The following is a 231176-nucleotide window of genomic DNA, read 5'->3' as shown; positions in this document are numbered from 1 at the left end:
TTTCTGGACTCCTGACAGACCATTGCATCTTTCATCCAGTGCTGCACTGATGTTTCTGGATTCTGAGTCATGGGGAAAGAAAAAGAATTGTCAAAGAATCTGTGAGACCTCATATCATTGAGCCACTCTGGGGAGATCTCAAACATGCAGTTCATGCAAGACAGCCAAAGTATTTACAGGAACTGGAGGCTTTTTGCCAAGAAGAATGGGCAGCTTTACCATCTGAGAAGATAAAAAGCCTCATCCTTAACTACCACAAAAGACTTCAAGCTGTCATTGATGTTAAAGGGGGCAATACATGGTATTAAGAAATGGGGTATGTGAACTTTTGATCAGGGTCATTTGGGTAGTTTCTGTTGTCATTATGATTTAAAAAGAGTAAACACAGTTGACTGATAATAAATGTCTTTAGCCAAACACTAACCATGGGTGAAAGAAAAGGTTTTGTGTTATCATTTATATTCTCTGAAAAATGGCCAAGAAATCGTAAATTCTGCCAGAGTATGTAAACTTACGAGCACAACTGTAAATGTTAAACCGTCATGTGAGCCATTACTAGTGAAGAATATAGTGCTCAACTCTATTAAAGCAGCTGAGACTCAGTAGTGTGAAAACTCAGTCCTGTCACAGGTGAAATTATGTTTGACCATATATATTCAGCAGTAAGAGATTTTTTTATGAGATGATGTTGTGGACCATGCTGTGTGAAGTTGTCATCACTTGTAAAAATGTAAACCTAGCTTAATTAAGTTAACTGAGCTTGAGAACACAAGTTCAAACTTAAGACATGAAATGTAATCAACAAACTTTTACCAGTCTGTACAAAAACATCATGCTTCCAGTACTTTTGCCACATCATAAGTGTATTGCCAAGATGGTTTTCACTGCTTTTATTAAATTAAAACAATACAATAGAACTTGTATTTAAGACAAGCAGATCTCTGAGGATTTTTAACAAAGTATGCTATAAAATCTGCTTCAAATCAAAATAATAGAGTAAACAGTTTAGAATTGGTCTTAAAATGAAAAATAGACATTTTCAGTGTAATTAATTTGGAATCAATAAAACATAATATATTCGTCGTTCTTGAGCTAAGTAGACTCATATCTCTTCTTTGAGCTGAGCTAAACATTTCTCAACACGCTAGAAACAAGATTCTGCTGGTTGTCAGATTATATTTATTTTCTTTCACAATTTAAGACACTTGCTCTTGAGGTCATTCTGTTCATTTGTTAGACTATCAACAGTGACTCCAAAGCCAACTGATAGTCTGTCTAAATTATGGCTTGAAATTAACCAGCAAGTTAATGCCTGTATAAGGTAATTCTTGTTTCACCATGTTGTAATGGGGATGAAATTTATGGTGGAGCCTGAGGAAATGGAAGTGATAGTGGGCAAGTGCTCCTTTCATGAGGAACTTGAAATATAGATCATAAGGACCTCAGTAACTTACTTTGCAACATGCTCCCAAAATTTGTATTTGCTTATGTCACCTGCAGAAACAAACAGTGACAATTTGCTATGATATTTCATATGATATTTCACAGCCATCCAGCTAAGATGTTTTCGTTTCTATCAAATTATTAGATCAACTACTATTACCATGGCTAAAAATGTCTGTTTGTGGGCCTTAATTGACAGTTCATCTTAACCAACACATTGCTTTTTCCACACATGGTGTTATCACAGTTTCCACCAATGGGTCCAATTCAAATGTAAAAAAATCCTTAATTGCAATATCAGTAAATTTTATTCAAGCCATTCTTGTAGTAGACCATGTTTCAGTAGCTAGGGAAGTTTGTAGTACATTGTAATGTGCATGTTTGTCGGAAGAGAAGATCTCTAAGTTTATTATTTTAAAATTTTAAGGGCAGATACCACTCTGCTCTGGTGGAGCATTAGTTGGCCAAATGCCTTAGTTGAATGAACTGAGTGAACTAATGTGGGAAATGTACAGTTCCTGTGATAACAGTTGGTAGACCAGTCAGTGTGTTCAAACTCTCCTTGCATATAGAAGACACGATTTACAGATAGAGCATGTGAGGACGTAAACGCATTCAGAACTTACTTACTGTGGAAGTTGTGCTAGAGTGCTATCAGAATTTTATAGCTTTTTATCATTGTGGAAGTCCGGCTTGAAAAGATGGGGGTGTTTGAATTTGACAAATAATGTTCACAGAATGTGCTGTATCTCGAAATCTGTCTTCATGTCTGTCATCATCTCAGTCCCTCTACAGATAAAAACACTTTTCTCTTACACATAAACACCCATACAGTGTAATCAGGCTTTGAAGCAAAAATTAACACATGATTCTATTCTCTTCATGTCTATGTGATCATGGGGAAGGAGAGATTGTGGCCTAAGTGGGGATGGAGGTCAGATGGGGGAGGCTTTGGGCGCAGGGGTGATGTAGTGATCCTGGGAGGTGTGAATGACACCCTCACTTAGGCTCTCAAGGCCCAGCAGGATCAGTGCGTGTGGAGCTGGGCCAGCTCACCACACAATGAGGGGAAATGGGAATTTAATACAAACTTTCTCACAAAGTCTCCCATACCTCCTGCCTCTGTTGCCGCTCTCACTTCCACAAACCCACATCTTTGCCATCACCACCTCCCCTCTGCAACCACAACAACATGTCAGAAACCACTAAAACAGGCCCAAGAGTTTGTTGCTGTATATTTACCACTTGACACAATGTAGGTGGCATTTCACCGCAATCTTTCAGCTGACCACAGCTTTCACAGTTGAGTTTGTGACAGTCTTGGAGTGGTACTACAAGTAGTATTACTAGTAGTACAACAGATACAAAAACCATGCATTAGTGTGCGGTTGTCACATTTTGTCAATACTGTGCAAAAATCACTAAACATCAATTGCACTTATTTATTATGGGGCTTTAAAAAAATCCATCTTTTTCTTTTTTTTCTTTTTTTTTAATTCGTTGCTGCACATTGAGGTGCATAAAGACCTTTTATTGTTCATTGCGTTTTTATGCCTTGGGGAAGCAATACTGTGCTTTTTGAATTTGGCCAGGAGACACACTGAACTATATCTTTATCTGGCAGTGTCATAAAGCAAGCAGCTGCCACTTTAACAACAAACAGAGTTCACAGTAATTATTGTAGTACAACAAAGACTTTTGGATACAATAGCTAATGTCCGAGGAGTAGCCTACAGAGTCTTCAACCTTGTATGTCCACCCCACCAGGATAATGTCACACACAAATATGAACACATGGTATTCTATGTACTGTATGTGCATAGCCCATAGTAACACTAGCCTGTTCCATGTCACTCTTACGCACAATGACATATGCACACATGTTTATGTACATACAACTCACACTCACCCCTGGTCTCTGGCAGCCTTAAAGTAACTAGAAGCTGATTATTGTGGACCCAACTGTTGCTCTTTTCCCTTCTGGGTTCACGTACAGCAATTTATTGAGTTTGCATTTCTTCCCTTGCTCTGCTCTTCATTTGTTTCCCTAAACTGAAATCTACGCAGTGCTGCAAAACCTACAACAACTATCAGGAAAAATAGTACAGAAGAGTGTGCAAAGATTGTTTTTTTGCTTATTGTTATATTGTGCATCTCTAGATATTGTGCAGTAGCCCAAAATGTGTGTGACAACTCAGTATCATTGTTCTCACTGTCCCTTCGGTAAGTGTTTTTGAAGAGTGTGCAGCGGAAATAAGATGGTCTCTTAAAAGAAAATGTTCTGGCTTCTGAGCTACACAGGTCACATTAACAGGTCAAAGCCAACCATGTGTGCCAAAACCCTTTATTTGTAGGAGTTACAATGGAAACACTGTGCTTTGCAGCCACAATAGTCCCAACCTGGGTGTACCCATTTCAATTTTGGTTTGATTTCTTTTCTGAGTTTTTTTTTGTTTTTTTTTTACCCCAGCTAATTGAATGAGTAAGATATCTCCTTCCTCTGATTATGGTTTTCAATTGGTGATTCATTCACTGTTTTACCAGGGAGGATTTGACCATATTTACCTGTCAAGATTGGACTTCACTGTATCAACAGTTTGAAAATGCTTATAATATTTCATTCTTTGTTTTTTTTTTTTTTTTTTTTTTAGAATTCAACATACAATAGAATATTCCTTGTAGGCAAGAGACCCACATGAGCTCCTGAAATTGAAAACAGGAAATCTCAAACAATAAGAAGTTGAGTCAACTTCAAGTCGATTGTCTGAACAGCAAGGAAATGTAAAGAAAACATCAAATCAACCCAAAGGTTTTTTACAGAATAAATGAGAAAAGGCGTGTGCAGTTGTTCCAAAAAGATGTTTTAAAGAGGGATGGTGCAGCACTTTTAAAGCTTGGGACAGAAGTGACAGCATAGACACAACAACCATATTGTTCATCATTTCCTGAGGCTGACTGATTATGAAGGGAGGTTGAGCATAAAGGCTGCAGGGATTGTAACCAACTCATTGAAGTGAGAGAACAAAGCTGTTGCATTTGGCCAAACATAATACCAGCTGCTGCTGCTGCTGCTGCAGTGTCTGAATAAAACTGGTGTTATACTGCATCTCTATAAAGAAAATCAGGGGCAGTAATAAAATGCACGGTCAGCCTTGGACAGCAAATGGGGCATGGACAGTGAATGTCCTGGTCACACTATTGTGGCTCGGCACACTGTATATTTTCACATTTGTGCACATAAAGGTGTGCAATATGTTTCTTACAACAAAGAACGAAAGTGTTCAGTTTCAGGAGTAATAAATACTAGAACCAAACTATATAAAAATAGGTAATACCCTCTTTGGGTTAAAAAAAAAAGCAGTAATAGTGCCACGGAAGATTTTAAATAATAAGTACATTACGTGATGGAATCGGCTGTATCCAAGAAAAAAAAAAAAAAAAAAAAAAATCTGAGACATCGTACTGGAACAAAAAGTGACAAAGTTTAAACTCATAAATACATTAATTGGATTGGGAAGGTCTGGAGCGCCAGCCGTCCTCCTGTCTAGTGACTCTCTTCCTTCCTTTCCCACCCAGAGAAAGCTGAGTTTTACGGCAAGTCGGGTTAAGTGCTTTATGTAACGGATCGTGATACCTTAAAGCTTTACAGGACCGCTGAAGTCTGTACCGAACACACCTGAACTGGACTTTTGGATTATTCGTCAAATTATGCGTAAAAAAGCGCACCGCGACGCAACGTCACCGTTTTGGATGTAGACTTCTGTAAATCTAAACAGTTGATTTACTGACAACTTTTTACCCAATGAGGATCATATATATAATGCCAATTCTGTGGGTGTTTGTGTTGTGCTTTACTGATGTATCAGGTAAGACCGAACTGCGTTTGAATTCTGTTTGGGTCGAATTTAAACGGAGCAAACAGCATAATCGGCTTTTTTCCCTTTTTTTTTTTGTTTTTGAAGAAATGGAATCAGCATCAAGAAAGAATGGTTTCACACATAGTTTTGGTGATTTCATTATATTATTTTTAACAAGTAGTATTTAGGGCCCTATGTTTTTAGACCAGTCTCTGAATCCTTAAGGGGAAAAGGAGCTCATCCATGTTTCCTGCTATTGTTTTGAGGCTCTGGGTCTTAAATACCACGGTGAAGGAATGTTAGACATTGGGTTTGGCACTGTAGTAATCTAGTTATTGGAATAACTACATTGCGGAGGCTTCTTTGTTTTTGAGCCAACATTGACAATTTCTCAATCACCATCTCAGGTGTCAGTATATAACATGTTTGGAGTCAAAGTGTCACTCTTCCACCCTGTGGCAGAAAAATAGTTGTGGTCTATAAACCCTTTTTCTGCTCTTACATGTGTTGAAATGTCTGCTTGTGTGTTGAGTTTTCAGGTGTCTTGTATGGTTCCACTGAAGTCAAATTTTTGACATATTCGGACTGGAAGATTTGAGGTTAAACTATAGCTGTGCGTTGTGTGAGAGCAAAGTTAAATGTTGTTTTAATCAGATACCTCACAGTAGATTTTATCTTCATCTATTTAAGGAAATAGATCAACATCTCAAAATGTTAGACAGGGTTATACAGTTATGGTCTTCTCTTCACCTGACTGACTTCTCAATTTCTTGCCTGCATTAAATACATTTTTATTTTTATTAATCATTGGATCTTGTGTCAAGGTTTATGAAGCACCGTTGTAGTTTGGTGAACAAGTCAAATCTATAATGAGTCTAACATTTTTGCCTCATGTTAGAAAATAACGCACTAATGTTCTGTTCTACAGATGCTGTGATGGACTTAACCATGATGTCAACAGCAGACATCACCAATATCAGTCGCTTCACTATATCTTGCATCAATGGAGAGCGCACCCCTGCCCATGTTAAGCTGGACATCACGAAAGACAACAAAATCTTGATTTCCTCAAAGACACCAAATTTTAAAGTACATAAGATTAGGAACAAGGAGGTAAAAGCCAGAGGCTTCCGTGACCTGGAACATGTTGGGATCTTTTACTGTGAATCCTCTCAGGATTCACCACTTGAGAAAGTCACAATGATCAACAACTTTGGCAGAGGTATGTTCAGATTTTGTAAAACCTGTAAAAACATTTAAAAAAAAAAAAAAGAATAATTTGTGCTCTACAGTTTTCTTATGCATCCAGTTTATCTGAGTATTTCTTTTTTCCTTACAGCATATTTTATTCCAACACACCTCACAGTGACTGCTAACAAAGGAGAGACAGTTCACCTCAGTATGAAGCTACTCAGCTCCCAGAAGACTGATGTGACCTGGAAGTACAATGGTAAGCCTACACTGCTCAGTGCAGGAAAGAAATTTAAAATTCAACTGAGATTGTCTGCAAATAACAAACCTACACTAACAGGTATTTGATTGAGGATATTGAAAACTGCTGAATACTGACATATCAAAACTATGCCATTTATGTTTTTATGTATTTTGTGTAGGAAATTACTATTACATGACTCATTGGAACGATATAATCAACCACACTGCAGTGCTGACAGTGGAGAATGTAGGTTTTCCTAATCAAGGTATCTACAGTGCCAACTTCATGGGGGACATCCCCATCCAGGGTGCCTGGATGAGACTCATTGTCAGAGGTTTGTTGGAACTTAACAATCACAGACTCAGAATCAGAATCACGCACACACACACAAACTCAATTGAATCAAAGCTTACAAGTTCTCAGGTAGGTTCAAACTGTCACAGGTTCAAGGACGATATAACATTCGATGATTTTACAAACTGCAGTTTATGCATGTTGTGTCCTGCTCTAAAGAAAGAGAACTCTGTTTCTATGTAGACTGTCCCAGTATGAAGTGGGGTCCAAACTGTAATAAGGACTGTCCTGAGTGTCTCAATGGTGGAGTGTGTCATGACGTGGACGGAGACTGTATCTGCCCTCCAGGATTCATGGGGACACGCTGTGAGATAGGTTTGTACTATGCCAATGTATTATCCTCTCGGGTGAAATAATACAAGTTTATGTTTGTGAATAAAAGAGTGAGTGAAACAGGATTTGATTAAAACTCCGATTTTAGTCCTTCTTCTCATAAAACAGTGTGTGAATAAAATATTTTAAACAGAACTTCAGATATTAATTGCATGGATCAATTTCCATGAATATTTTTACACTGTAGAGTACATGCAGTAACAGATAACTTGAGCACTATTATGAGTGTGGCCATCTTGAGTCGGCGGGTCAGTAAAGCCAGTATGAATGACTTCTTGTGAACACAAATAACTACAAAAATTCCAAAATAATCCATGAGTACAAACTAAAATCACTAATGGACCCACTTTGGATTAATGCAGTACATATACAATACCTAGAAAACCATTGGGTCATCAAAATAAAGTAATTTAACACCAGATTTACATTAGAACTGTCATTTGTATAAAATTATGTGCAAATGGAAAAGGAATACACATATTATGAACAGTCACTAACAAATAGTGGCATGAGAAATGCAATCAAATATAACATTGGATTAAAAACTGACGCATTAGAACACTGGCTGACTAATGATACCATCCTTGTTGCTGTTTTGCAATTCAGGCTGAGGCATGATACAGCACAACTCAAGAAATTTAAATAAACACATTTGTAAATTTGTCTTTCTTTGATGGTTTGCAGCCTGCAGAGAAGGAATGTTTGGTCGAAACTGCCAGGAGTCATGTGACTCCAAACTGAACTGCATGGGGCTTCGCTTCTGTCTACCAGACCCTTATGGTTGCTCCTGTGCCAGCGGCTGGTTTGGGACCCGTTGTGAGAAGGGTAAATTCTACATCAACTAAATTTATCCTTGCTTTTTTTTTTTTTTTTTTTTTTTTAAATAAAGTAAAATTCATATGGGGTTAATATACTTTTGTGCATCACACAGTATACACATGTTTTTGATTTTCTGTTGTCAGCTTGCCATAATGACATGTATGGAGCAGACTGTCGGCTGAGCTGTAAATGCCAGAATGGAGGTGTTTGCAGTCGTTTCAGTGGATGTCAGTGCCCCACAGGGTGGAGAGGACAGAACTGTGAGAAGTCTGGTAAGTGTCGTCATAGTCATGGAAAACCTTCTTTTTCTCTATTTGTCTCCTGCCTGTCTCCATTCTGTGGAATGGAACTGATGGCAGTGATATATATTTATATAAACTTGTTTCAACAGGATATCTGATAAAACCCAGGATAGGTTCTGAGGCTTTAATGGTTATGTCCACACTAAAACAGTCATGAGTGTGCTTCATCTGTTTTTTAAATGTAAAACATAAGAAGACAGCATGGAGAAGTGGTTAGCACTGTTTCCTCACAGCAAGAAAGTTCCTGGTTCGAAACCTGACAGGGTCCTTTCTGTGTAGAGTTTGTATGTTCTCTCCCTGTGCAGGTACTCCGGTTTCCTCCCTCAGTCCAAAAACATGTATGTCAGGTTGATTGGTGACTCTAAATTGCCCATAGGAGTGAGTGTGAGTGTGTGAGGTTGTTTGTCTCTATGTGGCCCTGTGATGGACTGGTGACCTGTCCAGGGTGTACCCCTGCCTTTCACCCAAAGAGAGCTGGGATAGGCTCCAGCAGATCCCTGTGACCCTACATAGGAATAAGTGGGTATAGATAATAGATGGATGGATGTAAAACATAAATCATAATTAATGACGTGTGCTAAAATCTTGACTAATAGTTTAATTTTTAACTACCCATGTAGTAGCTGATCTTTTTTTCTATCCAAGGATCTCCTATACCATTATCTCTACTGCCACATCATTTTCTTCTGTCACTATCCACATTGTCTATTTCAATTCTGTGTTCCATCCTCTCAGACCAGGCTCCCCAGATCTTGGACTTGGATAGTAATGTGGAGTGTAATCTTAACTCCAACCCCAAGATCCTTTGTTCAGCCACAGGCAACCCCCCACCCAGCCACAACAGTATTGAGCTGCGAAAGTTGGACAGCACAGTGCTCAAGGTAGGAAGACCAGCAGCTGCTTGCAAAACCCATAGCCCACACAGTGAGAGTGCAAGTTAATAAATGCAGATGTCCTGAAGGAAAGCACAGTATTCTGAAACTTGTCAGTTACAGCAAGTACAAGTGGACATGATTTCGACTTTAGATAGTGGTAAGCTAGATGTGTCTCCAGTTTCCAGTCTTTATGCCAAGTTGATCACCTCCTGCAACATGACAAGAGAATGATGCTCTTCTCAACTCACTCTCAGTAAGGAATTATAATATTCATTACCAGACTGTTACAGAAATTAATGAAAGCAACCTGAAAACCTCTGCCAACTTTGTAATGCACTCAGACATTAGCTAATGAGTAGTAGTTAAGAAGCTCTGCAAATAGGTAAAAGTGCTATGCCTTAAACTCTGAGCCAATCATTACAAGGTTGAGTCAGGCTCTGAGGAAGTCAACAACACAATGGCATGACCAGATAAGGCTATATCACTCTACAGTCCAGCAGTTACCACGTGTTGCCTATAAGTGAAAGATTCAGTGGCTTTGTTATTTTTTTCTGTTCTGTTTCCTTGGTAATAAAAACAATCTGATAAAGAATTGTACCAGCCTTTCCCACAAGAATAAAGACATTTCTCAAAGGGAGGGCAATCTTAGCATAAATCCAAGCAGCAGGAAAAGTTTGCACAGGAAATGGAAATGTGTTTTTATCATTCACTGGATACGTTTTTTTACTCTCAGGCATCTCAGACTGTCATGGACTCAAATAAGAGTACAGCCCTGTTTGAGATCCCTCATTTGAGTGCTCAACAAGGGGGGCTGTGGGAGTGCAGGGTGTCCACTAATGGAGGCCAGGACTCCCGCAAGTTCAACCTCACCATTAAAGGTAAAAGAAGAGAGGAAAAAAAGAAAACATTAAGATAAGACTTATTTTATATCGGGTGTTGCACATTTTAGCACTAACAGTGAGTGCAATAATTTCCTGTGTCCACTTAGAGCCTCCTGTGCCCACTACTCCCCCCAAACTGCTGGAAAAGAGGAGTAAGCAGCTGTTGGTGATGCCAGGGGACTCCTACCGTGGAGATGGACCCATTGTGTCCACCAAGGTCCACTACCAACGCTTGGACAATGAAGACCATTGGTCCTCCATCATAGGTAAGTAGCCAGTGATTTAGTCCTTTACTCAGGTTATGTGAACATCATGTCCTACTGCCAGTTTATCTTTTTGTATATTTTGGTTTTTAGTCTACAGTGACAAGGACCCCATCACGCTGATGAACCTGAAGCCTTCAACACGATACCGTGTCCGTGTCCAGCTGAGTCGTCCTGGGGAAGGAGGAGAGGGTGCTCTCGGGCCAGAGGCCATCATGGAGACTGACTGTCCTGGTAAGACCCACAGATAAATGGGCAGTGTATTTATCTAGCATTTTGCCTGAGAACAAATGTAGTCTGGACTACATAACATAAGCAACCATCATTATTTTGTGTCTGGTTAGAGTAATAGTAAATTCTCATGGTTCTGCTGAGCAGTCCTTTTCCCACGTTGTTTTTTTTTCCCCCAGTAAGAAAATCTGGGGCAAATGTAGAAAGATATTAGTGGACTCAAATGTCTGTGGTCAATTCTTTGCTCAAACAAAATGAAGACTCTCATGTCTAAGAATCTCAAAGAATCTTTATTCAAACTAACATAGAGATTACTTTTATTCCTTAATGAATGTGGTGCAGAGGGAGAGAGGAAACCTAAATCCAGGAAGGATGATGCAAAACCTAAGAAAGGAAAGTATCTGTTTTGGAGTGTAACAGTGCATGGCTCCATTTCACTCTTTGGCAATATGTGGTCAGATCCATGTGTGAAATGCTGCAAATTTTATTTGTTACAAGGGAGCGTTGGCCTGTTGCACAAGCACAAACCTTGTGTAATAGTGTAAATGTGGGGAAAGAGGGGTAGCAGGACATGCAACAGAATTCCATGGCTGGATTGAAAAGAGGATGTTGCAGTCATTTAGTATCTACCTTGAGAAAGAATGCAGGACAGTTTAAAGACCATCCACATGAGACAAAAAGGTTGACAAAAGCGGTATGACCCAAGTATGACTCAACAATCCTGCACTCACATCAGCCATTTAGCTTTTTTATTTAATCATTTTATCAGGAGCCTACACATTTAGACAACACAGAAGTAAAAACACCCCGGATAGGTCATGGGCCAGTCAAATTAAAAAGCACCTTAAGGAAACCCAGATTACCCAGGGCTAAAATTTCAAACTGGTGCTATTTGGTTGTAAGCAAACAGTGCTAAATACTGCCATCTACTGATTCATGCTTCACAGTGGTGAAATGAGTAAAACCAATCAAAATGAAATTAAGGAAACCATCCAGGTCAATTCAGAATACTTTACCCATCGGTTTGAGGGAACTGACTTAATGAGGAGAAATAAAGAAGGAGCTGTTATTCCCTCAGCTCATCATGTGTTCTCTGTTGCTGCAGAGCCCACAGTTCAACCTGAGATTGACATCAGCTCAGTGGAAGGCCGCAATGCCACTATACGCTGGCGACTCCTCACCAATAATGGCATCAATGCCGGTACAGCCAGTGGCTTTTTAGTACAGCTCTTCGGGCCGCCACCATACAGTGAGAAACTACGGGAGGAGACCACCCTTCTCAATGTGCTTTCAACTAAGTTTCACAATCTGGAGTACCAGCAAGACTACACCGTGGTGGTGCGCCTCATCAACTGCGGCAGCCACGGGCCCCCCTCCAAACCCTACCACTTCCGCATCAACAGCCAGGGTAATGAACACCTCTGCTGTTGGCTGCAGCTAGGCAGGTCAAACTGCAAATGTGGATCTTTGAATCTTCAGTAATCACGTAAACTATTTAAAGCTAAAGTATTTTATCACTGCACTGCTATGTCACAAACATGCTGTCCCATATAAAAATACATGCGGATGCTTTCACTATGAAACACTTTTGTAATTGTACACTAATTGTAACTTTTGTAACGCTTTTACTAATTCCAACGCAGTGAATCATGAAACTAAGGGAATCATGAAGTTACGTGAAGAGACAGTCAAGGGCCTAAGTCCAGTTGGAGTGCATATCTAAATACTGTTGTGAGAATGTGTGTGTGCGCTCACAGGAAACTTAGTCAAGATCAATAAGAATGTTGAAGGTAATAAACAGTTAATAGGATGACAAGGCTATGAGAAGAGAGGAGAGATGAACGTAGGTAGGATACTTCTGTCTGCATCTGGTCCATCAAGTAAGTAATGAGTATAACAAGACTGCAAACACTTTAAAATGTTGCAGGGTTTTCAGTGCAATTTATAATGCTTTTACAGTAGCAAAACAGGTTTAATGCAGCTCTGTATATACAGTAGTACATTATAGCCTTGCATGATGCATTTATTTTTATTGTGTGTACAGTAGTTAAATTGATGGAATGATAATAGCTTAATAGATTCAGGAAAAGATTGACAGGTTCTTGCTTAGTAACTCTCTCTCTCTCTCTGCCCACAAACTTTGTGTGATTTGAGGAAGTTTAATAGCTGGTAGGGTAAAAGAGGTTTGCAATCAGTGGCAACCAACAAATTATTAAAACATCCATCAGATAGAATGATAATTTAGTGTTTTAAACCCAGAATTTTTTTTTACAGTGATAATTTCTCTCTGTCTTAGGCCCATCGTCTCCGCGCAACGTCCAGGCCCTGCCCATGTCTGTATCAGCCATCCAGGTAAGGTGGCAGCCCCCAGAGGATCCAAATGGAGGCATCATTAAATACATTATCGAGTACCAGCCAGTTGGCCAGGGGAGCCCTCACCCGTGGGTGGACACAGATGATGGGAACAAGACCACTAAAGATGTGACAGCACTCAACGGCAGCACACTCTACCAGTTCAGAGTGAGGGCTTTCTCCAAAGTGCCAGGAGAGTGGAGCAAATTTGTTCAGGCGATGACACAAGGGGATGGTGAGTTGGAATTGATTCTGTATGCACCCACCTGTTTCCAGTGATACTACAACAGGATCTGGAATGGTTCAGGCGTTATAGCAGATTTCTAAGAGTGACATGTTGATCTTGTCTAATTGATCTGAATGCAGTAAAACTATATACCAGATAAATTTGTGAGACCTGTTCTTTTTCCACAAAACAGTAGAGCAGCAGTATAGCAAATGAAACATCGCTGAACCTATTTCCAGATGGTGCTGAACTTGCTCACCCATTTGGGAAAAGAGATTTTCTCAGGATAAAAATATATCCACATCAGACAGCCTATTTATCAACACTGCTTGAAAGTCATCCCTATCACCCTGCTTTGTTTTTCTGTCCCTCCTGGCTCCTTTCCACCTCTCCACCTCTTCTCCTCTGCTAAAAAAAGGCCTTCAGAGTTTAATTCCGACCATCCAGGGTGTGGCTGGGAGGCCTACTGGGGACAATTACCAGCTGCTGGTGGCAGTCGTGGGCTCGGTGACTGTCACCTGTGTAACTATCATGCTGGCACTGCTGGCTCTTTTTTTCATCCGCAAATCACTGGTCAACCGTAGGCGCACATTCACCTTCCAGTCTGGATCGGTAAGAATATGCTACGTTTTCGGAGAAAGTTTAGAAAGCTGCAGTCTGTGACTGTGCTTGACAGTTTTGCTTTATTACATTTGTAATTATTGCACTGCTGTTTATAACTTTAGGGTGAAGAGACTATTCTGCAGTTTAACTCAGGGACTCTGACTCTCACACGGAGGCCCAAGCCCACCCCAGAGCCCCTTACCTATCCGATCTTGGACTGGGAGGACATAAAGTTTGAAGATGTCATCGGAGAAGGCAACTTTGGCCAGGTATTTAGACTCTTATTCTAATTTCAGCATATTTTTAAAAATTTCTTCTTTGGTGGCAGTTCTGTATTCACAAAGTTAAACATTTACACTAACAACTATTTCCAAACTAGGTCATCAAAGCCATGATCAAGAAGGATGGTAACAAAATGAGTGCAGCCATCAAGATGCTGAAAGGTAATTTTTGTAAACATTCACAGTCATTCATGGATGCATACTGTATGTCTCAGACAAATACACTGACACACAGACCCAGAAGAGATACAGTATAATCTGAGTGCAGTGCATTCTCTGACTGATGTGAACATTTCATTGCAAAGATGCCAGATAAACCAGACCTGCTTGCACTTTGTTTAAGTATGCTGTGTGTGCTGATCTTCCTGCAGAGTTTGCCTCAGAGAATGACCATCGAGACTTTGCAGGGGAGCTGGAGGTGCTGTGTAAACTAGGCCAGCATCCCAACATCATCAACCTGATTGGAGCATGTGAGAACCGAGGTGAGTGACTGACACCTGGTGGCTTTCATGGATATTGATGTGGTTTCAGTTTATGGGTTTACAGACATTGTGAAACTTTGAAATGTATGGTTTACACTGGCAGACTTTTAGATTAGTATGGCAAGTCAAAAAACGCTTCCATAGGATACTACTTATTCAACAAGATAATCTGTTTGGAGAAATGTGGAGATATACTTTACCTATTGATTGTAAGTAATGTAGAATGTACAGTATTGTATATCAGTAATGGCCTTATAAAGGACTGAATATAGGCTGATGTATTAGTTTTCTGCAGACAATATCCTGAGCAGATCCCACTGTATTAGTACAGTATCTATTCTCATTATGCACCTTACTGCATGTGAACAGGTTAAATTCTTGGCAAAGCTTCAGATCCAAACTTCCATCCCATTTGATCCTCTGTCAGCTGCACCTGGAAAGCACCAGAATGTGTCCAACCTAAATAATCCTTGTCTGTCAGAAACATTTTGTACTATCACATTTGTTTGATTTGTCTATGTGCCTCACAGCCAAGTTGCTGTGGCATGTATTTATGTGTTTGTATAAGGTTTCCTTGGCTCCACTTCTTACCATGAGGTCTTAGTCTCCCTGAGCTACATCCAAAAGTCTCTACACTGAATTATTGAGTTTCTTGTGGTTGATCAAAGGCTGATCTTATAAGAGAGGAAGTCCAATAATGAAAGCACATCAAACATTACAAAACCAAACCAGCCTTTAAATATAAACATCTAAAGCATTGTGTCTCTCCACCGATCTCATTTTCAAGTAGCACTTTAGTGACCTCTGTACTGTGTATACAGATGTTGTTTATTTCAGGCTCACTTCTTTTAATCTGTGACAAGAACTCAAAAACACAAATATACCACCTCGACCTCAGCTACAGCAGCAGAACCCAAAGGTCATGATTAATGGTTTGAATAATCATCAGTGGAGTAGATGTGCAAAAAAACTATATACAGATGATACATTCATACATACAATTAGGAAACTACACAATTTAGTGATTGGGATTCATGTAAAAAAATGTAAAAATGGCAAAACACAAAGAACAGAGTGAGCAATGGAAAAGGAAGAAAGGAGGAGAGAGAAAGAATATTGTGAGAAAACAGGGTGGAACCAAAGCAACAAGATGAAAAAATAAAAATAAACCTGGAGAGCAGTCAGGAACAAAGCAGCAAATGCTTCCAGGAAGTAGTATTTCTTTGAAATAAAATTTGCATGTGTTTCTCTTGAAGAGCCTCTACTTTTTAAAGGTAATTTCTATCGTAGAAGCTATTAAAATGTGTTTTATTGCAACATAGAAGGTTTCTGGCTTCCAGTGGTAATACAAGCTGTTGCTTAATTGCTGTTCTTGGCATTTCTCCTTCATTTTTTTCTAGTTTCAGGTTTTTACTGATTTGATCCAGAGTGCATGTCTGCAATTTCAAAAAAATGGAAGATATAAAATGTTTACCTCTTGAACTTTTTCTCATCTTAGTGAAACCTGGAGCAGATTTATTGTTGCTCTCATGTCAACATTGGGAAAGAATTAGGTGTGTCCAGGGGGACAGTTGGACCAGAGGAGGAAATGAACACAGCAGATATTTGATAGATACTCAAATGTTGGTGGGGTAGATACAGACTGAAAAACAAATTCATCAGTATCCTTTGGCTCAGCTATAAGAGCATGAAAACTTTTACTGGCTTCTAGACCTTGGTCTAATACATTTTCCTCACTGCAAAAAGAGTCATTGTCCTAGAGTTGAAATCATATTAATCCATATACAGTATTGCACTTCATATTAGTCAGTATTCCTGGAAAAATCTGATAGTGTTTCATTTTGGGCAAAGAAATCCTGTTCTTTAAAAGTTAACTGCAGGAAAAACAGCATGTCCTGATTAAAATAACCTTTCATAGCTCTCAAAGAACATTACTGTAGTAGGGTCCAGTTCTTTGACCAATCTGTCAATTCCCCATATTCTTTCATTCCAAACTAATTGTGTTGGCACTTTCCCTGGTTAAGGTGAAATCAACACAAAAACCATCCAATAAACACAAATTCCTCATGACCTGGGGGATCTCTGTCCTTGGCTGGAGGCTCATCTGTTACAGAGTCTTGGCCATCTGGTAGAGCTCTGTGAGTATTTCATTAAAAGCCCGGTGTACCTCTGTATTGTGACAAAAGTGTTTAAGGCCAAGCCCCTTACCAGCTGTACCTGGGTCTCTTCTGATGTTTATGCAGGCACTCCAGCCAAGAACACAGTCTCAGTTTTTAGGAAGAGGAAGAAGACAGTCTGGCTAAATTGCAAACAGCTTTTTCTAATAGAAAATAAGATGTTTATTAGCAGAAAGGGTAACATTTTTAATCCTTATTAAATTATGAAATATTGACAAATATTTGTAATATGACAAACACCAGATTAAAAAAAAGATTAAAGCTGTTAGGGATGGATCAGAAGGCCAGAGTGTCCATATAGAGGATGTGGTAAACTACAACCACTGTCCCTCTGTCTTCTCCAGGTTACCTATACATAGCAATTGAATATGCTCCCTATGGCAACCTTCTTGACTTCCTGAGGAAAAGTCGTGTGTTGGAGACAGACCCTGCCTTTGCTAAAGAGCATGGCACTGCCTCTACACTCACCTCTCAGCAGCTGCTGCAGTTTGCTGTGGACGTGGCAAATGGGATGCATTACCTAAGTGACAAACAGGTAGGAGGAGACAAAGTTTGTATGTGGGCAGCTGCTTGTGTATGTCTTTGTGTGTCCTTTGTGTGTATGTCTTTGTGTGGATGTGTGTGTTTTATCAAATTTTTTTTTATAGATGTCTTATATTTACAACATTTTCTTATTTTCTACAAAAAAGAATGTCTTTTCAAATATACACAATATAATTATTTAGGAACTATTCCTTCAATTGTCTCCCTTTGCTCTCTTGGCACTAGTTCATCCACAGAGATTTGGCAGCCAGAAATGTTCTTGTAGGGGACAACCTTGTGGCGAAGATAGCAGACTTTGGTCTGTCCCGTGGTGAGGAAGTTTATGTTAAGAAGACAATGGTGAGTATTAAGGTCATGCGCAGATGCACTGTGCTCAGAAAATTCATGTTGTTTTGTTTTCAGCCTGCATAAAAACACTTGGGAGATAAGTGGTTTTGTATTACATGTATTTCCACACTGATAAGAGTGGATGAAGCAGCTATTTTCAGATTGATTGTTATACCACACACATTTCTCACATGTTGAAGACAGTAACTCAAAGCTGTCTATGACCCAGCAGTATAATGTTTGTCTATTTTTTAAATAGTCTGTTCATTTGTAGTCTGTTACTCAGTAGCTTGTTTGAAATGGTTTTGCTGTGGAACATTACACAGACAGCAACTGATCTTGAGAAAAAGTCATCACCTGTAGGGGGCAATCATGTAACTCTTAAGTGCAGCATTATTACTCACAATGCTGCACTTAAGAGTTACATGAGTGCTGCATTTTTACTTTTATTAAAGTTTCTTTTATATTACATTTTTAAAAATATTTACAATCAGATTCCTCACATGTCTAAACAACTAGGTGGCATTAAATGTAGCACATTAATCTGTTGTTTGGCTTTCAGGGGAGGCTGCCTGTACGCTGGATGGCCATCGAGTCCTTGAACTACAGCGTGTATACTACCAAGAGTGACGTGTGAGTTATACTGTCGGCTCCTCTGTTTAACATTTAACTCTTGCACTCACTGCCACACGTGAAACTTTTCACTGCACGCCAAGCCAACAGTGTTGTCACATGGGAGCTACATAGCCTGAATATGAAACTGCTGTTCCAAAATGCAAAAGTACTTCTGAGAATTTAATCAGCATACTGAGAGAATGGCAAATTACTGACGTTAGACTTGAAAACACGCTAAATGGTTAATGAATATTTCCTGAAGCTGATGGGTACTGTCTACTAATCAGGTTTAAATATTCATGTTTCATGCTTCTCATTCCTTCTTTAGCTTTATAGAAACCTTACTGAAATGATTTCACCCTCTAGTGAAGTTTGGATTGTGTGCACCACAAAGTGCCTCGCTACAGTAAACAACAAATCATCCTTCTGTCACTGGTGGAGGGATAACAGTGTGCTGTGTAACTGATAAGCACAATCAGGAAGCCTTGGGTCCAACTGAGCCGACAGACTGAGACGTTGGTCTGTCAACTGGAGCCTATTTATACACAGTGGAGAGCAAGCTAGAAGAGTGTAGGACAGCTAACGGAAGAAGTGTGAAGGCTGTATGTAGGGCCAGAGAGAGTTGTAAACATTAGTGTGAGACTGAGAACAAGATGTGAGAAACACAGCACACGGAAGACGAGATAAGCAATGACAAAGGAACAGTCTGACTGTATAAACAACACTTGTCTGCTCATATGATCTACCACACAGCATTGTAACATGAGAAACAAGTGGTTTTTCTCTTGAACGGTGTCACTAATCAGACTGCAGGAAAGACGATTTCATGTGATTCAGATACTCAGTGGTTCCCCATTGGTTTCCGTGTTTCTGATGAGATATATCTAAATAAAAAAATAGATATTATACAACTATTCCTATGCATTTTGGATTGAGTTTTCAAATTGAGTCATGTATGTTCCCATTGTAGAAAATATGAAAAATTTAAAATGGAACAGTAATATTTTTAGCTCCATTAAGAATTTTTTAGGGTGACTAACTTCTGGATTTTCCATATTTAATCATTTACTGTGTATGTAGAGTAAGTTGAGAGTTTTAACTTTTAATATTGTCACATATGATCAATTATGAATGCAATTAAAAGAATAATAAGTAACTCCTTATGCCCCCACCCCCCAACCTTTTCTCTCTATGCCTTCACTAGTTTACTAATGCTTCTGTACCCTGTATGTGTGTTCTCTCTCAGGTGGTCTTTTGGTGTTCTCCTGTGGGAAATAGTAAGCTTAGGTAAGTAAGCATGCTGCCTGAAATGGATCCAGTCTTTCAGCACAAACGTTACAAGTACAGGTCTCCTAGCTTCAACTAACTACAACAATCAGTACTTGTTTTTGTGTGTGTCAGGTGGCACGCCTTATTGTGGGATGACCTGCGCTGAGCTTTACGAAAAACTGCCACAAGGATACAGGATGGAGAAACCCAAAAACTGTGATGATGAGGTGTACGTATCTAGCTGTTTTCCTGCTTGTCTTGCTTTGTCTGCTTTTTCTATTTTACCTTATTCTTCCATGTATCTATTTCTTCTTAACTAGCTATGAGCTAATGAGGCAGTGCTGGAGGGATCGGCCATACGAGAGACCCCCCTTCTCCCAAATCTCTGTCCAGCTCAACAGGATGCAGGAGGCCAGGAAGGTAAGGCTGCATGCCAGCAGAAAGTATGAAAATGTCTTTATCACACTATGAAAACGTCATTTTGTTAGCACTTGGGATAGAATTATTCCAAGATGGTTACCCCATTTTTACTAGAATCATATTCAGACCAGATACATGTAGCTGAAAGAGAAGACAAGCAGAAACAAACATACTATGGCAAACATACAAACATAGCTCCTTTTTTAGCCATGCTAGGTAGATAACTCTGTCTGTCACTCTGCCTAGCATTTTGGTTCAGAATGAAATATTTCACCAACTACAGAATTGATTGTCATTACATTTATTTGGCATTTACAGTGACCAGAGGAGGAATCCTCCTGACCTTTTCTGTTTTTCTTTAAAACCTTGTACCTGGATTTTTACCAGCTGTTGTAGTTTGTACACATTAAAGGTGATCTTAGTGTTATTTAGTTCAAAACACATCTGTGTTTAGTTCAGCCTCACAGTTACATTGCTAAATACAAGTCTTGTTTATTAGCTACATATTATATTATATTAGGGTTTGAATAATTTTACACTAAACCGTCAGCAATGCCAGGTGTTCAGCAATTCTGTACATCAATTTGATGTCACCCCTATGGTTCTTTGTACTAAGAGGCCCAGTTATCCCTGTCAGAAATGTCCTTGCCCTTCAGTAAACTACTCATACTTACAGCTGTGAGTATAATGTGAATTTATTTTTCCCACTCTAATGCTTTATTTTATATGATATGAACAAGGCACAAGGCTTCAGCATTAAAAAACAGATGGAGCTGTCATATTTCTGACATGCATCCAAAAGAGCCTGTAGTTCCAATTATTTTTAAAAATCCAACTCACAAGTTTCCATCCATCTTCTAGGCTTATGTGAACATGGCTCTCTTTGAGAACTTCAGCTATGCTGGGATAGATGCCACAGCTGAGGAGGCCTGACTACCAGCCCCCCCAGACCCTAGCTTACCACATAGCCCCAAAAGGAAGTCCAGAGGATGGTCTCCACGTTACTGCCACCTCCCTGCTGCTCAACGTGGAGATAGAAGGACCCGGCACTCTACCAAAACCACCCAGCTTTAGTCGGAGGACTGTGAAAGGACACTGTGTGGCGGCATCACAGCATTTGGAGATGAGGAGTATTGCTGGGTCTTGGAGGACAGATGTGATTGCTAATAGCCTTTGTGGAGATACTAACCACCTGTCAAAACAAAACAGTTCCAGAAAAAAGACACAAGATTGTACCTCTGGTTGTTACAAAAGTTACAGTGCTGGACCCTTTTCTCTAAGCATTGAGGGGAAGTGGCAAATAAGGAGCTATGTGACTTGCTGAAGCACCACAGGGTCTGTGGGGTGTCGTTGCTGGACATTATTTTCTCTCTGTCGCTCTAAATGGAGAAGGAAAGATGAAAATTAAAGGCACAGAGTGGATCATAAACTTTCAGGTTCTCAGAGAATTAGAAAAGGACAAATGACATCCAATGTAGCACTTAAAAGCAGCCTCATTCATGCCATCTGTTCTTATACTATTTACTTATCACTGCCATGTGAATGTAGCTACTACTGTATTATTTTGTCTAATTTTTTTAAGAACATATATATCTATCAGAGTCTCCTATTTGAATGTAGTCAAAGTTAAAGACTGATAGAAATGCAGACATGTTAGATAATCAGTGTGTTACGTGCAAATCTCCACTAAAGGAGGTGTTTGTAAAATGCAGCTAATACAGGGCGGATACACAATAGGTCAGCAATTACCATTACAGTTTACCTGTAATACTATGCAACGTAACACAATGTATGGTAATATATCCATCATATGAGAATGTACTTTATGTTGTAATTAACTTTTGTGAATAAAGGTTTTGTGTGATGACTGGACTCATCACCATAAATACTTTAGTTTTATTTGCATAAAACCAATGTCCAGTTTAAAACCACAGTTTGTTGTTGTTTATATTGATAATGCTGCCTTTAGTGAGAATTATTGTGCTGTGTTTTTGTTGATGTTTTTCCTGGCCTGCTTAAAATCAAGAATAGTGGGGAAACCACAGGTCAGGGGGAGCAAAGCCTCCGTGGAGACCTCAGGAACACGGATCTCCCCTGCTGCACTGAGCTGATCTGTCACTGGGTTTCCTCCACGAACTAACCACACGCTTAGGACTGTCTGTCAAACTCGGTCTCAGTGGGCCAGCTTCCTGAAGACTCCCACACAGACACCATGTGTTCAGCACACATTTGTAGTAAGATGAACACTATGAAATTTATTTTTATTCTCGGTTAAGATCTCCAGGTCACATATGGCCTTATGGTAAACGACTTTTTACTTATACAGCGCTTTTACACAGCCCAAGTACGGTTCCATGTGTGGGCCTATTGAAGCCTGGGAGCCTAAAACCGACCGCGCCTTCTGCGCCCTGAACTTGGGGCGGTCACTTAAGGTAGCTGCTACCTGTTAGCTGATGCTAACTAACGCTGGGTCGGCGGTCCGGGTTAAGCGGAGCAACGAAATCTGTGGAGCTGTTGGATTTCACTAGTTCGTTTTGATTTTTCTGTTTGCAAACGTATTATCACAATCCTCTTAATATGCAGACCACTGTCTGATAACAGGTAAAAATACATTTTGTCTCTAACTGAGGGTTGGGAACCTCGTGTTGTGGGGCAACGTTAGCTTGAAACCTAACGCTAACTGCTAAAAGTTTGTCGTTTGCTAACGCTAACGTTAACGTTTTCCTGTTAATCCCTTGATTACATATGGTCTTATGGTATAGAGAATAAATCCGAATCTTCTCCAACCAAAACAATATATTGTTCTACAAAAATATACGTCGAAGCATGTGTTCCTCACTCAGCTACCTCCAGCTAAGTTAGCTAGAATTAGCGACTTTCACGTTGCTTAGCCAGCGTTTAATTTGCTCCCAGCTAACCTAAGCCAGCGCTAGCTAGCTAACTCGTGTTTAACTGACACTTGTCTTGTTTTGTTAAAGTAATGACGAGCAACCTGGTCATTGGAATAGATATCTGAGAGCTATGTTCATGCTGTCGCCGTAATTTAAAAAAATATTTGGCTTCTTGTTTTTTTGGGACCTTAGTTAGCTAGCAAGTTAAAATAAACAGGCAACTTAATGGGAGAACCAAATGTTAAAGTTGTTTTTAGCGATTATTCAGCAGCTGCAAGTTGTAATGTTATCTTCAGACTGTTTTCTACTTGTAATGTGTGCTGTCTGCCCAGGATGATGACACGTCGTGAATGTTAAACCCAAGATGTTCATAACTTGTCGGTCATAATATTAAGACTGCCTCGCCCCTGTTAAATTTTCTGTGATAAGCCATGTGGTTTAACAATGCATCTGCATAAAAAAACTCCACATGTCTGCATTTTTCCCATGCAAGTTGGCTGAGTAACGCTACTCCTCAAGGTTACTTGACAGATTTGCCCCAAAGTACCGCAGTCAGCCCAGGCTCACGAAGCCCAGATATCATCAGTTCTCTGATGTCTGAAAGGATGGAACTGCCACTGCTACGTAGCTGTTTGGTTTCAGGGCGTTATGAAATGCATGAGTTCTCAAAGGCAGAAAACGTAAAAGGGTACTTTGTGTACAGCCTTCAGAGCAGCTTTGTCTGTATGAGGGTGCCCCACTAAGCCCCAGTGCGCCGGTAGAGATTATATCAGTCTGTGGTCAACGCTCAACTGCAGAAAAATGATTGTTTTCCTGGTACCGAAGTTTCATGCGCATAAGCTGCATGTGTAATCTGAGCATAAGAACATCTTCAGCTGTACAAAAAGTACTTTGATATATGTATCTTGAATTTGTATGGATGCTGAGTTGCTTCTAGGTACATTGTATGAGCTGATGTGTCCGAAAACAAGTGCTTCCAACCAAGAGTCCAAATCCTGAAGATACTCAAACTGCAGTCACTAAGAACAGTCAAACAGCAAACAGTTGTGCAAATATGTTTTACTTTTTCAAGAAAGTGTGAAGTGTTGAGGTGTTCTGTATAGAAGGCAGCGCTAGCCTGAGAGAATGATAGCTCTTTGGAAGAAGCTGTTTTTGTGGAAGTGGCTGAGTTGGGTTAGACCTTCAGTAACATGGAAGTTTGTCCAGAGAGAGTGACTTAAATTTCTAAACTATCTGTTGGTTAAAACCATGGTTTTGTAATTTCCTGAGTAAGAGATGCAGACATGGGCCTTGTTCTTCATTTCTAGATAGCCGAGTTAGCTTGATCTTGTTTAAAATGTCTGCATTTCAAATAAATAAATAAATGTTGCCACAGCCCTGCATTTGTATTGACAGTTAATTTGCAGTTTGACCAAGAATCAAGGTGAACCTGTGTTTTCACCATTTTTAGTACAAAGGCTTTCTTGCAATAGAGAAATGTTTATATATTCATGCTATAAATGTTGCAAACATCTTTTGGTGTGAATTTGGCTTAATTTAGTTTGAGATACTGCAAGCAAATTGATGAATTCAACAGTTTAAGATTTTTGTTAAATTACTGAGTTAAGAGAGATTAATTGAAGAACTCAGGAAACTGCTCATACAATTTAATATTTGGTTTTAGAGCCTTGAAAGCCTCCGAGCCTAGGAGATTTGTCAGGTTTTTATCACAGGTGTCTTAGGTGTAAATAAACTCCTGTGTTGTAACTCTAAATACATGTTGTCTGGAGTTGTGAGCCAACTAAGTCAGTGTGCTAATCATAGTCATTACTCATGTTGACTTAATTTAGAGAGCGGTACAAGGCATTAAAACCAAGTATAGTTGAGCTGTGTTTTCTAAAATAGTGTAGCATAAGCTGTTGTTGTGCAGAAGGTCAGGATGTGGTAAATCAGCAGTGGTAGTCAGTACAGACTGCTGGGCTGACTGGTGGAAGTGAAGTGTTTTCACTCTCCAGCTGGCATTAGAACACTGGTGTTTTCTTCAGGCTCAAATGTCTGTGGAAAAACAAGTTGCTTGAAATTTCTGAAGAACTCCACATCATTTGGATTGAGTTTGCATTTTCTAAATTTTTATTTCTAAAAGACCCCAATGAGCTCATTAAGTCTTTTTACTTAGTCTCTCTTCATAGCTTTTGATGAGGCACTTCTTTTAAATTGGGAATTTTTATTTAGTTTAAAGATGGGACCGCAAACTGCAGTCAGATGATGGACTAAAACGTGTTCAAGTATGACATTTTACCAGCAGGCACATGTCCAGTTCCTTATTGCCTCCATTTGTTAACTGAAAATATGGAAATGTATAATTTAGAGTCAGATTTTAGCCCTTAAATAATCCTCCCAAACTGCCTTTTTTCGTTCTGACTTCCACTCTACACAGAACACGCTTCCTGCACAACTCGTCACAGTGGGTTTACCCTTTAGTATTGCTCAGCCCTACCCACCTCTGCAAACTTAAAACCATGCATAACAGACAACACACAGATATGTGCTGCCAGTGTCATGGTAGTTTAGGATACATACACCTCAGTCTGCCATGAATTTGCCCTGCAAGTGGGAGGTACTTTTTATTAGCTTGTTGATCCAAGTGTGCTTTATGTCTGGCATACATTACAAGAATGGGACTGTCACTCTGTCAAGAGAAGGTAGGGCCCAAGGTTAGTTCATTTTGTGCAAATAAGGTGCAGTTTCTTAATGCAGTCCAATCAATAACTGCATCTTTCTAATTTACAGTTTCTTTATACTGGAAATACTGAATGTTTAAAATATATCCCAAAATCTGTGAAAAAAATATTTCTAAAAGTTTATGAGAAAAAGATATTACATTGTGGGAACAAGATAATATGGAGACAAGGTAGTATCTTGAAGTAACCACAAAATTTGGTTGTGACGATATCTTGAAAGAAGTGATATATTTTGTATAAAGTTACTCTTTTGAGGAAAAGATTTTTAAATTTTTGCAAAAAAGTTGACATATGAGTATTGTCTTTGCAAATGAGATATTTTGTGCCATTAGTTTCTCTGTAAAATTTTCTGTACTCTGTGTTGCACAACAGAAAGATCTTAACTCTTAATACACCAGCACAATATTAAAACACCATGCTTTGACAAGTTAAGCATTGTATTCCATTGGAAGTCATAGATTGTGTTTGTCATTTCTGGAGCAGATGTTTTACTCCTGAAGGATGAGCAGGATCCTAAATGTTTCACCCGGACAGGAGAGGATTTCACCTGCTTCTTTGAGACATCTGAGAACAGGACTTATGATTTGCTCTACAAGGTTGGCAGGTATGTTATACACAGTAAATCTGCTGGGTTTTGTTAATAGATCCCAAATAGTCTCTTTAATACTTTCCTTCATATTTTTTAGGAATTGGAACATTTCTTACCTGTATAAAAGATGCTATGCAATAGACACAAATGTTTATAGTTTATCCAGGCATATACAGTGGTGTGAAAAAGTGTTGGCCCCCTTCCTGATTTCTTTTTTTTTTTTGCATGTTTGTCACACTTTGTTTCAGTCCATTAAACAAATTTAAATATTAGTCAAAGATAACACAAGTAAACACATCATGCAGTTTGTAAATGAAGGTTTTTATTATTAAGGGAAAACGAAATCCCAAACTACGTGGGCCTGTGTGAAAAAGTGTTTGCCCCTTAAACCTAATAACTGCAATCAAGCGTTTGCGATAACTTGCAATGAATCTGTTGCAGTGCTGTGGAGGAATTTTTCACACTTTTTCACACAGGGCCATGTAGTTTTGGATTTAGTTTTTCCTTAATAATAAAAACTTTCATTTAAAAACTGCATGATGTGTTTATTTGTTATCTTTGACTAATATTTAAATTTGTTTGATGATCTGAAACAAAGTGTGACAAACATGCAAAAAAATAAGAAATCAGGAAGGGGGCCAACACTTTTTCACACCACTGTATATGTTTATATGAAAGTTTAATTTATTAATAAATATAATACACTGTCTGTTCTATTTCACTTCTGTTAATCAAGCCCATCCAAGGAGGGACGATGTCACATGTCTGTTGAGGGAACAGAAGAGGGAACTTTCCTCCATGTCTGCTCGTTTCCTTACACAGATGTTTACATTTTTGTGGAAACTCCACTAGTGGTGGTGGACAACACCAACACCAGCCTCTACAAACGGACTGTCTCTGTGGAGGACCACTGTAAGACATTTGTTTTTATAAAAAAGAAATTGAAAGAGATTGATTTTTTTTTTAATACATTGGTAAAAGGATGCTGAGGTTAGAGCTCCAAGGAAGGAGGCCTAGAGGAAGACCAAAGAGGAGGTTCTTGGATGTAGTGAAGGAGGACATGAGGATAGTTGGTGTGGGTGAGGAGGATACAGAGGATAGGGTTAAATGGAGGTAGATGATTCGCTGTGGCGACCCCTGAAGGGAGCAGCCGAAAGGAAAAGATGATGATGCAGGGCAAGAAGGAGTTGGAAAGAAAGGATGTGCTTTAATTAGATTGAAATGGTCAGCGCAACATGCAGGGTACAGTAGTTGATCCTAAATAGACCCACACAGATCCTCTCTGGGAGACTTAAGTCTCTACGGTCTGTACAGTAGGGATGTTTTCCAACTATACCTGCCCAATGTTGATTACCTGGATCAGGTGTTTGGCCAATCAGAAGGTGGAAGAAACAGATTGTTTGTCTCCCCCTACTCCACCTTCATCTGAGATGATATCTTCCCGGCTCTACCTATTATGTGCGTTGAAAAAAAGAGGAGATAGTTGAAAAAAGAGGATGGTGGTATCCCCCCCCCCCGCCCTGCTCTACAATGTGGTGATCACCTGTAGGTAAGGTCATGAACCAAAAAGAACCTTTAATTAAGAATTAATTATCACACTTGTTTGTCACTAGTTCTCTTGGACCCCCCATTCAATGTCTCTATACACCAAACTGGCCGAAGAGGGGAACTGCAGGTGTCATGGCACACAAAAGTCACTACAGACTGTGGAACTGCAATGCACAGAATTCGATATTCCTCCAAGGGACTTGGGGAGCGGACAGAAGAGGTACAAGCAACTCAATAAATGAATGAATGATCTTTTCATCCATCATCTGACCCTTTTAATGTAATAGACTCTGTGTTAATGAATTGTGGAAGGAGTTACAGGATCCCATTTTGTAAACACATTCAAAGTTTGACATTAACTATGTTCCGTGGCCACAAAAAGTTCCTTTATGGCCACCACATATCTCAAGTAGTTGCCCCCCCTGTGGCCACTAAGTTTTATCAGATCTTGATTGAAAATGAGACCTCATGTCAAAGTGAGAGCACCTGTTTAAATGTCAGTGTGTAATATTTAGAGGGATCTATTAGCAGAAATGTAATTGGTACTCATAAATATGTTATTAGTGTGTAATCAGTGGAAAATACAGGCTGTTTGTGTATTTTCTTAATCCTAGAATGAGCCTTTTAAATCTACATAGGAAGGTGGTCTTCTTTCACTGAGGCAGCCATGTTGTGCCTCCAGGTTTTTACAGTAGTCCAGAATGTGACAAACCAGACACTAGCCCTAGACAGGGAATTGAGTTTTGTTTTAAAGGTGACAACCACTGTACCACCCCACACACACTAAAATTTGCCCAGATCAAATAAGAAACAAGTAAAACTATTTAATTTAAAATGATTTCAGTGTCTATTTTATCAGAGATCAAAATAATAGTATAAAGCTTTATATCTGTGTTTATTGAATGGGTGTGTTTGTGGGCTCATCTGATAATGTTTTAATGCCTTTTGTCTTTGTTGCAGTACTCAGGGTTAGTGTGCCAGTCGGTAAATTGAGACAGATTTATAAAATGGTTAAGGACATCACTGAATTGTTAATGCACTACACTTAGTATAGTTTGTATGTGTTTGTTCATTAGTACTAGACTTAGTACTAATTATTAGACTAATAAATGTTTGATATTTGTGTTTTTATACAGGTAAAGGAGAGCGGCCTGTTAGACACTCTGGCCCCAGGGGAGGAGGTCAAGGTCCAGGTTGCTGTCAAATGCGCCTTCAACTCAGATACAGGACACTGGAGCAGCTGGTCTCGCCCTGTGCAAGCGAGGGCTCCCCAGAGTGCAGGTGCGTCTAATTAAAAAACACTATGAATAAAAGCGAGTGGATGAATAGTTCATATCTGTTTATATCTTTACATATCTTCTCTTTCCAGATGATGTTTCACTAATCTGCTACACCATGGACTTGCAGAATATCACCTGTCAGTGGAATGGGAGCAGATATGCTGTGGAGAATGAGTACAAACTTTTCTACAAGATGATGGGTTTCAGGTAGCACAATATGCACACAAGTGGAAAACCAAGTAGTTTATAACAATGTCAACAATAAACACATAGCACTACTTTCAGCAACAAAGTAACTATAATGTTTCCCATTATTGGAACCATAACCACTTTTTCCTCCCATAATACCTTTCTTTTTACATCGTGTGCTTACCAAAACATTAGAAAATGTGTTTTCAGTTGTGTTGTACCCCCAAAAATATTGTATGACTTATTTTATTCACTTTGTAATACAATGACTTTATGACCCTTGCAGTAACTCTTCACATTGGACTGAATGGACCGAATGTCTGACTAATGGGAGCTCCATGAACCTGTGCCGTTTCCATGGCAAGGAGTCCAAAACACTCAAGGTCAAGCTCAGCAGCATTCCAGCTCCACTCAGCAGAACTTTTTTTTCTCAAGAGTTCACCCTCCAAAATAGCAGTGAGTGATTTTTGTTCCCCGTTTCTTCTATCCTTCTGAGACTCAGCCTATTAATTTATGTCTAGTGGACATTTGTTTTTGGTCTATATGTTTTGACTCATTTGAGCTACACTACTAAGTCCTGATGTGCTCAATAGAGGACATCCTTGTCTTTCCAATATCTTGTGTGTTTGGGTGGGGAAGTTTGTTTTCATGCTGAGACAAAATGGAGACTGCAGAGGACATAGTAGGCTGGGTCTCAGGAGGCTATGTGAGGATATCTGACTAGGACACTAGATATTGTTCCCCAAATCTGTCCTTTAGTGGCAGTGACGCTGGCAGACACAGATTTAGTCAAATATTCCTCAGAGTAAAAGGTATTTCTGAGGCTTATGTTCAGAGAGCTCTGGTTTATTTATGATGCTGTTTAGTAATAGAAATTAAATACTGAACAATATTTTAGTGTTCTAATAGCTTATATCTCCTTTTCCTAAAATATTTGGGACATTTAAACTAATATGTCACATTTACCAGACTTTTTCAGGGACTCATGAGACATTAGCATGACATGCTCCAAAGAGTATTAGCTTAGTAGCTTTCTTGTGCAACTATAGGCTAGTTAGGCTGAAAAATCTGTGCAGTAAACTCTAGTCCCAACACATGACTTGCAGTGGCCTAAACTCTTCTTTATTTCTTTTTTCTATCAAGCCTCAGAGAAAGTGTGATAACCTGACTCAGCTTGTTGTGTTTGCAGTCAAAACATCCCCACCGGGCCGTCTGAGAGGAGCCGTGGAGAATAGCAAGTTGTGCCTGAAATGGGATGCTCCTCTTCAGCCTCTGTCACAGGACCTGCTGTATGAAATCAGCTACCAGAGCAGCCGAGGCAAAGCATGGATGGTAAGATGTATTGGTTGTACTATTTCATGTTTTTTTTTTTTTTTTTTTTTTTTTTAATGGTTAAGATATCCATGGGCCATGTTATGCTCTTGTTTTTGAAGTACCTTTTCCCTGTGTTGCATTTACAAAAAATGCATACCCCAGATTCTTCTGTTTTCTGTGTACGTTTTAGATTTCCTTGTAACATTTTTTGTCTTAGTATTCTTGAACGTACCGTGGAAATATAGCATTTTTAGCATTATTCTGGTGGAGTTTGTAGGAAAATGACATGATCTGTCATTTTTTTATGTTACCACTAGATGGTGCCAAAGGACAGAATTTTTAATTCTACATGCAAGGAAAAGTGAAATAATCAGCATGATGATAATGATCTAGTATATTGACATAATTTGTTGCAAGAGTATTTAATATAAAAAAAACGTGTACAAATATTTCTTGCAAATGCAGTAATATTCAGAGAATGTTAATGTCATTAAGACAGTTTTGAGAGGAAACAATACTGTATATACTTTAAGGGGAATGAAAAAGCTTTTGTGAGAGAATGTAGTACATCAAAATACATTCAAATTATGTTAAAATTGGTTTAAACCAATGTTTATGTCCCCAGACATCATCCGTAACGGGTCCAGAGACAGAAGCATGTCTAGACATTTCAACAGGTACACAGTACAGGGTAAAGATCAGAGCTAAACCTCATGGGCACAGTTATTCAGGCTACTGGAGTGACTGGTCAGATGTGCTCGCTGCTAACACCCCAGCCGACATTGGTAAGTAACTTCCTACTGAGAGTGACAAATTGTTGCCTTTTCTAATAATCGCCACTAACTTTGGTTGGGTAGTAATGCAAAGCGTACATAAAAACTTGATCTATCTAATTTTAATTGTTTAGTAAAATGAAAACCATATGCTATTCAAACTTTAATGCAGCCTAAATAACATTTTTAGGCTTGTTGCTCATGCTGTGCGTCCCTGTCTTGATGCTGACAACTGTGATTATCTTCATGTGCTTGTTTTACAAGTACCTCAGGTAGGATCTTTTTCCAGCTCATCCAGATTGTAGTCTAACACTTGTATTAGGATAACACATGATAAAAATTTAAAAAAATTCCAAACTAAAATATTCATCATGGAAAAAGAAAATGACTCCCCCCTGCTTTTCCAGTGATGTACCAGTAAATTTGTAGTCATTGCAACACTTTTGTCATTTGACTCTCTATAGCCCAAAAATAATTTGAAATCACCAAAAAATAGTTTTACCTAAAGTTTTAACTACATTAATTGGTGTTTTTATGTTTGTAATTTTGTGTATTTTTATAGTAAGCTCAAGCAATACTTTTGGCCACCGGTGCCCAACCTTGACAAAGTCCTACAAGGCTTTCTTACAGAGATCAACAGACCAAGTTGGGTAAGAGCCATAACTAATTAAGACATTTGGAAACATAATACATATGAAAAAGAATATAGATAAAACACAACTAACAAAAAATATTGAATGAGTGAAACAGCCAAGTTACTAGATTCTCACTTGGATTCAATTCCAGAACTTCTAAATATAAATCAGTTCCCCTAAATATTGACCGTGAACTTCTGTGTTTACTACAGGATCCCCCACTCGCAGCGAAGCAATGCTCTGAGGAAACCATTTCATCTCTGGTGGAAATAATGTCTGAAAACAAGGTTTCAGAGTTGCGGGAATCCATCCTCCTCCTGTCAACAGAAGGAAGCTTCTCCAGCAGAGAACTAGCAGATCAGACTGAGACCTTCCCAGACTATGTGACTCTGAACAAAGACAGTGTCTTCATTTACCCAAAAGGAAACAAATACGTGTATGAGCAGGTCGAAAAGAAAGGAGAGCAGGAGGTCAAGGGTGAGAGTCCCCAAACACGTCACTGTTGTTGCACTGATGGTTTAGTTTGTGTTCCACCCTGTTTAGGCACTGACTTTCTTAACCATTCCTACTTACCTCTGGCTGAGTGTGCGGACACATTAGAGTGTCAGGTCACTGGTGTAAGGGGACCAGGCAACCTCTATACAAATTTCCTTCATAGCTAAATGTACAGTATAGCAAAGTGCACTGCTTTCACTGGTCCATACTTTGCATCTGTAGCACTGTCTGTGGAAAGGCTTTGATAGGAATAACATGTGCTCATGATTTGAGGATAGATGCACTCTACAGCTTAGGCAAAGCAGTGTTACCATGTCTTCACTTGTCACTGCTGACACAGTCTTAAGGAGCCCAAATGCCATGATTGCACTATAGATTTAAAGATGGAGACAAACAGGTGAACAAATCAACATTTGAAAACAAGAAAAACAGTTTGTCAGATTAAGTTTTTGGTTCAGATATTTAGTATGTTTATGCATTGCTGCATATTGTATGTTATTTTTGTAATTATATGTAGGATTTCCTCTACATGAGGAGTGTTCTTCATGCACTGTTGCACTGCAACAGATCCAAGATCAAATCAGTACTGCTGGATTGTAGTAATGTGTATTACAGTTGTCTGGACTTCCCTTTCTTTACTCTTAATCTTTGAATAGGCTGTATATATATTGCCTGTCAAAAAACCATGTGTAGCTGCTTTCTCATTGGCTACATGCAAATGTCCAAAGACTTCAAGCTTCTGCTGGAAAACAGCAAAAAAGTTTTCATTTGTACAAAAACGTGGCTGACAAATGCAGTATCCCATTTAAATTCGTAGGGTTGCCATGACCTCATGTCCACTGCCTTGATATGATGGTCTAATTTTTATAATCTCTGCTAAATAGCAATCCTGTGTACAGCTGTATGCTCATACAGGGCAAGCCAGAGCAGGAACATTAATCCACAAGATCACAAAAATTCCAGAGCACACAGAGGATGTCTAGATTACTATCAAGTCATGAGCAAGTATTAATAAATGAAGATGATATAGACATCCCGTGTGTGCTCCAGAACTCCTGTGGATGAATTAATTTTCCTAATCCTGCTTGCCCTGTATGACCATACAGCTGTGCACAGCACAGGATTACTATACAGACAATACAAATTGTACAGTTCTATCAAAGCAATGGACATGAAGTCATGGACTTGTCAGCCACACGTTTGACATCCAGCTGATCATGGCTTTGACTGTTTGCATATATCAGACAACTGTAACAAGCGTTATAAAAGCCAGCATTACTTACTTGATCAAGGATGTACAAAGAACACTGGGCTGTTCTATGGTTGGAGTAACCTGGGAAAAAAAAAAGGAGGTGCCTTAAGGGACAGGACAACTATGACAAGTTTGAATGCATCTTACTCTCAATTTCTACATCAATAAATTAGTATGTTTTATTATGCAAGTAAATTTTATCTGATTTCTGTTTGGATGATGTTTTTGTTATATACTCATTTGTATCTCTTGGACTTTCTAAGTGATTTTAAAGGAATATTATTTCAGAATATTTACAGACATGGGGTGTCACCCTCACTACTCTTCCCTCATGTTTACATGGAGAGCAATAATCAGACTATTGACCTTATTCCCGAGTAAGACAATATTCCGATTAATGACACGTCTGTAGGCCCACGTCGCGCCATCTGACTTTCTTCCATTACAATTTCACGTTGGCATTTCCTATCATCACACATGTTGTTATGGTACCATACAGAAGCTTCAAGTGCAGTGAGGCTTATTTACTTTGCATGCAATACATACACAGACGACGGCGTCTTCTGTGGCATATTCTGTATCTTCATTCAGCAACATTGGAGCTATTGGATGAGAGTACGAAGTAAAGACTGGTGAGAAAGAGTCGTTCTATGGAATTAGATGACACCGAATGGAAGGAAAATTTTTCGCATGTGCCGTGTATATAGATATCCTGTTGCAAAATGCAGCCAAAACTCTCAGAACATTCATATTGTGATTAAAATAGGAATACTCCACATCTTAATTCAATTATGGTCAATAGTCAGATTATTGCTGCCCATGTAAATGTAGTCTATGACCTTAACCGGATTAAGGTAATCAATGTATACACAGTCATTGCTGAAACATGCATTTTGTTTATGACGGATATTACATTTGAACTTGTTTGTATTTTTGATAATAAACTTAAAAAAGCTTATTTTTTTTCTACTTGCATTTTCTGTGAAGTGTGCGATTTGAACTTTCCTGGGCACCTATTGCACCATGACACAGGAGCATTTACTCTACTGTTCTCTCTACTAACCTTGTTATGACTGTCTTGCATCTTTAGTACCACTAGGTGGCAGCAGAGATCAACAGACAGATGCCTTGGCCCTTGCTGAGACAATTCCTGTAATTATTCAACACCACTGAAAATAGAAAGAACAGTTAGATATTGGTCCAGGTTCACGTTTGGATTTTATCATACCTGATGAAAACCTTGTCTTTGAAGGTAATGCCTGTAAATACAATATGAATTAAAAATAGCATTAAAATCATGAAATGACAGTTAAGGTAAACCTCCACAACTTGGACTATTTTTAACCTGAATTACAAAAAAAAAAAAAAGTAACACAGCTCAATGCTACATGTTAAGTTTATTACACAAAGTAGGTGAAATGCTCAATTTATGACTCAAATAATTACTACTCACAGCTTGCGTGAAATCCAACACACCTGAGTTTAAACATGAACAATCACAATATCATAACTGCTCTCGCAAACAAGTGGACTAGCAGGATAAATATACACCTTCAACAAAACAAGCAATTCTTCAGCAGCAGCAACTCATACAGCCTGGTCAGCCAAGAGCCAAGACCATATTAAACCATAGTGAATTTTAGTGAATTTTCAGCAGTTGGAAAAGGATTTGGTTTCTCAGAGCTTTCAACCAATCACCCACACAGTACTAATCAGACAGTGTAAGAGCAGTCCTGCCTGGCTCAGCCTGAAAGAGTAAACTGTGAGAATAAGAACTGCACCCAGCCAGCTGCCTTTTGTGAAATATACTACTACTGTCACAGAGGCCATCACATCTACAGTGTTTGCCAGACTGTATGATATCATGGCCATAAATTAGTCCGAAGTCGTCTATGAGGCAATAACTAAGGGTGGGAGACAGCTAGTACTTCGAGTGAGACCGTCAAGAGAAAGTTTAAGCGAGTCAGTGTTTACTTGCATACACGGCTCTCCTCCCAGCAGGAATTCTTTCCATGTTTCATCACTGCCCTCTTGCCCATACACAAACGTCTATGGAAGGAGGCTGAATCACCTCCTGATGTCATTTCCTCAACTTTCACTTATAATCACATAGAGATACAACATGTTTCAGATGTGATGAGCATGTACAGTATATATAGTATATGTACAGTATACAGTAATTGTTTACATTTACTATGTAGTTATATCTACAGGCCTCCAACTCGAATTCAGCAAAACCAGAGATAAGGCCACTAAAACAGCTCATCGACATCCTTTAAACTCCTGCTGACAGCTACCATACACAGAAATACACCAAACAGGCAGGCAGTTTGTGCTGCATGCTGAGTGCAAACTGTCACTGCAGTCGCATTTGATGCTACTAGATTTAGAGGAACAGACATAGGTTTCACAGCATGCTCTAAGCCAGTTTGCAGTTAGAAACTGCTCGACAGGGAAAGAAGGACCAGTGTAATTAACACCACCAGTGGAATCAATGCTGTGAGAAAACCACAGTACCTTCAGAATCATTCAGCGCTGCTTTTCCATAAAGGCATGCATTAAGCAAAACAGAGGTGTTACGTTGAAGATGAAAGCTTAATAATTCTCCACTGATGGCAGCTTTTAGCTGTCTTCTGCAGAGTTGGCACATATTAAGTTTGCCTCCGCAAATATTTCTACACAAATGTTTACCATGAAGGATGCAAAACTGGTGCAACAAAATGGCTCCTTGTAAAATAAATTAACAGGCTACTGTTAGCTTCTCCAGCTGGTGGCAATTACTAAAGATCAGTCAAAACTGACCTCCAATACTGTACAATCTCTGCCAAAGATTAGTAAGCAATAGTTATGAAGAGTAAGAGCACCTCAGATATTAATGGCAGTATTTCCCATATCAATCATAACTTCACCAAAATCAAAAGTCTGATCACACCAAAAAGCTCCTGCCTCCAGAAAGATTTTCTAGAACTGCACTCTTAGAACAAGAAATCCACACAGATGACTATGCAGCTTTTTCAAATAACATACACTACGGTATTAGTGGCTTGGAAATAAAAGTATGGTCATGAAATTTGCTTAGCACCAACTGTAAATAAAACATACACATTTAAAAAGTAGGATGTGTTCTCTCCATCCTCCACACTCCAAAATACAGTTCTGGTTAAATGAATCAAAAACCCTTTGCATTACATAACCAAAGACACAAATTATAAATCATGGTTCAAATGGTGCATGTAAACACAATAACTGCATACATTTTCACTGTTAAAGTCAGTTATTTGAGTTTTGAATAAGCCTCTACTTTCATATAGCTACACAAACAAACACATCTGTCTGGCTTTGTTGGTCACGTGCTCTGCTCAATGTGGTCTATCTTAAAGGGCTGGAAACACTGAACAGTAAGCAAAGATTGGTCTACACACAGTAATATTTTAAGTTTGTTGACTAGCTGTATAGGACAAATCGTGGCTTAACTCAGGAAAAATTTAGGAGCCTGCAAGCCTGTTCACTAATTATAGCAAATGTTAGAATAATTGTATATCCAAGTCAAGAACAAAAGCAGACTTATTTGAATGTAATAGCCACATAAGGAAATGGTATTTTATGTCAACTGAACGCCGTTTTAGCGATGTTTGTTATTTTATTTTTTTAATTTTTGGAGGGGTTGAGGAGATGGTGACTTTAAATTTAAAATTTCTTTGTCCATCAGCAACAAACCTGCCCATCCATCCTCTAAGTACTAAGAGTGTTTTGTTAAACCTTGCAATCCTCAGTGATCAGATCCAGGCTCCGCTTGGTTACCGTGCACTGAGAGACTCCTGGTGCGCGTGCTCAGATGTTGGCTTTCTTGATGAGTACAGAGCAGCATGTGAGTGATCCGTCCACTTTGGCCAACTCCACTGTGTGCAGGGGGATCAGCATGTGGTCCTTCAACTTCTCGAACACCTGAGGGACACGCAGACAAGGGTGTCACTGGAAAAACTGCCTTTAAAGACTACTCTGTTTGGAATTTACTGTTGGTTATTGTACAGGTATGTCAGCTGAAATTTAGCAGATCATCACTGTATTCAGCCAAATATCACTGGAAAACATTTTTAGTGCTTTGACAGACTTGGGAACCAAGAGTTTGTCTCCTTACATTAAAGAAATAATCAAACAGAAAACAGACATCGTCATGGCAACAGCTGTTCCTGTTCTGCCTCCTCATACTGCCCTTGGGTACCAGATCTACAAGCTGGTGTTACAGATACTGACCAGCCTGCATTGCCACATGTACAGTTCAGCTGGCAGTAGTTACAGTGAAAAGCAAAACTTATGCAACATTTAAGCTTGTTTACTTGTCAACTTGTAGTGTTCTGTGATATAAAAGCCCTGTAGGAGAACACGCACTCAGCCAGGCTTCCTGCTCTCCCAGCAAAATATATATATAAAAAAAAAAAGTGGGAGTGAGAACTATTACGACATCCTCAAAAGACCCTCGTAAAGCAGTGTGTCACTCTGTGGATATTTTCCAGAAGAAAACCAGTCTTTTCCTACCAGACTTCCAAAGCAGGATATTTTTCTCTTTAAACTCTCACTTCAACCCTGCTGTGATACTGAACGAGGCCTAGCGCACAGCCAAGAGGGAGCAACTAAACAAATTCTTGTTTCATGATGCAATATGGCTGACGAAGCCACCACAACGTTCTACCTTAGAACTTTTACATTTTCTCCACCCAAGACATTTGGAGTAATGTGGGCAGGAGTACAGATCAAACCAACGAACACCACTCCTCTAACACTATACCACTTAATAAGTTGATGTTAATGTGGTGCATGTCCATACAATTTTCACATAATGTATCATGTTCATGCTGAGAACAACTGGATAAGTTGGAGATCTTCTCATGACAGATTCCCAATTAAATTATTTGGTTCAACATTTACAGTCAGTAAATGTTGAAAACAAGACCAAAAGGGCGACAAACACACCAATTCATTCCTAACATCTTAATTTAGCCACGTTGCATGCTAACATACCATTTAAGCATTAAGTGTGTACCACATTTCATGGCAACCTGTCCAATAGCTTCACTTCACTATAAAACAAAAAAAAAAAAAAAAAAAAAAAAGGGCCAACTTCATGACATTTCAGTCTGGACCAACATGGGGAACAACAGACTGAGCAACTGACTTTGCCATCCAAAAATCCTTCTATTTGGACCACATGATCAGAAGGGTCAGCTCAGGGGAGGTTGTGCTTTAGCATAGGTCCCCCAAAACAACATCAGTAAATCCCCTGCCGTTTATAGCATCTCCGCCTCCACTGTGTCTCTTTTTTTTGATCACTTCCAGCCAAGTTCTCATTACTGAGGTTGAGATTTATATGTTGGGTCGGGGGGTGGAATGGTCCCACACAGTAGGACCTACTATATTTCACTGGTCCTTTTGTCTGCTCACTTTCTTTATCTCTGAAATGAAGCCTCCAGTGCCGTGGCCACTTCGAACCATTAAAGATGCCCTGTCTCCACCTTTACGACCCTACCAATCTTCTCTCATGACCCTCTGGCTTTGTTAGTGTCGAACTCTTATGTAACTTCACAAGCAAACTAAAAATAGATCGGACATTAGAACAGACAATGTTTGGAGTCTGCAGCTGCAGAGGTTTTAGAGAGTGTCTTTGATTATGCTGCTGAGAAGTCTCTGCAGAACAGCTCAGTGGACGATGAAGCAACAAGGTCTCTTGGGAAATATATCAACTGTAGACCTACTGTACTTGAAGGCTTGATAATCTACTCTGATAAAACTATCCTTGCTATTTCACTGCTTGAGTTATGTCTCGTGCTATTAATATTTGTCTGCTTCTTAAAACATTAATTTCTAAAACACAGGTTTGGGAGCAAAAATGGGTTCCAGGCCAATTTCTGGTTGGTTTGGACGTTACAAAGGGAACTTGATCAGGGAACAAACATACGTTTGTTAAATATCACTCAAAATGGTCTGGTGAAAACTGCTACCCAAGTGGGAACCATGAGATACACAAATAGATTTTATTATGCTCAAGTTGAATTCCCCTAGTTAATCACCCTGGAAAAAGCTGAGCCTTTGCCATGGATGTAAGTCCAAAGACGCATAATTTTGTGAATTCTTCCTTCTAAAAATAGCTGGCAGAGGTTGAGGTTTTAGCCACAGAGTACATTTTGAGGTCTGAGCACTGTCTCTGCAGATTGCAGGGTTCTGGGTTCGATCCTGTGAAAATCCTTTTGACTTGTGATGTAAAATGACCCCAGAGCATCTAAATAACACAGCTACTGCTCAGCTTTCCCAAACCCCAACAGACAAAGTGAGACAATAACGTATCACTCATCCAGCTACTGTAGAAAAGAATATATATCAAAGTGCCATGAGTGAAAGGCACATCCTGTAGGTGTTTGTTAAACAGGTCACTGTTTGCCTGAAATATATTTAGCAAAGGTCAATGTGTGTTAATGTAATGTAGTTCTTAAGAGGACACATCGACTCTTTAACCTTTATTTGAAATTTGTTTGATGCTTGCAGATTTTTTAAGGGTAAAGACAAGAAGAAAAACACATTTTCTATCTAAGAACAAGCTTTTTAAATTTATCTGGAGAGGCAGGGAAGCATTTTCTAAAATATGTATTTTGACACTGTGGTACATTTCCACATTGTGTCAGTCCACTAGAAGGAAAAAGTAAAGAGATGTAAAAACAAAGTGTGTTATTGGCTCAATAATGAACAATTTTAGAGAAACAGGAAGACAAACTACACTGACAACTCTTGCTTTTTTTTGTTGATATGGTGAACGTGTTAGCAAACAGTGGATTATTTACACATCCTGAAGATGCAAAGCAACATTAGCATTGACCTGCAGGTGCAACTGTTCACTAGAACACACCTGAGAAGTCTAAGTCCAATATTCACTGGTCTTTTTGACTCTGGTCTGGTTTCCAGAGAAATATCTGTCTCTTTAGTTGCTAATTCCTCTGCTATGTTAGTGGCTAACTTTGTCTGTTTAGTTTTTTGGTGCTGAGCAGACACATTTATTATTTTATTATGTTATTATTGTCCATTTATAACCGTGATTAGAGCAGCAAGACCGAACCAAGCAGTAAACCTGCAGGTTGTAAAATCACAATGACGAGAGAGAGGAAGAAGAAGAAGCTAATATGCAGAGTAAATTTTTTTGGTGGGTTTGTCCCTGAGCTAAACTTTCCACAAACACGACATCTGACACACAGCTGATATAAAAACACAGATAATAGCGACTTCAAAAACTACTTAGATGATGATCTTTGCTAACTGACTCAAATTCTGAAAAATAAGGACCCAAGATCTGTGACTACTAATCCACAGCCCACGCCACGCCCACAAAAGTTCACTTCATACAAAACTGCAGGTTATCGTGCTGTGGTTATCCTGCAGTGGTCTGTGTAAAACAACCATGTAGCTTAAGTAGGGCTTCTCTCTCCAAACAGTTGTTTTTCTCAGAGGTTTGGACAGGATGAAAAGCAACAAAAGGACAGTGATCTTTAAATCTAAGCCACTAAAACAGTCTGGCTGTCCTGACACTTTTTCTTTGTCCCCAAAGTGTAAGCACTGGAAATGAACGTGTGAGTGAGACAAAGTTACTGTGTGTGGATGCTAAATGAGCTGAACATAACCTTTACACTCTCAGGAAACTCATCTGCTGAGCAGTGCAGAAGCACATGTCCTTTATTAGGCAGGTTCATGTAGATGCAGTTGGCAGCTTGGTCATCAGGCACCGTCAGTTTGTCATAGCGATGGTCACTCATTTGCTGCATGATCTACACACACAGGAGACAGGCAGGAAAAAGACATTTAGATAAACGGCTGAGTGTCCGTAGGGCTTTCAGAGAGACAGACAAAAAACAGACACTCAGAGTCAGAAGTCCACAAAGGCAGCACCACATCTTTTTTTTTTACTGGCCAAACCACTCTCAAGGCCTGGAGGTCCTTAATGGAGAACACAGGAGCAGACAGACATTCTTTCTCAGCAGATGTCATGTTATTTATGTAATCTAAAAGAGGTGAAGGTGGGACAGATGGTGGGGGGTGGGAGGCTGAGAAGACGCCGCGTTGCCAAGTGGAAGTCGTGGGGCAAGGATGTTATGACCAGAGGAGAGACAGGTGTCTCTTAATGTTTATGAGGGGAACATCTGCAGACGGAGACCTCAGAGAAGAGATGGGGAGGGGAGGTGGAAAGTGAGTGTTAAAAAAGTGTCAACATTAAAAAGGTATTTTGAGAAGTGAGATTTTTAACAGATATAAATTTCCACTGTCTCATTTGAAGGATCTTTTCTACCACTCACTTTCACCTCTAACTGTGTGGGAATGAGGTGGTTGGCTTCTAATAACTAGCAGTTAAAAAAACAAACAAACAATCACATTACATTTACACTGCAATCAGAAAGTGTGTCTGCTGCTTGACATACTTAAAGCTTTAGAGTGTGAGCACATGTGATTACATGTGATTAGCAATGTAAAATAAGAAAATGGGTAGTTGGGGAGCACAACGGACTTTGTTGTTGAAGATCATTTTGATTTCCACTGAACAGGGAAGGACAGAGTGTTTAGTGAAATGCCGAAAGGCTTTTTATGTATGTTACATGCAAATATGGATTACTCATTACTCATAAGATAAGATAAACACACTCACATTCTTTGTGCCTTCGACAATACGAGATATTTATTACTACGAGAGCCAACCCAGTTCTTTAAAGTAATTTGTTTGGGCTTTCCCAGGAAAAATCTGTTCAGTACACAAGAAGTGGGACATTTTATGTTTCTGGCAGCAGTAACAGTGCTTAGCTGGAATACAAAAAGAACAATTGAGAGGTCAGTAAAAGCAGTAAATTCCACCATTAAATGGAAGACCTAAGGATAAAGCTGTCATGAGACAGGGCTGTTTGTTAAATGGAGGAGTGATCTCTTGGAAGTGCAGTGCAAAATCAACACAGCAATAGACCTCTTGAAACAATGTTAAAAACAGACAGAGGGGAAATCGCTGCCAAACAACTAATGTTTTACACATCTAAATGCTATATATCATTTTTGATTCGTCAATGGTAAATTAAGAACTCAATTTAGTTCAGTTCACTTTTATTTGAACAGCGGACAAAATCAGCTTTATAGTGGAAAATCGACACCTGCAATATACATGTATGATAAATTAACACCTCCAATACAAACGCGTGGAAAACTGACACCTCCAGTACAAATGGAGGGTGACGTAAGAGGGTGACTGGTAAAGCTAAAGACTGCCGGTCATTCTGGGAATGGGTGCTGCAGAGGCAATTTTACGGAATGATGACTTCATGAGTGAAGCTTGGCACTGACAGTAGCAGATGGATGATAAAATCCATCCGGTCAGTGTGTATTCTCATCCTCAGGAGACTTAAACATAGACAGGAGACTACACCTTCTTTACACAAACACATATGCTGAGCACATCCCAGCTAAAAAAAAAAAACAAAACAAACCAAAAAAAAAAACTTCAGAGGGCAAAAATGAACTAAGCAGACATCAAAAACACACTGCAGAGCTTCAATTCTCTCTCATTCATTAAAATGAGTCACACACTTTCCAAAAAGGTCAGAGCTTATCTCATCAGTGAATATGCTGTAGGAGAAAAATTAACCAGGCTCCAACTTCAATAGAAACAAAGTGGCTTTGTCTAAGGGTACACAGACAAGGAGCCTCATTGCCCTAAGAGCACTTACATCCAAAACAAGCTCTTTCAATTCATTAAACCAGCATCCATAAGATCTCACTCCTCCCACAAAGAGAACATTACCTAATGTCGAATCCAGGGTTGTTAAAAGTCCCTTAAAACAGGAGCTAATTGCTGCAAGAGAGTGTGATGTAAGCCTTAATTAGAAAGTGAGCAGTCTGTCATTAAGTCTTGCTAACGGCTACTCCATGCTCCAGTAGCCAATTACTGGGGTGATCAAACAGGCAGCATTTTTTAACGAGTTGACGCTGGAATACAAATTTAATTAGCGCATGTTTATGCGTAGATTCTTGAGCTTTTCTGTACATTTCAGCAATGCAAACATTCTTCCACACCAACAAGTCTGACCTTGTACTTCCCTTAAGTACTTGCCTCATTATGATATGCTGTGTAGTGTTAACACTAGTGTTAATTACCTCTGACATAAACTAAGTGACTTTTAACCCTTTTTGTGTCCAGGCCAGTAGGGGGAGATATCACATTAGGAGGCATGTGAGATGCTCTGCCAGAAAGGCCAAGGGTGTATGTGCTTGTGAGTCGAAGTCTTTACGTAATTAAATGCAGAACAGGTGCGTGTCTGTGCTGTGTAAATTTGACATTACATATTCCACTGTATTTCATGTATGTCATGAATTCTGTCAAAAAGCTTCACCAAGAGTCTTACATAATGTTTGGGAATTTGAGGGATAATTCCATCAGAGGGATGGGCTGAGATTTATTACTCTCTTTGTGAAAATGACAATTTGTCTTTGTCAGGGTGAAAACGGTCTTCTTGTACGTTGAGTCCTTCAGTGTCTCAGAGTTCAGTGTGTTTTTAATGTTGCAATGAAGCTCGATCAATGCAGAAGCCTTTTAAGTCTTAATGAACTCAGGCAGTTAGACAGAAGGACAACCCCCTTGAAACTGAAGTGAGCATGAGTGCCAGGGGCAATCCTCACATATTAGCTGAGAATATGAATTAATAGGTTAAGAGTTTAAAGCGACAGGTGGATTAAATGTGTTTGCAGTGATCAACCTGTAAGGGAGTCTGCTCTGAACCAACACATGTGATGGATCTACTGCATCAATGTATGTCATAATTAAAAAAACACCACACTGAATCAGTGGTTTCCATGACTACAGAGGGAATCATAGCAATGTGATGACGCGTCTGCTGAACATACAACTCACTCATACACAGGTTTCTTACTTTGAGGGCTTTCTGTGCTGGTTCACTGGAGCCGATGACAATGAGCCCTGGCCCCCCCATGCTGCAGAAACTCTTCAGGTGCAGAGCTTCCAGCACAGGCACAGTTGAAACAGCATAGTCCTGTAAAACACAAGCAGCAACTGAGTAAGACAAGCCTGATGAAGACACAGGACAAGCCAAGGTAATAAAAACATAATTTGAATTACTCACTCCTCTGTCTAGGGTCAAAATATTGAGCACATAGGGCATTTAGTGTCATGAATTACTGTTCCCTTACAATTATATTTCTATGCAGGCAGCTAGGAGACAAGCTTCATGTACTGAAAGAGTGTGATTATTAAATATATACTGTGAGCTGTGGTTATATATGTAATCTAATGCTTCCCTTTTTCTCCAAACATGCCTTTGTTAAAATAATTTCATTCATCACAGGGAAGAACTACAGCTCCACTGAGTGCAAGTGAAATGTGATGCATCACTTTTTATAAGACAATATTGTGGTGGCTTGTGCTTATTAAATAGGGTCTCAAGTGGCCTTTAAAATAAAGTAGCAGGCGTCTCATGGGCGGAAACAACAGGATTGTCTGGGAGATGATGTCAATGAACTGAGGGCTCATGGGAAAATTACTAAGCAACTTTAGGTCTGATTAAAGAGGCTTTCTGTGGCTGAAGGGGGTTTCATGATGGGCATCTGAACTAGAACTTACAAAACAACAACTGATACTTTCAACAACTGTCATGGATAAGGCACAGCTGCCAATTGGGGATTTAGTGTAGTTATCTATAATTACTAGAAACAATATTTATGACTACATCAACAAAAAACAATGTAAAATATCTGGGGAAAAAGATATCCTTAGCTGTTCTAAAACTCAGCTGAAATGGTGCATGGGACTATATAGAAACTTGGTTACATTTATGGCAATATAAAGTCTGTACTATTACTCTGATTGGTTTATAGAGAAAACATGACATCACATTTTCCTATTTCAAACCTGTGAGAAAGGCAATGACACAAACAAAAATGTAGAACAAAAATGTAGAAAAAGTGAACTGGCCAAAGCTGTTCAGAAAATTCTGTGTTCATGTAGGCCCCATCACTAAGAGGCTATGTTTTCGGGGACTTTAAGTCTTTTGTTAACTTTTCAGAATGAGGATAAAAGCAGTATTCAGCCAGCAATAACATCCATAATATATGGTTCATTGTAGTGCAGAATATGATCACATGTGCAGTACTCTGTAGTGTTTTATTTATCTTTAGCTTTCTACAGATGATTTTGGACTGGCTCCTTCATTTAAATGGCAGTTGAAAATCTCCTTGCTTGCAAGAATTAAAGCCATATTTGAAGAATTACACCATAACCTGTCGAAACAAGTTAATTTACTGTTGACTCTGTTTTGATTTTGATTTACTGGACTGGAGGAATTTCCCACTTTCAAGTTGATTGATTGAATGGTTGATACGGAGACTGTATCAAAGACAGAGTTTCTGACAGTTAAAACACACTATAAGCCTTTTGAGAATTATTAAAACTAGAGTTGGGTCCTACAGAGATTTATAAACCTTGAAATGATACTGAGCTGTAATTTGAATTATAATAGAATATGAAACTTCAAGCTTTTTTCCCCAAGACTTTTCCTTCCTGAATCTATGTGAATACATTACTTGGCCATATAAATAACTTTTCCAACTGACATGCATGTGTTTTTATAATCGCATAATATGTTTTGAATGGGTTTTTATAGCTCTTAGCTTCATAAAACCCTATGAGCTATTGTGTACATTTTCCATCATTACACTGCACTGTGAACTTTTTCCATTCATGTATATGTTAACACTTTTCAGGTCAATATTTGTACTACTTCGTTAGCTGCATTGATGTGCTATGATTCACTGAAACAGTTATTGTCACTTGGCAGTTCATCAGGCGAAGTGCTTCAATCACTTTTTTATGCTTCCATGAACTCTCTCCTGGGTAACTGTTTAGAAGATATAAAGGGACATCTGGGATTTATGTGATCTGAACTTTCCTCATTCTTTATGCATGAACAGAAAGTGTTGTTGCTGTGTCAAATTAGAAATATGACTCATAAGTTTCTCCTTATCAAGATAAATCCTTAAGGGAGTTAAGGGAGAGTTATTTTTTAATCTGCACTAACAGGTGACCTTACTGACTAAAACCCAGAAGTTCAGCAGACTGAGTTTATCCAACTTAATGTCTTTCTGGGGCAAATCTAGACACTTCTTCTTTATAACAGAAAAAAAGGTGGATTAACCTCTGCATTACATCCTGTACAAGCTCATTCCATCAACAGCGCCAATTACTCTGACCTCTGCAAGCACCATAAAGAAAAGAGCTTCAACATGTGCACATAGTTGTTGAGTGCTAAACAAACCTGGCAATGAAATGATCTTTAATTTGATAATGAAAGGAAAAAGCAATGACAGGAGGAATCAATCTGATAAAAAAAAATGGAAAAAACAATAATGGACGCTCAAGTGATTTTTCCTTGTCATTTGCCAAAGATGCATCATTAAGTCCCGTCTTATCAAAGATAACAGAAAACACAGAGGAATCTGTAATGAGGAATGCAAATCAGATACAGATGGGCAGATGGAAGCACTACAATGAGACTATTCAGGTTACCATAATGTGCTGAACTCTTCATGCCATGACCCACCTCTGAACTTGTGAGTCAGCCGTCTTTTCTCTTTTGTCATGGTCTCTCAGAGCAAATCCAACACAGTACATATAACTCTGCAGTGTGAAGCCTCTTCACATTACAATAACAGTAAACAACACAGATAGGATCAGTGTGTATCTGTGACCCCTATAGGCTACATGTCAGTAGTAAAGCAAATCCTCCCTGAAACAAAGTTGTTGTCTCACTGATTTTTGGAATATTTTTATGAATATTTCCTGTTTGTCATGAGGGGTTGTTATCAGGGATATTAGTCAGAAAGTAGTTGAAAACACAAAATACAGTGAGAACCATTTGACATACAAACCTGTGATATCAACAGGGGCCTACAAACCAACAGACCAAGCAAAACTACTGCCTGTTACTTACAGAACAAGCCTGATAATTAACAACAATCCAAACCAAAACAAGCTTTTCAAAGATGAACACAGAAAGTTGACACTGAATCCCACCAATTAAAAAAGGTAAAATACTTCACACTACTACATGTTTTTTAATCTCAAGCGGCAAATCACATTTCAAGTGTCACAAATCATCCAAGAATCAACTTTGAATGTAATTTCTAAGGTGAAGCCATTTACTAACAGTGATGGGGTCATTTAAATTGATTTGAATTCCAAACAGCAACAAATGTGAAAAACAGCAGTGATGAGTGGACAGGTTGATTTATTTAATAAATATATCACAGAACGAAATTGTTCATAAAATAATTCAGGAGAAAGGTGTTTAAGCTCCCAAACAGCATTTTAATAAGTGATGTCATCTACTTGTTTTTTTTATAGTGTACATTGTTCAAAGACCTGCATCAACAGCTGATTAAAAATGCCTCCAAGCCAGCTGAGGCCTGGACCCAGGCATTAATGCCTGACTGCCAGTGGGATTTTTTACAGCTGCATCCATCAATAACCTCATCAGACACTGGTGCTAAATTGTGCTAAACTACAAAGTACACACACACACACACGCACACACACACACACACACACACACACACACGCGCGCACACACACACGCGCACACACACACACACGCACACACTGAAATGTATCATCATTAATTTGCCCTTATATTCAGCCAAAATGATGAGAGTGATCTCACTGCCATGCTTTATATAGTCATATGTACTGTATATAGCCCAGAGAGAGTGTAGCCCTGAAGCAGCCTGGAAGAGAGATAATGGCATCCAGGAGAGCAAAGTGAATCCAGTAAAAGAAGAACTAGAGGCAGAGGTGGATGGATGGAAGGCAGATATAATGGATAGAAGGAGAGGGGAGGTAGAGTGAGGCAGAGATAGAGAGAGGAACAAATGGAATTAGAGAGGAAAGGAAGGTGGAACAGGAAGAAAGGGGGCAGATGAATGGAGTGATGATGCTGTTATCTTCCTGGCCTAAAGCTTTTATGATTGATAATGTATTTATCTCTTCTTCTCCTGCTGTGATGTCTAATCACTCACAGCAAGCTTGTGTTTAGGGACCATTTAAGAGACTAATGAAGGTAGGGTGGTGGTTGTGCTTTCAGTAAAGTATATTCCTGTGAAGATTTCCATCCATACTCTTACATAAAGTCACCAGAAAAGCGTATAGGTTCTACATAAAACATAACGCACTTGTATATTTCCATAATAATTAAAGTTAAGACGCATCCTCTGAAGGAAAAGCTATTTTACTCATTTTTGGTATTGTCCTAACTGTACCTCTCTGGAACTTGTATCTTTGCAGAAACAGAAGCACAACTTACTATTATTTTTGACAGTTTTTAATAAAGTTGACTTATCAGCAAAAGATTTTTCCCTCAGGATTTGGAACCCATGAATTGCACTTGGCCATTTCCTACATCAGTACATTATTTCAACTCACCTTAAAGGCATCTGCTAGGATCTCGGCTCCTCTCTGATTGGTGCGTTTGGAAAGGCCCACGAAGAACTCTCTACCTAAAAAAACCGATATGATCAATAAAATGGTGTTGGCAAAAAATCTGTCAATAATCATTATTACATGGAGAACAATGTATCAATAGATCTACAGTGCTGAAGTCTAAAAATCTTGAACAATACTACAGTGAGCCTGGAGTTACAGTAGCTGCAGTCACCACAGTGTGTACTTTATGCATGCCTGTGAGAAAGGCCTGTGGTCAGTATGGTGGAGCACAGACAGAGTCCTGAATTCCTGGCACGGTTGCAGCAGCACACTGAGCTCACTGATGGGCTCCTAATGTAGAAGGCTGAGCCTTTACAAAATGAGCCATCAGTCAGGCCCTGCCAACAGGAAATGTTTCTAGCTCTGCCATGTGAAACCGATTTCAGTTGGAAGGCATAAACGCTCAGAGTCAGTGTCTAGAAACCCAATTAAATGTACCATGCTTTTTTCTAGAGGCCTGTGGTGTGTAGAAGAGACTGACCCACATTTTAACTAACCACACAACTGTAACAGAACGTACAGAAAATCTAATAGAAACCACAATGTTCCTGATTCTAGGTTTGATCAGTTTTATTACCTGAAGTGCAGAGTAACAACAGACCCATGAGCAGGCACACAGAGTTCTACTCAAGCAATTTGACCATGCAGTATCACACACTACTTTTTTTGCCAAAGATTACTTTTGAGGGAAAATTTGTGTGGAAGCTACCTGTGAAAAGAACATCGCCTCCATCCAGCGTGGCGTTTTCATCAGTCATTTCCACAATGTTCAGATTCAAATTCTTCAGAGCTCCTTTCATTGCCTCAATCTGGAAGGAACACACAAACAGAAATCCATTTAAACATCCCTGATAAACTAAATACAGGTTTATGATGATGCATAGTTAAACTCTAAACCTGCACGGTCCTGTTGTTATCATAAACAAACTAAATACAACTCATTTTGGGGATTTTCATTTGATTTGTATAAGGCATAGTAGGTTCTGGAGATTGAGAACAATGGAAAACTATTGGTGATGACATCATTTAAATGAGCCAAGTAATGATGTCATTTTGGAGGAAGGGTGTTAAAACCTTTATAAGACAGCGTCTGTGAACCACGAGACCAAGACAAACTCTAAAAAATGCCTCTTTTTGCCTCAGTGTTCTGGGTCATCTATTTTTCATACATTTATAAGATGGAAGACGGCCATATGAGGCACCGAACATACTATTAACTTATATTTTAAAAAAGCATTGGTAGAAAATTGCAGCAAATCTACATTTCACCTGTACATCTGCTCTGTTGAACCTGAAACTAGGGGGAGGAGCAAGCATTTTTTGGCTGAACTTCAGCTGGTCTGCCCACGTTTGACCGCCCAGTGTGATTTTAACGGACCTGTTATTGGGGTTCCTGCAGGAATTGTTTCCAAGGCCAGTCATTTTAGAAAGACCATCAGTGTTTCCACAAGCCTAATCTCATAATGACCTCAGCCTGCCCACTGTGCTTTTTGCCAAATACAATTTCTCTCCTTATTTGTAGAAGGCCCAGCCATGAGGTCATACAGGTAGGATGCCCTGTATTTTCCAGATAACACAACAAAGGTTTGCACATGAATACTGTCTTTTTTTGTACACACATACACTCATTCACACAGACACTCGTGCAAATATTAAAAAAACAGCTGTATAACCATTTGCAAACTATTATTTATTACAGTTTTTTATTAGAATTTGCCTTTATTTAAATGACATTATGACACAATGGCTCACAACCACAATGGCATTTGACCAATCTGTTCACTTTCCAAAAGTAACATATAAGTAAGTACAATCCCAAGAATCATCAAACTTTCCTCTTCCATGTTTCATCAGCCTGCAGGCATTCTGCTCATCTTTCTGCTTCATTTAACCAAGAGGAACACAGTGTCCTTCCAAGTAACTAGGTTCACAGATTCATAGTTGGTTTCTTAAAAGCTTTTACAGCAACTGTGTGCAGTATATTAAATATGGGTAACAGTTGAACCCTGTCATTTTTTGTTTGTGCAAAGAAGAGCCAAAGAAAGGCAAGCCAAGGCATCACTTGTGCTTTTTATTTAGTTTGGTTTGTAAAAATGTTTGGTAGCAAATAAAAGGTTGAGTCAGCTTCTTCAGAAGCAAACAATCCAGATGGCTGATGAGAATCTATGCTTTTGATTTTTGTTCAACTTGTGTTACATTGTCTTTGTGCGACATTGCTCTGGAGGCTTAACGAGTCCCATTCCTGCACCATCACTGATTCATTATCTATGAGGAAACTTCAGTCAAATGAATCAGTCCAGAAAACACTTTCACAAACATGAAGACATGACTTTAGATTTTAGTCCCAAAGGTTAAACACTTTGAGTGGATATACCTACATCCACTGGGCCAAACACATTAGCTTCTATTTAACACTATGCTGTCTTTATCAGTGACTCCTTATTTCTTTTTAACTTGTCTGTAGCCCTGTGGAGCCTCCACTATCACAGTGGTTGTCTGCCCAGGAATCTGTTGGACTGCATGAGGCAGCTTACCTCAGCTCTCTGGCATTTCCTCTGACATTACTGGTGGTGATCTGACCCAAAGGGTGTTTAGTCTCCTCACACCATTTGATATGTAATGGTCCCTATACATAGACAGCAACATGGTATGTGCTCTGTTTGCTGTGTTTATGTGTGGCACAGAGCATCAATTAAGCGGTCTTTCTACATGGATACAAAATCTGCACATGGAAAATGAGATGTGGACAAAAAAAAAAAAAAAAAAACAAAGATGTTTGAGAAAAAAAAAAATTAAGACAACCAAGACAAGGACCTTATGCTCAAAATTCAATCCTGCCAATGTCTCAAACAAAGTATGCAGGATCTACTAAAGATAAACCAAGTCATTGTGGAAAAAAAATCTTCTGGAGTGACGAATGTATAAAAACCCTTGGTTTAATCTGCTATATTGTAAGTATGGCAACCAGGTTTGACCTCACATGGTCTTCATCAAGGTTAAATTATTAAAACAGATTGTTTACATCTGTTGCTTCTTGGAGTAAGTAAAATGGAAGGGACATCATAACCAGCACATCACCTTCAGAGACACACGTCATTATAGCAAAGCAATTTACAATATTAAGGCAGTTACAAACAACAATAACAAATACATTTATAAAGGACTGGCACACTGAGGACTGTAATTTATTTCTTCATTTAAACCTGGATATCTCAAGGTGTCGCATCGAAAATTCCGATTTCTGTTTGTAATAGTTTTGTAAGTGATTTTTCCCCTAAAGAGAACAAAACAAAATGGTCATTTTAAGTTAATGCAGTGGAGATTGCTAATACTGTAGTTTAATTGACTTGCTGGGTAGTTTGTGAATTGTCAGATATATGGGGTACACAAAACATTTTAATTAGCATAAAAATATCAATAAAAAAGTAAAATTAACAACTGATCAAGCTACGGTTCATGAAGTACACAACATATTTCCATGGCCTTTGAGCCAAATGATATCAGCTTTCAATGAATGAATTGATGCCCCATACCAGTGTAGTTTGGTTTTGCTAGACTGTCTTGTCTTTCAAGTGGAGGTGGGTGCTTGGACCGAGGAACCAAGTGTGACCCACTTCTGGCTCATATATGCTGCTCATTTTGTGGGTACGGACATGGAACAGTTGCTGAGAGTCACCCCAGGCTATCTTTTGGTCTATGCCAACATCAGAAATAGTTCATGTAAGCACGGAATGTGCAGGATTTAAGCCACTTTTTAATAATATCATTTGGATTTTTGGGTGCTAGAAACTTTTTATCTGGATCTATCTTCAAAACACTTTGAATTCCAAAGCCTGCATTCAAAGTCCCAAAGCATCCAATAAGATTGTGGACTGCTTAGCGATCAGCACTCAGGTCCTGCACAGGGCAAAAAAACAAACGCAACAGACTTTTTGCTGCATTTCATTCGGGATGATGGCCTGTGGCAGGGAGATCCTGGAAGTGCAGAAGAAGAAGTATTCGTTTGAAAAGTAACACTACAATAAATTACAGTACAGTAAAGGGATGCACCTGCTCAACTACAATGCACCCAATAGGGTGTGGTGCAACAACTCAGCTGGCAGCAAAAAGCTTCACTTAAACCAAGAAAATCTTCCTGGAACCATTGTACCTCCACCTGTCCACATTCTTGATACTGTTTATGGCATGTTTTGACGCTTCCATCAGCAGGTTGTAACAGAAAGAGTGATTCACTGAAGCAGATAACCTATATAACTTATGCATAGTTGGAAGGAGTTTTCCTGCTGTCACAAATCCACTCTGAGATCCAGTGAGGTTTGTGTTCTCACATACCCTCCTACAATCACTGGGCTCTCAAGCTGCTATTTTCAAAGTTGATGCACAACTCTTTCTTTTGTAACCTCTCCATCAATAACTTTTTGTTTGCAGCTGAATATTATTCTACCTTCTACAATAAAGCAGACGGTTAATGTACATGACATTTAAATGTTCTTTTTCTTTTTGTCATCTCTGCCTTTGCCGCTCGAATATACAAACGCTTGTTTATACGTTTTGCTGTACAGAGCACTAAGTACTCTGCTGGCTGCTGCTGCGTAGTAAAACAATTAGCATGCATACCACTGCAAGTCCTGTGAATTAGAGAGGATTAAGCTTAAAGTTGGTGTTCTGCAGCTTCCTCTTGTGGTTCATTTCACTCTCAGACAAAAATAAACAAATCCACTGGATACAGTGACTAATTTAAGGTCCATTAGTCATCAAGTCAGGTACATTTGTCTGTTTCTTTACCTTAGTGGCAAGCCTAAGCCTTAAAAAAGGGAGAGCGACAATAATATTCTCATCTAACTAATGGTAGAAATATTTTAGGATTCATAAGATGACCTTTGACCAAATTATCTCCAACTCTTTTTTTATCATCCTTCCTTTCTTCACTCCCTTTCCTTCTTTGCCTTACATTCATTCTGTCCTCTAGACCCCCGTGGCAGGGTCAAGAATGCTCCTACAGTGGCTTCCCATGCAGAGGGGCCTATTATCTCTGTGAGAGACATCCAATACCCCACCCTGCCTTCGTGCCAACTCTTGTTGCCAGCCCCTCCTTCTCTTCTCCCTCCAGCCTTCCACTGCTCTAGTCTTCTCTCTCCTCCTTTTCCCCAGAGTGCTTGGCCAGGCGACATGCTGTTAGCCAGCACCCTGCTTTGAATGAAAAAGACCTTTTAAAATTCATTAGGAGCTGAAGGCTTTGAGGGCCAGTCGGTCTGCCTGCCACATTCCTGCCGTTCCAGCACAGGACAGGGGAGACGGAGCAGAGAGAATAGCCTTTTATTTGGGGCTTTTTATGGACCCCTTCTCCCTTCTCTCACCCCTGGTACCCGTGGATATCGCATTCTGCTAAAGAGGACCATCAGACTGATAGAACATGGTGCATTTGGAAAGGGAATTGAGTACACAACAATAGCATTCCTGAAGGTCATCCTAGCCTCCCAAAACCAGGCAACAGAGTCCCACGCTCCAACATAATGGGGGTACAGCATTCCTCTGAGCTTCACAAGGCAGGAGGTTAACCTCTTTAATCACTGTTATTGGCTGTAATTTGTAAATCAATGGCTCATAATGCTACTGTACTGTACTATCACCTAAAAAAGTATTAGCAAAGTACTAGCAAACAGTATTTTCACACCTAGCATATGTTCAGACCAAAAATCTAATAAACAATTTGACGAAAGAACAAAACAGCTCTGTGCAAAAACAAAGACAAAGGAAAAAAAATGATTTGTTTGTACTGACATGTGGGCACAAGTTTGAACTGGGAGTTTTGTGCGTCATAGCTGAAGCTTTGGCTGGACATCCGAGCCACAAATGATGATTGTAACAGATAGCAGAGCCAAAATGCAGGGGAAAGTTCAAAGACTATCATTGTACTGAATGGTATAATGACAGCATTTCAGGGCAATCGACCAAGTGGAATTTAAAATAAATGCACAGATTGCATTAGCTATTGAACAATTATTTGGATAAAGCTATCTAAAATCTTTCTGGTATTGAGACTCTCACGTCACGGGTGAAACCGAATTTATTACCTTTGCTGAGAAGTGCAATTAAAAGACTCTATAGATTTGTCAGAAGTTTACAAAGAGAGACTGCTGAAGACACACTGATGTAAACAGGGAAAAAAAAAAAAAAAAAAAATCTGAACGTGAAGTTCTGATACTGGAAATCAGGACTAAATGAGTTATTCCAGTCTTTCTGGCAGGAACAGCAATCACAAGGAACGCACAAAGCTCTCACACACAGGTGCACCAATGGAAAAAGGACCCAGTTTGATGCCGTTATCGTGGTCAAATGCCACATCCCAAAGGTAACTAAACTGAAAATCATTTGCACTGTCACAGCCTGTAACAAAAATAAGAAATGACAACAAACAAACCCTCCAAGGCCTGTCCTTGCATTATCCAAACAAATCCTTGGAACATACCTGTGGCTAACCAAGCCATGACATACCCCATCTCTTGCAATCCCCCCCACCAGAAGGATTACATAAATGTTGAGAAGTAGGTCAATGTGAAGGCGTGCACAGTTAACAGTAGCAAGTCTGGAGACCCCTGCACCACATAAACCACAAGGTTCTGGCAGTCTGCCTCCACAGAAGAGCTGTTTCAGCCAAACCCAGTGCACTGTCAGAGTGCTTTCACGCAGGGCTCCCAGGATATCAGGGCTCCAAGGAAGAAAATGCCACATTATAGTCCTGATGGCTGAATGGTGGGGATAGCAGCAAGCACAGGATTACACAAATCATTTGAAACAGAGGGTGAAAAAGTAAAAGTGCAGGGCATTAAGTCTGTTAAATGGGATGTATTCAGCTTTGTAAAGTCCTATGGCGTGTGAAGAATCAGTGCTTTTCAGAGAGCTAAGAAAGACTGCTGTACACTTCAAGTAATTACACATTAAAGTAAGGATGAGCAGCACTGCAGAGACTCAAATAGAAACAAAGTCTTCTCTGTAATTGGTTTTCTATTAATGCTGTAGTGGTTCTTCATTAACCACTCTTTTTAGGAAAGCAAAATTGAAAGAGAATATCAAAATCATATCTTTTCATAAATTTTGGGTCCTGGATTTATACAACAGACTTAACAGTCCAGGGTCATTATATAAATCAGTCCCCCATCTACATCAATGACGCTGAACTTCCAAGAATCTACGTCTAATTTTCAAAGCTAACATAAAACATCCATAAAATGGTTTATACATTAGCAATTCAACTACAGAGGTTCTTAGGAATGATGACATATTAAGGATTGCTTCTGTTGAGTAAGGCCTGGAAAGAAGAGCCAACATTATCTGTTATCAGGAAACAGGGCCCACTACATTTCCAAACAGAGGAGCAATTACGTCAAAGTAATTCTAAGTCACTGTCATACAATGGGTACGGAAAGTATTCAGACCCCTTTAAATTTTTCACTTTTTGTGTCATTACAGCCATTTGCCAAAATCAAAAAAGTTCATTTTATTTCTCATTAATGTACACTCAGCACCCCATCTTGACAGAAAAAAATAGAAATGTAGACATTTTTGCAAATTTATTAAAAAAGAAAAACTGAAATATCACATGGTCATAAGTATTCAGACCCTTTGCAGTGACACTCATATTTAACTCACATGCTGTCCATTTCTTCTGATCCTCCTTGAGATGGTTCTGCTCCTTCATTGGAGTCCAGCTGTGTTTAATTAAACTGATTGGACTTGATTAGGAAAGGCACACACCTGTCTATATAAGACCTTACAGCTCACAGTGCATGTCAGAGCAAATGAGAATCATGAGGTCGAAGGAACCTCCCAAGGAGCTCAGAGACAGAATTGTGGCAAGGCACAGATCTGGCCAAGGTTACAAAAGAATTTCTGCAGCACTCAAGGTTCCTAAGAGCACAGTGGCCTCCATAATCCTCAAATGGAAAAAGTTTGGGACGACCAGAACTCTTCCTAGACCTGGCCGTCCAGCCAAACTGAACAATCGTGGGAGAAGAGCCTTGGTGAGAGAGGTAAAGAAGAACCCAAAGGTCACTGTGGCTGAGCTCCAGAGATGCAGTAGGGAGATGGGAGAAAGTTCCACAAAGTCAACTATCACTGCAGCCCTCCACCAGTCGGGGCTTTATGACAGAGTGGCCCGACGGAAGCCTCTCCTCAGTGCAAGACAAATGGAAGCCCACATAGAGTTTGCCAAAAAACACATGAAGGACTCCCAGACCATGAGAAATAAGATTCTCTGGTCTGATGAGATCAAGATTGAACTTTTTGGCGTTAATTCTAAGCAGTATGTGTGGAGAAAACCAGGCACTGCTCATCACCTGCCCAATACAATCCCTACAGTGAAACATGGTGGTGGGAGCATCATGTTGTGGGGTGTTTTTCAGCTGCAGGGACAGGACGACTGGTTGCAATTGAAGGAAAGATGAATGCGGCTAAGTACAGAGATATCCTGGAAGAAAACCTCTTCCAGAGTGCTCAGGACCTCAGACTGGGCCGAAGGTTCACCTTTCAACAGGACAATGACCCTAAGCACACAGCTAAAATAACAAAGGAGTGGCTTCGGAACAACTCTGTGACCGTTCTTGACTGGCCCCGCCAGAGCCCTGACCTAAACCCAATTGAGCATCTCTGGAGAGACCTGAAAATGGCTGTCCACCAACGTTCACCATCCAACCTGACAGAACTGGAGAGGATCTGCAAGGAAGAATGGCAGAGGATCCCCAAATCCAGGTGTAAAAAACTTGTTGCATCATTCCCAAGAAGACTCATGGCTGTACTAGCTCCAAAGGGTGCTTCTACTCAATACTGAGCACAGGGTCTGAATACTTATGACCATGTGATATTTCAGTTTTTCTTTTTTAATAAATTTGCAAAAATTTCTACATTTCTGTTTTTTTCTGTCAAGATGGGGTGCTGAGTGTACATTAATGAGAAATAAAATGAACTTTTTTGATTTTGGCAAATGGCTGCAATGACACAAAGAGTGAAAATTTTAAAGGGGTCTGAATACTTTCCATACCCACTGTAGATGGAGTCGAGCAAATCAAGAAATCAGAAATGATCGAAAACGCAGGAGTGACTTCAGTAATATCTTGTACTGTAACACCTTGCTGGTCAGAGTGCATGCTCAGATAGAAAGACACCCTAGCAAAGCCAAGTCCTGCAAAAATAAACAGAAATATGAGACTGTTTGACAAGTCCAAAGTCTGTCCCAGAGCAAATAAAGTGCTCACTCCAATCAGCAGGGCTGTAAAGAATGTGTTCACTGCCTACCTCTCACTGTGACGGCTCCACAAATACAGTACAGCTGCAGGCTAGGAACTGCTGGAAAGCAGACGGATTTAAGCTGCTTGTTACAAATGGATGTGAATCTCCACCGTGGGGAAAAACAGAAGGGGCTTCAAGTCCACTTGGCACCATCTCCTCTGTGTTTATTGGGTTTGACCCCTTACAGACTGGACCTCTACACCCAAACAAAGAGAAAAGCCAATAAACTCACCTACATCATGGAGAATTACAGTGACTACATTGATCTGATGATAGTTTATCAAACATCACTGCACTGCCTAAAATGTAGCCACCATAGAAAAGAAGACTGAAGACATATTAAATTCACAACCTGCTGTTTTCTTTTCTTGTTTTTTTTTTTTTTTTAAAATAAGAAAATTATTTGGCATCTGCTACAACCGCAGCTTCAACCCAGGCTGGTTGGACATCAGAAATAAGTTGTTTGCACTTGAGATGGACAGCTTGCATGCCTCAGGTTGCTATGCTGTATAACGTCGACAAGCGACACCAATAAGCTGCTTTTGAAACCAAGATTTCTTGTGCTGTATGACATCAGCTGGAAAAAAAGCACACTATTTTAAAGATCTGAGGTCTAACCAAAGCATGGTGAGGGCTAGCATGGATAGAGATCATTCCACTCTCCTTCGATGTTTTAAGAAGGGCTATAAATCTCCAGAGCTTTTCTCTGATAAAGTGAGTTTTACACGTAAACATTTACTTCATGTGACTGTCCAAAGTAATAAACAATGGAAAAAATGGAAAAAAAGTCACTGTAAAGTCATATTTCAACATTACAGTGAGTATGGGACAGTTTTTGTTCACATTAAGAACATATAGAGAAAACATGCCCTATTTTCTTTTTTTTTTTTTTAGGGAAACCTGAGGGGGGAAACTCGCCATCACCTTTTGGCCTACACAGGACCACCCACATCCCCAGTATAGGCTGGCGAGGCTGAAAATTCAAGGTAAATCAATCATTCCAAGTGCTACAGTGTAAGTATAAATTGTGAACAGGGGGGCATCTAGGACTGTAGTGTGCATAGGACAATACCAAGTTTTTTGCATGTTTTACATTTACTTTAAATCACAAACATTTTATGACAAATAAAGACTAAACGGGTTTTGAGTTAATTTATGCAGTAATCAATATTTTATATCAAAAGGGATATACTACACTCACTCTTAAGACTGTTTTTCCTTTTTGTTGAGAAATATTTGTTTTTTTGTACCTATTTATTTTACATACGCTTCATGTCTATGTTGCACTTTGGTTTCTACCAAAGAACAACTGCCAATGAAAACTGTGCACTGTTTGTGGATTCATATGAGCAATGACAACACTGCCTTCCAGACAAAAAAAGATGTATTTTTCAAATGTCATTTGGTAATACTGTGAGCCCCACAGACATTTCCTTCAACATTATATTGCTAGGAGGAGGCAGAGATCTCAGACAAGGATAACCAGATCTCAGAAATGAAAAGGAAATGACAAAAAAAAAAAAATTGCAGTGTTAATACAACATGAGTAAGAGGACAAGCAAAGACGAGTTACAGAGCCTATAATCAACAAATCCCTTAACAATATGGACATCAGCCAATAGCATCCTCTCAATTCTCCACAAGCAAAAGCAAGAAAATCGGTGCAGTAATTTGGATGAAGCAACTATTTAGTTACTAACACAGTGACAGGGTCCTTCAAAGAACTGGGAAGAAAGTGTTGACTGTCTGAAACGTTCAAAAACTTAGTTTGACAATTACCGACAAACTCTAATGAATGATATTTGGAAACAGAATGAACTGATATGATAATACTGTATGTAGTGATGTTTTTTTAATAAGGCAGAGGATTGTCAAAAGGAACCAAAAGTTCAAAAGAAAGTGGAATGTCTGAAAACCATTACTAGAATATTTCCCATAACCTGTCAAGCTTTCTAAGCGTTGTGGTTAACCAATGCTTATTGCCCTTACAGAGTCAAAATTTGGGACCCACCACACATTACCCAAAGATGATTCAATGGAGAAGATACAAGTAGGTATTCCCATTGCGTTTATTTTGGTTCCACAGGTTAGGCCCCCTAGAAGTCAAAGTAAAAAAAATACCAGAGCTCCAACATATTTGAGCTGTTTCAACATTTGTGAGGTCCAAGATGTTCACAGAACCGAACGTCCAACCAGACGCATTCTGCAAATGTTTGTCTGAATTTATGTGGCCCAGAAAGGACCTACCACAGCCTTTTCCAGAGAAGAAAAACATTTTTGGTGCTTTGACTACAGTACAGAACAATGACAAGAATGGTTGAAAAAAAAGAGGTGGAGAGTTTGGGGGAAATCATGTTTAGATAAAGTTTTTGTTTAAGGCTTCCCCCTCTTCCTCTCTTTTTTTTTTTCTTACATCCCACACAAGGAGTCTTTGGTGGGAGTGTTTGAGGCTTGTTTGCTGAGAAAGAGGAACCCTTGGCTAAGAGGTCAGGAAAGGCAGAGTGAGGAGTCACAATTGAATTCTGACCTCACTGGAGTTTGATGAACTGTTCCCTCAAAATGTCCTTCCTCAGTGCACTCAGATTCACAATTCAGCAAAAAACCTGAAAAATACCAAATCAGAATTTGACTGTGATTTTGTTTAACCACAGTATTGGACCACCCTTTGAAGTAGTGCATACTGTCTAGATAGTAATAGAATCTGTTTGTCTTTTTATAGCTGCATTCTTTTCATTGCTGAGGTGTTCCAGTGGTTGTTCCTCTTTGTTCTGTCCAAAATACTGAAAAGAGCCTGGAAACAGTGCAATCTACAGAAAGAAAACACCATCATACCACACAGTTACACCCATGCTTTCCAAAGAATGCAATGGACGTACTCCCAAAGAGGAAAAAGTAGGGTCTGCCAGGCTAAGTACAGACTAACTGCCCGTTATGAGGGATTTCCCAAAACAGCCATGGGAAGTTAGACGTATGGGAGGGGCTGGTATGGAAAAACGAGGAACAAAAGAATGCGTTTTAATCTCGAATGGGGGAAAAAATAAGATGAGCCAAAAGGTTTCCCATAAATTTTAATGAAGGGCTTTCCCAGAAACATTTTTTTCCTCCTTTCAGCTTGAAACAAGAGGTCAGGTGCTAATGTTAACCAGCATAGCTGGATCCATAGACCTGCATTCAAAGCATAATAGAAGACAAACCATGAGGATTTAACTGCAGGGATTTTAGCAGGAAGGCAGCAAACTTTTCAACATGACTTCTTTGAAGGAATAAGCAGAACTGATGCACAAGCACAAAAACCAGAGAAACAGCAAAATGACTATCATTTTTTACTTTCAATAACATTGTTTGCAAACACATAGTATCTGTAGTGTCTCTGGTGTCCAGACACCTGTTGCTATAGCTGCACTGTAGTTGGGTCAGTGAATATTTAGAAGGTTCATTTGCAGGTCTCTGGTAGTTTGTTGCACACTGATTGATATACTCTCTGCATAGCACAATGCACAGTTGCTCAGGATTGCTATTATCTTAACTATTCAGGGTCTTTGGTAGCTTGCCGATCTTGTCTGTAGTTCATAACTGTTGAGACAATTCTTATTCGGTTTTTGTTCAACAGCAACTTCAGAAATTACTTGCAATTTAACACAACACAGGTTCCAGAATTAGGCATCTCTAGACAAGACCAGAGATTTTAACATCATTCTGTAAGACATTACCATCCTTCATCATAAAATACATGAGGTTTACAGGAAAGCAATAAACAAATCAGAAACTGTATGAGGATTTAAATGTAAAACAAAAGGTGATAAAGGTGTGGTCTTCATTGAAGCTAACACACATTGTTGAAAAAACAAAAAAGCACCACTACTCTGCTACTTGTGTTTTGTTGTGGACCGCAGTGGACACTTGATTTCTTTAATCATGTGAAAGTGCTCAAGACATTAAAATCAAATGTCCCTAATAATAAGTGGGTCTTAGTAGTTCTGTTACTGAAATCTAGGATATATTTCTCAACTTTCCTGACACTGACAAACTGAACTCATAAAATATGCACACCATTAGGACAAAACCATCTGGCTGTTCAATTCTGTCTGTGGGCTAAACTAGAACAGGATTCCATCTTGTCAGTTAATTTTAGTGGATAACTATCAGTTATCAATGCATATTTACTGTCTACAGAGTTTTACTACAGTCAATATTATATACCTTACAGATACTGCAATAGTGAAAAACTGACTTGACTGCACCATTATGCTTTCATGCCAAAATGGGCTGTTGGCTGTGTGTCAGTCTCCATTGGTCCTGCTTATTTAAAAGCCACTGATGTCATCATGGTGGGAACTTCTATTTGAGGCTGACTAAGCTGATAAACTTAAAAAAAAAAAAAAAAACAACTTTAACCTTACAAATGTTTTCAAAGCAAATCATCTCAATATACTGCACACTGTGACTTTATGTGCAATGGCACACTTAGACATGTAGCCTGTAGGCTATATGCATGTTTGCTGTCTAGCTGACCATACTCCTGATCTTACTCCTTTACTCACCACTGCAATCATCAACCTAACTAGTCTGAATTCCATCCCTGGCAGCTTGCTTGTGCTTTCCTGTCAGTGATAACAGGCTGCCAGCAGTCAGGCCTGTCCAGCTATGTCTTTGAAGCTCCACATGTAACCCACGTGTGTGTCTAGGAGTGGCACACTCATTCCCTCCCCTTCCTCACACTAGTGAAGCCTGGATTTACAAGGCCACAGAGCTCCTCTCTTATCCCCAGGCCTCAATGCAAAAACATCACCACTGCTGCACTGAAATCAGACAGACTGTAATGGAAACATTACACTTTCCAGACTCTTGAGGGAAAAGCAAGCATCTCTGCCTGAGACCCGTCAAAAAAAAAAAAAAAACAAAAAAAAAACAAAACATACAGACTACCAACCTTGGTCTCCGCACCCTATCCACGCGTCTGGACAACGGGACATCTCGTCTTTCAGGAAATAACTAGGCAGGTTTCATAATAATTAGAATACATTATAAATAATGACCACTCAAGTCAGGGGATTTTTCAAAGAAAACAATAAAAAGTCAGATTCAGCCATGACTCAGTATGTACCTGCTAATTTTTAGCAATGCATGGCTCTGTTGTATTGTATTCTTTACTTCTAAGGTGCAGCTATCTCTTAGACTCATATTTCAATTTTGGTTGCATACAGAATATTCATTGCAAAAAACAAACAAGAAAAAAAAAAATCAGAATAACAATCTAGACTTTCATAGTCATGAAAGTGAACGGATTAATCATTACCTTGGGGTGCCGTTTCAGACATGGGGGGAGGGTAAAATTAGGCGCTGACCCACACTTAAGATGGAACAGACAACTCCTGGTTGCAGTAATAAATCCTTCTATTGTTGTCAGGATAATGTAATAATCTTTACATGTCCATATCAGAATTAAACAATGTATTGCAAATAAAACAGTGTTGAAACAAAGTCTTGAAATTTGCTACAAGTGAATCACAGAATAGAGAAAAATGTATAAGGTGAAGAAGGGCATTACTCCCTTCCCCCTCTTTCATTTCACTATTATATGTGGATTGCATTTCGATATCTCTGCTCTCAATCAGACCACTTCCATCTGATAATATATAGCACTATTTAGAGGCTCCTACACCTCGCCATTCCTCACATTCTTGGGATTCTGGATGGTGTGACCTCATTGGGTGGGTGAAGCTGGTAGGAAAATAGCCCCCGGATGAGACTTTGCTTCGACACGAAAAGTTAAGCTAATAAAGAATGCATGACTATGTGCAAACTTGACTGTGGCCACTCTTCTAAGTGAAAACATGTTTTTCCATATGTGACCGTGTTTTTGCTTCAATTATTTTGCAGGTACAAAGGCAAATGCTTGCACGAGCAAAGTGATTAAAAAAATGTAATTATTGTAGTTGAGGTGCACAGTAGATTGTGCAGTTTGTGTAGTAGTTTCGGAGCCAAACTATCCATAATGTTTAGAGAGAAGTAATGTTGCCATGGAGTAAGTTGCAGTTAGCTTTAGCCTATACATGTATTTGTTCACATTTAAGGAAACTGACAACATTAAGTACACCTTATTCTCTATTAGCAGTTCTTATTTGCAATGTATCCACAGAATTTCAGCGAAAAATCACTGGGCTTTTTTTGATGAAACTAAAGAAAACTTGAAAAACATGATAATCTTCAGGCATGTTCAGCAGCTTTTTCTATTACTTCAAAGTGGATGGACATTTATTGGCAATGAACACTTCAGATAATTGTCACTGGAAAGTTTTATTACCATATAAAATGTAAACATATGTGTATCAGCTCTGTGTTCACAGATTTTCATAGAGTACAACTTGCTATTTGCAGCAATCAGGGACAATAGGCTTTAAAGCACCTTAATTACCTCCAGCAACTGTGCATCATATCAACTACTGCACCTCCAACTGCTGACCATTTTGTTAAGCAGGTAAAATAAACAGGGCAAACTAACCTTCCATTGTTTTTAAAGAACTGCCATGAACTTTTCCCTTATCTTTGCCTCAGGTGTCTTCCTCCCCCGCAATTCTCCTTCACCTTGCAGTTTGAAAACCTCTGCAGTAGACTAACTAACCTTATCTTTTTGTCTCTCAGTATGCTCTAGGCCACTGTAGCACTTTGTTACTGTTGATTTCCTGCACCACTGCCAACCTGACGCCTGCAATTTGAAGATTAAGATATTTCTATTGACATGCTGATGCTAGAAAAGGATTATAACAAATGATTTGTCTTACTGAGTGAAATCATTTGTTTAATAATTTGATGTCTGAAAAAGAAACTGGAGCTGAACTCAACATGTACTGAGTTTGATTTGAGACAGACACTTGAGCTACAAATGTTAATGTCTAAGTTAAATTTGTACGAAGGGACATATGGTTACAAGGTGGAAGCAAGGCAAGTGGGGACATCTGAAGTATGAATTTAGGGAAAAGAAAGGAGGAGGAGGAGAAGGAGCAGGTAGGAGGTTGATGCAAAAGAGGAGAAGATGCAGAAGAATGAAAAGGAGGATGTGTCAGCAGTTCCGTGGTAATGCCTGTCACAACTGTAATGGTAGAAAGCAATTATATGGATTTCTGCTTTATGGGATGTACTTGGAATACGGAACAAGGAGATCCATTAGGTTTACTAATCAAGCTAAATGTGTATCTGTGTATGGGTGGGTCACATGCCTCTCAGTGGAGCACATAATTACTAGCTGCTGATAAAAAGAGGAGAAGGGGGTATTGTGGGATAGCTGTGGTGTGAGTCGCCATTTGTACTTGGGTTTATTGAGTGACCATAGGTGGACATGATTAACTACATGGCTGGGATCTCAGGTATTCAACACACACACACACACACACACACACACACACACACACACACACACACACACACACACACACACACACACACACACACACACACACACACACACACACACACACACACACACACACCAAAATACAGAATCTAAGAATGTATCAAAGTTAATCAATACTTTAGCAGATGTATACCAAAATCTGCAAATGCTTATAAAAGTGGCACATGTACGCATAAAATGTCACGTCGCCTCAAACGTGCAGCATACGCAGACAAACCACAAATTTGGAACGATCAGCACACCAGGCCAAAAAAAATGGAAAGCTGTTTATACTCATAACCAGGCTCTGAAAACATTAATTTAGTCAGGCTCTGCTGAATCATTTACCAAAACTGAGGTGGAAAAAATATATATATGCACGGACTCTCACTTTTACATAATGCCAGCAGCCAGTCAGTCAGAACCACAGGATGCATACAGCGAAGCAGAGAAAACAAACACTCAAGGATGTCCTTTCTGCATACTTGATGTTTTTCCCAGCCGCAAATACCAAAGTTCGACCAGGATGCTGCAAAACAGATTCACTCTAAACCGACCTGCGATTTTACCTTATAAGGGTTTAATACTTTAGGCCTTAGGTTGTGTGTATACGTGTATACGTGCTTGTCCATGCGTAGGCGTACTGGAAGACCAAGGTTAAGATTTGGAGAGAACATTTCTCACAGCTGGTGAGTCTTTGTTATCATCTAGAGATGGTGTCTCTGGCAGCATCAGTTGTGGTTTAGGAAAGCTTAAAGCAGATGAGGAGAAAATTCCACGGTTACCACTTGATCTAACATCGTTTCATTCCACCACTCCATGCCAGGAACACACATACACAGACACACACGTACACACACAAATACAAACACAGAAAACCGCCTGGTGATAGGTTTGAACTGGAACATTGTTGGAATTCTAATAGTCCCTGATCCAAAGCCTCCCTTCCTCTGCAGTTCTTGAAGAAGATTCTGCACCATTAAGGCTAATATATGCTGCAATCTGCCCCACTGCAACTGGAGGAAATCACACCAGACACCACTGGACATGCATCTTTCTGATCATGTATGTTGTTATTTTCTAGCAAAACTAGCCCATTTGCAGGTGGATTTCTAGGACTATCCTGCTGAAAAACATAATCCCATACAGCTGCAAGTCTGTGGCTTTTGATACTCTCAAAGTTTTAATTGCAGTTGTCTAGAGACAGGGCATAGTCTAATGGCTTAATTTACAGACACATGCAATTCAGTGTGATCCTCACATACCCCAGTTCCTTTCCCATTCTCACTCTCCCTCGCCAGTGTTCTCCACCTGTGTGTGTAAATGTAACATACCCAAAACTCTTAAAAAGGTTTCTACAAATCCATAGGGTTTCCTTTACCTCCACATAGGCATCTTCAGATATGCACAGCATTTCATTTAAATTAATTTGCAGTAAGGAAGAGAAACACTTGTCTAAAGTGTGACACTGCTGGCTACTCCTTGAATACAGTGACATATGAATATGGTCTTGACTAACATGCTGCTGATAAGCTTTGTGTATGGTGACCTGACAGAAGAACCCCCCAAAAAAAGGATCCTGTTAAAACAGTTTTGCATCTTTCTTTCAGACCAGAGTTCCCAGGAAGCTCAAATGTCATATCTGTGCTGCTGCAAAAGAAGTTGACCAAAGCGAGTTTGCAGCAGGTCAGATCTAATCATGGAATTACTTGAGACAGAGCTGCATATCTGAAACTGAACACTAATAAAGTCACCTGGACCCTTGAATAGACATGACATGCAGCAGATATCTAAACTGCATTCATGATGGCAAGCATGTATGGGCAAAGCATGCAGAGCATTCTGCCTTATGGTGCACTCAGAACAAATCCTAACTGTCCCCACCTTTTTGTGGTGTGGCCACAAAAAGGTGGGGACAGAATATAGGTCAGTAAACATGACCTGCAGGAGATAGTATGGCTAGTGGGCTAATAATAGCGGTTCACATGGTTGAAATCACACAGTGTCTTATCAGACAATTCACCATCATTACACTCACTACAGCCAAACCCCCTCCTTCTCTGCTACTTGCTCATAGTTCAAAAGGCGACTTAAAAGTTGTGACTTCCCAGGTCAAAGTTTAAATCAGACTAAATTCTGACCTGGAGTGAAGGAAGTAGGTTAATTTGTGACCAAAAGTGAATGTGCCCGACTGTGTTCCACATACAGTAAACACGAATGGGAAACTAATTTTGGTCTGACTGCAGCATTACAGGGGCAAGGCCATAATATTCAACCTTGAAGTCAAGAGGACACATGCAACACTTCACAGATATAGCACATGGATGCTCACACATCCATACATGCATACAATTGACCAAGCATGCAGCCAGACCGTAAACTGTCTAATCAACAGCTGCTGAGGCTCACAGCTGATTTCATACCAACCATAAGAGTAATACCTCACTTTGGAATCACAGTACAAGGCCGTACATGATGAATAATACCTCTGTAAGTGCCACACAAAGCCTGTTCATTAGCTAAGTTTAGGCCCCTGCTCAGGGGATGCACTGATAGAACTAAAGCCTCTCCATGCATGGTGTAAAACACTTGACACATTTTCTGTCACTTTATGGGCACGCTAGTAAGACAAAGTGACCCCCAGTCATTCATTTCAAATGACTGAAGTGACAAAGACAGAAGCAGCAGAAAAACAAAGTAACAGCTGGGACAGAAATCTGAAGCAGAAGAGTACAACTTAAGACACAAATTAATAATCAAATACTGGTAACATACTAACAAAACTACTAAGAGTACACAAAAACAATATTGAAAGCAACACAGTAAAATACAGACTGCAACAATAAGAGAGAAAATGCCTCAGTGGCAGTGAGAGAAGGTGGACAAAGCAAAAGGACGACACAATAGTATATTCACACACAGTTAATCAGCTACATACAAAATACAAAAAGAACAGTGTCAGCTCTAAGTCCCTACTCTTGACAATCAGCACAATCTTCCTAAGAGGCTATGATCACTACTTTCTATTGTAACTCCAAAGTGGTGACATCACTGAAAAGATCTTGCAAATGTCTGAAAGATTTCCTTCAAGACAAGCTACTGAGACTTTACAGTGGAGAATATGTTGAGCTCTAGAGAACAGAAACAAAGCTTATAGGAAAAACAAGTCTGCACTCACTGTCCAGAGACAGAGTGAGTGAATGAAATGCCTGTCGCAACGGATTAATTTGAAAAATACTTGTCCTATCCCCACCACCTTACATTTGTCATCCCCTCTCAGTTAAGCTCTCAGTTAAGACGACTGAAACTAGGATGAATGAGGCTCTGCTCCATGGGTTCAGACCGTGGCTTATTCCTGTGACTAATTGTGACCCTGCTGGTTCAGTTCCACATATTCCATCAGCGTCTCCACAGACACCAAAACCCCATGGTGGATGGTTCTAGAAAGCTGCTAAAGAGTTACATAATACAGAAGATTACAAAATGAAGACGTGAAACCAAATAGTATGATTTAATATGGCAAATTAATCATTTGTAGAGAATGGCTTAAATCTAAACCAAATTAAACTTCAAAAATTGTCTTGACTGTAAATGAAGGAGAGATTTAATGGAAAAGTGACTGGTATGACTAAGGCTGAGTATTCTTCACTCAGAAATAACGATAGATTAACTTCTACTCTGAGTTAATGGGCTGAGCAAGGCCAGCTTTTGGCTTCAGTCTTTTGCTATAAGGATTGAAAACCTGGACCAAATGTTCTCATGCACCATAAAGGAAAACAGAAATAATCATGTACATCAGTGTAAAATGTTTCCAAATCCCTTAAAATCGGTTATGATTTTTGGCCCAGGCTATTTAAGAAGCAATGATGCTCTTTACCATGCGATGAAGTCATGGACCCAATCTGAGAGGATTACACAGATGGTGGGAAAGATGAACTGTATGTTAACGGAAGCAACATGTGGATTCCTCCGACAAATTATGAAAGAATTATGGGAAATTTGGCTTCAGATTAATCTCTTCCTTCTTATGAAGCTATTTTGGCTGAGCACCAAGTTATTCCTTCTACGTGCTCAGCCTTGTGCCATATCTTCTCTAAAAAAAAAAGTAAATTCCGCTTCAAGGCAAGAGGAAATAAACAAAAAGAATGAGACTGAGACAATGGAAGGGGGAGCATGCAAAATGCCGTTCTGTGTCAGGACAATCAATTCAAGGCGCTCGACTTTTTGTTTCCATTAGTCATTGACCTTGAGTGTTAATCAGAGTTGAGGTGGAAGGACATAACAGTTTCATTATTGTGAATTCACTTCCATTACATATCACCTTCAACAAACAGCAAAGGAAAAAGTATAGCAGATGACTAAGTAAGTGATCAAATGAACGACATATTTTGCTCAGTTGGAAAGCACACATATTTTACATTCCTAGGTCTTATTTCAGTACATTGCATCCATCATAAAATAGCTGCTAAATAAGTCATTCTTTCCTTTTCCACTGCTGACTCTTTACTCAGTGTTGGGCTCCATAAATGGCCTTGCTGTTTCTTCCTCTCAAGTCAGAGTTCATCCTCACTGTTTGACTTCTGACTAACCAAAGAGCTGCTGGATGTCACAATGAATAAATTTTTAAATTTCTACGGTGCATACCATTTAAGGAACTCACCTAAAAAAAAAACTAGCATTGTTGGTTCAAGCCATCTCATGGGCTTTGTTGACAATTTCTAAAATATGGTGCTGGCAACACATTTTTTAAATTTTATTTCACTGTTAACAAAAACAAGTAACTCATTTCTGATGATGGCTGTTACATAAGGCACCCTGTTCGGGCCACTAAAATTGTTTAGTGAAACAATCTGAAGAAACGTCAACTCTTCAAATATACGTAAAGCATGTCTTACAGTACAATGTTCCTGAAAGTAACAGGTGTCTTTTTCTACACATTCTCAATCTATGAGTCTGTACGAAGCAGCCATAGATACGACACTGAGTCATGATCCATACTGGCACCACAGCCTTACATGGTGAGTCTCTCCCTTTATGTGTCCACAAATTGTGCTGACTAGTGCCGAGCAGGTGATGGCTGAGAGGTCTGATATTCCTGAGGAGACCTTGATGCCACACTGCCATGACAAGAACATTCCTGTGAGCTGAACGCATGACCTTCCATCTGTTTGCAGGTCTATCTGTAATATGGCCAACATGTTGACAAGCATGATATAACTGCTGAAGTTGGGTGACCTGATACACATAATGATTTAACAAAAAAAAAACAATCTGAATTGTGAGACTAAGAAATACTGACATTTAATGTGTCATGGCAGCTGACTGTTAACATAAGGGATGGACTCATAAAAGCAAGACTAATCAATCAAGGCTAATCAAGCTGGTTAGACATGGTTGCCAATACTGTCAACAATTCTCTCTCAAAAGTTACTTTTTGTTCCTATTTTTCAACACCTGCTGATTAACTGGCAGCTCACTCACACTCACTGCAATGCTGAAGATAACTAGGTATACCTTCTCTAATTCATGTCTTTGGATTTCTACCTGTAATGTTCCAGCAACAGTTTTCTTTTACTATTTATGGACAACTGATCAACAGATGAGGCTGCTGAACCGTCATACTCATACAGATATAATTGTTTGAGAAAAGTGGTACTGACCTACTGAATCTCTCTCTGACTCAAAGCTGACAATATTATCATACAGGAGGGAACTGTCTGGAGGAAGAAAAGTTTTTCATTTGTATGCTGCCATTATGTCATGTAATTACATTCTACACTAAAAGTCAAAAACAATTGAGCCTGAGTCTATAATGTGAAATTGTGCATTCATTTGTAGTTATGATTGCTGTATTTTCTCCATGTTCCCATTATTCTGCATGGGTTCTGTGTATGAGCTAATAAAATGCCACAAAAAAAAAACCACAGAAGTCATAAAGTGTAACCTTAAAAATAAATCAATTACTGGATCAATAGATCTGCCTGCAGGGCAGTGTAACTGTATTGACCATTAACCATCTGAATTTTTTTTTTTTTTTTTTTCCCCCAAAATGCCAGACACATAAAACAAAAACAAACAGGTCTTTCAAACAGAAGGTGTCATTTTTTTGTAAACTTTGAATATGATCATATAAAAGCAGACGTGCTGTCAGAGGATTGGAATGTGAAATGGAGCACAGTGGGAATGTCTCACAGTCTCCCGATGTGTGTGTGCACACAGCTCCTCAGGTCTGGCACAGGACAGGTGTGCTTCTTGGGACATAAAAATCCCTGTTATTGCCCCACCAACCTTTTATTACTGCCTAATACACAGCCAATCACATCCAAACATCAGTAAACAGGTAGAAGAGAACAACCATCAATCACTCTGTGAGCGGAGACCTGACTCATGCCAATTAGACACACACATACACACAAAAAGAACCAGCAACACAAAGAGCAGAGTGTATTTTTGGAGGACAATCCTGTTTTTCCAGGCATGTTTCTGTCATTATCATTCCTGGAGTGGCTCATGTTTGAAGTCAGCAAGCTGCAGAACAGCATAGCACTCACTCTGCACCGAGTGGGAAGAGATGATGGGGAAAGCAGGTGCTGTGATTGAGGCTATGCTAGTGCCAGAAAAGGAGAGAAGAGACCGAGAAATAAAGAGGAGGGAGCAACGACGACAGTTTTCTGACCTTATTTCCTTGACTAGACCCGCAACTCTGTCTGATTGGGTTTCATTTCCACTTCCCCTTGCAGTCTGATGAGCTGGTTTAGTCTATCACACCCCTGCACTGCATATCCATCTGTCTGTGGGACTGTGTTTATTTCTATTACAAAATAATGTTTCTATTAGACAAAAAGCAGGGAAGTTGAACTGTTTTACTCTAATGAGAGCTCTAGTGCCGAAACCTCATAGTAGCCCTGAACATGAGGACAATTTGTTTGTTCTGCAGCGCAGCAAATCAAATCATATGAACAATAGCCAAAAGTATTAAGACAAAACCCAAATTAAAAAATTATCCTCTCTTCCACAGCCAGATTAGTTCAACATAAACTACCACACGTTTAAACACATTTTCTCATTCAATTAAGTGGGAATGTGTGCCAAAACTGCTGTAGTGTACAAGTGTCTTGGTTTTTCCTCTTGACCATTTAACAAGCTGAACACAGAGCAGAAAAGCTGAGGTGAGCTCTGACTCAGCTCAGACTACATATCGTGTAGGCAAGAAAAGTGGAGAGTAAGTGAGGATGGGATTATTTGGTCTACACTCTGGGCAGAGGAAGTAGCTTCCATCTAATCTAAGGTGCTGATGTCATCCTCCACACTAGGCCAAAGACACTCTGTGTGAATGGAAGCAGGGAGGGAATGGGAGGAGGTATGAAGGAGGCGGTGAAGGTGATGAGGGCAACTGGGATGTTATAGAGGTCAGAAGGGAATGACTGATGTTGCCTGATGGCATGGGGGGCACAACTTACATGCCAGTGGAAGGGCTATTTAAAGTGGATGAGAGCATCCAAAGAATGTGCTAGTGCATATTCAAATGAATGTGTGTTTGTGAGAAAGTGAGTGAGTGTATCAGAGGATGACGCAAGGTCTTCCCTAAGTTCACAGTTAAGATAAGCATCTCAAGGCACCTTGAATCTGAAACGCATCACACTGACATATTTACACAGAACATATTGTATATCATTAATTATTAATACACAGCAAACAAACAGCAGGTGTTGCCAGCCTCATGCTTCATTTTCGTTATTCAGATAAGACCGGATTAATTAAAAAACACCATGTTATGAAGAAAACTGGTGCAACAGACTGACATCACCTCACCATTCTCCCTTTTCCCAGCCGTCACAGAGGATCACATCTATTAACACCTCAGTAAATAAGAGGATAATTTACAATACAATAAACGCTGTAACCTCAATTACAGAATATGTCACAAGAAGCTGGCTCTCATTTACTATTAATAAAAGCAATGGCTATAGTGGCACCAAAGCAATTCAATTAAAACATTTTATTCTTTTTGTTATTCACGGTGGATTTGCAAAGCGAACACTGATTGATGAGCCAAAGCCACATTAGAGGTTTAAATCATGTTGTCATGAACAGAAATCTGGCACATGACAAACTCCTTAGAGGCCCGAGGTAAGAAAAATGAAGCTGCAAAGAACGTTTTGTACCTGGCCTAAATTAATAACACACTGTCATGGATGTGATAGCAGTCCGCTACAACACATGCTTTAGGATTCTACTGAAGATATAAAAAACGTAAAACAGCAGCAGAACACCGCACCAAAGCAAAGTTGCATATGTTAAATACATTAATACATTAACAATTAATGGTGTCTGCATTAAAGCTAGCTGCATGTTACACAATTACCTAACTGCGAAGTGATTCGTAGCTCCAAAGCACTGACACCGAAATACTGTAATCAACATATTTATAAAGACCAGAAGAACAAAAAAAAGTAAAGAAAGTAAAACCCAGAGCACATGCCTCACAACACTGACACTGTACAGCAAATTGTAAATATTTCAAAATATAACCATGATATTCAGCTTCGCCCGCTTCTTCTTCCACAGCTTTACTTTGTGTGTGCTGTAGAATGGCTCACAGCATCAACAACAGTGTTGAAGAGCAACAACAATGCTTAACCAGATAAGAGTGTGGATCATGTGCACTTACATGTTGTGGACAGTGTGCACAGCAACATGTCACAGCCTTTAATGGGGATACACTTGTAGCTCTGCTTCCAGAACAAAGTGCCTTCAAAATTTAGTTGAATCTCAACATTATGTCATTAGTCTCAAAGTACATTTGAGACTAGTACTAGTACTCTGTCATAAAAATATGTCCAAAAACAGCCACTGCAGATATCAACAGGGTAATATATGAGGCTGAATTTATGGTTCTCTGAAAATACTCTGGTATGCACAGGAGAAGTGTTAAACACACTGATTGGTTGATCCAAATTCTGTCTGCAGGAGGCAGGTTTGAAATAAAATATTTATACATTTACACAAAAGATACAGCCAAAACATCACCGCCAGCAGAAGCTAGCGTGTGTTTGAGCAGCTTATATTGTACAATATATACCAGGTGTTCCAGCTTAACCCTTGGTAACACATTCACTTCCACTAATAGTGTCAGGCTTAGGTACTGATTTCTGAGATAAGAAGAGATTTGTTTTTAAGGTAATAATTTTGACAACTTGAGTGCAGTGTATTTTCAGGACCAGATTTTAGGAACTCAGTAATTAATGTCTGAATATTTGCTTTCATCTGTATACTCTCTACAAAAAAGCCAGATTTTTATTAAGCTCCTTGGTTCTCTGAATACAACATGAACTGATACAGTCTAAGACTGTAGCTGCTGTTACATACCAAGAATTAATGAGAGACAAATTGAGGTAAGGAACAGTGACACTGATGCCTCTGGGCAGATCTGTGGAAATCTCTGACAGGAACATATAGGAAGCCTGTGATTGATAACCTGAACAGCAATTTATCTAGTGTAGCAGCAATTAAAACTCACACAGAGACACACACTTGTGCAAAAAGCAGCAGCAGCAACAACAGCTGACCTGACATGGCAGGTTTAAAAAGGTCAGTCGATAGCATCCCAGAGCAGGGCAGTGATGAGGAGGAACTGTGCGGTCTGATATGGCTGCACAACGAGTGTAGTTCTCAGCCAACAGGAAAGAGACACTGCGTTCTGTTGACTGGTGTGTGCTGGGACACGCTGACCTGTGTGTGTCTAGAAGGGATGTTTGTGTGTACTGGTTTGTATTTTGGAGTGTATGAGGGCAAGCTTTTGAGGCTGCATGCTGTCCTTGGACTTTTGTTTTTCAGTTTATGTCCTTATCTAGTTTTGTAGAAGTATCTGGCTGTGGTTGCATTTGTGCATTTATCTATTTACTTCTGTGTGTCGTTAAGAGGGTTGAAGTGGAGGTACAAAGACTTCCTGTCAGACTGCTAACTGTGAGATTGAGTGTGTATTCAAGTCAAGACAGAAGTTTATAGTCTGACACTCTGGGTTCCGCCTCATGCAAACTCAAGATGCCTGCAGATTTTCAATAAAATAAATAAATATTAATACACAGACAAATGAGGGAATCTCTTTTTTGTGAATGTAACATCCATGTTGAGTCATTCTAGATAATATTTTGTCCACTAGAATTCCCATAATTTGGGGACTTCAAGGGAGTACAAGTAAAAAAAAAAAAAAAAAAAAAAAAAAGGTGCAATTTTGGCATGGAACTATAGTGGGCTTCAAGATTAATTGTTCAGATTTTGGAAAACTGGCACCATTAAAAGTTTGCCAAATTACCAGTTCTTGTTTGCAACATATCCATGGAAGGAAAACCTTAAAAGGGGATGATTCTGGAGTTGTAAGGATTATGTTTTTTCTCAGATTTATTCATGATATGTATCCAAATGACAGAGTAATAACTCTGAGAATGATGACTGATTTGATGTAAATTGCTACTATTGGGCACAATTGCTCTAAATGTGTCTTAAATGCCTCCGTGAACTGTGTGCCACAGCAACTACTGCGGGTCCAACTGCAGACCAAATTGGAAAGCAAAAGGCCAAATCCTCCGGCCTGAAAATGCACCTTCCCTTTCACATAATACAGTAACTTTACATCACTCCCGTATGAGAAAAGTCAGCTGACAATTAGAAAACCTAATGCATACTGTCTGAGTAGCTCTGAATTAGAATTTAATTGTGAAGTTTCTGTGTGTATATGTACATTTAGGCTACAATGGACACATGAAATGCCGAAATACTGAGGGCTGTAATAGATTTCACCTTGTGCTATTCTATTTTTGCATCGGCTGCTGCTACGTGAAGCTTTTACTGTGGTCTGTTCACATTAACTTTGGCAAACAAGACCCAAAACATGACCTGCACTCTCTTCCCCGTCACATGTTGTTCTCCCTGAAGACACGTTTTACTACATAATGTGATAGATAGCATGAGACAAGCATTTGTGAGCAGATTTCTCAATGTTCCATCTTTCATAAATTGATTGTGAAGCAGAACTAAACTTTCATATTCAGGATCGACTGCAACAGATGTCATCAGACAGAAAATGGCTCTCTCTTTAACAGTGTCTGGCATTTCAGTTTATGAGCAATTAGTGCTGAGTCTCACCAATATTATGTAATTATCTTGGAGCTGTCAAGCACACTTGAGGATTCAGACTATTTCCACAAAATTATAACAGTGTAATTTTAAATTTATTCAAACCAGCGGTCCCATGTGCTTCAACCTTTATAGCAGAGGGTGCTAAAAAGCAAAAGCTCCCATTACAACTGAGAAAAGGATGGCAAATTCTTCCTAATAGTGCCGCTGTAATGACTCTGGCATCTGCTAGACACTGCACCATCTCCAAAACATTACAGGAGCTACTTGGCCATCAATCATCCTTGCTTGGCATCTGCAGATTATGTGACCCCCTGTTAAAGTGACCCATGGGCTCAAAGGATCACCACAAGCCTAATTTAGCAGTTTCATAATTTATTTGGCTTCAGACTATGTGAGTTATCACCACTTTTGAAGTTATTAACAAATTCCCCTGAAATCATGCAAGGCTTTTTATCTCTCACGGTGACAGTGATATGACTCAAAATATCATTTGGAACCCAAGCAGTTACGCTTTGTTTATTTTAATGATTTAGGGTGTCACTGAGCCAAATTGAAACACATTCTAGAGAAATGATCAAGTCTAATGAAACGAGTAGCTGAATTACCAAGAATTTTGATATTAATTAGTCATCTAAGTTATTTGTCAGGCAAAAGTGTCAAATGAAAGGACGTGCTGCTTTACTCTGTTTTATATCATTGTAAATTAAATTGTAAGTTGATATATTAGTTTAATAAATAATCATCAAAGTAAGAGACATGCAAAACTCTGGTTCCAGCTTCTCAGAATGTTTCCTATTATCGTTGAACTGAAAATCTTTGGGTGCTGGACTGTTGGCCAGACAAAAATATTACTTGAGCACATCGTATCTGCACTGGGAAAATGTTTGTGGCTTTATATTACAAAGAAGTACTTGATTTCTAAATAAATAAGCAGTGATGCAAATATTCTAAAACATCAGTATACTAGTTACAGCCTTAGTATCTTAGTTGCAGATCCAGCTCTACTACAAATCATAACAAATACTCCATAGCTGGAGCACATTCAGTGCCCGTCAGTTTCTGTTGTTGACATAACTGTGTGACATGTAAAGCCGATACTGGCAATCAGGCTTCCTGGTGTGTTAATTTGCTGATCCAGTCTGCTACCCAGCTGATATGAACTTCCTCTACTGGCCAACGGGATTGGCTACCCCCTGACCCTGCAGCCCCTGACCTGTGATCACCCACCAAGACAGAGAAGCTGGGCAGCCAGTGTGAGACTGGCCATGTGAAAATTTACCTCATGCAGTAGTTTTATTAATAACCTGATCTTATGACAAAATACAAGGGTATACATACATAAAAACAAATGCACTCACAGAAAGGCTCGTGTTCCTTTGCTCTGTGCTATCAAACATCTGTTGATGATCAACTATGCACAGAAACAGCCAATAGTAAGTGGGGGTGTATCTGTGTATATGAGGATATGAAAATATTTTTTTGTGAATTATGTGTGTGTATGTGTGCCTTTTCTACACTTTCCAATTTTCCGGAAGTCTACTGGAGCTTCCCACTGCTCTGGGCCCCAGCGGATGAGTTCTTATTGTGGTTTGGGGCCCCAGAGCAATTAGATGAGTTTATGGTAAGCGCTAAGAAGCGGAGAAGCTTGTCATTCTGTCAGAGCTGATTTCCCTCTCGTTCAACACACCAACCTCTCTGGGCTGCCATGGGTGGATGCCACAGGCATGTATTTAAAATGGATTTGAGAGAAGGTGAATGTTTTCAAATCCTGCCAGTAATTCAGTTTTTACTTCCTGTAACTACTTTTTGCTGCTAAGTGATCTGAGCCAAAACATGCTTACTGGCAACAACAGTATTTGATGCTGGCAAACATTTTCTTCCAGTAAACAGGGACTGATGGAGGTTTGTTGATTTGGGCTGTGTTTGTACAGATGGACCCACATTAGCTGAGCGAAGTGCCAGCATTACCTTAATGCTTCTTCATTCCTTAATTAATTTAAGATTTTATTAGTGGGAGTACAGTGGATGCACTTGAATAGAAGTGGGCCAGGTGAGATAAAACCTTTGCCACCAAGTCTATCATATTCACTATGGTATATTGTCTGTCATCACTCAATCTAAGTGCTGTGGGAGGTTGTAGATAATCCTTAGCTGCAGGGGAAGTCTGTAAAAACAACAGCTTCAAAAGATACCAAAATCAATATGGGATCAGTGGTTCAGTATCCAGCTAGAGCATGCCACAGAAGTGAAATTCTGTAGCAACATATTATAAACTGTGAAAGTACCAGCATAGCATTCCCTACATGAATGAAAAAAAGAAAAAAAAAAAATCTCCCATGCAGTCCCAAGAGCGTTGCCCAACACTCTTGATGTCTTTTTTCCAACTGTAGTGCCAACAAAATCCTTCATCTGCTCCACCTCTGAGGCCTGTGTATCCTCCTGAGTCTCTGTGTGAGATTCACCTCTTTACCAAAGTATTTGCTGGAAAACTAAATAAACACAGTTACACAATGGAAGGGGGTCTTATGTAACTAACACCAGTCATGCTGTGGCCCAACCATAACAACTTTCATGGCCTGAACTTGAATACACCCCTACAGACACACATGTATACACATCGAATGTACTGTATACACAAAATACATGCTATGTAACACGTAGTGTTTGCAGGGACTGATCCCTGAAAAAATGCCTGGAGGTGAGGCTGGTCTCTCAGACTACACTAAGCAAATGTTTATGATTATATAAAGATAAATACTTTGTACAATAAATGTCAGCTACAAGGGTTCCAGACTTAATTCATTACAAAAAACAGAACATGTTGCCATGAGTGCATTTATGAGGTAATGTGTTAATAGGAAAAGTCAGACTTTTATTAATTCATCTACATGATTATATTATTGGCCCTGTCCAGCTCGGCTGGAATAAATGTAGCAGTTCCTTTGACTGTAATACAAGGCAAGGGATATTTGTGAGTCATTGTAGAAGGGCAAGTAAGTCCAAAAAAAAAAAAAAAAAAAAATCAATACCTGAGACATAATTTACACAGATGGTTTCCAAAATTAAATTAGCAAATTGAAAATGGCAGTTGAAGTGTGTCCCCAGCTCAGCTCCTGAGTTAGATTTCATGTTTTTTGTAAACAACCCCAACTGCTACAACTCTGGTCAAGCATTGTCAAGCATGACTGTGCAGTGTTTTAGATGTTAAAATCAATGCTTTGTCTATACATACATGCTCTACATACATTTCTTTACGTAAAAAGTATCAAAGTGTATATAACCATAATGCAAAGGTCAATTAATCTCTCATTTTTTCAGTCAAGCATTAAATCTGTAAAATGTCAAAAACAGTTACAGTTTCTTGGAATCCAAGGTCTTGCTTTCAAACTGCTGTTATTCTGTCCGACCAAAAGTCCAAAAGCCACAGATAATCAGTTTACAATGGCATAAAACACTGAACAGTAGCAAATTTTAAGATTTGACATACTGAAAATAGCATGAATCACTTAATTATTTTTAAATAGTTTGACAAATGGATTACCGACTAACTGTTTAAACACTGACACATTTCTCCTGGCTATGTGCATCATCTGTGCGTGACTGAGGAGAAAATGTGTGTGTTTTCAGTATGATCCTTGGCGTGAGAACAGACTGAGAGCCAACATCACACCACACTGTGACAGCTGAAAGCAGACAGGCGAGGCAACACACACCTCCCTACCCAGCCCTGATACCTGCCCTTCCCCTCTGGACCTCTCCCACATCAACACACCCTCTTACACATGTGAATATATGTGTCACTTTCACTGCTACATTTAAAACCACTCACTGAATAGAATTTACACAAGATTCCCATTATTAGAGGTTCAGAGGTGTAAAGTGATTTGTGTCCTTTAGAGACAGCTGCGGTGAACTGTAAATTGTTTTCCTTGTAGTTCTTAAATCTTTTGCATGATACGTCTAACATGCAGAAATTTCTAACACCTTGTTTACGAACATGTCCAAAACTGCAAAGACAAAGATTAAACTGCAGGCACATCACCGACATCTGAGTATACACAAATAATGACAGATGCTTGATTACTTTGGCCGAGGTGACTTCTTCAAGTCAGCACAATTCTCTGCTTTCTAAATGGAGGTGTTGAAAATATTGGCAGACACATTTAAAGTGACTGGTACAGTAAACCATTGAATCTGAATGTGAATATACATACAGATACTGCACATCACCACAAATCACCATAACTGCCACATGCAGCCCAAATTGTAGGCTAATACTTGTATGTGAGAAGATTAGCAGCTACAAACAAGCTTTGCTAAATACATTAGTGGTGAGTGGCTGTGAAATACTACTTTAAATCTGGGAAGTCAATGAAAGGAGTATGTGCAATATGTTTACCTCTTTCACTGTATATGGTAGTTTCGATGAAAACTATCACTAATGAGATAGATATCAATCTCTACAGATCATAGAGAGTAACAGGGATACTGACTCTGAAAGTCATGTTAATGTTGAGTTGTAACATGCAAAAATTACAAAGCATCATAAATCAATTTTGTTTCACCTGCACTGGAATCAAGTTGCAGCAGAATTCTGACCTAAACCTGAACTTAGAAACCTCAGACCTTCGTCATGGCTGAGTATCACTAGACCCTTGAAAGCTTGTTTGAAGTCAGCAGCACATAGAACAAATGTGACACACACACTACTGTACAAATGCACAAATTACATATAGGTGCAAAAGATGCAACAGTGGAGCACTCTCCCTGTGGCCCCCAGCTTCCTCCTCTGAGAACACTGTGGCACCCAGTCGACACATACTCTCTCTTGACTCACCTTCATGTGGAAACTAGACACCTGAGTCTTACCTCCTGTGTCTGAGAATGAATGCACTCACATGCACACACAGTAATCATCTTTGTGTGAATGACAATATAATTGCTAATAGACACACACAACACATTGTTATGATGAATTAATGCAGAGGACCAAGCATTAAGCATACACTATACAAATATATGATCAGTTTTGAAAACCTGGGAGTTAAACAGTAAAACAGCAGCTACAAGACATCTGGAAGGACACATGGAATTAAAAAAAGCCATTCTCCGATTCTGCTGTATTGACTTTGATACTTGCTTTAGAAAGTGCTGATTGTGTGTCTACCTATGTTATAGAAGTGCAAAGCTAAATCAGTGGACTACACATTGAGTAGTATTGATTGAGTGATTTCTTTTTGTTTACGACACTTGGGGGTAGTGGAACAAGGTTGTCAACAAAATATCAATAAATCACAGCATCCCAATGCTATTATTGCTAATGTGTTAGCAAACAGCTGCACATTTATACATACAGCAGTCACAGAGGAACATTAACAACCAACCTCAGTCCAAAGTTCACTCTCTTTTTCCCTGCACCAGCTACTGAGGGAAATGTGTCCAGCCTCTTTGGATGTTAAATGCTACACCATGTACAAATCTGCTATTCCCTAATTATTTCTGTCTGATGCTTGCTTCTGGGAAGGTATGAACCTTTTGTACAGACAGCATTCAGTACATAATAAATACTACTCTCTCTAAATCTCTGGATCATTAGCCTGGCCTCTGTTAATCCCACTTATTTCAAATGACCTAGGGCTAGGGCAGTAATTACTACTAAGGAAGTAATAATCATAGTATCTTAAAGATATGCTGTTTGGAAACATGAAAATAAAGCACGTGGGTACACCAGGATCACGTTTAGTTGAAATTCTTCCAGTTAAGCCATGATTCACTCCCTGTTAAATTAAATTAAAGAGTGCCCTCTACTTTGGCATGATTAAAAACTTCTGTGCAAATGGCATTAGTCACTAAATGATGGAGAGGGTGGTTCTGGAATAAAAACAGCATCCAAGATATATCACTTTCATCCAAGACCAACATGCAGGTTTCTCCAGCGAGTCAGCAAACATAAAAGGCAGGAATATTTACGCCACACTGTCATGAATAGGCTGAAATTAACCGAAGATGTCACACATGCATCAAAGACAAGTACTGCCTGTAATGAAAACTTATCAGTTTGTGATTAGTGACTCAAATACAGAAAAATGCATCGCTTTTCAGCTGCAGATTAAATCTCTATAAAGCTACAGCAGTAGAAAACAGGTTTGTTGCAGGTAAAGAAATTTTGCAGACAAGAAACAAGAGAGCTATAATGACAGCAGTATAAAATGGATACAGACAAATCACTTCTTAGTCCTGTCAAAAACATAACTTTGAAAAAAATATTGGCTGGGTATCCTCAAATTAGAGCAAATGGGAAAGTATTTTCTGCCTGTAATACTCTGAAGGATTTGCATTTTCAACAGACACCACTATAGTGATGTAGAAAATATGAGCGAGCTTTGCTTTAGCTTGTCCTCCCAGGACGCCATCCAACAATGAGACATAAAATTGACATGATTGAGTGTGTGTCTGCTGTCTACATCGGTGAAAAAAGATCGATGGGGACAAGGAGAGGAGGTGAACTACAGGTATGTCTGAAGTTGAAAGCTTTTCTGCGTGTGCAATTTAGTACACATTCTCATGCAAAGCTGAGTGGAACTGACATGAATGGCCCCAAGATATACCAGTGCTCAGAGGAATTGGAGAAAGTGTGATAGAGAACTTTGTTCAAACTCAGAAATCCTTTGTTAAATTTTGTGACCCCAATTACTTGTTTTTACATAATTGGTCAGGTTCAATATTTCAGCACATGCTTCACTCTTGATGTAACAAAATCCACATTGCCAGGAGCACTGCTCTGCTTCACAGAGAAACCCAGCACCAAAACCAAAGCATTTTCAACCATGTTCTTTCAACACTGCACAGATCTTTGTCTACACTACATGTCTGTATACTCCCCAGCTGATCATGTGCAGAGTTAGATTATCTCAACTAGCTTGGGTTCACTGGAAAGTAAGCCATTTAAAATACATAGCCTGGTGATGGTTTCCTAGGGAAAACACACATCAACCTTCTAGTTATAATTACAAGTAGGATGTTTGGACAGGCTCGCCCCTGTAGTCACACACTGGAGCACAACACATTTCAACATTTTCACATTCAGCATTTCTGTGACATTCTCAGCCTACTTTAATAGATACCGCTGTTCATCAACAGTCATTATCATCTGCACCTGATCTGAACCTCAGCATCTTCTATAGAGCATGCAAAGCAGACTCACTCACTGCTAATGATGATTTTCCATTATCAATCACTGGTTTCTCTTTAAAATGTCAAAACATGGCGTAAAATCCTCCTCACCATTTTCCACACTAACATGACCAAAATATGGTGTGTAAGAGGAAGTACTGATATACAGTATACTGTATGTTACAGCTTTATATTATCAACAAATCAATGTACGTTAAATGCCAAGTAAGCACAGCAGGTGAACCATTTCCTCAGGCATGGATTTATCTAATTTTTACCAACGAAGGCAGCAGCCAAATCTCATCAACAGACCTTAAGAAAAAAAATTAAGACTGTCAAGATTGTTGCTGTTCAATGGCAGTAGAAAAATGCAGCATTTAACCATAACTATCAACTGGACTGACATGCAAGACTGGTGGTTATAGCCTGAAAGATGTAAGAAATTATTTTTGTCTGTACATCTTCAACAATCAATGTTGACAGTTTGTATTGCTCAAGGAGTGTGCTGTTTTTATGAGTAGGAACAAAAGGGAGGGGTGGAGAGTGAGAAGTCAAAGAGTGGCAGAGAGAAAAGAGAGAGGGATTATAACATTTTGCAGAGATTTGTTTTAATTAGTCTTGACTAGTTTCTTCTGTGTTTACAGAGTTCAGCAAAATGTGGCCAAGCAATCATGGTATTAGCATTGGTTAAGTGAAGGCTTCTAAGTAAATAAATGCAGTCTCATTGCATTCACTGAGTTCTCATTAGACATTAGTTACATAATCTGCCTTCAAAGTTCTGCCACATCTGTTTAAACAAAGTAAGGACGCGATATTATATATACCAATATTACACAGGGGGAGTTGTGGGTTATAAATTTACTCTCATCAACACTGCTGGATTCAAACGTCAACAAGATCATTCTTCATACCTGGCAAAACAGAGTCCAAGATGTAAATATAATTTTTGCACAAGACTGAAAGCTGCTGAAATATTACCAAGCAACCTGCTCTTGTGCTCTTTTCCATGTATAAATATTGTTCTTGATTCTGAAAAACAATTATGAGCCTTATCTGCCACTTTGGTCACAGGGTTTGTTCTGTTATGAATCCGATGGAGAGAGCATGCAAAGAAGTACAGAAGAGAAGCATGATCTTTTCAGAAAAGGAATGAAACTTTTAACCCCAAAACCTTCTAGTAAAAAATGGGGTTTGTCCTGGCTTATACTGTGCCCTCTCTGACCTTATAGCAACTTCTTTTAAAACCACTGTGCCGGGCCCACTTCCTGTGTCTTCCACTGCTTAGTCTCACATACCAAACCAGACATTCACACACCCACGGCAATGGCTGAGCATGACCCGGTCATCCTGCGAGACTGAGAGGAGTTCCTGTTCACAAGTCTCCTGCAGCTGTCTCACAGGCTGCTGCACTGTGCTGGGTTAGAGAGGCTGTGGCGGGTAAACCCAGCGCCAAAAGGGGGCAGGGTCCATGGTGACGGCAGTACGGGGACGTGGGCTGAGGGGCTGTCTGGCCTATTCATGCAACACAATCGTTACACCACACATACACAAATAAGACCTAATTTCTATTCCAGTTTGTTCTCAATGTCTTTAATGTGATTGGTTTTCATGCCAACAGAAGACATCATATCAGAAGCACAGTAATTTCCTATCACTATTATCACAATACTGCAAATATAATTTATTTTCCTTCTATTGAAAGTAGTTGAGATATCCTGATCCAATCTCAAAGATCTTTACTAGAACCAATCATATCATTTTTTTCAGATTTTTATCAGCTTTATTTAACACAAACCTACAACCAATCCTTTGTTTTATGTCAGCTGTCACACTGGTGTCGTAAACATGCACAATGCAGCTAAATTGTCTGGAGTGTTTAAATAGTTAAGTTAGAAAACAAAACATGTTCAGTTGCTAGTTGCTTCAATGCAAGCATTTCATGAGGGGCACTAACAGAGCTGTGTTTGGTACTACCAATTTGACACAACACATAAACAAAGACTCTATAAAATACAGTGAATTCTTTTATCACATTTTACTATAATGCGCCACGAAGGAGAATTTGATTTGTTTCTAGGGCGTATGCTAAGTTAAGCTTTTAAACCACTTGAAGTGGGATTGTGATTACAGTACTCATTTTGTGTGGTCTAGTTTTACCATTACAATGCTGCTCTAAGTAGAAGCAAGCTACTTAACACATAATTGTGTTTACTTAGTAACTTTGATAAAAAGCAAACAAAAACAAATGCTGCATGAAGCTGAAATGTCATAAGAGCCATATAAAATATTTTTAGTTTGTAAAGACAATTATTAAAATTATAAAGAACAGCCTGAATTCAGGGATTTTCTTAATGCATTGCACAGCTATTCAGTTGTCAAGCATATACACTGGACTGATGTGAATAATTTTAATATACTTGACGTGTGCCCTGTGCAAATGTATTATCTAGGAAAACACAAGTACTGGATTGGAAAACCTCAATTAGGCCATCCCTAGAAAGTATGCTAGCCTATAATATTGCTCAGCAAAGAGGGATTCTTACTTTTTTACTGGGAGACTCTCTAAACTGTGGAGTAGTTGATTTGTTACAATAATGATCCTGAATTTCTGATTGTTAAATGTAACTTTAACCAGATTAATCTGAGTAAGACCTTCAAAGACTTTATGCTCAGTGAAATGGATGAGAGGCAGGATGGGAGAGGAAGCAGAATGGACACACCAGATGAGGAGTCAGACAGACAAACACTAAGAGGAAGGACAGACAAAATGTGGTAGGAATGTGACAGACAGTTGGGAGTAGGCATGCTGACCCCGTCCCACGTGCTACTGGCGGGTTCCAGGTGTCTCACACTCCTCCCCCCTTCGCACACGGATGTCAAGTCTCCCTGAAGGAAAGTCTGGTTCCGTTAGGGAAGTCTTATAAGAGCAGGGAGGATGGCAAGGAATCTGCATCTGTAGAAGTCTAGTCAAAACTAGGCTTGTGTGCTGTTTGTCTGGGGTCAGCTACGTGAGGGATGAACGGGAAGGGGCCTGCATGGACACACAAACTGTGAAGACTGAACCTAAATATTACGTCTATAAAAACATGACCTAAATATTGTGTCTGTGGAGCAGAATTTCCATCCAGTCTACAGACTTAAATTGACATCTCACTCACACAATTGGAAGCACTTTTAAATCACCATTATTTTCCAGGTTTAGTAAGTTTAAATTACAGTAACTGCTTACTGCACTGTCACAAGATGAGACAACTTGCTTGTACTGAATTAGTTGACGAGACACAGGGAATGTACTATTTATGCAGGTTAAGCATTGTACAAAATACACATGCTTCTAATAAACAAAAATGATAAAATGACCAATGACCAATATGTACATAGAAATAGTTTGAGCAATAAATAATATGTCTATATTGCTGTGCTACCCATTTATTTTCAACAAATCTGAAAAGATTCCTTCAACTTATGACCACGGAAGAGACCAGATAGGGACAAGGATTTGGACATGATCCTTCACCAGCTTCCCAACCACAGAACACCTAACTACAAATTACACCTGAGTGATGAGTTAGCAGGAGTACTGAACACTTCCACATTAAGACACCACAACATCTCACCTTTGGTACAAGTTGATGTGAGATTATGTGCCATTAGCAGTATTTTGTTGTGTTACACTCTTGACTGCATTTTAACAAAAAAAAAACTATATATATATATAGTTATATATATATATATATATATATATATCCTTGGCCTCCGGTAGAGGACCCGAGATTGAGGAAGACACACCACCCATAGGGGTGAGACGGGAATTTTTTTTTTTTTTTTTTTTATCCTTGTAGCTATTGAGTTTGTCCAGAAGCCAAACTTCTTTGGTAACATAAACAGAGCTGAGGAATTTGACAGAGTTGCTTAGTAAGTCATATCTGTTAATTTTACCAGGAATTCAGAACTCTGACGTCTGACCTTAAGTCGTATCTAAATCAGCTTCAGTAAATTTGTTGAAAAACCCTTTTAGAGGCACTTGAATTCTTTTACCTAGCTAGGTGCTGAAAATGATCAATGAAGTATGTAAGCAAGCAAAAACATGTAAGTTTTGATTGGCACGAGGAGTGCCAGCAATTCAAAACCTGCATCAGAGTCTTCAACAAGTACAACAACAAAATCAAATAATCTATATCGGGTCCACAATAGACTTCGTTCTTTTATGCCAAACATAAATACAAGAGGACCTTTTGAATTAGAACATTAACTGCCATCTGGATTTGTTCTTATTTACAGGTGACTTACTTATGCAATGCAGGTCACTGGAGGGAGGCTTTGGCGACATCTGATGCACTGGGACCAACGTGTGAAGTCAGGAGGTTTACAGTAAATCTCAAGCGCTGTTATCAGGCCCAGGAGATATGTTCAAGTCAGTCATTCTGCACATGAAGATCATATCTCAGTCTAGGGCTGCAGCTTGGAATCGAGTTTTCTACCGAATATTTCAGCGATTACTCGAGTGAATGGATAAAATAAACTTTAGCATTTTTAAACAATAATACTGTTGCGTAATGTACGACAGAAACCACGTTACCTCGTGTCGGCTCCGCTGGGTGAACTGCTCCGGTTCACAACCCGATACGTTCTGTTGAGAAGTTAAAGCATTGACGAAGTACTATTGTGGTTCGTCAGTTCTACTTTATAGTGTTATCATCTTTTTAAAGTTTGAAATGATCCCCAACTTTGGACATTTTCGGCCTTTCACGGACCGTCTCGCTCTCTGATACGGAACTGCGTTGTGCGACAGTGATTACGGTCCGTGTGGAACAATGATCCCTAGGTGGAGCAGGTCCGATAACGCAGGTGATAGTAATTAAATACATTTTTTGTAATCGAGTTCATCGATTTCCTCGAATATTCATTGCAGCCCTGTCTCAGTGGACCTCTACTGGGTCACAGTGGGTCTTCAAAGCACAGCAATCAGCACCCCTGCACAACACCTTCCGGTTTCTGCAGAAATACCCTACACAGAGAGAAAGACAGAATGGTACATGACATTACCTGCAACAGAACCATCTAACTCCAGTAAATATTCTCTAGTTCAAGCTTTACAAATGTTACAATTTGCTGTTTTCCCTCATCGTGTTAGGGATTTAGGCTGCTAGACACTGCAAGCAACTAGAAGACATTACTGTGGCCTTTCAGAATGATTAATTAACCATTGGCAGATTAATATGAAAGTATAAAGGAATCATAATGATTGCTAAATGAGTTCATAATAAGCAAGAAAGAAAAGGTCATCTAACAATCTGCAGCTATGCATCCAGTTTGATGAACAGTCAGTTTATCGGAGTAATGTTTAGCATTATGGAATAATTAACTTTGGTTCTTTGTTGTGTTTTTAGCCAATGCTCCAGTCTGCAGAACACAATGATGTTGTCCATCTAGACAAACATTTCTCCCAATAATAAAGCTTTTTAGGCACAGCCTAATGGACAAGGTCCCTGCAACTTTCAAGAAATGTTTCACTTATTCTATTCCATATTCTATTGTGGGGTTGAAAACTATTAACCTCTGTAAATCTGCATTAAAAGAAGTAGGATCAATTTGTGTCAACCAACTACTACACTCCCACTGCACTTAGAACTGACTGAAGTGATAAACAATACTCGACTCATAAGCACACCAATGAATTATACAATTATTAATTACATATCAATGAACTATCAATTCTGCTGCTGTATTGCTCACCTGCTGTCTGCAGTATTTGATCAAAAGACTTAAAGCACAGGTTCAGAACACATTTTTACTCTTCACAGTCAAAAAGACCTGGAGAGAGCCCAGGTCTTTCTGGTCGCACCTATAACTATCCTGACTAATGACAATTAATGTTTTTTATATATATATAAATAAATATCTGTTTTACTCAAAATTAACTCACATGTTAAATAACACTGACTTGGCCATGTTAATGATAAGCAGTAACAGGTTCTTCCTTCTGCCTGGAAATGAAACTAACTGGAGTTTCTTCATACTGTACATCTTGTCAGTAAACTGGCAGCAGCAAATGGAAGACTTAGAGGGCTGAAAATATGGGAGCCAAGGCAGAGAGAGTAGATAGGGCCCTGGCCAACCATGCAGTAGACAGAAAAGTCATTTCCTGGTAGTCACTCATTAATCTTTAAGATCATAAATCAGACTCATGCAATTAAAGTCACACAGTACGCCTACCGGCTCTTGTGAATAAAGGTATTAGGATGCACAATTTGTTTACTAATTACATTTCAAAACTATGTTATTATGGTTTTCTGGGCAAAGAAAAAAACTTTAAAAAAAAAAAATTACATTTATCTATAAATTTACCAAACAATAAAGGGTGCAAAAAGCTTAAGGGATAAGACTATACTGTAACAGGATGTGATTGATTACACAACTGCAGTCCTCAAAAGACGCATGATAAAAGCTAAAAATTTATGTTTTTTCTCTTACTGGAACTTCTCAGGTCATAAAAGACACATCTAATAATTGTAACACCACCAAAAGGTTTGAATAATGAGGCATTGTGCAGACGTTGCAAGCGTATGAACTACTTTTAAACTTACAATAAAATGAGCAAATTCCAAGCATAATGATTAATGTGACATTCACTGTAATACAATATACACCTGGAAGGTTCAGGTAAGCAATACAGATAGCTGCAGCTTATCAGCTTTTGTAAACTGTGAAACAGATAAGAGTCTGCAGAAAACATTTCAGACAATATGGCACTGACAAATGTTTTAAAAGCGATAACACCCATTAAGATTTGTACTAGCTGACAATAACAATGTGTGGATATATTTGCACCTCCTGTATGACCAGGGATCGGAAATAACATCTCAGGTTCTACAGCTATATATAATGCTAAATAATGTCCTTATGATGCATTATACTGCAGTGTGTGCTGCAAGCAACGCACTGGGGGTGGTAAGCCAGTCATTATTCTTCAATGACACGAACAAAAAGACACAAATAGTAAAATAATCTAGATTAATCAGAAAAATAGGGCTGGTATCTGTCTAAATGCAAAACGTTATTAGTCTCAAAACATGGACAACAGTGACCAATCTCAAAACGCTACATAATCTCAACCACCATATGGAACAATAGCTTTCACTCTCATTTCAATATGAAACATAATTCGTTTGACTTTTCACAGAGCAGGCCACAGTGCTGTAACTCACACAATGATATTGAAAAATGTCATTTTCACAGAAAATGACATGTCATTATGAACAAAACTATCCAATTCAGCTGAATAAGTCAGACTTCTGGTCTAGACAATGAAAACTCATGCATTCATTGAAATCCATCTGTGATTTTTACAGTCCTATTTTTGAAAACATATTATTCATAGTCTGGTACTTCAGAGTTCAGCAATTTCTCATTCATCACAGCTGATATCTTGCATGAGGAGAATATGGGTAAGAAACCAAGCCACTGCTATCTCTGTTTGAAATATGAACATTTTCATAATTTAAACGTGAGAAAGGGTTTTGGCTGAGTGTGTGCTTATATGCATGCAAATGCAAATTGCAGCACATTCTGCATAAATGAAATGTGTTGGCAGAAGGTAACGGCACCAAGATTTTCAATCGATGTCCCTGCTGCCAGTGGGGTTGGGGACCATTAGCACCAGTGAGCCAAGTAAAGTGAGTGTGATGTGAAATGACAGGGGCTTTCACAAAAGCCATCCTACCATTACCTTCATTGTCATTCACACATTCATTCTGACACACACACACACACACACAGCTAGCCTACATTGCAGCTCCCCACACTAGGCAACCAAGTGCACTCAGTGTTGTTTTGTTGTGAAAAAGTCTTGATTGATTAATCTCAACAGTCATAAGACCCGTAAGTTTCTAAACTCAATGTCTATTTTTCTTGTTCTTAAATTTACGTCATGACCACAATGACTGTGTGAACTTAGAGCTCTTGGGATGCTTTGACAGCATCAAATGAAATAACAACCGATACACGATATAAAGTGACAACAGACAATAATACTCAAACATTACAATGAAATGTACACTGTATAGATTATAAAACATGCAAAAACTCAAATCTTTTTCAAGCCTTGATAAAAAAATATATGTAGTACAGCAAATCTAATTAAAAGCACTGTATCTTTTATATGGGCGTTGCCTCATGCCTAATAATCACAGCCCTTTGCATAGGCACCGCACAATATGATTATGATGTGGTCTTTATTTGGCACAGCTGACTCTGCAGAGCTACAGGGAGGTAAGGCCATGTGCAGACTAAACCATCCAAAACTTCACTAGATTTTATTTTCCATCACACAGCTTGTTTGATCATTACATGAGTTAATTATGGCTTAACACAGACTTCAAGGATACTTTACTTTTTTTTTAAATCCCTGTTAATAATCACCTAAATATTGTCACAAGTATGAGCGCTCTGTATATGTATAGTGTTTCACCCTGCAGCTCACTAATTACATGCCAAGCGGGCACAACACGCAAACGCGTGGGGCGACGCCTTCCGCTCCACTTTCACATCAAACTTTTTATTTTGGGCGTACTGACTCATGTTGTGGATCACAGGCTGACACTGCCTACCTCTCTCCTCCTGCTCTCTGGCCCGGGTGTAGTGATGAGCGCCGTGTCACCGCATACCACGGCCACGTCCTCCACGAACAAGCAATCCGGGAGCGACTCGTCCGCGGGGAGCTCCACCACGTCCAGCCCGAGCCTCGTCGTCAGGACCTCGACGTACGCCTCGAGCTCCCCCCGTATCTTGGCCAGGTCCACCTCCGACCGGCTGCTCCGGAGCGCTTCTTTGGGAAAGGATGCAGGGATTCCCCGAACGATGGCGTGGGTGTAATGACCAAAATCTGCCATTAAACCAGCCATGTTTGTTATCCCTTTACTTGACACGCTCAAAAAAAGGGCTGAAAAACACCCTAACAGACAACTCGGCGAATGAATGAGAGAAACTCCTCTCGGTTATCCCGAAGCTGCCTGTCTTGCTTATTTGTTCCCTCTTAATGTGATGGGATTTATTCTTTATTAACAGTTGCTGCTACAGTCAGTGTCAGTCAGCCCTGCTCCGGTCTCCAGGCGAGCGACAGCGCTTCGGTGACGCGCGCCGACCATCACGTGTCAGCCCTCAGCGAGGCGCTCAGCCCAACAAGTGACAGCCAGAAACACACTGATCCTATGGTCAATCAATTTCACACTGGATCTGCAAAGTAAAGCCTACAAGTCAAAGTACTTCATGCTCTAAAAGGCTCTTAAAAAGTCAACATAATATTAAAAAAAAAAAAAATCAGCAGAGATTGTATTCAAAATCATTTTTTGACTTTTTGAAAAAAGACTCAGAGGTAACACAACTAAGATATTAGTTATTCCATTTAGGATCCTTGACTACAGTGACAAGTCATTTTTGCTGCTTTTCCTTGTCTTGTGTTATATAAATTTAATGTTGGACCATGGACGAGAAAATAAAGCAATTTGTGAAAGAAAATCACGATTATCATGTTTTAGACTTATCAGTTCAAGATCATTTCAATTACTAGTTGCAGCCCGACAGTAGACAGTAGTGTTACTGTTCACCACTGTAAAATTTTGTAGGAATATGCTTTGCAGCATTTTAAAACTGAAAAAGGTTATTTTCTAATATCAGGATAATCTGAGTTACTTGAATGTAAAACAATTTCAAGTCAAGTGACATCAAATACAAAATAAGAATATGAGAATACAATTAAATAAATAAAAACTTCCATGCAGAGCAGCAATGTTGAAAGTGCAGTTGACATGTGACAGTCATTGCACATTTTCTCATATCACTGACATATTTTGGCAAATCCAGGGTATTTTAAGGTTATGAGATCTCTCACACACTATATCTTCATTTATTACAGAACTAGTTTTAAGTATATAAGAAGTGACCTGTAGCTGGTTGACTGTAAAAAGACATTATGAACCTGCTAAACCTGGGTAATCCAGTCCAGAAGGGCCACTGTCCCTGCACTATCCACTGCTGATTACCTGAACCAGGTGTGTTCAGTCAATCAGAAGCTGGAAGATACCATCTCAGATGGGGGTAGAGTGGGGAAAGACAAAGTGAATTGGTATCCTCCAGCTTCTGACTGATTGAATGCCTAGCAAGGCATTGGTCCTTTAGGACTGGAATTGCCCATCTCTGTCCTAAACAATGGACCTTCACTGCAATGGACCTTCACTGCTAACATCAAGGGTACTATCACATCTGAATCTGCATATAGCTATAAAGATAATACAGTAGGATATGTATACACCATGTAATACCCTTGCTTTGTGAAAACCCATATCCCTAGTTTCAAATAAAAAGTCACAAAACCACTAATGTATAAATATATTCATGAAACAAAGAATCTGAAGATGTAACTCTTTCACTCTTCACAATCTACAAACCTCTAGGGCAAGAAATATATATATAGTAATCATAGCAAATAAAGGAGTGTCTCTTTCTCCTATGTGAAGTGTGAAGCAGGAAGTGCAGTGTATTAATGTGTGTGCATGGGAGAAGGGGACTATATTTGCTATTGTGCCATCTAAGGAAGGTTCTGGGCCCGGTGAAGCTGTCTGAATGGATGGAATGTTTCTTCAGACATCCCAGAAGCACATTCTTCCACCGCAGGACCTCGGTTTGTTTTTTCTTGTTCCAGATTCACTCAATTATTCCTGACGGCTCTGAACATTCCAGGAGCCCCACATTCCTTTTTCCACTCCAGCCAGGATCCCCAACTACCACCACCACCCTCCCACCAACACTAACACCTGCCCCCACTCAGACTGCTTTTTTTTTTTATCATTCCTCATCATGGATATATGCAGCCTAAAAAAGACCCACTCTTTCCTCTCCCTGCTGAGGAATTTCAGTTACTTTAGATGAAGGAAAGCCCTCATTCTTCAGCCACACCTGGCTGGTACATTGTGCAGCTATAAAAAAAAATGAGTGAAAGCAGACCCGATCCTCCAGCTGCACCACCAAAAGCAGCACCTCTTTATTTGTCTGGTATGGTCGGACTTATGATGAGACCACAGACGTCTAAAATGACACAGACGCATATGATTACACAGGTGCACAGAGCATTTTAAACTCTTGGCAGTCAGGCAAAGATACAAACCGAATTGCCACCAAAAATAAAGTAACTGACATGAAATTAAATTATATAAATGTATGTTTTTTAGTTGTTTAGCTATTTACATGCACGTATGGCCATAATGAAAAAATATTATTTGAGATAGATAGATAGATAGAGAGATAGAGATAGAGAGATAGAGAGATAGATAGATAGATAGATAGATAGAGAGATAGAGAGATAGATAGATAGATAGATAGATAGATAGATAGATAGATAGATAGATAGATAGATAGATAGATAGATAGATAGATAGATAGATAGATAGATAGATAGATAGATAGATAGATAGATAGATAGATAGATAGATAGATAGATAGATGACAGGTAGAGTGATATCTGCAATACCAAAAAAGTACTCTTCATGTAACAATAACTCCTGGAATGCAGTGAACCTAGAGATTGATGGTATTGTCTCAGAACATCAAAGAGAACATTTTTCCTTGAAAATGTCTAATGTATTTCGACACAAATGGCAAATATGTTTCCACAAACTCATAGCTGCTGATTACATTTTTTAACAAAGAGGAGGCTCCTCTTTTGTCATTTTTTGACAGGGTCAACAGTAAGGGATTGGTATGCAAATGTTAACTGACCATATTTCACTAGAATTACTTTGTTCTTCCATGTCTGACTCATCTTATGTTTCAAAGAATTTGGGCAATTCACGTCACATCTGAATAAACGTTCAGTCTGATTTTTAAGCTTTCCATCTGAATATGTCAATAGTCAATAATTGGGTCTTCCTGCGTCAGTCAATCTAGCACATAAAACATAACACAATGAGCTGAACTACAGATAACAGCCCATATGTCACTGTGACCTTTACAGCATATAATCAAGTTTTGATTGAAAAACAAAGCATATTGCTCACCCTGCTCTTTTCCCTCCTCAGTCAGTCAAGTTCCCATCCCAACTACTGACTTTTCTCAAAAAGGCATCTAGCCTAAAAGAAAAAGACACCCTGTACTCTTCTGACCAGTTCTTACACCCTCGGCATCACTACTTTGATTGATTTGCCACCATTATGTTTACAAGACGGATATCCTAGCGCTCTTACATGGATTTATCCACCATGATGATGTTGGGTATTCAAAAATGGAAGTTTTAAAAGTGTTTTAAAAAGAAGATGTTAAGCTATGGCCATGCTTTAGGTTTTTCCAACACTTCAGTTCATCTGTTTACTCTGTGTTGTTGCATCTTTCTGATATCTTGCAGCAGATGTTAGCATCACCTTTTAAGTGTTGGACTTCAGACTGCTCTCATGATGCCGTTTGCACTGATGCCTGTTATCACTGTTGCCACAACACATTGTAATCGACCCTGGCCACAATCCTAATGACCAGAACCACAGTGAAAGTATGTTATATATTTCCTTAACATTACTATAACAACAAACAAGAGATGTACTATACTACTGACTTTTTTGCACAAGGCCATAGGATAGGTTGAAGTGAAAACACGGTCTCTTTAGCTTTAAGTGCATACCTCAAATACTGGGGTAAGAAATCACACAAGACAGGATATTAAAAAAAAAAGTGCCATAACAAAATAGCCATCCCAACTTGATGCCCTTTTTTTCTAATGGTGACAAAATGATGAAACACATGTGGTCATATCCAGGAATGCACCCTTTTTCCCTTTTAAGGAATAAGCAAAAGCTACCGAGTCGTATTTAAAGTCCAGTGAAGTTCATAGAATAGTTTACACAAAAATGTCCCATAAGTCAGCAGACTTCCTGCTGTTCCTTCAGCTAAGAGAGAAAGGAAGTGTTGCTAGTACACACCACATAGCAGTTATGACATTTATCTTGAAATATTGAATATACTACAATGGAATCTGTTGTTTAATTTAAACAGGCAAGGCTGTTCTGTTTTTTCCCATCTGTCACTTACACATAAATGCTCACCAGAGACTTCCTGAGGACCAATTTCTGAGGGCTGTCTCTCTTCAACTCTGTAACGCTGTAGTGGGATCTACCAATAGGTTTCTCACTACATTGACCCACAACACATCAGTGTTCTTTTTTTTAAAATTTTCTCTCAAGAGTGAAATCACTTAAACATCTCAGGTAAAGGATGCAAAGTTGTTCAGACAGCCATGTCACAAAACTCTGAGCAATAGCTGCAAAGGACAGACCCCTTCTTAATTTCTGGAGGGCAGAAAAATGTGTGCAATACTGTAGTGATGGCGGTTCTCAGACCTTCTGAGTGGAAAGTATTATGCCAGGGAAATCACAACACGGAGACACATGTCCAGCTTTTGGAATGTTTCCTGAACCAAATGCGTAATTATGGAGTAAAGAATACTGCATGTTATTCTCCATTGACGTACAATGACAACACTGTTTCCTATCGCTGGAACACATAGGCGGATGCACACATGCATCCATACACACACACACACACAAGTAGACACACATAATATTAAGCCTTTGCTTGTGTCCCTTGTGTCTTAGCATAACTTACTGAATGATGAAGAAAAAAAAAAACCTTAACCTTTTAAGAAACTAATGGTTATGTCTCTATAACATATGCTAAACTAAACATGGCTGAGGTCTACTGTACCATATGAAGAATTTGGAGACATTAAAGGAGTATTTCACAAAGTTAGAGGAATATTAAAGAATGAATGATATAAATGAATGTAGCACAGGTTATAGATTTTAGTTCCTTGTATGGTTAAACTGGATCCCGCAATTTCCATAATGAACCAATACCATATTTTTTGCCATTTACCACCCCTTTCTGGTAGATGTCCATATCTTTTAAACTCTTTGACCCCAGTGTTTAAAGCAGGTTTTCTATTAAAATATTTAGTCTGGAAGTCTAACTGGGTAATTACATTATCACAATTATTTTTTCAAACTCTGTAAAGTTCCACTCTGAGCCTGAAAATTCAATTTTTAACTGTTTGCTCAGGTTTAATACTCACTTTTATGAGTAATCCAACCTTGATGTGTAAAGTCACTGGAGTGCCTCTTTAAAATCTTAAATTAGACATTTACATAGGCAAAGGGCCATGTGCATGGAAATACACATGAGAGCACTGCACATGTGCTCAGACAGACACACCCCCTATCCAAACAGGCTGCACACGCCTCCTACTCAGACACAAGCAACAGGTTATATCCATGACCAGAGTCATTGCATTAATATAACTTCTTCCTTTAGAAGATGAACGTGATTACTAAGAAATAAACATCAGTCATTATTTAAATAAAAGATATCAGCAGTAATCCTTTTCATGTCACCACCTAGTGTCGTGAAACTGGAAGTATGAAAATATGTCAAAATCACAACCTCAGCCCTAAACAGTCCATGTGACGAACCTATAGTTACCCTAAGTTTATAAAAAGCTTTAGTCTTCACTTTCAACTTGTCCTTCTTGAATACAGAGACCTGGAAAAATGACATAACATTTTCCTTTGCTTAAAGAATAGGGTCCCCAAAGCATCGATTTCAGCCGCTCTTTAGGCCTAATGGGAGGACGGTGGTGATTCTGGGTTTGTAAAAGCTGATCCATAAGCCAACAACGTCCACCGGACCACAGCTCGGAGAATAAAGTGAGGAAGAAAAGAAGTCCAGACTCACCGGAGAGGCTCTTCAGCTGTCTTGTTCAGTGCTGCTCTCTCTGGTATCGCTATTTTGAGTCTACACATCAGGCTAGAGGCGAGAGAGAAGTAGTGAAATGCCTGATCCTTCTAAACACAAACACACAAAATGCCCTTTTTAGGGTCTGGCAATAAGAGTTTACAGTGCGTCTTTGCGCATTTCGTTTCTCCGCCTGGTGAATATTTTCATCAACTGGAATAATATGAAAACTTCGGTGAAGGGACTTATTGGGACCTCTGATGTAAAACCTAGACAAGTATTTGTCTCTTCCCCACCAACACCACAACATCTCTTCTGGAAAACTGTATCACTTTACCCACAACGGCACTTTTCCTCACTGAAACGTGATGGACAGATTGCGTGAAAAGTAAAATTGCCTCGAGGACTGACTGCGAAGGAATTTCCCTGCATGAAGTAGATATTTAACAAGCCTTTATTCTGTCAGGAATGCTTTGTGGTCTGCTGGCCAAAGGAAGAGAAATATGTTAATAATGTAGGCTACTGCCCTACCAAATATGGCAATATTGTTCCGTCTTAGCTCTGCTGCGCATCTGGAAACGCTTAGCTTCACTGAATAAAGGCACTGGAGAGCCAGAAATAGACGCTGTTAAACGTATTTCTGCCCACACCTTTCAGACTCGGTCATCCTTACAGCTATTTTAAACGTGGCCGCTGCAACTTTGTACAAAAGTGTATTTATGAAACTGCTTTAATCTGCCAACGTGTTATTGGCCCGGGGTCCAGAGATTGTTTTGTTCTGCGGCAAGTTCTGATATTTTTAATCACATGACGACATGCTTTAAAACCTGATGCCAAGAAATGATCAAATATGACACCGCTTCCTTTGCCTACTCGTGAATTCATTCACGCGTGGACAAGGTGAAAGGAAGAAAACAAACGCACACGAATTCTAAAGTCTTTAGTCACAGCCATAAAACACAAGAATAAAGAACAGAAACTTCTAGAGAAAAGTCCAGTGAAGTTGACTTGATAGATGTGAGAAGCAAGCAGAGGAAGAAAATGAAAGGGGGATAAACAAGAAGGGGAAAATGTGAGACGGAAAAGTGTGTTCAGATGGGATCCAGGGGGGAAAAATCCATTTGAGAAAGAAAAAAGAGAAAGGTTTAGACAGGGTGGAGCTTAGGTCTTGGATGGAAAATGCACCGAGAAACATTCCTGGCATAGTTTGGGAACAGTTCAGCAGGCAGCCCAGGGACGACGTCAGCTTCTCACTACGGTATAAAAGTCCGGAGGTGGCCGGACCTCAGCAGACTGCAACGGCTTTACCGAGAGCTTCACCTACTAAACAGGAGCCTCTAACACTACAGACTACCAGAAAACAAGAGCGACAGACGACTGAGTGAGGGAATACCTACCGTCTAGGACTCCTCCGAAGACAGACCACACTATTTTCACAAAACTTGGAACGGGATTCCTCTTGAACGCGCACAAGAATCTTCGACAAGATGCTGATGCTTACTGTTGTTTTTACCTTCCTTGGAAGTCTCAGCTTGGTGAGTTATTATTTCAGAGATGATAACGTTTTCAACTGTTCTAATGTTTTTTATTTGGGGATTAAATTTCATTGATGAGATGAAAACAAACGTTTATTTAAGGCTGAGGGTTTGTTCGTCTGAGATATCCTGTGTGGCATCACCTCAAAACGTTCAGCTTTTAAAAGTTTCTGGTTTTGGCTGTACAGGTCCTCTCCTCCTCCTCCTGCCCCTCCGTGTGTGAGTGTCCGCTGGAGATGCCCAAGTGCGCACCCGGCGTGAGTGTCCTCCTGGACGGCTGCGGTTGCTGCAAAGTTTGCGCCAGGCAGCTGAATGAGGACTGCAGCCTGACCGAGCCCTGTGACCACACTAAAGGGCTGGAGTGTAACTTTGGGGCCAGCTTTGCTGCTGCTACTACTCGTGGCATCTGCCGAGGTGTGTATAAAGCCCATTCAGCCTGACTGCATGCTTTAGCATTTTTAAATAACACGGTTTAAGTCAGGACTATGGGGACCTGCGTGATTTCAACACTGTGGAATGCAGCTAGTAGGAAAGTTAGTCCAAACCTCAAAGCATAGACAGTGTGGGGGGGGGGAAGAGACTCCTTAGGCAGCCTGAAGTATTTCACAGTTTAACCGATCCTTATCTGGCAGCCATGTGATGTCTTCAGCAGACAGCAGGGCAAGAAAGAATAACATTCCTTTCCTCCTTTTTTCTCTCGGCTGCAGCCAAGTCAGAGGGCAGACCCTGTGAGTACAACAGCAGGATCTACCAGAACGGAGAGAGCTTCCAGCCCAACTGTAAACACCAGTGCACATGCATCGATGGAGCAGTGGGATGTGTCCCCCTGTGCCCACAGGAGCTCTCCTTGCCCAACCTGGGCTGTGCCAATCCCAGATTGGTCAAGGTGGCAGGCCAGTGCTGCGAGGAGTGGGTGTGTGATGATGGCAAAGACACAGACAACCAGGAGATGATCTTTGGAAAAGACACACTGACTGATGAATCGGAAAGAGATCTCACCATTAGGAACGAGCTCATTGCAACCGTCAAGGGAGGGCTCAAGTCTCTACCTGGTAAGAAGCAGTCCCTAATCCTGGAAATGAAGTTTCTTGATATATAGATCAAACCTATTTGAATATATGATACTAAAGTGCTCCTATTTCTTTCAATCCCAGCATTCAGACCACAGCCAGAGGTCCACATGTTTGACAGCCAGAAGTGCATCGTCCAAACCACGCCCTGGTCTCAGTGTTCCAAGAGCTGTGGAACTGGCATCTCCACCAGAGTGACTAACAACAACAGCGAGTGCAAGTTGGTCAAAGAGACAAGAATCTGTGAAGTGCGGCCATGCACCCAGTCGCCTTACCCCAGTTTGAAGGTAAGCTCCAGCCACCATGACTGGATGAGACAGGGACATGCATTAGACTGAAAACACACTGCTGGCTCTGAGTACACAACTAATTGTCATATCTCCATTATGTTTATTCTTCTGCAGAAAGGAAAGAAGTGTAGCAGAACCAAAAAGTCCAGTCAGCCAGTGAAGTTCATCTACGCTGGTTGCTCCAGCCTGAAGAAATACAAGCCTAAATACTGCGGAGCCTGTGTGGATGGTCGCTGCTGCAGCCCTCATGACACCAGAACCATCCGTGTCAAGTTCCGCTGTGAGGATGGCGAGACCTTCCACAAAAACATCATGATGATCGAGTCCTGCAAGTGCACCTACAACTGTCATGCCAACGAAGCCTCCTACCCCTTCTACCGCCTCTCCAATGATATCCACAAGTTCAGAGACTGATTGGTGAAAAATGTCCAAACCCCTTGACGAGGAAAGCGATAATCAGCATCACTGGCAGCCAATGGCGGTCAGATGAATGCAGGGGTTTAAAGAGACCACCATGTTGTAACTAGATTCCCAAGGAATTGTGGGCTTACATCATGAGGACTTGAATGAAGTGCACTATTTGCTGTGACTACATCAGCTTTCTTAATTAGAACTGCTTCATATTAATGGAGCATCTGAAGTAGCTTCGTAATGGAGCAAGATGTAATTAATATTTGTACATTAATGTTAGTTGCTGATATCAATTCACTGTGTATATTTTGATCCTTCACATCAGACATGACCCAGATTCTAGACTTGTGTGTGTATATGTAGATATGCACATGTGCAACTTCAATTAGCATACCATCTTGTATCTTGAGAGCAAGACGCCGAAATGGAAATGGAACCTCTCGACTTGTTTAACGAGTGTGCGGTGTCATTCCTTCCTGACGTGGGCATTATTGTTCATGTTTTCTGGCAGCTATTGAACTCCCTTCATGAAAAAGACAAGACAAAACATGTCAAAGGATGAATGAATGTCTTTATTATTATTATTATTAATATTATTTATCATTATTTTTTAAAACTGTAGCTACTTTATTTGGATATTATGTGTCATACTGGAATAAATTGTAAAATGATTTAATTTTATATGCTACAAATAAAACTGATTTATTTATAAAGCACTGCCACTGTGTTATTAGTTGAGTCAGTCCAAACTTTTCTGCAGGACGCAACAAACAAACAATGCACAGATATGTGGGAGGATATTTAAAGTCACTGCTTCCAGAGAAAATCCTCCTGTTATATCATTTCGTAGACCCAACACATTCTCAGACAGGCTCTGAGGAGGGTCAATCTGTTCTTATATAACACAACCTTGGAGGCTCTCTCTCCTGACTTTCTGTGCTTTGGAATGGCATTCTGGTAGTGAGTGAGCTTGCTTTCATTTGATCTGGCTAAGCCATACACTTCACTGATTCTGAGAGGGGGAAAAAAGATTAAATCCATGAGTAGCAATGAGTATGGGAGTATGCCAAGAATCTTAAGTGCAGCTCTGAATGGGCTGGGATTAGACACCCTGCAACAAGGACAATGACTATTATTGTATACAATGGGGTGTATACAAAGCATGCATTCCTGGGTAAGCTATTCACACAGTGAAATAGCACTACCAAATTGACCTAATTCATTAGCAGTTGCCTTTAAAAGTGAATTAGCTACATTAGCCTCTACTGGCTCTTAAACTGCAGGGGTCTGCTAAACAGCTGTAAACAGCCCTGCAGTGTAGAGAGGGTTTCTGTATCCTTTCCAGGTTTCACAGTAACAGGCATTAAGTAATACTACTATGAGGTAGAAACATGGGGAAAACATGAAATGGAGTAGGGTGGTCAACTTCATATTCAGTTTTCCAGCTACTGAATCAATGTGCTGCTACTGTCACATAAACACAATTTGGCTCCATCACTGGTGTTTCCATTATTTATGTTTACCTGAATGCAGACTGGTTCTGCATGCTTTAAACAGGAAGGTTTTATGGCCCCCAAATACTTGAAACCCACACAATGATATTGTGCACAATTAAAGAACACAAAAAATATCAGGACATTTCAGTTTTCTTTTTGAAACACAAGATCTGATGGCATAACTTGTACCTGGTATAAATATCTACAACCCAGTCTGAACTAGGGTAGGGAGAACAGAGGTCAGGGGCAATGACAGGGAAAAGTTTCTTTTTTTGATCCAGGTAGAGGGAGAGGCTCAGGAATGCAGTAGTGGCTAAGAAAGCAGACATCCTGATGGGCAGCAGATGTTGGAAAATATTTCAGACCAACATGTTCGCTTTAGCTCAGAAGATTTTCCAAATATACACAAACACTCCCAAGCACTCACATGTATTCACAAAAGGTATTTCACCTCCTCACAAAATATCAAAATCTACATGGCACTTCGTCACAAGTTTCCAGCATAGCTGCTGAAATCATACTGCTCAATCAAGTATCTTTAATAAAATGGTGAGCAGGATGCATCGCCTGTGATTGAGCTGCACACTGCACAGGAAGTGCCCACCGAAGTTTTACAGATTGCTAAAATGAAAGGCTTCTGAGGTTTACCTAACCACAGCCCCTAGCAGCCTGGATTTACAGTCAAAATATTGAGCCCTGTTTTTACTACTTTACAGCTACCTTTGTTATATAACGGCATTCCTATGTGAAGAGTTCTATTGGTCATTCATAGTATTCCTTCGTAACCTATCAATAAGCACAGAAGCCAGGTTCAGAATCTTCCAGCCTTGACAGTCAGAGAACAGAGCGATGGTGTTTATTGTGAGAAATAAATTGTAGTGCTCCAGCCAACACAAGCACAAAGCTGTAAAAAAAAAAAAAAAACACAAAAAAAAAACACCACACTCAGACACACAGAGAAACAAGGTTCTCACACACAGGCGCCCTTGCAATTAAATCACTCAACAACTACCTCATTCCCTGAACCTGAAATGTGTTTATATGACAAATACATTAGCATTAAAGCTTCGTCAAGCACTGTGTAATGCTGTGCAACCTGGAATACTGAAAACTACTGAGCACTGATTTCAACTATTTTACAACCTCTCTGTCTATCTCAGGTTAATAAGAAGCAAGAATGGCCAATGAGGACAAATGCAAAAGCAGCCACCTGTTTTAAATAGCACCATCTTCTGGTCAAAAGAGGAAAAGCATTTTAGGTAAGCATTTTACTATCAAATGTAAAAATCTGACATCTTAAAAATGTTATTTTAAATAATGCATCTGAATGTTCTAAGTTATATTTGTCAGTTTAATAGTGATGTAAAGGACAACCATTTGCCAAATCCTGACAGGGTGTGGGACCCTCTCGTGGCAATCAGCATGAATGCACAAAGGAGTGACAATGATGCAAGTGTTCTGACACACCCATCACATCCCCATCTGCAATTACATAAGAATACCTGATGATTAGGCTTAGGGGAAAATCAGCGTCAATCCCTCCCAGAATGTGGGATTGTTCAGCCAGTCCCCACAGGGCCACTGGCTACTGCAGTGATTATTTGCTAAAACAAGTTGAGTGTTGAGAGGAGAGGCAGCATTTGGTCTTTGGGCGTCCTGAGTCTCAGCCCAATAGTGACAGTGCTAAACTGAATAATTTCCAAGGGGGCACTTCAGTTAGCATCAACAGCTGAGCTAATGTTGGCATTTGTTGTTCTTGCTATTGTTTGACATGGGCAGACCAATGAAGTCACATAATGAGAAGCTGAAATATTGCCTTCACTTCCTTTCAAAGTTAAAGAGATTTAACACTAAAGCTGCTTTGGGGGACATACTCCCAAATTGACAAAAAGGTTGACTATTATTCATATAAACATTGTGAAATCAATAGTAACTACTAAATGCTATGCAGAATGTTTCACATACAGCACATTTTCAGATCGCTACTATACTATATGTTCAATGATACATTTTCATTAATATGAACATTAACAGCAGCAGAAAGTGTGACTCCATCCTGGTAACTCACATTGAAACCTTTAGTAACACTGGCACCCATAATTGCAGAGAAAATAAATGTAATTTATTTCATAGCTAATTAAAATCAACTATTAATATCATAAAAACAATCTTTAGAAATATGATCTGAAATTCTAAGCAGTGACCAGAATTTTACTGATGTTTCTAAGGGAACATAAAGTGACAAGATGCATTTTCCAATTCTTGTGGTTCCCCCGTGCTGGGTAATTGCAGCCTGGTTTCCACTATTGTGAAAGGATAAGGTCATAATATCACTACCAACTTTCTGATGTCTTCTGCATCTTTTGATCTGTGGAGCCAACTATAGTTGTGCCATGGAAATTCAGTTAATGAGCGGCAACTGTGACTTCAAGTTATGTGCAGTAAAAATGTGCCAGCTGAGCACCATTTATAATAAATTGCAATTAAGCAAACAAAAAAACAGATATACAGAAATGTAAGCAAAGAAGCTCATACTAGATGTCTTAGATTTAAGAGTCTGAATGTCCAAGTCTGTAGATAAAAAGTGATAAGCAGAATACAGAAGGCACAACTCATCCAATGAGAATGAAAAAGCGCAAGGCATTTTACCTCTGAGTCATAAATACATCATTGCTTTAAGAACACATCAAGGTTTCAGAATGCTATATCAAGAACTAGGAGGGACACATACACCCTTAATCTGCCCATAGATTAGACTCCAAAGTATCCCAATTCTCATTGTGGACACTTGGAGGTGTTTAAAACTCAACCAAACAGCTTCACACTCCGTTGCACACCACCTGTGGCCCTATGCAAATGCACTATGTAACCGCAACAACAACCATGGCCAAAAAGCCTGAACGTGGCAGATCAGTATCAACTTGGTACGCTTTACCTTATACACAAGCTCCCATTACTTTGTAGTGATACTCTACATTCTACACTTAACTGTGTCCCACATGGACAGACTGGATCTGGTTTCCCTGATTTGTACTAAGCTAATGTGTATAGATCATGGGTGGCCAACCCTTTTCCTCAAGGGCTACTGTCATGCTTGTTTTCTAACTGTCCCTGCTCTAGCCACTGCTGATTATCTGGATCAGGTGTGTTCAGGCGATCAGAAGCTGGAAGATGCCATCTGAGATGAGGGTGGAATGAGGGAGAACAATGTGAATTGGTATCTTCCAGCTTTTGACTAACTTAACACACCAGGGGTACAAGGGTTGGTAACCCCTGGTATAGATCATTGAATTGATGACTCCATGTCATTGGGTTTATTTGGTAATAAACTACTTGCTAATATTTGAAAATTACTTGGTGGCATCAGGCCAGTTAGAACAAAGTAAAGAACATATGAAAGATAATTTACCATATCTCAAGGTTGGTAAAAGAATAACAAGACAAGTAGGCTCTGTAATATCAGATCACATCCCAGTGGAGATCAACCTCTGAGGTAACTTATTGGTGTGCTTGTGTTGAAGCGTGACAGTGACATTCATTCTGAACACAAGATGAGTTGAATCACCTAGAGGTTTTGGAAATCTGAGACTTGTGTGCCTCAAGATGTCCCATGTATTTATGGGAGTTGCAAGTATGAGGGAAAAGAAAATCACAAGATTGAATCTCTGCATTCTGAAAAGGTGAAATTTCTGTTGACAAAATAGCTGTCTCCCCTTTATAAAGGGCTCAATGAACACGTCACAGAAATTCAAATGCTAGTCTTCCAAAATGCTACAGTTGGCCTCATTTAGTAGTTGTTCTCAAAGCTCGGAAGAAGGAGACAAGAAAAAGCAATGTCAACTCAAAATGTGAAATATGCAAACAAAATTATACACTTGTTTGCAGATGAAAAGTGGTTGATTTTGAAAATTGAAAATGTTTTCCAACCATTTTATACAAAATGACATCAGGCTTTGGAAACATAATTTAGTACTTCAGTACCTGTCTTTTTTGAGGCAGTTGTGCCGACATCAGCATGTGTCCCAAAGCTGGTCTCGTAAAGTCCAGCTCTGCATATAGTAAATTTAAGCCCTGCCCACCAAATCAAGCCTAATTACGTGTAAACCCAATTCAGTAATTGCAAAGGGCAATTTAGTTAAATTGGAGGCATTACTTCCAATGGCTGTGTTCTCCACAAACTAAAAACAGCTCAGATTCAGATTTAACAGAAAAACAGAAACAAAAGCACCGCTTTTGTGTGGTCACATTAAGCAACTTCACTGAGATAGAAAATTAAGAAAACTGCTAAAATAAAATGGGTGGAAACCAAACCCAGGCAAGGCTACAACAAAAGAAAGAACAGATGTGGAGACCAGCGGTTACTATTTCACACTTTTCTTCATCTTCTTGGAGAAGTTACATCAGTTCTTACAGTATAATAATCTTCTGAAAAGATACCTCCTATTAAAGTACAATCTTTCTTATACTGTACTGACAACAGGTATTGAATGCTATACAATTTAAAGAGACTACAAGTAGTCAATGGTTACTACGCATTGTGGAACATTGTGAGATCACATCACCATGGTTGTCATAAAAGGGCATACATCCTCTTTTCTTAGGAAATGTGCTTATTTTGGTTCTGAAAATTAAAGTTCCAAGCTTTGCTGAAAGTAACCAAATCAGTCTACAGGCACCTTTAAAATCCACTCCTTTCTATGTATAAGGACCAAGAAAAAGCTACAAGACACAAGAGCTCTATAGGAAGAAAACAGCACTGGGCAGTCTGATAACATAGATGCAATTGGTTTAAAATGTATGATAAAGCAAAATTGAATAACTTATATAGGACAATTATAAATGTGTTGCAATTTGTGAGTCACATTTCCTTTTTATCTGACCACTTCATAGACTTTTTTTCTTTTAGTGCAAACAATTTCACATCATGGGCTGTTTATTAAGAACTCTTGAGCTCTCAATCATATATCAACATGATGATTGAAAGCCCGACAATAATAAATGGACCTCTAAATTGGATTTTTAGAGAATCAGCAGATAAACCATCTTACAGATAAAGATACTCATTCATTGATGAATATCACTTTGTTGTGCTGTGTCTAATACTAATGTCAGCTTCTTTTCACAAATGTGTATCAGTTCAATATTCATTTCCAATATATGTCTTTATTTAAGAAAGCATACTTGCAGACAGTTCATCTAAAAATTATAAACATTAACATTGATGAGTTGTTCTTGTTTCTTCTTCAGCTTAAAAAAAAAAACAAAAAAAAAAACAGAAAGACGCATCCGGTCTGCATTGGGTCACTGCATATCAGCCCAAAACAGTTGATAGACATGCCTGGCTCAACACTCATTTAATGTGTGAACATCTGGATCAGCATCTACAGCTGTGTCAGCACTATTAGATGACTCATTCTCATCTTGACAGTGAGTGCTATGAACAGGAACAGACTCTTTGACAGTATTCTCCTTAGTCACGCTGTCGTCATCCCTCTCTGGGGAAGCTGAATTTTCATCAGTGGAAGCAGTAATATTCACATTTATACACTGATACCTGCTGCTATCACTGTGTTTATTAATGCTGTCACGAACATTAACATCCGCACTATCTTTCAGTTCACCTGTAAGTGCCTCCATGTCGTTAGCAGGACTTCTGGTATCATTACACTTCTTACATGGGGTATTGCCTTCAGCATTTCCCTCCTCCTCCATCTCCTCTTCCTCATTACTGTCCACGATCTCTCCCTCCTCCAGCTCTTCTTCCCCTGCTTCTCTCTTGGCCCTTTTCTCCTGTGGGGGTTCAGTTTCAGGGCTAATCTCTGCTGGTCTCATCCAGATGTTTCCTCCTGGGGTGTGAGACCTTTGTAGCAATGGGGAAACTGGGGTCACATCCTCTTCTTGGTCCACGCGTTTGCTCTTTGTTGCAAAACTACTGCAGGCTGATACAGGTTCAACTGAAACGATATGATCCCACTTGTGTACAACAAGATTAAACATGGCTATTGCAACAAGAAAAATTTTACATGTCCAAACTTATACAAAAGTGATCATTGGCATAAAAATGGTTACAGCTCTAACAGCTCTTAAACAGAAGCAGCAAGAAACGGCAGGCCAATGCAAAAAGTTTGAGAAGGATGACATTACGTTTTGGCTGCATGCTTTTTTCAGTAGGTTGAGCAATTAGTTAAACAATAAAATAGGGTGGACGGGCTGTAGAATAAATGACCATAAAATGATAATAGTGAATTATAAGCAATTACCCCTAAATATGAACTCCCCATAGGTGAATCATAAAACACATGCAATCATGCGTATGAACAGATCTGTGTAAAATTCACTTTAAATGCCAGATTTTAGACTTTTGCCTGTATGCTAAAAAAAAACAAAACGATAATGTAATGTAATATAACTTTTCTTAATTAAAAGTTATTGCCATCTCATTAAAATCTATCTTTGAGAAATGATGTCATGGGTGGAGAATATTCGGTCTTAACTCACCATAGACACAAAATATATCCAATATGCTTCAGTACGTTTACAAACAGTGTTTACAGAATTGAGCTTAGTTGTGTAGTGTTAATCTTTTAATGAACTGTCAACCTTTTTGAGTACCATGAGTGAGTCTCACTACAGTATGTACCCTATTTACAGAACTTATCATACTCCTGAACAATAGTAAGTTCTCCTACTTTATATATGGCCAATACAGTGCATTTTTGATTCAGATGTGAGCTCAGAAGCCTTCTTTACATGTATCCCAGGTAGTAACTACTCTAATTGCCCTCATTAGAGTGGATGTCTCCACTGCCAGAAAATTGTGGTCTGACTGCATTTAGATAGATGTCAAGCTACACTTGTGTCTTCAAAAAGGAGAGAAATAGGTCTTTACTTGCTAGAAAGTATACATTGATTTGGCTATACCTCACTTTCATTGTTGCGTCCAATGGTAAGATATCAAAGCAAGTGCTGTAAAAGAACTAAGAACAACTGTGTGCATATATGTGTGCTTTTAGTTTATTATGGCTCACTTTTGCTCACAATCTGATTTAAGCTCTTTCTCTCCTTGTAAAGAGCAGGTCATGTACAAAAGGTTGGCCACATTTGGATCACAGTTTGTGCCTCTTAAAAGTGATATTAAAATGTTGTTAAACAATCTGACCCAAAGCGAAGCATTACAGAGATTCCTGGTTATGATCAATGGGGCCATAAATAAAGAGTAAAACAACTGGCTGGATGGGGATTATACCACAACACAGTTGCATGCTGCACGTATGGAGTCCGCTACACGCTCAACATTACTTTATTATCACTGGATACTCTGCTGCAACAGTATCCGAATGCTTGTTATCACTTCCTTCCCAGCTTCCCAGGCCATAGCGTGTGCAATTATCAGGATGTTACTATGACTAACATTATAGCAAAACAGTACAGCACCAAGGTCTTATCACTAAAAACACACATACCCAGACTAAAATTACCTCATTCGTCATTTAGCCGATCTGATACTGGCTTTGTGTGGTCACAAAAGACCACACGAACCCTATTGAGATAGACACTGTCTGGTGACATTGTGCACATCTAAGTAGAAACAAATTCTGTGCTTTTTCATGATATGCAGTGCTACTTTGTCACAGCCTCTGGCACTAAATAGCAGTCAAACAGGTAAAAAGTACAGGCTGATCTCCAGCTCTCAACTTCTCATTCCACGACTCATGAGTTCACAGCAAGCCATGTTTGATCCTCTGCTTGGCCACAGTCCCTGTTGAGGTTAAGCTGGTGTGTGCGATGCTATGTAGAACACACTAATTTCCATTGGGGTAGAATGTTGAGAGAATAGCTAGCTGAAGAAACCAGTACATGATACAGTGCTGTAGGAATCAGATTAGTGGAGAAGGGTTGATATTTTAAGGTCACATAGGGTTTTGACTCATGAATTTTTTAGGTGAAAATTGAAGAGGAAGCTGAGTGCTTTGATGAAGTAATACGTTTTGCTGATGAAGTTATAAGTTTTGCTAATACAGTATTAGTAGGTTAGTGTGCAGAACAGAGAGAAGTCATTATAAACAGTTTCACCTAGATAAGTTGTTTTATTTACCTGGACCTTTCAGTGGATATTCCTTCCAGTGATTTCTGAGTACAACATGCAACACAGGATATTCAATCAGAGTTTTGTAGCTCAGGTTGTCTCTTAGGCTCTTCTGAATGGCCAACTCATGGTATCTATTTCAGACAAATAGGCAAAAAAGACAAAATAGTGATTAGAAGATAATGCAAACACAGTGTGTCTGTTAAATTATATAATAGGTTCACTGATGATACTTTTTAGGTGCTAGGTAGCAACAAAAACAAAGCAAAAAAATCTGGCAACTGCAAACTTTTATTTGCAGCTGCCTGTGGCATGTTGATGGCTAAAAATCTTTGGAGATTGGAGTCATGGCTTGGCAAAGTCAAGATCCTGCTTGGTATTCGTCTTCAGAGATGGAAACTGCCTTTACCGGGAATCAAAACCATCACTCACAAGCACATGAAGTGAGTCTCTTACCCCTCTTTTACCTCTGTGTCAGATGACATCAGGCTTGTCTCTGAGTAGTCCTGTCATGTATTACGGACGGTCATAAATCACTAGACTAAATAGTTAACTGGAGTCTTGGGAAACTCAACTGACTCAGAACCACCCAGCTTAGGCTGTCACCAGAATACAAGGCATCATATGTTTTGGATATATACAGTAATTGGCACCACTGACATTCAAAGTCTTGACAAACAGAAGGCTATTGAGCCATTGTTTGTTTTGTTAAAAGCATAAGCAAACCGAGAACTGACCAGGGAGACACCCACTCCCCAAGCCAATCAAAGCCCTGTGCATTAATGCCACATTTACAAGCCTTCACTGGAGGGCCTACATCCGTCTTGGAAGGGTTTCTCTTAGGTGGCCTAAAGATCACTTTACATGTTCCCACAAATAATCAGCGACATGTAGTTACACCTCCGGCAGGGCAGGATAAAAGGAAGAAGTGATAGTCTGTCCTGAAAACACAGGACAGTGGCTGTACATTTCTGACACAGAAAAGCATAAGAGCAGAAACAGGATAGTTAAATTTGGAAACATTTTTTGGCATTTGGGTGCTAAGGTAGACAAAAAAAAAACATACCAGTGACAAGGTGAAAGTTGAAACCATTTTGTTAACCTGGTATGAACAAAGACAATACTGCCGCAAGCAGAAGCAGGATACCTACACGGCTCAAGGCCTACATCCCTCGAATATGTGTGTACCAGACACCATGTACCTATTTTATTTGTTTTCACATCAAATAAATGAATATTCCAATATGTTTCTGATTTTTGTGAATATACAAGCAAAACTAAAGCATAAGTGTTTGTAAACAACAGACAAGGGTAGATGGCAAAGCAGAGTGAGACTCCCTGCGGTGTCAATGGGATTGTTAAAACACAGGCCATTTCAAGAAAAATGGCTGGATGGCTCAGCCAAGAACATGCAGACATCTGGTCTCTATATAGTGTTCTAGTGAATGAACAGAACTGAGGGCAAAACTGTTCTATTCAGAGATGATCGGTTTTCATCCATTTGCTAAACCTCATGAGCAAAGAGCTAAGCCATGGTGAGGAAAATATTAAAAAGACATCATTGTAGTAACAGGTAATGCTGAAAACTTGGATAAATCCATCCATCCTCTATACTGCTTATAGTCCAAGTCAGGGTCACAGTGGGATGGAGCCAATCCATTCATCAACTCACTGTATCCATCATCTCTAGTGAGAAAATCTGTTTCTAACTTATTCTCGTGAAACAGGAGAACATTGCTGTTGTTGTTACCCAACTGACATTAGGTAAGAGTCAGGGTATACCCTGGACAGGTTACTAGTTTATTGCAGGGCTGACAAAGAGACAGACAAACACTTACAGTCACATTCAAACCAATGGTCAATTGAGAGTCACTAAGTAGTTTAACCACAAACTGCACAGTGGACCATGAGAGGAACAATGAGTAAAGAAGAAGAATTTGAAGGAGTATGTCTATCATTTTGTGCACTTTCCACTGAAGACATATCCACTTCACTCAACATCTGGCCCAGTTTTCAATGTTCAACACAAGTGCATTTGTCCCTTTCCCTCTGTAAAAATAAGTACCACACCATGAATGGTTCCTTTGTGCACCATTATCGCCCATATTTGAAGGATCAGTGTGCCTTGTCCACTCTATGACAGCATACTTTTCACCCTGCCTTCAAGTGTGGCCATTCACAACACGTAGAGACACTCTTGCCTTTCTTTAGACATAGTCTAACTACAATTTGTATGCAGTAGCTTGTTTTGTTCACCCTTCAACTGAGGCTGACAACTTAATACTTTAATAAATAAGGATCGACACAAACCAGTACAGGTAAAAGTATTACTAAAATACAACCGTGACACTGACCAATTACACAATATTATCTGCTGCTATTCATGCCTTTCTATTTTAGGAACAATACCCAAAACCAGGACAACATTGCAGGAAACCTGCAAAGCACCTGTTTTACAGAAAAAAAACTGAACATAGCTGTAGGGCGAGCTCCGTGAGAGCAGATCAATGGGTTCAGGAGTGCTAAGAAGAAGGTTTGCAACAACGTGAGTGAAAACACTGCATGAATCAGACAGATACAGTGATCCAAACAATGGTTAAAAAACTGAGCATACACACAGAGAATATTTTTTTTGGCTGTAAATGTATAAAAATAGTAGCTCTGATATACTTGTGATTTGTCAAAGGGTGTAGATGTTTTGGGGGATTTAGCAAGCTGAGAGGAAAAGAAAAGGTGAGGGAAAAGAGAGATTTCACTGGATCTCCAGAGTGAAAATAAAAAGTGAAAAGTAATCCAAACAAACATTCAGTAGGGTGTGAACAGTTCTCTTCATGCTATGTTTAGTTTAGCAGAAAAAACATTTATTTGCCTGAGTTGATATTTCAGTAGACACTCAATAGCAAATAATGCAGTCATATCCTTCGTGTAAGCCTTGGCAAATGGCCTCTAGTCATGTTACTATGCAGTTCAAAATTAGGTGCTTACCTACATAATGTGGATGCCTAATTGCAGTTGTGATATTTTGACCCTGTTTAGGAGGTCTAAAGTGGGATTGCACCTCAGTCTAGGGGGGCTCTATTGTTACTGAGCTATAGTTGTTGGCCATGTTTGTATGTCTGTTACGTAACTGTCCCTAGCTCCTGTCAATACTTTCTTCTACAATGAACAAGCATCCCATTTTCTCTTAGATTTATTCATCCAACATCAATATATTGTTGACAATAAACATAAAGAACTATAAACTTAACAGACCCTCACTACGCATCAACACACAGAACTATTTAGGTGTGACAGGAAAAAACAGAGTGAGTGGATACAGACAGGTTTGTGCCACTGAATTACTCATCACAACAGACTTGACAAGACAGGGTCAGAATATCCTTTCTCCAGAAATTTATGACTGTGATTGTATCAAGTTAATATCTGTCATCAAGGACTCTTTCATTAAATCATCTCCGGAAATAGGCAACTCTGGTGAATGATTCATTCTCAGTATATCTCAGATTCATTTACTAAAAATTCCCTACCTACGCACTTGTAACATCATCATGTCTATTCTACACTGTAAACATATGCCCAAAAGTCTTTCTGGACAGCTGCATCTTCTTGCCAACACAGACACACAGGTTGCAGAAGTTTTCAGCAAGATTAAGATCCATTAAGATCACATTTCAAAACCACATTTAAAAAACATCAAGCAATCAAACTGTCATTACATTCAGTTGATGCTAAATCTTGGTTGTTACTGGTTTTCACATTTCCAAACTCATCTTTCAGTACCCACTTGCTATATGCTGCCATAAAACATAATTTATCAGCTTAGAAAGCCAGCCCACAAGGCAAAACAAAAGGGCTGTGAGTGTACTACAAGGGTGGAGAATGAGATGAGAGGTTTCATGATGTTTAACACCATTTGGGAGGGGGAGAGGGGGTAATCATTATGAGAACCAAGTATCATCATTGATTTCATGACTAAGTAGAAATTGAAGACTGCCAAAAATTTGAAAGATGGCAGATGGATGCTATCAACACCAGCCTCTGACTGTCATGAAACAAAAGAGGCAGATAGGGTGGATAGAGTGAACACAGAAGAAAAACTACTATGAAACAGAATGTGAGTAAGAGAATGAAAGAAAGCAAGGAGCAAAGACATGGAGAAAAGGTGTGGAGAATTGTCTAGAACAGTGGTATGTCACAGTTTAAAAAGGAGGAGGAGAAAATAAAAAACCTTGAGGCCTCACAGTTCAAAGTAGATGCAGCTGTAAAAGGAATTTACAAGTGAGTGATGTCATATCCATAAACAAATTATGTTGATTTCATACACACTGAATAAATCAGTCATGACTGGCAACCCTAATCAAATGGTCCAAGCAGTCACAAATACAGGATGCACAAGCAATGACAGAATTCAGACACATTGAGGGAGATAATATGCTTCCCATTATATTTTCTGTAATAAGGATATTTTCCAAACACTAATACTTTATAGTTACTGCAAAAGATATGTTATATTTTATATCCACCCATTATATATACCATTTAGCCTGTAGAGGGCCACGGGAGGACTGGAGCTGATGCCAGTTGACATGAGGCAAAAGGCCCAGTTTCTCACAGGGCTGATACGCCTGAACAGACGAATACTCACACCTCTGGGCAATTTAGAGTCACCAGTTAACCACACAGTATGTGTTTGGACTGTGGGAGGAAGGCCATGTACCCAGAGACAATCTGTGTAAACACAGTGAAAACATGCAAACTCCACAGAGAAAGGCTTCACTTCCTTCAACTATATTTAACTGTCCTGTTGCTCTGTTCATAATTTTACAACTTTGTGTTTAAACTGAATACATTCTTTAAGAAATCTCACACAGTATTAGCGACCATGTCATGTATAGGTTAAATACCTTATGAAGAGACATTCTGGTGGTTCAAGTCCATAACATATAATCACACTCTCCCTTCATTCCTGCTTCTCTATAATTTTTTACTTTATTTTCTGGACTATAAGTTGAACCAGAATATTAGTTGTTTTAAGCAAAATGGTCTTGTTGAACATATATAAGTCGCATTGGTGATTATACAAATTATAGTTTAAATTATCCTATGAAAAACATAGGCTACATATAACAAGTGGAAGAGCATTAACAAATTCATTGAACTCTTCATCCTCTGTGTCAAGTAAACAACTGTGCCAACTTCAGGGCAGAAGGTGAAGCAGTGTCCTCCTCCTCTCTTGGGTTGCCTGAATGTCAACACTCACTCCAAACTTTGTTTCTGCTGAATACTCACCTGCAGTTTGAAGTTTGCTGTAAATTCTTATTTTGGGCAGCATTTTCCCTTTTGTTATAGTTTAGCAGAGAATGTTTTTACGTTTTTGGCATTCATCATGGGAAATAAGAGAGATGACGAAGAGCAAATTTCACCTCAGAGAGTTAGCCTTTCTCCCCTCTGCCTTCATGAAGACTTTCACATGATCAAATGGGGTGTGCACATACATCTTTAACCTGAAACAGAGGTACATATTAACACAAGAGGTTAGACACTCTGACTAAACTATTCAGACCACACAGAAATACTGACTGTGCAGTTAACCTCCACACACTTGAACACAGATTGTGTCTAAGTGGCTGACAGCATTCTACAATATGCACTCACTGTATTGTTTACAGTAGACTGTTATGGTTATCAATATAAAGTTTGGGTTAGAGGAGTCATATGTATTCTGTTAGACGTTCAGACTAAATACTTGAGAATCAGAACCAAAGACACTTCCTTGTTCAAAAGCTGCAGTTAATGGGCCTGGGAAATATAAAAGAAAATGAAGCAAGAGCAAAATTACATAGATAAATCTAGAGAAGGAAGGATTCACATTCAGGTGCATTCAGATCAGCAGTGTTGAATGTGCACATTTTCCAGTTAATTTTACTCAGAAATAGAAAACATATTTGAAATTTGTTGAGGAGATGACAAGTATCTTCAAAATAAAATACCCGGTGAACATGAAGTGCTACATATACATTTCTTCTTGTACATGCAGAGACTGTATGGTCTGTAACTGGTGTATAAACCATAAAGGCCAGACACAATTATAGAGACTGTGGTCTAGTGCGTAGGGAAAAGCAGACACTTTTAGAAAATAAATGGTGCAACTATGAAGTAAATTTGAAATAAAATAGGTTATTGCATTTCTGTGCTTTAAGAACACATTCATATATGCAGCAGAATTGCCCAGGCTCCATCTTGAGGAAATACAGTTTTATACAAACCCAAACGATCATATGCTATTATAATATTCCCAAGACACTGCAACAGCAGATGAATCTAATGTAACTGCATCACACTGGTGCTGGAAATGAGAGTGGAGTTTCATTGCTTACTCTCCCACTGATATTGTGTGCAGATATTGGTGTATCTGCATTTCAGAAGCAATTATTTGAGCAATTTAATTAGCTTGGTTCCTTCCACTCTCTTTCCCAGTTGTTATGAACACCAGAACTCACTAACCAAACACAGCTCCATGGTTTCCCCAACAATAAAACTGCTCATTCGAACTTTTCGAGGGAAAACAACAGATTCAGTAGCGCTCATTATCCTTTTGTTTAGAGGTTTTCCAATATGTTACCACTTTAATATATGCCATATGTTCAAGCAGTAATGCGTCTTAGCTCTATTATCAAATTGTAAGGTTTTCTGTTTCTATCCAGGAGTCCAGTGAATGAACCACAACAAGAGTAGTAGAATTTCTACCAGTGAACGCATGTGGTCAATGGCAATAAACAAATGCAATGTCGCTAGATTTACTGTCAGCAAGGCTGTTGAGTTTAACTTAAAATAAGTTTACAAGTTTCACTGCAGCTCCATTTCTATGAGACTCGAACATGATGATGTGTCTATCATGTTAGGACATAATTTTATAAACCTTAATGGGACAAAGCTTACTTTTGACGTGTCACAGGGTTCGACTCTGTAGGGTGGATATAAGAAGTCAAGATCTCCTCCAGAGTTTTCCTGTCAGATACCCTGAAATGAGAATGGATTATAGAGAAAAAAACATGTGAAAGAAAATATGTGAACATCAGCATCCAAATCAAGTCAAATCATAGTCGGAACTTGGACAACATTACTGCGAAGCTTAAAAATCTCACAGGAACAAGGCCTGAATGTTCACTCTTGCCAAGTTACAGACACCAACAACATATATTTATGTTGTTCTCTCTACAGCAACTAGTATGGAAATAGTTACTGCTCATTTGCTTTCAATCAATAAAACACATGTGCTTTAGTAGAATTTTTAATATCATTCAATAAATTGGATATTGTTATGTAACTCACCTCCTCTGACTGAACTCTGTGCTGCTCTGAGGAAAAATGAGCTTTAGGTGCCACATGAACTGTTTCTCTCTAAACAAGACAAAGAGAAACTCATCAAAAACAGTAGTGTTTGATTTCTGTTTTTCAGTACAGACAGATGAGCTCACCAGCGCTCTCAGTGTCCCCTTCACAGGCAGTTGTCTTTGTTTAAATTCAAGGCATTAGATAGATTCAGCCTTAATCTGTCCAAGACAATAAGACTAGCTGCTTCCAAGTCCCTGTCCATCTGTATGTACATGTGGGTGGGTGGGTGTGTGTGTGTGTGTGCGTGGGTGTGAATGAATAAACCACAGTCACCATGGAGACTGTGACATATACACTCAATTCTAGGACAGCAGCTGGTAGATATCACATAATGATTGCTTCTGGGCTAATACTTTGGGCAGTAACTATTAAATGTGGCTGGGTTCTCTGGGTTGCTGGGCGTGCTCCATAACCAAACATTTATCCCCTAAACAGCTGCTGTGTTCGTCTCTACAACTGTCATCATGTTGAAGAAATGGCCAACAGGCTGTAACAGTGAGGATTAGAAAGTGTTCACATCACTTCATTTTCTGCACACTATACTGTGCTGTAGATTTAATTTTAAATGTGAAAAGAGCTAAGCTTGGCCATCAATAAACACCAAATAACCCAAAATGACAACAAGAAAGCATACTTATAGAAAAGTTAGTTTTTTTAATGAAAAATTCTATTTCTCATCCATAACTGTATTCAGACTATTTGCTTTGGAACTTTGAACTGTGTGCAGGTACATCCTGATATGTGTATAGAACTGGAATAAAGGCAAAATGTGGCAAACTGAGTTTACTGAAACAAAGAAACGAAAACAGTGTTCTAAGCCAAATTGGGTGTAGGAAAAAATAAACAACTGGGCATAAAAAGGACTCTTGGCTAAGTGAAATAAGCAAGCTCACAGCATGACACAACACAGTACATCAGTAACAGGTTGGTAATTCTACCATCTTTTCAAAAAGAGTAACTTCCATTAACTTGCTATTCACATCCACTAATGCTCATTTTGAACTCTTAACAGCTGACTGACCAATATGACATAGTTGAATAAACTTGACATTATAGGGTGATGTCTCTTTTGTATATTAATTCAAGTCAAACACCAAGTCAATTGCTGCTGCGACTCAGAAATAGAATATAGGTCACTTGAAAGGAATCAAAAACTGTAATTTAATGTATCCCACAATCTAAGGGTTGAACATAACTGCAAAGACTTGGCCTACACCACAAAATTTGCCATAAATAGGGTGGTGCTGATTCATAAACCTCATCTCCATCAGACTAGGACTGAGGTCTTGCTCTGAGGTATTAAGTTGAAACATACCCTGAGAAAGACGCAAAGCTTAATTGTAAGGTACATGCATGAAGCCTAGTTATTAGGGTTTTAAGACTCCTGAGAGAGAAATTTAAAGCACAACTTTTTTTTGGTACCTGAAACATGAAACTTTTGGCTCCCTCACACTTTTGAAAATTTAAAAAACAATGAACTGCATAGCCATATGCAATTACTTTACAGAGATTACAGCCTTCCTTTCGAAACAAGATAAAAATTACAACCACAATGCAATCATGTTAATAATCCAGAATTCAGGAAATTACTATGTTAACATGTAAAGTTAATTTATCAGGAAATTAAAAAATTAATTAAGAAAAAAAAATCTATTTTGATCATTTATCATTTTACTAATTTTTCACAAAACCATGCAAAAAAAATTACTTTCCATGTTTTATATAATTGAACTAAAGCAACTCTGTGTTATGGACTGTTGATCCTGTTAATAATTTTAAATGTTTCCCAAATTTTCAGCAGTTTATGGAATAAACAACATACAAAAAAAAATAGTCTGGTTGATACACAGGCAATAATGTAATGCTACTACCCTGTGGTCTAGATGCAGTCATGTTAAGATTTAATGCTTTAATGGATATTTTTTCAAACGGTGCACACCACCACACTATAACAAATTCCTGCTATGTGAAAACATACTTGACAAAAAACCTTCTGATCAAATACATGTCGGTGTTCCAACTCATTGGCAAGACAATAATCAGACAATGCATTTAACAATATGCATTGTGATTCATGTTGAAAAGAGAGGTTAAACATTTTAACATTTGTGTGTGTCACTTTTTGTGCTTTCCTTGTTAATAGGCATTAGTTATTAGCTAGTAGCTGTTTACTAGTGGAACAAAACCAGTCCTTGTCAAATAAATAAAACAAAACAAAGCTATAAATACATACATAATCACTGACCCAAGCTATTCATCTGTGCTTCATCTGACAGCAGTTCTGCTGCTTGTGATGTTTTGCTCAGACAGAGGGTAGCATTATACAACAGGATATAACAGCATGTTTTTCCTCGACAACCGAATCAAGATGGGCAGGAGTTTAAAGTGGAAAAAAAGTGCAAAATTAACCCAATAATAGCTGGTTGAGTTTCCACTCGATTGTAATGAGAGAGTGAAGAGGTAAAGTTGTACCCTAGTGAAGGCAGGAAGGGATGTTTGGGGTGTAGGCACTAGTAAGGAGATTCCCTATGCAACTGCATGATGTGCCAAACACCTCAAATCTCTCAGTCAGATAAATTTATTTGCTTAGTTTCAACTTTGGTGCTTCAGTGCGCACTTGTACACGTGTTTGTACGTGCAAGCAAATGTGGGTGGAGCACCAGGTGTGATACCATAATTCTGTCATTACAGCAAATGGAAAGTATGTCTTTCCGTGGAAAAGAGGCTTGCCCAAAGATGCATACACTCATTTCAGGCAAGGCTACAGTGCATACCTGGGATAACTGCCATCGTTCATTGTCGAGAAAAAAAAAGAGGGAAAAGCAGGATAAAAAAAGTCCACACACAAACACAGCAGTAAAGGACAGCTGCTTTAAATACCAGAACCTGCAGAAAAATATCAGGACAGTCTGCCTCTTCACTCAACAGTTACTGGTGAAGGGCCTTGACTAAGGTGATCCAGATTCTGTTTATTTTGTCTCCTTTTGAAACCTCAGTGTCCTCAGTGGTTGTGGTTACAGGGAGAATGAAAGCATTTATCTCTTTCTGCTTCCCAAGTGGTTGTTGTCTTCTTACTCAAACTGACAACAGTATTTTGTTTCCCTCAATTAGTTATAAAATATTTAGACAATAAACAGGGGTAGTCTGGACTACAGAATGTGAAACCCTCAAAAAAAGCCCCACTCTGAGGTCTGTTGCTTAATTTAAACAAATAAAAGCTGCAATTTAAATAAAAAAAGAAAATAAGTGATTTGGGTGTATAAAACATTGTCATTTATATTTTAAAAACATGAGCTACACAAGTTATTCAGGTCGTGAAGCTAGACTGAAAGGTCAGCAAAAGTGTGAGTGATGATTCAGAGTTGTTCACATTGAAAAAAAAAATCTGGCATTACACTAATGAGTCAATTTGTCATCTTATGAACAGCTTTATAAATACAAAGCCTGAAAATTGTTAAGGCTTCACCTTTAACAAAGTGTTTGATTGACTGTCTAACAGTACTCTCTTTCCAACACATAAACACTTAGACTGATATCCAAACATACCAACAATGACCATCCATCCATACATCATCTATACCCACTTATTCCTAACCAGGGTCATGGGGATCTGCTGGAGCCTATCCTAGATCTCTTTGGGTGAAAGGCAGGGGTACACCCTGGACAGGTCACCAGCCCAACAATGACCATTCCTGCCATAGTAAGGATTCCTATATGTTTAAATGGACAAAACATTCTGGCAGCAAAAGTGCCAAACTCACATATAGTTTACATAGCTAACTACTTCTGTTAAATTATTTTTGTCTACAAGTGAGTACTACACCAAAAGTGCGAAACCAAATGTTTAGGGCCTGGCTGTCCATTCAGACAGCAAAAACAAAAATGTTTTTAAAAATTCATGGAGAGGTATCAGGGGGTAAACATTTGCCTTTTGACATGGTTGGCTGACATGACATATAAATTAGTTTGTTTTAAGCATAAACACTAATGCACTAAATCCTTTCAAATATCAGGATGCAACTTTGGTTGCCACACTAATAAAGTCTGAGCAGCTGCCTATATTCCTGACAGAGACTCAAAAATAAAGCAGATTTGGAAGAGAATTGATGGATTCATTAAAAAGCACATACTTGACTCATTAAATGATTGTAGTTGCTTGTACCATCAGCACTGCAGACCAGAAACTCTGATTGGTGGTCTGGCAGACAGAGAAGAAATCTATCAGATGGACAGATCCAATAAAAATGGCGTAACATATACAACCATGTGTCCCATGTGTTTGCCCATCACACACAGATGCCAGAATTTGGGTGGCAAGTGGGTGTCAGTTGAAAGAGATGACAAGACCTTGAGGCTACTCTAGAAATACAACTAATCCAGCATCCAAAGCCGTGGTTGCATTCACATCCTTAAAGGGAGAGGGAGACATATAAGCAGCTGCATCCTCACACTTCTTTTATTCTGGCTTGAACCTGAGTTGTTGGACCAGTTCTGTAATGTGAAGTCATGGGTCTACTTTCCATGAAGAACCAAGAACACTAAGAACACCCAAGAACCGAGAAGTACCCTACTCTACAGTTAAAAAAGCTCCACAAAGCTGTGATGATCATTATCTGGTCATTAGCTTTGGGTTTTCAGTCATGAATCCACATGTTGGACCTGTTGGTTGCTAGGTACAATGTTCAATGACAACCCTGATTATTAGGAATAATCCTCTGACCATGAATATCTATACCAAATTTGTGGTAATCTAATCTAAGAACCCTAGTCTACAGTTAAAAAAGCTCCACAAGGCTGTGATGATCATTACCTGTCATTAGCTTTGGGTTTTCAGTCATGAATCCACATGTTGGACCTGTTGGTTGCTAGGTACAATGTTCAATGACAACCCTGATTATTAGGAATAATCCTCTGACCATGAATATCTATACCAAATTTGTGGTAATCTATTCAATAGTCATCACTATTCTGTCTATGTCACCACCTGTAAGGGCAAAGTATCAGTGCAGACTTAAAAAGAGACTTCATGGCCAAAAGTTATTAACACTGAAGTTCTTCAGTCCAAGTACAAAGCTGTGTAATATGATTCTGAAGAACACATGGAAACAAAATTATTAAAACTCAGTCAACCAAACATTACACATGGCAAGTTATATTCTCTCCAGCTAATGCAGCACACTCACATTTAAAATTAATTTAGCTTGTAATCTCACTCAGAGCCTGAGAACAGCATGTAGCCCACAGTAATGTGGCCAATTGTGATGACAGCGTTTGCAACATTGATGAAATTGCTGCTTGCCATTCAGATGTGAGTTCTGTCTCAGATGGCAGCTGGCACAGACTCTGTGTGCATCAGCAGTGTTTAATCAAGCTAACAACAGCCAGAAGGCTGTCTGCTGGAGCCTAAAAACCATTTGACCAAAGCTGCTGATGACCTTTTCATTTTAACATAAGTTTTAGAAAGTAGGAGCGAGTGAGTGCAAAGGGATATATAGTCACTCACCAACACCTGGAGTAAAATATGGTTATGTCTTCTTTCAATTCACTACTGCATTTATTCATCAAATGCACTATCTCTAAAACCACTCGCATTTCTGCAAACCTGTGATGAATATCACTGCTACATTACATTGCAGCATTTTCAAAATTGCATTAAATGGCCTAATGGAGGAGCTAAAATTACACCTCTTTTCCATTAGCCCAGTATTGCAAGCTTAAGCTGTGGCATGCTGAGCAAGTGTACTTCTCCTACACCTTCACAGCAGCAGATAATTTGGCTGCTCGGTGATATTCTAACTCTTGGGAACAATACCAAACCATTATGTATTGGTGACAGCAAGTAGTAACTTTGCTGCCTCCACATTATGGTCTAAAATTCGAAAATCTAAGAATTTAAACATTCCTCTTTTTACTTGAACCAATCATGCTATTAAATGATAGTATTGGCACTTCAAAAGCACCCCAACCATCCTTTTGCAGCTGTAATGAAAACTAACAAAAACTAACTTAAAAAAAGTCTGTTGAGGAAACAGCGCAAACTGAACACCTATTGCTTTTGCTTCAGATTCAAAGTAAATCAAAGAAAGGTTTTCCATATAAAGAAGCTAATGACTGACTTAAGGCTGTAGCATGCTTTTATGGAATACATGTAGAAGAACGTGCACAGAATATTTCAAAGATCATGAGACTGTTTACATGTTTTGTTTTTTTTTTTCCTTTTTCTTCTTGAGCCTGCTTTCTGAAAGAAGCGGGATCAGCATATCAGCTTCCTTGATGATTGATCCTTATTTAAGAGGAGTGACCTCTGATTACACAAAACAAAGTGTCTCTGCACCTTCATACATGTTTACACGTATCTTCAGAGACCTTTGCAGTCACTCGGCAACTGACTGATAACTCTGATTGGGAGGAACTGCTCTAGATCTAGATGCATACTGTATGTATGCTATATTGGAAAATCAGTTTTATCTATTCTAAGTGGTTGCAGCTACAGTGACGTGGTTGAAAAGAGACACTTGTGACAGCTGCTTACTGCATTTTAGACAAACCCCAAATTTCCAGAATATATTAAAGTTTGATAACAGCTTAAAATGTGACAAATCCTGTTACTGGCCAGCTTATAAGAAGGCTGCATAATTCATGAGCAGTAGATGGCCATTACATGACACTTAGTACTGTGCTACCAATGCACCTCTTCTTTTCGCACTATGAAACAATGGCACACAGCAAGCAACAAATGACAACTATCATGATGACAAGACAATAATCCTTTGATTCTTTTGAGGATCTACAAGAAGCTGAAGTTACACCAAAAGTGGGGGATTTGTTCAACTGCTGAACAAAGAACTAATGCAAGAGAAACAGCTTAGCACTGCAATAAATGTATATCAGTGGATGGTGTGGAGAATTTTGAATATTTTAGGACAACTGTAGTAAGGCTGTAAATCTAAACCTTTTCATTAAATAAAGCATCATGAGTTCAAAATCTGCACAGTTCACTGAGCCCAATAAGTCTTCGTGTAGATGATTATAACGTTGCAAGAAGTGCTTAATTTTAGAGTTCTTCAACACCTGTCAACACCAAAATTAGGTCTCCTCTACCCAAGAAAACTGGGTTAATTCCTCATATATGAAAAGTGGCATATATGGCACCACTGCACAGCAGATCAAATTACTATTTATTTCAAGTTATTATAGAAATATGTTCAGTTATTATTCACAGTAACGACCTCTGCAGTGTGTTGTCCAGTCCACTTAGACTGTGTATGAGGAAAATGTCCTGCCATGCCAGGCTGAAGCTGCAGAAAACATAATTCCACCCTAACACAACTTCTCCCAATGTTCTGCCAAATGCCAGCTATTATAAACTTAACCTCCAAGGGTTGGACTGAGAGGTAGCCTGTAATTTTTCGGCAATCTTTTCACTGTTCGTGCCTTGTTTTTTAAATAAGTCACCAGCAAGAGGTGGAAAGAACGCAGTTGTACATTCATTATTTTGCACACATTTAATCACAGAGACTCATGCTGACACAAATTCACGCACTTACACACACATACACACACAAACACGATCGCTAGGCATGAAAGCCCTCTAGTCAGCTGTCTGCCAGTAATGATCCTTCTCTGGCAGTGTGAGTGCGTAGCATGAATATGTCGCTAACCAGCTGCAGTCACACCGCTCACACATCTGCTTTTTATATTATGTACTTGGTACATTCTGCAGCACATTTTCTCTTGATCCCTCACACTTTATTGTACAACTTTCATCCCACCCCTTGTGTTCATTTGCTGGTCTATGAATGGGACACTGTTGCGGCGCGTTGAATAACATTCATAGCTAGACCATATCTAACTAGACTAAACAAAGAAATAAGGCTGTGCAGCTGCTTCAATATCTGTCTACAGATACTGGTTCTACAAAAGCAAAAATATTCTTCTTGTGTCTTTCCCTGTACATTTTCCAGGGGTTGAAATAACTTCAATTTAACAGATATAATGGCCTCATCCAACTCCAAAACTCCATCTGACAAGTGAGTAAATGGAATGGGAGCATGGGGCTGAAGGATAGGCAGAGTCTGCTACACCAACCTGACATCATGTTGCCTCATTCTGTGATCTGACGCGCACATTTAATTCTCCGCAAAACACTTGAGACAGACATGACAGAGTGGTAGATTTAAGGATGGAAAAGAGGATGGTGAAAAGGAAAGTAACAACATAAAACCAGATGGAAGGACTGACAAAGGACTCTTTATAGTGGCAATCCTGATTGGCACCCAATATTGTCCCTGGGCATTTCAGACTCATAAAACTTTAATATTCAGTTCAATAAGCATTTTCCCTGTTCCCCTCCTCTGTTCTTCCACTGAGGGACTAAAGTAGCAGGACTCTGCCTTAAAAGAAATGGGTAAATGAGTGGCAGAAGATTGTCCAAGGAGGGAGAAAAGGTGCCAGACATGACAATGCCAGACATGACAAGACCAGCAGTGGAATTGGGCAAATTGGAAAAATGTGCATGTAAAAGAATTACATTAGGTTAAATAATAACTCTGTCAACACTGACTAACAATAGGATGTTATGAGTATTAAGTGTAATCAAAATAATAACTTAATCATGAAAATGGCTTTCTACCTTTCAGCGCTGTTTCTTCATTGGCCACAAGATGTCTTTTCAGTTACTTTGTTATTCTCAGTAAAGTCAAACTCACAAGATTATGCTTACTATAGATCTAACACATTTTATGACCACAATCATTGACTTGTATAAATAACAGCAAGGCTATCCAGCTCCAGTACAGACTAAGACAATGACAAACAACTGGTAAAAATGTTTATAAATGACCAAATTCCAACACATCATACATGAGACTGAAATGAGACTGTGAACAGCTGTGCTCAAGGGCCTCACCATCTCAAAGATTCATCTGAAACTGGTCTGCAATTAGGTCTATGAAGCCAGACCCAAAGTATATGGCTACAACTCATCATTTCAAAAGGTGCCCCTACTGTAAATCAAAGACTCTGCCATTCAGCATCTGAACCTTTCTGAATGCCTTTGCTAACTGGTCAGTGACACCTCAACTGATATGGTTAAATGTCCCATTTCATCATGAAGCACAGGACTGCCTGGAGATAACCTGAGAAGAGAGCAAACACTGGAACTGCTGAAAGGGCTAAACAAGAGTGCCATCCTGTGGCAAAGGACAACATCACTGATCAAAACTTCATTTTGCTACCAACTAAGCAGGGATTTAATTGAAAACCAGAAAACTGTGAAATCATGTCTTTTATTGTGACTGATCGTAACAATGGAATAAATTGACCAAATCCAGGTGCACAGCGGTTGCAAAGATTTAGCCAAGATGACTCAGAGCTGTACTTGCTGCCAATGGGTCTTCTACAAAGTACTGAAGTAAGGTTCTGATTATTTTTGTACTTGAGACATTTTTGCAAACCATTGGTCGTTATAGGATATTGAGTGTAGCCTGGTGGAAATAATGGCAATTTTATCCTTTTAAACTGAAATTTACAAAACCATCAAGTGTGGAGAAAAGTGAAGGGCTCTGAATGCTTTGCTTCAATGATATCTGAGAATCTGTATTCTTACTTTGCGAAGAAGAAGGTGGAATTTTCTCTGCTCTTGGTGAAAGAGATGGGGAGGAAACGCAATGTGATGTTCATCTTTCTGGCATTGGCTGCCAACCTCTTGGCCTAGACAAGAGAAAAGCAACAATGATACAGTACAGTATAATGAAAGCTGCAATCTGTTGATTTATTAAAGAATCCACACAAAACAAACAGCAACAATTTTAAAAATCAATTATTCATTTACATCACTTTTAAGCAAAAGGGTCACTGGCTTCAGTTTTTCAAACGTGAATTTACTTGTTTTTGTGTTGGTTGTTATAATTAACTCAGTATTTTTATGTTTTAGACAGACAAAAAGACAGATAACCATCAACGTGGCAATTCCAACATGATCATAGTGTATCCTATTCAATGTAATTCTATTCTGTATATAAAAGTGTTGCAGAAAAACATCAGCAGACGTACAGCACAATTTAGAATTTTCTATAAAAGATTTAAAAATACAAGATTCATCAACGCAAACAGAACAATGCAGCCTCCAATAAAAATCTCACTTCAAACAAAACAACTGTGAAACAAGATGTAACAGAAAGCTTAACAACTGTGAAACAAGATGTAACAGAAAGCTTATAATCTTGGCCTTGAAGAGATGTGTTGGCGATCTAACATTTCAGTTCAAAAGACATTTGTTCTCCAAGAACAAATAGATCTAAATACCAAACATCTGCTCTGCATCAATAAATACGACGGTGCAGGTTTTATTTATATTTATTTATTTATAAATGACCTGAACTCCTCCTTACTGTCGTCATCTAAATTTGAAAAGACAAGCCTTTCCTTTCTGACACTTCTGTAACTCCTTCATGGTTTCAGATTGGCAGGTAGTGAGAGATGGTAAAAGAGATTTATTAAAAGTTAGAGCTATACAAGGCTAATAAGAGATTAATGCACATTCAATCTTCTGGTAGAAACCTAAATCCCGAAGCTCATCATGTGCCAAGTGTTTATCTCTTGCTGAGAATAAGCCTCGTTATTTTGATTAATTTGTGACCACTGAAGTGAATCCTATAAAAGAACATGCATTACTCCAAGCTATTAAATGTCACTGTGTTGCTCTAATGGTACAGGTAAATGCTGGCAGGGACACTGGATCTTATTTAAATGAGTGGCTGTGGTTTGGAGTGAACACAGTATTGCATAACTACAGCCACAAGTTATACAAGTGAACCAATAAAAGTACAAAGAAAAAAAAACATGTAGTTGATGACATTTCTACTATGATAAAACTAAGTTTTCACTTTTATTGTTTTCACCTTTGGACTTATGTACATCCCATACGTAAGAATGTGACAATAAGATAGCAAAATTTACATATTGTAATAACTGTAAAGCCCATCATAATGCATCTCTTCAACCACACAAACTAGTTGCCTCAGTAACACTGTCATTTAACAAACTGGTAAAAGTGAAATTTTGGATGTAAGCAAAAACAAAAAAAAAAACAACAAAACATCCTTCACTTTTATTCACTACTGACAAATTTGAAAATATTAGCTATTTATCAGATTTCTTACTACATAAAAATGATGAATATTTTGAGAGAGCTCCAGGTCCATTAAGCGTCTTAAGACTGTATCGAAGATGGCTGCAGTGCAGAGGTATCTGAGTGCTAATTAAACAAAGTATTACTCGTCTCGTTAGGTGAAGGAGTGTGTTCAATAGGGCAGTTTTAGTCAAATATTCATATCTGATTTGAACAATTGATAGAATAGTCCCTCTCTCTGAAAATGTATTAGCAATACAAACATAATCATATGATTTCTCAGATATACCTTCATTAGCACCAGCATACTTTCTCTACACCAGTTTTGGTTTTGTTTGGTCTGTCTTTTCTTGCACATTGTGTGAAAGTCTCAAAAGTATGTTATGCTTTAAATCTTAGCCTGTATAAACTTTAAATTTAGTTTAGATTTGGGGTAAGACAGCTTGTCAGAGCTCAGGAAAATAGTCTTCGCAGAAAACTTATGAACTGTTGCCCTTTATTTGAAGCTAATACATGAGCAGTAGTTACAAATATGCAGAGAAAAGCATCTGGTTTTAGTTGCTAAATACCAAAACAATTTATACTGAATTTCAGAAGCATTCATGTGTTATTATTTGAACAAAACCAAACAAAAACTTTCAAAGTTCTTACCTAATGCCATTTGAATGATATGACACACATCTCTATTTTGTGAAGACATTCGTCAAGGACATCAAAAGTAGATCCATAACAGTTTTTACCAACTGAAAAAAAAACTTGACTTAACTGAATCAATTACTTACTTTTACAGTGGCACGAGGAGCACGGATGAGACTGTCTCTAGTGGCACCATCAGCAAATCGCCCTGCATCCTCCAGAAACCTGTAGTCTACAGTACAAGTAAAGACCAATCAGTAAATATATATAAAAGAGTAGCATTTATTTATAAAATAAACTAAAATTACCTGTCTGAGATAATTCTGGTGCATAAACACCCACTTGCTACCAAATGTTTACTTGGCATGGAATGAAAGAATCCTACCATATAGTCTCATGAAAGAATTAAAGAAGATGCTCACCACTTAGAAGTGTCATTTCATCAAACTGTGACAGGGTCACAAAAGCAGTTCTATCTCTGACTCCACTGCATCCTGAATTTTCTTTGTGTTTTTTCACACAGAGCAAACTGCAAAATATAAAACAAAAACCAGTTATGGTACGCTCAAACCTTTTGATGGATGTTGATTTGGTGGCATTTCAGCTTTACCAAACAGTACATAAATGAAAGCCAAAAGAAAACTGGACAAAGTGGTTATTAACATCCAGAAGGGTTTTTTTATTGTTAGTGTGCTGGGACAAAGATCTAGAGAAAATAAGATGCTGCCCTGATTCATATTTTTGCAGACAACATCCATCAACTACTACTCCAGATTATAAATACAGCACTATATGAAGCTGACATTATTTAGACTCTATTTACACACTAAATTTTTACTGGAAGCAACTAAGAAAAACAGTATTAGACAACAACTTAGACTGACAGTAAGGACAATCAGAAATGGCCTGGATGCCACTACAGTTAGAAAATGATGTAAGATTACATCAGTAAGATTAAGAGCGAACTTTATTGACAGAAGTACTCAAATGTCAAATTGATCACATTGTCCTTCATGCCAGAATCAGTGAACAAACATAGGACTTTCTTTCAAGGAAATGTTTCATCTCAAAATAACAATTAAAAAACCAAGGCTGCTGCAAAAGGAATATTTTTGTTTTTATATTACAGATTTTGTCATAATCCCTGCACGCTTGCACATAACTACTGTGAGATTTTGAATGCAGGTCTTTTACAAGTATTTATTACAAAGTTTTGTTGCTAATTTTACATAAGGACCCAAATGTTTCTTCCAGTACTGCCCATCTGCACTTTGCCTGATATGTGTTAAATTAAAATATTACTAAAGATAACATAGTGGTTCAAAAAATGCCTGAAGTTAGCTCTCTGAAAGATCTTTAAAAAAAGAAGCTGTAATCCAAGCAGACAAAGACCCATTTTCAGACACTTGCTGAGAGACAGGTATTTGGCCAGGGTCAGACAAACACTGTATCCCTAGGAACTATGTAAAAGGAATGCTGAGTGATGCCCAAAACAACATGCAACAATGAGAGAACTGGAAGGACCCTTTGATAAATCTTAATAAAAATTTGGTGTGACCTTTAATATACCATTCACTACTTCAAGGATATGTTGTAAATATTTCAGCATAGACAGAATTCAAGGAACAGGCCATGGATCACTGCCATTTCCAGTGGTATGTTACTGTTGGCGATGAATCAAAGCAAGTTTAGTAAGTAAAAACAAAAACACAGCCCTGAGTCAGTTATAAATAATATATTTCTGCATGCAAAGGTGGAAGAGATTCTTATTTTTAAAGTAATACTGTTGCATCATTTCTAAGTGATTAATGCCTTTTATTGGGAGGAGATGAGAACAGTTTGTTTTTGTTTTTTTTTATTATTATTACTGGTATTATACACAGATGGAATACAGCTTTCAAATTGTATGAAATTATCTCACTGAAAAGGTAGAGGATCCAGGGATGACCTACTCAGTTACAGAATGCATCTTATTCATGTCAGCTCACTGCAATTTGTAACAACAAAAACAGGTTTGTACCACAGATGACACATTGCAACATTGCAGGGTTTGGCTATTATCTTTGAAAATCTGATTGCAATCATGTTTACAACTACTACAGCACAGAACTAAGGGCAGTGAAAAAGGGAACTAGTGGAAATTATTAGTGTGACTAAGACATTCAAGATATCTGTGATTCCTGCATACACTTTGACTCAGTCACAAAGCTGCCAAACCCTGTAGCCAAAAGTCTGGGTGGACCTCACTTTTCCTGTGTGCTTTACTGCCACTACCAATTGCATTGGGTCCAACACACACAAATATATTCTTTGAAAGACTTTAGTGCATAGGCCACATCTTTTCCTTGTACCTATTCCATCCTGTCTTAGCTCACATGCTACATATTGTAACTTTAGACTCACAGGGAGAATATTCGTAAGCACCTGGGGAAGATCATTTCAGCCAAATCACAGCTTGGGCTCTAAATCAAGCCTTGGGCTCGACAACGTATTTCTTTCTTCCATGTAATACAAGTTTTACAACAACTTGGCATGTCTTTGATTGCACTGCACTGAACTTTTTGCTATCAGAAAAAAATCAAAAACAACAGTACATAGGCTCGGGCTGAAGCAAATCCCTGTGATTACTAATATTTAATGTCACAGTTTCAAGTAGAGTATGGAAAGAATACTGGGAATAACATTGCTGCTGTGCAAACAAAAGGAAACAGTTTCGTTTGTTTTCCAAAAAAAAAAAAAAAAATGTCACAACCTTCTTATGCAATTAAAATTTTCTTCACCTATAAATATAAGCAAGACGACTTTATGGAATTAAGACATGTACCTGTAAAGAATGTACAATGTGTTACTGAATTAGGTCGGCACCAGTTAGTCAAATAATCAGAATAAAAAGAACAACTTAAAAAAACCTGCTTTGAACTTCTCAAAATTTTTGAACTTAACTTTGAAAAATGCCATATCTTTAGGTTTTAGACTGCTGGGCATGTGAAGCATCAACTTGGACTCACAGAGAATTTATTTTATCTATCAGGTAAATTAACATATACAGTATATAAATCAATAATAAGTTGCAGCCCAAGATGGGTGCATGAAATTCTAAAAAAAAAAAAAGAAGCAGCATTTCACATCCTTTTTTCCATTTCAAATTAAGCAATGCTGATCTGATACCATCACAGTGGTGACCAGTTGGCTTTTATTCTTCAAATGTTTCACTTTTAGACAACTGAGTCTTCAGTAATTTAAACTGAAAAACATCGTTTTGCGGAATCAAGTATTTCTTACTTACATATTAGATTAGTAATAATAATAGTTAGAAACCGCTGCTTTGCATGGAAACAACAGACTGACTAGAGAATAACCTCACCTGCAGGAATGTGTTCGACAGGCAGGACACCTGTACTTTGCCTCTTCTGACCCACACACACCACAGCTGTTGGACACATGGCACAGAAATGTTGAAGACGTATACATGTAGTAAACACTGCTGCCATTCAGGGACAATGAGACTGTGTCCATTATTTAATATATAGAACCCATTTAAAATGAGGAGAGGTATATAAAGAAAAAAAAACTTTTTGGGGGGGGGGGGGCAACCTCAAGCTAACGTTAGCTTTTAGCCCCATAAGGTTAACGTTACAACGTTAACGTACTGCGTTAACTACTGTTTTAATGGTGGGATTTTTTACACTTTTCTACTTACAAACAGACTGAAAACCAAGTCTATACAAACCGGACTCCAGCGAATACACATTAGAGCAAACATAAAGATGTTAGCCAGCCGAGTTAGCAGTAAACTAGTTACTTACTAGGAGAGAGAAATCTTTCTTTTCATCCCTTTCAGCTGTTCGTCTTGCCCGCTGTTTCCCACCTGGCCCTGGGCAGATGACATTATGTCTGCTGTTGGTAAAGGTACTGAGCACATTACAGAACTGCACATACACAAACACACGCCGAACTCAACCGGATCCACCAAAACAAACCTTCTTCTTCCACTGGTAACACGTGGAGACAACTTCCGGTTGGAAAGCTGCTCATTGATGCCGCCCGGTGTTTGTGGGTTGGAACTACAACGACTATCGACAATATTTTCATTAATTACAAGTATCTCACCACCTTCAAATGTGTGCTTAGATTATTTATTGTAGTACAGTTGAGTGGTGGGATCTGAAATACCAGCCCTCAAAGCCCTCTGGGTTTCTTAACATTTGGGTCTAGATCATTTGATCATTTCTCTGTACTGAGCATCACTTTAGTACAACTATGAAAGATTCTTCATCTCTGTGAGATTCTGTCAAAATTTAGTTTTATAACCTAAATTGTTTTAGTTAATATTGAGCTGATTTGTTGTGTTGTGTAAAGATGTGTTTGTAAACCCAAGTAAATATACTGAAAATGCTTTAGTCCCAGAACAGTGATCAAAAACCGAAACAGGTTATACCACATATTTACCCATGAGAGGCAGGTTAAGGCAAATTTCAGATTGATTTCTTTAAGGTTGTGCACACATCACAATATATCAGCAGTTTTTAGCACTGAGTTACTTACACCCATAATGTTGTATTTTTAACAGGAAAGCTGTAATAGATGGATTAGGACAAGAGTATTATCCAGTCTTTCAGGTCAGTTAAGTTACGTGTCTTCATATTAAACAAAAAACAAAATAAAGGGACATTTTCCCTGCTTTGGAATAAGTGGCACAATCAATATATTATATATAGCCATAATACTATTTCTGTTGTGCTATTAAAGCTGGCAACGTCATTTCATTCTAACTTTCTTTGTGGCTTTGACAGTTTCAGACAGAATCATTTGTGGATAAAATGTTCAATTTATTTGTCAACTTATTTATTATTTACACATCTGTATTTGACTTTATCCTCCACAGACCTTATATAATTACACTTTGTTCATCGTAATATAACTTAAGAATTATTAAATGACTGTGTTTTCTGTGTATTCTGACTCTGGCTTTTTGTAGCTGCTAGTTCACTGAACTACCACTGAATGAAGTGAAATGACAGTCACAGTTGTGAATACTCAAACATACCTTTTTTAAGCATAAATACTTCTTTAGACTGAGTTGGGGTCGACCAATTGGGTCTCTTGAGAGTATAACTTACTGTGGTACAGTAATTTGGACAACAACAAAAAAACAAAACGGTTATAAATAAACATAAAATATGCTGTCAACATATACACAGGAAATGTAAAAACGCACTGATGACTCATTCTTTGTTGTAGCACCAATATTAGGTTTCCCCTGAAGAGCCTACCACACAAAAAGGAAAAGCTACAAAAATATGTAGTGTATCAAAAATGGTTCATAAATTAAAATTGACCAAATCCACATAAGTACTTATACAACAAAACAAATCTTGATGTAACCGGTACATACAACACAAAAGCAAACATGATTAACTTGACATTAGCAACTATTCTAGAAAGCAAATGAGCAGGTAGAGGTAGAGCACCATCTGTCAAGATGAACAGGTCTGACTGGGCAGGACCAAAGACAAAAATATCAATGTAAAATATAGCCTTTAATTGATGAAATCAAATGAAATATTTAAAGCAATCAGAAATTATCCACATGCTATTGCACTCATATAAACCCTTAGTTAGACAGTGCTCCTATGTAGAGGCCTGATACACTCCTTCGGGTTAGGCCCCTGTGTAGGATGGTCTGGATGTGTTTGGGGGTCAAGGGTGAATGGAGGTGTGAATCTTGGGGTCTGCACAGAGTGCTGCTTAGTGAGGCCCTACCCTGTAACCAGGGACTAATTATGGGTCCATATACAGCCAACCTAAGCATTGTTTGACTGAAAATGAAACAAAAACATATTTTACACATTTATTTGATAAATATTGGTATACACAGTTCTCCTTTGGACTTCCTGGCCTGTATGTTCAATAGAGATCAGTTTCTTCCATGTAGGCCTCGCTGCTTTTGGGCACTGGGCATTTGTTACTCTCACAAAGTCCCATTAGTGTGCTCCAACGAACACAAGCTCCAATGGGCAGTTACTCCAACTTGGTGTTCAAGCTTCTCTTTGGTAGGCAGCCATTTTTTTAATAGCCTTGCATTTAAGTCGTTTTTGTAAGTAGGTTATAGGACAGTGATGTTGGTGTCAGAGGAAACAGACTGGGCCAATTTCTATACGCCGCTGACTGTCCGGCTGCGATGGCGGAGATTCCTGTATGTCTATAACAGGTAGCTGACGACTGTCCTGAGTATGGAAGCGGAAACGTGACTGGTGCCAGCTGCCATCTTGTATCTAAAAGAGGAAGGGTGAAGGAAGAGAACAGAATAAAAATATGCAAAGTGATTCCAAATTTAGAAAATACATTTGATAAATATCATAGATATGCTTGAATTCTAACAGCTGGTGTTGCTATACAAGGCATAAACAATATATCTTGTAAAATATAATATAATAGCTCTGAATTCCTTGAGCAGAAAAGAGCTGTACAGTAGAACTATCTGCAAATCATGTCTATCCCAATCACCTCACTATGCCCTAATTTCCATTCATGGTATCAGTGCATGGGAAAATCATTATTATTAAATACATAACTCCATGAACCTCTTTATATAGAAAAAGTCATGACCATATTCAATAGTCACCAGGTCTGGTCATAATGTGAATAGACAAAAGACCGAGATGATTCCAAGATGTGGGAATTAGAACTCAAAGCCTTTTTATTGTGCCTATTTTTTGAATCTCTGTCCTGCCTGTTACCTTGCACTCATCTTGTAGCACATGTGGTTCAAGTAGTGTGTCTTTCTCAAAAATCTCTTTGTTCCAGCCACGAAACCGAAGTGTTGTATTTTCTTTGTGTATAGATCTGGTGGAGCTAAGGCTGTCTGTTGTGCTGAAAGGAGGATCATTTAGGCAGTGGAGTGTGATGACATGGCTGGCCTCAGTGCTCAGCAAATGGAGAAACTTCATTTGGACTTTCCCTACACCAAACACCATCTGTTGTGGAAAGCACAAAAGTAGGAAGATCAATCTGTTATCAGAACCACAATATGATAAAAGACGACACTTTCAACTTTTAAAAAATCGATGCCAGCTCTTAGCTCATCTGCTGCACTTCTGAAAGCACAACATGGAGAACTGTTGCAGTCACTGGTTATCTAAATACTCACTCAGAGTAAGATTGAATTAATATAAACACCTGTACTGTTGCACAGTCTGGGCTACATGATGTGGAAAGGTTTAAAGAATTAATGGACATGACAGCGACACTGAATGTCACAATAAACATTTGTCTTACTTTATGAGATGCCAGTGGATGTAAACAGGTCTGTCCCCCTGCAGTGAAGTTGCAGAAGACCTTGAAGGCATCAGAAGTACAGCCCAGGTTTGGATCAATCCAGAACCAACCTGAAAGTCCCCAGTACAGGTGAGGTCAGATAGCAAGTGAGATAAATGGTACATTTATGTATAGGTAAAGTTGCCAGAAAAAATCAAATGCTTAATGTTGAAAATCATGCCATCACATTCATCAGATCAGCCTGGTCACACACTCACCGTCTTTGAGCTTGTGTTGACAGTCCAGGAGGTCTTTACAGATACGAGCTGGGTTCTCTCGTGTACCCAGAGGCTTTTTGATGCTCTCAAGCACACTACCTAGGTAACGCAGAGTCTTCAGTATCTCTGTATTCTGGTCTAGCAGAGTCATCTCAGTATTCTGAAAACTCTGATTTAAAACAGGGAGAACAATATTGTCAAAGTCCAAAATTACAGACATATCTAAAACTCTGTAGTCTAACAATCTGCTCAACTGTTGATCTGAACTTTTGCCATAGACATGGACTGAGTGTTTTTACTGCCTTACCTCTGTCCTGAGGGCGGTATTTGAATCAGGCAGATCGTAGACTGCTGAGTTGTCATGTATGTGCCTCTATGGTTCAAAATCAACGTATTCAGTTTAGTGAAAAAACATACCTGATTCAGTATCCTGCTTATTATTAAACTGAAAAATGTAATCTACCACCTTGTACACTAGTAATGGAACACACAGCAGTTTAAATAATCATACTGTTTGTAATGAAAACTTAAACAGAATAGAATATGCTTTAATACCAGAGAAAAGCAGTACGGCATGTCTTGCATCAATAAACCAACACATTACTGACTACAGTAGGGGAAAGAAAAATTGCAGCTATTACATAACGCATTTAAAGAAAAATTATATCTGACAGAGTTGGATTCTTAAAACATTTTGAACAAGAAAAGGTTGTTCAGATAGTAAAAAGCCACACCTTAGCACCCTAATAGATAACAAATGTGAAAGTTTTTTTTTCACAGCACTAAATATGCTAATCAGTGAATGAATTACAAAGTTTCTTTTCGTCTTGTCACAGACAGATGATTCATTAGCCTATCAGTAGTTTAGCAAATACACATAAAAGGTACTGTGGCACATCTTGGATTAGCTTTGCTATCAGACAAATGGATATCATTACTTTCCTCCCAGGTACAAGTCTTGTGTTTCAAAAGAGATGTAACAGGATGTCTCTCCAGCCAGAATCAGATAAAGACACAGACGAGGACGAGGACAGGTTTCATTCAAATGTAAAACTCTGTCTTCTAGCTCTGTTTTTTTTTTTTTTGTCTACAAAAGTGTAGTCCTTACTGTTGGACCAGGAGCACCAGGGGGTCCCTAAGGTGAGAAGAAAGAAAACAACAAAACGAGTGAAACCGTGAACCATGATCCCACTGTGGTTGTAGCTAGTTACTGCTTAGGCTGACTAGGTCAATGTATACAAGAGTAGTCTTTAAGTCTTATATTTTCTAATGTGTGTGTATATATATGTGCAGTGGATTCAGACTGTATTCACACACCTTTTTGAGTTGTAGATTTAACTTTTAATGGATAAAATTGTCATTTTCTCCATAAATCAATGCTCAGTTATCCATAATGATAAATGCTGTTTTTAATATTTTGCAATCTCTTAAAAGTCAAAAACTGAAATCTCTTATTTAAGTATTCAAAGCCGTTGTTGTGGCTCTAAACTGTGGTCAGATGCACCCGGTTGCCTTAATTGGACATGGTTAATACCCTCCCTGCAGTGAAGCATGGTGTGGCAGTTATGCTATGCTGGAGTGCCTTTGAGCCAAGTCTGACTTGTTGAGATTGAAAACAATCTTATCCATCATTTCACAGAACCTTATACAATATGTCTGATATGACGCTGACATGTCAAAAAGAGGTCAACACTTACTCTGGGTCCAGGACTTCCTTGTGGTCCTTGAGGCCCCTGAAAGTGTAAATCGCAAAAGAAAAATCTGTGTTAAAATTGGCAAAATTATGCGGAAGTTATGCTTTTTGTCCTGTTTACACAGTTAACCTCAATACTAACCTACTGCTCTCTCTTTGGCTGGCCATGGTCCTAACACTGTTACTACTGTTAACACTGTTAATACTACGGTACCATGGACAGTTGGCCTTCATTAAGTCTGCTGGTGGGATTTCAGGTTGTTCATATATATATATATATATATATATATATATATATATGTGTGTGTGTGTGAGAGTATGCCCATATGTAAAATAACCAGTGTTTGAGAAAAGGCTTATAATGTACAGTGTGTGTGTGTGTGTCAGTATAAATTGCAGAGGCATTTAGACTGAATTGAGAAACGTTTACATTACAGACTAGAAGCATCTGTAATGAGGTGACTATGTGGCTTGCACTGTGGTTTTATCATGCTAACATTTTGACAAGGCATTTCCTTAACAGTGTTTACATAAGAAGGTCTGAAAGTGCTTTAAGAGCCCACAGTAAGCTCCAGGAGACACTGAGTAACAGCTATTTTTACAGTGACTCAGCCACAGCTACAGTACTTGATGTGCCTTTCGGTCATACATACAAAACTATCACTGAACCACAGCTAGCATTCATGTGTTTCTTACACCCATAATCTGCTTTGACGTGCCATTATAATAAATAGCCAAGCACTGCTTTCACACTTGAGCAGATTATAATCAGGATATAATCAAGTGGATTATTGGTATGTAATTGCATACATTTTAAATACATATATCATCTTCACAGGCTTTTTTAGTTTTTGACTATGGTGCATCTCACCATTTCACCATTGTTTCCTTTTGGACCTCTTGGTCCCTGTGGGAAGAAAAATGACAACATGAAATAACAGACAGCAGTTATCTCTTAGCATAAACACACACACACACACACACACATACACACACACACAAACTAACAAAACCTACAGGTTTTCCCATCGGGCCCATCATTCCTTCAGGGCCTACAGGTCCAGTGAGCCCCTGAAACAAACAGTAGGATGGAGGATAAGTCTGTCATAATTTCACCTTCTTATCAGTGAGACTGATATATATTCCATATATATAAATATATTCCATATGTACCATCAAAACATTTCTTGAGTTGATGACAATTCAAAGCATGTGTACTCCACATTTTGCTTATACATATTCATAGATTACTGATTATACAACTGGGCAAAAGTGAACTCCACACTTTTTAAGGGACCTTACATTTATTCCACTTATGGAGCGTGATTACCAGCTATAATGTAGTATGCCTGCTGTTTAATTTTTATTAAACTTACCAAGGTACCCATTGGACCTTTAGGACCAGGGAATCCTCTGAAACCCAAATCACCAGTGGGCCCCTGTTTGAAGGAAAAAGCTTTGCATCATCATATGAAATTTTTTTCTGTTATGTTTCATCTCTATGTTCATATGTGTAGATGCTGATTATCTACTCAGTCTTTTACCTTTGGCCCTGGAAATCCTGATAAACCAACCATTCCTAGATCACCAGATTCCCCCTGCAAGCAACAACACAGCAACAAAGGAGGCTTGTCTTTTTACACAATAACTTTGGGAAATTTAGTATGCATTTGACAAACACATCATAAATGTTAGAAAAATTTGTCAATGTATGTATGAAGCAACACAATGAGTTGGTCCTCATGTCCTCATGCCTTCTCAAAAAAACTGGGGCACACACCCATCTGGATCTAAAGTAGCCCAAAACCACATTCACGCACCCATAATAAAGTACTATGGTGCTAGGTGTCTGCACCCTACACTGTAATGTGACTAAGCACTGTCTGCTTTCCAGGGTGTTTGTACGTTGTACTTTGGCTGAGAAACCCCCTTCACTGAAAAGTGTAGGGTGTAAAGGGATCTGACCCAAGGGCCTGAGCCTGCTCTCTGTTTCACCAGCATCAATGGAGATATCTAGTGGTGGGAGCGGACAGCAACCGATTGAATGTTCTTCCTTTTTTCTTCTTTTTGAGGAGTTACATAAGTAAAGTGGAGCACCTCTTTTTCAGGTCTCTGGAGTGTGAGGATGTTACATAACTTGGCATTACCAGGAGGAATGTTTCCATTCCTGGTCTTGCCCAGATAATTTCTTACTCTGTTCAGAGTGGAAAAGTGTCAGACACACACGTTTTTAATCCAACAACAGACTGGCACGCTAAGACGTGGAAGCTATATTTAGAGAAGCACTGAAATATAAGTATAAAACCCAGAAGTTCCCACCAATGGTATCAAATTAAGAAGAGCAGTGTAGTGGCCAACAAAAACATATTTTATGTGTGAAAGACTGAACATCTGATAAACCATTAAAAAAAGGGGTGGATCTCAGGATCGAATGTTTCAAATAAACATCAGGGTGGAAGAGAAGTTCAGAAAAAAGTTTAGAGTTTTATATTAAACATTCGCACAAATGGAGAATTTTTAATATACTTGATTGTGTAATGTTTCTTCGTAATACTTGTTGGGATAATCAGTGTTGTGATTTTTTTTTATAAATAAAATAAATAAATGTCTATATACTTACTGGTTGCCCTTTGGCTCCTGGTTCACCTTTTCTGCCCTGGTCACCTGTAGTCCCCTCCATACCTTTGATTCCTGAGGTTCCCCTGTCCCCTGGAAGTCCAGGCTCTCCCTGAGCCGACAACGGTTGGGGATTAATAACATTGGCGCAACATACTGCAATGCTTTAAAAACATCAGGCCAATATTTATTACTAATATTGCTTTCACCTTCTGACCAGGTGGCCCTCTTTCTCCAGGTGGTCCAGGAAGCCCAAACTCTCCCCTGGGACCTGAACGTCCAACTGGTCCCTCTTGTCCCAACAAGCCTCTCTGACCCTGAATATAAACCCAAGTTGAATTTGAGTATGAATAATGGGTATATAGTACAGTTTTTCTCCACCTCCACAGGTACTTTGTGAAGTTGAATTCTTGATGCCTCCTAAAATATGTAGAATTCATTTTTTCCTCATAAGACACTGGCAAACTGGATTTTGTCTAAATGTGTTGTATAATCCTAGCTGTAAACCACAGTGCTGAACTGTGTTGGTGTCTCCTAATATTACTTGACAGTGTGCTCACAAAGTGTACCCATGAAACTCATTGCCTGTCACTGGTTTGCTTTCTAACACCACAGACCACTGTGGTTTCCTGTTCCATCAGCAGTGTGGGGAGACAGAGAGGAGCGGCTGATATTAGAATAACAGACTGAGTGGATCATCATTTAACACTGGGCTTCTGTTCTACCATGAAGTGAGGGGGAAAGTCAGAAACTAGCTTAGAATTACACCGTGTAGGTTTACCTGCAGGTGCTGGGAAGCCCTTGGCTAAGAAAAGCTACTGGCCATTCGCTTAGTAAGGTCACTCAGATTTAATTCCCACACAACCCTCACACATGGTCTCTCAGACACACAGATATGTGTGTAGACACGTTACACACAAATAAGCAGGGGTTTTGTTGAGTGACTAAGGGGCTTGAAAGCTGATAGTCAAGAGTTCAGGTGATCTTAAATCTCACCACAGTATGTCAAATCTAACCCAATTTAGTGAATTAGTGAATATAGAAATCGCAGAGCTAAAGCCTGTCTAGTGTTTGAATGGAAATTTTTCACTGTATGACTCCAACTGGTAAAGTGAACAGAACTGAATTTTCAGCAGATAATAAAAAAAAAAAAAACAGTAAAGCTAAATGATAATTAGTAAAAGAGCACTACAAAAAAGACAAAGGACAAAAAGAAAAAAACACAGAATCAGAACTGTTTTCTCAAGAAAACCTGCTATTTGCAAAACATCCTTTGTACAAGAACAGGTCTCGATCCTAGATGATTTACAGAAAGACTATTTTTACCAATATACAAACGTTTGTGTGATTTAGGAGCCACAGAGTTACTGAATTCATTCTGCTTGAGAAAAACCATATAATTTAATCCAAGTGAAAAACATCTGTTACCAAAATTAGACTTTCTAATTTTATGCTGTTTCTAGACTTTTTCATAACATTATTATGTAAATGAAAGCCAGACAGAAAGGACTTGGCCTTCTAACTCTTGGCTGAAAAAGACAAAGACTTTCATGCTTAAAATCCCTGTCTACTCTGGTTGCACACTTTTAAATAAACCCATTTCACCAAAACAAGATAAGGGCCAATCAAATCAAACAAGATATTTAATGATCAGTCCATCTCAGCCACATCTTACAACAACAAATGGTAACAGCTCAAGGAAAGAACTGGACCTTCACACTGATAATCTGATAAAATCTCTGTGCAAGAGGAACTAAGATTTTGTGAGAAAGAGCATCATGGGTGAATAAATAGCCAATTCCAGATGCAATATCCTGAGCCATATATACAGTATGTGTGTATGTGTGTGTATACTGTACATTGCCATTAATGTCATTGATTACCTGTCGTCCTTGTCTTCCTGGTAGCCCTGGTAAACCAGTCAGTCCTGGGGGACCATCTAGCCCTGGGTAACCCTTCATTCCCACGAGTCCAGGTAAACCAGTTGGCCCCTGGAAAGTGACACTCCACTCAATTTCACTCAAATGCAGAAATGAATGCAAAAAGAGCTCGATCAAAAACTATTTATCAAGGCTTTTTGCTTTAGTTAACACCCACCTATGTATCAATAACATTAGCAGTTTAACCATTGAAATTCCTAGACATTTTAAGAAATGTCGATTTAGGGCAACTTAAAGTATTGTTTGTACATTAATTACACTACTGCCATTTCTTTCTGAGCCATGCACTTAGTTGAGCTGATGTGATACTTACTTCAGCTCCTGGTGCTCCCCTCAGCCCCCTTGCTCCTTTCTTTCCTGCTGAGCCCTGGAAAGAACACACACACATACAAAACACAACATACCCAGGAATTCACACAAGGTTATACATCACTCTCACCTCTCAATAAGGAGCAGATATTTTAAAGCCCATTACCAACATGAGTTTAGGACTGCTTTTAGACAGGTGAAAAATAAACCATTGTATTCTGGCCAAATGTCTGTGGTGTCATCCTGGCAGGAAACAGAAAGATTTTCATAGCATCAGGTATAACCCAGCACAATCAAACCCAATCCTGCTGGCTCTGGCTGAAAGTCTGTTTTAATAGATGTATTGGTTTTGTAAAGAGTAAAACTTCGACAAAGAAAAGTACAGCGTGGGAACATTGTCATCCTGAAATCATCCATATTATTTGTGTGGAGGAGACCAACTTTATTTCATAAACAAGCGAAAAGATACAGGTACAGGTTGATTTGCCTGAACTCACCGGAGCTCCCATATCCCCTTTCGGGCCTGGTTCTCCGGAGAGGCCTGGTGACCCCTGAACAGGTAAGTGAGATAAAGGACAGACACAAACACAAAAGAATAATATTAAGCTGCAACATTGGCTCATATTACATTTAAGAAATAAACTGTCAAAATAATAATGCTAAATAGTTTTTCATAAAACCAACATCTACAGGAATCAAAACTTCTCAAATTACAGAGAAGCAGCCGCAGTACCACAAACATTTATTTACTTACTGGTGGACCTGGTGGTCCAACAGCCCCACGAGATCCAGTGGTACCTATGTGACCCTGAAACACAACTTTGATGTAATTATAGTTTTCTCACATTTTCATAATGGTTGTCTGAAATACCTAACATGTACATATTGTTGCCCAATCTTTACCAAAGGAAGCACATCATGTGCAAAGCCTTTTATTTGTATTTTCATCAGCACCATTTTCACAGTAAAAATCTACTTTTTTACATGCTCCACATTAACAAAATGCATATAATATTTAGACAAGCCATAAATGGCTATTATTAAGTATAGAATTCTGCAGTAAATGAATTGCAAGGAAAGCCAGGAGTGACCTACTAAGGTCTTTTCAGAGCAAAGAATGTTGTGTCTGTGAGGCATTAAGTGACTAAAACACCAGATTTCCTCAGTCTTATTCCTGGGAATAGGGTAATCCTCTCCAATATGTGTGGTCCACCAAATGTTTCAATAAAGCACCAAAAGAGCATGAACAGCAGTCAAGTAGACAAGGGCCCTGAAATGTCCAATGTTGATTTAATAGATTGGTCTACCTGATACCCTTCATCCCCTGGGTCTCCACGGTCTCCTCGTTCTCCTGGGGGCCCCTGTGCAGACAAAAATGCACACACATGAACATACACTGTATACACATGACTGAACTTCTGCCCACAGAGCTTCATTTGATCTGGGCAGCTGCTTGGAGACAGAGCTTTTTCTCGGGACAACATACATGAAATATATTCTACAGATGGGGCGTAAATGGAAAGGCGTAATATCATCTCAGACAATCTTGGTCAGGGATGCAGCAGACAGGAGCTGTCATTGTATTGCAAAAACTGTGTTCTGCAATACTGTGTCAGTTTGATAATCTAATACTCAAATGGCAGGTTGCTATCTATATCCATGTAGACATCCAGGCCCTGACACTGGAAAATGTGTCTCACACTGTGAGCTTTCCCAAACTGAGTCTGTGATATGTCCCGATACTCTTTGGATATTAATCTAAAAATGACTTGGCACTATGAAACATGAAAATCATCAAGGTAACTTCGAGTGAATAATGGCCGTCACTTTCACTCCTGCCTTTGTCAAACATGTTTTGTATGACTCACAGAAATCAAGCTTATTTTAGTTTTAACAACGTGTTCATCAAAGTGTTGTCATTATACATTTATCTGATTATGGCTCAGGGAAAGAACACAAAGAAGAACTTTACCTTAAACTGCCCTTTCACCCCACTGTGAAACATTTGTGTGTTATACAATACTAAGCTTGCAATGAATAGAACAGATCTGAGCCACACAGGTTGATAATCGGGGTTTAAAAACTGCAGGGTGCAACTACAACCCTGACACATTACTGTGAACCTAGCTGGACAAATAACTGAGTATACTCAGTGGTAAAATCAGTGTTTTGACCAAGAAAAACTTTCATTTCCCGTGTCGATATGGTATTTGAACAGCTTGGACTAAACAAAGTGAGGGGTGTTAGGGATCAAAAAAGTGACTTTAAAGGAAAACAAGACCTACTGGTTCACCTAAGGGCCCTGGCGGTCCTGGGGTCTTATTGTCCTCTCCTGGATAACCCTGAAATTTACCAAACAAAAACACGTTCACACATGCATATGCATGCAGACAATGTTTTGCTACCTGACTTACCAAGTCAAAGTACTGAAATAATTGCATTCCAAAAGCTAGTTCAGGTGTCATATTACCTTTTCACCTTTAGGTCCTGGTGGTCCAGGGGGCCCAGGCTTGCCAGGGTGACCCTAAAAAAACAGAAAGGTAATTACTGTGGCTTAGGAAGCTACCAAACTACAGCGTGTTTTTCAGAGAAATATGAGTTCCACTGTGAAGGCTGCCAGCATATTAATCAAAACCATTTAATACTGTATAAACATTATTCCCTGCAGAGAAGTTCTTACGTTGTGTCAATTAAGGATTTGGAATTTGGCTAAAACTCAGAAATCATTCAGCAGCCAGAGTCAAGTGTGAAAGACGTCTGAGAACACTCACACATACGTATTCACAAAAAAGACACAACATGAGTTTGAGGTGTCCTGTTCAAATGATACAATCTAAACCCAGTTTTGTTGGCACTGACCAGTCGCCAACAAAATGTGCTTCGCCATGAGTCCTGTGATAGACTGGCAATCTGTCCAAGGTGTACCCTGCCTCTCATTGATTGTTGGAATTGGCTCCAGCCCCCTTGCAACTCTCTACAGCAAGGGTAGCCAACCTCAGTCCTCAAGAGCTACTGTCCTGCTTGGTTTCCACCTACCCACTGCTGATTACCTGGTCAGCTGTGTTCAGTTAGTCAGAAGCTGGAAGGGCAGAGATAGCTGGAAAACAACCAAGGCAGTGGCTCCCAAGGACAAGGGTTGGTGACCCCTGCTCTACAGGATAAGAGGTATAGGTAATAGATTAATGTAGGGACTTAATCATGTTCAGTTGCACCTCTGGCAAGAATTTGTATTTGTGAAGGTGGTTCCTCTCCTGTTTTGTTGATAGGTTTAGGGCACAGACCTAACAAGGAATATGAGTTACATAGAATGACCTTACATTTAAAAGCTGTATATTAGATTGTATGTATTGTATTATCTGAGTGCATTTGTGAAGTTCCTCAAAGTGGGATTATCTTTGCTGAATAAATAGCTCTTACATATTTGTGCTGTATATGTTGTGTATGTGTGTCATGTGTTTTTGTATGTTATGTGTCAACGTGTATTTGCAAATGATTCTCAGAAAACCACAGGTTGAGAAAAACTCACAGTGTATCCAGCCAGTCCAGGTTGTCCTTCTATCCCCATGACTCCAGGTTGACCCTGGAAGAAAAGTGGAAAAATCAGACTGTGAATCAGTCCTGGTTGCTTTTTTTCTCTGGATCAGCTAAATATAACAATGACCTCAAGCACATGCACATGCAAACTGAATCCTGTGACCAGAGTTGTTTTATGACAGGGATATAAATCTACACCACAGCTATCACAACATGGTCTTGGTGATTCTGCTAAGAAGGGAGCTGCCTTTCTCTGTAAAAAAGAAAAAGTCTGTCTTCTCCCAAAGAAGAGCATTTGATACTTTGCTCGTAAAGCTTGTCAACACTTATTTACTTTTTACCCCACTAACTAGTTCATTTATATTCCTCCAGTTTAAAATTTTACTTATACTCAAGTTTTAACTTCAAAGTGTATTTGAAACTTCTACATTCACAAATTCACTATTCCCAACATGTAACAAACTACTGCAAATACAACCACTTCTCTGTGTACTGAAGTTTCAGGCTGGTTGTGGGACTAGAGGTAAGAACAGCAGGAAGACCAGTAACTTACTGGTGGGCCTCGTGTTCCTCTGGCACCTTTAGGCCCTGGTTCACCTGGCTGGCCAATGTTTCCTCGTGTCCCAGTCTCACCAGCGAGACCTGGGGGCCCTTTCTCTCCCTGAAAAGATACAAAATGTTGGGGTGAGTGAAAAGATGAACACAGACTGAAAGTCAATATTTAGGTTAAAATTAAAGCTTCTACCACTGTTGGCAATATCCTTCAGAAAGATTGTTGTTTTCTTCCTCTGAACTGAGTAAACAACTTTAAAATGGACCACAGTGAAAGTTCAGAGAGGTGAAAAAAAATGGCTCAGTAGTTCTCTGGAACCACATGAACACAAAAGGGCTTTGGGCAGGTCCTCCTGCTACAGTGCAGGGACACATACTGTCCTTACCTTCTTTCCATGTCGCCCTCTGTTCCCTGGGGGTCCTAGTTTTCCCTCTGGTCCCTGTAACAGTAGACTCATTAAATGACTACCACACACATTAAAAGTCTATTTTTTATTCAGAGGCACTGGAAACTGCAACTGTAAACTCTATCCACTGAGTTTCTGTCAGTTATTGTCTGTTGCACCAAGCATTAGTGTCCATCTGATGATAAACACCAACAAACTGATCCCGATACTAACATTTTATCAGCAGGTGATTTTATATACAAAGGTTAAGAGTTGTACTGTACAATTTTGGTCAGAACGTACAATTTTTTATCTTACATTTTTGTTAACTGGCCAATACTGCAGGACTTTTATGTGCTCTGACCTCTCTGCCCTTCAACAACCACTGCCAGCTTTTAGACAGTGCTAAACATCTACAATCTATGACATAATACTTTTACTGCCTTAGTAAGAAACAGTCTTGAAGAGAAGGCTGACCCCTGCTGGGATATGAGGGGATTATCCACTCATCCAACTCTATCACATAAATAACGCTGTAAAAAAGTGAGTGACTCTACGAATCCTGTTTTTTTTATTTGTATGCAATCAAGTATTTTCTAAGTGAATCATAATATCAATACCAACGTGTGTTAAGTGACCTCATATAAACAAAGGTTGTCTCATGAAAACTGCTCTTTCTAGAAATAAAATTCAAAATAAACTTACACGAAAGCCTTGTTTCCCAGGCTCTCCAGGTGGTCCTGGGGACCCAGGGTCTCCTTCTATCCCTTTATCCCCTGGTTCTCCGATTGGCCCATGGTCACCAGGTTCACCCTGAAAAATGTTTGGGGAGAGAATAAGGAGTGACAATTGGGAAACAGAGTGAAACACATTTAAATTATGATATAACAAGTTTCCTATTACAAGCAGATAGAGGTCAATAGGTTACATAACTTGTGAAGTGATTTTGGATGTAGTGTGGTTTACATTACTACTGTATAGCTGTTTCACCAGGAACCCCACAAGAAGCAACCAGAAGCAGTTAGAAATCAGTTAAGTTAGGCTTTCTCAGGTTTACCTTGGCTCCATCTTTCCCTTGAGGGCCATCTTCACCAGGAGGACCAGGTGGGCCCTACAAACACATCAACATTTACAAAACCTCTTCATTGTTGTATGATGCAACAACAACAATGCAGTCCTTGGTTACTTTCTTTGTCAAGACAGATTTCACATTTTGAAATGTCCCACCCTGACATGTCAGCTTCTGCCAATATAGTGTAGGTCTAAGAAATCGTTCTTACAGTGTTCAGTACAGCAGTTTATGTTTAGTAGTATTACATTGTAATAATATTCACTCTCTCTGGCATTATCCAATATTCCTTTATCAGTTAGAATGAACAAAACTGCACTGTGGGTCTGGTGTTTAAGAAACACAAAGATGAGACTGAAGTGTCTGTGTTTCAGGTAAAAGCTCTTCTGTGTGTTTTTTTGTTTGTTTGTTTGTTTGTTTTTTCAGCTCAGGTGATGAGACTTCTGCATCAGAAAAGGGGGGAGTAAATATATGGGTTGTCTGTTGTCACTCACTCTCATTCCCTCATGTCCCTGCTCCCCTTCAGATCCTGGTGGTCCAACATCACCCTGCATAGACAAAAAAAAACCACAATACACAGCTAGCTGTAGGCCAAAACACACTCCTACACTTTCACTGACCACTGATACCTGGAGCAGATGCAATGTAAAACTTGAAAATCAATTGTTATTTGACCCAAGGGCATGGTTATGTCAAGTACAAACTGGCTGAACAAGAGAACAGCTTTCCACATTGCCTGGGGTCTGAAGCTCCACATGACAAATGTTTGTTTTTTTTCCTCAGAAAAATATAGCAAGGTTGCACGGACCTTTAACCCTGGCTCACCAATGGCACCTGGTTCCCCTTCTGCACCAGGCCCACCCTACAAAGGTCACAAAAATGATCAATGCAATATTTAGTTTGTACCACAAGCATAGGAAAACTATAACAACTAATAACACTTAACAATAAGCTAATAATTTGATTATTTAATAACATGTACTTCTGATCCTTGCTCTCCATCAGGTCCAGGTTCTCCAGGAGGTCCTTTAGGTCCCTGCAAGAAAAATAAACCATCATTTGACGTCTAAGCTTAATAACAGCGTGATCTAAGTATTAGAGTCAATAAATACATTTAATGGAATAATCAAACACATACAGTTAAATCTTTTACTCTGTAAAAAAAAGTGAGAGCTAATAATGTCTTGGGTGGGAAGACTGAAGACCAGCCAAAGCATGATGAGACCCGTAACATAAATTGTGCCTCTAGCACTATTGAAACCTCTCACCCTAATAAATATTTGTATCTGATTGTTTGACACTGACCCCCTGGGGTCAGAGGATTTACAGGAAAGTAAATTTGAAGATATAATTCAAGAGAGGGAGACGGTATGAAACTTTAGTGTGTGGAAGCTTCTTCATGAAACAGTGGTAATAATGAGGTGTTTTTTGTGTGTTGTTGTTTGCAACTTTAAGAAACAACCACACCAATGCAATCAGAATAGAGCATACTGTACTTACTGGTTCACCAGGAGGTCCTCTCTCCCCAGTGCTGCCTGGAATACCTGGTTTACCCTGAAAACACACATTTATGAGTTCAGTGCAGGTTCAGTCTTTTATTTGTGTAATTTCATTACACAAGCATGAGAAAACTAGGTTTTAGAAACAATCTTCTTATCATCACCAGTGTAATCACAGAAATGATGATTCAAATATTTCTGTCCTTCCAAATGATTATGAATATAATGCAGAAAGTCTTTGATACAATACAAATGAAATGGCTTCTTAATAACTCAGATCTGTTTGCTGTAATCCAAACATTGTGTTGCCAAGTTTAGACAAGACGCCCTAAAAGAATTAAAACAATTTTTAGTCCAAGACTGACAGAGGGCAAAATTACTTTTGAGTGTGTAAGAGACAGATAGTTTATTCAAGCACTAAAATAAATTTGGTAGCATCAGCAATTTTACTGTAGAATAAATGGGGTTATATATTCTAGTATCAATATCTACAAGTAATCATAATTAACACTGAAATATATTTTGGTTCTATTCAATGAGTGGACATAACTCTAAAGAAAAAATGTAGCTGCAAAATTATGGGAAAATATAAAGCAGAAAACCCCTGAAATGTTCTCACATTCCCACATGATGTGAAAGGCCAGTGAGAGAAATTGTCAAAAGTGTGATGTGCTGATAGTGATTTTAGGAAAACAGTGGTACAGTGTAGTGCAGTACATTTACTATTTGATCTTAAAGGACTTCAACATAAAAGATAACATGATATTGACAGTAAAGATGAGGATTTAAACATAATAGCTTTTGAAAGACATTTTATGTAACACTAGATGGCGCTATGACTCCAGAGGTGGACATGAAATGCTACTTCTCTCTGCATCCAAAGATACAATAAATACAACAGTGTTGTAAATTACAAATTCAATAATAATAAATCCATGAACCTTTTAAGCTTAGGTTTATCTACAAGAGGAAGAAAATACATTAAAATCAATACTTTGATAATTCATGTGAAATATAAAACAATAGTGTGACAAGTATTTATTACACATACAGTAGAAGTCCCTATAACAATTGTATCACTTCTAAACAGGCATTTAGCATCTTTACAATAAAGCAACAGAGCACACCAATGATGACATACGTCAAATATCCTCTTCTAACAACTACGCTCAGCCTAAATGAACAGCCCCTGAGGAGGAATTACAGAGCGACACTCCAGTATATCTGTCCACATGCACAAGACTTCATTTAAAATAGCTGAGCTGATACACCTGTACACGTTTTGAAAACTGGTGTTCGTACATCTCTTTATTAAAACAAGACACCACAGCTGGATTGCATTTCACTGAGTTTGATGAGTTGACACAAAGTCTACTTTTATCTTCCTTCTCCTCAGTAGACTTAGCTCAGGTTTCCTCACAACAAGCCTGAAATGGTACCTAGTAATTATATTTGGGTAGGTGTGGGGAACTGAGCAGCAGTTAATGTTACCTACAACTTTTACTCTTATATTAAATGGAGGTCAAAACGCTTACTGCAATCTTGCGCAGTTGAAAAGACCTTATTGTGAACTTAGAAGGACAGGTCACAACTAGAGTGCAAGAGTTTGTGTATGCTGTTACGTCCATTGGAATGGATAAATGTACTGTACATGTGTGGGTGTACAGAGATTACTATATCAAAGAATGTGGAAACAGGCCTGTGTGTGTCTAATTGTGTAGTTGCCTGAAATGTCAAATGTTAAGCCAATGCATGGTTAGAGAAAATGGAAAGCAGCATATTTGTCAGTGGAAAACAAGGCAAGTCAAACCACTGAGGGAGAGTCCATGCAGGTGATGGAGTCTGTTTGGGCTGGGGATTATCCTTTGTAAGCTCTGCCATGAATGGATGAAACAAACTGTAGTATAAGAAACATATTCTGGATATGGCGTAATGTTCATCACTTACATATTAGACAACCCACATGGATCTGCTTTTGAATCTGATTTTGTTTGCATGTTTCTACCATCTGTGGAACATAAGTTATTTTATCCTTTAGCATTTCAAAACCTTATGAAAACTACAGTCCATCATTTTCTTGATATTAAAAAAAAAAAGAAAGAAAAAAAAAACAAGAGTTTGGCTGGTCCATTGAATCTGCCAGAAATCTGTGTAATGTGTGCCAATAAAAATAGACACTAATCAGATTTAGATGCTTTCTACGTATTTGTCCTACATACAGTAGTGGTGTTGCTAAACATCCACAGTAACGCATGAGCAATAAATCATCTGGCTGAGATTAATGACTGTTATTAGCTAGATGCACTCAGATCAGTACACATGTTGGTGGATAAGTAACAAGAAATGATAGTACAGAAATGCCAGATATGTCTGGGTAATTTAGAGACTGTTTTGACATGACATAATTTATCCAGCAGAGAGCATGGGCAAGGTTATTTTTCAACTATATGATGTTTCATTAACCAAATATAAATGATAATTCCAAAATATTTATTTTTATCAGATTGTTCAACTAAAATTTATTGAGAGCTATTGCCAAAGGCAACATACATATTTTTAACAACCACACATCAGATTTACTTGCAATTCATACAAAACAAATGTTTTAAAATACTAGCTCATCTACCACTCAATCTAATTACACTAATGTAATCAAACCTTGTAAACACTTAAATTAACACAGAAATGATACGGATACCCATTATTTACTAAATCCAGAAGGAGGAAATGCCATTTAGTCTCAATTATGTTGCTATACTGTGTTCATCACAGCCGTGTCAGAAAAAAAAACTAATTTTAGGACTATATGCTTAATAAATTCTTACATCCACAAACACTAGATGACTAAGGGGAGACACTGAATATATTTTGATGAGACTGGAAGAACTGTTTAATGTCTTCTTTTATCTATGACAACTTCCTCTTGGCTGACTTTATAGGTTATTCTTCAAATAATAACTATATACTGTATATTGCATACAAAAAGAGGATGTGGAAATGTTTTACAAGCCTTTCTGTTGCAGCCAAAGTGATGTTTCATGTTAAAATAAAGAGGATAATTAAAGCTCTGAAAGAGAAATTCAGCAGAAAAACAAGTAGAAGTTAAACATTACTTACAGGCTTTCCAGGAGGACCTCTCTCTCCTGGACTGCCAGCCTTGCCCTGCAAAGACAGAAATCAATAATAATAAACAGACTGGTTCAATCAACCTAACTGATGATAAACATTGTACAAGGTTTAATAATGATATTATTTTTAAACATGACAACACCTTTGCTGCAGTTTGTAAGAACAGAGCTTAATAACAAGCTCCTGATGAATCAGAGCACACCAGCATATAAAGTATATCCATATGCACATGATGTGCCAACACTTTTGAAAACTGGAGATCGGAAATCTCTTTATTAAAGCATCACAGGCAAAAGCTGGACTGCATTTCATATCTTCCTTTTCAGCAGATTTAACTCAGGTTTCTACATTACAAGCTGGCTGTGGTACATAGTAATTGCATTTGCGTATAACCTGATTCAGAGGTGAGATGTCAAAGCCCCACTCTGCAAATAAAATCAGATTCAAGGCCCACCAAACTCTTTACAGAGCCTCTATGGTTATACTGAATGCTGTGACAATGTTTGAAATTACATATGGTAATGTGTTTTCCATGAGGTGCATCTTCAACAGTGATATGCTTTTTGACATCAGGGCTTCAGGGTAATGCCTTTTTTATGACAATGAATATTCTAGGTTTTTAAAAACTGAGGTTATATGTAAATTTCTCAATGAATAAGTGCCTGAAGCTTTCATCCACAAATGTGTTAGATATAAAAAATTTGACATTTTGAATACTGTATAATGGCTCTAACAACCTTTTAGCATGTAATTCATCAACACTTGCCCCTTTCCTGTCTTTTCCTTACAGAATTAGTATAAGCTGAAAGACATGTTGCTTTAAAACTACTTACTATGAATCCTGGCTTTCCTTTTTGTCCAGCATCACCTCTTTCACCCTGTAAAGAAAAGTACGACACATTTTGGAAAGGCATCACTGTAGTGTTCGCAAGTTGAGCCAATTCCCAGTATTAAGGCCACATTATCACATTCACATCCTGGTAGTGTATAATGGCGGTATTCATGTTTACCTTGGTGCCCTCAGGGCCTGGTTCTCCCAGTGGGCCTTCTGGACCCTGGGGCCCCTGTGCGAGAACATTGGACAAATGATATAACATCATGCAACAAAGCATATGCAGTACAGGAATACATTTAGCATCAGAGCACCATACAGAAATACAAGTAACCCTGTAATAACAGGGTTACTTGAAACACTTTGTAACACAAGTTTAGAAAAGTGCTCTATAAATAAAGCTTATTATGATTATTAATTATTATGTCATATTATTTAGTGACTGTCAATAGCAAATTAAAATAGATTATCCTAAATTTGTGCCGCTGATGATAAAATATCCTCTACTATACTTTACATTGATATGCATATTAAGTTTGTAACAATACATACATTTTAAATTCTGTAAAGCTGAATCCTTAGCACCACTAGAAAAATAAATCTATCTTTGCTTCCTACTCTGAAGATGTCATTCCCCTCAGAGCCAGATGGTGTCTCACCAGTATTGCCACACACAATCCATTCATTCAGATTCATTGGCTTATAAAAGAGCTGTCAAGTGGAAGGACACACACATGCCTTTTAAATGCTTTAACTTCTGGTTTATGGGCACAGAGCTGTGATGTGAAACAGAGAGCTGGGGGGTCTGATAAGTTTCCATGGTTCCTATTGGGTTGAAGTAGGCTCACTTACACACCATAAAGGGAAGCACACATCGAATGTCCTAGGTAAGAACAGCCCTTACCCTTCTGCCCTTTGGCCCAGCGATGCCTGGACTGCCCCTTGGCCCCTGTGGACCCTGCGATAATAAATAGGAAGAGAAAAAATGATAAAAACGAGGCAGCGTTGCAGTTTAAGCATTTATAAATTGGTAGTCCATTAAGTATGTGTGTGACTATGAAGAAGGAGCCAAACAAAAAATCATCAGAATAAGCTGTTAAAAATGTATACAAACAGATGTAGTGAAAGGTAAATAAGTTTATTTTTTCAATATATACAGTAAACAAGGATTGACTTCCAGAAATCCCAATGAAAAGAATCTGTTTGTCATGATATAGTAGTAAGGGTACGACACTTACAGGTGCACCTTGCATGCCAATGTCCCCGGGACCTCCTGGCAATCCTGGATAGCCCTTATACCAAAATAGAAAAACAGCAGTACAGAAGGATAAACACCAAACCATGGACTGTTTGAAGGCATCTGTTGCACAGGTATTAAATGGTTTTTACATAGATTTACATGTGTAACTGGAAAGAAATTGGGCTGTTCTGCAGAACTGCATTTTGTTAGAATGTGCTTCAGTCCCTCCAGTAAAAAAAAAACAGGCAACTCGGTGCCGTGGTTCACATCAGAGTACTGCCCAACACGTATTTGCTTTATATATTAATCTTTTCAGGAGTAATACTACAATAACAAATAAAGCCAGCAAAAGCAACAAAATTGTCTGAGATTGAGCAGACGACAGGAATCTCTGCAAATTGCCTTTAAACAGAAACAGAAATTTATGATCTGATCACTGTAATCTGTGGTGAAACAGCCCAAAGCCTTCACACTGACCTGCCACTCCTTGCTAATGTGACTACATAGCAAAAGCTGGCTCACACAAATCACAATAACTCCTTACATAAGTCCCAAATCTCATTCTCTCTCATTCTCTCTCTCTCTCACACACTCACACACACAGAGTCAAACACATTCACACACACCAGCAGTGATTCAATCATCTAACTATTCAGCCAGCCAGCCAGCCACAAAATTAGTCATCCTCTCATCCATTCATCCAGCCAATCAGTCTGCCTGCTAGCCAGTCTGCCAGCCAGCTAGGTCAGGGCTGGGGCCCAAAGCCACAGACATGGAATCAGTCTAAGGGCCCAGGACAGTGAGGGATGAAGGCCAGACTCTCTCAGTGGATTCATGCAGGATTACAACAGACAGCGGGAACATTGCTGCACTAGACAGCAGCAAGCTTGTTTTACTCACAGCAGAATAATAAATAATCTAATCACACAATAATTCTTGTACAAATACACTTTAAAAATACACAGTAAAAACACAATAGGCTAATGTAAAAATTAACCTATTATTAACTTACTGCAAATATATAAAGATTTAGCAAACCCCACCTAGATTTAGATTTCAAAAATTTAAAAAAAACAAAAAAACATTATGCATTGTGCCAACACAGGATTGACAGAGTTGTAGCACTGCAAAAGACATCACATGCAGAGAACAGCAATAATGGCCACATGTTAAAAAATGCTATGACCTGGTTTAACAGACAGGGAGCAGGATTTCAGGACCTATTGGGAGCAGGATTTCAGGACCTATTTGCTGTCCTTTCTTGTCACACAGACTTAACCCATTAAGTGGTTTTATGTAGGACACAAGCTGAGTTGAGTCACTAGATTTGGTCAACCAGACAAAAACAATCTGACACTGCTGAATTTTGAAAAGTTTTTTGTATCTACAAATGTTACAACACTGAGGAGACTGGAACCTTTTAGGCCTCTAGTGAGTCTTCTTTCATTTCTATATTCTAAACCGTGTGGCAAAGACATATCTGCCAAAACTTCCAGCCAAAATTGCTTAGTGGCTCCATTTTATATTTAACAGTGTAAGACAGTTTACTGAATAATACATTCAGGTTGAGGTAGGTTGTACCTTTAGTGATTTAGAAACAGCTTAGAAAGCCTTCTTCAATATATCCTCTATTATTCTGGAGCTTACCAAATCTCAGATACGAAGCAAAGCTCTGCAGTATATCCTAAGTGACTGTACTTACCCTTGGCCCCTTCTCCCCAACTGGACCTGTTGGACCTGCTGGTCCTCGGTCACCCTGGGGACAGAAAAAAAGAGTGTGGATCAACACAGAAACGCCCAGCACAGTTTCACATACATGTTACATTACATACATACTAATACGTATTAAAACTTGGAGCCTCTTAACTGTGGAAGGTCACAGTCACAGCTGGTTCAATGAAGATCAGGGGGTTAAAGCAAGCAGGTACTTTGAAACCAGTGGTGGCACTCTGGGCAGTGTTGTAAGTAAATGTAACCCAGGGTGAGCAGTAAGGCAGCCTTGGTCTCCACTCTAACCCTCTCACACTCATGTTAGTGATACTTTAATCCTTCTTAAAACTTCATGACTGTACAAGTACCCTTTGAATTCTTGTTCAAATTCTGTGAGCACCTCTACAGTGAGGAGAATAGTTTTAAGACTCTGTTTTGGAAACTCAAAGTCTAAATCAGGGTGGTATTGAATTAAATATATATAATGTGAAAGGAATTTGTGGGTTGTCAGGGTATGGCTGGTGCTGACAGATTGAACCAGGAGGAGAATTTTGCGTAAGAGGAGGCGGAGGACAAGCACGAGTCTGACAAGCAGACTGCTTCCCATCACAAGGACATGTCCTGACAAACAAAAGGCTTCTCAATAGGAAAGAATGGGACACAAGTTAAGATTGAGGGGATAATTCAAGTAGGTGGCAAAAAAGGTATTTTTGGACGCCTGTCAATATTCAACACTGAATCTGCGAGTAAAAGAATTTCACTTGAGCAGGAAGGCTGCAGAGTAACATTTTCCTTTAAGCTGAGGACAGCCTTAGGGCCTCTCCAGATTGTGTTATGAGTATTTTTACATGACGTATTTCATATGTTTCATGTCCAAATGCTTTTGAATGAACAATATTATATGTCAGTACAGCACATGTATAATGATACCAATTGGGTATAAGTATACATGGAGGTTTTGTCATATAGTGATGTTGAAAGAGGTTTGTTTACAGCTAAACTGAAAGTTTCCTCTAAATTTACCTTGAAATAAATTGCTTCACCAGAGGGGTAGAAGGGTGAGAAACACAAATGGTGACATTGGTTTGACATTGTTGAAATTATGAGAATATAGAGTCTTTATCTAAGCATGTGTTTTTGGACCCTCTAGGGCCTCAAGCCATGGCTGCTTAACACAGCCCAAATTAAAAAGCTCTACAACTGACAAGCAACCGGCTAAAGTTGGCTGACAGCATAATGATAGAGAAACACACTCATTACCTTTTCACCAGGAACTCCTATCACTCCAGCTATGCCAATTAGACCTACAGGACCCTGGGCAGGAGAGGAGAAAAAAATAGTGCTTAACACAAATAAATCAGGAGAAAGTATATAATGTCAGCATGTAAGTATGAGCATTTTTGGTCATTTAAGGGTTATTTTCCAGGTATGAAGTTGTAGATTACAACGTAATGTTTACATCAGAAAATAGGATGGTGTGCTGACTTGAGGAGAAACCTGTACAGTCTGGTTCACTCTGCATTCCAGGTACTTCTGCCTTTAGTTTCATTATACAGTAAAATCTGATTTATTGCCAGTATAATTTCACATGTGCTACTTTTTTTTTCAAATAATTGGCACAAGGCACACAATCAATTAATCCTTAAGAAGAAATCTATTAAAAGCTAATGATATATCAGTAACCATGGAATATTATTATCATCTCAAATCTGTTTTCACAATCAATATGGAATTGATAATAAAGGATTACTCAACAAAGAACTACCAAACACAGAAAGAGGTTTTAGCCTTGAAGATTTTGTGAGTAGTGGAAATGAATGTCTGGCAAGAAGACAATAACATATTCCTATTTGCTATTGTTTTACACTTCACAATAATAATGAGAGGAAATTATTAAGGGCATGTTATTTTCACAGCACATAGTAACTCAATACAAATCTTCCCCAAAACATACATACTACTTAGTAAAGGAGTCCTCGTGAGAAAAACACAAGCTAATGCTAATATGAGTGCTATCAAAGGAACTAAACCACTTCCAGATTAGTCATCTGCAACAGGGGCTGTGGTTTGGACTGGTATCAACCTCTCCAGTGGTTCTACCTGGAGCCCCAGACCAACAGTAAGACTTATCTGCTTATATCTGTTATCAGAACATCTAAACCTAGGTGAATTTCAGCATCATTGCAATGATTCTTATTAATGGTCTCACTTCTGGCAACCACAAAGCCAGAGCAGGAAAATTACGGCTGTATCCATCACTGCACACAGGATACAAGATTTTACATGACTCTTATTCTTTTCCTCCATTACATAATCATATATATACACTCTTATATACTTGAATCCCTTTATGTCTAGAGAATGACAGAGAAAGAGAATAAGAGACAGGAAAAAAAACTTAGCCAAAGACAAAAGGCCATTAAGCTAAATAAAATGAGATTATTTTCTACTTGCTGTTCCCTAACTCAGCTAAAAGTGGTACTCATATATCATCACCTGCTGGATGCAAGTAAAGCAGGTGACAGACGGATTAGTAGGAGAGTGTCTGTGCAGAGATGTACCCTGCAGGCAGGTAAACAGGAGCTCTAAACTGACCTCAAGTCCCTTAACTGGGACATGAAGTGGGACTATGTGGTATCTTGTATCATTTAACAGAAGGAAACTGTTTTATGGGGATTTCCATGTAGCAGGGCCTTGAAATGGGAGCTTTTAACATTACTGTTTAAAGGTGATCTTGTTTCTCAGACATTGCCTGGGTTGCAAAAGAACTGATATAACCATTAACCTTTCAGCTGGGGAAGAAATACAGCCCAAGTCCTGTACTGTTAAAAGTAAGCTTCTCCATCACACATGCATCTTTCTCATGCACGTGTGCCATATACTGTAAGTGCACAGTGAATCACTGACATGAAAATCAAAGCACAGAGGTTAAACTATATTTCAAAGCACACCTGTGGCTGCCTTTGGTAAATTGAGGACTTGTGCGTGTTTTATTCACTGTGAACTGAAGGGTGACTTTAAAATGAAACTCAACAGACAGGCTAAACCAGCTAAAATACATAACATCATCAAAACCTCCAGTAAATGAAAGTTGAGACAGTTTATTGGAAGACTTGGGGTTATACAGGGTTAACCTGCACTAGTCAACAACATTATTTCTCAGTTTCCTACACATCTAATTTATTTGGAAAGTGATGTAATGGCATCCATTAAAACCTCCATATGTTTTAGAGTTTTGTCTCTGCATAGCCCCATGGCTTCAAAGGCCCTTTCACTCCAAAAGTGCTTAATCCCTCTCATATGTGCACTGCAGCAACTCAGTCTAACATTATCAGCTTGGTTGCCTCCACTATGCACAGAATGCAAATATTAACATTAAGGGGCCTCTGAGAAGGATGGATGCAGTTTGGATGGTCAGAGAAGAATTTTACAAAAAGGAAATGAAACATCTCTGATAGTATTTGTTTCAGATAAAAGCATAAATGATGCATAAAACAGAAAGGCAGACTTGATTTTGGAGATAATTGATTAATTTAGAAATAATAACACACATGTTTTTGGAAAACCTGTAAATCCACTTTGTGGATGAAGGTCAACATCTTTTTGGATTAAAATTTTCTTAACTTATTGCATTTTGACAAGAGACAATATAAGTTTGATTCTTGAGCAACAACAGACATCAAACACACTTTGGCAAGCTTGTACTATAAACAAATATGCAACTCAAACGAGGTCACTTCCACAGAGAATCTCTGATTGGTCTTCCTTCAGTCTCACTGTGGTGATCTGCCAATTTCATGATGAAAACACTATTTGGTAGTTTAAGGGGATCCAAATTATTCTTACCATTAAAAGTGGGTCAAAAAAACAGCAAGAGATTAGAAAGCGCTCCTACAACGTCCTTCACAACTGCAACACTGAAGGATTTCGTTCATTTCATCATAGAAGAGTTGTGTCATTGCCTCAGTGAACTGTGTACATTAAACTTTAAGCAGAATGTTAAAACAGCCACACAACAAACCCCACATTCACACTTGAAGAGGGATTTAATGTAAAACTATTAATCCACAGCAGTATGGCCTTTGATTAGTGTGTGAAAGTGACTTACTTGTGGTCCAATTTTTCCAATGTTTCCTATGTCCCCTTTCTCTCCCTGCAGGCAGAAAACATCAGTGTGTTAGCTTCTTCTAATTAAAAAGATCTTTGTCACCACACTGCCCAGCTACGGGTACAGGACTCTTTGGATATCACAGGTTTAAAAAGGCCCACACACAGCGCGTGGAACTGGGAAGAGTTTTGTGTTGCATCTCATCATGGTTTATTAACATGTCTGATAATGTCGCTGGAAGAAAGAATTTTCTCTCCTAATTAAAAGCATGTTTACAACTCAGTAAGTCTAGACTTACGAAAAGTGGGTCACAGTCATAGATAAACTTGCACTCAGAGGTAATCACATGATACCATTACTATAGCACTGCATTTTTGGTGGACACAAAGCCAATTACATCAACTAATATACCGAATTAGATGTCGTGGTTTACTGAAATAATTAGAAGAAACTGTCAAGCCATAAGTCATGTCCTAAAGATTAAAATATTCATCCCCAGTAAAGAACATACAACAGAGAAAAACAGAAGTTAAGATTATTTGTGAGTAGAAGTGTCATGTTGTGACCAAATATGAATATTAATTAATAATAATGAAAATAAACTATTATAGTTACAGAAATTCATAATTCAGTGACAACTGTACAGTTACTACATTATGAGAGCAGACTCACCTCTAAACCTTCAGGACCAGCTTCGCCTATGTACCCTTTCCTTCCCGGTCTTCCCTACAAAAAAAGACAAAGAGACAAACACACAACTAATGATCAAAACACAGCAAAGATCATATAGTGCTTATCACAGCTTATCCATGCTGCTCCCTAATAAAACATCTAAGCGAATAGTATGATCCAAACCACCTGTTGAGGATCAGCATGTGTGAATATGTCTGTGTGTGTGTTTGTGTATACACAGTATGTGAGTCTGGGATTTCTTACAATGGGGCCAACACTGCCTGGTGGTCCAAGTGGTCCTTCTTCACCCTGCGGAAACACAGTAAAATTAATCATACACAAACACTGGAAAACATGAATTTCGACATAGATACAGCAGTCCAACAAACAAGTACAACACCGCTGGCACACCAAATAACATGACAGACACAGGACTGTTTCTAACAGCCTTGACTTTTAACTCTCTACATTAAAGGGCTCACCCGTTCACCTGCTTGTTCTTCCTTACAGAAATGTAAAAATGTACTAAGCACTGTAAACCACATTATCAGGCAATGTTTTATGATCACATTCATATTCATGACTATGTGTTAACAGGACAAAAAACTCCTCTTTCATCAGGGCTAATATTTGACTTGCAAGTACGGTAATAAGACTGTAGATGGCAGATGTTTTGCACACTACATTCATTAACTGTTTCATGTGAGAAAGGCCTAAAATGACACGCTGACTGTAGTTTAGTTACATACGTCAAAGCATATTGTTTTTAACTATTTCCATATGAATATGTCCAACATCCAACCATTTCTTCTCCACTATAGTGACTCTCTTCAAATCAGCAACCATGGTTTCTTTGTGAGAAAGCTATCTCACAAATGACCACATAAGAAAAAGTAGGTTGAAAACACAATTAAATGGAATATCGTGTTTCAGCGGGTAACTTTAATATTCCTACAGATTAGAAAACAAAAACCATCCAAGAATATTTTTGGTACAGTAAATAATGTAGATCTGTGGTTATGGGTCATAAATGGTAAAAACAAAAAACAACAACAACAAAAAAAACTGCTTTTTGAATTAAGCCACCAGGGGATTTGGTCAACTAGTAGTTAAAACACATACCATCTAACCACAGCATCCCTGGCTCTATTCTGACTAGGAGCCTTTGTTACAAACTGCATTTCCTGTCTGATCCTACATCTCTTACAGTAATCCTTACAATCCAGATGGGAGAAAGCTGAGTTAGGACAAATATTTTACTGTACTCCCCAAAATTCAGAAACCAAACTGACATACAAACATACTTCTTCTATAGTATTTCAAATCATAGATGATCAACTGATAAATTTCACTTGAATACATTTTAGCTTCAGAGTCTTGTTATCAATCTTGTAATACACATCAAACTTTGAGCAGTTTTGTGTTTATACTCCTGAGTGACAAAGGTATTGTGACTCCATACCAAAACACAAAGGTAAACTTCTACCCCTCTGTGAGCTGTTGCTCAATGTTGTAACATTCAGCACAGTAGAAGTTCACAGTATGTTCACCTTTTAAAGACTTTTGTTCTTTTTTCCAGGGCTGGAAATCTTTCAGCCTTGTTTTTATAAGCAATCAATGATGAATCATGACCTCACCCAGTGGAACATGCCTGGAGAAATGTTGTAGATAAAAGAAGAAAACCAGAATCTAAGCTGCAACCTTACATGAGACGTGAGTAGATGCTAAGTGAGAAGAACTGTGTTATTTAATCATGCTTGAGATTAATGATCTAATGGAAATCTCTTGATGTGTATTATTTTCCACTTTCCACTGTATTACCGAGTCAAGAAGAGAACAGACTTGTAAAACTGAGCCGCGTGTTAAATCATCTTACCTGTATTCCTTTCGGCCCTAGTGGGCCTTGAAGCCCTCTGGCGCCCTGCATACCCTGAAACACAGTCACACACATAAATATATTTGGATGCACTGAATGAATGAATAGATGGATGGATGGATGGAGAGAGTGAGATACTGTTGTACCTTTGGTCCAGGTGGGCCATTAGGCCCTGGTGCTCCAATGTCCCCAGGAAAGCCCTTGCAAAAACAAGAGGCAGACATCATTATATGTTGTTATTATAGTATTTAACGTGTCATGTGTTATATGAAAAATTAATTAAGTTTGATCCCACACATTAAATCAGCTGATTGTAACTGTGTATCTATCAAATGATTATACTGCATTTACAATAGCAGGTTTAATGGTTCGTGTACTACACCAGCTCCTCTTTGCAAATCATTAAAGCCATCTTGAATGAATCTGTATCAGAGACACATAGGTTGGGCATATCTGGAGTGCACAGACAGGTTTATAGAAAACTGATGTTAAGATGGTAATGGATTGCTACTGAGCTGAAAGAAGCTTAATATAATAAATGAATAATGTCAGGCACACCTGCCAAGGCACTATCACTCATTTCAGCAAATATGCCTGTTAGTTATGCACCCTATGGTTATGCTGCGCTCCGGAGCAAAGCTAGACTTTATATTTTCCATGCCATTCATGCACTTTGCAACATCAACAATGACTTCTTTGAAAAGCACAGATATGCTGAAGGGAGATGCCAGAGCAGGAAAACAATGGACAAAATATTAATGTTGTTATGATGCAATACACAGAGGATATTAAATTTTAGAGATGGCTTAAAGACAGGATCACTCTCAGAATCTCACTGAGGCTCATGGAAAGTGTTATGTTATGAAAATAACATAGCATTAATCTGTAGTGCAGCTGTCCTGTTAGATTATCACATCACATCTAATATCCAACTCAAATGCTTCTGACGGCAGCACAGTGGCTTAGTGGTTAGCATTGTTGCCTCACAGCAAGAAGGTCCTGGGTTCATAACCCGGCAGGGGCCTTTCTGTGTGGATGTTGCATGTTCAACATGTGCTCACGTGGGTTTTGTCCCGGCACTGTGGTTTCCTCCCACAGTCCAAAAACATGTATGTTGCAAAGCAGCTTCAGTACATTCAGAACACTGCTGCTCGGGTCCTGACTAGAACCAGGAAGTACAATCACTTTACCCCTGTTCTCAGATCTCTGCACTGGCTTCCTGTCGCTCAGAGAACAGACTTTAAAACAGCACTGTTTAAGTCTTTTCATGGCTCAGCTCCACAGTACATCTTTGACATGTTGGTGCCATATGAACCATCTCGGACTCTGAGACCATCAGGGACAGGCCTTCTGCTCGTCCCCAGAATCAGGACTAAACAGGGAGAAGCAGCGTTTCAGTTCTATGCAGCTAAAACCTGGAATAGTCTTCCTGATGATGTTAGACAGGCCTCAATACTGACAATGTTTAGGTCTAAGCTAAACACTTCTTTTTACCTCTGCATCAACTGAAAGTGTTTTATCTGGACTCATTCTCCTTTCATTTTATATTAATTTTCCATATTATTTGCTGTTTCTTATTTTAATATTTGCCTATGTACTTTTAACTTGTCGTTTATTTCCGGAAAAGCACTTTGAATTACTATTTGCATGAATTATGCTATACAAATAAACTTTCCCTGCTTATGTCAGGTTGATTGGTGACTCTAAATTGCCCATAGGAGTGAGTGTGAGTGTGTGAGGTTGTTTGTCTCTATGTGGCCCTGTGATGGACTGGTGACCTGTCCAGGGTGTACCCCTGCCTTTCACCCAAAGAGAGCTGGGATAGGCTCCAGCAGATCCCTGTGTCCCTAATTAGCACTGTGCGGGTATAGATAAGGGATGAATGGACAGATTAAATTGTCTACATAGGCAATGCCACTGTTCCTGCAGTAGCTCTTAAGTCAGATGTCTAGCTGGCTAACTGAACTTGTCCCCAAACCAAGAAGAGCAGACTAGGAAAAATACTGGTTGCTAACAGTCTGTCAATAAAGTGAATAAAGTCCCTCCTTAGGGTCTCCAAGTTCCCAGTTTTAATATGATTTGTTCAAGTTTACATAACAGCAGACCTGTTGTGGCAGCATTTGCAGGATGAATTTGTGTCTATATTTGAGACACACTTCTGGCAAACTCCTATCATTTTTAATGTGAGGTCTACCACAGAGGTGCCCATCAGAAGCACAACAGGGTGGCACCCAGTTGCTGGCATCCACATGTGATTGAAGCTTCTCTCCTCTCCAGGGGGAGTCACTTGGAAATCTGCAGCAAAGGCATCTTGGCTAGAGTAACAGAAAGGTCTACAGCAGGTTAGCTGGACTGGGTGGACTGGAAACATGGTATCTGCTTCTATCAAAGAGGTCCACCTGGCAGAAGACTACGGAGCTTGAAAAGCACTTTCTAAAAAAAAAAAAAAAAAGAGGCTCAGGTGGCTGGCCTAGGGAGCAACTGGACCTCTCTTTGCTGCCCTTAACTAATGTGCAAGTCTCATCTGTCAAAAAACGCAAATTAACACCACTTTGTTCTTAAACTGCTAACATTACTACTTCAAGCTTTTTGAATGACCGATGCCACAGGACGAAAGGCATGAAATGAAGCAAAGGTGTCAGGTCTACTCAGGCTGGGTGAAAACAGTTGCATTCTTGATTCCTATGCTAATGACTTCATTGCCATACATACATATGACAAAACTTGTACCACATCAATCATGCAGATGAAATGATTCATTGTGGTGACCCCTAACGGAAGCAGCCGAAAGAGAAGAAGAAGAAAAAAAAAAACACTTCAATTGCTTCCTTCAGGTTACCAGCACAGTGTCATAAGGCTATATGCTCTAGGATTTTAAACACAGAGCACTGGTCACGTTGAGGTTTAGAAATCTGGACTCAAGTCCTGCACCTCTATTCTGTTGAATTTGGAAACTCATCACACATGTCTTACCTCTGGTCCTGGAGGCCCAGGTGGTCCTTGTGGCCCCATCTCACCAATTTTACCCTGTTTACAGTGCAAGGTAGTACATGAAGACAAAAAGAAATAAGAACATTGTGCTTTTCTATTTTTTAACTATGTTTTTCGTTTTATGTTGTCACTTATTTTTCTAATACAATTCACTATGTCTCCGTTTCAAATTCTCCATCATGAAATAAACAACATGGACCTGAAAAAAGCTATTCCTAACCCATATGCCATAATGTGTTCAATAGCCATTTCATGTATATGATGCACCATAAGCTTAATTACACTGATGGCTAATGATATAGTGCTTGTACACGTGGTAGGTTATTAGGAATCAGGGTTAATTCAGGCTACTCAATCAGTCAGTAGTACATTTTGCAGAAAAAGTTGTGCTTCTTTAGAATTCTGCAGAGTGAACAATGGGGTTGTTCTAACTACAGGAAAACTGCAGTAACTTGAACTGCAGTAACAGCTGTATAGAAACCATTTGCTGTGGAACAGTTTCTGGACTTGTTTATGATGCATTCAGAAAGGCAGTTTCAGTATTTTGTTTTTTTGTGTGTCTACTTATAAGCAAACAGTTTTTCAAAAACATATATTTTATTTCTTTCTTCCCTCGCTGGAGGGAGGAAGATGATGCCCAGTAAATGTGCCCTTGCTGACTTCTGTTTACAAGTTGTCCCACTATCTTACTGGGCTTGGTCGATGAAAGCTGCACCCACATATACACACTCACACAAACATACCAGTGGTCCTGGTTTCCCTCTTGGCCCAGGAGGACCAGGAGCCCCAGCAGGACCCTGAAAGATACAGACATGACATAATCTTTAAATAGTCTCACACACTCTTTGTGTTTGTGTTGTTATTTTATCAGCCATTCAATATGACTGAGTGCATGCCTGGATGCATCGTGATGATATTTTTATAAACTTCTGGTCATAATAGACCCATGCACATAATATTGCAAAGGTATGCAACTACATTTTCCTTCAAATCTTGCTTGTCAGACTTACCTTATCACCCTGGTACCCCATCTCTCCTGGTTCACCCCTTTGTCCCACTTCACCCTGAATTTCACAGTATCATAAAGAGATATAACACAACACTAGCCTGTCGCAGTGATCACAATGTGACCTTTGTTAAAACAGACAGATTAAGGAAACTCTACTACATAATACATGTGAATTACATGTGAAAACACCTGCAGACTGTTAAAATAAGCTGCTATCCAAATCCAGTTTGAGTCTGATTATGATGAAAACAAGTGACCCCAAAGAACAAATACATTTTTGCCATAATGGAGCAACATCAATATTAACATAAAGAAATGGCTATGCCTTCCATTATGAAACTGAATTTGACTTTATACTGGCACTGTGTTCTCAAAATGTCAACAAGATCTCTATACAATGTCCAGTTAAATGACCTGGGCTACCTACATGTCACACAAATACACTGCAATAATATAAATATTTAGATCACCTTATCACCTTTCAATCCTGGCAGGCCGGCTCGTCCTGCTGGGCCCTACCACAGTGAGAGGAAAGGAGGGAGGAAAAGTAAAATAATAGGTTTGAGTGGAAGTGAGGAAAACAGAAATAGTGTAAGGAATTCTTTTTGAAGCGGGAATCCACAAATAAAGGTGGAATTCAATTCTTGAAACAAGGTGACATTGTGGAATAACTTATTTCTCACACTGTATTGTCTCTAGTGTCAGAACATGTATGAGTGATGATGACAGATGCATCATTTGGTGACACAAGCAGTACATGGGCTACTTCACAGATTCCAATGGTTTCACGTAACAACCAATTTCACAATTAATTTCTAAATATCCCTAAAATTTAGAGCACTTGCAGTAGCCAATGTCTAACCTACCTGAGGTCCCACCAGACCAGGTAGTCCTCGCAGTCCCTCAGGCCCTTGCTCCCCCTGTGGAGAGAATGAAGCATACAATGGAATTTCATCAATCACAAACGCACTTCTGATACTGAGTGTTTTTGGTATGGGCCTGGCTCTGCTCACCACCACCAGCCCACAGCATCCAATAAATGACCAAATGTGGGCTAAACTACAAACATTTTACAACAACAAATTAGGTGGTTTTCATTGTCAGTGTAACCATGTAAGTAGCAATGATATTGCGGTCACAATGATGGGTGTGTGTCTAAGCACAGTAAGTGCAAAGGCATGTGCAGTATGTACAGTACATTTCACTCAAGCACATTTAACTATGCTCAGCCTTCTTTTTTTCATTCATATTATTAAGGAAACCAGGTACCAGGTGTTCACTGAAGTTCTGTGTTCCTCTTTGAGACAGGCTTAAAGGAAAATGAAGCAGGGATGGAGAGACCGTGGTATCAGAATTTGCTTCCAGAAATAAAGTCCAACTAAATCAATATATTCAAGAAAAGTTAATGCAAAATAATGCAAATATAATTAGAAATCTTCGACTCCTAATATAACTATGTTCAAAAAAAGACCAGAAACTGAAAATCTTGAACATGACCTAATGTCTTGTCATCAAGGACATGTGGCTTAACCAGGAGTCCATCTGGACTCTGTAAGGCCCATGTTTGATCCTGTGGCTCCACTGCAGCAAGACAGACACAAATCACATGTGCTCTTTCACCTGAGAACACATGAAATTTGACATACTGAAAGAAGGAGATAAGGTGAGGAAAAGTACTCTGGTGTCCACCAGCCTGAGAGAAGGGATTTGCTACATCAACATCCATTGTACAATGCCTTTTTAATCAAACTGCTGTCAAGATGTGGCCTGTAGTTAGATATCATCCAAACCAATATCTCCCAGCTGTATGGGAAGACAAGTGATTAAGGACTTGACAAAAACCACATTGTCGCATTCCTGCACATCTTGTTTCAACATAACCACTGTAGCCTCAGAAAATCCAATCAAACATAAAATGCCTCAGCACCCATTGTAACACGATGTGTTATATCACATTCTTTAAAAGGAACATGCCAAAGAATTACTGTACAGCATATACAGGCCTCACTGCACCACATGAAAAGTATCACAGTAAAAAGAAATGTAAAGAAACAATAAATAAAGAGTGTCTGGTTGCATCACAATTTGTTGACTCACACATTAGGAAAAAAATGTAAGTGCATACCAAAATAAATAAAACCTTCTGCTCCACTTTCTCACTTATCTAAAGTTCTAAGTGCCACTCAGTAAATGAAGGACATCACAACCAACACCACAAAGGAATGACTGATACTGAGATTAGAAAATGAGTTTAGGTGTCAAATTAAAAATTCAGGTATACAACCTCAATTAAATTATAACATTTAATTATTAATAAAAAGACTACAGGAGGTAAAAAAGCATAAGAACAAATCCATCCGTAACAAAATAGAAATCCAGCTGTACCAAAATATGTGTTGCACTTCTGAAATTTAATCTGTCCAGACCTGTGGTGTACAGCCTTTGTTTAGTAACATTTATTTTAAAAAACTACACAATGACTTGAAGAAGACAGGCTCAGGCCATATGAGACTTCAGTGCCATGGAGTCTTCTGACATATGATTCTGTTTATGCCATGACCAAAACAAATCTGCCACAATTATCATCTTCAAGCTTTCGTCACGGTGTCCACTCTTTCCAGAAACCATTAAACAATCTGGTTCTGTTTTATTTTTTTGTCTTTAGGAAAAGGAACTAACATGCCAAGGCAGGCAATAAATCAGATGGCCCACCATCTTTAAACAGACATGGAGAACATGTAGGCCTAACATGTTTGCAGATAATCCATTTAGTTACTTGCTATTAAATGTGCTATATAACTAAAATTGCCATATTTTGTCCGAATACATCCATGTGTACTGGATATACACCATTACAATAACCAGCTGATCGGCTTTTGACAACGCTCTTGATAACTTTTACAGTCGTACATAGTATTAAATACATAAGCTGTGTCATGATAGTATACTACTCTTAAATGATACTATAAAGAGTATTCCCAATGAAAATTTGGCATGCCATTTATTTCAAAGCTGTGATATTCATCATTGACTGTTATACAAGTGTATCATTCTCTTGTAACCTTTAAGTAAAAATAAAATACTAATACTGGGTCTGCATTCTTCATGTCCAATTCTCTCAGTAGTAAAACTGACTTACAGCCGGTAGCTGAGGTGAAGGTTAAGGAAACCCCATTCATCCAGATGCATCAAGCGATACACAGAGTGACCCCTCAACAGCCCAGTAAATCCCCATTCTATGAGGACAGCAAACCAGCATAAACGAAGCTTGAAATGATGACACAGGAGAGGTGCTGTATAAACTCAGTACCTTTACCTGACATGAACATCAGTATGTTTTCGAGGCCTCTGTGGACATTCGGCAGTAAAACAGACAGCATGGTCTCTATCAGGTCTGTAACAGTCTGGATTGTTTTTCCCCCTGCAGTAATAAGACAGAGCCTCCCAGGTGGGTATGTTGGAACCATTTAAGGTTTGTGAGAGATTTTTTCAAACAACCCCAAACTGTTTGTTTACTGAAACTGAATGACAGTTTCTAACTGTGTTTTGACAGCTAGACATTGGGTATTTTCTTATTTTTAAAAATGACATTTACCATTCACTCCCGATACTGCATACTACTTCATAAAGAATGTCCCTGTTTACTGTTCTTTCAGTGTACCAAACTGGAACAACTGTCCCTAATGAAGACTTGGATTACACTCTTTATACAAAAAGACTGGCATTGCTTACTTTGGTTGTTTGGCAGTTTTATGTTCCTCCAAACTGTAGCTTATTCTAATCAACTTACTGTATCTGCTTCTACTTATCTGATCTGCTGACAAAAATGTCTAAAGGTCTGTGTCTGTAAATGTTCTAACCAGACAAGTCCCTGTGGATAACTTATCCCCTCACCAACAAACTGAAAGCACAACAAATATTTATAACAATCCTTTGGTAGTTTGAGCAGAACTTTAGTATTTACAGTCATTAACTGTGAGAAAAACAAGTCTAACCAAGAAACAGCATGAACAGCAGCATGAACATTCACATTTATCACTCACAGAGCAAGACCCCACATTCTGCTGTCCATCATCCATAACCATTACAGTCAGGCAGAAAGAAAGATGAACAGAACAGATAGCAAAACAGCAAAACAGTGAGCAAACACACATAGAGCCTATTAGCCACGGGATACCCAACACAGCAATTAAAAAGACAATGCTCCAAATACTCACCCTCAGACCAGGAAAACCACTAATGCCAGTCCCACCAACAGGTCCCTGTGAAACATCACAGCAACATCCTAAGTACACAGGACACGGCATTTACAGTATTGCACATTCCTCATTTCCAAGACTACAGTGGAAATACTGTAAGAGCAATTTCATGTTTCTGTGTGCTAATCTCTGGAATATTTTGCACTTTTGTAGTTTGTAAAAACTGCATGACACATTTTGCAAGTGGTGACAAAAGGCCATAAAAAAGTCCTGAAGGACACAGAGGAGAAAAGTAGAATAGCAGGTACAGGTGAAAAGCACAGGACAAATAAATAAGACAACTGAACCCCCTCAGAAGGAGGACAAGAGTTTTCACCTCATTGCCATCAGGTCCAGGAGGTCCCCTCTCCCCGACATCACCCATCACACCCTGCAAGGGAAATACATCCACATTCAATTTTCCAAAGTCAGGACAACAAAGTTATGTCTAAACATCCTATAAACACCCTTAGTCAGCAGAATATGGCCTCCCATACAGGTAACACAGCAGAAAATGCTCTTTATTTTTACGTTTACTGATTTCATACTGTTACTTAATTATGACAATTTCTTTCATGCAGAGAATCGAACCATTACATATCACATTTAGTATCCAACTTCCAAAAATAGTTAATCAGTTTGACAGCGATAGAGTGTGAGAATCCTGCTTATTAAATGAAACAAAATGAACCAGTCTAACAGCTTGTGAACTGGCTTACAACAGCCCTTAAGCCACAGACTTGGATCCAGTTAGCCAGATGTGAGTCTTCCAGAAAAAAAAAAAAAAACTTTGGATGAAACAAGCACTGGGCTGCCTGCACGCTTGGCAGCTGTAACACAGAGAGGCTAAGGCCTGTTTTTAAAATATTAATTTTTCACAGTGCAAGGACCCAACCTACTGTAGACATTCAAACTGTCTCTATCTCAACCTTACTGTATATATACCACCCACCCTAAACATATATGTATATATATATATATGAAAAAAATAACATAAATATATACATATATATATTTATATATGTAAACATGCATCGCAAGATCTATTTCATTCATCATTTCAATTTAGGTTTGCCTTATATTGTTCCTCTAAGTGAGTAACTCCTCTCATCTTTTTTATCTGTACACTGTTTTTCCATTGGCCCTGTGTCATGCTCCTTTAGTGCATTCACAACAGATGCAGCCTACAAATTAAAACTCTTTGACGACCCTGGGACTTCTGCGGATGTGATGTGGTGCTATTTTAAGAGGAAATCCTGTGCACATTGTGCAATGGCTACCATTTTTATATAATCTCTCTGATTTAACACAAGATGACACAGGCAACTGCTGATGCCTGTGCAAAAATGATGATGCACCTGCCTCCCTTCACTGCTGACAATGACATGATTTATTGGTGTGTTTGGAAGCAACAATAAACTATGACAAAAATCAAAAAAACAAAACATAAAAATAATTATTACATGTCTTCCTTTAGGACCAGGTTTTCCAATGGGACCAGTAATGCCCTAGAAAAGAAAACAAGTGGATGAGTTACTCAAACTGGGACATGACATGATGATACTGCACTCTGGGAATGAATAAAAGAAGTTGTACTTTCTGGATTAAAATTAATATATTATTACAGGCTATACAAGATATTAGAGTAGTAAGTAAGAAAGCCAAGATTCAAAAGTGGTTTTATCAAAGTGAATTAAAGCTCCTGAGGCGCAGAACAGGCTAATGAGCAGCAAGCCACAACAGAGCCATAAAGGCTGGAGACTACTCAGTCTGGAATCTCACAAGAATGAAGGAATGAGTGTTGCATATGTATATGAAAGATTTAAGTAACTGCTTTTACTTTTGCCCAAAGGATGTAAAAGGATGTTTCAACATACATCGGTAAGTAGTTGGTAACACAACATAAATCAGGATATACTAGAAGAGAGTGGAGAGCAAAATGATTAGGGTGCAAAATCTCACTAAAGCTGGCATTTCTCAAAGCTCATCCTTTGATGCAATTATACACATAATATATAGTATGGGGCAGTAAAAGAAGGAAAAATTAATTGAGAAGACAAGACGTACATAATACTTTGACAAAATTGATTAAAATAGTACTAGAAAATGAAAATGTGTCCAAGAACATAGCAATCGTAATTAAAAAGATGTCCCTTTTTATAAACAAAGATCACTCACTTTCTCCCCTTCTGGTCCTGGTGGCCCAGCAATGCCAGGAGGCCCAATAAATCCCTGAAAATGAGCAATATGTAAAAAAAAAACAATATTGTCTAAACATTGTAGGAAAATTAACTTTTTAGCAGAATGCTGTTATATAATTAGGACAATCACATTACTTTTATTAAATGTGACATTGTCATTGAGTAAATGTGTTGATCAATCAATCTTGTGCACAGATGCAATCATTGGAATAATGGAAGTGCTGGGCTAAAAGTCAGGGTGGTCACCCAAATCATTTGGTGATGATTATTCATACCATATCACAGTAACTGGGCTATAATTTCCTGGCCTAGTCACACGGGCATATAAAGATGCAGTATCGCAGGGCTTATGAGTATTCACCATATCCTTAAACCCTGTGAAAGGAGATTATAGTCTCATGGGAATATCCCTTTCTACACATGTTCTCTGTATTTCTGAAACATCTGATTTATCCTGTCAGGAATTCTGTAGAAACAAAAATTTGGTGCCACTAGCTGGGCAGCTGTGAATAATTCTGTCCATATGCACTGTCTTCATGTTCCTACTTTAACCTAAATACACTGTGGTCACAGGAAAAATCTAGAGTCACTGACATGAGAATGAGTATGATGCAAATAGCGTACATTTCTATGTCTGAGACTATGAACCTGTACAGTTTCTGATCCAATCAATCCAAACATGACACAATGTATATACCTGAGGTGCTCAACTATCTGCTGATGTGCCAGCTATTGTCAGTATAAATTTATCATAGGTCAACTGGTGCACTGCAGGGTAACATACGTTGAATATAAAGCTATCACAGCCAACATGATATTAGGTGCACAGCTGTTTGTAGCTTTTATGTTGAAAGATAAAACCCTGAACACTGGCTATACTTTTATTGTGCATAATATTTTTTGGTAAGATTGTCTGTATTCAATTATTTATGCCAGTTGGCATAGGATTTAGTAGAGTACGTTTAACCCTACTCTTCTTATTTTTTACACCCCTGCCTGTTCACTGTTTGTCTTTTTGGCTCTTTTTCACTCTGCCTTTCTCAGTCAAGCATAGTAATCCCAGCTATCTCTTTTCTCTGAGATGCAATTCTCCACTAAAGTCCCTTTTCTCACTAGCTAATTTGACCCTTTCCCTCTGCTCTCGTGCAGTCACCATCTATCCATCTGCTTCTCTTTCCTCTGTTTTCCTGTTTTACGGGCATTCCTGCTTGCTGGGAAAGAAACCATATTAAGAAGAATTAGTCAACCTTTGAGAGTCCCAAGCAGTCTCCATCAGCAGTAAGTCTCCACCAGGCATCATTTCAAAATACAAATCAGACCAAGGGGTAGTGTTTTAGAGCAAGGCCAAAGGCCTGGCATTGTCAAGGTGCAGAATGAGAGCAGAGAGCTACTTGTACTTACACGGACACCTTTGGGCCCTGGGTTACCCTGTGGCCCAGCTGAGCCCTGCAAAGCAACAACTTTGGTGAGAACTAATTATCACAGTACACACAAACTTGTTTACAATGATTTCACATTGTAAAGCAAACCAAAACACACCAGATTCTGAATGGCCTGATAAGAGAAATGCAAGGGACCAACTGACAGAGAGCTGAAGGAAAAGATATTTTCTGTTTTCATCCTTTATGTCATACTTTATATGTCCTCATCTACACTGGCACTGCACAGAAAACCGTCATCATTAATCTATGCATTGTTACATTGTTAACTGCATTTTAGTGAAAACTATATTACCAATATAGTGGAAATAGCAGTTATTTACCACTTGATGCAAATGTGTTATGAAATGTACACAAGAAAGCAGAGCAGTGTGCATCATGCAGTTATCATTATTATTGCTGTGTATTTCCTGTGGAGCTCTCAGTACAGCAATGAAGAATCTAAGAGGATTGATGGAGGAACTGGAAACATATTTTTTCTATTTTTCACTGCACCTGCCTGCCAGGGTAACCTGCAGTGCCGGGTTCTCCAGGAGGTCCTAGTATGCCCTGTAATGGAGAGAAAGAGGGGGGAATGAACAGTCAATAGGTAGATTAGATGGAGGGATAACATGAAAGAGGAGAAACCTCTACTAGCATTGCCAAATGAGGAATAAAACAAGCACTGTTCATTCTGAATAACCTCCACCCAAGACAACGCTGTGCACCCCTGCAACCCACCCTTCCCTCACTGGCTGTGCTGTACCTTTAGAGCACAAAACTTTACATTTAAAAATTCAGCCAATGCTCACATCAGTTGTATCATGTGTTGCCATAGTAATGAAATTATTATATAATTTCTATTAGATGTTGCTATTTCTTAGTTATTCCAGATTCCAAACTAATACATTTTTCATTTGGCTTCCATAAATTGCTGTTGATGTTTGCAATGGAAATGAACACTGGTTTGTGGCAACGAATAAAAATACCAAAGGCAATGGCACAGGATCTCTCTGACTATACTCTGTAGGATCACAGAATAATTGGAATTAAAGAAATCCCTGGAGTTCTCAGAAAATGTCTTACTTCTTCCATAACCCTCTATGCTTTGAGGCTTCTGATGTTGACATCACAGGGCTCTAATGAGAACATGAGAGGGCTGTGTAATGGGGCAATGTACAATAATTGTTAGCAGTTTGATGAGTTTTTCCATCAAAGATAATGGTATAAACAGGAGATAAAAGGAACTGTGGGAACAGCTGAAGGACTGACGTAACTGGCTAGTGATGCACATAGGCACAGCTGTGCGTTTGTGCATGGGTGTGCATATACATATGTATGTACAGAATAAGGACCAAGTGTGTTTTTGTAAGTGTGTTTGTGTACGTACTGCATAAGTGCTGTCACATAGAGGACTAGTCTCACTGCAACGTCTGTATTTAAGAATGTCTGTAATCCTTGATTGTAGATTTTGTTATTACATAGATCCATGCTAATGAGACCTGCTGAGCACTGTAAATATAAAATTCTCTCTTGTTAGCCAACACTACTGTACGTACTTGTTCTCCTGGCAGTCCTGGTGGACCTGGATAACCTTTAGGGCCCTTAAAATGGAGTAAAACAAATGTTAACTTGAGCATATTTTTGACCAGACTCATCATAGAAATGAACACTAAGAAATTTACAGCGACACACTCGGGCACAACAGTACTTTGAGCTAATGCTAGTCAGCATGGTAGCATGATGTATATATAGGAACCATGTTCACCAGCTTAGTAGAGCATGTTAGCATGCTAACATATCACAAAGCACAAAGTACAGCTGCAGCTGATGGGAATAACATTCATTCAGTTCATAAATCAAAGTAGTGGTGAAATTACATTTTTGAGCTGATAATGACATTACATGTAAATGTGAGGGGTTGCTAAAGTGATTATGATTCAGTCTGAGGAGATCAGGAACATCTGCACCATCATAGTCATTAAGAGTTTAATATAAAACCTCATGGTGGTGCTAGAGAAGGGAGCCCCAAAGTTATCATCATCCTTTTGGAACCATGAATATCTGTAACAGATTTTATAGTAATCCATCCAAGGGCATTTTAAAAACATCCAATCTGGATCACAGTGGTAGCAAACAAAAAAATATTATTAATCAATATGATAGTATATATATGATAACAAAAATAATAAAAAAACAATAACATTTTGAAGACATCCTGGTTAAGTTTTGTGCTACAGCTAGATCTCTCATAGTTAAACAAGCACTTTTTCTTTGTAAATGAAACTGGATTTACTGTTCAGTAAAACAGAGCTTTTCTTCTCTGAAGTCCATCTATTTTTCCTTTTGACGTGATTATCAACCACAGATGTTTACAGCTCCAAGACACAAGGTCAGGTCCAGGCCAGTATCTTTTTGGGGCTGCAACAGACCTTCTTAAATAGTACCATCAACACTGTCATATGCTTCCAAGGGTTTGACACCTGAACCTTCACGCTCAATAAAAAGCCTATGCTGGGAGTAAAGAGCATAGGTCTCAAGCCACTCATTTCCTCCGAAAATAATTGACAGGGCACATTTCATCTGCTGGGTATATTAGGTTCAGCTACAGCTAACACAGGGATGGTCTAACAGGAGGCAAGATAAATACCTGACTCAGAGTGTCTGTCAGATATTACCCTGCAGACTGCCATGTCTGCAGCAGGGTGACCTAATATGGCAGATTAAGTCTGTTCTTTATCAAAACACCAAGTTTAGTTCCAACAGTCCAAGAGTCATGCTGAGCATGGCAACAGGGATGAGTATTTTTGAGCAGGAGGGAGAATGTTGGTGTCATTAATTCATTGACCGCAGTGTCCCTGAAATTCTCCTTTGGATATGACAGTTGTTGACCTGATGAGGAATATGATATTATGCATGTTTTAGAGATCCTGACCCAGGGCCAGGTGCCTTTCCTCTTTTAGATGACCTTTGACCTTGACCTCAAAGCCTTTTGGGTTTAAGGAAGACAGCAACAGGTCCTCTCATCCGGAAAGCATAGGTCTTGCTATTGAGTAAAGGTTAGAAAGGCTGCTGAAGCCTCAGCTTACACTGGTGGGGCTTATACTTGTGGGAAAAGACGTGTGTGTGTGTGTGTGTGTGTGTGTGTGTGTGTGTGTGTGTATACTCAACAGTGTAATAGTGTGTTCCTACATATATTTACATGAATGTTCTTAACATTTAACCTTAACACTTAATCCAACCTTTAACTTGTTTCAGACAAATAATATATCTGTACTACATCCTGTTCCCTCAACTCAATACAGAATATTTAACGATGACAGTGATGTGTTTTTAAGGTAAAAAAAGAATTACATCTTTCCAAAAAGTGTCTACAGCAAACTTAACTTGGATACATCACAAAAAAGTTTCTTACAGATTCTATGCCTTCTAATGAACAATCAATTTATTGCACATATCTTACCAGTAGACCTGGAAATCCATCTGGCCCTGGAAGACCTTGTGGACCTCTGTCACCCTATTGGAACAAATGAAGACATAGTAAGATAACTGTTGGGATGCCATGCACACCAACATACAAGAGATTAAACCAGTAAAATTGATATTTGCAAAAAGTAATCTGTTATCATTGCAAAACCCTTACAAAGCCAAAGGTGAATCCATCTTATTGATTTAGCTCTTCTACGTTTACCCCAGATGGAGCGAAGTACAATAAATTATTTAACACTGAATAAACCTTCATTTCCCAGCACAGAAAGTTCATTAGTCCTTTTATAAATGGCACATGCTTAACAAACAATAGGGACATTAAAAAGACCATTCATAAGGATCACTGTAAAAATAGTACTACTAATCTTAAACAGAAGATTTTCTTGATTCTCCACAGGTGAGTGATTGTGACAGTTTAAAAATACTTTTGAACTTTAAGCAGTGTCATCCATCAACTTATATTAAAGATGTCTTAATACAGCTGCATAAAACTGAAACCACATGCTGCACAACATGTGACTATTTGGAAAATCAGATAAGATGCGAAGTGACAGGAAGAATAGAGATTACAGAGATAATATCACTATAAACAAACATGCTATGAAAGGGACAAAGATGCAATGACTAAGCTCTGCTAAAAAAGTGAGAGGCCTGCAATCATCTGCAGGGATGACATCAGGAAGTAGTTTGATAAATCCTGCATGGAGACATGCTACAGGCCTATGTTTGTTTATAAATGAACTTAATTAATCTGGCTATTGCAGAAACAATGTGATGGGAGAAATTCTCCAGGAAATTTTCTTAGGGGATTTCTGAATACAATGCATTCAAATTTGAAGAGAGAAATATAATCTTGGAGCGTAATTAATTCAAGGCATTTAACAGTGCTGCTCAGGAAAAACATTATTTTTATGATGTCGGGAAGAAAGAGATATGGGGATGGAGGGAGAGTAGATCGGTGAAAAATCAATAATAGGAGTCAGAAATCCAGAAAGGGGTTTTGGGGAACTTACTAAATTAACTCAATGAGACAAGACTTTAAATCTCAAATGTATCAAATTTAAATCTACCATTTAGTAAGTGTTTCTGCTGACATAGCATATCCTGACTGGTAATCTTTATTACTCATTACCACTACACTGTATTATTAGAATCTACATTTTACCCTAAATACTGACACCTGAAATTGAGACCAGAGGAAAAAGTTGACTAAGTAAGGTAATACGATAGGACTGATGTCATGTAGACTGGAAACTTAAATAGCAGCTCAGGTAAAATATCTCTAGAGAAGTATCAATGTCAAAAGAATGACTGTGTGACAGACATGGGAGAACAGAAGAGACAGACAGTCTAAAGAAACCAAGAGGAAAAGAGAAAGACAGACTGATGGCAGATTTCGTACCTTCTCTCCCGGTGGAGCCTGGCCTGGAGAAAGCCCAGGGTCTCCCTTTGAACCCTAGAACAGACAGTCACAGGTTCAGGATGTGTTAAACACTTCTCAGCTTTATTTACTATCATTTAATGCAGCACCAGTTTTTAAAATGACAATTACAATTATTTCTTTGCTAATAACTTCTGAATACAGTTATGAATATAATTCACATAAACAGGCAAAATCTGAATCTGAACTATATATAAGTGATTAACATCATTAGGACTATATATTTTGTTTAATTAATTTAGTGAAAACTGATTCTGAGAAGTAGAAAATTAAGGGAATTTTGATGTTTTCTTGTTCTTAAAATCTTGACTTATCCTCACAATCTCATTACTTCCTGTCACAAACCAGATGTTGCTCCTTTAAAACCAGCAGACTCCACAAAAACAAGCTGCACACAGTACGGTAATAATTCAGCTTTGAAAGAGTCAAAATATCAGTATGATAGTTTTTTTCTGTGTTTGTGTTGTCACTACCAAACATTTACCTATAAAGTATTGATAAGTACCAAAATGTGATATGATAATGTGATATATGTAGGTTTTTAATGCTATATGATGTGAAATTTAACAGGGATTTCAGTTCCATTCCTCGTAATTACACCTCAACTTCTAAATGACCATTAATATTTCACTATAATACTTTTTACTTAACTTAAGACATTTATAAAGGACTGATGTAGAAAAAAATCTTTGCAGATTTGGCATCAACATTTGTGCACAGTGACCAAGTAAGATGGTATCATTTTGCAGTTAAGTAACAAATGTCTTTGATGACACAGGTCTCATTCAGTTTCTGTGTCATCCCAGACCACATATGCAATTCCCACAAGGAAGAACAGCTCAGAGAGCCTGCCAGAATGGAGCTGATGTTAAGTGCATTTCCACAAAACAGCAGTATTTCATTTCAGCAGCCCAAGGTCTCAAGGCTTTTCTTCCTAATCTGTTGCATATTAAGGTCATTTAATTTTTTTTTCCCCAGACATGTAAAAACAATACACATTCATACAAACAGTGCTGCAATTACAAATGAATTAGGGAGTGCCAAAGCAGCAATGTTAAGAGACCTTCACTTCATTTCAGCATAAGTACTTACACTTAATCTGATTTATTGCTGTCAACACTAAAGTTCATGGTCAGATTTTGCTGAATGGTGTGCCAGTACAAGGAAATACATCCTTCATAATCCTTTGATGATGACAATGACCAGAAATAAAAATGAATTTCAAAAATATGTTGTGTAAATGTGATAAGGTGTACTTCTAAATATAACATTTCTTAGGATTAAACAGATTTTTCTATGTGAGATGCCGAACTTCTAGCAAACAGGTATCATATCCTTGCATTTTGAGCAACATATGTCCATTTTGACTGACAGCCAGCGAGGCATACACAAGCTTTGTAGTGGGTGTGGGTGAGCAGAAATTCTACCACAACATGAAACCAGAGTTAATTTCCGTCTGAAAAAACAGTCAACAGTGCATGAAGCCAACTGAAAGGCTCTTGTAGGTTCTGCAAACACTACATCATAACATTTCAGACTGTGCTTAAAACAGATGTCAACTAAGCTCAACATCAGGGACAATATTCCTCTGTCCTAGTAACCAAAAACATTTCAACAAAAAATATTTTCCCAATCTGTAAAAAAATCCATATTACGCCTCCACAGTGGGCTTTGGGGTGTGAGAATGATTCACCAGCAGGTCACTATTGTGTTAGATACAGAATTCCCTGAAGATACATTGTGTTAGATTGATGTTAGTTTTATACAGTATGTGTACACACAAATGTGGGTGTACAGGCCGAAGTGACAAGGCAGGCTGTTCTGTATTTCTAAAAGTCCCTGAGGGTCAGTGTTTCAGCAAGGTCAAGTGGAGTGGTAATAGAAGGAACCCATCTATCTCACTGTGCTGTTTCACTAACCAAGAAAGAAAACAGAACATTACTCTAAGGTAGGCAACAAGATCATACTGTAATTCTTGAAAAGAACTTTCAGAAATTTGTCTTGTTTTTAGCTATAGCACTAACTACATATCCAAACAAGGACCTGTCCACTTACGCACAAAAAAAGTCTCCAATTGATCAATCAATAGACAAAAGAGTATAGGGTGGACCATCCACTTGTCTTTTGTTTCTGCTCCTACAGCATGGCTGTTCTCTCACAGACTGTGCTGTGTGGTAGCCAGTTAGAACCACAGTCACCACAGCCATCTGTATGGAGCTGCCCACATCCTTACTCATTGTACCAATGCATCTTTCACATCTGGCACCACTGCAGGAAGAGTTTACCAGAGATCTTAAAATGTTTTTTATATGAAGTTAGTGTCATGGCTAATGAGTTGGGACTAGTCATGTAAAACTGATCAAGGCTAAGAGCTATGTAATTCAGACCAGCAACCACTCCTGTCTTTTCTAATTTCTCTGCTACACAATGACAACAAGCCCATGTTCATTGTTGGCTCAATATTATCACACTTGCCTACATATGACTGTGCCATTTGCACAAACTCTTTGCAGCAGGGTTTGGCTCTTACTGGGACAAACTCATCAGTCACTGCTATAACTGATGCCATTTCCTGTAACTTAATAAAAACATTAACTACAGCAGATGGCAGATTTGACATGCATAATGCTAGTGGTTCTTGTTTGGGATTAAAATATAAACATTTTACTTTTAGACTGATATTTGTGACTAGTATTAATATTAATGCTAATATTACAGCAAATCTAATATAACATTACAATTTAATCTCATTACATCACATTTCAATTCATCACAATCAAAAGCAGATAAAAATATACATTCCCAAGTAAATCATGGTGAAATTCTTCACGTATCTTCATGCAATTGTGCAAACTTTTATGACATGGGTTTGCATAAAACGTTACCCCTTAAAGATTATGTAATTCTTATTATCATTTCTGCCCATAAATGATCATTTGTATGTTTTATGCTTATTAAAGATTTGCGTTCGAACATATCCTTCATCGTTTTATATTATGGATGTCTTCGTTACCATTAGCTTCGTCCATCAGTATGTAGTATCATTGAGTAACATTTTAATGTACTCAAAGGGCATTTTCCAACTAATAAAAAATATTCTGGATATCCTTTCACTCTATCTTGATTGCACACATTGTTGAGATTTATGATATTAACTTTGTAATGGACACTGAACATGCCATCCCTGTGAGAAAGTAGAAGCAGGCAATTAAGTGAAGCCTAGCATTAGTTCAGGCAAAGCTCTGAAGCCAAGTTGTATTGGCTGTTTGCAGTATGTGTCATAATGATTGGTACAATGACTGATCATTCACAGCTGTGTGGCTGCAGCTTTATAGCACAGACATTACTATCCAACACAAGCACTGTTTACTTGTCTTATTAGGTGCATTGCAATGAATGCCATTTGGATCTGCAGGTCATTGAGAATTCCTTCAAATAAAATCCTTCCTTTTCCACTAAATCTAATTGTGTAAACATTTGCTATAAATGGTCAATTCTCCAATATAAATGTCTCTGACTGAACTAGCCAGTCTAAAGAAAAACAGTGTGGTCAGACACAGTATTTGTCACGAATGCGGGTGGTGTGGTGAGAAGGAGGAGAGGTGAGGACCCAAGTGCAGGCAACAAACACGCTTTATTCTCCAGGGTTCAGGCAGGAAACTCAAAACTCCGCCGTTCGGCGGGCAGGCAGACAAACACGAATAGAAACACTTACACTAGGCGCTGTAGACACAACTAATGATCCGGCGAGGAACAAAGGAAACCAGAGAACTTAAATACTGAACACAAGACACAGGTGAAAGCAATCTACAACTGATAACGTAAAGTCACCTGGAACAAAACACAGAACAGAAACAGGAAACTAACCAAAATAAAACGTCAGGCAGGGCTAAGGACCGGAAACCCGGTTCAGATCCTGACAGTATTAACGCAACTGCTGTGTGTTCAGTATTTCACATCTACAATATAGTCTTAATCACAATTTCCTCTGTTGCCAATAAGTTTAAAATGATTCTTGTAGATTAACAAACAACAAATCTATCCATCCATTATCTGATTATCCATTATCACACTTATTCCTATTTATGGTCACATAGACACAAACAACCTCACACACTCACACTCACTCCTATGGGCAATTTAGAGTCACCAATCAACTTGACATACATGTTTTTGGACTGTGGGAGGAAACCAGAGTACCTGGAGAAAACCCACACAAGCACAGGGAGAACACGCAAACTCCACACAGAAAGGCCCCTGCTGGGTTTCAAACCAGGAACCTTCTTGCTGTGAGGCAACAGTGTTAACTACCAAGCCACTGTGCTGCCCAAACAACAAGCCCTATTTACACAAACCCAAATAATCTTTTGTTAGTGAAGTGCCATTTGCAAAGGTTTAAGGTATGAAAGCATGTGGGAGCAGTGTCATTGACCTTCCCGGCCTCTGTCATGGCCTCGGCGGAGCTGGTTCTGGATCTGAGGTAGCTCATCTGTCCTATCCATACCCAAAGATACTAACCCTATCTGGCACTCTCAGGGATCCAATTGTATCCTGGCACTCTCAGGGATCCAACTGTATCCTTACCATGATAGAAGGCCACTCACCTTGGCCCCAGGTGGTCCAGGCTGTCCTGGGTTTCCATGTGGACCAGGAGGACCCTGGAAAAGATGCACAACATTTAAAAAGTGTGTACTGTTGAAAACAGCTCAGTATTTAAGATTACTTAAACCACAGCTAAATTTACTGAACCAATTAGAAATAAAGAGAGATAAGATGATGGTCTTTATTTGAAAGAAAATAGCAGAATCAGTGGATACTGTAGTTTCCTCAGTACTGCACATACCTACATGCTTAGGCTCAACAGTTCTGCTGTATCACTTCTGTTCTCAGCGCACAAAACAATCTATTCCTTGAACATCACAGGTATGCAATGAATGCAAAACCACCAAACCACACACAACTTCATGCCAATAACTACATGTGAACACAAATGCACACAATGCACGCACATACACACACACACACACACACCATAAATGCACTATATTCCTGCACATCTGTTCCCCTGCTGCTCTCTGGCCACACTGTTTCTGCACTACAGCTAAGAGTCAGGAAGAAGGATCTCCTTCTTTCCTGTAATTTTTTATGTGTGCGTATTAATCTGAGACTGGTTTCCACAATGTGCCCATACTAAATGAAAGAATAGAAAGCTTCACTTGGAGTAATCATCTAGTTAAATTCAGGACTGAAAAACTCAGGAACTATAGGACTTTGCTGTCAGCTGCTGAAGTGCATATTCTAATTCAATTAAGTGTGATAAGAGTCTTAGTTTACTTACAATAGTATTAAGAAAGACAAAGTTAATTGACATTAAAACGGGCTTTACTGTGGTGTCAATTGTTTTTAGCAAGGAAATTCCTAACCAAGATTTGTAAAAAACTGCAAGCCCTTGTAAAGCCCATAATACTTGATTATTGTATCAATCACCACCTTAATACTCAAGCTGTCACCTTCAGGGACTTCTTAGAATAAAGAAACCTTTAAAGCAAATTATAGGCTGCTTTCATTACAAATGGCACGTCGTGGTTCATAAACCAGAGGTCTGATAATGCTAACTATTAGAGGCAGCATAATAAATCTGGTGCACTGTGCTGAGGCAGCAGATACAGCCACACTACCACACACTGGCTCAGCTTCCCAACACATAATGATTCCAAGACTTCTGCCTCACGTTTATGTCCTCGCATGTAGAGTTAAGAGTATGTTCTGTCTCAGCCATGTGCTTTCCACTCCTTTTACTAGGAGACATGTTTTACTGTCTGCCACCTCACGCTGTCTCCCAGCCTGTCTTCCTCTCTATTTGCTTTCTAGTATACCTGTCAAGCCCACTTTTAAAATAGCAGCCTCCTATGCTGTTTGTTTGCAGTGCTGTTTTTTCCTTGGAGAGGAAGCGAAAGGTAAAATTTTGAATCTATATGAACTGATGTGGGCATAACTCTGAACTCACACAGACAACCAAAGACATATATAATCAAAACCCCACTGACAGTCTTTATTTAGACACTTTACTTTTTTGCACAGTGAACCACTGAAGATATTTATATTGCCTGAGATAAATTGCAAAAAAAAAAAAAAACAGTTCAGCGACTGTGGTAATGTTGTTGGTTAACAAATTCAGTGCCTTCAAAGCCATTATACATGTTCTTAACCTTCTTCGCAATAGCTCAGTCAACAAACCGCAGTATGTTATGACGGTGAACAAGCATCCTAAACCAGCAACTTTTCTTTTGTCTGGTTCACATTCTAAAACATGTTTCTATTATAATTACCTGGGATTACTTTAATAACTAAAATTCTTGATAGAGATATACTATCAAGTTTTATTTTGCACAGCAAGAGGTCGCTGTAAAAACACCACCTATTTGACATATTTTATTCCTTTATCCCACTATTAGATTTAACATGTGGGTCAAAATGCTCCTCCTGATCAACAGATTACAGCAACTACAATCACCTTTGTACAAGTTACTCACCCGAGAACCTCTCTGTCCTGGAGGACCAGGTAAACCAGGGGGACCAGGAGGACCCTAAATAAGAGACAGAGGGACAGTGAGAGGAATGTTGTAGAGAGAGAGAAAGAGAGAGTAAGAGAGGGAGTGAAGGGGAAAAAGAAAAGACAGAGTATGTTAATGGCAAGCAATAACATGCAGTTCACTGTCCAGGCCTCTGCAATGATGAGTATGTGCTATATTTATGTAAGAGCTATGAAGTTCAGAGAAAAAAGCCAAGTTCTTTTAACTAAAAGCTCTATTAGGACAGCTCTGGACAGGAGGGTTGATTTATACTCTCAAGATGAGACTGACACCATCAGTCCATGGAATTAACATAACCTTTTATGAAAATTAGCATGACACATAAGGAAAAAATCCAAGCCATGCTCTGCACACGCAAGAGCCATTCATCCATTATCTATAGTGCTTATCTTGCAGATGGCTGCAGTGGCTGGAGCCGATCCCAAATTAGATGCAAAATGTAAAACAGAATATAGGAAAACACTGTTAAATTATTAACTATCCCTAATTACTGCCATACAATACAGATCAACACAAAAATATATGCACCTCAGGTTTGTGAAAATATTTCCAATAAACATCTCACTAGATGGCTTCTAGGTGGTTGATGAAAATTAAGAGCTCGACTTGATTTTTTTAAATTCTGCTCTTTGTTGAGTTGATATACTTGGAAACATTTGGCAGAAGGCATTAGCTGGATTCATTTTAATGTAGAGATACATATTTGGAATTAAATAAGGTGAGGGCAAACGTGATTAGGGATGGGTTCTGATAGCCAGTTCCATTTTGAATTTGATTCTAAGTTTGTAAAATAGCTGTATTTGTTATATTTTAAGTTATTTGTCTAACTATCTACTGTTTTATAACTTAAGAACTTAAGTTAAGGTATGTTTGACAACTGCTTAGTCTTAGCTGGCCACTAGTGTTACACCATATTATTTGATGCATCCAATTCTGTGACCTGGAGAAGTGCAATGAGTTTGCAAAATATCTACAATTTATTTAAGTTACTTTCACTAAGCAATAAAAGAGAATTAATCTTATTTTTTACTGTGTTGTTTTTACTTCAACTTCTGCAGCTGCACCACAGCCCACCAGTGAGAACCATAATGAGTCATGACCGGGTCGATGAATGTCACAGAGCAGCGATAAAATGTTTCTATTATTATCTGTGCTATACTTGAATGGTAATTGGTCCCTAAATCACCCTTAAAATTATTCCTGAAACATGTTGAAATTTGTTGTGTTGAGTAAAAACCTTCAGCCCCCACCAAACTGAAAAAAAGAGATTCAATGAGATTTGAAAGGCTTCAGATTCATAAGCAGATTCAGGACTGGATTCAAATCCACTGGATTCATTCTTACTTGTGATACCTTGTTTTCATGTTTTAGAAGACTGTAAAAAATTTTTTTTTTTTTAAATTTCTCTTTTTAGCTGCTGTTTAAAAAACAGGATCGTAACCCTCACTGTATCATGTAAACAGGTTAAAAAGAGGTTGTTATATTGATTGTTCTATTTGTAATTCATGTGGCTGATTAATTATACATTTTGCAGGATATTTTTTCTAATGGCTACTTGAAAATGCACTGTTAATGTCAGTTCTTCTGAAAACATATCTTACTGATTAGATGATTCAGTAAAATATGTTAATCCTTAACAATGGGGCCTTTGAATAAAATCAAGTTCAGAAACAGCAGGACAGTCATTTTACTCTGGGGTGCTCTAGAGCATCCTTATCTCCCATGAGAGGAGTAGATGGGTACAGAGGGAAACATGAATAAAGACAGTTGTTTGTTCCTCTAGTCTCCCACACACAGACTCATGGAAAATGTGAGCACACCACCGCCTTCGCCACAACAGGGTTTACAGAATCTAAGGCGCTCATGCAGTAAAATGATAATATCCACATGCTTCATCTGTGCTGCCAAGACAAGGGTCAAATCATTCCAAAGTCAATTCCACAAGTCAGTTTCCTAGGAAGGTGAAGGATAGCATGAATCATCTTCTGAACATGTTGGCGTGTGCGGCATTATCTTCAGCTTAATCATAATTCCCTCTTCATTGTCACTCAGAATGATGTCAAAAAGTAAGTTCTCTGCCATTGGTAGATTAATAACAAATCATGTAACAGAGATGTTACCAAAAGGGGAGTGCATTAAGGCGATGACTGACTAATGTCAACACTAATGTCAACCTGCTCTACTTCTGAAGTGTCTAAACCAGCTTTGAAGGGTGATTATGAATAAAAATCACAGCAGATGGCAGGTTCTGTTTCTTTTTTTAGATCTGTAACAATCCCTGATCTCATTTCCTCTTATATGACAATGGACAAAGTAATAAAAGACAGTGTGATACTGAGATTTTACATTTGGAAACATCAGAATCAATGCCAGCAAATATCCTGAGTTTAGGTACTAGATTTGTAAAGAGAGAAAAAATGTCAGGTCAGTGCCACTTGCTCTTCTGATTTGGCAATACCCATAGCCAGCCTTTGCAGAAATGCCTCACTTCTAGTTAGAAAGATATCTAATTTTACTTAATGTCAACTCTAGCAGATGTACAATGGATGAAAATTTCTGAATGGTGAATTAGCTGCTATAAATTGCAGTTCAAACAAAATAAAAGCCAAAGTACAATGTAGTTATGTGCTAAAACACAACTCATGTCATAAAACATTTAGTGAGACCAGAAGCATCCTGTACTTGTGACTGTAGGCGTCTGGTTATGGGGCTGCAAAACAGGAAAATACTTTCTTGAGGCATTAAACCAAATTATCTTCACGTTTAACCTAAGAGATAATGGCAAAAAGTAGTTTAGCAAACCTGCATTCAAATCATGCCTGCATAAAGTGGTCAGAATACACAGTAAACTAAATATAAAAGCATAGAAAAATGATAGCTAATTTATCAGTCATAGGGGATTGTGGCATAGACTGCAGAATGCTCACATAAAGCAATACACTGTACTCAACATGAAGACATGAAGATTAGTTGCAACAGCTCAGAGCACGTTCAGCTGTGTCCCATCTACATGCCTGTAGGCACGTTATAGCTGAGGTAGTGCTATGGAAACTGGAAGATGACTCCACATGTCTTACATCATTACATATACTGCTAAGTTTAAACAGATCAGACAGAAAGCACGAAGATATCTCACGCATGGAATCATATGCAAATATCAGAACTATAAAAACATGTTCAGAGGCAGAGGCACCTTGACAGCCAGGTTACATCATGAGGCTGGATGGACAGCTAATTTGTTCTAGACAGGGTATACCTCCAAACTTCATATGAGTTATCCTCTCTAACATAAGAGTGCAAGTGGCTGGCAGTATTTCAGCAAGGGAATGACATGTTATTTTAACAACTTGTAGATACATGAACAAAGAACAGTGTTTGGACATGTCATCATGTCTAAATCACCTTGCCACCCTGCCAAAATAGTATCTCACATATCCTGGGTGTATAAATTTTACACAACACTCACTGATATGGTCATAAATTAGATTTGATTTCATTGTACTGACATTGCTATGTATTCATATTTTCCTCTTGATCAATGCATTGATTTATGTGTTAGCTTCTTAAAAACTGTCTGATCAACACTTCTGCTTCTCATTCAAAAATTCAGCTACTTACCGGAGGACCTGGGTCCCCTTTGGGGCCAAGCAAACCATCTTCATAGTCATAGAAGAATTCTGGCTCTTCATATCCATAATCATATCCTCCTATGTCTATATCGTCATAGCTGCCATCCAAATCGTGATGTTCTGAAGTGTCCACCTGATTCTCCCGATACAAAGTAGTGTTGTTGCTGGTGATGGAGTTGTTCCTGAGTCTGTCTTTCACGTGACTTTGCCAGACTGTGGAGACCAGGCCTGGGGTGTCATGTGGAGACTGCAGGCTACTGGAGTTGCTCTCCTCCTCTGTGCTGTTTTCAGAGAGATCAGTGTCTCGTTGGGACTTTTTCCCTTTTGTCAACAGATTTTTGGTAGTAGTGAGTGTTGTGCTATAGGCAAGATCCAGAGGTGTTTGTCCACTCAGGCTAGGTAAGGTCGGACTGTCTGGCAGAGGTGAAGAAGTGGTAGAGGGGGCAAGGGGATCCAATGTGGAAGTCTGGCTCTGGTCCCCTATATGAGGTTGAACAGATGGGCTCAATATTGAATTGTGTGTGACAGGTTGAAACAGTTTGACAGCTTCTGTGGTTTTTATGGGGCTATGATGGGTAGCTGCTACTCCACCAGGGGACTTTGTCAAGGGGCTAGAAGGGGGGTCATTAGCCTCAATATCCAAACCGGGATGTGGCGAAGACAATCGGTGAGTGTCGGCCAGCCGGCACTGTTTTTTAAGGTAGTTGCAATAGTGCGCGGCAGCTTGGGCTGAAGGATAAATATCTAGTTGGCAGACTCGACCACTAAATGGTGCCGCTTTGGAGTTCATCCTCCCCAGAGTGAAAAGACCCCTAGAATCCCCCAGCGTCTGAGATCTCCCCAGGGTCTGTTCCCGCTGCTGCACCGCTCCACATTCTGCATAAAATGACACTGAGTGTGCACGAACACCAACAGCAAAAGGATGCTGGCGTCCATCCTGCCAGTTGTAGGTGAAGTAGATGGAAGCTTTGTCAGCAGTGTACACCGCCACTCTGCGTGGCAGTAGCTGAATGCCAAATCGTAACCTGTCCCTGCCATCTCTGACACTGAAAAGAAATGCATTGTTTGCTCGCCAGGAGCTAAAACTAATCACAACAGAAAACTCCTCGCCAATCTCCGGAGGGAACAGACTGCCTGCTGGAGCCTCATGAAGGGAGTTTGAGTCGAGTAATACCCCATATCCAGAAACAGGAAGATCCAAAGGTGAAGGAACAGTGATGTAAGCAGCTGAAGGTGAACTTGTCCTTTCGTTGTCTGCTTGCCTGCTTTGAGTTGTTAGCCCCAGTCGATAGAGGACATCTACTCCTGAGGAACAGAGGACACACTGGTGAGGCTAACGTCCAGAGACTATATACCACAAATGGGCTGTTCCGATCCTCGAGGGCCACTGCCCTGCTTATTTTCCAACTATACTTGCCCTAACTAAGGCTGATTACTTAGATCAGGTGTTCATTCAATCAGAAACTGGAAGATACTAATTCACTTTGACTTCATCTATTTCCACCCTTACCTGAGATGGTACCTTCCAGCTTCTGACTGACTGAACACACCTGATCAAGGTAAAAGTAGGGCAGGGACAGTTGGAAAACAAGCAGGACAGTGCAGTGGCCCTTAAGGACCGGAGGTGCCCACTCCTGCTATATACAGGCAGACAGGCTTTGGTTGAATAACAACAACAACAACAATGATAATAAAATTAATGCCACTATTGAGAAATAAAATATATTCTCGAATTAACAGCTGAATAAAAGACAAATAAATAAAGTTAAATAAAAACAGGATAGGCTCTACAATAAAAGTATATCATACATCATATTTATAACTCAGCCAATCTGATTTTCTTAAGCCAGAGGCTCTGTGCCCTTTTAGCTTTTAACTGGGTCTCTAGAGTAAATAAAAGACTTTTACCTGATGAGCTCAAACCACATACTGACTCATATGGTGCTAAGAGGTCATAATTCTAACTTGAAAAGAGGCCATGACGAATTTAGAAGTTAGAAGTAAAATCCTAAAATCAATTCAAAAACACAGTGAGAATCAGTGTAAAGAAGCTGAAACAGGAGAAATATAGTCATGGCTGATTGGTCTGGTTCAGTACAATCTGGAGTCAATTAACAGAATTTTAGCCTGTTAAGGTAGTTGCAATAATCAAGTCATCAAGAAATAAATACAATAAATAAATATCATGTATTATGATTTCTGTTTTTTTTTTTTTCTTCCAGTGGGTGAAAACAAATTAAGTATTTAAAGTATGTATGAACTTTAATCCAGATTCACTTAAACAGATGGAGGTATTAGGAGGTAATAATATAAAATATTATAATAAAGTAATACAAGATAAAACTAAAACACAACATCAATTGATTAAACATCAGTTTTAAAAGTAGCTTGCCAGTGATTTTTGAGCCTGGATTTGTGACCAGAGCAGCTGTTCCCAGAGCTAGTTAAAGAAGATGCTCTTCTCCAATTCATTCAATTAAAATCTTTCTAAGATGATTACTACCAAATAACCAAAATTTCTTGCAAAGGCTTTTATTATGTTCCAGTAGAGAACCAGTAGATGGCAGAATTTGTCTTGCCATGTATTGGAAACCGAATTATAAGATTTTTTTTTTTTTTACTGGTGTAGAGACATTTTAATAGAGACATTTTTTAACATTACATTCATAGTCCTTGGCAGTTAGCATGTCAAGATCCGTGGTTCTAACAGGGAGGTACATCTGAGTGTCATCAGCATAGCAATGAAAAAATAGCTTCTAAGAAAAAACAATCAAAAAAGCACCAAAATAAGTTTACGTGAGACTCTGTTGTAAGACACATCCCTGTTGTTACCATATTATTGTGAAGTGTGCAGTTAAAGTGTCTTTTGTACATGTCTTGTCTTGTGTTCTCTCTTCATATGTTTTCATTTGCTTTTACTATTGTTCTTGTTTAATTTAACTAAGCTGCTGAACAAAATACAAGTTGAAGAACCACAATTTAAAAACGTTTGGCAGTTCTGTTGTAGTTCTCAGTGCTCCACATTCAAAAATGCTTTACTTGGCCAGTTTTTAACAGACTAAAATAGTAGACTCCACACACTGTTCACTCCACTGTCATGGTTTCACATCTTATAGCCAGTGAGTAATATCTCTCCAACAAACCAAACATAGAGCTTAGATCAGTGTGCAGTCTTGCAATCTCTCTAAGAGATAGCCCCAGTAAATTAAACATTCTTAGTTCTGTACCTTAATAATCAGATTTTGTTGCAATAATTCCCAATGAAAACATTTTAAACATCATGCAGCCCTAAACTAACTTACAACAACAACCTACTGCACAGACATAACAGTATGTACATGTTTACTGAGGAAAGGTGCAAATGCAAAGATCAGTCTTGGGATTTTAAGAATTGAAATATTAAAATATATTGTAATTTATCACAAAATAATTTTCTTTAGTTTGTCCTACTAATCTGTCTTTGTTCAAATTAAATAACTTGTCAGCCTTTTTACACTTACAGCTGTCTCCCCATGATGCTGGTTACCCCTCCTTATTTTTCTCTTGCAGTAAGTAAGAAAGGCAGCTGTGGTCCAGATGAGTTGAGGGGACTAGAAAAGGATGGGGCTGGACTAGGATACAGGAAACCAGTTCACACAGCCTTTTTGAATCAATGTGCTTTCAAAGTCATGAGAGCAGCTTTCCTCCAAACTGTCCTGTTCTTATTTTCCCCTGCCCACAGGTAGTTCTTGAAAGAACTTCTAAGTCTGCTGACACTGATTCACAGCCAGACAAAAGCACTTAACATCACTTGGAGAGGGATGATATTTTGTCCAGCTTGGGATTTAAATAAAGGGCAATAGACAGATTACAAGAATAGGTAATGTGTCACATGTGTCAGTAATGCGCAGTGATAGTTTCAGAACACACATAATAACAACTTTATTAATTTGACATTAAGATACCTGACACCTACTGCAACTAAGAAAGAGAGAGAGAAGGAGAAGGAGAGACTGACGGAATTCATGAGTCTGCTCATCTGTGAGCATGATGGCAAACAGGCTGCAGCACCATGGAAGCCTAAAAACAGGGACGATTACTAAGGCTGTCTTTGTGTGCATGTAAGCATGTGTTTATCTAAGTGTTTTGGTAGAGAGACCTCAGAGGAAGTTCGACATATTTTCATTGCTAATCCAGAGACACTACCTTCCTTTGAAGGAATTCCTCTTCTGTATTTAGACAGCTAACTTTCAAAGAGTGGTTAGTTGATTTTGCATAAGTCAGAGTGAACTGCCAGTGATCGGCATCTCCAGAACAAAACTCTCAACAACATGATTTTCTTCTACTGAGTTGCATGTCAACAATATTTGGACCTTTCACATTGGTTACTAATTTAAATTTAAAGAGCCAATAGCTTACAAATTCTGAAATGTCTGAAATATTCAAGAGTATAGTATAGCCAAGGTAATACAGGATAGTATTATTTGCTTCTAAGGTGGCTCGTTTGACAAAGTAATTCAGCAAGTAAGGGAAGTACTTTTGGAGAAAAGTGGCATCTAATAACATTATTTCTGTTATATAATTGTTTTTCACAGTGTTATGGGGGTGAAAGGGAAGAGGAAAAGATAGAGCCAGAGAGCGTAACTACCTTCAGCCCACGTACGGGAGACAAACTCTCTGCAGCTGATCTAAGTGTGCACGGAGAAGTCCTTGACATACTTTGCCTGAGGTAAAGTCAGCCCAAATTCCAATTAACCTGTCTTATATGCAAGGACAAGCTACATTCTTCCTCCCCTTGCTATGATAGATTGATTCTGCTTGAAGTTGGCTCATCATCTAAGGATATGTGGGGAGAAGCCAAAGCAAGATGGACTAAGGGGAGGGGCCATTGACACAGTTTAATACTTCTTTGCAAAGGGCAGTAGACAAAGCACATGCATATGGAGGTGTTAACAAATATGTACAAATTCATCCTGAAATCATCTTGTGCCTACAGTGTGAATCTGTGTGTGTGTGTGTGTGTGTGTGTGTGTGTGGTGTCTGGCAATGATCCCACAGCGTCACTCAAAAAAACAAAACAGCCTCTCAAATAATTCAAAACGTATTGCAGTTTTCCTCAAATTCCTCTGACAGGATTCTTTCTTGTTGAGTGAAGACAAGTTCTTTTAGGGAATCCACATCCGTAGGAATAGGTATGATTATAGTCGAACTGCTAACCCTTGCCCTTATAACTTTTAACTGCTTTCACCCGTAATTCAGTATATCTCACTACATGGAACGCACTGGAATGATTTTTATGCAAGGTACCATGAGGCTGGATATGGATAAAGGGCTAAAAATTGACTGACATATATAATAACAGCTAATGAAACTATACTTAATGTGAATAAAAAAGTCTGCTTGATACTCAAGCAAGTCAGTATACTAAGCTGGGTGGGTGCATAATACTACTGTACAAGTACAATGTTAAATTTGTTCATATTAACAACATATATAGCATTGCCTGTCTGTTATTCATTCAAGAGGGGTCACAAATATCACTCACTAGTATTTCAAATGTGTAACAGCAAAGACCAAAAGCAATAAAAAACTAAAGTTGCTCCATTACACTGTATATGTGGTTGAGTCATCAAATAACAGCGAGATTAGTTCTCTAGTTACAAAAAAGAGAAGAAAAGAGATAGAGGTCTTTAAATAAAAATGTACAAATTGTAACATTTAGTTGTGCATTGGGAATCAGCTGTTTACCTTGAGCTAGGTAGTCTTCTTCTCCAGAGAGTACTGCTGAGCATACTGACAGGAGCAGAAGAAGGTTCCACCTAGAGGAAATTCAAAGAAATAACAGATTAGTAGTATTCTAGTTCACTCATCATATATTGCAATATCACATCATTTTTGAAAAGGCTGGCAGCATTTTAAAGAAACATTCAGTTGTGTGTCTGTTAGTTTCATCATTGTGCTCACTAAACCTGCTAATGCAACAGATGTCGGCCATTTCTTAGTTTGCTACATTTTATGAGCACTAGTTTTTGATCTTGTACAGTGATTTAAAACAAAAAAACTAAAAGCTGTTGACCAGAACTAACCCCACAGTCGATTAGAATAAACAAAAATGTCTAAAAATGTTTTTTTTCTAAACATGTCACGTTGCCCTGTCACCTCACAACCAGAAGATTCCCGGTTCAAATCCCGTTTGAACCTGGGCCCTTTCAGTGTGGAGTTTGCATGTGATGTGCCTTACAGTATATTCTTTTATAGAGTAAACTATTAGCTGACAATTTAGAAGAAACACCTCGAGACATTGATAATAAAACTAATTACTTGACCTATAGTCAAAACTAAGTTGAATCCGTAGGTTGGAACATGTAAAAGAGAAGCTTTGGAACCCTTAAAAAGACAAACAGATCCCTCCTGTGAAGGAGATTGATATTAAGGAGCATAATTGATCATGCTTGTTTCCAGAAAATGATGGATTTTGTCTCAGAGGCATAGGTGTTTCCGTACAGTTTGATGCTGGTCATTAAAACATATCTCAGCCACACTATTAAAAAGCAGGAACAGGTAGATTATAAAGATGAGTTCCACACATGCTTTTAAGATTCGTTTTTTCAAGCTGAAAAAAACTATTTATGCTCAAAGTCCCTTAACCAGGCTTTCTGATAAAAAAGAGATTCTGATCAGTGTATCCTGTCCTATTCTGAAAAGCCAAAGTTTCCATGTAAATGATAACTGTGATTTGGTTACACACTATTGTATCTGTGATATAGATATCAATGCAGCAATACACAAATTACATCTACACATCTTATCATGCTTAAAATTAAAATAAATATGTTTTTTAATTTATATTTTAAACAAATGACATCCATCCATTTTCTATACTATTCTATTCTGCTGGAGCCTATCCCAGCTCTCTCTGGGTGAAAGGCAGGGGTACACCCTGGACAGGTCCCCAGTCCATCACAGGGCCACATAGAGACACACAAAGACAAACAACCTCACACAATCACACTCACTCCTATGGGCAATTTAGAGTCACCAACCAACCTGACATACATGTTTTTGGACTGTGGGAGGAAACCAGAGTACCTGGAGAAAACCCACACAAGCACAGGGAGAACATGCAAACTCCACACAGAAAGGCCGGGTTGCAAACCCACAACCTTCTTGCTATGAGGCAACAGTGCTAACCACTCAGCCACCATGCTGCTGAACAAATGACATACTTCTCTCATTATGAGCTATAAAGATCTATGTTGCTGATATGTACACCATTCTTTTAAGAGACAGTGAACATCAGTCCTTTGACCCTAACTGACCCCACCTCTAGGTGGCACTGCCCACCTTATAGCTCCAGTAGTGCAGCAGACTGCATATAATCAATAACAGGCCAAAGAAATTTAATAGAGCCCAGAGAAAAATTTACACATTGCAGTTTGTTTTGAGACTGGTTTTCCACAGTCAAATAACATCCTTAAGTGCCTAAGTGCCTTAAGTGCCTATGTATTATCACTAAATGTGAAACATCACATTCTTCATTGTACTTATTTTTTATTTATTGCATGCTCTCTGCTTTTGCATAAAAAAAATAGTCCAAGTAATTGTTATTGTAAGCATTTTATCATCTACAAGTTCAGAGCATACTCTTTATATAGCAATTAAATGAATTCAGACTCAATGTGATTGCTGCAGCAGTGTGACAGCTCCAAACAGCATGATAGATGTCTTACAAACACCTCTCCTTTGTAGATTTAGAGGGCCAGATTAACACAGCAAAGAGGCTACCAGTGTTTGTGCGGCTCTGTCTGACTGAGATCTACAGACAGGCAGCCATGTTTGTTTTCCCAGAAAAATGTGGCCTTGCAGACTTGAGCAAAAGAAAGAGAAACAGAGGCAGGCAGGCAGACAGAAAGTAAGCTAAAGAGAGAAAGAAAAAGAAAGGGGCATGCTGAGAGAAAAGGACAACGAAAGAAAAATGCAAAAGAAAAAGATTGACTGTAAATAGAAGCACCATGAGCCACGGCTGTCACCTGTTCCCCATCGAGAAAGTGGTGCGACATTCCACGGTCAGGAACACAGACATATGCCCAAAGCAGGAAAAAGCAATAGAGGAAAAAAGAGGGTGGGGGTTGGGGCTATATGAATACAATCACTCTTCTGTTGAGAGAATCTAACAGTGACGTTTATAAAGCCAGTGAGTAGCTGGTTCTGCTTAAATATTGGCAGAGTTGAAATGTAGACCAAAAAAGAAGAAAAAAACTAAATATAACACTTAACATTCCCTTTTTGAAGTGTCAAGTGGAGCCATCTGATGCTGATTCAGACCGCTTTTTTCTGTCTGTCACGCACACAGGCCTATTTAAGGCATCCCTGAGGCTCTGCCACCAAACAGGCTCGGGTCATCAACTCAGCACATCTACAGTGACGTAAGTACAAGTGGTGGGAATTTTTACAGTACCTAAAACCTATCATTTGTCACCTTTCTGTCTCAGATCTTTAAAATTGTTATTACGTTTGTCATGTTTTAAGCTTTGTTTCAATTTTTTCATAAGCAAACATGGTGCGTCACATGCAGCAAAGAAACTCAAGCAGACTCATATCCACAGTGCAGACCGCATGGTGTCGGCCACAGCCTGGAGATCCACCAGTTTTTGCCATTTCTTTATTAAATTCTGAGCTAAATCCCTGTATAAGTGACAGCACACTATGACATACTTGCCAGTCCCAGTAGTTAATGGAAAATACTGCTGAAATCAAGACAAAGCTCCCCAAACACTGCTCTGTTGACTAAGGGAAATACCACTATGTGGGGAGTGGGTGTCAAGTCAAGACTATAAATAATCACAACTTAAAACTCCCCTGTGCAATGAATCATTCCAGCAGTTACAGATCTTGCCTTTCTCCCCTCAAAATTAGCTTGGATACTTAACAATGGTTCATTCAACTGAGGCGAAGGCTGAGAGGTAAATGAGGGGTCAAAGTGTTTAATTTGGTTTGCCAAATATTAGCAAACTCACTTAAGTTCTGTTTACAATTCTTATAAAAAAGGGAAACAATTTTGTTCTGTTTATAATTGCTGTGTGTCGGGAGTGACTGTGAGTTGTGAATTTCATAGTCTACCGTTTGTTTGCCTATAACTAAATCCATTAATATCAACAAAGCATGCAATGGAGATAAACGATATACAAAGCCAACAACAATATTTCTTTCCTTTACTTTGGTGAAAAGTTCTCTGACAACTATCTGAACAAACCTAATGGGAGTCACCTTTAGTGACTCACCCCATTCACCTCCATTTGCTGACTTTGACAAGACTTTGTTCCAGCCTTCATAACTTCAGAACAATAGGAGTACTCTTTCAAAGGACTCCACATAGTCATTACTGAGAAGATTGAGGTTTATGACCTAAAAGCATGTACCTAATTTTATATGCCCTGTAACAAAAATTGGCACTGCTGAGCCTAAGTTTTAAATGATGTGGAATTCACAACACAGGGAAGGAAATACCTCTGACACACTTAACCTGACACAGTGCTCTTAGTAGCCATATCCAGGCTTATAACAGATGTCACTTTGCCAAGATATCAAACAGTGAAAAAATAAATTAGACATCTGATATCTATCATATAGACAGTGTCTCATACGTAGACTATATCCAGCATCTCAAACACATCTTGCTAATTAGGTGTTCTGTTTCTACATGCATGAACAAGTAACAGATTCATCGCCAATATCTGTTCCTACTGGCTGCTTTTCAGCCTTAACACCTGTATCCTGATTATGATGACAGATTATGGAAACACTAAGTGGGCTTGTATTGTTCTCCTTTCCAAATGGCCATCAGCAAAAATTAGCATGTCAACAGTTTCCAGGTTGGAGTTTCTTACTTGCAGTTCCTTATTACTCATAGCTCGGCATACTTTTCATTTTATTGCCAAACTACCTTAAGCAACTTATGAATAAAACTATATCACATAAGTTTCAAAGATCAGCATGTCTGGATGCTTCGTCTCTGACACAGAGCCGAGCGTGGTTCACGTATGTCAGAACACTCAGATTGGCGACAGGAGTCAAGAGGTCACTGCAGAGCAGAGTAAAGATTGACTCAGTCCAGGAGACAGTGAGCACACAAAGGCCTGCGAGTAAACATCCACTGGCCTTTATTGGCTTACTCTTTTCCTTGCAGGGGAACCTGCAGATGTTAAGAAGGTTAAAAACACTCATTCACGTAGACAGGCCAAAATCCCTACAGTCACTGGTCTGGTGAAGGTGAGTATGCTGCAGGAACAAGGTGCACAAAGTGATTGTTTGCTTACAGTGGAGAAAACCCAAATTACCCTTCTCCTGAAACCATGAAGACATTTTTCTTTGTTTTTAAATCGTGTTTTACCCAGTTTCACCACTGTGTTTTTAAAGGGTCAGTTCACACAAAAAACACCTTTTCCCAATGTAGGTTGTGGATTTTCCTGAATCACCAGGACAATGATGTTTGAGCTGAGTGAAAGGTATAAGTCTGAGCAGCAAAGATTACGACAGATCCAGACACTCCAGTCACTGACTGCATGACTGCATTTAATACTAATATTATTAGGATTACATGTTTTTGGTTAAATTATTTTTCCATTATCTTATATCATCCACATAAAATTGGTCTATCCCATCACATCACATAGTTGATTATGGTTTTTCTTAGAATACTTCTATAACGTGATGTATTACAGTGTTTCTTAGCAGGATTGACAACCACAACACAATAGTGAAGGGCAATATTAAAATTATTATAGTAATTCTCTATGATGCAACCTCATTGCAGGCTATGGTATCTGTACTTCATATGATGAATAGAAGAGTTACATATATACAGTTTCACTGTCAGAACATGGTGTAGTCAGTGATTTGCTTCTTTCTAAAGAATATTTTCCTCAAATTGAATATTTAGAATAAAGGAGATTTCCAATATCAACCACCTCAACAGCATTGCACCCGCTATAACAGTCTTTAAAGCATGCTTCATGGTCTGCACCTGACTGCAAAGTGACTGGATCAATCAAATCCAATCTTGTAAAGAAATTACAGATCTAAGTCAGCTGCAGACATCTTCCTGAGCTGTCATTATAACCAACCAATATTCTGAGAAATTAGGTATTTTACACTCTATTTTAATTAGCAATCATCTTTAATAGACCCACTGCTCCAGTGAACTAAGTATGTACCCAAAAAACCCAGCACCATATTATGGAAACTGCTTGCCGTACTCTCATTCAACTGTACAGTGTGTGAGTAGTGACTCTCTGCAGCTATATGGCCCAACTACTGCCAGCAGTGTTGCAGCAATGCCTGCAACAGTGGGTGATTGTCTGGAGCTCAGGAGCCACTTAACCACTGATGCATACACACTAAGTCTCTCAGTGAATCAAGGGGGGCCACACTTGTTCTCATTCAACTCAGTTCTCCCATAAGGCTCTCATTTTCACTCTCAAGGACAAAAAAGTAGACTACTAAGGAATTCAGATCCACTTTGGTCTCCATCAAGAAAACACTATCAGCAAAGAAAATCAGAATGCATTTTGACCTCAGCTGTAGATCTGATTTGGAAGGGATTCCTAATAGAGTACAGACAATTTGGACTTACATCTGAATGCAGAAAATACATTTCCTGTTAAATACCCTATGGAGACATATCTATAGCTGTGCAGGCCCAGCTGAGTGTAACAAAGAAAAAACAAACCCAGAATGCTAGACATCAGAAATACACACTTCCATGAGGAATTTTTAGGTTTAAAGGCACTAAATATATATACTCCATTTACAGTCGTGACAAAATTCAATTGTTCTGTTAGATCTTGAATCACTAACAGCTGTTCTTATGCTTATATCAGCAAACAGTAAAGGACTGTATAATCACTGATATGCTGAATAAGCATAATTGCTTCCAAGACATCCTCATTCTTCAACTCTATACTCTCTTGGTGTTTATTTCCCTGCTTATCACAGCTATGTGACTGGAATATAAACAAAAATGGGGTTCAACAGCAGGCCACATGGTATTCAGATTATAAGACAGGAGATCCCAGGGTGCATGTTCATAAGGCAAAGCCAAGGCTCCAGCTGTCAGGTACATTCATCAAGAACAACCAAGAGTAAGACAATAGTTCAAATACACATGGATGAGTGCAATCATCAGAGGAGAGAGGTAAAGCTGAATATAACCTACTTAGAGTTTGTATTATGCAAAACTAAATAATGAAACATTAAGAAAAACAAGATCTAACAGGAAACTTTCCAAAAGAGAAAAATAATGGTGAGCAGTGATTCCAGTACTAAATAGTATGCATTTATGTTATTGACCGAATTAAATTACTGCACACCGTCAGCCACGTTTTAGTGACAGATCTTCTAGCTGCAGAGACCATGTGTAGGCAGTTGGCGCCCCTGTCAGGGAAAGATGCCGGAGAACCAAAACAGGAAAAAGTCATTTAGATGCCATTTTACATCAATAGCTATATGTTATGGTTTCAGTGGCGCAAAGTCTCAAACAAAGCATATGAGCACCACTTATCCAAATAGTCACTTACGTTGCTGCCGCGGAAACGTGTCCACTCCTTGTCCGTTGAGCTCCTAAATGCATTTGTATGCATTTGTCCAGGCAGCAGAGATCTGGGTGAAAACAGAATCACACTCAAGAGGATACCTGCTCATGGGCAAACCCTTTGGGAACAGCCAAAGGAAGCGTAATTGGACGGACTACTGCCACCTCAGAATTTCTTCATCGTATTGGAGTCCCGAGGAGAGATAACTCTCACTCTTTCCTACCTAAGCCTCTCAGATCCTTTGCGCTCTGCGGCGCGCAATGATCACGCGATTTCTGTCCAAAGTGAAGACGCGCAACAGTTAAGTGGATTTGAGAGCGACTAGTCGGGCTGCAGCAGTGTTACCTCGACTGCTCTGGGTGATACACGGGCTCAGCTACTTTGCTCTGAGTGGTCTCCAGCACAACAGCAGATACAGCTCTGCGCGTCTTTACCTCCAGGCAGTGGTTTCTGCAATGTGTCTTGACTTGCACTGATGCAAGGGGACCTGTATTCACCCCAGCACAACTCCAGCTGGTGGTGTTGGATTTCACCAGTTACTAACTCGTGACATCACGGATAGAGTGTTGGCTTGTGTTCATAAAATGCCCTTTGTCTACTTTGAATGCTGTATTAGTCTGAAGTTTGGCATAATGCCTGTGTGTACTCAGCAGGCTAAAGGCTCTATTTTGATTGTGAAAAGTAACAAAAACCTACTTGCAAATACAGTCATGACTGAAATAATGCCAGAGTAAAATAGGAGCAATCACTTATTGCTGTTTCATGTCATGCCAGGTGCTGACAACTGTTCTGTATAAAGGGAAAGGCATACCCAACATTAGGGAATTAATATCAGGACCAGTTACAAGTCTTTGTTTCTGTACCCAAATCTAAGCAGCATTTTACTGAGGGGTATTTGCTGAATAAACAGACATAAAGGTGCACACTTGGCAAGTCTTAAAGTAGGATTAGAGACAGCAAATGTTAATTTGCAGTTGCTATTTGTATAGCAACCACAGCAAATAAAGTCTTTTTTTATCACTGATTAATGGCTACCTGTGTTCAAATTGTAAAAAAAAAAAAAAAAAAGTAATAAGGTAATAAATAATAAGGTGGCAATGTCAGGTTTGGTGTGAAAACATGCAGTGGTCGTAGTGCTGTATCTTAAATTACATTCTGGTCTTCATTTTCCCTGGAAAGCATCCAAAATAAGTCAATTTTAAACATATGGCCCCCTAATATCTGCGTTTATATTCACATAGAAACAATTAGGACACAGACCACCATCTGACATGAACATTGGCAGGTCTGAGAATATTAAATGTGAAGGTGGCTTGACGACTTGATGTTGGGTAACAAACCAGGTTTAGATTTCGCATCAGCCCTATCTGAAGAGGTTAACACAAACACACATTTATTAGCATTAAGAACCCACACAGTGTTTGTCATATAACATTTGGTGCTGATTATATTTAGAAAAAAAAACTTTTGTGTTTTGTTGTAACAGTGCTGCACACAGCAATGCCACCACTGTCCATTTAAAATGACACTATTTCTTTTCTTTGTCTTCTTCAACAACAAACAGGCTCTAATCCACTTCCACCACTGCCCATCCAGATTAACTCATTAACTTAGAACATTCAGAGCTCTGTGGCTCATTGGGCCCCCCACCAAATCCTGCACGCACCCCTGCATCCTACTCCATGCGTCCAAAGACCTCTTCAGACAGTGAGGGAGTCCATATGGTTTGCAATTTAGAGAGCTGGGCCAATGCTACTAGGAGATAGAGAAGTTCCTGCCGTCGGTCCCAGGCGAGGCACACAGGGTTTTGTAACCTGACAGCAAAACAGCACTTGCAAGGAACAGGAATAACAGAAAAGGGGGTCAAAGTGACATGGAAACTCTAAATGAATCTACCAGCCTCTATCAGGACCATTCATTTTGTGGTGCTTGCAAACAGGGTATCTGAAGCTCTGTCTGCTGTCTGTCTGCACATGTTCATACCCCTCTTCATCAAAGACAGTTGTCTCTGAGAAGGAAGCAAGTGCATGGGATGCTCCCTCTCTCTGGTTTTGTTGTCAACCAGCATCTGGGTATAACAGTGTTTTGCCCAGATGTTGTCTTCTACTTCCAGGAAATAAAATGCTGGATTTCTGACAAGACTGTTAATCAACAGCATGAACAGATGAATTACATGATCAGTGTGTAGCAAAACCCTGGCAGACTTATTTACTATTTTTTGACTGGTAAACATTTGGTAAGTTTTAACATGTCGTACTTATGCAATAAATAAAGTTACTGATATAAGGGTTCTCTTGCTGCAGGCCATAACGTTTTTTGGTTACTTATTTATTTATTCATTTATTTGTTTTTTTTACCATATTATACCATAAAATTACATCAGTTAGATAGGCACATGGATGCAATGTCAAGATGCATTTTCTTTTTTTCACATGTCCAGATGTGTACTAATCAGTCCAGTGTGCACTGAACACCAGATCATTGGACCCAAGGAGTGACTGGTGTCCGATAATTACAATCAGATCACTTTTCCTTTGTCTCCTGAGGAAAGGGTAGGCGCAGATGAGTGACCCCCTCCTAAAACATGTGGTATTCCCCTCTTGCAGTTTCATAACTTATTCATTGAAATGACTGATAAATATGTTGCAATCAACCCAGTATTGCAGTGGCAGTAAATGGACCAGTGTTTTCGGACAATGACTACATGAGTTTTAGACGTACATGAAGGCCAGACTTTATTGTGATTAAAGCACCATGTGGTCACAGACAAAGTCCTTCCATATGATCAAATATTACATAATGTGCAGGCTGCACGTCCAGTCTGGCTTGACTCCTTATTTTACAAACATAGCTAATAGAAGAGTTAAGAAGTAATGGAAAACAACTTTTTTTTTACATTAGAAGCAGAGTTAAAACAACTTTTATCTTGTTCGATTTATGGTCACTGTATCAAAGCTAAACTTATGCGTGGGAAAGCTGGCGGTTTGGTGTTGGAGTCTGTATTTAATTTAGGTTCAGGGGTGTTGTAGGCCCCAATCCCTGGAGCTACATGTATTCTTACCTGCACATTCCTGCCTATTCAGTGATTAAACTGCAGTACTTCCCCTTCCTATTGTCTTTTGGGTTGATATTTTATCATAGAGTAACAGCTTGTAAATGTGTGGAAACTTTTAGGCTCACAGGACCACAGTGAAGCCAAAGCCAACCGCACTAGTTAAAGAGAACAAGATACACAGAGCGAGAAGGTTCTGTGAGTGTAAAACAAAATGTGTGAGAATATGTTATTGAGTGTTTAGTGTAGGTGCAGTCTTATTAAACAGCATTATGTTGAATAGAATGAGAAACCAATATGAAGAAGCTAAAGCTAATGTAATGGTTGGTTTAGTGTGTGTCATTAGGTAAAGAGCTCATTGTGGAAATGGTTGAGGGACGTGCAGAGTGATGGCATGTGTCTGTGCAACCAGGCTGGCATCTGTCTCTACCTGCAGGCTGGCTACACACTCAACCTGCCTGCATCTGTAATTAGCAGACATGGCCCTGTATAATTTCTGTCCTGTGTGCGTGTCACTGACTTGTAGGGCTGTTATTTTGCCAAACAGGGAGAGTGTGGGCAACAGCTGGGAGAGTGCTTAACAGATGGTGGAATATAGCACAATTGATAGTTGAGACAATGCTCCATGTATGAGTGTATGGGAGCATGTATGCAGTAAGGTGGTTTGCAGAGCTTTAGACATCATGGGAAAGCAGGGAGAGAGGGGCCAGGGGAGCCCAGGGTGATGTGGGTGCTTGGGGTGAGTAGTTCGTGAGTGTGAGAGAAAAGTGAAAGTTCCCTCAGGGGTCATGTGGCATTGAGAGAGGCACAGAGGAGGACCACATACAGTGCACAGGGAGGTACTGCCTCATGTTTGGCTTTTAATTATAGTAGTAGGAGTTTAATTAAAGCAGTAGGTGAGGGCTACAGTTTACACTGGAAGCAATGTCTGGTTACTTGATTTTCATTTGAATATCCTACATCAGATCACTGAGGTCTTTTTATCAAACGTTATGTGTAAACATGTTTTATAGTTGCTTCATAGTGACAAGACCATCAGAAAGTGATTGTGCATTCACTTCTGAATGCATGGCTGCACTAACAGAATTAATTTTGCACATGTCCCTGAGAAGTCACTCACACCCACAAAAACAAGCCCATCTGTCAATGTTTAAAAACCCCTGGCATCTACATGCTGCCACAATCACATGTTGCAGCATCATAAATGACTCACAGATAAGATGAAGTTTCCTTAACATCATCAGTTAACAGTTCTTGTGAAAGCGGTGCAGTGTCTGTACTTGAATGTAACTATATCTCAGAAAAAAACAACTGCCTGGCAGGAGAATAAGAGGAGGAAATCCAGGGGTAAGATACTTTATACTGTAGATGAAAATTACCTTCCCACTCCTGCTTATTGGCTACTGTATTTCCCTGGTGGTTCTACAATCACCTGTTGTTAAATCAGGCCTGCATCCCAAAGTAATATGATGGTTTTCCAGACTTTTTGGATGAAAGGTGGAAAAATTGTACATGCTCCAAATAAAACATGCATTATGTTCATAGGAAATGTGAGGCATTGGTTCCACTGTATGGGCAAGTTTAGGATTTTGGAGTGAAAACATGAGGGAATCATATTTGAATGAATCTTTTGTCATTATTCTTGGATATCAATATACACAGTTTACCCAAAAGCATAAAGTATTTGCTGTGAAAAGACACAAGAGTCTGCATTTAACATGTTTATCCTGCAATTGTGAATAGCCTGCAATTGTGCTATTACACCTACAGTAGGTAGATCATTCTAACCTTGTCTTGTGTGAATAGTACTTCATATTGTAGAGAATTCAAATAACTTTGTTACTTCATCTTTTGGTAACTGATGTTAAAACTTTCTTCTCTCCAGTGCATGAGGAGTCCAAAAATATACAGCAACATTAAATGAAACACATCTATTCACTTTCTTGTAGAGTCTCTTACTTCTCACATGTCCATGAACCTAATGTAAAACTAAGGCCAGTAGACATAAACATGTAGGTATAAAGCTTGGCAATGGAAATAGTTAAATAATTATTATTATTTCAAAAAGCCATCCATCAAAACAAACGCAGTAAAAGTGGATGAATACATTCACTTAGACAACCTGGACAACTCAGCCAAGAACACGGTTCCTCTACCTCAACATCATCCCTCATTTTCCAGAGCTCTCTGTGTTTGTAGTCTTGGATGAGAGGAGGACAGGACAGTAGAGGAGAAGGGAGGAGAGGAAGAGCACGACCAGACAATTGCTTTAGGGAGGAGAAAAAAACCCACCTTGACCTCACTTTCATCTCTGAAGCTGATCCTCTGTCTGGCGTTAATTCTCTGAGGAGCTGGCTGTGGAACAGAGACTGGCTTTATGCTTGCTTACTACAGTGTTCCTCATACAAAATCCCATTTCATTTCTTGAGAGGGTTGAGAGAATGGCTCGAAAGGCATGTCCTCTCTTATCTCCAGTGATACCATTAGGCTGTGAACAATTTAGGCCTGATCCCATATATTTGTGAAGTGAAGCCAGTGCTGACAAAGATAATCTTTAAGCAAGGGAAATTGTTGAACAATTGTGATGGAGAATTAGAAAGTCAATGAGAAAATCACTGTTATGTTGTGCGAACTTCTGAATCCTCACGCATGTGTCATGTGTCCATATCCTGTTTACTGCAGATATCCTTTCATCTGTCCCAAAACTTTTTGCATTCAACTCTTAAAAAAAATCACATATGTTTGTGTGCTGAATACAAAAATACTGACAGCATCAGGCCAACCTAACTTACTATAAAGACATAACCCCACTATGAAATGGTTTTATGGCTTTGAGTTAAGTTAGCCAGACATGAGAATGCTATCAACCTTATCTACCTATATCTAATAGGTAATTCTATTCTAGTCAAGAAAGCAAATAAGCATATTTACTAAAGCTCATTTTTGTTAGTATTAGCTTACAGGGGAAAATCGTACTTAAATGGGGCTTAAATGACTCTAGAAAAGCTTCTTCTCCCAAACTGTTTCCATGACAATGTGTGGAAATGGCACATGTAATATTGGACGGACATGAGGTGCTATTTAAAAGAACTAATCTACTGCTTAGGTTACACTCAGATACTTGGAGAATAGTTTGAAAAAAATCACACAGGTGTTCTAGAGACAACAGCAGACAGTAGCTGCACACCTTGGTGCAGCCAAAACATTCAAGTTCTGCAAAACACGCCTCTGCTTCATGGGTGGAAGTATTTCAAGCAAAAAAAGACTTCACACTGGCTCGTTGCCTCCTGTCTCGTTCTCTAAAGCAGACAGAAATATTTCCTATGCCTTCTCTGGCCACAGGCCTGCTTCATAATTCAGGTCAACCCCATCCCAGACATCTCTGCTCATTTGTTGAACATTATTCATCATGTAATCATGATTTGTAGAAAAAAGTGTTTGGACAGAAGGTAAATTGCAATTTTCGCTACATTTCCACTAGAAAATAAAGTTCATCAGATAAGTAGAATCTACAAGTTTCCTCCTGTCTGCCCTTATATCAGCCCACAGATTCAAAGGTAGAGATTAGACTGTTATTAAACAGGGAATACGCCCTACCACAGGGATCATTTATTCCTTTCAGAAAGATATGACACCTGTCACAACACTGGACTGGAGCTTGGTGGCTCTGTTAAGATGGACCATCAGGTTCACTTTGCATGGCTTGGAAAACAGAAAGATCCCTTGCTTGTTAAGTGCTTCTTTGGCTTTATAACTTTTCTTTGATTTTGACAGTCAGTGTGCCTGCCAGAAAGTTCAGATAATTTCAGAAAGACAAGCTGTTTTTAAGCCAATACACTTTCTATGAATATACATACAGTCCACATCTGCTACTTCAAATGGATTTAAGCAAACACTCTGAAAGTAAAACACTGTCTGGCACAGGTTTCAGTGGTGGAGTGCTCAGAAAATAGAGGATACTAGTAGGAAACATCCTTTTTCAGTGACAGAGTTTATGGCTTTTACATGTGTGATTGTCTTGGAAATTAACATCTGTCTCAGTGTAGTTTTATATGGCCCCTTTGAGGCCGTCAGAGGGAGAACTCAACTCTTCTTTTTCTTGTTACCTGTGCATGAAACTGCAGCCATGCAGAACCAATTACATCTACTCAATGCTTTGAACAAAAACAATGAAATGCAGGCTAACTGTTTATTTCGTGGAGGCACCAAAGCACAGAGCAATGTGTTCTGCAGAAAATTAGAAACAACTGTAGAAGATTGTTCCCAATTTCCGTGCAGGGGTAACATACATTTACTGCTGCAGGAGAAGAAGACCTGCTGTGATCCCTAGTTTTCACAATAACACCCTGAAGAAGGAGGAAGAGAAGAAGACATGAGCAAGAGGCAGGATTCATTTGAGGCAAAAATTGGACAACAAAGATCTATTTCAGATTGTGAAGCTTTTCGTTGCATATAACAATGTATAAATGGGAAATTACACCATGTCAATCAATGTAGGTACTGTAGAACACCAGTAGATGCCCTGTGCTCCAAACAAGTAAAAGAAAAGTCCAGAAGAGTTTTATATAGGAATCCATAAACAAACTGTAAATACAAAAAGACATTTCTGTCTTTTAATTAATTTGTAGTTTTGTTTCACATCATCTGATAAACCTAAGTCCAATATTCATTCTCCTTTTAGCTCTTTAACCGCTAAACTCACTATGTTCGTCAGCAAGCCACTAACTTTTTCTCTGTTGCTGTCAGTGGGATTACCAGGGCTTTCTTTGCTGAAACCAGCTGCATTCATCAGCCACACATTATGCTATGAGAGCAATGAGATTAGACTGTGACCTTAAAGAAGGTATATAGTTGCATAGAGCTGAAGAAACCACAGAATGCAGAAACAATTATTTGTGGGTTTGTCCTTGTGAGGAACATATTTTACGTTACATGGCCATTTGATCCATAGTTAACATAAAAATATTTCTTACAGCAGACTTAAAAATAAAATTCACCCTACAAGGTTTACAGGAAAACAACGTGTTTCACAGTAAATTTCTATTTCCTCCAAATGAGTTTTTCCCCCCTTAGTGACTCGTGTGGCAGGGACCTTTTGTTCCTCACATGTCAGGCCCACTTTAGGCTCAGACACTTCTCTATCCATCAGTTACCCCATGTCACCATCTACTGTCACCAAGGCAAAAAATAGCTCAGGCTTCCTGCCCTGTTGCCTCCCTGGCCACTGGGGCAAAGCGTTGCCACCTGTCAGCTCAAACACAGGTTAAAAAAAGTCATCACTACCTCATGTGTTTGCTATCAGGGTTACAGTCAGGTTTAGTGTGTCTGGTTTGCTAAGAAGTGACCCTAATTCAGAGACATTTAGTGCAGAAACGCCAGTCCAGAGTGAAATTTGGCTTTAGGCTGATTGGTGAATGAGATGATAGATGGAGTGTGGTCAGTGTTCTGAGATAAGAGGCTTGAACTGTTTAAGCTGTGGCGAGCTTAATGAAATATTTTCCCAGATAAAAATCTCTGGGGTGAATTGCATGAGCTTTATAAATCTATAATAGCTGCTTCCTCATTTGAGGGGTCAGTGCAGTAATGTCATACAAGTGTTTGTAGTCTTACGTGCTGCAAGTGAAATTTAGTCAGAGCTTACTAAAATAAAAATACCAACACCACAATGTTTAACTGCTCCATAGGAGTAAAAGACTTGCTTTAAAACTACTAAATGAAAGCATCAAGCACTAATTCAGCAGAAAAACACCCTGTTACAAATAAAATCACAAATTTGTATTGTTTTTCATTTTATTTTATTTTTTATGAAGTATCGGTTCATTTTACATCTTTGGACCTAAAACATTTTAAATAGAGCCATAAGGTTGAACAGCACCAATCAATCAACACCTTTCTAAAGCTGTTTTACCAACTTTATTGCCATTATGAAGGTAAGACTTATTGCACGGCTGCAATATTAGACTGGAACAGTTTTAGCCTGATGTAGAATAGAAAGTTTACCAAACAGCCTATTTTCAAAGGGATTTACTATTTGGAAGAGAAGCTGAATAAAAAAATAGAGACAAATGACACAGAGATGAGTTCATCTGTTCTTTGTGTTTCACTCATGACATGATTAAATTTTAGATGGTGTTCTGTTTCCAACAAGACACAGCTGAGATGTTAAAGAGTTGATAAAATGATCACCTTGGGGTGGCTCAGTAGGGCACCTGAGGATGTTGAATATATGTTTTGAACATGTGCTGTGGTTCATTTTTCCACTGGAGCTGTGATTAAAACAACATGGGTATTTAGTGGAAGCGCATTCTGTTGCAAACCTGAAAATAAATAATGGATTCTTCAGAATAGTCTAGACAGATACCCCTGAGGTCACCACCATCGTGACTTGCAGACTGTTGTGAGTTGACTGGCTCTGCTGGACACAGAACAGGATGGAAACCCAAACATTAAACTGGCCAAGACAGAGGTTCAGCTCTAGTTACATTACATAATAATATCTATAAAGAGACTAAATGAATACCTCCCTCTTCATTAGAACCTTACATACACTCTGCACTTTACAAAAGCACTTCCAATTCAGATCTAAAATGACAATACTTACAATGTGTTTTTGTGACTGAAAATCTTTTTATTTAAGTTTCTAAAATAATTTTAGGTTGGTAATTATTAAGGTTGTCAAACTGTTTTTTTAAAGACATAGTTTGACTTTTCTGCTCTGGTGTGGGGAGTCAGATGAGAATATTAACACCACATGTTTATGTTAAAGATACATCAGCTTAGCTTAGTTTAGCTTAGCAAGAAGACAAAAGCAACAGTTAGCCTGGCTCCATCCAAAGGTAAAGACGTTCATGATCCTGTTACAGCTCTAAAGCTCACTGATGAACAAATTACATCTGCTTTATTTATCAAAGAGAAACAAGTTCAAAAATTTGATTCACAGTTTTTTATATATATAACCTACACTGTATATGGCTATAGTCTCTACATGGATATATAAAATGAGCAGAGATAAGATAATTTCATTTTCTCTTTTAATTTTCTTATTTCACTCTCAACAAAAAGGAAATTCATTTCCCAGAATGTTCAAACTTGACAGAATAAGCAAAACCAAAGAAAGTGTATTAACTGCTCAAAGTTTAAAGTGACCAAAACTGACAATTCAGACAAAACCACTTTCTATGACAGTAGATACAAATCAATCTGACTGCTTTTTTAGATGGAAATTTACATTTATGCAAAATTTAGGTTTATCCATCTTCATAAGAAAGAAGAAATAAATGAAGATGTGCACATTTAAAGGAAAACATCATGAAGGTGACAAAGTCCACAAGTGAATTAGATCAAAAGAAACCTCTTTGTTGATCAAGATCTGTGAACAATTTCCTCTAAATGAGTAGCCTGTGGCGTGAGTGAAAAAAACACACAGTAAAGACATCCAGCTATTATCTGTGCCCCGCATGTTCTGTGAAGTGCCTGCTGGTGGATTCACACACTGACTGCATTCTTTTCCGGAAAACAGAGGAAAATAAAAGCTAAATTCTAGGGAATGGACCTAAATGAAACAAGATGACTGTCTGCAAAGTGTGACTCAAATAAGTTCTGGAAAAGACTCTAAGATGCATGATGACTCTTGCCAATTTCTTATCAGTTTGCATTAATTTCCTGTGTGTGTTGTGTGCTGCTAGTCAAGCATTTCAGTGCTAAATAACTATGCTGTCATTTCAGAAACACCAGCTGCATGTCTACTTCTAATTCCCCTGAATTTATTTAGAGCATAGAGACAAGGTCATTTGATCTTCACATTTCAAAAGGCTATATCTGTTAAACCATGTTCAACCATTTTTCCCTTTCAAACAGTGCTCAGACCCGTAAGGCAACAGTACAGGAGGCAAGAGTCCAGAAATGGGTAAAACAAAACAGGAAACTGGTACGAATTCCCATTGAGAGGAAGAGATTGTTTTCCACACACTGGCCCATTTGTCAGAACAGTCAGCTATTTAAACTCTACTTGTGTCTAGGCCTGCTTTGATTGCAGGTAGCATGGCTCCAGATGTGCATGCTCTAATGGGAAAAGGCAGAGTTTTCCAAGTCACACTTGTTTATGAATCAGAGTGTCTGTGTGGAATCTAATACAGTAGCTCACATATTTAGATCCACACCCGTCCATCACATACCTGTTGTGCTGTAGCTTTATGACCTGTGAGGTTTCTTATGTGCTCTTACAGAGGTGCTGGAGCATATCTTCCTTCTTAACAGGGAATCTTTTACAGGTTATTCTGAGTTCTGACTGTAAGTGTCCAATAGAGGGACCCAATAGTCCAATAATGTGATTGACCTATAGTCATGCAGACAGGTGACAATTAAAGGAAAAACCCAGATAAGGTGTCTTTTTAAGATGTTAGGCCACTACATGCCTCAGAACAGCTTGTGGTTTGTGGCATTGATTCTTTGGAATTCAAGGGCTAGACAGGTGGATTACCATTCCTCCAAAAGATATTCCTATTTAAAATCATTATAATAACATAAAACACAGTACACTAAAACACTATCAAAGCAGGATCAGGACAGTGACAAAATGGTGGACACAGTACCGTAGTTAGTTTGATGAGGGAGAAAGACAGAGACACAAATAACGTGACAAAATATAACCTCGTAAGCCTTTTCACCATGGCTTTATTCAGAGACAAATTCTCAAATGTCAGAGAACATGTGATGAGCGCTGTTTGTAACAGTTTGGCTCAACACTAAACCTTTTGAGAATGTTGGTGTGAAAAGATCTTCCCCCTTTTTCCATGTTGTTCTGTGCTTGTCGTATTCATTCAAACAGTCCAGGTCACCAGGACACCATCTGCACATTAGACCCAGGGTCAAACAGACACCTGCTGCCGAGACGAGCAGCCGTATAACTGACAGGCGTTAACACTCCCATAACTACACTGCTAAGCTGTGTTAAATACGCTGCACTGCTTTAGGCTGCCCTGCTGCCCATATCTGACTGCATCAAAAACCATCTGCAGGTCATGATTAGCATTTCTATCTTCTTCCCCTCACTCCTCTTCGTCCCCCTCCTCCTCATCTCATTTCACACTAAGCAAAGACGCAGCAGGTTCCAGAGGCTGAAGCCCCTTCTCTCTTATCACCTCACAGTTTGAGCTACTGGCTGGGTTGATAGAAGGAATCTGCAAGCTGCTCCACTTGACTGAGCAGAGCTAATGAGTCAGAAAATCCCACAGCCAGGACTCCATGGTTCACCATGGGCATCAGGGGAAACAGGTACTTCAAACATATATTGTAGGAGTGGGGACGAGAGGTATTTCATGGAGGGTCCTTTGCAGATTGTCGAAGAAACAAAATAAACTCTGTGGTGGAGAGATGAAACACTCCGAGGACTCAGAGGAGGAGAAGGTGTATGAGGAGGAGGAGCAGGGATTACCCTGCTTTGATCTATAAACCATGTCTATACCAGGGAGGCTGAGGGAACATTTCCACTCAGCCAGGTGCACTCTGTTCATCAAGCCGCCGCTTACCCCCCACCAAGCTGCCCCCAAGGTGTGAAATTGCCCCCAATCCCTTTTCTACATGCCCCATCACACAGCAGACCTACAGCAGGAGAAGGATGGTGCAGGAACAGTCTGTAGAGAAGGCAGGGCCAAACCCTTCAGCCATTCTTAACATGTCAGTTGCTGGTCATGACAGATGCAGAGGGAGAATTATTTATATAGGAATAGATCAACAGTCAGAAAATCGATATCACTTGCGCATCTGTGCCTCAAATATGAAGCTTCAGCCAGCAGACAGTTAGCTTAGTTTAGCAAAAAGACATGCTGGTCGGGCTCTGTCCAGAGGTAACGGACTCTGTACATGCTCTTCTAATGATAATTAATCAACACATTTGATTATTATAATTTTACATGTATGAGGCAGACTATTTCTTGGCTGGGGACAGTAAGCCCGGTTCTGCTGAAGGTTTTTTCTTCCGTTAAAGGGAGTTTTTCTTCTCCACTGTCACCAAGTGCTTGCTCATAAGGGATTTGTTGGGTTTTTAGTTTTAGTTTTTATAAAGTGCCTTGAGATGATTTGTATTGTGATTTGGCGCTATACAAATAAAATTGAATTGAATTGAATTGAATTGAATTGAATTGAACTTCCTGAAGTCTTGTCATCTCTATGAGGTTGCCAGGCTAGCTGTGAGTGTGAGCTGTGAATAAGACTAACATCCCAGATTGCCTTTGTCCATGGTATGTACAGTGCATTTTAGTCCAGTTTGGGGTTATTAGAGTTCTAGTTAAGTTATACCATTCAGTTCATTCTCTCCTGTTGTCTAGGTGTCATTGCTTTTGTTCACATTTTATGAATGAAGTATGTTCTGTATTAACGCATTATTTCCTGATAAAATGTGGTATAAACAATTCACAAAGCCAGAGAATGATGATTTCTGACACGTAGCCTCCCCCTTTCACTTTCTCACATGGTATTCCATCATATACAGTAATTCCTTATGTCTGACAGTTAAGTTCTAACTTGAAGTCATTATTTTTATGCCATTAACTAGAAAAAATAGTTTGGGTGCTTTTAATTCAGAAAATGTTTCTTCTATGGGTTTGAGTATTAGTAGCAATCTGTTTTGCAGACAAACCTAAATCTCATCCATGAGATCATAGAAGCAGACTTGGCTGGCGGTCTGTTTATTTTTGTGTCTCTTTTGTCAATCAGTATTTATTGAAGTGTTTAAGCAAATGTTTGTTTTTGAGCAACAGCTATTTTACCTTTGTCAGTTGAATGCATGGGCTGAATAATTTTATTCAAGCATAGCTTCCAACTAAAAGGCTTAACACTACCTTTAAAGAATATCTACATCTGCTAAGGCACAATAAACATTCTAGTCACAGTTTATCAGGAGAGCTTAAGACCACAGAATTGGACAACCAAAGTGATTTATCAGAAAAAAAGACATTGAAGAGCCACAAGATGCAAATGGACCACCACATCCTGCAGACGGATCATCTGACAATACATTATAATTGGAAAAAATGGGATCACCGTAACATAGAAGCCTCAACTACGGAAGAGATGCCTCTGAGTATTTTCTGTATGCATATATGGAAGCTATGAATGCGCAAAAATATTGAATATTTACAACCGTTGGGATTACTTGGGTTTTCTCCCTGCGATGTGTTTTAAAGTATATGAACATGGAGACAATAAAATCCCTAATCAAACACTGACAGTGTGGTTGACTCATACAATAATCATTTGTCATTCTGACATCCATTCTTAGCTGTGAAGAAGTGAAAAATTGATGTGTCAATCTCAATCTGTATGAGGTCACGGGCTACCCCTCTCTGAGTTGTATTTTTGTATAAATGAGTACAGGTGGGTGTGTGCGTGTGCGTGTGCGTGTGCATGTGTGTGTCTGTGTGCTTCTGCACGTGTGTGTGCATGTGTGTGTTGTAGAGGAGGGAAAGCGGTGGAAATCAAAGCATCAGGAAGGGCATGGGGTGAGTGTGGTGTGTGTGCTTAGCCCTCAGTCATTCACACTGCAGGACCCTGTGGAACATGTGATGTGGATGATCACTCGCCCCCCACCCAGAACCCACCTCTACCCATACCACACTTTACCCCACTACCTGTCCTTTTGACCCAGGTCTCCCACACTTTCTCCCCTCTCTTTCTCACCTCTTGCCACATCAGTTGGCTCGTACTGAGGCCTCCAGCCACGAGCCCTGACAGGCCACGGTACAAACAGAGCCTTGAGTTAATGTAATGACCCAAAGAATGCAACCTCTCATGTTTGTAACCTCACTAAGTGTTAAGTGACCAGAGAAAACAGTGGTGGAGGGTTTGTCTGCACGTGTATATGTTCTATAAAGACCTGTGGATACAAAAATGAGAGGAAAGGAGGGAAAAGGAAACGTTAATAAATATGAAGATGGAGAAAGGCAGTTTTGCAAGTTTTAGTAATGCATCTATTGTCAACATATAAAAATTATTTCTAATACAAAAATGTTTTAACATGAATGTTTCCTTATAACTTAGAATTTAAATAGGTGTGTCTCTTTTTTCTCTCTAAGGAAAAAAAACATGGAAAAAAGACCAGTCATGACACTACATGTTATTTCCACTTGAGTATTTTTATAGTTAATCATGAGTGCTAGATTCAAATGGGGAGAGCGATGTAAAAAAGATGAAAGGAGAGATGATAGATACATATCGAATAGTGCTGGAAAAGAAGGTGAGCACAATTGCATGATTTCCACAGGTGCTGCTTTGGCAGTTGAGGTTGATCAGCATAATGTTGTATAATAGCTGCATGTTGGATAATATTATAAGTGAAATGTTCTGGGTGTATGGTTTCTAACTGTGACATGACATTTTATATAAAAATTATTATATATTATAATTTACACTTTACATTTTTACAACAGTACAACATCAGGAAGTCGACTGGCCTTCAGTTTTATGTCAGAGTTATATAAACTTCCCACCTGGGTTTAATGAGCACATCACTAAACCACTCTTTTCATTCTCCCGGTGTCATGCATGGTGACTATGGGTTTCATTATATTAAATACAAACAGGATTTTAAGACCAAAAATGCTCAGAATCACCCAGTGTGCCTTCAGCAGAGATGATACAACGAAATAGCTGAGGAAGATGTTTGCAAGAAAAGTCCTTGTTAGCTCAAATTAGTTAGTTAGCATTCCTCTCTCGTTCATTGTAGAAAAGTTAAAACATCTGGACAAAGAAAGCGTCAGCTCACTGCTGTCTTTGCTAAAACTAAGTGAACTACTGCTATGCTGATGTGTCCTGCTGCAAGGTAAGTCTATGAATAACCTAAAGACATTGAAATTACTATGACTGGCTACATTAAACAAAGATGTCTATAGGTGTGGCTTTTCACCTCCATGGGGAATTTCTCACATCATGGTCATTCTCTGTGGAGGCTGGAGGAAAAAATAAGCCAAAGGTTGGACCATCTTTTTCAGACCTGCATCCAAACCATGATGCTGTTTCTAAGCCAGTTGTATAATTAAAAAGCAACATGTATTAATCAGAAAATCTTCAGCTCGTGGGAGAAAAAGAAAGCTGCTGCTGACCTAATAGTATATGGAACTGGACCCTGGGCCTAAGTTTATTAAACAAAGGAAAAACATATAAGATAAAAACATGAAAACGTAGCATCACTATAGCCCTGTTTTTTCCCATTTTCTTGACATTTGCAATATGTCAAGTGTCTGTCAAATGTCATTATTTGCCAGTAAACATGAAAATAAATTGGGGTTGTAATAGCATGAGAAAGACATTGTGGGCAGGATATTTAGTAGATTCATGTTTCTTCATCTACCTGGTTTAGTTCAGAGGGTGTTTGTCCATTGAACATGAAAGTGAAGGCTGGTCCCTTTTAATCCAGCTGATTTAAGAAAATCCAAGACAGACTGCTCATTGAACAGCTAATAATCTTTAGAAAAAGTGATGTGGCAGGCCAGACATCTTTAGGTGGTAAGCAAGACTAATTAGAGATTGTTAATTTGCTTTCAAAGAATATGCTGCTTGAGTTAAGACTTTAAAGAATAGTTTAATAAATGTAAAGATAGACTTTTATTGTGCAAATCTGGGTGGACAATACTTTGGCCCTATGCAGAACTGTCCTTTTTGATCAGCTCCTGTCAGCGTCTCATTACATTTCTGGGATGGCCCATTGTTTCATTTGTGTGAGTACACTGCCATCCAGTGGTCAAACACTGTTTGGGATATTGCCTGTTTGGTTTTCTTCAGAATCTCCCCACACCCTGCTGTTCCTCCTTGGCACAGGCATAAGTGATCATGCTCTCTCACTTGTTATATAAATGACACCATAATACTAATTTTAGATCTGTGCCTGACCCTGACCCTTGCTGACAAAATTATATGAAAGTCAAGAGCAATGAAGGGGCAAAAGGGGCAGTGAAAAAGAGGGAACTGGAGATGGAAATGAGTTACATAAAAACGGAAGTTAAAAGTTTGACGAAGAAAAAGATGAAGATGAGCTGGCAGAAAGAAAAAGGAGGTAGCAGTAAAGGCTCCTTAATGGTTAGCAAACCGCTATTAAACAGAAGAAGAAGAAGAAGAAGGAAAGAAGAAGAAGAAGAAGAAGAGGAAGAAGAAGTCATCACGACAGTATCTATGCACTTTACGACTGTTTTGGAGGCTGATTCAAAATGGAGTAAATCCTAGAGTCTGGTTTAGCAGCTGCGTCTCCATTTTGCGACTTTAAACAGAAACAGCTTATTACAAGTTAGAAAATTAGTCATCCCAGCATAATGTCAGAAGACAAGAAGTCCGGTTCTTTGGGTTTCTTTTCGAGCTACGACGATTTAAGCGACAGCAGCAACGGCAGTGACTCAGACGAGGAGGGAGAAAGTCGCAGGACGCGAGCAGGGACGGATGGTCCGGGAGGCGGGACTCGGTCCCCCGTGCACGGCAGCAAACGGGCAGCTGGCGGAGCTCCGTTACCCAGACCCGATGAGCTGTTCGGCTCCGTGTCCAAGCCCGCTTTCCTCTACAATCCACTGAATAAGCAGATTGACTGGGACAGCCTGACTGTTAAAGCTCCGGAGGAGGTAACTCATAATAATAATCGATATACTGATTCAGTGTTTAGTTAGCTGCTCTTAGTAACTGTTTACATATGTTATTAATAGCAGCAGGTCGGTTATACACATTAAGAGACCAATACTATATGTAAATATGAGAATATTGTATTGTTTTTTTAACTATAGATACAGTCAATAATCCAATGATTATTAAAATGCATTTGGATAATGCTTTGCCTCTATGTTAACTATTTGACATTAAAAATAATAAAGCACTTTCATAAAACACTTTACACTTAGTAAGAACAACATAAGGAGTCATGTTTAGTACTGAGGTCACAGTTAAAGATGGTGTTGTTGTGCTGGACTACATTATAATAAGATGCACAATACCATTTAATACATTTTTTTTACATACACAAGGTGTGAAGAATATTAGAAAGGCCTCCACTGACCAACTATGCTAAAACTTAGTAAAGCGCAGTGAGTGTTTGGTTGTGCTTCCAAACCTTTGCTTTGTTGCTTTCTCTAAGCCAGTTTTTCAATTTTCTGTTGTTTATTACTTGAAGCCTGCCAGAGAGTTTAAACCATGGAAGACAAACGCTGTGCCCCCTCCTGAGAGCTACACTGCAGAACCAGAGAAGAAAAAGGGACCTCCTCCAGGAATGGACATGGCTATAAAGTGGTCCAATGTGTATGAAGACAATGGGGAAGATGCGCCACAGCCTTACACTGGTAATGCTTCCTTCCTACCCCAAGAAGAGCAACCGTCTGACTCAGGTTAGTTCTACAGGGCAGTGTTCTTTACTCTCTTGTCAGCATGAATAACTGACGAAGTGATTATTGCCACAGGCTTCATGTTCCCACTATTATTACACAAGTTCTCTGACGGTATGATACTACTAACAACTTACACCTTAATGTTGTTGGACAAAGTGTATTAGCTAGTGCACCTACAGTATTTAAACACGTTTTTATATCTAGAACCTGCATAAAGCAGACATGCTCAGTGACTATGATTTTGATGCACTTTTAAACATTTACTAAATTAAAAAAAATCCATAGTAGTGTATATGCCAATCACCAGCTAAAGTAGCAAAATATAATCTGAGTGCTTGTATTTTTAATAAACGAGTGGACTGAATGGCCAGCCAAAACCCAAACCAAAACTCTGTTGCACTGTTTCACTCGTCGTAGTGGAAAATAAATGTTGGGAGCCAGAAAATTACCAAATAAGCACAAGCTAAAAAAACAACTTGAATTTGATCCACTTCCCACTTTGTCTGAATAGTGCAATGTTGATTAATTAAAAAATATTTACTTTTTGCTCTCCCTCCACACCCACCCTGAAATCCCCAAACCAAACACCACTGCTTCCACTCATCTGGTTATCAGATGATGAGTCAGAGAAACCTGGTTTGTCTGCCAAAAAACGTCGAGTGGAGACCTTCCAGCAGAAGGAGAAAAGGAAGAGGGACTTGGGACAAGCCACCTCTGACAAGAATTTTGTAGAGGAAGAGAAAAGAATCCTCAGGCAAAAGTTGGAGTGAGACCCAAATCTGCTTGTTTCATGGAATCTGTTGAATTTTATGTCAACAAAGAACATCGACACACTTGAGCACAATAGTCAAGTAGGTTGAACATTGCATTTTACCATTTCACATATGTTGCCATAGTGTAATTTCCAATAAAATAATTGTTATGTTACAAATGACTGTCAGCTCACCTGAACAAAAAACTATTTGGGTTAACAGCTTTAAAAAGCTTTATATCACTGGGGAACCAAGCAAAGATTATTCGAGAGTCCCAGTGCAAAAAATGGACTCCAGTCACCTCTGATGTTAAAGACAAATAATAGTGTTTTATAGTCTGGGGTTAACTTCTTTTTTAGGTTTGTCTATTATCCACTGACTCTGGCATGAGAGCATATTCCCAGGGACAGATTTATACTCTGCCTAGAGCACTAGACATTACCAAGCAAGTGATCAGGCAGGTATGGTTCCAGCTATCACCTTCATTTCACTTTCAGTAGTGTAGTTTAGACAACAGGGTGAAATAGGACTTGTTTAATTTTGTCTGTCCTGCCCCCGGGTTCTCAGATCTTTGTTAAAGGTAGATGGTCATTACCAATAAAAACTAAGGCCAACACAAAAAAGCAATGTGTTGATTTGTGGTAAACACCACAGTTTTCCCTAAATGGGGATTTAGCCATTTATCTTCATGCTGTGACAAATTGAGCTTTAAGAGTGGTTGTAGTTTTTTATTGGATTACTCAAAATCCATGTCTGCTTTAGTGGTTTACTTGTTCTGTGTTTGTGGTTTTGTCTTGTGTAATACTAATTATCTAAGCACCACTGAACTAGGAGTGTGTGATCTATAAGTGTGATGTATCAATACAGAACCTCTCTTTTAAATATGTGATTAAAATGACTGTAAATCTGTTGAGGTAGTCCTTTCTCGTAGCAGATGTTTTGACTTGTACTAGTGGGAAAATCACAGAGGTTATTCATAAGGCAGCAGCAGCATGATTCTTTTCCCAATAAGTCGTGACGGTGAACCTGCATGAGCAAAATCATGAACTGAAACCAAAACAGCTGAATGGAATTCAGTCATCATTCATTTTATTTGTGTTTTTCTGCTGTGGAAACAGTGAAACCTATTTAAAGACATGTTTTTCCTGCTTATGCCCACTTGATGGAGCCCTTAAGCTACATTAGAATTCACTTCCTTCCTGTTTATGGTGAAGTTGGCTGCACTTTGTGGAAATGTTGGCCTCTCAAATCACAACCAGGGTTTGTGCATATAGGTGGTGTTTCTGAGCAAGACAGTAGTGATCTTCAATCTGGAAATTTGTCTTATCTCAGTTATTTTGAGATACTTGATGCATACAGCCTGTTTATTCAGTCTAATGTAGCTTGTATTAAATAATATTTTACATCTGTTCTGAAATATGCTTCCAGCATGTTTAGTATTGATCAGTAAATTATTGGAATGTTGTACTGTTTCATGGACTTCTTGTGCCAGCAAGTCTGTTCATCTAATATATAATGAACATAATTGAGAATTTTATAGTTTTGTCTTCAGTTTTTATTCATCATAAAGCCCCATGGAAAATAAAAGATATTTTACTAAATAAAGCTGTTCTGCTACTCACTTAAATATTTAGGATGTATGTTTCATGGTCACAATCACATTTATGTAAAGCTAAGTCTCAAAAATGTTACTACAGTTAGAAATTCTTCGGTCAAACATACATTTCCAGTTTTATTCTTTAGATTTCTCTATTTCTTGGAGTAAATGAAAATGTTTAAATGTTTTTATAAGAAAAGAAACAGAAAAGTTCCCACTTTGCAACAGTTAGGTCAGGAATTTCTTTGATCACCAATCTGTCATCGTGGGTTGACATGAAATGGTGGTAAATATGCTACAGATAAAATTCCAGCCTCCAGGTATGTGCCTGGCCTTGTCTGAAATGCGTACCTGGTCCTGCACAACAGCAGCAGGAGCAGCAAACTGATTTTATCAGTCACATTTATGAACAAATAACTCTCTTTCCACACTGACTGTATGAGCAAAGAGCTGCAAAGTCACGTCCACCAGCATTTAAGAATTACACAGCTTGCTGTCAGTCTTTTCACTAGAAATTACCTGGAAAATCAATAATACAGTTCACAAGAATCATGTGGAAAATAACAATTCACGCTTAGTTTTTGTGTGTTTTGTATAATGTTCGTCTGATATGGTAGCCATGGCATTCCTAGACCTTTGTGTTACAGAGATCAGGTTACCAGAGGAAAGCATTTTTTTTGTCCCACTGGATGTTGCACATGACTGACCTTATCTTCATTTAATAAAAGAACATCTAGGTCTTGTGTTACATCTGGTACAATCAGATCATCACTCAAGGGAATTGTTAAAAACATCTCATGAATTTCAATAGAATTCTCGATGCCTTAATAAAATTTAGATGATCCAAGTCAGTCACACAAATTGTTTATCACTGGGACACATTTACTGAGGTCAAGTTGAGTTGAGTATACAGGGACTGAGCTATCTACAGCTGACGTCTGCTGCTATCTGACATTTCATGCAGTCAGTACAATGTTGCAGCTTGTATATAAATTTCATTTTGGCTTTCTGGTGCTGCTGGTTATCTACAGCAAACACAAGAGTCCATCATTTTGTACAGCATTGGCTGCATTATAATTTGTTTAGTGATTGGGTTTTACCTGGCAAACCAATTCATAATGCCCATACCCATAGAGACAAGTCTAAAACTTTCCATATGCTTTTTACCATCATACACACCTGTCAGGACACTAGAATCAATCACATTTGGGTCCATGCTGTGTTTCTCTGGAGGATTATGTCCACTAGGGGGCAGATTAGGATCTAATCATGCTAATATGAATGACAGTGCTAATAGACTGTAAGCCAATATAATGTTTACCATGTTCAAATGCTAAAATGTGCTATACTGTTGAACACAGACGACAGCTGAGACGTTTGGGATTGTCATTAGTTTTGTAGGTAAATGGAAATGTTGAGCTGATGATGGCAGTAGAGGAAAAGTCTGTTGAAGTTTTCCACTCAGCACTTTAATTTGTTAATATCTGCAGCAAAATTCACAGCAATCCATCCAATAGTTGCCAAGATATTTCAATAGGAAAAGTTATGGGATGACCAAGATCAGTAGCGTTAGTCGTCTGGCAAAGATCAATGTATGTACAAAATTTCATGGCAATCCATCCACTAGTTGTTGAAATATTTCAGTCTGAACCACAGTGATGGGCGAACAGGCTGCATGGCCATCCATACAGTATAGTGCCACTGTAGCTGAGGTTAGAATTTATTACTGTATTGTGCTGCATACTCTCTGCACCTCTTCAGTTCCTTGTCTACACACTCACTGATGTGTTGGCCTCTTTAACATCTTCACATATTCTTGGATGTTTTCTAGAGGCAAACAGTTGGTTTTCACACCAGTAAACTGGCTGATTGTGTCAGATGTTCAGCAGAAAAGAAGATCTCTGTGGAGCTGGAGACAAACCAACATCTCTAACGTGAGTTTAACTATCAGGTTAAATGTGTATTAAGAGTATGTCATCATTGTATGGTAGTGAAATCATAAGATTAAATCAAAATGACTGCTTGGCTTAGAGCATGTCCTATAAACCACAGGTTCCTCTCTCTTGGTCTCACTGAACATTGAGTGGAATTTTCCAAATGATGGTCAGACAGTAATACAATATTGTAATTTACAGTAACTTTGTGGTACTGGCCAGTGATTGCAGCTGGATATTTCCAAAAATTCCTCCATGTTTGAAGTTTATGTAGCAGTTTCGTTCCTCTATACCACCCAAGAACATATGTAAGGTTTCATCAGATAGTCAAAAAAGAACAAAGGCATAACAAATATAGATTTTAGCTGTAATCACTTCTTTGTCACAAACCGAAAAGGTTTTTTTTTTTTCATTTCTTGCTCATCATGGTCATTTGTCTCTATTATTGAATGATCTCAAAATGAACGTATTTAGTTTTTGGCAAATGATTTATTTCTGATTATCCACATCTGTGGGCCTGCCTGCACCAGTGGAAACTAGCTCTTAAAGGGAAAATAAAGGCCTGTTATATAATCTGAATACAGTTAATGACTGTAACCACAAAAATGCCAGCAAGACAGAAGATCAGATATGATCACTATCCAACAAAAACATGTACAATGTTCCTTTTGGTTAAAAAAAAAATCTCCTAATTTTTATACTAGTTAAATAAACCATCAGTAGCACATTGTATTAATTACAACAATAAATCTAAGCTGTTATTTTTAATATTAAAATCTTCATCAGTAAGGCTTAAAGTTTCCAGATAGTTTTCAAATTATCAGTTTAATTAACTCTTTAAATTAGGGATTTTTGTAGCTATTGATTAATTGAGTAACTTGAAGCAGTGTTGTGGTGTGGTAATAGTCACAGTGACCTTGTTTTCACACAGATGGCATGAACATAAAGATAAACTTGTAAAGCCTCAGTTTTCTGCCTGACTACGAGATGAATGCCCTCAGAACAAGGAATGTTCCTTCGCTATTCAGAGCTTGTAGAGAACAGTAGCAAGAGACACACAGTCTGACCTCTTGTCATGATAAACATGTCAGAGGTTGCTGGTTGATAAAGATATGAAACAGACTGACCAGGCTTTCTGTGTGTATCAGTGTTTCTCTAAAAAAAAAAAAAAAAAAAAAAAAAAAAAAGAGAAGGCAGCCAGAGACAGTCAACTTACCCAGCTGCTGGTCAATAATGCAGTAGATACTGTCTGTGTGAATTCTGTTATCTTGACCCTTGTCCTGTATTTTTCCCAATCAGGTTTAAGTGGGCGCAGTGAGTTGCGTAAGTCTGCACACATGGATCCTCTGTATTTCTCTCCTCAGTAAAAATCTGGGGATGCAACATAATTAATTGTGTTTGAAAGTGCTTCTGTCAATGAAATCAACTTATATTTTTCAGTACAATGCTAGAAGTGGCACAAGCAGGTGATTAATTGATCACTAGAAATTACGTATCAACCATCAAATAATCTGTTATTCACTTAAGTTATTTTTCAAAAGCAAAGTGCCAGCATTTTTTGATTACAGCTTTTCAGTGTGTGGATTTTCTGCTTGATTTGTTGGTCACGAAAAAAGCAATTTAAAGGTGTCCATTCACAACAACTCAAATACTAACTACCTACAGTATGTTTACAACAATCTGTTCACAGATATTGGCCTTTTATTACACTTACAACATTAAATGATGGTTGAATAGATTAAAAATTATTGTCCTTACACTGATTACACTGATGCAGCAAAACATTGCCATTTTTTTTGCATTTAAAATACCTTTCTTGCCCAGAGTTAGATGATAAGAGAGATACCAATTTCATATCCATCAGTTAAATATGAATGTGCAGCCAGCAGCTGGTTACCTTAGCTTAGCATAAAAACTGGAAACATTGGGGAACAACTAGCCGTTCTCTGTTCAGAGGTAATAAAATCTACTTATCAGCACATTTGAAGCTCACTAATTAACACATTATGTGTTGTTTGATCTCTTTGCTAAAACTGTTTGCCTCTGCATTTGCAGTGGGTTGCATTAAATATTTGGCTATGATCAGTAACCCAGTAATTTCCTGAAGACTCCAGGAAGTCTACTCTATGAAAATGATGAATTATTTATAATTATAATTATAACATTGTATTAAGTACACAGATTTTACTTTTGTAACTATATTAATTTATTGTGTCTTTAGTGTTTTATTACAGTCTGCTGCAATGAGAATGAACTGCTAGGAGTTAAACTGACTTTCCACACATTTCCATAAACAGTATGGATATGGTAAAAATGTAAAGATGTATAATGTCAGGACAAAATGTTGATATTGAGCTGAGCTGGGACACATTCATAACTTATACATCCACACCAACGACAGTGGTGTGTCAACAAATGCAATGAGGCACAATATGTTACTTGTAGTGATAAAATATGACTGAATGGCTACAACAATACTCTGACTCTGGAACGTAAGACAGCAGGCTCTGGCAACACTACTCTGACGAGGATCATCCATCCTAATTTATGCCATGAGAAAGTCTTATGTCCAAGGACATAAATTTAGTTGCAGCATGCACTGAGAAAAAGGGAAGGCCCATAAACCGGCTGGGACATAGAGAGAGCCAGAGAGACAGAGAGTGGGAACAATGGGCAGCCATCAGGAGGAGAGCCCCAACAGATGCAAAGCCCCATATCCTAACACACACTCACAGAAATGCACACTCACTTATGCATTAAGTCTCTCTCTGCTTTCCTTTCTCTCCCTGTCACACACACATACACTCACTTTTTTCATCATACATTCTGGCCAGCCTGTCTGAAAGGGGGCCAGATAAGCAGATGTTCTGCCATTGCCTTTACAAGTGACTGGTGGAGGAAAAGAAAAGAAAAGAAAAGCGAAAAGAGAGACAAATTTCCTTATTGTTCCTGTAGCCAGCATACAGCTTATTTTGTTCTCATTTAAACCCTTATTGACTCATTGCATGTATTTTATCTAAAATTCTATTTTGTTTACACAGCCTTTGTCCAATAGTGTGCTGACAATAGAT

General features: G+C 38.9%; 7 protein-coding genes across 13 annotated transcripts; 4 read left to right on the top strand and 3 right to left on the bottom strand.

The window, feature by feature from the left end:
• Nucleotides 1-4999: 4999 nt before the first annotated feature.
• tie1 (tyrosine kinase with immunoglobulin-like and EGF-like domains 1) lies at nucleotides 5000-21979 on the top strand. 2 transcript variants are annotated; one of them, XM_026323419.2, is made up of 24 exons: nucleotides 5001-5309; nucleotides 6229-6522; nucleotides 6640-6750; nucleotides 6914-7069; nucleotides 7273-7404; nucleotides 8107-8247; nucleotides 8385-8513; nucleotides 9279-9424; nucleotides 10152-10296; nucleotides 10407-10565; nucleotides 10656-10796; nucleotides 11899-12201; nucleotides 13090-13380; nucleotides 13790-13983; nucleotides 14097-14243; nucleotides 14354-14417; nucleotides 14627-14737; nucleotides 17259-17449; nucleotides 17683-17796; nucleotides 18347-18417; nucleotides 19646-19686; nucleotides 19801-19897; nucleotides 19989-20088; nucleotides 20950-21979. In XM_026323419.2, exons 1-24 carry the CDS (start codon nucleotides 5246-5248, stop codon nucleotides 21019-21021), a joined length of 3414 nt encoding a protein of 1137 aa, XP_026179204.1. In that variant the 5' UTR covers nucleotides 5001-5245; the 3' UTR covers nucleotides 21022-21979. The 2 variants fall into 2 exon arrangements, with proteins under 2 accessions (XP_026179205.1, XP_026179204.1); XM_026323420.1 differs by lacking the exon at nucleotides 11899-12201 and having other exon boundaries at nucleotides 5000-5309.
• Nucleotides 21980-25424: 3445 nt separating this feature from the next.
• Nucleotides 25425-34731, top strand: mpl (MPL proto-oncogene, thrombopoietin receptor). Its single transcript, XM_026323455.1, has 12 exons — nucleotides 25425-25660; nucleotides 26183-26303; nucleotides 27025-27200; nucleotides 27902-28056; nucleotides 28973-29117; nucleotides 29206-29323; nucleotides 29592-29761; nucleotides 30495-30637; nucleotides 31245-31404; nucleotides 31583-31664; nucleotides 31955-32042; nucleotides 32240-34731. The coding sequence occupies exons 1-12, from the start codon at nucleotides 25552-25554 to the stop codon at nucleotides 32687-32689; spliced, it is 1917 nt and encodes a 638-aa protein (XP_026179240.1). The 5' UTR covers nucleotides 25425-25551; the 3' UTR covers nucleotides 32690-34731.
• On the bottom strand, nucleotides 34052-99532 carry ddah1 (dimethylarginine dimethylaminohydrolase 1). Of its 5 annotated transcripts, none has more exons than XM_026323460.2 (7): nucleotides 92930-93450; nucleotides 50043-50142; nucleotides 49274-49347; nucleotides 44715-44834; nucleotides 41436-41579; nucleotides 37576-37719; nucleotides 34052-34943 (listed from the first exon to the last, which is right to left on the bottom strand). In XM_026323460.2, the coding sequence occupies exons 1-6, from the start codon at nucleotides 93221-93223 to the stop codon at nucleotides 37606-37608; spliced, it is 846 nt and encodes a 281-aa protein (XP_026179245.1). In that variant the 5' UTR covers nucleotides 93224-93450; the 3' UTR covers nucleotides 34052-34943; nucleotides 37576-37605. The 5 variants fall into 5 exon arrangements, with proteins under 5 accessions (XP_026179245.1, XP_033181059.1, XP_026179247.1 ...); XM_033325168.1 differs by lacking the exons at nucleotides 34052-34943; nucleotides 92930-93450 and adding exons at nucleotides 99090-99199; nucleotides 99427-99532 and having other exon boundaries at nucleotides 35153-37719; XM_026323462.1 differs by lacking the exons at nucleotides 34052-34943; nucleotides 92930-93450 and adding exons at nucleotides 88611-88744; nucleotides 88900-89077 and having other exon boundaries at nucleotides 35153-37719.
• Nucleotides 99533-100314: 782 nt separating this feature from the next.
• Nucleotides 100315-103111, top strand: ccn1 (cellular communication network factor 1). Its single transcript, XM_026323458.2, has 5 exons — nucleotides 100315-100624; nucleotides 100813-101038; nucleotides 101332-101676; nucleotides 101779-101981; nucleotides 102099-103111. The coding sequence occupies exons 1-5, from the start codon at nucleotides 100577-100579 to the stop codon at nucleotides 102396-102398; spliced, it is 1122 nt and encodes a 373-aa protein (XP_026179243.1). The 5' UTR covers nucleotides 100315-100576; the 3' UTR covers nucleotides 102399-103111.
• A 5923-nt stretch (nucleotides 103112-109034) lies between these two features.
• On the bottom strand, nucleotides 109035-135118 carry znhit6 (zinc finger HIT-type containing 6). Its single transcript, XM_026323457.1, has 10 exons — nucleotides 134946-135118; nucleotides 134504-134569; nucleotides 131562-131668; nucleotides 131286-131371; nucleotides 128980-129083; nucleotides 119310-119378; nucleotides 118917-118997; nucleotides 117401-117481; nucleotides 111987-112111; nucleotides 109035-109845 (listed from the first exon to the last, which is right to left on the bottom strand). Exons 1-10 carry the CDS (start codon nucleotides 135074-135076, stop codon nucleotides 109235-109237), a joined length of 1461 nt encoding a protein of 486 aa, XP_026179242.1. The 5' UTR covers nucleotides 135077-135118; the 3' UTR covers nucleotides 109035-109234.
• Nucleotides 135119-135947: 829 nt separating this feature from the next.
• col24a1 (collagen type XXIV alpha 1 chain) lies at nucleotides 135948-205873 on the bottom strand. Of its 2 annotated transcripts, XM_026323416.2 has the most exons (61): nucleotides 205641-205873; nucleotides 205403-205484; nucleotides 198576-198646; nucleotides 192838-194153; nucleotides 189160-189213; nucleotides 187231-187284; nucleotides 182588-182641; nucleotides 181160-181213; nucleotides 179256-179300; nucleotides 178213-178266; nucleotides 177680-177724; nucleotides 176256-176309; nucleotides 175541-175585; nucleotides 174415-174468; nucleotides 174057-174101; nucleotides 170706-170759; nucleotides 170310-170354; nucleotides 169841-169894; nucleotides 169574-169627; nucleotides 168813-168866; nucleotides 165986-166039; nucleotides 165840-165893; nucleotides 164228-164272; nucleotides 163964-164017; nucleotides 163292-163336; nucleotides 160444-160497; nucleotides 159176-159229; nucleotides 157472-157525; nucleotides 157138-157191; nucleotides 156412-156465; nucleotides 156235-156279; nucleotides 155390-155434; nucleotides 152274-152327; nucleotides 151756-151809; nucleotides 151582-151635; nucleotides 151268-151321; nucleotides 150762-150815; nucleotides 150410-150517; nucleotides 149705-149758; nucleotides 149320-149427; nucleotides 148759-148812; nucleotides 147703-147756; nucleotides 147518-147574; nucleotides 146540-146593; nucleotides 145987-146040; nucleotides 145730-145783; nucleotides 145237-145290; nucleotides 144867-144974; nucleotides 143193-143300; nucleotides 142988-143095; nucleotides 141912-141965; nucleotides 141744-141806; nucleotides 141385-141438; nucleotides 141239-141274; nucleotides 140372-140407; nucleotides 139783-139809; nucleotides 138982-139047; nucleotides 138675-138843; nucleotides 138418-138527; nucleotides 137880-138116; nucleotides 137268-137414 (listed from the first exon to the last, which is right to left on the bottom strand). In XM_026323416.2, the coding sequence occupies exons 2-61, from the start codon at nucleotides 205453-205455 to the stop codon at nucleotides 137268-137270; spliced, it is 5115 nt and encodes a 1704-aa protein (XP_026179201.1). In that variant the 5' UTR covers nucleotides 205456-205484; nucleotides 205641-205873. The 2 variants fall into 2 exon arrangements, with proteins under 2 accessions (XP_026179203.1, XP_026179201.1); XM_026323418.1 differs by lacking the exon at nucleotides 205641-205873 and having other exon boundaries at nucleotides 135948-137414; nucleotides 205403-205455.
• A 16896-nt stretch (nucleotides 205874-222769) lies between these two features.
• On the top strand, nucleotides 222770-225487 carry c4h1orf52 (chromosome 4 C1orf52 homolog). The gene is made up of 3 exons (XM_026323790.1): nucleotides 222770-223069; nucleotides 223612-223822; nucleotides 224438-225487. The coding sequence occupies exons 1-3, from the start codon at nucleotides 222770-222772 to the stop codon at nucleotides 224590-224592; spliced, it is 666 nt and encodes a 221-aa protein (XP_026179575.1). The 3' UTR covers nucleotides 224593-225487.
• The last annotated feature ends 5689 nt before the right edge of the window (nucleotides 225488-231176 follow it).

This window comes from Mastacembelus armatus, chromosome 4 (genome assembly GCF_900324485.2).
Source record: "Mastacembelus armatus chromosome 4, fMasArm1.2, whole genome shotgun sequence".
Taxonomy (NCBI): domain Eukaryota; kingdom Metazoa; phylum Chordata; class Actinopteri; order Synbranchiformes; family Mastacembelidae; genus Mastacembelus; species Mastacembelus armatus.
Note: the sequence above shows the minus strand (reverse complement) of the source record. Positions and strands in the feature narration are given on the sequence as shown.

Excerpts from the sequence above, each read along its gene's own strand:
- tie1 (XM_026323419.2), top strand. The coding sequence starts at position 5,246 with ATGAGGATCATATATATAATGCCAATTCTGTGGGTGTTTGTGTTGTGC. Across the intron at positions 5,310-6,228 it reads GTGCTTTACTGATGTATCAG|ATGCTGTGATGGACTTAACC; the intron begins GTAAGACCGAAC and ends TCTGTTCTACAG. Across the intron at positions 19,687-19,800 it reads GTGGGAAATAGTAAGCTTAG|GTGGCACGCCTTATTGTGGG; the intron begins GTAAGTAAGCAT and ends TGTGTGTGTCAG.
- mpl (XM_026323455.1), top strand. The coding sequence starts at position 25,552 with ATGAATTTGCCCTGCAAGTGGGAGGTACTTTTTATTAGCTTGTTGATC. Across the intron at positions 29,762-30,494 it reads GTTCACCCTCCAAAATAGCA|TCAAAACATCCCCACCGGGC; the intron begins GTGAGTGATTTT and ends TTGTGTTTGCAG. Across the intron at positions 31,405-31,582 it reads TAACACCCCAGCCGACATTG|GCTTGTTGCTCATGCTGTGC; the intron begins GTAAGTAACTTC and ends TAACATTTTTAG.
- ddah1 (XM_026323460.2), bottom strand. The coding sequence starts at position 93,223 with ATGGCTGGTTTAATGGCAGATTTTGGTCATTACACCCACGCCATCGTT. Across the intron at positions 44,835-49,273 it reads TCCTAGCAGATGCCTTTAAG|GACTATGCTGTTTCAACTGT; the intron begins GTGAGTTGAAAT and ends TGTGTTTTACAG. Across the intron at positions 37,720-41,435 it reads AGTTTCCTGAGAGTGTAAAG|GTGTTCGAGAAGTTGAAGGA; the intron begins GTTATGTTCAGC and ends CGTGTCCCTCAG.
- ccn1 (XM_026323458.2), top strand. The coding sequence starts at position 100,577 with ATGCTGATGCTTACTGTTGTTTTTACCTTCCTTGGAAGTCTCAGCTTG. Across the intron at positions 100,625-100,812 it reads TCCTTGGAAGTCTCAGCTTG|GTCCTCTCCTCCTCCTCCTG; the intron begins GTGAGTTATTAT and ends TTGGCTGTACAG. Across the intron at positions 101,982-102,098 it reads CGCCTTACCCCAGTTTGAAG|AAAGGAAAGAAGTGTAGCAG; the intron begins GTAAGCTCCAGC and ends ATTCTTCTGCAG.
- znhit6 (XM_026323457.1), bottom strand. The coding sequence starts at position 135,076 with ATGTGCAGTTCTGTAATGTGCTCAGTACCTTTACCAACAGCAGACATA. Across the intron at positions 134,570-134,945 it reads AGAAAGATTTCTCTCTCCTA|CTGTGGTGTGTGTGGGTCAG; the intron begins GTAAGTAACTAG and ends TGTGTCCAACAG. Across the intron at positions 112,112-117,400 it reads AGAAAGGCTAACTCTCTGAG|ATACCATGAGTTGGCCATTC; the intron begins GTGAAATTTGCT and ends TGTCTGAAATAG.
- col24a1 (XM_026323416.2), bottom strand. The coding sequence starts at position 205,455 with ATGCATTTAGGAGCTCAACGGACAAGGAGTGGACACGTTTCCGCGGCA. Across the intron at positions 194,154-198,575 it reads AGAAGACTACCTAGCTCAAG|GAGTAGATGTCCTCTATCGA; the intron begins GTAAACAGCTGA and ends TCTGTTCCTCAG. Across the intron at positions 146,594-147,517 it reads CAGGGCCCTTAGGTGAACCA|GGGCCCCCAGGAGAACGAGG; the intron begins GTAGGTCTTGTT and ends TTGTCTGCACAG.
- c4h1orf52 (XM_026323790.1), top strand. The coding sequence starts at position 222,770 with ATGTCAGAAGACAAGAAGTCCGGTTCTTTGGGTTTCTTTTCGAGCTAC. Across the intron at positions 223,070-223,611 it reads CTGTTAAAGCTCCGGAGGAG|CCTGCCAGAGAGTTTAAACC; the intron begins GTAACTCATAAT and ends TATTACTTGAAG. Across the intron at positions 223,823-224,437 it reads AGAGCAACCGTCTGACTCAG|ATGATGAGTCAGAGAAACCT; the intron begins GTTAGTTCTACA and ends TCTGGTTATCAG.